The sequence below is a fragment of the Mustela putorius genome, unplaced genomic scaffold (genome assembly GCF_011764305.1).
Source record: "Mustela putorius furo isolate JIRA1106 unplaced genomic scaffold, ASM1176430v1.1 tig00003863_pilon_pilon_pilon, whole genome shotgun sequence".
Classification (NCBI taxonomy): Eukaryota; Metazoa; Chordata; class Mammalia; order Carnivora; family Mustelidae; genus Mustela; species Mustela putorius.
Window position 1 is genome coordinate 19,538,637 of NW_025422015.1, and position 235,078 is coordinate 19,773,714.

Below are 235,078 nucleotides of genomic sequence, written 5' to 3' on the forward strand. Positions count from 1 at the left end.
GAAATGTTGGGTAAATATGAGGCAGTTAGAAAAGTAATTATTTTTCTTGTGAATTTACATGGATGAATTCCAGGCGTCCATAATTTCCAGAGCAATTCTTTAATATTTGTGTGTACATACAATTATACCTAAAAAGCATGTATTACTAGATATGTTGATGGGTTTTCTTTTACAGTGAACTAGCAATTGAAAGCAATTTTCAAAAAATAAGATGTTTGTTTCTTAAGCCAGTATTTTTCCATTTGTAAATTCCCTAGAATTAAAGGTCATTTTTCTCTGCTTTAAAAGTTCTGTGTTACTCAAGCCTAAGGAAGAAAAGGCAAAAAACAAAGTCTTTATTTGTGGATGAGCGTCTTTAAAAAATTAATTTCCCGAGGAAACTATCATTTAGTAATGATAGTTTAATGGCCTCATCCTTTAAAAAACAACAACGAAATATTTCCTTAACAATTTTGCTTTTAGCAGTATATCTGGCAGAAAAAAAAAAATCATGTGACTACATAAAGATGTTCAAAGATACACACTGCAGAAAAAAAGAACACAGAAAAATTGGGGAAAAAGCTTAATAATCAGGTATTGGATAAACACGTTAAAGAACTTTTATAGATGGTATAATATGCAGTTGTTTAAAAGGATAAGATAGGGTACCTGGGTAGCTCATTTAGTTAAATGTCTGCGTTCGGCTCAGGCCATAATTCCAGTGTTCTGGAATGGAGCCCTGCATCCAGCTCCCTGCTCAGCAGGGAGTCTGTTTCTCCCTCTTCCTCTCCCTGCCTTCTCCCTGCTCATGTTCTCTCTCTGTCTCACTCTCTCTGTGAAGTAAATAAATAAAATTTTTTAAAAAATAGAAAAAAATTAAAAAATAAGATGGAACTATGTTTGCTGACATTTAAATATGATAAAGTAAATAAAGAAACAAACAAATTGCAGAAGGGTGTACATAATATAGCTCTATTTTTGTTAATAACCTGCAAACATAAAAGTTCATGTGCACAGAAAAACTTGGAAGAATATATACTAAGCCATTAATTAAACTTACATTTGGGCAGTGGAATTGGAGTCAGCTTGGGTGAAAACTGTGACTCCTATTTTATATTTTCCTATATATAAATCTTAACTACAAACAAATATCATTCTTACAACCTAAAAATGCCCAAAATCACTCACAAAAAGCAAAATAAAGTTAAAAATAAAATTGTTGGAAAGAAGGAATACATTTACTATTCTTTACAGATTATCTTAACTAGAAAAACCCAAAGAATTAATTGAAACTATTAAAATTAATGAGTTTAATCATGTAACTGTTTATAAGATACCTAACCCTCTAAAATATCTTATGAATTTTCTAATCATAACCAGCTAAAAGGTATAGTGTTAAAGTGTAAATGATCAAGAATAGTATTTTTGACTTGCTTTTTCCACTATCCATTCCATGGTTTCTTTGTCCCTATCCAGAACCTCATCTAGCTTTCTTTTCCTGGTGGAATGACCAAGACTCCATTCCTAAAGAGTCTGAATCCTCAATGATCTTGACTTAATGTGAGTAGTATAATTTTCCATCAGCTTTCTTTTGGGATATGAGGGAACTTAAGGATAGCCCAGAGAATCCCCTAGTTTCTACATATAGGCCTTTAACTATTTAGCAGTAACCCAATTTTCCTCTTGGTAATTAGGATAAATCACCCTAGCCCTTGGACTAATTCCCTTCTTTCTCTTTTCGCTAAGTGGTGTGAGGATTCCAAATCGGCCAGGTGGCAGTCTTATGTTCCAATTCAATACAACTATTGTTGTATTCCCAGTACACTATTCTTCCCTTGGAAAGCAAAACCCCCAAACCATCAGATCTCATAACTACAGGAAAAGAAGCAAAAATTCTGTAAGTAGGTAAAAACTGAAAAACAATAATTTATTAATTAGCTCAAGTGTTAAGTGAACAAACAGAATAAAAGATTATACATTCTATGTGGTACACTAGAAAAAAAAATTGGAACCATGCAATGAGATCAGGGTATTATAACAAAGGGATATTCAAAGAATACTCAAAAAAGAGATCTTGGAAATTAAAAATAAAATAGAAGAAAAAGGTTTAATTCAATAGAAGAAGATGAAGATAAAGCTGCTAGGAATCTCACGAAAGGCAAAATAGGAAAATTTAAAGATAGAAAATGAAAGAGAAAAGATAATAAAATTATAGGACCAGTCCAAAAGTCCATCATTCAACTGATATAATTCCAGGAAAAAGAGAGAGAGAGAGAAGGGAACAGTGGAAAATATTTAACAAAATATTTTTTTAATTTCCATAATTGAAGAATGTGAGTTTCTTAACTGAAATAGCCCACTGAATGCCCTTAGCAGTAAAAGAAAATAGATCCACCCCAAAGTTCTTCATCAATTATTGCAGAAACTTAAAACAAGAAAAAGATCCTAGAAGCTTCCAGAGGGAGAGAAAAAGTCACATACAAAAAGATGAGGTAAAAGAATTTCACTACACTCGAAGTGATAAACAACCAGAGAAGTGCTTTCAAGATGGTAAAGGAAAATTATTTCAATCCAAAATTAAATATCCACCCAAACTATCAGTTAAGTGTAAGGATAAAACAAAGATACTGTCAGTCATAAAATATTTTAAAATTTGCCTCCCATGAACCTTCTTCTGGAAGCTTCTAAAACCTGTTTCACCAAACCAGGAGAATAAACCAATAAAAGAAGGAATGGGAGCCAATAAAAGACATGATAAGAATGTCCAGGGTGTGGCTCTCACAGCAAATGGGGAAGGCAACTAATCTATATTGGAATAGTTAAGAATACTCCAGAACGGACTTTTCCATTAAAATAAAACTGATAGACAATTTGGTATGTCTGAATATCTTGAGAGGGTTTAACAATAACAAATAATCTGTGGTTATTTTTAAAAATAGCACCTGAAAAATTAAGCAAATTTATTAACTGGAAAGGAAGAGAAAGTAGTATAGAAAAACAAAAACAAAAACAAAACAGTAATACCCAACTAATTATATAATTTCCAGAAGACAAGATTATGCATTACACATTTTATGCATTGAGAAGATAATAAGGCATTTAGTACATAAGTAAAAGATGATTAATTTCGTTTTTAGATCTAATTAAAAGAAAAAAGAAATGGTTCAACACGGTTTCAGAGACAATAAAAATGTTACACCTTCAAGTGATTAAACCAGTAGACTCCAAGCCTATCACCATAACTCTTGATTCCTGACTGGAATGAAAGAGATCAAATAGAACCCCTGGTTGAGTTTATCAATCAGGCTTCCACAGGAAGCAAGTGGAAGACTCCAGGAAGGTTTAGAGAAGGGATTATTTACGAGGTATAGGGAGAAAGCAAAGAAGAATGAGATGCCCCCAGGCTAGTAAGAACAGGTGTTACAACATGTACACATAAAGAAACTAGAGGAGGAAGCTAAACCCAGTGGAAAAGAGTGTGGAAGGTCACCTTGAGAGGAGCTGTGACCCTTAGCCTTGGATGGCAGTTACGTAGCCAGCTCCAAGACAGGGAAGAAGCAGGGAAACAGAGTACCTAACCTCACTGTGCGCCTTCCCTCTGACCCCCTGCAGGGACTCCTTTTGGGACAAATCCAGTTGGGAACCAGAGGTGAAATGAACTTGTTAAAGGCATTTACACAGGTCAGCAGGGTGGGAATGGAAAGCATCTGGCTCAGGGCACACACCATTTTACATGGTTGCTTTTATCCCACTTGGTACGGCTAATTGCCACACTAAGATAATATTGCATCACTGTGAAAAATTATACACTTTCTTTTCTGCGTGTTTCAACTACAAGGCCAAATACTACTACTACTACTACTACTACTACTACTACTACTGATGATTCAAAATTTCTCAACAACCATTTTAGTGGAGCATTCTTTGGACACATTCTGATCCATTTGAAAATGAAGAAAAATATTTATGCAGAAAATTAACTCAGTGCATTTTGCATGTGACCAAAGGCAGAGAGGATTATGCAATGGAGGGCAGGGCCATGAACAAAAGAAATTTTGGAAATGCATTTGAAGGGCCAGCATTAATATCATTTGGGGAAGGGGCGATTATTTGATTTCTTTTTTTGCAGTGGGATTGGATGGATGGAAGAAACACTCAGGATATGGGGCAGATAATTCTTACAAAATTACCTGCAGTGAAACAATGTGTTTCCTGATTCTAAAACACAATGGAAATCTGATCCTAGCTTTCAAAATGTATCTCATCCACAAGTATGTTTCCATACATCAATATCTTTCACCAAGGAGTCATTGATCACACACTCCGTGCTCGTGCTCGGCACCATTCTAGGGGATATTGATGCCACAATCAAAAGATAAGATTGTCTCAGCTCTCATGAAAGCTTTGTTCAATTAAATCTTGTGCAGAAGTCCGTTATATTTACACAGAAGATAAAAGATGAATGATGATAAGAGCAGAGGTGCGCTAGTTTAATTAGCTGTGTGGAGCCTGGAGCCCTCTGTGTCTCCCCATTCTTTCTGTTGTTTGGATCCCCGTACATCAGTATGAAGCCACTGTCTTTATAAGCTTCAGAATACTGGCATCTCAGGGTTAGGAAATAGCAGTCTCTACAGGAAGGATTAGATTTAAGGAAATCCCAGAAAGATGTTTGCCCATATTTGTCATTTAAAACTTCTAGGGACTTATTTAATTATTAAGTTTTAGAATACTCTTATTTTATCATCCACTCATTCATTCAATAAACGAGTGCCTTCTGTTTGCAAAGCACTGGGAATCCATGCTGAAAAGACAAAATCTCCCAACCTTCCATGATGTCCATTCTTGCCAGGAAGGTAGGTTTTAAATACTTAATTACATAACTGGTTATTGAATTCCAGCTGTGGGTTAAAAAGCTAACAACATAGTTCCAAATCAAAAGTTCTTCCTTGTTTCTTGTTTAAACAGAATCAATTTAGAAAAGAAATACATGATTTCTCTGAGTGTGTGTGTGTGTGTGTGTGTGTGTGTGAAGTTTGATATTATCCAAGCTTACTTATTCTGGGAATAATTTAATTTTTAATGAAAGGGTGAAAATTAGATGAAATGTCCCCAGACCTCAAATTTATTTTAAAAGTAAAAGTCAGAATGTGATTTTTAAAAAAAGAAAAATTACTTGTTATGGGTGCCATGAAGAGAAAGTACAGGATGTTTTGAGAGTGTGGGCCTGGGAAGGCTTCCTTGAGGAAGTGACATTGGCGAGGATTACCAGTTGGTTGATGGGAATTAATTAGTTCAGGATTGCAAACTCAAATTCCTTTGGGAGGGGGCAGATAGGTAACAAAAATGTGTGCATCTGACAGGGGATAAGACTGAAAGAAATATTAAGGCCCAAGGTAGAATGGAGGAAGTCTACTGGCCTTAAGGCATTCAAATTCAAACTTTAAAAATCTATTTTGTTTGGGCTGGCCAAACAAAAGAGGTCTGCAGCCAAAAACAGCAGAAAAGCTGGCACACCCCTCCTGCTCCGACAATTCAGGCAGGGGGAGCAGCAGGTGCAACAGCCCTGAGGCAGGAGGGAGCCATCTGTTTTGATGAGCTGAAAGAGAGCAATGGAGGTGGAGGGCAGAAGCCGAAGGACAGAGAGACTCCAAAGGGCAGGTGGAAGGAAGAGAGTCAGAGCACTCAGGCTCATCAGCCCTTCCGGGGTATGGTCTCTACTCCAAGTATCCTTGGATGCATGCAAGGGCAGCAATGTAGGAAAGAATTAAGAGCAGACAGTTAGCAAGCTGCTGTGGTGGTTCCCTATCTTTCCTCAGTTTTTTTTAGACCACATTGTTTAAATAACTGTGCATTTTCATGCAGTCTTACCCTGGTTTTCCTCAGTCTAGATAACCAAGCTGGACACTTCCTTCTTGGTCATGACTGTGACAAAGAAATCACAGGTGTCTGTGTATGGAATGGAAAGCCTGAAATGAAAACCTGACAGCCCATACATAGAATCATCTATCTGCTGGCAGATACGGCCTTTTATTCACTTTCCTGAAACCATTATGGGTGAGACAGACTCTATCCTCCAGAAATTCACATGACTGGGGAGAAAGATTCTCAAGCCAATAAATATTAAACCCTGTGGTGCCAACAATGCTAACGTAAATCCCAGGCATGATGGGAGCACCAAGAACACATGCCTAACCTGCCCCACGTGGAAAACCAGGTGTGGCTTCACCTGTAAATCTAAAACTCACTGCTAGATTTATCATTTGGTTCAGTGTTTTAAAAGTAATTCTTATTTAGAGATTCTCTCATACAGACTTTTGTCAGGTAACAGACATAAATGAATACAATTATATGACTTGTGTGAATAAATAACACGTGATGTTGGTTTGCCCACTCTCTTGGCGGCCCCACTCTTGGTTCTCAAAGACCAAGGAGAAGGGAAGTGCTGTGAGTCAGCAAGTCTCCATGATGTTTATTGCAAGGTGAAAACTTGAAGATAGGAAAAAATTGAGTAAGCCAGACACATTTGCTTCTCCTTTTAAAAAACGGAAATAACAAACTGTTGCAATTTTCACACACAGCTCAATATGATGTAGTTATATTTTTGTTGTTATTGTACAAGAGAAATGGGATGAGCATTCTGATGTTAGGATTAACTCACTTTTTCCCAACTTACATGTTTATTGACGTATTTGGGCTCAAAATAATTTCTTTCCACTTTTTGCCTTCTTATGAGTTCATATTAAATATATTCACAGGACATTAAAGTTACAAAAAAAATATCGGGATTAAATGTCATTCCCTTAGTAAAAATTATTTCCCTTGATGTAGTAATAGTCATTCCTCATGTGATGACTCTAAATCTAGATTTTTAACTCTTTAGGTTTATATTAAGGTTTCACACCAGAGCTATTTTGTCCTTGGATAATTGACATAAAATCTTGGGGTGTTGGAAAATCAGCACATGAAGTGGTCATTTGTTTCTGCTCCTGAGGAAAGGGGTCTGTACTGTGATCCCTCAGGAAGAGGAAGACTTTCAGCTTTCAGCATGTGAGCGGAGGACATGGAAGTTTCTTTATCTTCCATGAATAAGAGTGAAGCAAAGCTGTGGGACAGCAGATCAGTCCAGAAATCAGTCATCATCATGCTGACTGATCTGTTTTCATCACATTGGTCTAATATCTTTATTGTGCAATGGAATTATTTATTCCAGAGTATTCATGCATAAATGCCTCAAGAGCATCTTTCAATTGATATATCTTCTGTCATGGCTATCCTATGTCTCTTAAGCAAAAGGCAAACTTTGAGAAGCCCCGACTAAGATGAAAGTTCTCCTTCCCACTCTTAGAGATCTGTACCTTTAATATGGCAAACACATCATGGGGAAAGTAAACCCCAGAAAGCAGAAGGTGTAGAATGGAAAGAACCAGAAGCACTAGCTTTGAATTCCACACTTCTGAGTCCTAGCCAGCAGTTGATGGTTGGGTGACAGGAAAATGGGAGATGATTTACCCCAGTAAGATCTGGACAGATGCCAGAGTCAATGCGGTAGGCTGTGGTTGAGAGCAGAGCTGCAGGCCTGTGGGGGCACCCGGAACAGTGTATGTTCAAATGGCAGCAGGAGGGGAGAGGAAAGAATGGTTGGGATAGAAGTTCAAGCGCATAGTGTGACTAAGCCAGGTATTAGCAGCTCAGCAGTACCAGGTCCTACCTGAGGAGGACCCAGCCTGCCAGGGTATTCTCTGCCCTGAAAAGACTTGGATCAGTGTCTCTCTGAACCTAGGTATCTAAACTGGTGAAGCTCAAACTCCTTAGCTTGACACCAAAGTACTCCGGGGGTCTCATGTTAATAGAACTTACTCCTCCCTCCTACACATGAATGCTCTCTCTACATCACAACGAAATAGCTAGTTTATGCATCCAGAAAGCACTCAGCACTTTCCCAGAGCCATTTCCTCACACTACTCCCACTACCTGGGGTACCCCATCTCCCCACACCCATCATTACTCGTCCAAACCCTCAGCTCCTTCAGAGCCCAGGGCAGAAACATCCCTCCCATGGAAGACTCTCAGATAGGAGCTTCCTGTCCTCACAAATCTCGTGGCACTTTCTTTTTATTTCACATTGCCACTTTGTGTTTTGCATTAGTTATTTGTATCTGCGGCTGACTCCTTTACAGGACCAGAAGCCCCTGGGAGAGAGGTCAAGTCCGTGTGCATTTTTGTACTGACCACAATACCTGGGCTCAGTGCCTTAAATAAAGTGGTTGCCCAATAAATGCTTATTGGGTTGGTCACCAGCTATATTGCTGCCTTGCCTGTTCTACAGAGAGTAATAAGTAACCATAATTTAGTGGCTCCTCTAGGTACACAAGTTATTGGAGCAGAACAAGAGCGGAGAAGGCAAACCACTACCCTACAAAGTATAAACAGTGAAGTTTGTGTGTATGTTTTTAAACTGATACAAAAACATATTTCCAAAGAATATTGCTCCTACAGGTAACAATAAATCCATTTATGATTAACTGCAGCACAGATTTTCCGTAAACTTCAAAGGAATTAAAGGAATGAAGTGAATGGAGGGCTTGAGGATAGGAATTTCAGACGTCCCCTGGGAGTGGGTGTGCAGAGAAACAAGAAAACCAGATTCCCTCCTGCAGTGGAAGTGTGTTCCTATGAGTGTACACAGATGGGTTGTTTCAAGACTTTAGACATTCCTGCTTCACTGACAGCAAAGGAGGGAGAGATTACAGGAAGCCTGCTGCCTACTTCCGCCCACTCCAAGGGCCACAACCAGGACGGTTCCCTCCCTTCTCCTCTTAGTTTCCTTCCCAGTACGGGCTGATCTGCTATGAATCCTACTTTCAATGGAGACAAAAGCAAAGGGACATTGAGATGTAGGTCAGGAGGAATTCACCTTGTTAGACTAGCTAATCATGAGGTCTGACTGGCTCGTTTCATTAATCTGGTTTTTGTGATTGGGATAAAAGACCTTGTACGAGTATGCAAGACTGATTTTCGTTCTGGAAATGAACGCGTTGTCCTCACCTAATGTGTTGTCAAAGTCCCCATGGCTTTTGCCCTCAGGGGTGTTGGGTGCCCTTGAGAGGCTGCAAAAGTCAGCCTGGCTCCCATAGCTACTGAGACAAGCAGAGGCTGAGAGAGAGGAGCCTTCACACTACAGGGCCAGAGAGAGCACTGCGACAATGTCCTACTGCTGCTCACATTCTATGACTCAACTACCATCGCAGTGGAAGAGATCGCCTTTGCAGCAGTCTGGGTCACTTGACGCTGGCTCATGTGAAGAGAGAGCAGGGCCTTGGAAAGGCAAACAGATCTTCATTATTTCATGTTAGGAAAATATTGCCTATGGAGTAAAAGCCAAGGATTCAAATGTAGATGGAAACACAGACAATTTAAATGAGATAATCTAAAGTATAAGTTTAATTCAATTGAGTTAATTAAATCCCACGTATTTTCATTTTAAAACTCCATTTTCATTAAATCCAGTTGCTTCCCTCTATGACTTTGGCTTTAAATGAATGTCAGCAATGATTACAATGAATCTTTCCCCTCTCCCCACCCTCCCCCACTCTCCGCCCCCTCAGCTTTCAAGGTACAGATGCCATCAGTAGAAGGTTGCACCTACCAAATCCAAGTGCCTCCCATTCAACACAGGGGTGACACTTACTAAGGACAACTTTAAGTGAATGCAGTTTAAAATACTGTTTCTTAGGGAGGAGTTAAGATGGTGGAGGAGTGGAGGAACCCTAAGTTTGTCTCATCCCTCAAATACAACAAAAATACCGAATTTCCTTTGTTCTTTCTGCTCTCTTGCTCATCTTGTCCCCTTGCCCTCTAGAAAAAGGTTGACCAATGCGTGTTCCTCAGACTTTCTAAGGGATTAGCAATTTGGCTCTGGTAAATTCTTCACACTTATCTTTCACCAACATCAGAAGTCAGCAATTCAACTCCTAAATCTCATTCCTTCAAACTGACTGACGCAACATTAGCCAGAAAGGGCATACTACTGCCCCCTCTCCACTGTTTGGGCAGGTGTCCAACCTCCTCCCCACCAAATGGAACCTGGTGGAATTATTCTCTCAGGCCGTCACTGTCTTCCGAGGCCAAACCAGCCTTATGGGGCCTGCTATTTTTCTTGCGGGCGTTAATCACCTTCTTATGAAAAGAGATAAGCATCTGTGGCTCCATGTAAGTGCTTCTGCTGGCTCTGTGGGCATGGGTTTGCTCTAGACGAAAGTCCCCACAATCTATCAAGTGCAACCCCACCACAAAAACATCACAGCTGATTTTATTACAGTTGTTGGACTTTACAAAACTGAATTCTCCAGAGCTTTGAGGTTAGGAATTTTATGGAAAAATTGAGAAAACAAACTTTCACTAGCAATTTGACTGAATATCTTATTGACCTCTGCTTTCAAACAGTATACAAATACGAATTTGGGGATTGTTGTTGCTACTCCATCATTGTGTGATGGAAGACCGTCTTCTGTCTTTTGGGAGTATTGAGTCCTGGAATTCTTCCCTGGTCACTGAAATGGTGAAATAGTCAAATTCCTAGAAGAACCTCAAACCAAGATGAATGCCTCCATAAACGACTGAACTGTTAAGATCTGTGAAATCAGAAGCTTTTTTGGTGGTCGTGGTTGATTTTAATACAACTGGCTATTCATAAATGTCATATCATAAAACTAGCAGTGATTCTTAACATTGACCACACTTAGAATCATCTGGAAGCTTTAGAACATGTATTGATGCTTAAGGCCCTACCCAAGACTGATTGAATCAAACTCTCTCCAGGAACAGGGCATGGGTGATGGAATTTCTCACAACTCCCTAGATGACTCTATTATGCAGCAAGAGACAAAAACCACCAACCTATAGGCTGAAATACAAATTTAAGACATAGAAAACAGGGGAAAAAAAAGCTAATCTCTTAATTAACTAAACTCTCAATCATCTTAATTAACTCAACTTTTATCATAGGCACTTCAAATAAATTCCAAGATGTCCAAGTCCCCAAATTGCTGTTTGGGGGACAAAAAGAAAGCCAAAGGATTTTATTTGTGCTGACTGTACAATGTAAAACAATAGGCCTTAGTTCTAAGGGACCTCGTTAGATAGCATTTCTGGAGACTTGATGACAGGAAAGCAGTGGAGATCCTTGACTCAAGGTAGTCCCAGGAGCAAGGCTGCTCTGCTTCCTCATCCCACAAAGGGGAGGCAGGAGCGTCTAGAACTATGTTCCCAGTAAAGTCCTTCACTGATTCACAGGGAAGAAATAGGCCATCCCTTAGACCTGGAGAAGTAAATACTTTATTATTATTTTTTTAATTTTTTTACTTTAGAGAGAGGGGAGGGGCAGAGGAAGAGACAGAATCTCAAGCAAGACTCCTCCCTGTGTGCACAGCCCAACCCAGGTATTGATCCCATAACCCTGATTCATGACCTGAGCCGAAATCAAGAGTCAGTCACTGAACCAATGGAGCCACCGAGGCATCCCAGGAATATTTTTTTTTTTTTTAAGATTTTATTTATTTGACAGAAAGACACAGCAAGAGAAGGAACAGAAGTAGGAGTGGGAGAGGGAGAAGCAGGCTTCCTGCTGAGCAGGGAGCCCGATGAGGGGCTCCATCCCAGGACCCTGGAATCATGACCTGAGTGGAAGGGAGATGCTTAACACATGAGCCACTCAGGCATCCCAGGAATAAATACTTTAAAGAGATAAGTGAAGTCTTCTATACATAGAAGATAATATTCTTTTATCTGGTGTCCTCCTTCCATTGTTCATCAGAGCTCCATTAATCAGTAGGAATTGGAACACTCTGGTGAAGTGACTAAGGCCCCCCCTTAACCTAGGATGACTCCACTTTCAGAAGTTGCACTGTGGCCAGCAAGACTATGGTCTGAATGATGTCCTCATCTGTTTCCAGGAAAGGATTGACTCATGCCCACAGGATTCAGCTGAGTTATTATTATTTTATATTTCCAGGGAATTCTCTTTAAAGTTGATTTTATTCATCACCAACTCTAAATATCAATTTTAAGAAATGACGGGCTATCTGAAGGTTAACAAACATTTGCAAGATATGTCTAACATCTCATTGTTCTGGTGTTTTTTTTTTTTTTTAGTAACTCAAGCTTCACTGTGTTGTGCTGCCAAGTGGGAAATGGTCCCTACTGAGGCCCAAAGTCTGGAAGGTGGTGGCTCTCAGACTCTAGAGGGCTTCAGAATCACCTGTTGAATTTGAATCTTCATTTTAAAGACACACCCCAGGTGCCTCTGAATTAGTAGGCAGTCCTCAGACCCCAAAGGTAAGAGATGACTACAGGAACCCAGTTTGTGTGTTTTCAGCACAAGGACAATGACTACAGTATCAGTCACATCTGACAATGGTCTCCTGGAAATAAACGGGATTCTTTTAGTCCAGACCTTATTATTAATGTTTACAATATGAATAAAATTCTGAGGCCTTACTGCCCAGCTTAAGTCTCTAAGGGAAATAGCAAGAAAACCATCATCTGCAACTGAAAGATACCTATGAGGCCTTTCCCTTGATGGAAGAAATTTTTATCTCTGAGAGCAATTCTTATCTCCAGTGTTATTAACATTTGGATCTTAACCTTTATCTTTGGGTCTATTTTGTATTTTGCATTTTAAAAACCTGTATCTACACATGACCCAGTTTAACTTAATGAAAATTATTATTATTGCTGTATGTTTGACTTCAATATTGATTTTACGGAGAAAAGAGGCACCCAGCTTTTTTCTTTTTTTTTTTTTTTTAAGGATTTTATTTATTTATTTGACAGACAGAGATCACAAGTAGTCAGAGAGGCAGGCAGAGAGAGGAGGAGGAAACAGACTCCCTGCTGAGCAGAGAACCTGATGTGGGGCTCAATCGCAGGACCCTGGGATCATAACCTGAGTCGAAAGCAGGGGTTTTAACCCACTGAGGCACCCAGGTGCCCCTAGGCACCCAGCTTTGGGTGGCTGGCACATAGGAAGCTAATAGAAGTATTTGTGGGTTGCCTATTTGTCAAATAAGAGATTTGACTAAATGTTTCACATGGCATATGATGGTTCTCAATAGAGACCAGGGACTGCAGAGGAAGTTTAGGGATCTTCTGTGGGAAAGGTTAAAGGGTGGTGGTGAAGAAAGTGTTCATAAAGGAAGCAGATATCTGTGAAGTAGAGAGACTTCAACAGGGTGCAAGGGTATTCCCAGAAAAACCTCAAGCCAAGAAGGCTGCTTTTCATAATGGTGGATGAGGGAATAGAATGGGGTCCATGAAGGCCACCCATGGGTCACTGGCAGGACAGGAGGAAGATGGCCTCCTTCAGTATTTTCCTGGTCTAACGGAAGTAGGTAGTAGATTTGGAGAGGTAGAGGCATAGAGATGGAGACAGAGAGGTATGAGAGAGAGAAAATGAGAGAGAGAGAGAGAGAGAGGCAAGGATGGTACATAAAACAAGGCTTCCAGGAGCACCTGGATGGTTCAGTCAGTTGAGCAGCCAACTCTTGGTGTCAGCTCCGGTCATTACTTCTGGGCGGTGAGATCAAGTCCTGTATCTGGCTCCAAGCTCAGCAGGGATTCTGCTTGAGGCTTCTCTTTCCCTCCCCCTCTGCCCTTCCCTCTCCTCTGCCCTCCCTCTGCTCTCACTCTCCGTCTCTATCTCTCAAATAAACAAATCTTCAAAACAAATCAAACAAACAAAACAGAAGAAAAAAACAAGGCTTCCAAGACAGATAGCTATATTTATTGTGAGCTCTAACCATAGGCACTAACAATCATAGAGGCCAAATCTAGTCTTATCTGTTCTTTTAGATAAAGCACAGAAAGGTTAAATAACTTGCCCGAAGTCCTACTGAAGCTAAAATTCTAATACACCAGGCAGTCTGACTCCAGAAACTGCATGATTAACTCCTCTGCTTTAGAACTGGAAAAAAAAAAAAAAAAAAAAAAAAAGGAAAGGAAAAAAAAGATAGCTCACAGAGTAGGAATGCTCTATGTTCTGATCATCTTCATCGACCTTTCCTATCAAACTTAAAATCATACCTAGGACACAAAGAAGATTTTAGAATACCAATAGGTTAGTTTTTAAAATATGCAGACTGGGATCTGGCAGCTGTTTGTTCATCAATTAAATAAAACAAAATAAAACAAGATAAAAGGGCTGCTTACCACGAATGGATAAGGAAGATGTGGTCCATATACACTATGGAATATTATGCCTCCATCAGAAAGGATGAATACCCAACTTTTGTAGCAACATGAATGGGACTGGAAGAGATTATGCTGAGTGAAATAAGTCAAGCAGAGAGAGTCAATTATCATATGGTTTCACTTATTTGTGGAGCATAACGAATAGCATGGAGGACAAGGGGAGATGGAGAGGAGAAGGGAGCTGGGGTAAATTGGAAGGGGAGATGAACCATGAGAGACTATGGACTCTGAAAAAAAATCTGAGGGTTTTGAAGGGGTGGGGAGTGGGAGGTTGGGGGAACCAGGTGGTGGGTATTAAAGAGGGCACGGATTGCATGGAGCACTGGGTGTGGTGCAAAAACAAAGAATACTGTTACGCTGAAAATAAATTAAAAAAAAAAAAAAAGGGCTGCTTACCACATCCCAGCAATTTAAAAAAGAGAGACTGGATACCTACAGTTAAAGGGATGGTGCTGTTTACCAGCCATCACCAAGAGAGTTAAAACGGGCCCCAATCCCTCTATTTCTGAGTGTCTTTATATTACCACAAATGGTACTAACAAATCTTGCTCTTTCACTCTAAGTACGTTATCTGTGGGGAGTTGATTTATATGATTTTTTTTTTCCTTACCATTTTATTCTAGAAGTTTTCAAACATACTGCAAAGTTGACAGAATTTTCCACTGAGCCTCCAGGACACGCGGCAGCGGGGTTGCCAGTGCTGGGTTATCCAGCATATGTGTTAGGAATGGTTCTCTTGACTGGTCTTTAGCTGTCCGAGTCCCCTCCCAGTGCCCGGCATAATACTTGTTATTACTGGAGTGTTTGGGAGGGAAGCTGATCATCTACTGCGCCTGAGGCAAGGATAAGAGATGAGCAACTCATGAAGGATTCCAAAGGAGCAAAACACAGGGTCTTTGTATGGTGTGCATGTTATTACTGGTAAACCCTCGATGCATACTTGCAATCAACAATCACCTGGTGGTAAAAGTTTTGTAAAGTTATCAAGAGATCGAGTATCTCAAGCTAAGATTTCTTAGAATCCTTTTTCTCCCTTAATCTCACTCTTGCTTTGCTTTTCACCAACACTGGTAGTAGAATGGGAGGAAACGCACCTGGTGCATAAAGGGACATTCACTCTCACATGGACTGGCCAAAGAATCCCAGATGCGCTTGAACTTCTACTCCAACAATAATTGCCCTTGTGGCAGCTGTTTGAGCTTAGAGGCCAAGTTCAAATTTATAGGCACCTCAACCTTTCTCTCTTTAGAAAACTGACATCATCGACTCACTAAAATACCTAGACATATTTCAAGGAAGACATGCACCCTGACCCACAGCTGTGACAGCCATTGCCTGCCTTTCAGTGAAATTGTTGGTTAAAGATAAAGAAAGATATTTAAGGGTTGAACTGTCTTTCCACAAAAAGGTATGTTAAAGTCCTAATTCCCAGTACCTCAGAATGTGCCTTATTTGGAAACAGGGTCTTAATAGATTTAAACAAGTTCGGATGAGCTCCATAGAGTGGTCCCTAATCCAACAAAACTTGTGTCTTTATAAAAGGGGGACATTTGGACATAAAGACAGGTGTAAACTTTGGGAAAATGTCAAGGGAAAAAGAAGACAGAGATGAGGTGATTTATCTGCAAAACTCTAGAAGGTCAGGGAGAGGATAGAACAGATCCTCTTTCACAGCCTTCAGAGGAACCAACCCTGCCAACACCTTGATCTCAGACTTCTAGCCTCCAGAATTGTGAGACAGTCACCTTCTCTTATTTAAGCCACAAAGTAACCATCTGTGGTACTTTGTGACAACAGTTTAATGCAGGGGTATTGGCAGGGGCTGAGACCACTGCCTTTGAGAATATCTCACACAAGACTAAAAGCAGTGGTGAGAGAAAAAAAAAATCAATTTGAGAAAATCAATTGTACAAATTTCCTTCCAACTGATGTATCAGCATTCTAAAGATCTCCTTTAAAATGTTAAAATAATATATTCTAGAGAGTCTTAGAGACCATACCTGCTAATAACTCCTTTGGCCTTGGAATGTGGCTTCTTTCACTTTCATTGAAACATGTAAATGTGCAATATTTTTCACAAGGATGAAAGAGTAAGTCTCACAGAATACAGGTGTGTGACGGGTGAATATATCTGGGTATGCAATTCTGCATTCTCCTACCTGAACTTGACAACATCATTATTCCTTTCTTCTTACAGCATGTGCTTAGAATGATATAGGAAGTGAGAGGTTAGATATTTTTTAATAGATAATTCTTCCCCCAAAACTTTTGGAGGACTGTAGAATTTAATTCCCAGCTTTTCCCTACCCTCAAGCCTAGAAATCAAATGAAAGAGAGCAATACCAATGGCCTGTTCTTCATAACTGGAAGGCCTCTTGGGTTTTACTTATTGCCAGTCATTTCACAGAATTCACAGTCCTTGTAGCATGGTCCAGATACTTTGGCTTCTTTCTTCATACCTTTCACCAAAACTGTAATTGCTGTTCAGTCTCTGTCCTCCTAATTCCTGTGGGCCCAGCCCTCCAATACCGGAATTTCATTCAAAGTCATTCAGCTTATGAAACAGAAAGCAGCTCTCCCTCCTTGGGGCACTGTAGGATAACTGGAATTTGACTATGGACCAACCAGCTGCAAGGTAGGTCACTCTAAACTGCCATGACTGTGAGGACATGCTCAAGGGAGGTCAGGACCTCTGGTCCTCAGAGCCAGAATTATGTCACATACACACAGGCACCCCTCTTTCCCCCAAATGTTACCTAAACTGGGTCAAAATTCACTGAGCTTCTGTGACTTTTCTACAACAGTGAAGATAATTTTAGTAATTCTTTTCTTTTATGTCATTTTTGATTGGATATAGAAGTATATTCCATTTGTGTGTGTACATGTGTATGTACATAGCCTATCTAAAAATAAAGATAAATTCAACATTTAGCTTTCCATGCTATGTGATTATCATCAATAGATTAATGAATCTTTATTAAGCCATGGATCCAGCCCAAGGCTAAGTGCGGTGAGGGCTTTAACAGAAGAATAAGGAACGGTGTCTGTCCTAAAGGTAGATTTGTGCTAATTGAATAAGCAAAACTACCTATCCTCTCACACTCAAAGCATAATTATTTTCAAAACCTATGGTGAGTACTGTATAGAGGTATTTAGCTCCAACTATGATATGAGCCCAATGAAAGAGGTTGGTTTGACTTCAACAACCAGTATAAGCTTCACCAAGGACATCAGATATGAGCTGCCCTAAAAGAGAAAAATGACCAAAAAAGCTGAGGAACAGGGTCTGACATATTATATAAGCAGAACACAAAACACAGAAACAAAGCCATGGAAATGAGACTGGCCATGATCTGTGTTGAGATAATTAATGTGTCTCATCCAAGAAGGCTGCAAATCTGAGTGGAGGTACATCACAGACAGATATGTTCTCTGTCCTTCTTTTATCCTTTAGTTTTCTTCTTTCCTTTAGCAAATACTTATTGAAAGTCTGTTAGATGCCTGGTATTCCTCAGGTACCAGGATGAGGGGCAGCATCCATTGATATGTAGCTTACATTCTAGCCGATAGACAAAATAGGAGGCTGATAACAAAAAAGGAGGGTTGGAGGAACGTGGAACAAAGTCTTAAAATTTTGAGGAAATTGAGAGGAAGAAATTACTTGGAATTGACAATAAGCATCAAGAACAGCTACTGCATCTTCAGACCCAGGGGTCAATGGGGTGTGGGAGAAACTGCCCCACTTGAGAAGCAGGCACAAAATCAATATCCTGAGGAGAAAGCAAAGATTCGGTTAGGTCTAGAAGATGAAGTGCATATCCTGAAAAGAGGTCAGGGACACGTGGTGTATTGCTGATGACAGCGATTTATAAACCACCAGGTAGAAGTGTTTGGAGACAAGAAAAGGTAAGAGCTGGAATCAACCTCATAGCCTTGGGCCCAACAGGAAAAAAAAAGTGTGTGTGTGTGTGTGTGTGTGTGTGTGTGTGTCTGTATTCACTAGTCAGTTCCAAGTTGGTCTAGATAAAGGAAACCTAATTTGCTAAAGGATTATATTCCTTAGATACATCTTTTGCTCTTTATCTTTCTGCAGAAGGACGGGCTCTCCTTTACAGTGATGACATCTCCCTTCATCGTTCACCACCAACCTTTCATCCTTCACTGTCCTCCACACCTTATCTGCCAGCAGTAAAGGCCCTATTCCCTCCATCCTGCTAGAAAAAAATTCTCTCTACTTTTTGGGAAACTCCTCAGACTCTGGAAGCTTCCCTGTATCCATTAAACACACACGCATGCCCTGCCAACTCCCCTGGCTTCTACACAAAGATTGTGTGGCTACGGTTGTCCAGCCGCATCTAGCACTGGAAGTACGTGGGTATGAGAAACAAGTTTTCACATAGTCAGACTAAATTATCATTCCATCCTCTATACAACATATCATAAAATTGTTATCTTTTGAGGAAGCAACTGAATAGCATGCACCCAAAAAATGTTGGAAAAACTATGATAGAAGTGCGTCAGGCTAATAAAAATATTGTGGTGCCTTCATAAATTTTGTGATATAGATAACATTTGCCAGCTTTTTAAATTCTGCAATCCTGGGTCTCCTGGGTGGTTTAGTCAGTTGAGCATCTGACTCTTGATTTTTGCTCAGGTCGTGATCTCAGGGGCATGAGACCGAGCCTTGTGTTCGGGGTCCCTGCTCAGCTCTCTCTCTCTCTCTCTCTCTCAAAATAAATAAATAAATAAATGAAATCTTTAAAATAAAATTTGTAATCCTTAGCATCTCTTTTCTCATTAAAATAGATATTCCCTTTCATAACTGATTTTGTATTTCTAATGTGCATTCTTTTTCTTTTTCTTAGAGAAGACCTTTGCCAGATTGTATGAGCCCTCAAGATACGTCAAAGAAACTGAGCATTCGAACTCCTAGTCTGAGGAACATTGCAGCCTCTCAGGTCTACCAGGCCTTTTCACCGTGTCAGAATCAGAAGTTACAAGGCAAGGCAGAACCTGACCAGTGGTAATTTCCAGTAAGAGCAGGTTCTCCCTCCACCGCCCCAATGACTTATCCATGTTGAACATTTTGATGCCATGAAAAAGTGGAGAAATTCCCTGATCCCCACCCCCAAACTCCATGCCAGTAGTTTTCCTTTTCCTACATGTCTCTTCATTTCCTGATACTGGCCTGGGCTTGAAGCAAAGATGCCTGAACCCAGCCAGAAAGGCTGTTACTATTATAGTTTGGGCCTAAGAGAAGCAGGAAATACCAACAACTTTATGTGAACTCTTCTCCAATGAAGAGCCAACCTGAATGTGTAAATGTGGGGCCCTTGACTATTTCAGATGATACACAGATAAGATCTGCACATTTGGAAACACCTTTCCTCCTACCCAGCAGAGGCCGCTGGGTAGATATGGATTCTCCACAATAAAATGCTGAAATAAAGGATTGTAATAACATTTTTAAATACAAGACCCTGAGAAATAACAAATAACATTTCTACTGGGAATATTATTCCAAATACTAGCTTTAATTGTCAAACAGATAGAAATAAGATTGCCAACAAAAACAGAGGAGATTTGATATTAGGTTTTGAGAAAAGGTATTTGCTGTCCAGTCCTTGCACAATTAATTATGTTCACTTTAATTAGGCTCCAAGGTAAAATAGAATAATGTCACAAGGTACATTATAATGAAAAAGTCAAGGAGAGGGGGAGAAAGAGAGAGAGATTACTCATGCAAACTGCCTTACCTTCTCACAAAGACCATAACCCAGATCATACACCCATAAGGCACATCCCACATCCAAGGATGTCATGCATCTTTCTTTCAGGGAAACATATTACTAACACATTGACATTTTCAATACCTGGGTTCTAAAAGTTCTAATGTTTGAAACTTAATCTACTTTCCAATATCACCTTAAATACCTGGCTTGGGCAGTTTATGAAAATCTCACTCTTACTTCCCCCTTGCGCAATTTGGAAATTTATATTGTTGTTTGCAGTACTTGACATAATTATTTTGTAGTTCTGTTTACTATGCTAGTACTAGCATTCAAGTGAAACAAACATTTTAGAATTTGCATTGACCTTGTTGTGACAGGCCTGATGAATCACCCTTGCTCTTCCAACCCTGGTTTCCCAGCACTGACACAGGCTGTTTTTCCCCATTAATTGGAGAACCCTGTTTACACTGATTCAAATACATGTCCAGGCTGGGCTGTCGGAATTGCTTCAGGGAAGAGCGCTAAGGCAAGGCCTGTAGGTAGCTTTCTCTCTGAAGTCTAAACAGGAGGAGAGGGTATGGCGTGAGATCTTCAAAACCACTCCCTCCGCAGGACTCCTGAACCTTTTTCTTCGTATGGTTGTTTCTGAGCATGATTCCATGGTTTCTATTTGCTTAGCTTCCAAATATTTTGGTATTGATGCTTCAACTGTTGAGGATGGTCGCCAAACATAGACGATAGGACTAGGCAGAAGGACACTTAGTCACTGGACGAGACCCAGCTTTTACACATCTTCTACAAAGTCCAGCACATAGAATTAGAACTCAGGTCTGCGTCTGCCAATAATGATTAAATAAATGAATAAACACACTAAGGGATGAACAGACATAGGACACGTAGCTAAGCTTTATGGGGAATAAGGCCCTGCCAACCCCAGAGGCTCACTTAGACAACACTCCGGTAACCCTAAAGGCATTTTGGCTTTATACGTTTCCTGGAGCTGATCAGGCCCCACCAAATGACCCAGGTCAGAGGTAAAGAAGGACATGCCCCTTCTTCATTGTGTTAGTGCTAAATTAACACAAATAGCACTGACCATCAACTGTACTGAAATCTCTATAATCTATTTTATAAATTATTCTCACCCCTAGCTGTGGTGCCTCCACCCACCACCCACTTCCTACCTTTTGGACTTTTGACTTCATTCCGATCTCCTTCCAAATTAAAAGTATTAGGGAGGAGTCCTAGAACCAGTTTTTCTCTTAACGAGAAACTCATTTAAAAATGAGACCAGGAAATGGGGTGGGGAAAACAGTCAAGAGAAAAAATTCGCAAAGCAGTTTGATGTGGCTGTGGACTTCAGGTTGTCACAGTGCAACTTCTCTCCAGAATCCAGGTAAATTACGAATAGAAGAGGAAAGGTATTTACAAGTCAACTACTTTTCTTCAATAAACCTAGAGTTTCTACCCATCAGTCAGGCTCATCTTGAGTATAATATCAATCCTATTATAATCATCCCTCCTTATCCATGGGGGTTTTTTGTTCCAATACCCCAGTGGATGCCTGAAATCATGGATAGTACTGAACTCTACATATACTGTGTTTTTTCCTATACAAAAATATCTATGATAAAGTTTAACTTATAAATTAGACACAGTAAGAGATTAACAACAACAAATAATAATAACATAGAATAATAATAGCAAAAACTGTAATAAAAGTTTCGTGAATGTGGTCTGTCTGTCTCAAAAATCTTATTGGACTGTATTTACCTTTGTTTTGTGATTATGTGAGCTGGCTAAATGCCCACATAATAAGATGAAGTGAGGTGAATGACACAGGCGCCCTGATGTAGCCTTAGGCTGTTCTTGATCTTCTGCCAATGTGTCAGGAGGGTCATCAGTTTCCTACCCATGTCGACCATGGTAAATGAAACCACAGAAAGTGAAATCGGGGATAATTTATACTTTGCTTTAGACCTAGAGACGGGAGGTTGGGGGTGCAAAATAGAATGGAAACACTAACAGATGAGACTTACTGCATTTACTAATGAACAACAAAACCACACTGAAGGGAGTGGAAAAGGAAAGAATTACACTGAGTAACTTGGGAAATAGTATTTTGTCTATATAAATGAAAAGAATGTACACAAATATTATATTCAAGTAAACTCTGTCTTTCATTGGTATGAGTTAGCAATTTCAAAACTAATTTATGTGTGTAATAGGACTGAACACAAAGCAAGTCTATTATGGACAGTGAAAACAAGGTTTATCTCTGTCAGACAAAGGAATTTCAAATTAGGAAAGGAGGAGACTAGGTAGAATGAAGTCCATGGTATTGGATCAGAAACAAAGGTATCAGTATAAACTCATGGATTTAAGTGTGAGAGTGTGTGTGTGTGTGTGTGTGCACATGTGCATGTGTGGGCTACTTTTAGATGACCTGGGAACCACTTTTTTGTTTTGTTTTGTCTGTTTTGCTTTGTTTCATTTTGTTTTCTGATGGACTCATATAGGACCCTGAGAGAAAGAAGGAAGATATATTTTGTTAGTCATTTAAGGAAATACCAGGCTTACCCTAAGAAGTGCTATCTCCAAATGATGCCAATAGGGTCTTACTAATTCGAGGCACAGAACTGAGACAGAACTGCATAATGGGGGAGGGGAGTAAGAAAATGCCAATAGCAGCTAAGAATCCCTGTTCCCAAGAGGCCTCAATCCAGAAACCATGTCCTAAGTACTGCAAACTCCATTTACTCCATTCAACTCTAATCAAACTGTCACAAATTTGGACTCTGTTGTTTAATTTTAGGATACACTTTTGATCTATTAAGTTTCCTTAAAGGTGGAAGTCTTCCTGCATAAAATTGGGAGAAGAGCAAACACAAACTCTCAGAGCAGACAGACTGTTTAGGCCACTTTAAAGCCACTTTTGGATTAACAATGTCTGATCAAAATGAAAAGCATGACCATTCAAGAGCAGATTTCAGGATTCCTCATACAGATTCAAGAAACTTACAAGCAACCAACTGACTTTCTCCAGAGAACTTTCTCCAGAGAACTTTCTATTAGTCATTTGTATGACTTCAATGAGATATTAGTCAAAGAGGCTTGATACCACATGGAATGAATCAGTCTCCATTCGGTGAAGTCTCCGAGGGGTACTGACAAGCAATCCACTTCTCTGTTTCCAAGGAACGATTTATTTATGTGTAAGCTCAAGAAGGACAGAAGATGACTAACACTTTACAACAAACTGAGACTTGAATCAGAAAATAGCAGGTACCCAAAGACATGTGAGGATGGAGAGTATGAGGATAGTGACTCTCTGTAATGTAAATGCTGTGATTTCTCTGACCTAGGATTTTCTTGTTTCTGTTTCACCACTGACTGTCTTGTCTTACCATTGTCTGTGAAAAACTTATCCCCAACTAAACACCCCTGTCCTATAGCTTCTCTTTTAATCTGACCAGCTGCCTCACCAGACCAAGAAGGTTTAAATCGACATCATGTGTTTGCTCCCTTTACTTCGTTGAGATGTCTGAGAAGTTTGTGGTATGATACATTAGAAATTCAAAAGATACAATCATCCATAAATTATAGGGTCAAGAGCCTAGCCGGGAGCTAAAACGATTGTGCAAAGGTGTGTTTTGGATCTCAAACTCTAGACCTAGAAAAACCACCTCTATTTACAAAGCTTGCCCTATGGTACCGCTACAGGTTTTTTAAATCATGAAATGATTATTTATTTATTTATTTGTTTGTTTATATCAAGATAAGTGTACTCTATCTCCTTTATCTATTTCATCCATTCCCCTCACAAAGCTCCCTCGGGCAACCACCAGTTCCTTCTCTGTATTTAAGAGTTTGTTTTGCTTTTTTGTCTTTTCTTCTCTTTGTTCATTTGTTCTGTTAAATTTTTTCTTAAATTCCACATATGAGTGAAATCATATGGTATTTGTCTTTCTTTGACTGACTTATTTCACTTAGCTTAATACCTTCTAGGTCCGTCTATGTTACTGTAAAGATTGCAAAGCTGAGTAATATTCTATTGTGTGTGCGTGGGGGGTATATACACACATCTTCTTCATCCATTCATGAGGATATTTACATAATTTACTTTAATTGAATAAATTGACATGTATTGAATATTGCATAATTGCTAACCCTAAAATCTAGAATAGGATTCATTCATTCAACGAATACTGATTGCTATGACATATTCGACTCTGTCTATTTACTGATGAAATTGAGATGAATAAAACAAGCTCTCAACAAGCTTATGAGGGGAAGGAAAATGTATAACCAAAAGGAACAAATAATCTGATATGATAAAGTGTGAGAAGGAGGCAGAAATAGCATAAGGGAAAGAGCTTTTAAGCCTTGGGTGTCAGAAGTTGTAAAGAGAGGATCTTGCAGAAACAGATATCTGAGCTGGTTAAAAGAGAAATAGGAGGGCACCAGGCAGTCCTTAGTGCAAGGCAAGTGGAGCGATGGGTGGCACAGGGATTGTTTGGAGCAAAGAAAACAGCAGGCACAAATGTAGGCATGAGATAGTATGTTGTCCTACAAAACTCAGAGAGTATTATTGGCGAGTTAGGTGATGAGGTAAGCAGGTGTCAGATCTGATGGGAGCAGATACGGCCGGAGGTCACCAGATGGCCAAGGTCATTTGTACCACTCCCACACTCATGCCCAGCCTTGATGAACCTGTCAGTGAGATGCCAGGGAAAAGTTTTCAGATGAGACATGATCAGACTTGAATGATAGATAGATAGATGTCTCTGGAGGAAAACAAAATGAGGAACTACTGTGATGGCATGTAGATTATAGTCTGGTTAGAAATGTTTCTCTCCAGTGCCATTTCAATCTTTGAATTTATATTGAAGACCACTAGTTAAAAGCAGTAGCCTTTTTTTTTTTTTTTTTAATCCTCCAAACTCCATGCCAATTGCTAATGATGTCAGCAGCAATGACCTGGTGCGTGCAGGGCATGCTGGAGAGGGAGAGGTTAAAACTGCCACCACCACCCCTTTTCTCACCCATTCTTTCAGCTAGCCCAAAGAGACGTTTCATCTAAGTCAACACATTGTGCTCTGCACTGACAAGTCAGCATCAAGCCCAGGCTCTGAGCTCCCCTTTCCAACCTACTTGCGCTCTCCTAAGCCCTTCTAGTATGTAAATACTGAAGCATCCCTGAGTATCAGCAAATGACTCACAAGTGATCCTTTGATTCTTCCAGACCTTAGAGGTCTTGGGATGCCTTCTTGTGTGGGGTCTTTTGAGAAACCTCTCTCAGAACCCCAGTGGTCTACAAATGGCTAGGAGAAGCTCCTGCACGTGGGACCTGGGAGAGAGTTTCCATTTCTCAGTGATTAGTACCATTGTCCCAGAAACTGGCAACAGATGGTTTGGTCATTGGCTAAATCTTCAGCTGAATTTCCCAAGAGTACGAGCAGATATGACCTGCCACATAATCATAGTCTATCTGAAAAGCCAAGAGCCTAGAACAACCTCAGTTTACAGTATTAATGATCATCTGTAAAACCAGAGAGAATTTCCTGCAGTACTTTTAAAACATAAAATTAGTAGCTACACATCAATACTTTCTTTTTATCATACTTTTAAATTATTTTGGTGAGGCACAGTATGATTACTTTGATTTACCTTTTTGAGTCTGTAAATACTGTTGTCATTTTTTCTCTCCTTTTTCATGTTTATTTTCTGCTGAGCTATTGCCAAATAGTGGATTGTTCATGAGAATTAAAATGACTTCCTTGTTTGAAAAATTAGCATCAATTCATCAATTAGGTGAGATAAACAGATCCCGTCCTTTCTCATCTCACTCATAGAGTTGCCAGATTTAACACGCAGAAATACAGACAGCCTAGTTAAATTTGAATTTTAGATAAACTATGAATAATATTTCAGTATAAGTACATTCCGTGTAATTTTGAGAATTTTGAGACATATTTATACTTAAAAAAATGTCTTGTTTTCTTTACCTGAAATTCAGATTTACCTAGGGATCCTATATTTTATTTTGCAACCCATTCTCAAAGATCTGAATTTTATTTTAGAATATTTGGTTAGGATATCTAGCCTGGTTGGGGGACGGCAGCCTTCCACCCAGATTCATAGAATGAAGTATGGAGAAGTAGCATGTGGTTCAATCAAAAATAATTTGATGTCAGGAGGATTGTTAGATAGCCATTGAAAAGGACATTTTATGGTAAGTATAGACTAACATGGGAAACTGCACATTATAGGCTAAATAAAAAAAGCAAGATGCACAATTACATAATAGTAAATCATAAATAGTAGTAAAATAATAACAGCTAGCCTTTTGAGAATGCTAATTCATAACAGGCGTGTTCTAACCAGTCTTTGTATTCATATTCACAATTTTATGTGTAGGTACTATTATTATCCCCAGCATGAAGATAAAGAAACTGAAGTCCCAGAAATTGCCTACTAAATACTATATTTTCACATATACACATATATTACCTTATATGGATACACAGATACATAAATATATGTTACCAAAAAGCTACATGAGCAGAAAAAGACTAGAAGAAGACATAACAAGCTGTAATGTTCATTATTTGGGGTAAGAATATAGTGATTTCTAAAATCTTATTCCTACATTTTCTGTATTTTCTCCAAGAGCATACATTGCTTTTTAAATAAAGCAATAAGATAATTTAAATGGAAAAATGTTATCTAATTAGAAAATTCTATCCCCATTTTTTAATGCCCTTGTTACCTGCCTGTACCATATATTACAAAACTAGTTTTGTGGGGTTATGTATGTTGCTATAATTTTAAACCACCCGAGTGTTCACCAGGTAGATACAGGCCTCCATCTTTTAAATTGAGGATCCCTTGGCAATCAATTGATGTTCAATGCCATGATCCCAAGTGGTCACTGAACATTCTGCTAGAAGATGAAATAGGAAATGGATGAGCAAAGAGAGAGAGAGAGAGAGAGATGTAGTTCTGGGGGCTTTTTTTGTGGACATTGCATTAGATGGAGCAATCCTGGCTTCATAACCAGCAAGAAGAAGGACAGGCAGGTTATCCATGCCTTCAAGTCATTTCCTCAACTTGCTTCTGAAGAAGCAGTCCCTTCAGAGACTTGTAGTCTCATCCTGAAAGTTATAAAAGAAACATGACAAATATCATAAGATCTCTCTGATATGTAGAATCTAAAAACAAAAACAAAAACAAGGTCAAAGATACAGAGAGCAGATTGGAGATTGCAAGAGGCAGAGATTGGGAAGTGAAATGTATTCTTTCTTCTGTCCTTCCTCCTTCCCTCTCTCCCTCTTTCTTCCTTTCTTTCAAAAAATTAGTTGACGGCCATACCACTCTGAATGTGCCCAATCTTGTTTAGAAAAACTAAGTAGACTAAAACTAAAAAACTAAAAACTAAAAAACTAAGTAGAAATTTAAAAAAATAAAAGGATAAGGTGAGGTACTTATGTTGGTGTTGGTGCCCGTACGTCAGGGAGAGGACTTGAGAAGAGCAGGAAGCAGGGTTCAAGATAATCCTGAGCTGAGATGTTTCCAATGGCTCTTATGTCATCACTAATAAGACAGTTGTTTTTATAGGAGGCTGTCTGTAGCAAAAATAAGCTTCTGGCTTTTACTTTAAAGGAAAGATGCCAGCATCTAAGCTCATCTTTTAATTGCCTTATACGCAATAGAAGAGGTTGTTAGTATAGTGAACAAGCCAGAACAGGGATGGGGAAGCCAACCGTTCTCTATTCCTACCATGGAAAGTTCACTGGGAGGTGTGGTTCAAAACCAACCAGAGGATGCAGGAGATTGGAAAAGATTTCCCTTTCCCTTCAGACCCACAAGCAAAGTACATTGCCTTCTTTCCTTTGCAAAGCAAACACCGAGTACTTCTCAGAGAGATGCTACAAAGACGCTTCAGCCTAGAACAAGAGTGAGTCATGGTTTGTACAACTCAGTGGCGCTGCCAACCCGCCTCTGCTATCCCTCACAGTTTTTGTTTTCTTGGTATGATAATTAGTCGTTGGCAATAGGAATGTGTCTTCTGAGGAAAAAATTTGGGCACCTGTTATTTCTGGAATGAGTATTCCATGCATTCTATTGAGGTAAGCTATCTACTCACAGTCCAAGTGCTGGCCACATGTGGTCACCTAACCCAGAGCTCCATTGTTCTCATGCTTTGTTTTAATCAGTCCAAATAACAAACATGATTTCCAGCCACCATCTTCTACCTTCCGCTGAGATAAACGGAGAGCAAGCTATTCAGGAAAAGCAAGAGTTTCTCAGTTGCCAAAAGCTTGAAAATTATCATCTAATGATTCTTAACTTCAACTACCCATTAGAATCACCTTGGAAGCTTTTTGAAAAATACCACTGCTGGGGCCCTACCCAAGCAGGTTAGACAGACTCTCTGGGAGTGGGGCCAGCCATGGCACTGGTGGTTAAAGCTCCACAGTGATTCTGCTGGAGGGTGGAGGCTGAGAACCACTGATCTCATTCATCCAGTCCCTTCCTAATGAAACAGACCCAGAGGGGCTGAAGGACTGTCCCAAGGTCTCATAGCTTGTTAGACAGTGTCCCCTTCTCTGTTTGTCTTCTTCCAGACTATGAACTCTTTGAGCACCTGAACCATGATGATAACATTTAAATCCACAGTGCCTACCCCAATAAATGTCTGATGAGGTCAGAAAGCCTAGAAGGGAAGGATGGGCAAGAACCTGGTCTTTCCTTTGTCCCATGGACCCTTAGAAGAAAAATCATTATTAAGATGAATTACTACAAGATTTTTAGCTCCAAAACTAAGTCATTAAATATCAGATTCCCCAAAACTTATGATTCATCTGTTTCTGGAAAAATGCTATGAGTCAGATTGCCCCCCCACCAAACCCCAAACCAAATGACTTTACCCTAATTAATCCAACTTTTTTAAGCTAAGTACTTGACCTTGTTCCACATCCCCTGCCTCACTAAATTCTCATTTTGTAGTCTCCTTAATTTCCCCTGTTAAACTTGACACTTTCAAATAAATAGACCACACACAATGGCATGCTTTTCTTCAGTATGAAGATTTCAGAGTGAAGAGAACTATGGAAAGTCTGTGCTCTGATTAAAGAGGCATAAGACTTGAACCTGACAGTTGGCGAGACCTCAGGCACTGAGTCCCGGACTGTTCTGTGGCTATACATCTTTCTCCAGGAAGTCAGATGGAATTCAGGAGAAATCGAGCCAGTGTGTTGAGTTATAAGGGCTCAGAATTGGAGCACGGGTGTCCAGGGCCGTAGAACCTGTGGGACAGATACTGTGGTACCCGTGTCCTCACCGTTGGAACTACAGAGCACACAGTCCAGCCTTCCAAATGCCTATAACTCTGCCCGAGGGAATTCTCTGGGTATACCCCTGGGACAGACTGAAGTACTTGAGGATATCTTCCCCCCATCACCCCACCTCCATGGTGGTCTTCAACCCAAAACTAAGTGGAATTGGGGTCTCCAGCTCCCATCTCCCTTACTTCAAGGCATGTGTTGAGTTTCTCGTGGGGTTCCAGCCCAGTTGCCCTGTCGTTACCTGCTTGCTACCATATCTTCTTTTAGTTGCCTTCTCTTCCTTTACCCTTTCCCATTTCCTTGCTGGTTATTTCCTCACCTTATCTCCCACATAATGAAATCCTGTGTCAAGGTCTGATTGTGACAGAACCCAAAGAAGACAGTTGCCTTGTCAACTTAGAGTCCTTTGATTTGAGAAAAGCTGTTGAACTTTGAGAGTCATTGTCCTCAAATGTAAATTAAGGAAAAGATTTGGGAGCCTCACTTGGTCAGAGCAGGTGAAGAGCTGCTTCCTGTGGCTGCCAAAGCCCTCCCTGACCAGCCTTTCACCTCCTGTCTCCTTCTGGCCCTCAACCCCTTGGGTCTAAGTGCTCCCTCCCCCAGGCTCCTCTCCAGCCACTGGGAGTTCCTTTGAATTCCTGCAAGTGCTGCGTTCCCACTTGTCTTTGGAACTCTCACTCAAGCTGTCCCTCTGCCTGGAACACTCTTCTTCCTTCTGTTTATTTGGCTCACTCCTACACATCCTCCAGCTCTCTGCTAAAATGTCAATTCCTGTAGGGAAGCCTTTTCTGACGCCTAATCTCGGAACGTGCTTTAGTTGTGTGCTACCAAATATAGTGTTCCCGTCGTCACATTTGGCATGCATTACAGTAATTTCTGTTTACTTCCCCAAGTCCACCTCACTCCCCATCCACCATCACCACTGGCTATTATGCTCCTTGAGAACAGAAACTCAATTTATCTTGCTCCCCGCTCCAGTCCTGACACCCAGAGCAATGTCTATACATAGTGGGTACTTAGTAAACAAGTAATAAAATAAATAAAATAAACACTTGTTGAACAAAATAAACACTTGTTTACTAAACATTAAAGGATTTGGGAATAGACCTTAAAACAATGTTTCAGTCCGGGCTCAGTCTCAAATGGTTGGCACCCAAGGTATGGCTGTTCTCCTTCAGCCTGTGTACTTGAAGCCTTGGGGAAAAGGGTGTGTAAAGGATTGAGTTTCCCTTTAACTTGAGAACAGCTTTATCTTTTTATCCTAGTGTGGGCTATCATTATTTTTAACATGAAAAATTTTAAAGTTGGAAAGCACTGTGTTAAAATAATCTAGCTCTATACTTATTAAAAAAAAAAAAAAAAAGGGCGCCTGGGTGGCTCAGTGGGTTAAGCCGCTGCCTTCGGCTCAGGTCATGATCTCAGGGTCCTGGGATCGAGTCCCGCATCGGGCTCTCTGCTCAGCAGGGAGCCTGCTTCTCTCTCTCTCTCTGCCTGCCTCTCCATCTACTTGTGATTTCTCTCTGTCAAATAAATAAATAAAATCTTTAAAAAAAAAAAAAAAAAAGTGGAGTTAAAATCTGGAAAAGAAAGTTGAGTAGCAAACACCGAACATGAACAATGCTTGGAAGCAGAAGTCACCATGTTTAACAACTGTTAAGGACAATGCAGCCTTCCTAGGTGTGGGCCTTTCTAACGTTCCTTCAGACTTGGTGGCCTGATAGGCTTTATCGCAAAAATCCCAGGATCTTCCAGGAATGGAACCAAGTGCAAGGAGCAACTCTCAGTTTTTTCCATCCACCACATGTCTTAGAGTAAAGTTTGAATTTCTTAGCAAGCATAGAAGCCTCCCTGGGGCCCGGCACTGCCTACTTTTCTCTCCAGACTCATCTTCCTTCATATCTTGCCACACACCTTCCTTGTGTATTTATTTGCAGGCATGTTTTATATCTCTGTGCTGTGGCTCAGCTACTCACCCCAAGGCAGACTCCTCCCCCTCCCTACTCTCCCACCCTTCTGTCAGTTTTGCTGGGTGACTCCTTTTATCCTCGGAGACTGCACTCAAGCCCCAGGACAGGCTTCTCTGAACTTCCACAGTGGAGTTTCCACTTTTGGTTTCTACTCTCACCTGAGTTTTCTTCCAGCACATTTAAGTGTTGAAAATATTGGTTTGCTGTGTCCCACTGACTCCACCCCCAACCACTTTATGAGTTTTTGGAGGACAGGAACTATGTCTTGTTCATCTTTGTACCCTCAAGGCCAAGCACAGGGTCTGCCATTGAGGAGGTATTCAATAATGTTTGCTCAAAGATGCTAAACAGTGTGATCATTTGTGTGGGATTAGGCCTTTGCCTGACTTAAAAAATAGTAGGCAAACTTTGACAAATTGCTGATGATTGATTTACTACTGACCTATAATTTAAAAGTTTTGGCATGTTCAGTTTAAGTACTGGTCAATAAATTGTGCACAGATTGGAAAAAGGAAACATCTCAGTTTTTTTTTTTAATTATATAATGTGTCTCTCAGCTTGAATGCTGAGATCACAGACAACAGTCCTGGTGTGAAGCACCTGGGAGAAGGGCATTGAGCTCTGAGTAGCAGCTGGCTATTCCTCAGGTTCCTCACGTATGCAAATGTGTGACAAGTATGACTGGATGTTGATAACTCCTAAGAAATCTGTTTTCTATTTCAATAAAACTGAATAGTAGTAGTCCCTTGTTAAGATGAATGAAATCTGCAGTTTGGCTTTGGCATTCATTCCAGAGGGAGGGGTCATCCAAAAAGCTTTGCTCCAGCTCCACCCTGCTGCCTGCACCAAGAGCGACTGTGGTGGGAGTGTTCACACCCAGGGTCAGGAAAAGGTGGAGCCACCAGCCACCAGCCAGGGAGCCTGAAGCAGGATGCAGAACCCCTGGGGACGAGCGGCTGCCACGCCACTACCCTTGTGCTAGGCTTGCAGTACAGGGTGAGGTCTCCCGAGATTGGGTTTCTGGGGCTCTAGTTTGTTTGGACTTTTGACACACTTCCCACATCCCCTGTAAACCATAATAGCTGCTATTTATTCAGCTGTTGTTAGATGATGTCCTACACATTTGCATGAAACTTACTGTCCCTCTGCAGGTGGAGTAACAAATAATTTTTTAAAATATTTTATTTATTTAAAGAGAAAGTGTGTGTGAGCATGGGGAGGGGTAGAGAGAGAGGGCAAGAGAATCTTAAGCAGACTCTGTGCCGACTATGGAGCCTGTCTCGGGGCTTGATCCCACAACCCTGAGATAGTAACCTGAGCTGAAATGAAGGGTCTGATGTTTAACTGACTGACTCGCCCAGGCACCCCAACAAGTAATTTTAGAAATAACTTTCCCAAAGTTGGTGAGTAGTAGTGCTACATTAACACCTGGGAGTCCTATCTCTACTCATGATGATCGATGCATCAAAACTCTGATAAAACGTATAGCCTGGATGTGATTTACATGAATTAGCTCATTATATTCCCACAAGAACATTTTTAGGAAAGAGGTATCCTCCTCTTACTGATGAGGATATTGAGGCAGAGAGGAAGTATGGAGAAATGTACCTCTAGGAACCATGTAGTATAGTGAGGAGTAGGGAAGAAGTCCATCTCCTGTCTTCTGATTCAGAACTCTGTCTCTCCCTTTACACACAGACACAGACACACACACACACACACAGGCATGCTTTACTTCTGGTTAAAAAAAAAAAAAGAAAAAGAGAGAGAGAGAGAGAAAGAGAGTGAGAGAGACAGGTGAGAAAAGGACTAGTGAGGAGCCAGATGTGTAATTTACATAACACAGGTTCTTCATAAACATGCCAGATGCCATGAGAAGTAAATTATAAGATCACTCACCAGTAATGGAACTACAAGCTAGGAGGTCTAGTAGACCCCCAAATTGGCTCACAATAAGGATGACTTGAGTTCTGCCCTAGTTTCAATCCCACTTTGCTCTGAAGTATAAACTACAATTATGAAAAGACAAAGGTGTTTGCCATGTTAGCTCCACAAATAAAAGCATTCAAACAGAATTCTCTGAGGGCACCAAGTAATGTGGTTTCAAAGGAAGACGGGTTATCTCTTGCCATGGTGTATGACATGAGCTCTCCTGACATCTGAAGCTCTCTAACGTCCTCTTAGTCTGAAGGCTCACCCATCACTGCACTGTGGCAGCAGGAGTGTGGTTGAGATTAGAGTTTGAAGAAGCTTTGTAAAAATGAGCTACTGGTCTCATGAGACCTGCTGAGGAGGTGAAGTGCTTAGGGATGAAAATGGTCACCGTCACCCAGGAAACAACAAGGTTGGCTCCTACCACTTGCCCTAGTGTGATAGCTGTTCCTCCTGGATTAACATCACATTGATTAATTATGCCAGTTAAAAGCCAAAGCATGCTGAGAGCTGACCTCCTTGAAAGATTGCAAAGTTATATAAATCTAATAAGGGGCATAAGAAAGGAGGCATGACACAAAATGAGTTTCCTTGCTACTCTGGTTGTTAAGGATTTGCATTAGAATGAGGTCAGGTCATCACAATTTCTGTTTTAATTTGTCAATAGGCAGTCATGAATTGTAGTTACTGGCTGCCATCTCCAACTTCCTAGGCACCAAGTGGCGTCTCCTTTTACAGTATTAGAGAAACTTCTGGTCCTGCTAGAATGGCTTTGTACTCTATTTCCAAACAAGAACATAATGTACATAGAATAAAATAGGTCAATATTTAGCTTCAGCATCTTCTGGCAATAGCTTAAACATGGAGTGGATGTAAATTTACCTTGACCCAAGGCTCATCATATGTCTCTTGCTATTATAAATATATCAGAATCATTGAAATTCTGGAAAACTCAGCTTTCTGCTCACACAGTAGACTTTACATACCATAAACTAACTCAGGGACTTTGTCCGTGATGATTTACCTATTAGAATACTTCCCCAGGGATCCCCATGGCTCTCTCCATGGGCTGCCTCAGACCTTCACTCAAAGTCACCTTCCCAGAGAGGTCTTTCCTGACTATCCTTTTTCAATTTAAGCTGTCCATGACAGCTGACCTTGTCAGTTTCCATGCCCCTTTCCTTATTTTCTTTTTCTCCATAATCTGCTTTATTTCATACCTATTTATTTTGTTTCTTCTCTAGCTGCTGCTACTAAAACCTAAGCATCGCAAGACCAGGGATTTTTCTCTATTTTTTTCCCTACTGCTAAAATCCCTGCTTATAGATGAATTCTTAGTGCATAGTAGTCATTTAGTAAATTTGTGTCAAAATGGATGGGTGGGTGGATGAATAGATGCATGGATGGATGGACGGACGGACGGACAGACAGATGATCACTGGATCTTTCAGCTGGCTGGAATCTGACAAAGAGAGTACAGCTCCAAAAGTAAATAAAGGACAAGCTTATTTCTCAGCTTTTCTCTCTCTGCGTGTTGGCAGTTGTTAAACCATCTGCCATACAAGCCAGCTCTATCATTTCAATCCTGAAACCCTGTGTTAATTACATCACTACATGGTATTTCTTCACTTATCCAGGATAGCCATGTGGTGATAATCTTTTGAGACAATCCTCAAAGAATAGTATTTTATGACTTCATTAAAAGAAGGGATTAAGGTGGTTGCTGAAGTTGTGTCTGTGGGGAAGTCTCAAGTTTTCATGTGTGGTTAAACATAGTAACTGCCTCATAAGATGAACTCTTTATGTAGGTTAAGAGTCCAACTGTCAGAGGCATTTTTATGCACTTGCAAACTATTCTAATTTACCTATTCTAAATGCATTAAATGCTAATTCTTATACCTGTTTTTTTCTGTATGTACCAAGGACACTGTGGTCACTGATGTCTTCACTCAAAGGGGTATTCCCAATTGGTTCTGTTGGATCTTACTTTGATCAAGGGTCATGTGTGACATTCCTCCATTTTGTAACTTATCCATGCCCCCTTAGCTCTGTTAGAGATGAGGTAGAAGATAAACATATGGAGTTTAGCACCAAAAGATGGTGGGTAATCCACAGGCAATAAGCAGGAGAGTAAAGAGAAGGCCATCATCCAAAGGCTCTTGGGGGTCCCCATTAAACAATAACCTATGTCAAATATGCTTCCATTCAGCTCCCTGGTCCTGGAGGGGAAGGTCCTTCTTTTGCTACTCACCTCTTTCTTCTCTTCCCCTCTATCCATCAATCCTCCCCTCTCCTTTCTCCTGATACATTTTTATTTAAATAATGAAGTACAAATCCTCTCCATGTACCCTAAAATGTTCCCACTTAAAATGGAGTTTTCTATGAGCCTTTGTGTCTGCTTCATGAGACCGGTGGGGGTGGGGGGTATGATCACAGGGATAGGAACACCTAGAAAATGCACAAATTAATATTTCAAGATATAACCATTATGCCTACTGAATGAAATCCTCCATATCCTTTACTCTGAGGCCCACTTCTTGCTTGAGACCTGTTCACTCTACTCACCTGGTATAGATTATTCCCTCTTCAGAAGCACCATGTATGTACCACTCATCTGTCCCTCCTGTTCACACTCAGTCTTGTTATCATTTTTATTCTGTTGTGCTCGAATATCTTCTAAATTCATTTTTTTCTCTCTTTCATGTTACCAACTCCTTTAGAACAAGGAAAATTCCTAAAAAATATTTTATAAGCCTGTACCTTACGCACAAGTATTCAACAAAAATCTGCTGATGGCTTGATCAAATCCCAATCAGAAGCATCTGCAAGATACAACTGACTAAGGGTGGATGGGGGGAACTGGTCGACAAGAAGCGGTGTTCTGCAACTTGAGGTAGGGAAGCCCTCCTGTCCTAAGTATTATCACTGGAAGTTCTGATACAAAATGCAAGGTAAGGGTTGCATAGTCTAAAAAAGCAAAGTGACAAACTCAAGGAGAAAGTTTATATTGATGATGATGATCATCATCAAGATTTGATTATTACTGTGTTCCAGATCTTTTTCTAGATCCTTTACACATATGAACTAATTTAACCCTTACAATAAATAGCCTACATGATCTACACTCACAGAGAAAACATTCATGTATACCTTAAGAGAATGGGCTCAATATGAAAGAGCAGAAGAGAAATGGAAAAGGATTAATTTTTCTAGTTAGTATTATTTTCCCATTAAAGTCTCAATATTCACCCCAGGGAGACAGCATATTGCATAATATTAAGGGCATTTACATTTTTTGTAGTGCTCTAAACCTCTCCATTACCAAGGGAAAGGATTTCCACTCAATGAGATCACAAAGTAGAGGATTATGCGGTTTGAATCCCAACACGTGAGAGGCCTGAAGACATTGTGCATAAGAAAATCTAACTGAGGCCAAGGGCTATGATATGTGTTACCACCATGGCCGTGACCACGAAGAGCAGTGAAGTGCTTCTCTTCCTTTGTGCCTTCATAGGGCTGCATTGAGGCATACCACTCATTTCCAGCAGAAATGAGTGATGTATCCTCAAATTGGATGTGGCTAGCTGAGTCTAGAGGGTGTCAGTCTTTGAGTTGCACAACGCCAAATGTCAGGACATTGTTTAGTTAGAATGTAAATTAAATCTTTGAGCTGGGACAAGACTGTGGAGAGACAGCAGGTTGATTTGTCATGGTAGGAAAGAGTAAAACACAGTGTTTCCTCATAAAATATATTAAAGATGTAAATTTGGGCAGGAAAAATCCTGTTGTTATTACTGCTTATTAAGTGTCGCTGTTTAATCTGAATTCTTCTGGGAAATTTTGAATTTGCCGAGTTTGTGTTAATAGGATTCAATGGAATAAAAAAAAAGTTGAAGGAAGTAGTATTATATTCCCAACCTGGTTTGGTTGTTGATGTCTCTTTAGACCAGGGTAAATATGATATCCTATAAGCTGTCATTTTATTCTCTCCTTAGACTATAGTCATAAAATTATGGTCAGTTTGGGTGTTGAGTTTTCTGAATGAGGATTTGCTGACTGGATCATTTTATAATGCCATGGACTCACTAGGACAAAGAGTCCTTATGAACCCCTTTGCTCTCACTGCCACTCACTGAACCCCGGTATACTCACACTGCTGGTCACAACGAGAACCAGAGGAAAGAGTGTGAAGGAAGCAGTGTGAGGTTGATACTCAATGTACAGTTCTAGAATGAACAGTGTTCAAAGTTACAGCCTCAAATGTCACTTGGCAGCAGTTATCCATAAATGTCATCCTTCTTCAGCTAAATTTGATTCTTCCATACTGTAGAATATATCTGAGGATGAAGCAGTAGGAGTCTGAATGGTATGAAACTAGTCGTTTACATGTGTAACTGATAAGAATTTTTCCACTGAGGTGAATAAATGTCACCACCCATGGGAGATTCACAACTAGCTCCTATAAACACACACACACACACAGAGGGAAGGTTCCAATCTATAGAATATCCCATCCCAGGCTACGCTATGTGGCAAACCTGTCTAGCCTGCACTGCCCAGGGCCCAACTGAGAAAAACAACTGATTTTCTGTTTGAAATTGGTTCCCCAGAGTCCAGAAGCACCTTTTTTCCTCCTTCTTTGGGGTGGAGAACATGAAAAAAAAACTATCATATATCCTCTGAGACAACAAAGAACCTAGAAGGAGATTCAGAAGACTAGATCCAGCCTACAGAAAATCTTTTTGTCTCATAGAGAGTAAGTTAAAAATTTGGTAAGTTTTACATAAATATATGGTTTTCAGCTTTTATTTAGATGGTGATAGACAATATGCAATCACAATGGTGACATACTCCTAGTAGACTAAAAATATATAGAGATATATGTAGAGACTTACAAATAGAAAGTTTTTTATTTTAGGTCTTTTCTTATTCCTTAAGACTTCATGTTTGTGCACTATCTAGAGCACCTTGCAATAAAACATAAATTTGTATTACATTTTATAAGCCTTTCAATGGTCCATTTCATTTATAAAAATAGCGCACAGTGGATCAAAATAAGGCTTTTACACTTTAAGTATACTTTAAGCCCTTCCCAAAATGTTAAAATATTGGTACTCTATTCAGCCAAAGCTGAAAAGGAATTCTGGGCAGAACTCTAGTAAAACCCTATATTAAAAACTAAAAATAGAAATATCAAATGATAGGCTAGATAAGGAATAAGTATTTTTAAAATATAAATAAACAAACATAGGAATTTTAGAACGTATTGGTCTTCCCCCACTCTGTTCACCAGCTTTGGTTCAAATGTCAAGTCTGTACTTCAATGACAAGATAGTGTGGAAGGAAAAGCCAAATCAAATGAGAAACACAGTCACTAAAATGTGTTCAATCATTTACAATGTCTGACCTTTCACAATTCAAATGATTTTTGGTTGCACATAACTTTTCCAAGTAGCCAGCTTTTTTTCAGAATGTTATTATATTTTTAACTAAAAATGTATTTTTCCCATTCCATCTGGAAAGTCTCAACTCTTCATTCAACTCCTGACAAATCTCAGTCTTTGAGAAACTGATGGGAAATTTTCGTGAAAGTCTTAGGACTCAATTTCACTCAAGTTCTTAATCACTACCTGGTTGGATGATTTTATATCTTTTGATTAAGAAGGTTACTGATAGGGAGAGGCTGTTTGACTGATTTTGTAATCAGTAATGGAAAAAAACTGAAAAGGATGGTCACCAAAAAGAGTAACTACAGCTCTTTACACAAATTCTGTTACATAGACTGTTATAAAAATAAACATCGGTAGCTAATGACTGAATCTAAAGAAAATGAGTCAGAACCTAAAGCAATATGACAGATACTTAGATCTGAACTCAGAGCCTAAGGGGTAATTGGATAGTCAACATAGATTTACTATACTATTGCTTGATGGATACATTTTACTATATTTTCTATTCTAATTTTCTGTAGATTTCATATATACTTATGATTGGCTCAATTCAGAATGGTGATGTCATTAACCATGATTAACTTTGGGCAAATCAGTCTCTCTCTGGGCCTCAATTTAATCATCTATAGAATGAAGTTTTGGATTGGATTAAAAAATCTTTTCTGGGGGTTGCCTGAGTGTCTCAGATTGTTATGCATCTGCCTTTGGCTCAGATTAGGGTTGGACCTGGAATGGAGACCTGCATCAGGTTCCCAGCTCAGTAGGGAGCCTGCTTCTTCCTCTACCTGTGCCATTCCCTCCGCGTATGCTCTCTGACTCTCTCCTTGTATCAAATAAATAAAATGTTTATTTATTTATTTTTTAAGAGGAGCTATAGAGTTATGGGTGAGAGGTTGTTAGGCAAAGGAAGAGAGAGAATCTTAAGCAGGCTCCATGCCCAGGGCAAAGCCCCACTTGGGTCTCAATGGGGGTCTCACAGTGGAGCTTGACTTGGGGTTTGGTCTCATGACCCTGGGATCAAGACCTGAGCAGAAATCAAGAATCAGACACTTAACTGACTGAGCCACCCAAGCGTCCCTGGATTAAAAGATCTTTAAGAAGGCTTCAAATGCCATGTTATGATCTGTAATTCTAGGTGCTAAGTGGTCAAATACTATTCTTTGTAAAAGCCCTAGCAGCAAGCACAGCACCTAAAATCTATGAAGTATATATACAGAGTCAGAGATGAATGGATGGTAGCTTTCAAAGGAGGTACAGTATCTGATGACAATAAGTTGACCTGCGTCCATTCGGTAAGGCACAGGACTTTAAATGTTTTCCAGCTTTGTTGTAACAAGTGCTTTTTGTAACAAGCACAGCATTGTAAAAGTTTAAAAGAAAAATTAAAGCCATCCATCTCCTGAATGAAGCAACCATTTCAACTTTTTGGTGTATAACTATCCATTCTTTCCTCTATGCTTATAGAAAAGTAAGTTGTTCTTATTCATTAGAAAACATTATACATTTTTTAACTTGACAATGTATTATGCAAGTTTTTAAATTCATACTTTTAATATGTATATAATTTTCTTTAGCATGATTGCATAATGCATTTAATTAAGTTTCTATTTCCCCCAATTTTTGTTATTACAACCAATTTTGTAATAAGTACCCCTACATGTAGACTATTGCATACTGGTATATATATTTCCAAAGAGTTTATTCTCAGAAGATTTCCAGACCAGTGGATAGGCCCATTTTAATTTTGCATAAATATTGCTAAATTATTTTCCAAAATATTCACATTCCTCTCAGTGATACAGGAGTACCTATTCCCCAGAGTCTTGCCAGCTTTGAATACATAACATTGAAAAAAAAAATTCCAGTCTAATAAGTGAAAAAACGTATCTTGCCATTTTAAATTACATTTTTCTAACTAACAGAAATTTTGGCATTTTTACACATGTTTATTTGCATGTGTTTTTGTTCTTTTGCTGTATGCCTTTACTGGTTTGCTTTTTATATCCTAGAAATCTTTTCTATTAGATTTTTTTTTTATATAAATTTGTAGGAGATTTTGTATAGGAATTAAATCAACACTTTGTCACATGGGTTGACATAAATTTTGAAAAATCTTTCTACCTATTACTTACCAAATAAGAATAATAATATTCATTTTGTAGACTGATATGGAAATTGAGAGTGTATCAGTACCAAAAATAGTTTCACATTACAGAATAACTGCTAGGCCCAGAATCCTGTATCCCTAAATTAATACGTGAAGCTCTACCCTTCAGTGGGTTGGAGATAGGCTTTTGGGAGACAATTAAATTTAGGTGAGGTCATGAGGCTGGGCCCCTCATGATGAGATTATCACTCTTATAAGAAGAGATGTCAGAGAATTTGCTCTCTTTTTTCCTCCTACCATGGGAGGACATAGCAAGATGGCAGCCATCTCCAAGTCAAGAGAAAGGTATCATTAGAAACTGACCATGTGGCAACTTGGTCTTGGACTTCTAGCCTCTAATACTGTGAGGAAATACATTTCTGTCATTTAAGCCACCCAGCCCATGGTCAAGGTGACTATAACAATAACAATATACAAAACCCAACGATAATGTTGCCTACAAGAGAGCAGCATCTTTCAACTTCCTCAACAATTATTGATGCCTTTTTGAACATTTCCCATCTAAATTGTTGACTGTTTCCTAACTGACCATTGCTTTTGGCAGTAAAGGTCTACTTGTACTCATTTATTAAACATCACCCATGCTCGCAGAGGTGATGGGAGGGTTACAGGACATCTCTAGCTATGGTTATAAAATACACTGCTTCAAACTTAACACCATTTTATTATGTTCAAAGACTCTACCTCTGCTGCACAAAGTCTCAGACCTCAGCTGAAGACCTCAAACAGCTATGTGACCCAAACACTTTGGGGCTGGAATCACTTGAAGGCTTTTCTACTCACAGGTCTGGTGCCTGGACTAGGATGACTTGAAGGTTGGGCTCAGCTGAGACTGCCAATCAGGGTGTCTACTGTTGTCTGTCTTCTCTAAGTAGCGTGTGCTTTCACAAGCTACTGTACCATCACAGTTTTATACAGTGGCTCAGAGCTCCATGTGAGACCATTTCAGTAAACAAATGGGAGCAACATGGCCTTTTATGATCTAGGCTCAGAAATCACAAACATCACTTCCTCTGAGCTACATTAAGCAGTCATAAGCCCACTCAGATTCAAGGAAAGGAGTCATAAACCCTACTTATCAATGGGAACAGAACTAAAAAATGTGTAGCCATGTTTTAAAACCATCACCTAGAGATATAAACTAAACCTAGAGATATAGATATATGTACACATGTACACATGTGTAAGTGTGTGTGTGTGTGTTTGTGTATTAAATCCCTATGATTCTCACAACAAATCAATTGGCTATGTTGTATTATGTCTATTCCAACTTTCCTGGGGTCACATAACCAGTACATTGTAGAGGCAGGATTCTAATCCATATAACCAATGTCATATGAATTCTACTAAACCATGTCAATCCCAGGGGAAATTCCATTAGTTTCAATGCTTAAAACTGCCACGCTAATAATTTTGAGTTGACACTATATTCAAAGTAGCCCATTTCCTCTGAAAACAAAAGAAGCCATAGGAAATGAAATTGTGTTCCATTTAAATAAGCATAATTCACAAAATAGACAAACCCCCAGTAAGCTCTCAGAGACTTTCAACTTGAAGCCAATCATGTCAAGGCATCTGCTCACCCTAAGGCACAACATTTTCTAGAATTCTAACATGTGATTTCCCGAATGGTTTTGTTCTCCCTTTTTTTTTTTTTTTTTTTTTTTTTGCTGGAGCTGCTCCTGCTGCTGGACATATCTACCTCACTCACTCTCCCTTTCACAAGCCTCAGCTGACTTGAATCATCAGAGGAATTGACTCAGCTTTTCATTTCATGGTGAACACAGAGACAGAGCCAAAGATCATGCTTATAGAGTAGAGCAAACAAGACTCTGGTATGGGCTACTAATTTCCCTCTAGCATCTTCTCAGTCAATACCAATCCCAATAGTCTATTTCATTACCTACATGGCATGGTGAGACATCGATAGAAGCAACTTCTCATGCCATGGATCATTTGTGTCGTACACAGAGAAGTCACTAATGAACATTTTCTGGACAAGTCACATTGAAAGCACAATTTACTGGCCTTAGTTAAGGAATTATATTGAACATCATCTCAAAGGTTGAGGGTTGAAATAAAACAGAGAATAATCACTAAAAATACACATGCATACAAAATTACATCTTATATAAAGGCTATAAAATGCTTTATCATCTATAGTCTCCACTTCATTTCTCAGTCATTCAGCAAGCAATCCATTTCACAGACATTAATAACCTTTGCAGAATACTCTGTTGACCTGCTCCATTCACTCCCACTGTCTGTGTACATGTGTGCATTTTGTGTGTGCAAGTGTGTATCCATATGTTTGCAGGTCCTCTATCAATGAGATGTACACAATGACAGAGTCTTGCTACAACACTGAAAATACCCTGACTGAGGAGACAGGAGATCACTAAAATAAGAGTGGTCAGGCCCTTAAAAGGGATCTCAAAGGAATATATTTTCTTTAAAACAGATGACTTTTGGTGGTTCCAAATCCTTTGTATGATTTAAACAAAGGAATAGAAAGAAATGCCTAAGTGTGAAGTCTGGGAGAGCTGTAAAAGTCACTGTTTCTATTGAGTGAATTATCACTAATATTCAAATGAGCAATTGCTAACAAATTGATTTGTCCCCTTGGACTACATGTTGTCACACTGGCACAAGAAAGATTTCTTTATGCCTTTGTGTCAATAGAGGCTAGATCATAAATAGATTTGGTGCAATTTTATTGTATAGTACCAATGAGAGAAAAAAACAAAGAGAGGGAGGACTGTTTGTGGCTGCCTGAGTGGGAGAACAGGCACAGTTAAAAAGCAAGTAAGAGAGAGTGAGAGAGAGAGAGGGGCAGCACGAGTTTTTAATCAACTACTTCTCTTGAACTAAGAAACTAAATTTTATCATTCTATCTAAAGACATTTCAGGCAATAGAGATAAATAAAAGTCCATTATTTGGTGATCTAACTAAAACTACATGTCCTGGAAAAAAACATCAAATGCCTTAAAGGTGAATTAAATACTATTACTAGATGTGATTTGCCAAGAAAACGCAGACCTTTTTTATTGGTCTCTTCCTGGTAAGTATAAGGACTAGCACATACTTGACATTTAATAAGTAGTATCAAGTCAGGTAACACTAAATTTTTTTTTTTTAACTTTCCCAACTGGAAGAATACAGTTGATAAATACTGACTCTCTCAGGAAGCTGTATATTTATAAATTACCCATTTTTTTAGCATAGTGGGAATGGCAACAAATTATAAGTATGAAACATTTTATCCTTATTTGATCTCTCCCTTCAGAAGGAAGGACAACACCTTGTTACTTGCATCTTTTCTACAAAAGGCCATGAACCCACTCTGCTGTTGATTCTTTCTGTTTGTACATAATCCTCTCAAAGAAAAGATGCAGTGAACTGACATTTTAGATTTGGCTTTTCTTTTGTAACTTTTCCTTTGGTCTAATTCATGAATTAAATGAACTCTAATTTGATTAAACCAAAAGATTCTGATTTTTTTGTTGTTGTTGCTGTTTATTTCTCCAAAAAGGTTTTCATATATACAAAAACAATACAGAATTCCCAGTGGGCTTTCCTAATTCCTAATTACATACCTCACTACCATTTAGGCTGGAGTTTTAAACATATGATCAAGTCATCCAGGACAGAGAGGAATGTAAAACATTTCTCATGATATGGTCTATTTGTGTCCCTTTCTCCTTAGAGACATTTCTCACTAGACAGATATTTTAATGTTTATTATCTTTTGTGTTTTCCAGATTGCTATAGGAAAAAAAAATCATTCCATTCACCAACTAAATGTATCACACAAAACACTTTAATCTATGGAAAGATAAGCTTTCTAAAAAAGTATTACAACAGTATATGCTTCTTGTTTTAGAGAATTAAAAATTTAGCATTATTTATTGTTTTGCAAGATCTTTTCACATAAAATTTGGTACTGATAATTGCTTCATGAGGTAAATAGGGTGCATTTTATAGGAGTATTTTACAGATGAGAATATTGAGGCTCACTGAACTGAAGAGACTTGCTCAAGGTCACATGGAGGTTACCATACCTTCCATATCCACCAGGCACTCTCTCTACCTTCTGTATAGATGAGTCATCAGTTTTACCCAGCTATTTTATTTTATCTTTTGTGTTATGGTTCAAATAATATTATTGGGAGAAGAAAAGTGAATATACTACACAAAAGCAAATGGAGTTTCAAGGGATTCTTTTGAACATTAGAGTTTTCCATAAAAAGAGGTGTCATCCCAGGGTCAGAATGTCACTGAGGCTTAAAGAAGAAATGGTGGGTCCTTTGTTCTTACTAGAGCTTGGCACATTGGTTAGGATGGGAATTCACTTAGTTGTTCCAGAATCTCAAAGGTATTTAGTGATTCCCACAAATGGTCACTGATGTTAGCTTTTCATAGTTTTTTATCTGATTTATTCGAAAACCATTCATTGACTGCTAAGCATGGTCCAGGCACGCCACAGGGGGTTGGGGCTACAAAAATGAATAAACATGTTTAATGAGAAAAACAGGCAAGTAAATAAATTCATTTAATTAATAAAGCAAGTTTAACGCTCAAACACGATGTTTGAACAGTCCTTACTTTCCTTTTTGCCATAAGCAGTAGTCTATGCTCCTTCGTCAGCACTAATAAGCCTGGTAAAGGAGATGGTAAGTACATGGTGGTCACTGTAGGTCTACCTGCAGGTGATTTTATAAAAAAAAAGAGGTTAAGAGTGAGATGAAAGATGCCTTCCTTCCCCGAGTAGCCAGCACAGTGTTGATTTAACAGACTTAATACATGTCTCTATTTATTGCAGTGACCAAAATATGGTCCAAGTAATAGACTCCCGGCCCTATAGGAGAGAGCCCCTGCCCTCTGCCTCTCCTCCCTCATCTGGCCAACTTCTACTCTTTCTTTAATTCTTTGCACTCACATTCTCCCTTTGAAAAAAGACTCCCTGGGCCTCCCCTACCCACTCTTGCCACCCTCCAAACCAAAGTGGGGGAACGTCGGTATAGTTATGGCTCTAGATATCGTTCTTCTTCTTTTTTTTATTATGTTCAATTAGCCAACATAGAGTACGTCATTAGTTTTCAACGTAGTGTTCAAGGATTCATTCTTACCACAGTGTGTATTTCTCCACTAGGCTATAACTTCCTTAGAGACAGAAACTATTGATATTTGTATTCATGGGATCTTGCATAAGATTATCATAGACTCAGAGACAGTGGCAACATCTCCAAGGGATGGCGTATAGTGGGGAGAAAAGAGGGGACTTAACTTTACTTTAACTTCTTCCCCCATAGTTTCTATTAGCCATCGCCTCTTTACCCCCAAGTAAACATACAGGGTACTTAAAACCAGTATGCATGCTAGGCCAGTGTAGAATCAAGGCAAGGCCCCCAGCATCCCTCTCCCACGGGATGCTTAAAGAGCACCTTCTATCTATCCCTCAAACTCAGTAAGTATCTGCTCAAATGCCTTCATATCTGCTCAAATGCCTTCAGGAGAGAGGAAAGATGCAAAACAGGAAATCATTTGGATGACCATGCTTTTTTAAAATCAGGTTTATTGAATTATAACTTACACACAACAAAACATTCTTCCTCTTTCATATATAAAGTTTTGATGACTTTTGATAAATGCATAGTCATGAGACCACTATCATAATCACGGTAGGGACCATTTCTATAATCCTCAGAAATTCTCTTTGAACTACCAGAATTTTAAGCGAACTCTTTTTAGAAGAACCACAAAACTGATCAGTGTTGTAGATTAAGTAACATATCCTTGCATCTTGGGCAACTTAATGTATCTCTCCAAAATGAATGGTTTATTTTCCCTCCGTCATAATGCCATCATTTGGTTGCATGGTGTTTTTCTTCCGGAAATCTCAAAGCATTGAGCAAATAAGATTGCACTGTCCTTTCCCAAAGAAACCTGGTCCGGCTATAGAGATTTATACTCCAGTGAAATCAATGCATCTCTTCCCAATTGACTTGTATGTTTCTCTTCTAGGTATTGCTTTTAACGAGCTGGCCCCTTGTTTTATCAAGTAGGCATGTGCCTTCCCCTTATTTTTCGATTACACTCCCTCATGACTATGAAAAGACTCTTCATCCTGGAGATACTTGGTACCTTTGGATTTGATCTGATGGATACATGGAATAACACAGCAAACAAGTGAATGACTAAATAAGTGAATGAGAATAGGAAAGACGGAATGAATGAACAGTTGCCTCCATGTCATGGATAGGCACTGTCTGAGAGGCACGGTGAGGTCAGGGGACTGGCCTAGAGCCTCACACACATACATGCGAACAGGCCAGATCAGAAGCCAAGTTTCTTTTCCTTGCTCTCTCCATTTACCCATCAACTCTCATTTTTAAAAAGTCTCCATAAAATATCAACATTAAAGAGTAAAGATGGGAAAATAGGGCACACACAAATTAAGTGGTGTTTTTAAGAATGAATTTTATGTGCAAAGAATGACATGGGTAAGGATTTCGGGGGTAGATTTCCACTTGCTAAGTAAAGGCTTTTTGGTCATTTACCAGGGCTTCCTTTCCATCAGATGGTTTCAGTAATACTTTTTAGTCATGTTCTTTGTGTGTTTTACCAATAAGACACTTCCTATATGTCCATTGTGTTCTTTTTAAAGAGCTTTCTTTAGGGAAAAAGGCAGTTGCTTTCACCGTTGGCCACTCTGTGATGACAAGTGGGGAGAGGACACCCGAAGACGTTCTATACGGTTAGTATGAGAGCCTCCATTGTTCTACCTACGCTTGCACCTTATTTCATTTTTCTCCACATTTGGACAGATCGGGAATGAATTTGATTAAATTTCCACCGAGAGACTTATTATATTCAGGAATACGTATCCAAAGAACGTCAATGAGCATAAAACCAAAAAGGATCTGCATTTCACAGGAAAATCTGATTTAAACGGCCCTACCAACAAAAAGAAAAGAAAAAAAAAAAAAAACACGCTATTAAAGTAGCTCTCCCGAGGGCTTGTCAACTGCTTTTCAGTGCGTCCAGAGCAGGCGTCTTCTCTCCCGGGGCTGCTCAGATATTCATGAATCGCTGCGTCTTCAGCAGCGCTTTCTCTCTCCCTCTGCCTCCCTGGCGCGGCTGTCCCTCCCTCCCTCCCTCGGCTTCTGCTCTTTCTTACTCCTTCTCTCAGCTGCTTAACTACAAGCTCCCACTGGAACTTGCACGATCAAAAACAGCTCTCCTTCCGAGCAGCCTCCAGCCGCGCGCAGCACCTGGAGCCGAGCGGCGGGCCCCGCGCGCCCGCCGCAGAGCCGCCAGGTAGCCGGGGGCGCGCAGGGGGTGCCCCTCTCCGACTAGCCAGCCGCAGAGCAGAGCATCTCCCCGGGATCCGCCGCAGCCCGGGGGGCCGGCCGCGCCGATGCCCGAGCCTCGGAGCAGCGATGGGAAGAGCAGAGCCACTGCCCTTGGCAACTGAGAGCGGGAAGAGGTTGCTGCGGTAGCGACGCTGCAGGACGTGTGAGTGAGGACCCGAGCCCCGCCAGGTTCTCCATCCCGCTCCGTCTTCACTGCCTGCGTCCGGGGAGCGCGGCCGGGGGACCCGCTCGCTGCACTCACCAGGCGGTGCCACCCTGGATCTATAACTGTGAACTCCCTACTGTGGAAAATGGTAAACAAAGACATGAATGGATTCCCAGTCAAGAAATGCTCAGCCTTCCAATTTTTTAAGAAGCGGGTAAGGACGGGTTTTGTTTGTTTCTTTTGTTTTCTGCTCTTCTCTGAAATGCTTTTGATTGCTGGCCAGGGATAAGCCAAAGGTTGTCTTGCAGATTCCCGAAGGAAAGGCGAGCTTCTGGATGCCTTGGTCCAGCTGGGAAATATACCTGTCTTGATGCAAATTTGTGGGTGGGGGCGCCTCTGAACTGTGGGGGTGGGCTGGGCTGCCTGCCTTAGAGGGGGTTTGAGCCCGGAATAGGAATTTCTCAAAGCCACAAGATGACAGTCAGTGTTTAAGAGAATTGGCCTGGGGTACAGTTATGACTAGTAATTTAGTCAGGGACTAATTCAGTAGCTCTCCTCTCTCACCTTCGAAGGGTTCAACTTTTTCCACCCCTTTCACTGACTCTGTCTCAAGTGCTGTATTGCCATCTTCATTAGAAGCCGCAGCTTCTGGCTTCCCAAAGCCATGCAGCCAATAACTTGTCTAGTCTCTATCAGCGGTAAAAATAGCAAAGGACTAGAATGGCCTTTTGCAGAAATGATGGAATCCAGCATTTTAAATTCTCTATTTCACGTTGCCTCAATGTTGCTTGGTATGACTGCCTTTCTTTTCGAGAGAACAGTGGACAGTCTGAATCCAAGTGACAAGATGGGGTTATGCTGCTGTATATATTTATCCCTTCAATTCCTTGTTCTTCCATTCATAGTTGTTAACATCGCTTTGATTATAAATGAGGGGGGAAAAAGAGAGAAAGGAGTATTTTTGTGTGTTTCACAATAAACTGAATGCATTGCAATTGTCATGCTGGTGGTCTGCATAAACCTGCAGATTTATACACAAGTGGGAGGTAAGAAATGTATGATTGTTAAGAAACTGATGACTGGCACTCTTAGGGAGAGTTTTGTAAGCAACAGAACCTTCTTTCAGCCCCCAGATGCCCTGTCCTATTTAATCCCCTAGGGCAATTCCATCAAAATGGCTCTCTCCATTCATTCTTCCCGCCCTTCATTCAGGTCCTTTCTGAGCTGTGCCTGACACACAGCCCTTCCCTTAACCCACCAGCAGAACACAATGAATTACACACTGGGCCAGACCACCTCCCTGCACCAAATGGGCAAGCTGGAAAGGCAGTTCTGGAAGCAGTAAGTTAGGCCCAGCTAGAGGGCTGGCACAGGCTCCCTTTGACTATCTCATGGTTAAAGCACAACCTTCCCTCAAGTCATGGGCCAAAACATATGCATTAACAACAAGGCAAAACCACCCTGTCCTTCCTGCTGCCCCTGAAGATCCCTCACTAGTGGAGACTGCAGGCTGAATCAAAGCAAGTCAGTGCAACTTCTCAGAGCTCTGCAGTGTTTCTTGGTTTTCCCTGCAGCCAAAGTGTTTCTTTCCAAGGAATGGGCCCATCTTGAAAAGTCATCACCAACAGCAAACAAATGTTTTGCTAATAACCAAAAAACATGTCATAGCCCATAATTCAGAGCTTAAACTCTTTACTCTCTTTGAATTAATGAATTTATTTAGTGGTATTGGTGGGAGGGGAAGAAGGGTGATATTTTACAACTCCTCAGTTAGGTATTTTTTTTTTATCAACCAAGTAGCTTCAAGTAAAATTTTTTCTTTTTTTTTTTTTGTCACTTACTTTCTTGGCTATCAAAATGTACTGATCGATATATAATTTACTATCTGGTTTCTTTCTGCTTAAAAGCATAATTGACCAATCGCCTTCAGTTGGTACCTCCGTTGACCTTGAATTTTGCAAAGAGCTAGCCAGGGTTTTATCTATTTGGCAGAGAGAAAGAGGTCTATAACAAGATTTTCTGGCTGGCAGCTTCAACCGCTTTCTAACCTGGGTTTATCAGTTGCTGGAGATAGAATCAGAAATCTCCCTCCTGGTCTCCTTACTCCTCAAGGACAGCAAAATCAGCAGAATGAGACTTTGTAAGAAGTCATGGACAGCTTTGAAGATAAATTCCTTGATTCTTGTCCACTGGTATACAGTAGTTCCAAAAGTCGATTTCATTTTGTACCATGACTTTTGCTTTGGGCTTTGCTTTTTTGTTTGTTTGGTTTTGGGGGTTTTCTAGTTTTTAATTATACAACCAACATGTAAACAGATGTGTAAAGCATTAAGACAGTGCCAGGTAAATCCCACCTCTTCCCCAGTCTTCCCCAGATGGAACTGTTGTGGCCATGTTGGTGTTCATAAAATCCAGCCTTCTTCTATGCATTTACATACACATTCATATACAAGAATGTTTTTGTTTTCAGCTAAGAATAATCTATTTTCCCTATATTCTACTGTTGGAGTTCCACACATTTCTGCATTTTTATTTTTAACCTAGATGGACAGTCTTACGAAGTGAACCTTTATCCAGTGCCCACGTAAAACCATGAATAGATCTTAGGGAAAAAAAAAAAAAAACCCATAGGTATTTTAGGGCTCACGAGAAAGACTGAGGTTTGGACACAAACTGTGATTGCAGAAGCCTTAAAGAGTGCTTCTGATGCCTCTGAGACATTCCAAAGGGAGCACAGAGAAGCTCACTAGAGGGGAATATTGATGACCTGTTCCATCCTTCATTTAGGAGAGTAATAATAGCCATCATTTATCTAGTGCTTTCTACGTTCTAGAGGTTGAGGGCCAAATACTTTATGTGAATGATCTCATTTAATCCTCACAGAAACCCAATGCAGGGAGATTAACCAACCAGCCCAAGGTCATGTAGCTAAAAAATAGCAGAGCTAAAATTTAAACTTCGTTTAACCCAAAGCCTGTGTTCTTAGTCCAGACTTTCGATTTCAAATCATCCTCCCACATTTTTTTTTTGATTTTCCACCACAAAATCTTTTTTTCTTTTTTTCCAAGTGAAATCTTTGTGTCTCTATCCAATGTACCAAACTTCTGAAGGCAGCCGACCCTCAGCAGACAAGCTTCTTGAAGCTCCTTTCCAGCCCACAGTCTGGAGACAGGCAGTCTTGGTGCAATTTCCCCAAATCCTTTGGACTTATGCTTTCCACTCTCATGTCTCAAAAGCTCAACTAAATCAGCTTAATTTCATTTAGCTGAGAATTGCTAAGCTAAACTCCATAAGAGTTCTACTTCCAATCTCCCCATGTTAATGATAAGTTAGCTTTAGGATATCTTTGGATTATGTTTTAGTCTGAGTCTTAAAGATTCACTTAAAGTGAATGAAAAGATGTCCTTATCAGTTTTATTCTCCCAATCCGACAGCTTTAAAAGTTATCAGTTGTGCTAAAGATAATCCATTTTCATGGATTTTAAGATATGTTCATAGTTCAGATTCTTGCATTATGACTCAGAAAACACAAACAAATGGCATTGTCTTCAACTTGATAATCCTAGGTCTGTAAAAAAAGACTTCGGTAGCCATGATTAAACTGTCTTCTGTAAAATTTCAGAGGCTATCTGGCCACATAGAATTTTGGATTTGGAGTGAAACTTAGAAATGCTCTCAGTGACCTCTCTGTTTTAGTGATGAGTAAACAGTATCAGGAAGGAGAAGACACCTGCTCAGATTAGAATATGGCTAAGCGCTGCTCACATGGGCAGCATTTTCACTTCCAGCTCTTAGTGTGCTATTCTCCTCATCATGCCCTGTAACTAGTTCAGGGCTTCGTGCCTTGTCCATTCATTTTTTAATCAAAATCCAGCTCTCATCTTCATAGAATTAACTGCCGAGTGACCACTAGCTTTGACAAGATACTTTTGTCTGGACCCAGTGTTTCATGATTTTGTGCATTTGAACAATTTCCTTATGTTGTATTATTCTTTAATAATAACAAATTTTATAATCACCATCACTTATACAACACTAACTTCGTTGGGCACTGTTCTCAGAGTCTTAAGTATGGTTATGTATGTAAGCTCTCACAAAAATCCCAAGATAGATGTTATCGGCATCCCGATTTCACAGGTGAAGAAACTGAGGAGTATGGAGGTGGAGAGAGCAGTCCTAGGGTACACTGCCAGTTAGCAGCAGAAACAGGGTTTGGATCCAAGTGCTTGGCTCCACAGCCCGTAGCCTTAACCACTGTCCACCCTGCCTGTTGGCGTTAACCAGTCCAGCATGATCAGAGGAAAAGTGAAGAGGTACTACAGCCCTAGCTTCCTCCTTTCTCTAAACATGTCAGGGAACAAAGTGAAGGTTCTCAGCCCGATTATGTTGTTTATCCTGGCAGAGCTGAGGGGTGAAATTTAGCTCCTCTGCAGTGGTTATTCTCCACCACTGTTCCATTAACAGCATTCCTTTACATGCATTTCCTTTTACTGTCCTATTATGTCTGCTTAAAGCATTGAATTGGAATGATAACAAAGATTTTCTACCTATGTGAAATACTCCATGTCTTCCCGGAGGGTTAACATTTATTGAGCTTTTACTAAGCGTCAGGCGCTGTTCAAAGTATTTTACTAGTGTGATCCTCAGAATCTTTGATTACGCCTATCTTACAGCCAAGGACACAGAGCTTCAGAGAGGTTAAGTAGCTGGTTCAAGGTCATAGTGTTATTAAGAGAGGTAACAGTTCAAACTCAGGAGTCAGCTCTAGTTCCACCAATCTTTCCATTGACATCTCTGGAGTGCACTACCATGATGCTAACACTGCTTCAGGGTTGGCTCTCCCCATTGGAAACTACTGTGAGGATGATCCAAAGAGGATTTTGTGGGGAGCTTTTGGCCATAGCTATGGAGAGTTAACATTTTCCAAGCGACTCCCGAGGGTAGGAGGAATGCTTTCCAACAAAGACGAAGTCTCCAAGATATATTTGATCATACTTCCTGGCACCATAGTGCTTCCTACTGTGCTTTCTTCCGAGGTAGCTAAAACCCGAGTTGTTTGAGTCCTTGTGTGGGCTCCCACAGCATAGCTCGTGGTCCTGCTCACCCTGCGTGGTAACATCAGGACTGTTTACTCACCCGTAGCTCCCACAGGGCAGGAAGGTCTTAAAGGACAGAGAACCCATGACCTTGTTCATCAGATCCCTTACTTGTCAAACCAAATTTGTTAGATGAAAGTATATACAAAATGGATGAATGAATCCTTTTGTTAACTTGTCCCTAAGTCATTGTCTTGTCCTCTTCCTCCCTGTTTTTCTTTCTTGAGAGAGATTAATGACTTAGAAGTCTAATGCATTTTAATTTCCTCTCCGTTTAGATATGGATTATAAATAAATGAAGACTTTGAAAAATACCTTAAATCTGGTTCAAGGACAAGTTGTCACTATGCTTGATAGCTGGCAGGTCCTTTGGGAGACTTGACCTCATCTTGTTTGCTGCTGCAGTGTCCACTCCACAGCCTCTTTTCTGTAATACTTTCCCTGTTAGGTCAATCGAGACAGATGCAGTAAGATTGACTACTTTGCTTTATTGTACATGAATATAAATCTGACTTCAGTATTATGTAGTGCTTGCATTATGTATTCTCCACCTGGAACTTTTTTAAAAAAGAATCTTTCCAGCTATCATTTTTCCATGTGGTTTTAGGAGCCACCAAGTGTGAAGAAGTTGACCTCAAGATGCTTTTTCCACTTTGACCACTAAGTTGTTGAGGGGTTGGCCTGGAGTAGGGGCAAGTTCAGCCGGTCAGGTGTGGCTGGGCCGGGGAGCTGGGTCTCCAGTATGGCGGCATGCAGGAGAGGCACCATTCTCATGGACTCCATGTTTTGGCACCCTAGCAGCTCTCGAGAAAGCCCGATACTATTTAGGCTCTCACTCTGCTACAGTGCTTGGGAAATATTTTGAGTGGAAAGTGTAGCGGAGTTCCTTGAAGGTTTCGTTTTTTGAAGAATTAGTGCTAATGTGCTGGTGCCATATCTAACACCAGAATAAGAAATCTTCCAAGCTCCCCCATATTTGATGATCTGCAAATGCTTCTTGAGACAAAGCAAAACTAAAATGGGGGTGGACAGCCACTGAAACGCATGTCCCACCCCCCACCTCCCCCACCCCCTGCTGAAGAGGTCTGATTATAAAAACAAAAAGGAAAGAACTGTAGGAGAATTGGATTCGTAGAAAAATTTAATTAGTAATTTAGGTCAAGCTAAAGATAGTTCACTAGAAGAAATACTGTGGAGGCAGATTTTAAAGTGTCATTTTTTTTTTTTAAACACACACCAGTTTTAAGTTTCAGCCGTAAGTATAAGAAGTTAATATTTTTAACATTGGCAGATAAGGAGAAGACTCCTGACTTACCGGGAAGACAGGGTCACCTGCCCTCTGACTGACTAGCACCTCAGATCCTAACTTGTCAGCTTGTCTGAGTGTGGACTCATTGACTTCTCACCAACACCACAATAAGGACCTTTATTCTTTCCATGGGGTTTCAGAAAGTTCGGTTCACAGGACAGTTTTCCCAAAGAGCTTTAACCGAAGGAATATGCACAATCTCCCTGGAGATCCATGGCTTCCTGTTGGGCAGAACACCTTGGCCCTTCTTCTCAAGGCCTCTTCCTGGCCCAGCAACAAGAAGGCAGTCAGTCACAGTGATGTACCCTGGTCCATGGTCTAAGGGTCAGCTCACCAGCAAGTGGCCAGATTTCCCTGGCAGACTACAGACTCAGGCTGCAAATTTTATACCATTCTGTGTGGGAGGCAGAGGAGAGTAAGGTGGGAGGAAAATGATAAGGAAAAGCAGACCCGGCAAGTTAGGTGCTGCTCGGGCTTCCTGGTGCAGCTATTCCAACACTTGGAGACAGGATTCCTGTTAGTTTGTTTACTCTCACACCGATCGCTTTGCAGCCTTCTAAAACGATTTCCTAAGTATTTACAACAAAGGAAAATGACAATCAAGGCTGTAACTAGGACGGTAGGAGAATGTCCCCCTTGGTAAAGCAAGATGCCAAAATATTACTCTAATTGCTTTCCAGAGCCTGCTGTGATATTTTTTCTGGGAAGAGTCCACTTAGCTATTTTTATAGCATTGGGGTCACCTTGATCTATTTTCCCTTCCTAGGTCAGGGCATTCACCCAAAATGCCGTTTGCTTGGGAAATGATGGACCCTGTGGCTCTTCCCCTCCTTGTCTCCTCTCTCCCCATCCCTTCTCCTCTTGCCCCTCCTCCTCCCCTTCCTCTCCTCCTCCTCCTCTGTCTCCTCCTCTTCCCCCTCCCCCTTCCACCTCCTCCCCTTCTTCCTCCTCTTCCTCTCCGCCTTCTTCTTTCTCCCCACCCTCTCTCTCATCTCTAAAAGGTAAGTTCACATCAAAGTAAAGGAGACAAAAGCCTGAACTGAAATATTCCTGGATTCACATGCCATAGAAAACCCAGAACTCTCATCCCTCTAATCCAAGGGTAACAGGAATATCTTTCCATTTCTGAGTCTGCTACAGAGAGTTCAGCCAGGATGAAAGACCACCACAGATCAAGATTTTAGTTTCTGGAAATAGCAAAGTGAAATGGGTCCCTAAATAGTTCAAAGATTTTAAGGTTCAAGTCCATGTGGGACCAACATTAAAATATACTGAGGAAAAAAAATTTAAGTTAATAGTTTGAGAATTAAAAATAAATAAGAATCTTTATTTTGAGTGCTTATTAGTCACAACTATAATCTTTTCCATAGAATGATCTTTCTGAAAAGTAATCGAATTTCTTTTGAATCCTGAATCTTTTGGGACCAGCATTAATTTGGGTTATATCACAGAAAAAAATTTTTGAGACAGAAAACTATGAATATGTAGCTTTTAGGGTGGTTAAAAAGATTGGGGTAAAGCTAAGAGGCACAACAGTGGAGATTTGGTCTAGCAATAAATACATTGAAAATGAACTCTCTAGTTTCATAGAGTTTCTCTGAAACCTGGAATATAAACTCCCTGAGGGCAGAGATCATGGCTATCTTGTTCACAGCTCTGAGTTTCTGGTACACAGTAGACACTCAACAAGATACACTTAATGAATCAAAAAAGAGAACTTAATCAAATGGTTTGGGGAGGAGGTGTCCTGGTAATTGTAATATAATTACCTAGTTAAATAGAGAAGGTATTGATAAAGAGAGGAAGTAAGAATTAAAGAAAATCTTGGCATGATTTCCACTATTTCTAAATAGTGCTGTTTGCATGTCAACAAATAAAAGTGTGAAAGAATTAGAAGCTTATGCCTTAATGAATGAATGTACTTTAAAGCCGGTAATGCAATGACGTATTTGTTTATTTAGGTTTGGCAGAAGCTAGATTTGAGCAATAACTCCAAACTGGGTTCTATCCTGATGATTAGTTTGCCATTTTTATAATACTAGGTGTAAATAATTTTAAAAATTAGTAATAAGTTGGGCGGCTTGATCTAGGAATACTCATATCTTTTACGTCAATTGTACCATGATGAATAAGAACAGGTGAGTGGAGATATTAACAATTTCCTGAAGAATATATTGAATGCAATGATAAAGCTTAAGGAGTTAAGAGATGTCAAATTAAGGAGTTCAGAGTTAAGGAGTTAAGAGATGGCAATTCGTTCATGGAGGGAAATCACAGAATCTGTAATCCATCTTTAAGTGAGAAATAAAAAATATCTAAAAACAGTCTTTGATTTTCACAGGGAAATAAGAGTTGTACCTGTCTGTTCAGGCTTCCATAACAAAATGACAGACTGGGTAGCTTAAGCCACAGAAATTGATTGTCTCAGAGTTCTGGAGGCTGAAAGTCTATCAAGGTATCAGTGGGGTTGGTTCCTTCTGAGGCTGAGAGAGAAGGATTTCCTTCCAGGCCTCTCTCCTTGGCTTGTTGATGATCATCTTCTCCCTGCGTCTTTTTCTTTTTCTCGTAAGATTTATTTATTTTAGAGTGAGAAAGAGCAGAAGCGAGTGGGGGGGGAGGGGCAGGGAGAGAGGGACAAGGAGGGAGAAAGAGAGAGAAGGAGAGAGAATCTCAAGCAGACTCCCCATTGAGCGTGGAGCCCAACACAGGGTTCCACTCCATCCCAAGACCCCCAAGATCACGACCTGAGCCCAAACCAGGAGTTGGATGCTTAATGGACTATGCCACCCAGGCACGCCTTCTCCCTGCATCCTTACATCCTCCTCCTTCTATATGTATCAGTCCAAATTTCCCCTTTTTATAAGGATAACTATAAGGACATTTATACGGACATCAGTCACACCTCATTACTGCCCACCCCCTTTTAACTTGATTACGTCTCTAAAGATCCTATCTCCAAAGACATTCTGAGTTTCTGGGTTAAGACTTTAAGATACAATTGGGGGGGGGGGGTTAATCAGCCTATAGTTTTTTCTTTACCATCGAAGCCTCATTTATATCTGCAATGGAATATCCCCAATAGAATGGGCTCTAAGGTAGAAATTTTTACTTTATTAAAAATATGGGTAAATTCTGGGAAACAAATATTGCAGAAAATCTATAACACTGAAGAATATCAGGTGAGGCAGAGGTTTGGCAGGCAAAATTATCTTAATTGTTTTAAGGACGGTAATGTAGTAGAAGTGAGAAGTAAGGGATAACTCGAAAAATATTGCTACTAAGTTTTTATGTAATAAAGCTGGAAGAGCTGGATGGCTGATGGAATATCTAATATAACATTTAAGAGCTTACAACTAAATAATACCCATGTGTAAATGAATTTAATCAAAGAATATCAATATAACTATTTTCTCTTTAACCTCTCGAGCTCAAAGATTGTTACGTAAGAACAAGGACCTAGCAGTTACTGTATACAGGGCCTTAGTTATCAGCTTTGGCAAAGCAGTCATATCCAATTTATTTGTCCATCAGTCAATTTTTCCATGAAAGGGCCCATACCTTCTCACATTGCCAGTAATAAGATGGTAGTGAAGCCATTGCTAATAACTAGTCTTCTAGCATGAAATGAGTTCTTTAAATCAGGCATTTGAGAGTAACTCTTCAGACTTAATCTCGATCACATAGAATTCCAGGATGTGTAATGTTTGTTTCATCCCATATCTTGACAATTAGCTCTTACATTATACATTTTATTCTTTTCCAAAAATCAGAGCAATGAACATTTCTAGCAATGTCTTCCTTCCTAAAGTCATTATCTTCCGATAGCAGGTTCAGAATTAGTGTTGAAACTCACACTTGTGGGGGAGGGTGAAGGTTTTTCATCATTAAGAACCAGTATAATTTACACTTGTGTGTATCAGGCATTAGGATAGAAATGCAAATATAAGAAAGTATATTTTCCTTCACTGTTCATATCCTACCCTAACCCCAGGAACTTTGGTCACATCTTCCTGTCATATACTCTTTGTAGCTTCTTGTACTTTTTTTTTAAATGGCACCTGTCAATGTATAATCACATATTGATATAGCTATTTAATAAATATCTTTATCATTAATTAATATCCTCCTAGACTCTGGTCTCTTTGAGGGAGGGGCTTGTGCTCTCTCTTGCTTGCAATGATGTCCTCAGAGCTTGGCTCCTGGAATGTTATCAATGAGTCTTTACTAAAACAAAAAGATAAGAAATTATGAAGTGCTGATCTAAGAGGGAGAGAAGAGTTAACGCTTAAAACACACAAGTCCTTTCCATTTTATTGCTTTTTTAAACGTTTATTTTGTTTCAAACAGAGGCAGATGCTAAGACTTCAAGTCTGAGACACATTTATATTCCAAATGGCATTGCTTTTTAAGTCATTGTCTCTTCTGTCATTTACTGTTCCTGTGAGGAGAGCCACATAATAAACTGCTCTTATAATTTAGCTGTAGGTTAAAGATTTTTCTTTTCTGAAAGAACACATTTAGCATGATATAATCCCACAGGTTTTCCTCAGTTGCCAGGAAACTCAAAGCTAAATTTAAAGGTAAATTTCAGTGAACAAATTAGACCAATCTGTAGAAACAACTTACGAGTTGCTAAATTTGGTTTTAATCTTGTATTTTTATTTTAACTCTCTTGTTTTGTGTGTCTCGTTGTAAACTGCCTCAGATGTTTTCAAAAGTAAGATGGCATATTATACTAATGTATTGCTATGGTGATAAAACAGCAAACACAGAAGAAATCTAGTTCTAAATTATGAAGTGCTTCTCTATTAGTTTTTCTTCTTGAAAATACATGCCTCAGACCACATGAAATTGATCACTGGATCAGAGCTAACTTTTAAACTGTAAGTTTATTATCTCAGATGTAAAATGTAAACCTCATGGACTCAAAGTAAAACTCTAGGTATGTTTTCTGCTTGTCCCCTTAAAATATATTATAATACTCCAGATCGTGTCAAACTGCACTGAATTTGTTATCTATTGTTGTGTTACAAGATATCCAAACTTAATGATCGAAACAACAAATTTGTTTTTCTCAGGATTCCATAATTTAGGAGTTCGGGTTGACTTATTAGGATAGTACTGCTCCATGTCATTGGCTGGGTCATTCCTTGGCTGTGTTCAACAGGGGGCTGGACTGGGCCAGAAAGTCACAGAAAACTTCACTCTCATACCTAAAGCCTTATTGCTCCTCTCTTTTGGCATCTTTCTTTCTCCATGTAGCTTGGGCTCCTTCCATCATGGTCATAAGTTAGTTGGACATAGATGTCTGCTGGCTTCCGAGACAAGGGCTTTATGAGAGTGGCAGAAGTTGCCCATCTTGTAAGGCTCTGATTTGGAGTTTATAGTGCTGTTTTCACTATAAAAAGAGTCACAGGGCTGGTTTACATTTAAGGGAAGGAATAAATTCCACCTCTCAATGAGAAGAGTGCAAAGTGAAATTATTGGATGTTTCTATTTGTTCCACTAAAACTACATAATTTTCCAAACTGTACCCAGCTGTACTGAGTTAATCTATAACCTCTTATAATCAAGACATTTCCAGTTGCACTCAAAAAGTAGAAACTCTCAAACCCTCATAGGAGAAAGATATTAAGGACTCCTAATACAGGATCAGACAAACCCAGGTGGACCCTACATTACTTACAAGCTTTGTAACATTGGGCATGCTATTTAATGTTTTACCTCTATTGGCTTATCTATAAAATGGGCTTAATAACAACACAGAACTCAGAGCCGTTGAGAGGATTAAATTACAGAATGCATGTAAAGCATTTAATCCTCATGTCTGAGACATATTTAGAGGCCCAAAATGTAAGATATTATCAAGATGACCTTAAAATTCTGGCTTGTCTTTTTAAACTACCAATTCTACACTTTTTGTTATGGTATAAGTTGTGATTTTCCTCATGAGTCCATTTAGAGACATGCTGCTATTAAATCTCTTTGCTTTTGGATTTTATTGTTTAAAGGTCATTTCTCAAAAGACTTCTTCCTGGTCAGCAGGTTTACGCTTTTACTGAGTTATTTAGTGGTTTCCAGAGGCTTAGGAACTAGTGAACATAATTAATTTCTCTTCTGTAGATACTCGTCCCTAGAGCAACCCCAGAGGGCTGGCTTCATCACCCAAATAGTACTTCATTTGTACAGGATCCCATTAAATCAAATGGTACCAAATTACTCTGCTTTTTTGGCTCCATGTGCACAAGGTACTGACAGAGAAACAGATACCCAAACCCTTATGACCAACACATGATCACTTATTGATGAGATTCTATCTGAATGTAATGCCAAGTCTTGTTTTCTAATCTACCCTGTTCTACCAAGTGAAGACTTGGAATTCATTTGCATATTCAAAAGCATGACCATGTAACTCATGAGCACTCGGAAATACTCCTTAAAATCCTTTAATTGCTCCACTTTCATGAAACTATTTCTTATTAAAGTCTCAAAAGCTCGTATTGCAAGACAGTCCATCCCTCTGTTTTCTTTAACCCTAAGATCAAGCTCTTTCATTCGTATTTCCTTTGTCCTGCGGATACTTAGCCCTCCTTATCTTAACTTTCCCTGTCTCCACAGGCTTTCCTGGGGATCCTTCCCACCATGAAGCTTCTGTGGTGGCTTCTGTGCCTCAACACTGTCCAGGTTCTCTTCTTACCTCTAGGCTATTGCCTTGTTTCCTTCCAGCCTTCTCCTGCTCTGCCTTACTTCTAATGTGGGAGTGGCTCCGTCTCCAGCCTTGCCTCACTGGCCTCTCTCCCCCTTACTATCTTTGTCTTTCTTTACCCTCTCATTCTGATTCTCCATCTTTCTCACTTTCCCATGTATTCTCTCCTTTAGCTCCTCTTCCTCAGCAATACACCAGTTCATTCATTCCCAGGCTTTAAATGCAATCTGTATCTTTCTTAGATTTATCACTTCACTAAATGTCAGATCTCTATTCCCAATTGTCTACTTGATGTTCCTGTAGAAATGTCTCATGGACACCTTAAACTAATCCTATCCAAAACTGAACTCTTGATTTTCCTTCCCGTGTAATTTGATTCTTTTCTCTATTTTCCCCATCTCAAGTAAATGAAACTACTGTCCACTAATTTGCTAGAGCCAGAAACCTACCAATTATTATTCTTCCTTCAATTCTTCCAACATTAATGTAATTCATCGACACATCCTACTGAGTTGACTTCTAAAATAGATTTTTGTTTTTGCTTTTTTTTTTTAAATTCCCCTCATTTTATCTTTACAGACTTGGTGCAAGGCACGCCCGTTTTTTTTGGACTCTTTAATAAAACTTCTTTACTCTTTTCTTCACATCTACTCTTCCCTGCCTTTCTCCTCCTTAACTTTCCCATGAAGAAATCACAGCACTTTTAGACAGATTAACAGCTTTCCCATAGTAGTAAGTTTTCCTGAGGAAACAAGGCAGTAAAAGAAGAAAGAACCTCCCCAGAGTCGTATAGAGAAGTGGCAAACTTGACCTTAGAAACCAAGATCCTTCTTTGTGGCAATATAATTTTTTACTCTCTGATATCTACTGCTTTGTTTTGTTTTGTTTTGTTTTTCTACTCTTCTTGATTTATATTCTTTTTTTAATTGAAGCATTTTATTTTGTGAAAAATTAAGATATTTGGGGCTCTTTTGAAAAAGCAGATGCTAAAATGCTTTCGTTTAAATTACATTATTCATGTATGTCATACATGAATATGACAATATGTCAATAATGTCATGTGACATTATTCATGTCACAGAGTTTGGAAAAATTACCAGAGGCCCCAAAACCCTGTCAGAAGGAAATGTCCTAATTCTTTCTTTGGAACTAGAACAAATAGACATATTCAAACAGTGAGTAGTTCCAGATTGGGAATCTTTTTTCCAGATTGGGAATTTTTTTTTTTTTAAGTGGTTTACTAAACCAGAGCATAATAATAATGTTAGGGACCATACTTTTTATAAATTTTACTTTATGTCAACTGACCACTTTGGAAAGTTTTGAAAGTTCTTCCTATTCTGGATATATCCAGCATATTTTACCTTATCCCCTATGCTCCTTGGCATAGCTCTCTGATGCTAGTAGCTCAGGAATGAACTGGGTGGGCCTCAATTTCATCCTTCTTACTCTTCTTCCATCTGAGAGTTCCTCCTTCACTCACTCCTCATCCTAAGCACACACTTTGCTAAATTCTACTTATTTTTCTGTAGCTAGCTGTAGTTCCATGTGATCCATGGAGTTTACCCCGCTGCTATAAATTGCCCAGATTTCTCTCTTCAAATGCCTCTTCAACTCTCTGTAAATACTGATTTAGCATACTAATTACCTTTTATTGATTGGTTCTAATATGCTCTCACAAGTAGCATTTTCATAGCACTTAATTTGGAACACATTCAATGATGTTTTTTTCTCCCTTGTGTCTCCCAGCTCAGGAGTGCAGGTATCCTTAGCCTTGATTCAGCAACAAGGATGCTGAGCATCAGAAAGATTAAGTAAATTTCCGCGGTCACGCAGATAAGAAGGCCCATTGTCTGTTGACAACATTTGAGATTCTCCTTCAGCACATCATGTCACTTTTCTGGCAATCGTTGTGGGTTTTTCCTGGACATTCTATGCTCACTGTCTGTTAGGCTAGGAACTTCAGAAACTTGGAAGGAACTGTTTGCTGTCATGCTGGCATCCTCAGATTCTTTGGTCTAGGAGTAGAAGGGAATCCACTTTCGTGCATTCTACCTTCTAAATAACTTTTGGCTCCCACTTCCATATACTTATTGACAGTCTGCACTGCCATTTGCCTAGTTCAAGTCACCTTCATTCTTCCCTGGAGAACTGCTACCACTACGTAACTGCCCTTTTGCTGACAATCTTGCCCCCACAGAACCCTCCAAACTTCAGTCTAGAAGAGCTTTCTAAAGCACAAGTTGGAGCATGATATGCCTATGCTGACTACATTTCAGTGACTCCTGATAGCTCTTAAAGGAAGGTCTTAATTCCATTTACATAAGGTACACTGAGTAGTCAAATTCATAGAGATGGACAGTAGAATGGTGGCTTCCTGGAGCTGGGGCCAGGTGGGAAGGGAATGAGGAGTTAATGGATTTAATGAATAAGAGTTTCTGTTTGGAAAGATGCAAAGGTTCTGGATAAGGATGGTAGTGATCTGTCCAACAATGTGAATATACTGAATTGCACACTTAATGATTACAATGGTAAATGTGATTTATTATGTATATTATAGTGTACATTATGTACATACAACATCATGTGTGTTTTCTCACAATAAAAAAATAAAATATACTTTATTAGATGGGAATGGCTAAGGAAAATAAAGATAAGATGAGGGATTAGGAGGGCTGAGAGGTAGGAGGTGATGATAGGCTTTACTGTTACAGGGTTCCTTGCTTGTTTTTGCTCAGGACTTGAGTTACCATGTACAACCACAAGTCTGGAAGAAGATTCAGAAAGACCTAAACCTTCCTTCTGACTACCAGTAGATACAAAAGTAAAGCTTTTGAAATGTGGGTTGCTAAATTCCCAAGAACTGGATGCCTTTTATTCTCGCCATGAGGTCAGTAAGGGAACTCCTCAAGAGGAATATTGGCATCTCAAACTGTTAGTCAGAACTACCATTTATCTTTCCTCATCCACGTTTCGGTTGGACATAAGCGCTTCTCAGCCTTGCATCATCAAAGAATTATGAGACCATTTCAGGAGTTAAAGATGACTAGATTTTGAAAATCAGATAATTACATCTGATTTATGTTTCCAGTGTCTCGATAAATCACCTTAATATCCAGGCTTCCTTGGGTTGGTTTTATATTATTGACTTTTCTTAACTCACACAAAACAAACACACACACACACACACACACACACAAAGAACCCCCCCCCCCCAAAAAACAGTCCATGTGGATTCCAAGTCTAATTGCAACCTTGTAGTAAGCGATCTGACTTTTGGGGTTTTTTTTTTATATTAAAATGTAAGTTTTTATTAAAGTAAATGTTACCAAATCTTGAGGTTTAAAGGTTTTATATCAAAGTTTGATCTCCACATTATAAAAACGACTGGCCTAAAGTCAAACTTCTATCCAATCAAGGATCTTTTGACTTTGCGATGTCAACCATGCAGCCTAGCTCATTTTTTTTTTCTTTAATGGTAGTTAGACCAGTATACTTTCTAATATCTTTGTTTACCTCTAATCTAAAGGGTCTGCCATTTAGGGATAATATGACCAGCAAAGCCTTATGAAATGAAGTCTAATACTTCTTTATAAGATTATCTTAGTTAGTTGCAACTATTTAAAATTTTAAAAATTTATGAATCTTTCCCAGTGAAATAGAAGGACTTTTACGACTTACTAGAAACTGGCAAATTACAAACCATTTTACATTGTCTAGATCTGAAGTATAAATTTTCAGAGCTTAATTCTTATAAAATTAAAAATATTCTCTCCTTCTGAAACATTCAGACCTAAAACATGAAGGTCAGCTGAAAACACAGCCTAGAAAAACATAAGTTATCTAATTTGGAAGACAACATATGAGTCACAGAATATTTTGGCCATGGAACTGTCATTTAATTTCCTTCTTTAGGTCTTTTTGCATTCTGTCAAATGGGAAACCTTTGGCATTTTGATCATTGTGAAGATGTATTGGTAATACTTCTAAAGGTGTTAGAAAATGGAAGTATTTAAGTGACTTGCTAAATCAGAACCCTTGACTGAATGAATATTTGACCAGCTTCATGTATAAGGCCAGTTTTGTCCTGTGTCAAAAACTTTTTAAAACCATTCCTTTCATAACTTCAATGAATTTTGGATCTTTTTCATCCCCCCCCCACTTTTCTGTAACTACTAATTAAATGTTTGTAAAATGATCTCTTCTCTTAAAACACGCAATCTCTACCTGCCCTTCCTTTTGTAACAAAATCCATTTTTGCAGAGTGATGAACCCTAAGATTTAATTAGAGGAAAGTTATTTAACTTATCTGAGTCTCACTTGCCCCATCTGTAAAATGACAAAAGTTCTTTTCACCTCTAAGAAGGTACTATTTCTGCAAAACAGTTTGCTCTCTTGGTGCGACATGTAACTAATGCATATAGCTACCACTCTCCTACAGTAGAGGACCTGATGGGTTCTCATCGAGACTCCTTCAGAAGGTTTCTAACAGGGCTTGTCACTGTCTGTCTCGCCTCACTCCCAAACATCCCATGTGGTGGCCAAGCTGCAGATAAACATTTAATATGAAAGTGACAGGTGTGGATCTGGCTTGCTCACAGGATTAATTACAAACCTATAAGCTCATGCCCAAGGTCTTCGGCAATAGAACAGCCTGTGGAACCTTTCCTCTTCCTTCCCATCTTCTTCTTCCCTGTGTGTTCTCCACAGTTATTTATTTGTTCATTCAGGTGTACTTAATGAGTAGTATCTGCCGAGCACCATGCTATATGCTAGAAGTAATGACGAGCCCAAACAGAGAAGCTCCAGGCAAGGCACTGCTTATGTAAAGACTGGGTTGGGAAGAAGTGGGGAGTTTGTGAGACATAGCATATCGATTGTGAGGCTGGAGCAGAGACCTGAATGTAAGGGATAACTTTGGAGAGTTAAAAAAAGAAAAAAAAAAAAAAGCAATAATACACACACACACACACACACACACACACACACACACACAACCATCGATAGGACCTCATGGAACTCTATGGAAAATTCCTTGTTTCCCTAAGCCAAATAGTGCTTATACTACAGTCATTTCTATTTCTATGCCTTCTAGACCCATAGAGTCCGACATAGTAGCCACCAGTTACGTGTGGCAATGGAGCTCGTAAAATGTAACTATTCTGAACTGAGATGTGCTGTAAGTGTAAAGTACATACCAGACTTTAAAGATCTATTACAAAAAGAAAAGAAAAGAATATGATATACCTCATTGATAATTTTATATTGATGACATTTTGAAAGAATAGTATTCTGGACATATTGGGTTAAATAAATTATATGTGTAAGTAATTCTCTCTTTCTTTTTACTTGATTTGATGAGGTTAGTGGAGCATTTAAAATTACATATGTGGTTCACATTTTATTTCTGTCAAATAACACTTTTTCAGACTGTACACTTCCTGCATAGTGAATGTTTATTCAATTATACATCTGTTTATCCCTCTAAGTAAGGAGCACACTCCCTTGCCCATAGTGAAGACTTAGTAAATATTGTTTAAATTCTTTGCCATTTTCTAAAGGATTTTTTAAAAAGTTGTTCACAATTTTAGTACACTACCCACTTTCCATCTGAAATGTATAGCCGAAACTCCATGGGGAAATTAATGGGTGAGGGACGGGAGCACGGGTTCCCATGGACCCTAAGAAGGCTAACGTACTGGACATATGGTGTGACCGTGCCCAACACAGTGGGCTAGGACTGCTGACTCAGAAGGTTTCTCTATTTCCAAAACAAGAACTATTATTGCAGTGTATGGAAGGAGCATTAGGACAGAGGATCCTTGTGGTTTCTCACTGTATCTGTGGAAAAAATCTGAGGTTAAGGTTTAAATTAAACTGACATTATAAAGAGCCTTTGTAGTTACTATGTGTGTTTTTACATCTGTTGCTATAACTAAACTGACACTGATTATTCTGAGTGGTGGTTTATGAGTGATGGAATAAAATGTGGTTTCCTGCTTATGAACATTCTCTAGTGTTAACTTGGTCTTCCTTAATGATGAGACAGAGACCAAGGAAAATTACTAAAAGTCTAGAAAACATAACACAGAGAAAAAGTTGTTCTGATAACAAGTAATTCTGGTATAAGAAAAGGCATTTAGGATTTCTCAACACCACATCTGTAATTTTATGGATTATTTTTGTTTTGCCTGCCTTTTGGTTTAGAGCAATTCTTCTTATGGGTCATGGAGGCTCCCCCAAGGCAATTCTGCATACACATTTGCCCTTTTGGTAAGGGGCCTTTGAGGATGAGCTAATGTAATTCTTCATAAAATGGTTGGAAACACCTCTTTGCCAATTAGGAAAACTGATTTCATGGAAATTATGGTTTACACCTGGAAAAGATGTTTAGTTTTAGACTTCTTTTCTGCAGACTTCTTTTCTGTCATGCTGCCATAGGAGCCTTCAGCTTCAACCAAACTCATCTCACCTTGTCCCTTGAAATGCCTGCTGTGTATCCATGTTCATCTCAGCCTTCCCCCTGCTGCTGACCCAGGATTCTCTGTGAATATCTTACAATGAAATGTCCCTCAAAAAGTTGTCAGATCACTAATGAAGATTAAGAATGAGAAGAATTCTCATACTATCCCCTCTCATAGGTGCCTAAATTTAGTTTAATGGTTTGTGGCCAATATGACAGTCACTCTATTGGCTTCTTTTTTTTTCAGAAGGAGCAGAGGATGTGGTAATACCTAGAATTAATAAACTCCTCTCTAATATATCATGTATTATACTTGTTTATATGAATGTTGCTTCTGTTTATTCCTAGGCTCAAAATACTTTTGTTAGAAGTAACTTTTTAAATTACATCAAGTGCGGGGCGCCTGGGTGGCTCAGAGGGTTAAGGCCTCTGCCTTCGGCTCAGGTCATGATCTCAGGGTCCTGAGATCGAGTCCCGCATCAGGCTCTCTGCTCAGCAGGGAGCCTGCTTCCCTTCCTCTCTCTCTGCCTGCCTCTCTGCCTACTTGTGATCTCTGTCTGTCAAATAAATAAATAAAATCTTTAAAAAAAAAAAAAAAATTACATCAAGTGCGGTTATGGATTCTAGGATTAAAACTGTGCTTGTATATTTGTTGCTGAGGTCCAGCACATTCTGTGAGAGGCAGTAAGGAGGTCGAAGAGCAGAATTCTAAAAGGAGTCAGACCAGAATTCTGCATATTACTTGCTGTTTGGCTTTATGCAAAGCTAGCAACTTTTTTTAAGGCTCAATATTTTTCATCTGCAAAATGGTAATGATGTTAACCTTGTGAAGTGTTTATGTGTAAGGGGTGATAAATGCACATGCTTACGACACAATAGGCCTTCAACAACAGAAAGCTGCTTCTACGGTATTTGGACAAGTCTGTTGGAGTCAGTGGTAGAAATTTGACTTTATTTTTGCTGAAAAGAGTCCTTACTGTATTGAGTGCTCATTTGTGAAACATTTGTGAATCTAGAATAGAGGAGAAACATGAAACTCAGATTCTGTAACTTTGGATAATACATCATTCATAAATGATCACATTTTGTATAGTCATTGATAATATGTGGCACCAAAAATCCAATGAAAGCAAAACAAAACAACCTCTCCACCAATCGTTTGGATTTTAGTGTATTTGATAACCAATATGACCGCCTCGTGCCCCATCAGTGTAGCCTTTAATTATAATGTACATGTGTATAAATATAGTGTTTTTACAAACATTGTCTTTATTAATGCTCGCAAAAACTGTTCTGTCCTGAAAGTAGGCACCTGATAGTGGGGACGATGATGATGATGGGGGAAAAGACCATCATATGATCAGCCAGTGGAGGAGAGGAGAGATTGCACACAAAAGAAAGCACAAGAGGTCTTGGCTCTAATTCTCAATCTGGATGGATGGAGGGAAGTAAGAAACTAAGATGAATTAGGTGCATATTAACTGTCACGCATTTTCTTTGGTCCTTGCCATAGCTCAGTCAATTAAAGGATATTCCCATTTGGTAAAGGAAAAAGTTAAGGCCCAGGGAGTTAGTACCATGACTAGGGTCACAAGGAGCATTCCAGCCAGAATCCAAATCCCAGCCTGCCAAATGCCAACCATCATTTTACTATGACCAGGGTGTACCTGTTTTAACTTGGGCAAGCAGCTTTACGTAATCAGCATTCATTTTCCCCAGCTGTCAGGATGGTCTAAATGATCCCTTAAGCTCTGTTAACCTTCGACCTTCTAGTCTGGGTCAGAGGTTGTCTCTTGCCAGCCAGTGTTCAGCTTGTGTGATCTGAAAACACTCCAAGAAAACGCTTGTCCTGATTCATCTTAGACCATTTTATCCATTAGAGTCAATCCTGGATCAGGTGAAGTCGGTGGCATCCTCCTTGTAAGAACATTACTGATAAAACGGGTGATCTGCTTTGGAAGGCAAATGCTTTCACAGCTCCTTTCTCTCAGCCGATCCAAACTCACTGCTTCTGATATTTGTTTCCCAGCATATTTTGTCTATCACTTTTTAAAACTATAGGACTTTAGTAAAGTTAATTGTCTCCCATTTCGAATGTACATTTGTTTTGGGCCTCCACAAGCACCTAACAAATAATAGCCTTCAAAAATGTTCAAACGTATGAAGGTATGGGTTTGCATTGATAGCAGAGCACAGTGTCCCAGATGAAACTCACGCTGGGAATCTCCATCCATCTCCACAGCTAGAGTGCCCAGTAAGGGTCTCTTTACACTAAGTGAAATGCCTATGTGCTTTTGGGTTTGGATTGAAGGAAGAAGGCACTATACAAGGACAGGAGAGTAGATGGGGGTACAGGCCCTTGAGATGGCAGAGGGTGAAGTTTAGAGAGATTGCATACCATTTGCCTCCCTGCCTACGTCAAGGGATGGGTTTGCAGAGTGGTGGAGAAGGGGATGTCAGGACAAGACACTGAAGGGCAGTATTCCCCAGTGGTTTTACACCTCAGCAATAATCGCACCGCTTGGACGCCTCATGATGGCTGAATGGGACCGAGAGCTGGACAGACGGGTGTTTTCCTCCACCCTAACCATTGGTCCCTTTATTGCTCCCCCAGCCAGCATTGACAGGTAGTAGCTAATGCATCACCAGCAAAGGATGCCAGACAGTCACCAGCAAAGGTAGCTGTGCAGAGCCAGGAAAACACAAGCAGGCTGGAGGCCCAGATGAGGTTAAAGACCGCACACACACAACTGGATTTATTTCTGGGGACACTTTGAGGGGAAACTGCAACTGAGTTGTCATTTGGCCACTACCTTTAACCTGACCTTGATTACACCAAAAGGCTTCTTGAGGGCTGGGGCACATTAAATTAGTGAATCAGATTACTAAATGGTCACTTTAGAAAATGCAAACAATCTGGCCCCATGGGAAGGACATAAAATGTGTTTTCCTTATGAGGATATCAGGACTGCAAAACCCCTCCTTGCAGGAAGAGGGGAAGGAAAGGAAGGAAGAGGGGAAGAGGGGAAGAGGGGAAGGACACTGGGGGGAAAAGCAAGAACTGTGCAAGGTCTGGGGCAGTGGTTCTCTAAGTGGGGTCCCTGGAATAATATCAGCTTCACCTCGGTACTTGATAGAAAAGCAAATCCTGGTCCCCATCCTAGAACTACTGAATCAGAAACTTGGAAGATGGGGTCCAGAAATCAGTGTTTTAACAACCCCTGCATGTGATTCTGATGCAAGCTTAAGTTTGAGAATCACTGCCTAGTGGAAGGCCACCTATGAGGTGGGAAGGAGTCCTGGCAATGGTACTAACACTGGGACAGGGGCAAGAGGATCCCCTCTGGGCCCCATTTATGTAATGCCTTTGCCATTGGTCTTCTGCCCTTGCTGGAGGAAAAGTCTGTGGAGCCCAGTCCCATACTCTCCAGAGTACTGCCCTCCTGTAGATCATATACCTTGAGTACATGCTCCCTGCTCCCTCCTAAGGTTTCTCATACAAATGACCCCAAGCCCTCTTCCCGTGATGACTCTTCTTACGGTGTTGGAGGGCACAGTTTGGGGTCATGGTTGGGGTTGAAGCTTGAGCTCCAGATGATGGAGTGGAGTTTGATGGCTTGGCTGGGGACTAGGGCAGCTCTAGGTGCTGTCACAAATATCTACCCTTGTGTCCCAGACAAATCGCCTACTCACAGTTTTATCTGAGGGCAACCCAAGTGACCCCAGTTCCAATGGCTGATCTGTGAAAAGAAACAAGACCATCACTACATTTTTCCCCTCAGAAATCTTCTAGTCTTTGGGAGGAAATTAAGAAACTCTATGAAAATTGCTTTTGGTATACTTTTGAAAGAAGAGTTAATATTTTTCTGCTCGCCAGTTTGTATTCTGTAACCTAAATTGATCATTTAATTACCAAAAAAGGATAGACCTTTTTTTGCCAGGCTATTATAGGTAGAATTCTGAAATAATTTCCAAAAACCTAGGTTAACTAGAAAATTAATATCAATTGAACTTGCATTTCAGATTAACTTTAAATTCCAAATGAATTAACCTTTCTTCTAATCAAGAACTAAAAATATTTTTTTTCACCACATACCAGCTTTGGAAATTGTTAAATATGTTTGTTAAAAATTTCCCCATTTCTGGGGTGCCTGGGTGGCTCAGTGGGTTAAAGCCTCTGCCTTCAGCTCAGGTCATGATCTCAGGGTCCTGGGATCAAGCCCCACATCAGGCTCTCTGCTCAGCAGGGAGCCTGCTTCCCACCCCCCCAGCCCCCCACCTCGCCCCGCCCCCGCCTGCTTCTCTGTCTGATTGTGATCTCTGTCTGTCAAATAAATAAATAAAATCTTTTTTAAAAAATTTCCCCATTTCCAGAAAATGAGAAAGAACAAATAATTAGGGGCACCATGGAGATTTTAGGACCTGGAAAACTCTATTCCACTAAGATTCATTTGTTCTCTTCAGATTGATATGAAATAATACCTTTCCCTTTTTAGAAATACATTTTTAAAATATTTCAAAGTCTACACCCTGCTGAATTAGTATAATTGTATATAATTTAATGAAATTTTAAAAAGCAGAAACAAGATTATGTTAACTGGTACCAGAACACATACAATATCCTTCAAGATAACTAGACATAGGGACTTAAAACAGGCATAATTTCTGTCTAAGAACTAATGATTAGAGTTAAAATGTACCTTGTTTTAAATGAGGAAATCCATTACATTCATCTCAAGTTGCAAGGGATGATTATTATATTGTTATTATATTTTATATTGGTCCCATATTTCAGCTGAAGTTGCTGAAGTGTAGAAAAAAATATAGCAAACAATCCCATGAAATGTACACCGGGAAAAGTGAAAGTCAAGGGAGAAGCCCTCCGTGAGCATGTGCATATATCATGGCATCCAGAATTGGGGACGCAGGACACACTTAGTGTATCTGTTTCAACGAATGATTTTTAAGTCACCTCCTAGCTTTGAAGTTATTTCCATGAGATTCACTCAATAGCCTTGAGAGATGGAGATGGTAGCATTAGGCATCTCTACACGATAATGCCATTTGTGCATTTCAAAGTCTGCCCTTTTAGGAACTCCGTTCTTGAGTCTATGCCTATATAGCATAGAATTTGTTTTGCTGGCTAAAAGCACACAGAAAAATTGGCGGAAATTGGACAATGCTAAAGCCATTTGGCTGAGAGATGATGCCTCGCTGGGTAAGAAAACCACTGGCTTAAAGTTTATAAACTTGCTAGCCTTATCCAAATCCTGATCTGGTTGGATGACTTCAAAAAAGCATCAGCTTTATCTTCTCCAAAATGAAAACCATGTGAGCAGCTTCACTTAGTGAATGAATATGCATCTGGGGGCTTCTGGCTTAGTTACAATGATCCACAAAGTGGAAATGTTGTTTATATGAGCCACAGTGAAGTTCTGGGAAGAACAGTTTTAAGGGCAAATAATATTTTAAAGAGCTATAAAAGAGCTATAAGGAAAGGACTCATTTAATGCCTACTACTAAAAAGTACATTATTTTGGCACTTCATTTAAGAGGCTGAAAGATTGGTCAGATTTTCTCTTTGCTATACTTGTTGAAGGACAGCTGCCTTCTTTGAAAGAAGGCTCCATTGAACTTTTGGCATACGGGAGGCCGGCCCAAAGGCACCCTGCTGTCCCCTTCATACATTGGTTTCTCTTTCCCAGGATAGCTGTTCAAATACTGGAAAACCGTTGTCACAGCCTTTCTGGCTTTTCATTTCCATCTTTCTTATTTGATCTCTACATCAGTCAAGGTTCTCCAGAAAAACAGAACCAGTAGGAGACATGTATAGAATTATTTCAATGCTTTGGCTTAGGTGATTGTGGGAATGGCAAGTCTGAAATACATAGGGCAGCCCAGGAGACTGATACTGCAATCTTGGAGCAGAATTTCTTCTTTGTAGAGGAAACCTCAGTTCTGTTCTTAAAGCCTTTCAACTGATTAGATGAGGTCAGTCCAGATTATCAAACATAAACTCATCCAGTTAAAGTCAACTGACTGTAGATCTTGATTGCGTCTATGAAATTCCTTCACAGCAACACATAGACCAGTGTTTAATTTTATAACCAGGTAAGGGGCACCTGGGTGGCTCAGTGGGTTAAAGCCTCTGCCTTTGGCTCAGGTCATGGTCCCAGGGTACTGGGATCAGGCTAGAGAGCCTGCTGCTTGCCTCCCAGCAAGCCCCCTGCTCTCTCTGCCTACCTCTCTACTTACTTATGATCTCTCTTTGCCAAATAAATAAATAAATAAAATCTTTAAATAAATAAAATCTAAATACCTAGAACTGACCATCATAATCTCTTTCCCCATTCTATCTATTCTTATTTGGGTGTTCCCTAGTTTGTCAATACCCCTGCTGAAATCAAAAGAACAAGTCTAGAACCAGTATTCCAGGTTTGATTTAACAGGACAAAGGGCAGTGTATCTATCACCTCTCTTGCTTTGCCTTCCCTGTTTCTAATAATAGAGCCTCATTTAAGTAGCCCAGAAAAAGAAATTTTTTTTTGACTATTCTAGAAGGCTTACAGTAAACTAAAATCCCTGAGACTTTTCCTATTTGAACTGCTTGCAAGCCAGTGTCTCCTATTCCACAATTAGAAGGAAAATAATTAGTGAGTTGACCTGTCATAGCTCAAATGTAAAAAAGCTCAAGAACATAGTTAAACTTTATTAGCATGTGTACAAGTTATATGTGGGATTATAGTATGTCAGAAATGAACAAGATCATAAAGATCTTGACTTCCCTTTGCCCATACTTGCCAAGTGCCTACAACTTTCTCTGAAGTAACCCTAGTGACTAAAAACTTCTTGTCTCTTCTGATAGCCAATTTCATTTTAGAAAAGCACACTGAATAATTACAAAATCAATTACCCTTATAACAGACATTCCTCCTTTTATTATGCTCTGTTGTGTTGTGCTTCTCAGATACCCCCCCCTTTTTTTTTTATAAATTGGAGGTTTGTGGGGCTCCAACTCTATGTTGACAAGTCTTTCGGCATCATTTTTCCAACAGTGTTTGCTCACTTTTTGTCTCTGTGTCACATTTTGGTAATTCTCGCAATACTTCAAACTTCTTCATTATTGTTATACTTATTATGGTGATCTGTGATCAGTGATTACAACTGACTGAAAGCTCAGATAATGGTTAACATGTTTTAGCAATAAAGCATACCTTTTAAAAAAGCATATACATTTTTTTTAGACATAATGCTGCTTCATACTAGGGCTATAGTGCAGTGTAAACACAACTTTTACATGTACTGGTCAACCCAAAAAATTCATTTTGCTCACTTTATTGCAACATGCCCTTTATTGCCATCGTGTAGAGCTGAACCCACAAAAATCTCTGAGGTGCACCTGTACATGTATATTCATTTTACATACTTAGAACTCACATGCCTTCCTGTTACTACCGGGGACTCATTTTCCAATCCTTTCCACTTGTTCGACAGGTAGGATCATTACCTCTCAAAAGATGAGAAGACACTCAGAATTTAAGTTAGTTGCCCAAAGTCATTCATCTAATAAGTGATAGAAACAACACTTGAAATCACATCTTCTTAACAGTGCTAAGATACTGAGATGAACACCGAAGTGGACAAAAGCTAAAACTATGAATAAGTAGATGAAAACATTGGATCATTGGGCCTTCAAAACGTGGTATGATCTAGATTCAAGGAAACTGGAACAGGAAATGGGGCTGTGAAATCTCCAAAGATTGGCTCTGCTAGAACCCCACAGAGTGGCAGATGCACACTTAACTACTAATACAACAAATTCTTTGCTGATGTTGATTCATGCAAGACACTGCTTGGGATGGTAAGTGACACGAAGATGCCAAAAGTCAAAACTTTATCTATAAAGCATTTACAGTCTAGTAAGGGACACAATTTAAGAAGCTGAATCATAATTGTAAGACATCTCTCCATTCCTTTACCCATCTATTCATTCAACAAACACTTAAGAATTTCTATGTGCCCTCAAGACAGTCATGAATAAGATATAGGCAATGAAATGGTAATAGGAAGTATACTTTACAGGATACAGATATCTTTCTACAGGGAAAGGCCACTTGGAAGATTGAAATTGGAAGCTTTTCATCCAAAAGAGGAATGTGATGAAGTCAGGTCGAAAGTTCCCAGTAAAATGGTCCAAGAACCCCTCCCCCAAAACAGTCTCATGCTGGGTTTTGTGTGTTTTCAAGGGAAAATGACTAAGCAAGCAAGAGCTATAAGGAGACCAGGGATTTTTTAAGAAGAGTAACAAGTGAGAATATTAAAGCCTGATATAATCAGAGAGGCAAAACTCCAATGGATGGAAAGGCAAGAAGTACCAGGAGAGGAAATTATAAGTGAATCATTGGCCATCACCCAAGTCAAAGAAATGTCTAAAGCAAATAAGGGCTATGGAAAGCATTGGTCCAAGGACATGTCAGGACTTTTACTGCAGCCCTTGAGGTCTCATAGCCTCCCTGAGAAAAAGGAATAGTAGCAGTGGTGGCAAAGGAATTTGTTTTATGACTGAACGCCCAAGGGAATTCTCAGGGTATAGATGAAGACTTCTTATTTCATGTATGTGTTGTGAGTTATTTCTTCCTAATCCTTCTAGCATGACATTATGGCAAAAAAAAAAAAAAAAAAAAAGGAAAGAAAAGAAAAGAAATTCTTCTGCATTTCCCTTAACTCCAGGAGGGGACTATACCTCAGGATAATCATCCATGAAAATAAATACTGGCTAGAGTCATTAAAGAGTGCCTGAATCATCGTGCTATATAACATGATAGATTCACGTGAGAAGTTCGAAGTTAGAATGGGGTTTTAAAAAAAAAAAAAAGAATGGGGTTTCAAGGAGAAAGATACTTCATGGAGTTATAATGAGCATTTGTTAAGATGTTTTCAGAGCCAAGATTTCAAATTTGGGTAAGACTTGGCCTCAAAACTGAGATGAACAAAGGAATAAAAGGCATTTCTGTTGACAAGAACACATGAACAGCCAGAAGCTCAAAAGAGGTAGGATATGTTAGGAAAAAAACAAATAATCTGTTTTGGCTGGCATCTGGCACAAAGGTAGGTGAGTTGTGGGGAACAGGATTATAAATTGTGCGAGGGCCAGAGCATGTGGAGAGTCCAGGGAAAATGCTACACAAAGGGGCTTGGCCGGTATTCAGTTGACTGTGGAGATCCATTGAGGGCCTTAAGCAGGGAACTAACATAATCAAAACCTGGTTTGGGGAAAGTGGATACAGCAGCAAAGTGTAGGGTGGATTGGAAAGGGACAAAAGAAAGAAGGGAAATGAATAGGCTTTGTGCTTGTGTTTAATGACCATGTGGACTGTGACTCTTGGGCTCCAAAAAACGTTCCCTATGGGGCAAGAAAGTGTACTAGTGAGCCAGTTGTCTGCTAACCAGTTCTTCTTTCAACCAACAGCATTTCCTTAATATTCAGTTCACTAGAGTGAGACAGACCTGGAGTTAAGTCCCTCATTGTCACTAATACTGTTTTTGTTTTGCTTTCATGGATTTATCAGCCAAAGTACCTAATAAAACGCATTCAAGAAATTTTATTCCATGTTTTTGGAAAATTCTTCCCTACTTTTTGATTAGTTCAGATTCGTTTTTCCCTTACACTCAGAACATTTGCCCTGTTGTTGTTAATGTTGTTGTTTTTTTTTTTTTAAGATTTTATTTATTTATTTGACAGACAGAGATCACAAGTAGGCAGAGAGGCAGGCAGAGGGGGGGGGGGAGCAGGCTTCCTGCTGAGCAGAGATGTGGGGCTCGATCCCAGGACCCTGAGCTCATGACCCGAGCCGAAGGCAGAAGCTTAACTCACTGAGCTACCCAGGCGTCCATGTTGCTGTTTTTTTAAATGAAATGTAGCTGCTTATTTTATTTCATCCTGGATATGGACAAATGATTTTTTTTTAATACCTGCTGGCACTTGGTAGAGTGCTCAAGGACAGCTGGATTGAGGAAAGAAATGAAATCATGGTCATCATCAATTTAGGATGTCAACAGAGACCGCAGGATCCAAAACTGTAAGAACAGCTTGAATTCAAGCAGTTTGACAGCTTTTACAGCCATGTGCCATCTATCTCACAGTCTAAGCCACCATTTCCACAAAAAGCAGCTCCAATACCATCTCCTCTTTCCCCAAACCAGGGCTGACCTTCAGTTAGAATGTACAGTAAACCATACTGATTTTGAAAGACTAAAATATTTCTAGAAGTGTCCATAGATACCACTGTCCAGTGCCCTGTGAGTGTCCCCTCCCTCTGACCAACCCTGCTATTCTCCCTAGTCCAGGACTCTTCAAGCACTCCCCACCATCCAGCCAGCAAAGAGATGAAGCTTAGGACAGTAGGGGCCCTACGGGAGCTGCCTGGGACCTACAACCGCATTCATGCTCTGTGTCCCTGCTCTTCAGCTTGTAAAATATTTTGAATTATTATATCTATCTACTATCCATGTGTAGCCACTTTCTCTTCTGTATAATTTAATGCCTTGCATCTAACTCCACTATAGTCTGTATTAAATAATGCACACTTGCTGGAATCTGGGTGCAAATGTATCTCTGCCTGTCACCAGGTAGAGTGTTATCTTAGACTGTTCTCTCTGCAGGACAAGACGTGCTGTTGGTACTTCCTCAGGGAGCATCCCTAGAGATTGCAATCCTAAAGGAAACAGAAGATTCTACCTCCAAGGTTCAGGATGAAAAAAAAAAATGATAGCATAGAAAGATTCTGATTGGCTCTGTTTGGGTCACATGCCAACCCTTGGAGCAGTCACCATGGCCAGAGGCATGGGATTTTATCACCATCTGCCTGAATCACAAATCTCTCCTGTTCAGGCAACAATAAACTGTCCTTGGCAGGTCCCCCAAATCAGAATCTTTGAAATGAGTAGTTCCCAAATAAGAAAGTGGAGGTGGAGAGGTAATTTTATAACCTCAGTATCTGACTTGCTTGAGTGTTGGTTTTATGCCAGTAAAAGACTGGCACAGCATGATGATAAGAAGTTTCTATCAACCATGTAAATGTTGTAAATGAACATATAAAATGTTATATATATATGAAGCTCTCCTGACAAAGCCAAGGGTTTTCTCTTTTCTTTTGGGGTTTCATGAAGACCACAGTAATGAATGCGTTAAGTGCATATTTCTGGATTATACATTCATTTCTTTCTGTTTTTTAAGATTTTATTTCTTTATTTGGCACCACAAGCAGGGGGAGCAGCAGCGTGAGAGGGAGAAGCACAATCCCTGCTAAACGTGGGGCTCGATCCCAAGACCCCAGGATCATGACCTGAGTCGAAGGCAGCTCATAACCTACTGAGCCACTTAGGCGTCCCTCCTTTTTTCTTTTTTTTCCCCCTTTAACAAGTCAGCTCACATTGATCAGTATTAATAGCCATCGACACATGATGCTATTTCAGGAAGAATGGGATCACTGGGGACTATGTTGCTGGGATTTTTCTTTGATTCTGACCCTTTAGGTCCATCATTAGTCTTTTTATTATTATTACTCTTATTATTTACATGCCACAAAAATGCATCTGTCCTGAAAAATATCTTGTTTTTTCCTCCTCCACTTACATGGACTCATATTCACAGTGATTTTCCTCTCTATCAGTTGTCCTGAGGTCAGAGTGAGTTTCCCAGGTTTAGCAATTTCCATAGGATCGTCAAACATCCACAATTCGTTCTCCACTTTTTCAGAACCGCACATGATTTTTGGCCATGGTAGGTCCTTAGTAAATATCTATTTATTAGCTGGCTCTCTTCTTGTTTTCAGAGAATAATGAAACCTTACCATTTTCTTTATAAAACATGAAGTGAGAAAAAAATAGAATACCAAAATAGAAGCCATTACCAATACACCACAAGCATCACTTAGAGGAAAATTGTTTTTGCATAAAAATGAAACTGAGTGTGCCATGTGCTTCTCTTGTAAGAAGACTCAACAAAGGAACAGAAAGAGCAGGGACTAGCAATGAGCCCCATTTTGGATGTTGTGAACCATCTCTCCTTTCATTTAGCATTTTGAATTTAATTAAGTAATGTACACAGTTCAAATAACGAGACTTGATTCAGTCTTTATTATCGCTATTTAAATGGATTTTCTAGCAACTGTCCTTAAGACCGTAAGATTATTTTAAAAGCCTTATGGTTTTTCTTTTTGTTGTTGTTGTTGTTGTTGTTGTTTTTTCAGTATCTTTAATGGAGGGAATACAAGGTTACTGTAGAAAGTGACAGAAATGCCAGGCAGGGAGATGTCCTGGGGAAAGCAATGTTACTTGTTGGAACTTCAGTGGGTAAATAGGCTTGAACCTGTGACACAGTTAGAAAGGACTGCAAGGCTTTCCTGCTCCCAGCCTGCATTTTACAGCTGAAGGCAGTAAAGTTCAGTGGTTTGCATGACTTCCTCAAGGTAGTCACAAAGCCAGGACTAGAATCCAATTCTCTTAATTTAGTTCATTGTCCATTCCTGTAGAAAGTCATTTTTGTATCTTACATGTATTTCTTCTCGTTAATTGTGGGGAAATACAAATCACTTGTAAACTGACTGCTCAACCTCAGAATAATATGAAAACAATACTATTGCTGTTTAGTAACCTTTCGTGTGCCTTACCTAACGCTATCCTTAACCATAAAAATATGTTAAGTTCATAATATACCCAGAATATGAAGGTGTCTAACAGCTATATGAAATAATAAACCTCTGACACTAGAATAGATTGAGGGGGATGGAGTGGGGAAAATTGAAGAAAGAAAAGATGGTCTTTGAAGGACAATGCTGTAGAGGTCCAGCAGGAAGGCATAAAGGTGCTTCCACTCTATATTATATACGGGGATAACCCCCTCCCAGTGTACCCTCCTGAGTCTGCCTGGTGACCTCCTATTCATCCTACCTGAACCCAGACCTCCAAGCCCTGAGTCTTTTCATGCTCCATTCAGCCTTTCCTGACCCTTATCCAGGTCACACAGAGCTTGAAAATAAAACTCATAAATTTTAACAGCCATTTGTAAGCTGCTATTCTATCCCAAACTCATCCCCATCAGAGCTTCCCCATCACAGCCTTATCCTGCTTGTCCCAGTGATGAACTCACACTAGTTTTAACACTGTTTTATAACAGCTGATTTCCTGGTTGATTCTTAAGAACAACTGCCTCTTATTTTTTTTTTTTTATTTTCTGTGCCTTGAATAGCAACTGGCTTTAAACCAATCAAAAAATATTTCTTCATCATTTACTATACGCTGGGAGCTGTGCTAACCTCTGGGAATATAATAATGAGCCTCTTTCGATGAAAGCTTCAACTCAGAGTGAAGGCAGATGGGAAGTTTGGAGGGGATAAGCTAAGAAGAGGGAACACACAAAATAAACTCTGTGAATGTCCTATTAATGAATATAAGAGAGAAAATAATGTCTTGGTCATGTGAAACACACATTCTAATAGGGGGAAAAGATAAGTAAAGCAGAGTAAATGCGTGTGTGTTCCCATTTAAACAAGTAAACATCAAAATGAATCAAGAAGCAGTGAGAAGTCAGACAATGGGAAAGTGTCCCCAGTATGTGACTCTTAGCAGGACTACCCAGACGGACAAGTTGGGTCAGAGGAAGAGCCTGTACACAATCAAAGACTTAGGAGAGCAGTCTTTAAGACAACCACAAATCAAACAATATGACGGAAGGTCTGGATGCATGGAGGACATAATGAGAGATGAGAATTCAGACCCTAGGGGACTTGGTATCCAAGGCCAAGGAATGTAGATTTTACTATTTAGATATTTTTCCATTTGTGTCCCACTTATTAGTGGGTCATGAAATCAACTCACTGGGTTGTAATCAACATTTTGAAGGACTAGAGTAGAATAGAAAATGTGAGTGCCTTTCCTGCAAAAAGGGTAAATATAGGAGTGGTACCAGTTGTCTCAGTTGCATATCTCTCTATTATAAATGTATATGAGAACAGGGATTTCTTATGGTACATCAGTCTTGACCAAACAGGTTTGAAAATCACTGCACTGGTGATGGGGAATCACTGAACAATTTAAAGCAGAGATGAGATCAACCTTTGCGTTTAGAAAGATGCTGTGGTCCCCATAAGAACAGATTTATGGGGCAAGGCCATTTAGGAGATGGCTTTCAGAATCCAAGAAAAGGATATAGACTTGAGAACTAAATGGTAGATAAATGTGATGATTCATCTCTCCTCTCCACTCGCATTGCTACTCTTCTGGCTTTGGCCCTCATCATTTCTTTTGTAAACAACTCCTGACTCATCCAGCTCCTTGTGTTCTTGACCATCTCATATCCATCCTTCACACCGAATTGAAGACACATCTGACAATCCAACTCTCCAGCTTACAACACTTCAGGGATCACTTTTTTGCTCCACACCGCAATCTTTCTGTCCAGCTTCAGTTCCTGCCTCTTCTCTTTGGGCTCATTTTCTACATATTCTGTGCAGATCCTTGCCTCCATATTTTGGCTTCTGTCATCCTCTCTGCTGGAAATAGCTTTTCCATTTTCACTCACCTGGCTTCCTTGAACTCAACCTTCAAGACTCAGTTTAGGGGTGCCTGGGTGGCTCAGTGGGTTAAGCCTCTGCCTTCAGGTCATGATCTCAGGTTTGGGGATCGAGCCCCACAACTGGAGGGGGCGATCTCTACTCAGCAGGGAGCAGGCTTCCTCCTCTCTCTCTCTCTGCCTGTCACTGCCTACTTGTGATCTCTCTCTCTCTCTCTGTCAAATAAAAAATAATAATAAAATAAAATCTTAAAAAAAAAAAAAAGACTCAGCTTAAACTTACTTCCTCCAGACAGCCTTCTTTGACTTCTCCCAAGTGGACCAAAAACCCCCTCTCTTTCCTCAGATGGCATTTTGTATTAACCTCTCTCATTATGTGGAGCCACAACTATACAGCAAATATTAACCAAATGTTCACCCAGTGCTGGGCTCTAGGCTTACCTTTATCATTTCATTTACTTTTCACAAAACCCTGACGAGGTAGATATTAAGGCCCTGGGAAGATGCAGCAATAGTTCTGGTGTTTTCAGCCAACCAGTGTTATTCTAGAGCTCATGCTTTCAATTTTTCGCTACATTATACACTTACTACATTATGATAAACCACGGACTTTTGGGTAAGTCTCTGAAATGCCAGCACCCTCGCTCACAGATCACAACCTTTAAATGCTGTACAGTAGACAAGTCAGAGAGGTCCTGAGAAGTGTTCATTGGATCAAGCAATGAAGGTTTATTGGCGTCTTGGTGAACACTTGTTTCAGTGGCGTGAGTCTCTTTGTCGTGTTCTTCCCTTTAGTCCCTGCAAATATTAGGTGGTCTGTAAACATTTATGGAATGCACTGTAGTGGGCCGAGGAGTCGTGTGAGGTGGTTTTTTCCCACAAAGCGTGGCTGAGAAGGAAAGGAGTTCAAGTGGTGGTGAGAAAGTTTCTGAAAGAAGGAAGTCTGTGGGTAAAAGGAGGGTGTTTTGTTTTGTTTTGTTTTGTTTAAAGATTTTATTTATTTATTTATTTGACAGAGATCACAAGTAGGCAGAGAGGCAGGCAGAGAGAGAGGAGGAAGCAGTCTCCCTGCTGAGCAGAGAGTCCTATGCCAGGCTCCATCCCAGGCCCCTGGGATCATGACCTGAGCTGAAGGCAGCGGCTTTAACCCACTGAGCCACCCAGGTGCCCCAAAGGAGGATGTTTTGTGTTTAGTTTGCTAGGTTTTTTTTAGAGATGTTGCAAGAACAACGTGTTGAATGCACTAAGAGACAGTAGCCAAGTGAGGGAGAGGTAAAACAATATTAGAAAAGGGATTTCTTGGAGGAACCAGGAGGGAAGTTTCCAAAACTCTGGTGAATGAGCCGTGGACAGGCCGCTCTTTCTTCCCCAGGGGTCAGCCTAAGCATCACCATATTCCAAGCCTCAATTTTCATCCACAAGCGAAATAATAAATACCATTCTTTAGATATAAATGATACAACTTTAGATATAACTGACATAATTTCTTCCTGATTCTTTTTTTTTCTTCTTTCTTCTTCTTCTTCTTCTTTTTAATTTTCTAAATCCAGGGAAGACCAATTCAAACCAAAAGGATTAGCCCATATTTTAGGGACTAAGAAAAATATTACTTCTATTTCAAATGGAAACTTTCTGTCACTGAATTCCTGAGCTTTTTCTTTTTCTTTTTTTTTTTTTTTTTAAGATTTTATTTATTTCCTGAGCTTTTTCTATTTACAGCTTGATGGGGTAGGATCTAGTGAGTGCCTCAGTGGGGCAGAGGAAGAAGAGGAGTTTATATTTGTGGAGCTGGAAGTATAGGGCAAAGGCCTTGTTTGGTGTTAAATTCTCTGAGAACTTGCTGGGGTGGGAGGAGCCGGCTGGCAGCTGTATGAGGAGAGGGAGCCCTGGGTACTGTCCAGTTCAGCAGTGTCATGGAGAAGGATGGAGCTATGTATGTCCTCTCTTTCCTTCCTCTTCTCCCAGTCCCCCTGGCTGCCCACTCCCTCCCCTGGCATGGGGAAACACCAGGTTAGGCAGAGAATCTAGAACAGGATGTAAGTGCATTGGTCAATGCTGAGAGGAGAGGACTGGGAAATCCCAAGGGCAAATGGCACAGGAGGATGGGGAATTCCAAAAGGCACTCAATCTTCTCAGGGTGCCTGGCCTGGGGAGGTACTACTGTGCGAGAGAAACAGTTACACAGAGCATATTTATCACCTTAATAGAGGATGGTAGCAAAGCACGTTAAGAACTATAAGTGAATATGGTTGTCAAAAATAAGCAAGCAATTCCTATTTTTATTGCCTACTGTTTGTAAGACCATATGCCAGCCTCTGGAGAATTAAAAAAAGCCTAGAAGCTGTTCTTACCCTTATGGTCCAGTTGGAAAGATGACATAGGCATAATAACAACCAGTGAGCATAAAAGTTCCAAGGTTTGAGGAGCCCGAGTGGCTCACTCGGTTAAGCTTCTGCCTTCTGCTCAAGTCATGATCATGGGGTCCTGGGATTGAGCCCTGCAACAGGATCCGGGCTCAGCAGAGGGTCTGCTTCTTTCTCTGCACCCCCCTCCTATTTTCTCTCCCCACATCCCCTGTTCTCTCTCTTTTTCTGTTCTCTTTCTCCTGGTCTGTTTCTCTCTCAAATAAAATCTTTAAAAAAAAAAAAAAAGGTTATATAAGTTTTCATGTAAGTAAATAATAAACACTACAGATATTCAGAGGAAAGAAAACTATGTGATGACCCATACAGCTAGGGTGAATCGATCAGATTACTACCACTGACCTTATATCATATCACTGTTATATTTTAAGAGCCATGCTGTGAAGCCCCCTCGGGCACCAATGTGTGAGAGGGATTTGCTTCCAGGAGCCTTCTCCTGACTTACATTAATGTCATAACCAACCCACCAGCAGACACCTTCTGGAAAAGAAGGAGGTGTGGAGGTCCCTTTTTATAGCCTATTGAATTATCCAAATAATTCCCACTAGAAAACTCGGTTGCTATATCTGAATTGAAAGTAATTGTGGCATCATATAAACAAAGTCAGTTTTCTCTAATAAAAACACATGCCCCCTGGAAATTGCAGAGTTGTGTCCGACGTCAAGGTCACTTGGATTTTAAGGAAAGCACAGCTCTTCACTCCCAGAAAACAAAAGGAATGATGAGACGAGCATTATTATGAGTTCACAAATAAACACCTAAACACTCTGTAAGTTTTCTGCATCAGCTGATATCATAAGCAGCTAAACCATTTTAAATTAAGAGTAATATCTGTTTACTATTACATAAGAGGGAAAAAAAAAACCCACAAGTGGAAAATCCCTAGAAGCTGGCCAATCTATTTAATCACATCTGGCAATTTTCTAGTCTGCGGGATTATTGCTTTTTTTTTTCGAATAAAGAAATTAATAAAACCAGGGCAGACTGCATTTAACAAAGAAATTGGATTAAGATTTTATGCCAACGCTGTTCAGTAAGAGGAGCCCTATGGGTAAGGGGCAGGGCCGTCCTCTTTCACCCCCGATGTCTGGAGAAGTAATGGCTTCTGAAAAAATCGTCGGATGCAGTTGGGAGAACAGGCTCCTATAAAGCCCGAGTGAGGGAATTCTGCATGTGTTCAGGGTGAGGAGGATGTCTCACCCTGGTCTACGTTTGTTTACAAGGCTCTCCACCGACGGTTGCTGAGTAGCTCGGAATAAAACCAGGGCCCAGATGGCCGAGGAGTCAGGGCAGCGGCTCACATCCGGGCATTCACTTCTCTCACACACACACAGCTGCCGCAGCCTTCCCGGAGCCATTGTGACTGGTCTCTGAGGAGCTCCCAAAGCCACTCGCAGGCAGCTACTCCCTCCGGCAGAGCCTGAGGGGACACAACAGGCCTGCTGTAGCTCCAACCCCCTCAGGGGCAGAAGCAGTGGTGCTCCACTCACCGGTTTTGGAGGGCACCTTGCTGGACGCCAAGGCCTGAGGGGGAGCCCCGCGCTTCACTCACCGCCCAGCCACTCTCCGGAGATGGAGTAAACATCATAAACCCAGTCCTTAACCAGGCCTGGATAAACCACCTGGGAGGCTATAAAGCCAACAAAATGCGCAAAGGAGTAGCAGGGAAGGAACGTGTTGAAGTCAGAATAAGGACCCAGCAGAAGGAGATAAAGCATTTCAAGATCGATAGCAGGTCATGAATGCCAGCAACAGTCCCACAAAAAGGATCACTGCATCTCCTTTTGGAACCCCTTTCTCCCTGGTGCTTCTGGAAAAATGGAATATTTCTAAATTTCCCTTGCCACATTCTCTGTGGAGAGAGAGAGGCAGTATCATGTTCCCATGTCCTTAACACTCAGAATGGGTTAATTTGTTGAAGGTTATTCAGAACCCTGGGCCTTTCTAATGAAATATCACCCACACCCACACCTTGCCCTCCTGGAACGTGTTAAGGCACAAAACACATTCCTACTCTCAGAAGACTTGGGTAAATCACATATTTCAGAGTTTAAGTGGAATAGATTCTAATAACCAGAGCCCCTTATCTTACAGAAATATGAGCTTAGTACCTAGATCCAGCCAAGTCATTGGATTTTTCCCCCAAAGACTTCAGTAGAATATGGCTGTTTGTTTCAAGTCTCCAATTCTTGTTTGCAGCTTGAATCTTTCCTCTGAAATTCAGACTTGATGGTCTAATTGCCTATTTGATAGCTCACTTTGATGTCCTAGAGTCTTAGCACCTCTGAAGTCTTTACTGAAAGGCTTCCTGCCTTCTCAGGCCCTCCCACCCCCAGTGATCCTGATCAATCTTCTCTGCTTTATTTACTCTCTTACATATTATAATTCACTTATTCATTTTACGAATCTTTATGAATGAAATGAATTTTTTTTTAAAAAAAAAGAACGAGGAATGAATGAATGAAAGTTAAAATGTTGAGAACATTAGATTGTTTTTGAGAAAGTAAGAAGATGGGGCTCCTGGGTGGCTCAGTCAGTTAAGCACCTGTCTTCGACTCAGGTCATGGTCCCAGGGTCTTGGGATCAAGCCCCACGTAGGGCTCCCTGCTCAGCAGTGAGTCTGCTTCTTTTCCTCCCTCTGCCCCTCCCCCTGCTGCTTTTCTCTCTCTGGCTCTCTCTCAATTAAAGTCTTAAAAAAAAAAAAAAAAAAAAGAAAGGAAAAAGTTAGAAGATATCAAATCATTTTATTTCTACTCCATGGAATTCTACTTCATACTTATTTCTACCTGGTAGAATAACTTAAGGGGGTGGCTTCGTGGCTCCGTTGGTTGGGTGTCCAACTCTTGATTTCAGCTTAGGTCCTGGTCTCTCAGTTGTGGGATGGAGTCCGGCATCCGGCTTGGTGTTCAGCACAGGAATCTGCTTGAAATTCTCTCTCTTCCTCTGCTTCTGTCCCTACCCCAGCTCATGCGCTCTCGCTCTCCCTCAAAATAAATTTAAAAAAATAATAAAAAATTAAAAAAAAAAAAGGAATAACTTCAGGAGTTAAATTGTGACCCTTAAAGGTGTGAGGTCTATTTAACTAGGGTTTTTTTTTTTCATAATCTTGTTTATTTGTTTGCTTGGGGGGGTTGTTTATTTGTTTTGTTTTTAAATTTAATTGCACTCCCAGTTTGCCATAGTCCCTACGACTCCCTATGTTCATATGCTGGTCTTAGGCCTTTACACATTTCCTGTTCCTGCCAGCCTCTGAAGACACTGAGTTTGCCAACTTCTACCCTGGTAGAAATTGGTTCAATCAATTGCTTAAATCATTAGGTATAGTTTTGACCACATAATAATTTACAGTGTATCTTTAGGCAAATTACTAATATCTTTGGGTATCTTCTAACTCTGAAATTCTATAAAGACATCTATTGGTTATTTGACAGCATATGCTCAAGGTAATCTGAACTCTTTTGGATAATTCTTAGCTGGGCATCAAATGAAATGACAATTCTCTATGTGATTCTTAGTCCCAGTGATCTCTAATAGACAACAAATCAATTAAGTTTATAGATCAATGTGTACTTTGAATTGAGATATAATGTCTCTAAATTCTCTTCTTTTGATAAAACCAGTTTGTTTTTTCTATAATGTAATGAAAGCTTAGATTCAGTCACAGGGACATTCTTTCATTATAAATTGAATAACTGTAAGACAGTATTATATAAGATTTGCTCTAAATAAAGTTGTCCATAAATTTAAGATATACATTTCAATATACTAAAATTCTTAATCAGTCAGGCCATATAAATTCATTTGAAGATAAATCTCCTTAAAATTCTATTCACAGAAACCCCAAAGTTAAATCTACTTGGCAAAAGAGACATTGATAGTAAGCCAGAATAAAAGATTGAATTTAAAACAAGGTTGGCAACTAGTCAATAATGGTCACCAGACTTCAAGCTCAAAACCCTCCGAATATAGTACTACAAACAATTTTCCATCTCTAATGAAATTTAGTACTTTTCAGATTGATGAAAAACACATTTAGTCTTAACATCAGGAAGAGAGATTCTATCATAGTTTCAAACTTTTAGAGTTTCATTTAGACTTTCATTAATAAATCAAATAAACACTGTGAAGATACCTACTAATATGTTAATGGGACCTTGGAGTGCAAGAAATACTCAAGGATACCTCCCAAATATTAACATATTTATTAGGATGGTAAACCTGAAAAGAGAAATGGCTATTGAAAAAAGTATATATAAATAAAGCAATTAAAAGACACATATGTAACCAAAGAAAGAAATATGAGGATTTTAACTTTAAAAGACATTGTTCTTTGAAAAATTACAATGTAAAAAGAAGGAAAACTAAAACACCTTTAATCAATGCATATAACAATGAATATAATAGTTTTTATTTTGCCTGTTAACTTTCTTGTTTTATCTGTAGGTAGAATATACATTTTTATATTTGTAATTATAGTGTCTGAACAATTTTGTATTTGGCCTTTTTTTCCCATATAATTATGTTCTAAGCATTTTCCATACTACCAGAATCTTTATATTTAATTTTAGTGGTAGCATAATATTCCACCAAATTTCTTAATTCCTTTTTTTGCTATTGCAATTTTAGTTTCTTCTCAGTCTATCCTTAAAATATTTAATTGTAACATTACTAATTATAATTCAATACTGTCATTTCATTTCTTTGTTCTTTTGCTATATGCTAATTTCACCAATTAGGCTAAATCCTCAAGAGTTTCAAAGATAATGGAAGACGCATATTAAACCAAGATACATTTCTAGCATTCAGTGACCACAAATCTTACAGTGCTGTAATGTTTGTTAAAATTCTATTCTCATAAAGGAATAGATTTGGATTCAAGGTGACTTTGCTCAATACCAGCATTGTGCCTTGGGGGAATTTGCTTCAGCTCTCTGTGCCTTTGTTTTCGCATCTGTAGAATGGAATTAGTAATAGTAAAAATTGTTCTGAGGATTAAGCAAGACAACCTATGTCAAACATTTACAACAATTCCTTTTATATTTAAAGTGCTATAAAACAATATCACTTTTCATATTAGAAAAGCTTTCTATATTCTCTGTGCCTTATAGGAATTCTACATGTAAAGAAGACAAGTGGTAAGTTTTCAAATTTTAAAAACAACTATGAAATAATTTCTTAACCAGAAGCAACTTCTTTTATAATCAAGTTTTTTGCAGTAGTGAGATATATGTCAATTCATTTAGCAGCAATTGGGTCTTAAGCTAGCAATCATAGGTTAGTGTTTCCTCCAGTAAGAATGGCTAGCAATTTGTCTAAGACATTTGTGAATCATTCTGTCAGCTTTATCATAATAGTAAGAAAAAAAGTAAAATAGCCACCATGTACTCGAACACTATGTGCTAGGCAAAACAACTGGGCATTGAAAAACATTGTAAAATCTTCATGACAACCTGGAAGGAAATATTATTATCCCAATCATCCCCAGATGGGGAGACAGACTCAATGAGATGAAATAACCAGACAAAAACCACACATGCCTAAGAAGTGATTGGTCCGAATTGACCCATTTGGATTGTATTAAGACTTGAAAGATGGAGAAGTCATGAGACTGAACTCTCCTTTCATGAGTATTCCTCCACCAAGTTTCCCACTGGAGTCTCGTTAAATATCACAGGAAGTAAAATGCATTTTCTTCTTTTGTGTCTTGTAGGTACGAAGATGGATCAAGAGCCCAATGGTCAGTGTGGACAAGCATCAGAGTCCCAGCCTGAAGTACACAGGCCCCTCAGTCATGCACATCCCTCCAGGGGAGCCCGATTTTGAGTCTGCCTTGTGTCCAACATGTCTGGGAGACCATGCTTTCCAAAGAGGTGTTCTCCCTCAGGAGAAGGAGTCATGTTCATGGGAAACTCAGTCCGGGTGTGAAGTAAGTTCATTTTTGTTCTGGATCCATTATCTGAAAGGATTCTAGGCCAAGCATATTTAATACATATGTATGAAGCTTCTGAGGAAAATACTGAATGTGACATTTTCTAGCCCACTGTACTTAATCTGGGAAGGGGGAGAGGGAGAACCTCAAGCAGGCTCCACACCCAGCATGGAGCTTGATGTGGGGCTTGATCACACAAACCTGAGATCATGACTAGAGCTGAAATCAAGAGTCAGACGCTCAACTGACAGGGCCACCCAACCACCCAGTACTATTTTTTTTAATAGCCTTTATTTACTGGAAAAATTTTAGCTCCACAGCAAAATTAAATGGAAGATATAAAGATTTCCCATGTACTCCCTGCCCCCACGAAAGTACAGCCTCCTCCAGACCCAACACCCCTCACCAGAGTGGTATATTTATGCCAATTGATGAACCGATGTCGACATATCATCAGCCAAAGACATAGTTTCCATTAGGGTTTGCTGTTGGTGTTAAGTTTGGACAAATTTATAATGACATGTATCCATTATTAGAGTATCATATAGAGCAGTTTCACTGACCTAAAAATCCCCTGTACTACTCCTGTTCATCTCTCCCACACCCTGGCAACCATTGATCTTTTTATTCTTCACAGTTTTGCCTTTTCCAGAGTTGGAATATAGTTGGAATCATACAGTATATGATTCTGACTTTCATGCAAAAAGTATATCGTAACCCTCATTGACGAGTTTATAGCTTTCACTGAAATATTTATCTCAATATGATTTGACCCACAGGAGAGCACCATATCAACCCATATTTCACTATTTTCCCCATGGGTAGTACTCATATTTTTAATATATACTCATATTTTTCACTAAGACTTATTCTTTTCCTACTCTGCCAAGAGTTTTGTTTTTTTATTTTTCAATTTTGTAAATCTAAGAAAGCCAAATAACTGGCTTACCTTGCAGGTTTTAAGATATCAAAAATTTAAGATTGTATTTTTCACGTATAACTCAGTGAGGCTTATATTTATTTTGATTTTTTAAACCCTTAGATTAAATGCTTATGTTATTTTTATTATCTTATTGACATAAAACCACAAATTAGGAAGACAGAATATGTTATTACAAAGTACAATTAATTGCAAATCATCTACTGATACATTATTTTAGAACAGTGCATTATAAGATGATAAATGTTAATAACTCCTTCCTGCCTTTTTTTTTCCCCTGAAGGAAATGCTTTCCAGAGATAAAAGAATCATTTCAGCTGTTAAAAATGCTTGAATCTGAGTTCAACTCTAGGATATGTGATATCTCCGAATCTTTTTCCTGCCTACTTTCTAAGGTTATTGGAAAAATCAAATGAGATAACACATATAAATTATATCATAAACTAGAAAGTGCCATGCAAATAGAAATCATTATTACTTATGCTGATCTTCATAGTAGCTAAGCCTATGAATCTGTAACACTAAATTAGACTTCCATTACTAAGTTAACACTTTGCTGATCTATGAACATTTGTCATGGCGCATTTGTTGTTTAGCTAGACACTGACTCAACTCCAGGTTGACCATAAAAGACAATAAATAGATTCTAAATGCAAGGATTGACAAACTTTTTCTGCAAACGGCCAGATAGTAAATATCTTAGGCTTTGCAGGACATTTAGTCACTGTCATTTCTGTTCAGCTCTGCCCTGTAGGGAAAGCAGCCATAGATAATATACAAATGAATGGGCCTGACTGTGTTCAAATAAAAGTTTTTATTTACAAAAACATGTGGCTGGTCCACCAGCCTTAGTTTTCAGACTCTTAGACTCTTAGAGTCTAAAAGACTTTGCCAACTCCTCAGAGTCTAAAGAACTATTCATAACTTAGAGGTAGAAAGAGGGCTCTAGAAATCCTACACAGAGCACAAAGGCCTAGTACTAACTGTTTACTTGAGGGCCTGGTATATGCCCCATTTGTTAGGAGCTAGGGATAGATTAATGAATAATTGGAATTCCATATAAGAAGAAACAATAAACAAAGAGCTGGAAGGAATTTAAGGCAACACTGTGATTCATCCTTCTACTTTATCTGAAATAATAGGTGAATCATTCACTGATTTACAATGGATAACTGCCTCTGACTTTGCTAAGTTTTTTTCTTAAGGTCACCACGAATCAAGAAGACATTTGATGTGTTAACAATTTAACAATGAACTTATATTTTCTGATCTTATCAGAATGAAACCATGAGATAGTTCCTTGAGAAGGTGCCTCTGTCTTTTTAGGAAGTGGCCTTATATGATGAGAAGAAGATGGAGAAGCTGTTGATACACAGGGCTCGTAGTAAAGACTCTTAAATTTTGCCTCCAACAACTCCTGATGTGGATAATTTTTTTAAAGATTTTATTTATTTATTTGACAGAGATCACAAGTAGGAAAGAGGAAGGCAGTGGGGGAGGGAAGCAGGCTCCTGCTGAGCAGAGAGCCCCCTGTGGGGCTCGATCCCAGGACCCTGGGATCATGACCTGAGCTGAAAGCAGAGGTTTAACTCATTGAGCCACCCAGGTGCCCCTGATGTGGATAATTTTAAGTAAGTCATTAATTCTTCCTTTCCTTTCAGTGTTCCCTCCTATGAAAATCAAGATTATTCACGCTTGCCATCTGGTCTTTCCGGGGGTTTTTTAGTACTTTGAGGATGAGGGGTTTTTAAAACATTTTGTAAGTGTAAACTTATGTATAAATAGTGTGCTGGAGTCAGGCAACCCACATTCTGATGCCAGCTCTGCCACAAAGTCAATATATGAACTTGAGCAAGTCACATAACCTCTCAAACATATGAAGAGCCTAATCCAGTTAACTCTAAACCTCTTTTTAGTCTGAAATCCTATAGTTGGACTTGATCTATAAATGAAAATAAACTCTGTATCTGGCATGAAAAGATAAAACATAGAAAATGAGGTAAGAATGCTTCAAATAAAATAATAGCGCAAATAGAGTACTAGTCCCTTAAGAATATGGGGGAGGGGGTGGGTTCTGACTTTAAAAATAGTACATTCTAAGGGCACCCAGGTGGCTCAGTTGGTTAAGCAGTTAAGAGTCTGACTCCTGATTTTGGCTCAGGTCATGATCTCAGGATTGTGGGATCGAGCCCCCCATGGGACTCCGCACTGAGTGTGTAGCCTGCTTAAGATCCTCTCCCTCTCTCTCTGCCCTTACCCTGCAACTCATCTGTGTGCCCTCTCTCTCTAAAAAATAATAATTCAAAAATAGTGCATTCTAAATGCAACTTTCAATGGCCAGAACTTGGTAAGAGTTATATTGCAGTTACTTTGTGCCAGGCTTTGCTAATAGTCTAGTTAGGGTCCTTTAAACATATTTCTCCCATGGAAGATGTTAGGATATATGTATTGCAAATATTGTGATATCGCTAGTAGTGCTGTCTAAAATGGACTGTTTACAAATTGAACAGAGCTTTATGGAAATGAGATGGAAAGATGATAACACTGAGCTACGTAAGTTGAGTAATTACTACTGAGTATTACTGAGTAATTACTGAGTAATACACACTAGTGGAACTCAAGTTGTAGCATTTCTGTCTGAAATCAACTTTTGGTCCATATAGAAATGAAGACTGACGTAGCTTTCCATTGGGTACATGTTGACTAAACATATTTACAGACTTTGTTCTGTACCATCTCTCACAGCACCTTCAACATCAAGATCAACCAAGCTGAAAGGAAAAGAGAAAGATCTGTTTTAGAGTAGGAATAAGGAAGGAAATCTAGAATGAAGGAAAGCATAGGATTGGTTTAAGATGGCAGCCTGACGGTATAATGTCTTCCCTCCTTCCTGCTCTAAATGACAGGAAAACATACACACACAAACATTTTCATTTATAATATTGCTAGAAAACAGGACATGCCATTGTATAAATAAGAGACAATGAGGAATCTCTGAAAAACAGAAGGCAGGTAGGATTATGAAGTCCAGAAGGAAACCAGAATCCAAAAGGGTCATATCAAAGAACTACTCCAACAGATGGGAACACTGCAAGCCTACATATTCGAAAGGACTCCGTAAGTAGGAAAATAAAGATGTTCTGGGCAAGGTCTAATAAAAGGAATGTAGTTTTAGCAATATAAATTTTAGACAAGATACAATCTAAGACAAAACAATTTTGAAAAAACAAAGAGGAATATTTCACATTGATGAAAGATACCTGCCAAGAAGATAAAACATTCACAAACCTGGGGCACCTGGATTGCTCAGTTAGTTAAATGTCTGCCTCTTGATTTCGACTCGGGTCATAATCTCAGGGTCATGATCTCAGGTTTGTAAGACTGAGCCCCACATCAGGTTCTGTTCTTACTGGGGAGTCTGCTTGAGATTCTCTTTCTTCCTCTGCCCTCCCTTTGCCCCATATGCTTGCACTCTCTCTCAAATAATAAATTAATAAATCTTTAAAAAAAATTCACAAACCTTTTTGTACTTAATAAGACAACATGGAGGTCTCTAAAACAACCACTAATAGAAATACAATGAAAAATTAGTTGATTTGTGTCATAGAGGGGAGTTTTTGTCATGCTTCTAGAGTCTTCCGAGAAGACTAAAAATAAGTCAGGATAGAGGATTTTAATAAAACAATTAACGAAATATGATTTATTTAGAAATTTGTATCTAATAAACAAAGAAAACACATATTTTAAGCATACATGGTACAATTGCATAAACTGACCAAGAATTAGATCATGAAGCATATTTCATCAAATTCCAAAAAGGCATAAGTCACACAGACCACACGAGCTGATTACAATTTGATAAAATTAGACACTAACAACAACATGAGAGCCAACTGCCATCCCCGGCCAATCCTTTCACCTAGAATCCACAAACACCCTACTATTAACTCTGGATTTATTTAGAAAATGAAAAGAGGAAATTAAAAACTTTTAAGTACTTATTCCACTGCCAAGAAAATGCAAAATGAAACTATGAGACTGTATTTGTTTTGAATCGATTAGATTGTTAAAAGTTGAAAAGATTGATAATGTCATATTGGTGAAAACATCGGCCAAAATGTTACTGGTAGAATTTTTACGGCAATGTTCCTCTATTAAAAATTCTTAAGATCTCATACCTTTTAATTTAGCAAATCTGTGTGTCCACCTTTACCCTCAGTACATCCTTGCTTGTGTAATGCTGGGGATGGGTACAATAATAACCGTTGTGATATTGGAGGTGGCGGAAAAAAAACAGGGGAGTGGGGGACCATCTGTGGGTAACAAGACTGTAAACTCAGAGGGAATTGTTGATTATGGCATCTCCGTATTGTGGGACAGTATATAGCAGTTAAAAACAATGCCCATATATACTGATGTATCCCAAGTTATATTAAGTTAGGAAAGCAAGTTGAAGGTGAATAATATACATGTATATATATAAAATATGCATATTATATATATACATTAGCATTACCACATTTTTTTAAACTTCATATTTTTCTCTCAATGTGTATGTGTGTGTCTATCTATGAATGTGTGCACACAAGTTTGTATATGTCTGTGTGTAAAAATGCAAGTAGAAAGATCTGGAAGTATGCTCACCAAACTGAACTGGTAATTACCCCCTTCTGATGATTAGAATAGAGAAGTAATGAGGTAAGGGAAAGGTAGTCAAGAAGGACTTCAGCTTTGTCTCTACTGGTTGAGTTTTTCAGACCATAATAATATATGACCCATGAGTTTGGGGAAAATGCCATGCCCACCAGGAGACTCACTTGTAGAAAGTAACTAGTTACAACTCAGCCTATCGGTTGAAAGTCAGGCACCATCACTAAGATGGTTTCCCACCTCAAAACCATTCCATCACTACAGAGAAAGACTCCTGGAGGAAAATGGACAGTGCATGACCTTTGTGCTTCCACGGCACCTAGCTTCTACTTCTGTTTGTCAGTTATGCTGCCCTGCCCTGTTTGATGTCTTCATTGTGTCCATTTATTCTTTACACTCTCTGCAGTCATAGGGTCTAATGTTTGTTCAACTTCCTGTCTCCTCCAGACCCTGTATATGCACTGTAAGTTTGAGGTGTTCTTTTTTTTTTTTTTTTTCCTCATTGCCTTTATTAGCTGAAATTGAAATTTTGTTCATAAAAGTTTTTTGAACATGAAAAGCAGAAACTAAGGCCACAAACTCTGCAGCCCATGCTGGCTGGAAATCCTATGCATTCCAGAGGCACTGCATGGCCAGGGCTCACGGCTGATTCTCATTAAGCTTGCCCTCTCATATGGGATAGATTTGGCGGAGGGAGGATTTCTTCAGACTCCTCTGTCTTCCAATGGAAGGCAGCTCAAGAGGTGCTTAGTCAGTGACCAACAGCTGAAGCCGGGGCACCCTGCACTGTTTTCCAGGCCCGAGTGAAGTCAGCCCTCCAGAAGGAGCCATCTGACTGGGAGAAGTTATTAACATGTTACTACAGACAAAAGAATTAACCCTGAGTCTTTGCTGCGATGAAATATAAGGTCACTGCCTCTTCTTCCTCCTCAGAGACTCACCAAAGACAATAATAGAAGGCACTTCTAATGAAGCAGACTTTACACAGTTCTGGGAGCGAGTCAGCCCCAAGAGGCTTCTTCAGTGTTTGAGAGACCTTACCTCCATCTGTTGGGCTACCACGGCCCAAGGAGGCGCACCGTTATTTTATTTATTTCCTCTCAAAATTGTTGAGCTCTTTCTTTGAAGCCCAGGAAGCTCAGTACAAAGTGGTCAGCTGAGCAATAGTTTCCATGCTGGCTTACTTTCATATCGCTTTGAGTTTTTCTGATCCTTCTTAAGAGGAGGCTATAAAAAATATACTTAAATCATCCAGATGGCTTTATAGATTTCTGGTTTCTTTCAATTTACATAGTAAAAAAAATTTTTTTATGAAGGCTTATAGGGAATAAAATAATAGTGCTTCTATTGCCCTCTTCCCCCAGTTTTCTACTCTTGGCATGACATATTATGGTCTCCGAAGGATGTAGGGTGATTTCTAGGCTTAGCACTCATAATGGTTCTTGTTCTGCACCGAATTTTATGCCATGTAGTCTTTGGGAAAGCTCTCATCACATAAAACAAAAGATGAGACCGCTAAGTGGGGAGGGGGGACAAGAAAAAGAGCCCCCTTTGTTGCTCTGTATATTGAGAATATAGTGGAGTAGATGGCATTCTATCCAAAATCCTGGGTTCTACATCAGGCTCTGCCTCTGGCAGATCACGTGCCTGTAGTCATGTTTGTTTGTTCTTCGATAGTCTGAGGCTCTCCTGCAAGCCCTGAAGAAGAAAACAGTGCTGCCCACCTCACAGGACCCCTTGGTGAGAGGATGAGGAGCAAATGAGCTCATAAGAAAAACAAAACCATAAGCAGGAACACCTGGGTGACCAGACGTTTAAGCACTGGACTCTGTTTCTGCTCAGGTTGAAACTCGAGGTCCTGAGATCGAGCCCCCTATAGGGCTCTGCTCTCAGTGGGAAATCTGCTTAAGATTCTCTCTCTACCTCTGCCCATCCTGCTTGTGCACTCTCTGCATGCCCCCCCAATAAACAAATAAATCTTTGGGAGAAAAAAACATAAATAGCATTTGAAATATTATCAGTTGGCAAACACACCTAAGTGTAATAAAATCTGGAAAGACTTTAAAACAAGTAAATCAGTCTTAAGCAAAACATTCATCACATTTCTACACTTTCTTCATTAAAATAATAATAATAATAATAATAAAAGAATACTACCTGGAAAATAATGTCTTAGGAAACATTAAAAATGACTCACTAAGTTACCCCCTTAGGATAGTGAAAATCTCTCTAATTACTATTGCCATTATATATCAGAAATTATTATTCTAATACAGAGGCAGAATTAGAGGAAAGATAGTTTTACCCGCCCCTCCCCCCAAAAAATAACCTTGGAAATCTTTTTACTAGAAAAGCAGCATTTTAAAAAATGTGTATTTCAAGCAGGGGTATATAAAATAGAGGAAACTCTATTAGTTTCTCTTTTATGTTTTCAATATTTTTTTCCTTGTGTTCTACAGTAATTTGAAATGTCCTAAGTGACTTCTAATTCAAGCAATTCTCTTTGGCCAAGAGCCAGAGGGAAGATTGCCTTGTCATCCTATAGCTTCTGCTAAGAGCTATTAGCTGGCTGAAATACCCATTTTTAGGTTTTGTGTCTTTTAATATCGTCTACCTCTTTTCTAACTTTTCTGCATGATTTTCAAAATTCAGATAAGAATTATTATAGCAGCTTTATAGACATGTGGGAGGGAAACAAACCATAAGAGACTCTTAATCTCACAAAACAAACTGAGGGTTGCTGGGTCGTGAGGGAGTAGCGAGAGGGTGGTTGGGTTATGGGCAGTGGGGAGGGTGTGTGCTATGGTGAGTGCTATGGAATGTGTAAGCCTGATGATTCACAGACCTGTACTCCTGGATCAAATAATACATTATATGTTAATAAAAGTAATTTTTAAAAAATGGAAAACTGCTAGCCAATTTAGATCTTTTAAGGAAACAAAAATGCTGCTTTTCCTGTTTAAGGAGTATTATGAGTAAATTTTTAAATCTGAAAAAAAAAATCCATTTTCTTTATATACCAGCTATGTTTTGGTGCATGTTCTCCCTTGGTTCCCCACCTCCCTCCCATCACCTGTGTACTTATCTTGTACCTGGTTGTTGTCATAGTGAATATGTGATAGTGAAGCTGCCTTTTTCTCACTTAGCATTCATTGGAAATATGTATATGTTGTCAACGTAAGTTTAATAACTATCATTATGGTTAACATCACATCAAATTGATATCATGGTATGTAATCATCTATCTACTGTTAGTCCTCTCATGTTATTATTTTTCTCTTTTTGATAAGGCCACAAGTGATTTTTTTTCCCTTCAATTTGAATAACTTTGGGATAAATCGAACCTTGGTATAAATCCCCCATAATAGAGTTTTAAGATAATTACTGTGCTTGTCAATATATTACTGGGACCAATTTAGGAAGAATTGAGTCAATCCAGCATTATATGAACAAAGCTACTCCACTAGCACACTCTCCCTTGAAGGTGGCATGTTTTAATTTTTTACTTTAATTAAATGATACTTCAGTGATGGGATATGCATTTCTCTGGTCACCAAAAAAAAAAAAAATGAAGGAATTTTTCCATTTTAAAATGTGTGACTTGTAATTCATCATGGGAATGATTTCATTCTACCCTGCCTCTTTCTCTGTTGCAATTTTGTGTTCATTTTCATCGAGTTAAATGAATCCTTTCTATATAGATTTAAATTGTCTTTTAATCCAATCTGTGACAGACTTTTTTTCCCCCAGTCTGAGTCTTGATTATTACATTCTCAAAAAATGAACCAGGTCTGCTTTTTTGGACCATGAGAGGAAATGTCTGTGTTCGCTTCAAGCTAAAATGGGCACACCCTCTTCCTTCAGAAAAGGTACTGAGTAGGGACCTGCTGCCAACAGAAGGGTTGCATGGGAAAGAATGCCAGGTCCAAGGTGAGTATGGCTTTCTGCCTGTGCCATGTGTACATTTCATATCTGGCCAGACAGCTCGATAACCAGGAAGCCAAGAGTGCTTCTGTGGTTCCAGTCCATGTTTCCAGGGTTGTTAGAGCCAGGAGGCCACCTCCATCCAGTTCAGTGCTTCCTTTCTCTCCCAGAGTCAAGACCAGGGCTCTGGAGGAGAATTCTGCCAGGATCCAGGGCATAAAAGGAGGCAGCGTGGACTCCGTGTCTTCCAACCAAAGGACTGTTTACACACAACTTGGCACATGCTTCTGCTGTGTTTAAAGACATGATTCAAGGCACAGAAGTTAAATTTTAGAGATGAAGCTTGGGGGTATAATAAGTTTATGCCTGCAATCATATCTCACTTCATTTTTACAACCCACGCTCTCCTACAAGTTATATCCTACTAGTACTCCTCCTTCCCAGGTGGTAAGTCTGGAAGGGGATAAGGGAATCCATCCAGGCTATTTAGGACATAGAATATTCCAGGAAAGGTCCCCCCTGCCTTCTAGAAATCTCTAGCCAGTGCTTACTTACTCTTGGATTGGAGCATATCTTGCTGGCTCTTGTTACATGTAACCAAATCTTTCCTGCTTTTAATTAAACTTATTCTTTTCAGTATAGTCCTTCCCAGAAAACATATAGCTATTTTCCACTAAAATAATAGTAGTATTTCTTCTTAGTAGTTTTGAGACTGAAAATTTTAAAAGAAGACTTTTCATAAACTACTAAAAGTCTACAAGCAAGGGCAAAATTTAAGAAAATAAAGCAAAATTTAATGGTATGCCATTTGATTTTTTGCCATTATTTCATTTTTTTCCTCAAGGGTTATGCTATATTTTCCCTGGATTATTTACTGAAATGATAGAATTTGATCTATTAAATAGTATCCCTGTAGTATAAACTACTCTATAGAGAATAAATTAAACCAAGAAATGAAAAATTGGGGGGAAAGACATAATGGTAATTTCTTAAAACAGTGAAACGATTCTAAAAATTACCTGTGGGAGCCTGAAAAGACTCTTCTTATAAACCTTTTAAAGAAAAAGGAAGTAAAAGTGATTAATATATCCTTGATATTTCCTATTCATATAATGTAAATTGCTCCTCACTCATTCTGCTTACAGAGAACTTCAGACGAATACTTATGGGCCAAGACATGCATTGGCCCTTGGTGTTCATAATAAATAAATCATTTTATTTTCACTTGTCACTAATGTTAGAGCCCCTTGTCCTTGTAGTTAGTAAGTAAATCAATCTATTCCTAGGCAAGACTCTAGCAAAGCTCAATTTGAGTGACATCATCTCTTGAGAGAATCATCACAACCAGCTGAGTACACCAATATTATATAAGTGACTCAGCTCTATTCCATAAGAAGATTAAACTTTTCTTATCGACCTTGAGTAGCAGACACTGGCATAAGAACATATAAAACTCCCTTTGAAGTCAAGCCAAACTCCACAGCTTGCTAGCTATAATTTTAGTTTATTTTTCCAGTGTCCATCAGCCTTGATAACTATAAATACATAATTCTATTCTCAAATCACTCTTCTCTCTTACTCTGGTAGGTGTTTTCCCTTTGACTTGATTATAAAATAAACATTTCAGGAGATTCACCTAGATTTCTATTTGAGGGAAAATGCAAGAATTCAACAACTCTGGATGGGTTAGAGAAGTAGCAGACAGGTGGCTCCCTAGGTAAGTAATAGGGAGCAGGGCTTCTAAGTCTTTATAGATTAGAAAATTCTAAATGCATTAACTTGGTGGTGCCAAAAGAGGAAAAGAAATTAATTACCCTTAGAGTTCTCTTTTTGGCTTGAAACTGCATGTATCAGCAATACTGTGCTATTTTTAAACTGATCAATCTGATACCAGGATGAAGGCAGACCTTTCAGCTAGTAACCACATATGCAAAATGGTGGCAGGGACACAAGAATGCCAAATCCCCTCCCAGCCCATGACCAGAGCCTTGGTTTTTTCTCTCAAATAGTGTTTGTTAAGAGTTTCTGTATAGACCAGACAGTTAAAGTATCCCATGCAGTGCTTCCAGGAGAGTGGCAAAATATTCACAAGTAACCAGGCAGTCATGATCACTGGGATACCTGCTACCATAGAGGAAGGTAGGGACTGCACATAAGAGGGTCCCGTAGCTGATGACATGGGGACCAATAAAGGCTTCCCAGAAGAAGAGTAGTTTTGACTAACTGGTAAAGGATGAGTAAATTAGTGAGGTAGGAAAGGATGGGGATAAGAAGCCCAGGCAGATGAGACCAATAACCAAATGTCTGGAGGACTGAAGTAACCTAATAAAATTAAAACTAGGAAAATAAAACTGAACTGGAAAACAAGAATCCAGGTCATTAAAGCTTTTTGCAAGGCATTTAAAATAACTTATATACTATCATCAGGGAACAAAAGTCCATTTAAATGTTTCAATCACAACAGTGCTATCATTAGGCATAAAGAATGGATAGGAGAGAATCAGATTCCAGAAATTCTTCCTTTGGAGATTTATGGCCTAGGGTTAAGGTTTATGGTTCTGACCCTGTTAAGGACAAACGGGCCTGAGATTTAATACAATAAGCTTCGTTCTTGTTTTGTAAAGAGAAGCAAGGATTTCAGATTGGGGAAAGGCTGATACTAACCAAAAAGTTCTCATTACTGAAATGGGGGGGGTGGTTTCAAAAGAGGGTCAGAACCTCTGAACAAACTTTGTTTTTCGTTACATTTGCCATTATTTAGTGACTAAAGAGAAAGGTGAAATTAGGATGTAGAATTGAAAAGCTTCAAAGAGGATGGCAATTAGGGGGAGGGGAGGATACAGTGAGAGAGAGGAAACTTTTTGGGTGTGATACCAAAGATCACAGGCTATATATTCCATTTGGTGTTTGACTTGAGAAATCCCACAGCCTCTTGGAGAAGTAGAGTGTCTGGAGGTCTGAGTCAGGGAGTTCTGTTTGGTAAGATTGCTTGTCTATGAATAAGCAAAAAGCTGTAACTAGTTGAAGAGAACCAGTGTCCCTAAGGTGTGTCTGCATAGATGTCACCAGTCTTTGTATGGAGGAAATGACATTATTGACATTGTATCAATGTTGAGTATGGTCTGAGCTACATTTCCTGGCATTAAAGACTGGATTTGTACCGATCTGTTTATATTCTCTCACATAATCTCACCATACTCTCATAGAACAAATTTTTAGTAGACTTGGAGGGTTAGTCTGATTGACCTCCTCTGGGCTTGAACAAGGGGCCTTGGCCTTTAACACAATGCTTTCATCAACTATACTAATCATACCCATAGCTTTAGATAAAAGCAAGTGGAAAAAACAAAAACAAAAACAAAGCAGAATTTGAAGAAATGCTTTTTTGAGTAATTTCTAGTCCCTGAAGAATGCAAAAGTTCCAATTTTCTTCATAATTGAAATCCTAACAGCTATAAGAACTTGATGTTTATCAAAGATGCAAGCAGAAGTCATAAGACTTTATTTCATGGATTAAGTCTAAAAGCTATATGCATTTTCATGAAGGCTCATAATGGACTGGTAATGGTTATTACGGATGATAATATTTATTTAGACAAGTTAGAAATACCAAGTGCAAAAGATGTTTAAAGCAAAAATGGCATAGACCATTTCACAAATGCACAGACTGAAATTATCTATAATTTTGGTGAATGGCATAAATTGTATGACATAGAGTTGGCTGTGGCTTTCATTTTCATCATAAGGACAGCTTATAAATCAGTGACATGACTAATGGGTCTCAGGGAGGGTGCATCAATCTAGCACCTGCTTCTCCAATCCATCAAGTTACATTTCATATCCAAACACAAATAACCGTATTATTAACCTCAGTCATCAAAATTAATCTCTCAGCATGGAAAGGATGTGAATGTTTAAGCTAATAGGGTTTGCTTCCTCCTTGTGGTATAACCCATGCACTTAATTCATAAAAACAGTGGCATTTCTCTTTGTTGAACATCTCAGGGGTCAGTGCTATTTTGGGTTCTGTGTTTGTGGCTTTGTGTGGGTGATATAGGTAAATTTTACAGAAGGCCACAGCAGGTGTGACTTTGAACTAAGTCCATGTGACAAACAAGAGCATGCTGCCTAAACCTTACTTTGGGGAAATCCAAGCTTCGAAGTGGCCATACAGGATGTTTCATCAAAAGAGGGATTTTCCCCTCTACTCTTGGACACACTGCTTCCTTCCTCTTCCTTAACTCTGCAGTACAAAAATATTCTCAAAGCAGCTAACAATATGCCATGTCATGGGTGACCGCATTGGAGGAGGGGGTGGGTAGGGATGGAGAATGGGGAGTAGTTTAAGCTCTGGGGTTTAAAAGGGACAGTAAGAACAAACCTCTGAAACACACTGGTCAGCCTGTCATTTCTCTGGGCTTGTTACTTGATATTACCCAACACTAAAGAAAAAAACATTGGTCACTGGCCCGCATATGCATCCAGCATCATTTTGGAATTAGATCTCCATTGAAAGCCCAGCTCTAACATTATCTGTGTCTTAGAGTTTCTCTGTCTGCAAAATGTATAAGAATACAAACTAAATAGATTTGCTGTGAGGTTTCAGTGAGAGAAGATATGGACACTTACTTCATTTCTCTCTGCTTCCATCATCCCCCAAACCCCATTTTAGTCTCCCAAGTCTAAAAGAAATCAAACAGGCCCACACAGTGAAATTTTATCATTCCAAATGACGTGTAATGTGCCAATCTACTACTTCTCTTCACCTTATAACGTGTATCCATTGGATACTAGCCTTATTAATCACAAGTTTATGTCCAGTGCTTTTTTGTTCAGCAAAAAGACAAAAGAGGAAGTAGAGATCACAAAGCAAGTACATGATTGAATGAGTTTGTGTCAGTATAACTTCTAAAGAACAAATGAGCCTTTTATTAGTCAAGTTATTAGGTCAACATATTCCCAGTCTCAGTTGCTATGTCTGCTTTCCAAATCTCTTGAGCTAAAACTAGTGAGAAAACTGGAGGAAAGGTCTTCAAGTGTACCCTTTCTCTAGGGCAAAATTTTTAGGATTCCCACCCCCAGTTCTGAAGGTTGTATCTTCACTAAAGACTGGTTATTGACAGAATCACACAGATTATTTGCCCAATCCACACTATGACCTGAAATGTTGTCATGGAAAAATAATTATGTTAGCATTTTAACCCATGGAACTTTAGCCTCCCCCTAACCTCCTGGAAGGACAGATTTTCTGTAGAATCTCAGAAGGCATCTCAAGCAGGTGTGTCCTTATCTTTATTTGTAAGAGATAATTGCTTCCCCAGAAGACAAAACTATTATGGACTAAAACATAAATAAAACCACAGCTCCTAGATTTTTGTATTGTTGTCTAGAATTTTCTTAGATTCGATTTTATTATTTTAAACCTTTTTCTCATCAAGACCATTTTTTTCACCTATAAAGATAAAAATGGAATTGAGTATGGAAAACATAAGTAAAAATTATCCATACATTGATGAACAACATCTTGAGCTTTCTGAGAATACACCAGATACTATAATTCCTCTGTGCAGCATTAGTGAATAATATAAATAAATAAATCACTAGTGATTGAGTTTCTTCTAGGACTGTATCTTAAAACTATAAATTACCATAAAAATAACAAGGCTGTAAATTGATATGTAATGAATTGCCCCAGTTATACTTTTATAATTTATTTTTAATATGCCTTCATTCAGGCAATTTAGAAGTAAAGCTTAATCATTAGTGTATTAAAGATGGCATAGATTCTTGAGTATTCTCAGATTAATTCATTAGAATCAATTCTGTGTTTCCGGCATCAGAAGGCAGAAGCTAAAGAGGAAAATGTATTGACGACAATGCTTTTAAGTGTTTTTTAATTTGGAAGGCATGAGAATCTTTTTGAGGTTTTTCCTCACTAGTTGAAATATCTGTTCCAACTGCCACTGTATAATCTAGATTACTCTTTTGAACATACAAAAAAGTCTAAAGATTTGAAGCGTAATAAAGCGACATTAGCTACCTTTCACGTGCTCAAAGCAGTCCCACCACTGGCCCAGACCACCTGTTTCCCTCACTCTCATGCCTTATTGCAAAATCTCATTTCAACATCAACAGTCCATCCAATTGCCACCACGTTCCTCGAACGGTAGTCCTGCTCCAACTCTCCAACTCTGGGAGTCCTGAGTATGACCACTGGGCACTCACGGCCGTTCACTCAGGCCCTTCTCTCGTTTATCCTTTTTCTCACCCAGCACTGCCATGGGCCCCCTGGCTTCCCCATTCTACAGCATCTTCTGGGACTGCTGTCAGTAAACGCCATTAAATCATTAAACTTTTCCTCAGAAGCCTCCTTCTGCCCTCTTCTCTTGTTCTGGAAGATCGGGGTATGTGCCACATATTAAACAGTGTTTGTGGGCGAACTGTATTTTGAAAACACCAGGTGATATGTCTCAGAGACATTCATTTGGACCATGTGCTCTGAATCCCCATGAGGGAAGAGCCTGAGCTTCCCCACATACATTGGACTAAAAACCATTCTTAAAGAAACATCTTCTGGAAAATGCTGCCTTAATTGAAATTTGGCTTTGTACGAAAGGTGTCACATCTTCTCCATGACCCTCAAGCATGAACAGCTTCTTCTCCAGCTCCCTCTGTCTAGAGGCCAAGAGCTTGGTGGCTACTCTCTAACTTAGCTTTCAAGAACTTCAGCAGCTCTACTGAGCCATGCCCTTGACACTCATCACCTACTAGGTCTTCAAGATTCTTCTTCCTCTTCTTTAATCACTTTAGTGCCTGATGTAACAATTTTTCTCTTACTCTTTTAGTCGTCCTGGGAAAATTCAATATTCACACTCACCTGTAACAGTACCAACAATGACACTAATGATCACTAATATGTTATTTTGAGTATCTACTATGAACTACGTATCTTAGCGTTTGATATGCAGTATCTCATTTAATCTTTACAGTTATCTCCTCCCTGGCTGCCACTGCTGTGCCCTGTTCCTTCATCATGCCCTTCATGCATTGCCTTACACGGCTGCTCCTTGTCATACAAACATCATGGTTCTCTGCTGGACATTCCTACAGTGTGCTTGCTGCACTGTGGACCCCACAAGCTAGCCATAGTTTGTACGTAGCTTAGAGCAAGGGTGGCACCGGCTGAATTTGCTGGCAGGTTTATAAAGCACATTTATTACCATTTGAGAGGTCATCTTTGGATGCAGTGTTCTTCCCAACCACCCGAGGCCATCAAGCAACATGACCTGTCTCCTAGAGGCAGCTTCAGTGTTTGCTGTCATTCCTTGCTCCTCAGTAGCCCTTTCACTATGTGGGCAGCATATATTCTGTAAAGTCACAAGCTGATGAGATGTTGGGATCAGAAGGGGCATAAAATTCATAGACCCAGCCCCCCCCACCCCACTTAGAGTTAAAGAATTGAGGTCTGGAGAAGCCCATAAACTGACATTATCCTCAGAAATTGCCGAAAGATTAGGTAAAGATAACAGAATTTGCTTATTCCTTTTCAAAAAGGGATTTATTTTTGTTGACTATATCCTTGACGACTTTTTATCTACCAGGTTGTCATGATTTTAGATACAAGTCTGTTAGAAAACACCCTTTGCACATATATTTATCTTGATCATTCACTAATTGAGAAACTGATGTGTTGTCAGAGGGAAGTAGGGCAGCCTGCTTTCCATAGCAGCACAGTGAGGTTCTCTCTGTTGGGTGGGACATTTGGTTCAGATTTCCTTTGCACCAGATGGTTGTCCCCCAAAGGCCCCAAAGCTCCCGGGATCATTAGGATTCCAGATGTGCTTGCTACTGTTGATCTGGAATGATGTGACCACACTTTCCTCCTACCAAGTATGTACTCAGCTGTTAGACTGAATTCAGAAATATTGGCTGGCATGCTTCTAATAAATTTGGTAGTTTTTATTTTAATTTTGAGCCTCCAAAGAGGCTTTATCCAGGAAAGATATTTAGGATATATAGATAGAGTAGTTAAAAACCTCACTGTATGAAGAGTGTGTTCTAGAATCGTATTGGTGAACATCTGAGACCATCTAATTCCCAGGCCCCAGAGTTCCAAGGCGTCCCCTTTCTTAATGCATTGAACTTGTTCTGAATCCAATTATACTCTTTCCATTTTGCAAAATATCTCATTTCGTGTATTCAACAGTAGAATATACTTTGATATTGGGGGGAAAAAAGTGTTTTTACTTTAATGTGCTCCAGATTGGAGACCCTCATTAAGGCCGATCTTTCTTCTCTCCCAGCTGTGCTAATTAAAATCACTAATTATTTCCATGTCAGTATCTCAGGATCATCTTTTGATGCATGAACGTTTGATGGAATTGAAAAAAAAAAAACTGACTGATTTTGGGAATCATGTGAGAAAATTAATGTTCTTTAGTCCTAATTTTTTTAAAAGTTTTTATGTCAGTTCATTTGATTTCCGTTCCTACTTCATTAGTTCCAGATCTGTTCTGGATTTCTGCCATGTGGGAAGTAGTTGCGGGAGTCCCCTTTCTTTATTTAGTGGTTAGTGTAATTAATGCTGAAAGGGGATTTACCTCACTCCTGATGTTAATATGCTTCTCAAAAGCAGTTTTGATATCCAATACTTGTCATTTATGAAGGAATTAATAAACCAGATTCCGAGGTTCCTCTCTGCCATCAAAAGTCAATGATTTTTTAAGACCTTATGGTCACTTTCCTAATTCAAAAAATCAACCCACTTCTTGCTCTCATGAGAAATAATCCAGGTGTGCTTGGGCAGGAAGTAAGTTATTTACTCTTCTGTGCAGAAGGTGGGAGAATGGAAGAAAGATTATCTTTCCAGCTGGAAGGCAATCCTTTCCCAGAGATACAGATAATCTCTTTGAAAAGTTTCTAGACTCCAGAACAATTAAACTCTAAAAAAAGAATTATTAGGTCACATAAATTGAAGGAACTGTCACATTGGGAAATAAGATTTCCATTCACATTTTTACTGGTGCAAAATTTCATGTTGTATGAATTATTTGCAGTATATTTTTCCCCATGACAAGTTGATTCTGATTTAAATCCTCTGGGACTGCAAACACATAACTTATTTACTCCCTTCAGTGTACCTTAGCTTGAGAGAAGAGATTTTTTTGGTGGCAAGCTGTTTCAGTGGAGTCAGACTATGTAATAGGATAGAAAAAAGCAAAAGGCTAGGAGAAAAATGAGTAGAAAAGTTTCTTCCTAAACAAAATCTGAATAAATGAAATTGAGTTTTGTTTTTTTTTTTTTAAATAAGACCAATGAAAATGTTGGTGGGCCATGTAAGGAAGCTGACAATAGCCACAGGACCTTCTACTTTTGGAGTTAATCACCTTCTGATGGCGGGGGGGGGGCGGTCAGGGGCATTGTAACTTAACAGTTAGTAAATCATTCCAGTCTGCAATTAGTGTAATCATCTCAAAAATCTTGAACATTCAATCCTTAGAACAAGTCTATTTCAGATATTTGAGTTGCTGGCCAACTACCCCAAAATAGTCATTTCTTGACAATTTTTTAAAATCACTTCTCTTAGGCTACGGATGAAAACAGCAAACTCTGGGGATGAAACACAGAAGCAATTATAGGAAAAGAAAGTACCTAATACTATGCAAAATGTGTGAGAACTGAGTCATATGTAAAAATTTTTTAACTTCTTTACTCTTAAATTGTGATTCCTGGAATCCCTTCTTCATAACTGACTCACAATCTATTTTGGAACAAACCTGGCAGCACTACACTCCTTTCACGATAGATTAAAATTCATACCAAAAAGTCAGAGACTGATGGAATAATCAGGTAATACTGACTGAGGAGCCTCGCACCCATGCAGCCCTGTGTGAAACACTAAGCATATGGCTTTCGGGTTGAGGCTGACCTAAACTTCCATGTTTTGTAGTTATGTTTCCTAATGTTGTGTTTGGAAAAATGAACCTATTAGAAATACCTAAATCATAGTTCAGGTGAGATGCTTGATCTTGTTCTTTATTTAAAATACCTATTTTTTTCCACTTCTAAGAGTTCTCTAGATTTTTTTTTTTTTAAGATTTTATTTATTTGACAGAGAGAGAGAGAGAGCACAAGCAGGGGGAGCCTCAGGCAGATGGAGACAGAGAAGCAGGCTCCTAGCTGAGCAGGAACCTGATATGGAACCCAATCCCAGGACCCTGGGACCATGACCTGAGCTGAAACCAGATGCTTAACCAACTAAGCCAACCAGAGCCCCTTCTCTAGAATTTTTATAATGAATTTCATCATTTTTCAGTAATTCCTTAATTGTATTTTTTTCTAAAAAGAGTTTGGAGCTTTATTTTCATCTTGAATTTAGTTGCTTCTCCTCCTTTTGTTTACAATATTCAGCTCATTTTGTTTCAGAGTTTACATTTACTTCTTAACTTTAAAAAAGATTCTTTTCAGACACCTGAAACACAGGCCCAGAAGGGACATGCGTTTACCCTTCCCCTTTAGGCAGTCTTCCAAAGACGATGCTACCCAAGGGTGGTTTCTCATAGCTCTAGAAAAGAGTACACAGTGTCCACCTGCATGTCATCTTGACATTTAAATACTTCTGCTCTGTCTAACCAAAGCCTTGCCAATTCAAATCCGGCCTGTCTGCCTCGTTTGGTATTCAAGGCAGATAGTCGACCATTTCCTTGTAAAAAGCCCTCTCTTACCTTTAAAGAATATATTCAATTGCCATCTGGTTTTTCTTCAAGAAAATGAGTAACAGCCCCATTTACCTCTCTTCATTGGCCTTCGCTTCCAACACTTGAATCACTTTACCATCTCTGTGGTTGTTTCCTAAATAACTTCAAAGTTCGTCAGTCTTTGAACATGGACTCTCAGAGTTCAGAACAATCTAAGTTGGGATTACCCCAACAGCTCCTTCACATCATCCTCTCATTCTTATAAAATTCTCATAAAAATATATTTATTTTTATATTGGTCTTCTTAAGTGTCTTTTTAAAACCTTTTTTCTGGTCTAGATTTAGATTTGTTTTTAATGCAACTGATTTAGTAGATTTTGTAGAGGTAGCCATTTTTATGCAATGCTGAAACCTAAGTAAAATTTCTCTAAGAGACATTTATAGAAATTAAAATCACAGCTAAAAAAAGTTTTATTGTATTTCTACTTAATTTTTTTCAAATATTTTCCTCTACTTAATCTTGGATAAATTTTCCAATTTTATACTTTTCCAGCAAGTTTCTAGCCAAAGGAACAAAAAAGAGAAAAAGAGAGAGAATCAGAAATTAGCTGCATAACACCAGTGCAATAATTATGCCAATTTAGTTTGGCATCAGTGTGATTATGAACAAATTTAGAGGCTTTAGAAATGTTTTGGGCTATTTCTGCATGAATTATATTTGAATCTCAGGTCTATTGTTTTCCTTTTTTTTTTTTTTTGTAAAGCAGCCTGAAAATTACAATATATGCCAGTATGCAATTTGTAGTTCATTAATTTGATTAATACCTCTGAAGGTCTAGGCTTCCTGAAATGGTAACCTTATCTAGCATATTCAGTCTTGGTGTTTGGGAAGTTTAACAAAGTGTCCAGGTCCATGGAGAAACTAGATAATGGACTTAAAGATTGAGGCCATAGGACTTAATGAAAATCTTCATGGGGGAGCCTTGACACTCCTTGTTCCCTCTTTCCCAATGAAAATGAACCTCTCATGGGTTAATATTAGAGAATATTATCTCTGCACATGTCTAAAGAAACTCAAGAACACTACACTCCAACTGAGGACTAGAAGAGGGTAGACATGCATTCAAGATCATCAATAATTCTATGCTGAAAGATGCATGAGACTATAGCTTCAAAATACACGCACATTTTATATATAAATATATTTCCCTCTCTTCATTGGTCTTATTTACCAACACTTGAATCATTTTATATATAAAAATGTATATATTATATTTATATATAAAATGATTCAAGTGTTGGAAAATAAGACCAATGAAGAGAGGTAAATATATGTAAATAAATATATACTTTAACTATATACTATATATATACTATATTATATATTATCTGTAAATTATATATATATTTAACTATAATATATTATATTGCATATTTATATATAAATTATATATTTTTTTATATATTTTATCTTGACACTTTACATCAAGGCCGTTTCCAATCATTAGAACTTTCATCCTTCCATTTCCTAGAGAGGGAAAAAACTGGTCTGTTTGCATTAAGATAGATAGATAGATTTATAGATATCAATGTTAGATAATTTTTACATTATGAAGATAATATAAAAATGCTAAAATTTTAGGAAATGGGGAAAAAAGAAAAACATCTATATTCCCACTACAGTAAAATAAGAAGCATTGCTTCATATATTGACTTTTATGTCCTTCTGTACACATTTGAAGTACAATTTGATATTGTGATTTCTCTTTTTTAACATAACAATAGGTAACATTTCTCCATACCATGGAAAATACTTAAAAGGCACTATGAGCACAGTGGCTATGCTGTTCTTTACTTAATCATTTTCTCATTAAACATTAGATTGCTTTCAGTGAGTCTTAATTATGGATAATGTTAAGATGGCATTGTGCACACAAATTTATGAATTACTTATTAGGATAAGTGATCTAAAATGAGATAAATAAGATAAAAGTATTGGGCATCTTAAAACTGCTAAAATATAACAGCTTTCAGAAAACATTTAAAAATTATAATAAAAGGAGAAGTTTATGAGAATACTAATTTTACAAAACCCTTGCCAGCACTGAATATTGTCTTTTAAAAAAATAAGTTCTGTTTATTATTAGGAATATAATTTTCTCTTAAAACATATATATTCTAATCAACCACCATTATTCATAATCCTATTCCTTTCCAGGGGGAAAAGAGAAATAGGTATCACTTAAAATATATTGGTAAGGCATTTTCCACTTGGGTTTTCAAAGAGCAGCTTGGATTACTTAAGGATTGTGGTGATAAACCAGCACACTGTCTTCAGTTATAACCTGCCCCAGTAACCTTTGAGGCAGATTTTCCATAACACCAAGGGCTAAAGTCTAACTCATTTGGAGGAGAGTTATATAAACTGCTGTGTTCTGAACCATCATCTTCCAGCCTTACTCAGCATCTGTACTGCAAGGTCAAGTCCTGTTAATTATCACATCAAACTCTTAAGGGCTTCTGTACAGAGACTGTTTAGTGGTTTTAACTGGGGGAAAAGGCATTGATAAAAGGAGTGTTGAGTTCAGAAAAGAAATGGCGAAGTTTCTAAGCAAGACTTTTCCTTTTCTTTTTAACTGACGTCCCCATTCCTGGCCTTGAGGGCTCATCCTTTCTATTCGCCACAGAGACAAAGTCTAGATATATATGTAGAATTGTGTGCGCGCACACACACATACACGCATGCATGCGTGTGTACACACACGCACGCACACACACACACACAAAGAAGGAATTGTCGCAGATATATATTTGGGTATGTATGCATGGGAGTTTCCTGGAAGAACCCACCAGAAACTGTTGGTGATAGTTCCTGGAGACTTGGTGATGGTTGTGGAACTAGGGACAGATTTTCTTTCTTCCTCTCAAAGATCAATTTAGTTAAAAACCAGTTATGCCCATCAATGTTCTGAAAAGATATTCTTCTGTTTTCTTTAAGAAAAGAAGCATATGTGGCCAATATAAATGGAACTGGCACTTTTGTGTGGCTATAGAGTAAATAGTAACAGGATGAAGTGATTTGAGCAGATGTGTAAGTAGTAGACTGCTCAGATTCATTTTCTTTTATGCACTCAGGTGCTTCACGCTTAACTCTCTTTAGGTTAAAATACCCCAGGAAAAACAGAAGGAAGTTTTCGGGACCACATGGAGGCATTAACAAGCATAGCATATGCGAGTTGAAGCCTTGCCATCAATCTCCCCATCTCCACAGCACCAGTGATCTGTAGCAATCAACCACAGCAGGTGCAAGACCTGAATTTTCATTTTCTTGACAAACATCGTTTGGAACCCCCATGGGGGACCTTGGGATACATTGAAAACAAGGGAACACAGCAGTGACCTGTCTGTGTTTACTTTAGGGCATGCTTCCGGTTTTGAGCAGAACTGAGTAATAAGATACCTACATATAAATGTAAAACCACAGTTCATCATCCATTCTTTTAATAAGTATCTATTGTCACTTGGCTGTGTAACTACTTCTGTGGCTGGACTAGTATGCTAGTATGCTAAGGCACTGGGATTTGGTGAATAAGTCAGGACACAGTCCCTTTTGCTATAGAGCTCACAGTCTAGGAATATCTAAATTATAAGTAATGAGCAATAGAAAGGCTTCATTTTTCCAAGAAGTACATATTTTTGTACTTTTTCTGCTCCCTACCTTTTTGTGAATTTCTATTCCCCTGAAATGGAAATTTTTTTCTCCCAAGTAACTTTTAATCATTGCTTTGTGAAAAGAAGCCTCCTTGGGACGCCTGGGTGGCTCAGTGGGTTGAGCCTCTGCCTTGGGCCCAGGTCATGATCCCAGGGTCCTGGGATCGAGCCCCGCGTCAGGCTCTCTGCTCATCGGGGAGCCTGCTTCCCTTCCTCTCTCTCTGCCTGCGTCTCTGCCTACTTGTGATTTCTGTATGTCAAATAAATAAATAAAATCTTAAAAAAAAAAAAGAAGCCTCCTTTTATCATCTTTATTTTCCCACAGCAAATACTTAAAAACAGCAATGTATTTTACACCGTCTGGGAAGAAAGTGAACACAGATGGTGTCAAGAATAAATTCCATTCTTTTTTCCAAACAGGTTAATAAGGGAGAGATAAACCCTCAAATTAAAAAGAATTAAACCCTCTAATTAAAAAGAATAAATCTTGAATAAAATTTTCAAGTAGATTTTATTAGTAACTCGTGTATAGTATTTACAACCTAAGTCATTTGTAAGTACGTAGATATTTGGAAGCATTCTTGTTTAGTGATTAAAAGCCTGGGCTTGATAGCTGCATTTTCCTTTTCTGAGTTATCTTATTTTGGCATCTGTAAAATGGGCATAATGATAATAATACCTTTCTCATAGTAATGTTGAGAGTACAGAGTTAGCTAATGTGAAGCACTAGAACCTCTTGGCTCTAAGTGTAGTCTTTTGCCCTAGAAGGCTACACTTGTGTTTTGCCCTCTGAAGTTTTCCAGCATGTGCTTTTCTGGCCTGGCTGAGTGTTGGGTTCCTGGCAGCAGTCCTTTGTAGCTCCCAGACAGGTTCGAAAAGACATGCGCTACAGGGCCAGGGACTGGGAATGAGGCAGCCAGAGGGAGAGCTGACTCTTGAAGACTGCCACTGAGCTGAGGAGAGGTTGGGGTGAGGGCAAGTAAACACAAAGCTTTCCTACCATTTTTAGGTTGCCTGCCCCCTTTTTTAATTCAACCTTCACTTGGTCGTGATAAACCTGCTTTCTGGAGTTCTAACAGATTTGGTTCTGACAACTTCTCCTTGCTTTTTGATGTTTCTGCCCAAGAACAGGCACTTGGAGGAGCCAACTCCACCATCTTGCTGATTTCCCTGGATAAGATTTCAAAGGTTAATGTGTCCACACTTCCCCTCCTCCCCAGAATGGACAGCAAGAATGCCCAGAGTTTGTTCAGAGGGTTCATGGAGTAATGAGATAATAAATATGCTGACCCATTGTAAACACTCCATAAAAATATGACTAGTGATTATTTGCTGAAATATAGTGAGACTTTAAATTCTAGGTCTAGGGAAAACTTCAATAGCAGATTGCAGTGGCATTTGTTTGCTTTTTTAGGACAACTAAAGGTAGCATCATTCAGTCCTCAGGAACGGTCCTATATGCCTTTAAAGATCTGGAGCATCTGTTTGATCCTTGACCAACCTCTTGATCCACAATTATGCTTGAATGATAAAATCCAAACTCAAGCCACTTCAGGATTTTCTAGAGCCCACTGAAAAAATAAGTAGAAAAAAGTATAGAGACAGAAAGAAAAGAAAAAAGTGAACTGCACATGGAAAATACCTGCCCAGAGAAGCAGCTAATGCAGGATCTTCTTGGAACACTCACAGGCCCACGATCTTAACCTGCTTACTTCCCAGAAGTTACTTCCCTCAAGTGTTCCGGCTGGGATCAGAACCTACACCTCTTAAAGCTGAAATTCAGTGCTTAGTAAAAACTGTCCACTTCTCCACATGTTATATAGATGTTTTTCATTCCCTGGACATTTTCCTACTCATTTCTCCATGGGCCTAATGACCTACCCACTGAATACCAAAGACATGTTGGATAAAGGATCATTGTCAAGTTGTATGACTAACTTGGCTAAATGCTAACACAGTTTTGCTATGAAAACCTTCCTTCTCTGCCATTCTAAACTTTGTAAAAGATGTATTTATTCATGTTGTTTTTGTTTATGGAAAATATACATTTCATAATTATCAGCTATTTTTTTAACATATGTTTCATATCAGATACAAAAAAAAGGTCAAATGAGATCTTAAAAAAAAAATGTTGGCTGGATCTGCTAAAAGTGAGTCTTCCAGCACATCTGGGAACCTCTGTAAAAAATTAACTCAACATTCTGGGCTCTTGGGATGGCCATTTTATTAACTGGTTTTGCAGAAGCACTCTGTGAAAGCCAAGGCATATAAGAAATATTTTTAGACCTGTAGACCATTAAATACTGTATAGTTAGCCCACTGCACGAGAAAAACAGCAGGTAGTTAAATGGAGGTGTCTAGTTCCATTCACAGAGGGAAAAAGAAACCATGCATTTGTTGGCAATTGCATTTGAAAATTTAGACTCTGGCTAAAATGTTATTGGAAGATTGAATATCAGACTTTTTTATTAAAAGAAAATTAAACATCAAGAATTATAGCAAAGAGCAAATTACAATCACATTGGCCTTGAATCTGACATAGCTTCTGTATAGAAAAGCAGTAGGAACATTTTATCTTAGGACCTTACATAAAATCCAGATCCAGATTTCTATTTCTGCCCCCCCCCACCCGTTGTCAAATACCTTTGTAGAGATTTGCTCAAAGAGAAAAATACTAAAGAACATTGTCATTTGCCTTGAAAGATACTCCAAAAAACCCACATTTCTCTTTTTCTCATAATGCCTAAGATTAGGTGTTTGTTCAGCATTTAACTTAGGCCTGGAAATCATCCTTTATGTCACCCTTATATGCTACAGTGATCCTGAAATCACCATACTTAGTTTCTTCCCTATACCCAGTGGATAAATATGACTTAATCAGTGTTACTTCTGTTTGACAGAAGTTGGTTTCAGCATGACAGAGATTCCTGAGGAGTTTACGATTATGTGGTACTCCAGTCCCTCTCCCCTTGCATGGAGTCCTGCACTGGTATTTATTTTTTAAGTTTCTTATTGCAATGTGTAGCCTCATTTGAGAACAACTGGAAAGCAATGTGCATGAGTAGGGGAAAGAAGAATCTAGTGGACTAGACACGGACTCGTCATGGACAAATCCAAATGATAAATTGAATTGAGCCTGAATCTATGCACAGTTTTGAAGATTATTCTTCCCACCTATGGTGTTATAGTCTTAGATAAGAGTCTGAAAGATAAATAGAGTCAATCATTAATAACTTTCTCCAATGAATGTATTGGTAGCTCAGTAGAGCCTAAGCAATTTTCTACATCTTTATGCAAAGAAAAATAAATGGTTTGATTGGAATGGCAGGAGCTAAACATCAGGCCAGGTCCTGGCTTTACCGTGAGACAGGCCTCCAGTTTCCTCCATTACTATGTATTTCTGGAAGCATCAACTACTGAGTTAACCCCACTCTCAACCACTTCAGAACTCCAACACCAGGAATTCAGGAGGGTTCAAACATGTGTTTGAAAACATGTGAATGAAAACATGTGTTAAACCATGACCTTTTGGCATAAAAATTGTCTCCTTTAATTTCTAATAACTTAAATTGAAGGGGACTTACAGACTTCATTTTTAATTGTTTAGAGATTAATAATTCAATCATTTAGCCCATGTTTGCTGAACGCTTATGGTGTGCAAACAATCCTCAGGAGTCATGAAATTTATAAAAGACCATAAAAAATGAAGGAGACAATTATATATTAAGTGCCATTGGGAAATAAAAAGCAGAAAGGGAAAGATATTTCCAAAACAAGATGTCAGGAAGGGCTTCACTGGAGCAAATACCTGGAGAAGATGAGAATTATGCAGATACCTGAGAAATGAAAGTTCTAGTCAGAGTGCTCAGCAAGCACAATGCCTGGAAAGAAGTCTTTCTTATTTTTTGCTGGTACTATCGGTATATAGATAATTCAGTTAACAGAACAAATGCTGAAAGAGTCTATCTCTTCTAGCCTCCAGTCTGTCAGGATTCTCCTGTTAACATGTTCAATTGTATGACCATGGCTAGTAAAACCTATCAATTATCAAGCCCTACAGGAAACTAAGCCTAAGCCTGACCCTAAGCCTAACTTTAACTTTGACAGTTTATCCAATAAGAAGACTAAGGCTAAAAGAGATTATGTAACATTGCCAGGGTCACACACAGAACCAAGTGCGGGGTGGCCATATTTTATTACAGGTCTATATGACTCCAAAGCCCATGCTCTAAACAGCCATATCCAGTTATTTCTACCAATTTTGATCTAAAATAAATGCAAGGAAGTATCTCTTAACCACAGTCGAGGTATTGCAAACAACATGAATAACTTCTGGCTATCTGTGTGACCTTCTGTATGTCACTTTACCCCTTTCAGAATTTGTTTTCCCATCCATTAAATAAGGAGGCTAAACTAAGTCATGTGTTAAATCCATTCTACCCACAAAATATGATTATTCTGTGATACATTAACTAACGCTGGCCCCTGTACCATCTTTTGAATCCTACCAAACCGATGATGTAGTCAGTGAACATGCAGTGATTACCTTTTCTGGGCCAGGCACAAGCTACAAACACCATTCCTCCAAATAATTTCTACTTAAGAATGTAGTTATATGCTTTGGTACAGATTATATAAAGGTTTGACCTGGATGTGAGTCAAACCAACTCTGAGTGTCTTCTTTGCTTTTTGTTTTAACTTACAAATGAAGATGTGTGATTGTTGGTTCTGATGCTGTTACTGAAAAATTTGTAGGAAGATAGGATCCTTTAAAGCTTCTAAAATGACCGCATATTGGGGTGCCTGGGTGACTCAGTCAGTTAAGTGTCCAACTCTTGGTTTTGGCTCCAGTCATGATCTCAGGGTTCTGAGATTGAGTCTCACCTATGGCTTGGCACTCAGCAGGGAGTCTACTTGAGATTCTCTCTCTCTCCCTCTGCTCTTCCCCCCTGCATTTGCACTCTCTCTCCCCCTCATTCTCAGTAATAAATAAATCTTTAAAAAATTTAAAAAAAAATAAAGTGACCACATATTACCTGATTCCCTACTCAAGTCTTCCTGTTTATTGCTGCCATGGTGCTCTTCTCAACAGCTGGCATTAGGAAACTAGTTCTGCAAGGGCAGGGGCACATCCATCTGGTTCCCAGCTATTCGGGCATTGTCCTTACCATTCAATATGTTTTCCATAAATATTCATTCAATTAAATGTATAATTGAATTAATTTCAAAATTGAGGAGAAATCCAAGTTTTAAGAAGCCAACATCAGTTCTCAACAGACATCTTGAAATGTCAAGACTCGGACTCTGTCCCTCCATCAGTCACTCACTTATGCTATGCTCCCCACTAGTCCTCAATATCTTCATCTATGAAGCAAGAAGGAAGGTGACAAAAGATCTCTTACAGCTCCCCACATCTCTGATCCTTTCAACTCTACTAACATGTGATTTAATAGAGGTTTACCCTGGACATCTTGATTTTATGTAGACCAGAGGTTGAAACTGAAATACTTGCTGGGCCAGCAGGAAACATAAATAAGCAAAGTGGGTTGGATGATAAATTGTCTTAAGCAATTCACAGTCATAAAGACCAAACCAAAAAATATTAAAAAATCAACAAAAATGCAAGTGAAATAAAGCCTCCAAAAGAAGAACATTTGTCTACTTGATTGGAATCACAATGTTCTCAGGAGCCAAATTAGTCCCTATGTTCCATGTCATATGAATGTAATTAATGTTAAGCTGCTGAATTATGATAAATCATTAGTTCTTTCAGAACTGTAAGACTTAGGATCTCTGTTGAAATTCTTTGACGAATCTCTTGACAAGACTCTTGCTGTCTTGTGTACACTGTCAGGTTAGTGATACCAGATACACAGAGTGTGAGATGTTTGTTGTAGTGAAATAGCGTGGGTGAATTCTCATCCTGCCATGAGCAATGTGGAGGATTAGCCCAAAGTTGGAGACTTGAGAACCCACACCTACCTACCCCCATTTACAACTGTGTAAGTGTCTCCACTAAACACCCAAAGATTATATGGTCTGGGTAGGTCAGAGATGAAGCAAGTGCCACCAGAAGGACTGTAGATACAGCACATGAACCAGGCCCTAAGTATGCTCCACAAGCCCGCCATGTTTTCTGAGGCACAGGGTAGAGTGATTTCTTTAGCTGCCGGGGACTATGGACAGTCATGGCCACAGCTGACCATTCTTCTTGGTCCCCAAATTCCAAATCTCTGAAATATTTAGGACTCCTCCCTCTTTCCCAATTTCTGGTCACCCCTCAAATTTTACAAAATCATTACAGCTGCCCTTTATAGCCATCCCTCCCTTCCGATTTTCACAGTGCCCTCGCTCATTGTGCTCTTCCTCAATGTTTCCCTGACAGCACAGCAGCTTCCTGATCTCCTCAGCTTTGGTCCTTTGTGACTCTGGTCTTTCATACAAACTGCTAAGGCTCTTGAATTCCCTCAGAGTGAAGGATTCATTGACATTCAAAGCATTTCACCATCTGGCTTCTACCTAGTTTCCAGTCATTTCTCCCATGAGCTTTCTATTCCCATGAGGTAGTTCCACCAAGAGTTGCCTAACCATGCCTTATTAAGTTTTACTCCCACACCTTTGTTTGTAATTTCCCCTCCCACCCTGCATGCTTTTCTACTGCCTGTCCACCAATCCAGTGTTGCCAGTATTTTCCAAACCTGCTCAAGTCCTCCCTGTTCCTTAAAGCCTTGCTCAACAACTTTGCCCACACTATTCATTCCTTTTTTAAAAGTGGACAAAATTTAATAGCTATACAACATTCTTCATGTTGGATTTAGAGGAACTTAATATGAGGTTCCATAGACATCTTTGTAGATGTTTATGTCCTGTTACCAAAATCACAAGGTAAGGACCTAGTGATCAATGCATTTCCATTGTGCCCTTATAACAATCAGGGTAGCCCCTTGGTCTTCAACAAAAGCTTAATAAATACTTGTTGGATATAATAAAGCCATCTGAGAGAAAAAAAAATTAGGAAGACTTTTCTTCCCCTGGGTACACAGAACTGAATTTAAATTTAATATTTGCAGAATGACTTTATATCCTGTGATAGTATCTAGAGGACATTTTCTAAAGCCTCACTAAAGCAATTTAAGAAGCAAAAACTTATATCCCTAGATATAAAGTGTTCTTGCTTACTTTTGAACATCATGTAACCTGAGTTGGGAGAGACGCAACTTCCCTGGTTAAGAACAAACAAACATGTTGAGAATTTCTATTGTATTTCAGGGAGAATTAATGACTTTAGCAGTAAAGTATACTGCATACTTCAGTAGCATACTGCTAAAATCATAAAAAGTCATACACAAATTACAAATAAGTCTAAAGTAAATCAGGGACAAATATATACATTCTTATTAATTTTTCCTATGTCATCACCACAAGTGATTTTTAAATTATTCATATATGCATGTATATGTATTTATTGTGGAGCAATGTTCTTCAAATCGGGATAAGATGGAATGAGGAAAGGTGACCATAATTGTTTCCTTTCTGGCAACCCTATGGATATTACAACTTGTCATTAATTGAAGGCATTTTGTAAAATTAAGATTTGGCTCATTTCTCATATCAGTGGAATATCTAATGATTTATTCACAGGTTCATTTCCCAGAGCTTGTTCAAAATTTCTGAACATCTGACATCTTCCTAGATGTGCTAATCTGAAGCACCCTACCTTTTAGTGTTAAACTACTTCTATCCTTAGTCAACTGCCCTTATCTTTCTAATGTTCTAATGTTATAGTAACTTACGAAAGTACTTCTAGATCTCAAAACTCTAGGGAATAAGCATTCAGCAATGACCTTCTAGAAGTAATCCTCTTTCCTTCACCTTCACTCTAAAACTTTCTATTCTATTAGGCAAGGAGATTTTCCCTCCTTTCCCTCCAGGGACGTATTAGAAATAAGTTGAAAGATGGTACCTCTTCTATGAGAAAAACATATTTTTTTAAGACAACCTCCCCCCAAAACCTGTAAGGATTTAAATAAGTGTGACTAAGTCCCATCAACTTTGTTGAATTCACAGTTTTAAAGGATCTCTTTCTAAATCGTCAGTTCCAAATTGCTCTGTATGCAAAACAGTGCAAGAGATCATTTTGTTTTTTGAGAATGTTTATGCTGCCATTTATTAAATAAACTTTAACAGGCTTCATTAAATTTTAATAAATCTAATTATGGTTTGAATTGTCGGTTGTGGTAATGGCATGTGGTTATAGGGGGGAAAAAAGTCATTACTTAAAAACATTCTAAAGAAATTGCAACTGAAGTGTCACGATGTCTGGTATTTGCTTCACAATATTCCAGCCTAAAAAAGAGGGGAATAGATGAACTAAGACTGGTAAAATGATAAAGTGTTGAAAACTGTTAAAAGCTGTATGATGGGTACATAAGTGGTTATTATACTGTTTACTTTTTTGTGTGCTTGAAGTTTTTACCTCAGTAAAGAGACTTAAATATCATGACGAAGAGAGGCAAAAAAGAGGCCTGCCACCCTGGAAATGGAAGGCCTGGGTGAGACAGAATGACTACTCTGAAATATTTGAGGAAATCATTTCCCAAGGAGAGCAGATATTCTAGGCAGCTCAAAGGTGAACTAGAACAAGTGAGCAAAGTTTCAAGGATCCAGATTTCAATTCAACCTGTAAAGAACTTTCTAACAATTGGAGCAGTATTTTAATGGACTACGCTATCCCTTCGAAGGAATTTATATTGAGGCCTCTTAGTGAAGTTGGAGGGATTTTTGCATTGCTGCTCAGAATGTCATGTGGTCCATACATTCTTCTTATTTTTCCTGGAGATTTAAATTTTCATGATTTTTCTTTTTTTTACCACAATTTAACTTCTGGAATCATATTTCCTATCAATTAAAAACACATTACACTACCAGAAAACTCCATGAATAAAATGTAGACTCCTTCCATTTTTATTCATCAAATATTTTATGTACCTATCTGATCTATTCACAGGTGTAGGAGGGTGACTGATCCCTTAATTTTTGTGTGTGTGGTAAGAACAATTACCATGAAATCTCCCCTATTTACAGATCTTTTCAGTGTATATTACAGTAATACCAACTTTAGGCACAATGCTGTTCAACAGATCTCTAGAAATTAATTATCTCATGTAACTGAAACTTTATACCCACTTCCTTCTCTTCCTCCTTCTAGCCAGCCCCTGGCAAGCACCATTCTACTCTCTGATTTTGCATGTTTAGATAGCTCTTAGAAGTAGTATCATGTAGCATTTGTTCCTCTCTGTTTGGCTTATTTCCCTTAGCCTAGGTTAATTCGCCTTGTTGTGGATGGTGGGATTTCCTTCTTTTTTAAGGCAGAATAATATTTCATTGTAGGTATTATACCACATTTTCTTGATCCATTCGTCTTTCTATAGCCTTGTGGGTTGTTTTTATCTCCTGGTTGTTGTAAATGATGCTGCAGTGAGCATAAGGGTGCAAATAATTCTCTGGGATCCTGGTTTCTACACGTTCTTTGCTAGTAGTTTCCACCAAGAGAAGGAGCCTGTGCCAGGTTGCAAATTGATTCATTGCTTCTTTTAACAGTAAAGACCTGCTATGGAAAGGAAAGTTCAGCAGACCTAAGCAAAGTATTAAGTGACATTTTTGAGTATTTTGATTGTTGCTGCAATGGAAGGAATTCATCCATGAAATAATCATAGGGACTTTTCACGAGTAATCAAATTTAGATATAAAATATATCTTCTATATACAATAATATAAAATCTATAATAAACACTAAAATAATATAAACATCTATAGATACAAAAGATATCCTCTAAATTGAATGTCCTTCTTACCCTAAGATTTCTATTTCCCTAACTGAAACTATTTTTGAAAGCCACACATCACATGAGTGTGAAGTTGCACCCAAAAAAAAAGATTAGTGCTATTCCCTAGAAATTGTTGTGAGGAATCTATTATTTGGATATGCCCTAGGCAGAGACGTTAGGTTGAATGAAATATATATATATATATGTATATATATATATACACACATATATATATGCTAGTATTTTAAAAATATAGATTCTGTTACGATTATAAAATAAGAATTCATTTTATTTCTTTGTTTCAAGTTTTTAATTAAGTTCTCATTTGTTAACATACAGTGTGGTGTTAGTTTCAGAAGAATTTATTTTAAGGTGCCACTGAATTAAAAATAATTCTCCCTTATTGTGTATTTTCCCAAGTATATATGCTAAAAGTACCTTCTCTATTATGTAGAAGTCCAAAACACATTTCATGTGGTAAGTGTCTTTACATTAATACATTGCTAATCTTACAAGGCCTCTGTGTACAGCTGTATAGTTTGCACACTGCAAAAAGCATGGGATAAGGGAGCTATCAGAAGCTGAACTCCAGCTCCCATGTGGTTATCCAGCCATGAGTCCTGGCAGTGAAACTCTGTCAGGTCAAGGGTTACCCACAATCCCAACTGGCCAGGAGCTGCCATATGCACTAGCTTCAGCCTTGGAATCTTGCCTATAGAACTGTAGGTTGGAAACAGATGAAACAGTGAATCCATTTTCACATCTCTTCTTTTCTCCTTGTTTTCAAGGCGAAAGAGCCATGTAATCATGCCAGCATCCTGACCAAGCCTGACCCAAGAACCTTCTGGACTAATGATGATTCAGGTATTATTGGAAAAATACACTCTCACCCTGGGATGTACAGGAAGCATTTGTAGTACAGCAGTACGCAGAGGCAAGGTTTGGGGGAAACTGTGTTTTGCTTATTTGTTTGTTTGTTTGTTTATACCTAGTCTAACACTTGACTATACTTCACAATCAATTATATATATATATATATATATTATATGTACACAGGTACATGTATATAAAATACAAGTCCCTTAATTTTATCTTATTTTTTAGTATGTAAAGCATATATATGATCAGGCATAACTTTATAGAGTGTGAAGTATCTTCAGGCATTAGGGGCAACAGAGGAATGAGTCTCTTTCCTGGACTGGAGGACGGAGGTAAAGGATAAGGTGGCCAAATACTGGAAGTTTCTCTTCTAGAGGAAGAAGTAGATTAAAAAACCCAGGGGGAGTCACACTTGAGAATACTTAGCGGAGGGTAGGCATGACTTCTATCCAGGGGTATAAACCTAGTCAGAATCAGAAGAATGTCACTTTGTGAGATCAGAGAGAATTTGCTTCAGGTTGTGTAATTAAAAATCACTCTCAGAAAAAGAGTATGGTATGGAAATGCAAGGCATTTTTTTCCTTTATTCACAGCTGAGACACAAGGCCTAATTGTGAGAGGTAAAGATCCAACTACAAATAAAAAGAGAAAGTTAAGCCAAAGGAGCTAAAATATCTAAGAGAGTGTTACCAGAGCTTTCACCTTTTCTAATTAAAATAGGATCTAATTCAATAGAGAGCAGTAGTAGAGTAGGAGAGATAATACCTCATATTTGTATTAGGCCTCACGGCTTTATGAAGCTCATTCACAAGAATTCATGTGTTTTTGGCAACCCTGTGAAACAGGAGGGGCAGCCTATCCACCTGTCCCTGTGTGAGAGATAAAAATCAGACCCTGAAAGAGGCTGGCTGACAGAGCTAACGCTCATGACCAGAAAATACCAGAGCTGGGAGTAGGTCGGAGAGCCTGCTGGCCCAGTTCTATAACATGCTTCCTCAGAAGAAGCTGTCTTATGAGAACCAACGTGGGCTAAGTCCCTGCTTTAATCTTTCCTTTATAAAAGAGAGTCAGAGACTATGCCCATTAGCAGAAGCTGGAGGGGAGCCTAAGAAGGAAGTACAAAACCCTCTCATGCCTTTTTTCAAAGACAAGTCTTAGAGTCTAAACTTACTATCAATTTCCTCTGTCAAAAAAAATGATTGTCTTGTTTTCTGCCTTTTGAACAGAGATGAAAAGCATGAAAGTGAATTGGCCTATTTATGCTATCATTTTGGTCCATTAGTAATACAAGCACAGAATAAACAAGCCATCCACTGGCTAATGCCACTAAGACCCGCCGCACATGTGTTGTAAAGAAGCTATGTAGAACAAGACATCACAATTAAATAATAAAAATGGTTCCTAAAATTATGTAGAGGCTGGAATAGGAAGGAAATCTGTACAGAAAATAGTGTTCAGGCACTTTCTGGAGCTGGAAAAATTATGCTACAAGAAAAACTAATGCAAGTGAAGGGCTGCCTGGGTAGCTCTGTCAGTTCAGGTCATGATCTCAGGGGTCCTGGGATCGAGTTCCACATCAGGCTCCCTGCTCAGCGGTATGTCTGCTTCTCCCTCTCCCTCTCCCTCTCCTCTGCCCTTCCTGCCTTGCTCGTGTTCTCTCTCTCTCTCTCTCTCTCTTCTCTCAAATAAATAAATAAAATCTTGAAAAAAAGAAAAAAAGAGAAAAACTAATGCAGAACATATAAAGAAATAGCAATAGAAATACTTCAAATCTACACATTTAAAAAACTTTTTTAAAAATTATTTTTGTGTCATCAGTGGGGGTACAAAGATACCATGTTCCCTCTGAGGTGGCTCATCTAGCAAAGAGCTTTTCCAGTAACCAAGTCCAAGACTAGGGTCTATGTCTAGTGATTTTGGAGGGAAGGGAGAGGGGTTCACTGTTCAGTCAAATCCCAACACAAGGATATTAAGATCTCTAACTATGGGGTGGAATTATCTTTAATTTTTTAATTAAAATTATCTTTAATTTAAATTATCTTTAATTCAATCAATTTTCATCTCATATATTTCAAAGCTCTGATACTAAGCCATAAATTTTTATAAGTTATAGTTTTCGGATGAATTGATCATATCCCACTTTATCTCTGGTAAAAGGTTTTGTTAAAAGTCTGGCGTTTTTATTTTTTTTGTTTTTTTCCTGATATTAATATAGCCAAGCCAGCCTTCTCAAGCCTAATCTTCACATGGTATATCTTTACTATCCATATACTTTCAACTTACCTGTCTGTGTCTTACAGTTAAAGTGCTTCTCATATACACGTCTTATAGTTAGGTTTTCCTTTTAAATCCTATCTGAAAATCTGTGGGGTTTTTGTTGTTGTTGTTGTTCTTGTTGTTGTTATTTGGAATGTTTATATCTATACCTATGTATAGCTATACAATGGGATATTATTCAGTCATTAAAAAGAATATGTATACCGCATCATTTTTATCCATCCATCTAGGGATGGACACTTAGGTTGCTTCCATATCCTGGTTATCATAAATAATGCTGCAATAAACATTTTATGAATGCCTATATCTTTTCAAGCAAGTGTTTGTGTTTTCTTTGGTAAATATCTAGTAGTGGAATTACTGAATTGAATGGTATTTTTATTTTAAGTTTTTTGAGGAATCTTCATACTGTTTCCAGAGTGGCTGCACCAGTTTGCATTCCCACCAACAGTTCAAGAGGGTTCCTTTTTCTCCACATCCTCGTCAAGGCTCATTATTTCTTGTGTTTTGATTTTATCCACCCTGACAGATGTAAGGTGATTGCAGTTTTCCTTTGTATTTTCGCATGATGATTAGTGATGTTGACTATCTTTTCAAGTGTCTGTTGGCCATCTCTAGTTCTTCTTTGGAAAAATGTCTATTCAAGTTCTCTGTCCATTTTTAAATCATATCATTCAGTTTTTTGGTGTTGAGTTGTGTAAGTATTTTGGATACTAACCTTTTATCAGATATGTTATTTCACATATCTTCTCCCACTTCGTTGTTATGTTGATGGCTTCCTATGCTGTGCAAAAGCTTTTTATTTTGGTTTAGTCCTAATAGTTTATTTTTGGTTTTGTTTCCCTTGCCTCTAGAGACATTGATAATATTGCTAAGGCTGATGTCCAAGAGATTCTGCCCCTGTTTTCTTTAAGGAGTTTTACGGTTTCAGGTCTCACATTTAGCTTCCATAAGTTCCATAAAAATTTTAGGATTAGTTGGTCTGGTTCTGTGAAAAATACTGTTGGTATTTTGACAGGAACTGTATTGGATCTATGTATTGCTTGGTGTAGGAGGGACATTCTGATGATATTAATTCTTCTAATTCTTCTAATCCATAAGTTCAAAATACCTTAATATAATATGTCACCTTCCACTGCCTGCTTTAATTTTTTTAATCTTTGGTTTTTGTCCGTTTGACTCTGATGTGTCTTAACTAGAGTCTGTGTTCTTTAAGATGTAGACCCCTCAGGTTTATGAATTTAAACATCCTTCTTGTCTATTAGTAGATTTCTTAGAATTTGAATCTGAAGGATGCAATGATTTCTGCTGTGGATTCTACACTGCCCCGTGTCCTTTGTTCTTCGGGATATCAGGATTTCAACTAAAACTTTTCCTAAATGCCTTCAATTCTATTAAGTGTAAACACCAACTAAAGCAGTTTTTAGCCATCCTCTGCAACATGCAAACATGTGAGCCTATACATGGTCCTTTGCAAAGGCAGTGTTCTAGTCACAGCAAGAATTTTGTTATGGGAACTTTTACCACCTCCTGAAATAATTGTGATATCATTCCATCATTTCCTACAGCAAATATATTACAGTGAATGGCATATTTCCATTCAAAGCTAGTCATCATCAGAGTATTTTACTTATTTGACTTAATGTATAGTCCCTAGATACACAGTTTAAGTAGAGTTAACTATTAGGGGTAATTAGTCCACACTGATAGAAAGAGATGCCAAATTTTAAAATTATTTTGTTTTGAAATAAAGGTTTACTGAGGGTCAGCGCACCCTGAAATCTGGTGGGATTGTCTGGATATTTCATACTCACCGTCTTTTTGCATGACTATCGGAAGCCAGGACCGGCTCGCTCAGTTGCCTCGCACAGCTATGGTAGCTGGAGAAACAAAAGTAATTTTAAAAAAGTTTTTTTGAACATAATATAGAAGTGGCATCTCATCATGGGAAAGAAATGGAAAATAGAGAAAGGAAGAAAATTAATCACGCGTAATCCTCCCGCCCACGTTTGTTTTCATTGGACTGGACTCGCGCACATTCCCAGCATTTGTCCTGACAATAGGCAAACAGGCTACACAAGTTTAGGCTCTTTCTTATTTTCTTTGTTTTTAGGCTTTGAAACTCGAGTTGTTTTTTTGCACACCTTTGTTTCTCAATTGCTGGTCCTGCAGTGGCCTGTAACGTTCTCTTACATTAGAATATCAAGGTAAGATGAGTTCTCCACTCTTTCAAAATGGGCATTTTTCCCAGTCCTCATACTGGCTACACAGATAATGCTCTTTGCTTAGAGGAAGTCGGATAATGAAGTGGTTAAACAATAAGGTTTCTTTTTGCAAAGGCCATGATTTTAACTGGGCACTTGATTTGCCAGGTGCGAAAATGGAACCCTCTGATATTCTCTCTGGGCTTTGATTTAAAGTCACCTTTTCACAAGAAAATGTAATTTTTCCCTTGGGATGTTCAAAATGTCTCTATTTCTTTCAAGCTAAAAATTAAAGACCAAGAAATCATTATTGTGAAAATTTTTTCCAGAGGGAAGAAGAAATGATTTTTTTCTTCTGTTTTTCAGGATTATTCTTTGTTTCTTTATATTTTCTAATGAGTCATTACATTTTAAAATTCAGCCCAAATTTCTGGGGATGTAGAAATCACCAAAAAGTGGCAGATTCATATGTATTCAGGAGCAGTAATAGTTTATGTACCAAATGTAGAAACAAAATGATTCACAGTTTAAAAACATATGGACTACAGAAATATTTCAGTATTTCAGAGAATACGTAAAATTAGATCATTGAATTAATATAAGGAGAGGGAGGACTTCATTACATAGATTTTAAAAAGTGAAAAAACATAATTTTTAGACTTTTTTTCTTAAAAAGCAAAATGGTCTCATATTTATATCTAGAAAACAGTTGCTTCACCCCTCAAAGTATGGCATTATCTAACAAAACAGAAAAATGTGATACAAGTTAAACAGGATCTGCTTACACGGAAACTTTCTATCTGATACATGCTAGCCAGTGTAGACTTTGCCTCTTGCCATTGAAGATAAACCATTTGGTAAAAATCTATGGATATGTGAAAATCCTGTAAGTGGATTAACCTTATTTACTCAGGTTCTAACCACAGAAAGGTAGCTATCTCAGTAGTAAGGTCATCATACCCAGAGTGAGGAATTCCAGAGTTACCTAAAGCCATCAATGGCACCAGAGCAGAGCTAGGCTTTGGAAGGACCAAGAACACAATCATAAGGACTTTGCACTTGATGGGGTTTGGACTGACCCTATTTCTGCAACTCAAATGTTTCAAAATCCCAGACTTGGTATTAATTTCCTCTATCATAGATTGGGTAGCCATAATCATCCTGGGTTTCCTGAACCACATCTCTTTCAGTCAATTGGGCCCACTCACATGACAGCTAACCAGCAAGCCCTTTGGCCAGGCTTTCCAGTGAGCATGTGCAGAGCAACAGGAAATGGCTCAGCAGTTCACCTTCCGGTGTGGTTGTTGCTGAGCTCCTGAGAAGGGCCCCCGGAGTTGGCCACCAACCTCAGTGCTTGTTACCCGGTGTGACTTGGACAAACGGTTTCACCCTTCTGTACTTCCCCTTCTTTCACCTGCAAAAAATGGGATATTTATAGTAGATCACAGAGTTTTGTGAGGGTTTAAGGAAAGAATGCAGGTAAATGTACTCAGAACTATATCCAGCATATAGCTTGGGGTCAACTTATGTTAGCTCTTCTTACTTGTAGAAAGAATGATGTCATTTAGACACATCTGAACACAGATAGCCCTGCTCTATTTAGGGCTTACAAACCATGGGTTGAAAGAATATATTTTATTTTGTCATTGCTGTTACTGTCTCTTACTTCACTGGACCTATAGCTTGTTTTTTTCTTTCTGGACCACAAAGTGCATTATTCACTGTCAACCGTTATCTGGTTCCCCAGACACAAGACTGATAAGTTTCCTGAAAATAGACATATGGCTGGACATAAAATCCTCAAATTGGAAAGAACCTTAGACATGGCCTAGTCATTTAGATAAAATATCACCTTCTTCAGCAAGGATCTGTAAAGCAAAAAACACTTCATTTTCACATGACTTTAACCTTTTCCCATGCTTTAGAGGGTTCCAAGTTCAAGGACGAGTTATTTATTCCAGTGAGTAGCAGAGTATCATTTCAGAACTCCTCTGTTTAGAGTCTGCTCATCTAGCATTTAAGCCATAGTTTGATGGCAAAAGTTTATCAAACCCAATCCTCCTGATTGTCCTGTTTCCAAATGTGTGCATATGTGACTGTAGACTCAGGTCAGCTCAGCACAGAGAAGCCCCTTCCTCTCCCTCAGACTGTGGAAATTATGAGTTTAGCTTTCTGAAGCTTTACAGTTGGAGCAAAATCTGTTTCTGCCTTTGTTGAACTCACAATTGTCTCTTCGTCTGTGTGATGACCAAAATTGCTTGTTATTGTTGCTGTTTTACCCAAGGCTGAACTAACAGTGTTTCACAATGGCTGATTTTTCTGATTCCAGAATTCTTTTTAAATGTGGTTCACACACTACTTCCTTGTGCCTATTTTATCCAGATCATTCATTTAATGTCTAAGATCTTTGATTTTCATGTTACTATTTTATTAAGGGCATTTTATTATGGCTAAAAATAGTACCAGAAAATTTTCTCCCTTAAACAATGCGAGTAAAGTAATTCAACTTCATAGCTTTCACAGTTACTTTCTCACATTTTAATGGATATTTTGCTTTATTAGTTTACTTCAGACTAATCAGACAGATTTTTTAAATGTAGTGGATTTGGGTTGCAGCTGATGTGAAGATGTCCTAATGTAGTTTATTATTTTAAATATGCTGAAATAGTCTGCCTCTAATAGCTTTGCTTTTGCCCAAGAAGAGGTGTAATACATGAGACAATATTTCAGGAGGTTATATGCTATCATAGGAAAAGCCAATGAAAAAAGGGCTTGGGATTGTTGTCTTAATAACAGAAGCATTTTATTTAGTTAAATATAAACATAGTTTTCAAAATTCAAAGAAAAATTACTTTTCAATTTTATAATTGTACCTTATAAAGAGAACGGGTCAGTGACTGATAATGCAAAATAAAAATAGTACCAGAAATATCTCAGGGATGAAAGGGCCCATGAAAAGGGATAGAAAGGGAGGTATTGGGAATGGAGCGGGGGGATGCACGGCGGCAGGAGGAGCATGGGGATATGGCGAAGTATACATACCCAGGATGCTCAGACTGAAAACAGAATTGGAATTTAGGTCAGGGAGCCTCCAGCAAGTCCATCTGTAAAATGGAGAGATAGTGGAAGTAAATCAACTCTAAGTTGCTTTCTTATTCAGAAACTCTTATTTGTTGAAGACTCCAATTGATAGTGAAAATGAGGTCAGGGAAAAAAAAAAATAGCTCAGTGTGAGTTGGGGCCTTTGCACAGACTTCAGTGAACAGTGTAGCCCTAGGGGCCCAGCTTTCCCTCCTCTAAAATATGTGGCACTGGGTGTTGTATGTAAGTGAAAAATCACTGAAATTATACTCCTGAAACCAGTATTGTACTGCATGTTAGCTAAAATTTAAATTTTAAAAAAAAAAAAAAAAAAAAAAATACGTGGTGATCAGCATTTCCACTGATTAAAATTTTGGTCCTTAGAGAAAAATTTTATGGGAATAGTTCATCTGCGCTGTTCTTGTAGGTATAACATTACATATAACACTTGCCTTTTCTAATTGTCTTCCCATCCCTCACCTCATCTGATCCTTCCAACTGCCCTGTGGGATTAACAAAATGGGTGTTAACCCAGAGGATCCTTGAAGAAGTTAAGTGTTTTGCCCAGAGCTAAATGTTGAGTCATAAATACTAAAAGACAGAACTGTTATCAGATCTGGAAACTCGTCCAGCTCTCCTGCTACAACTTCATGAAGGTACGAAGGGAACTTTGTAATGAAAGTCACTTGAATGTGGACACAATGTTTGAGGAAAGGACAGAAAGTCAAGAATGAGATTCAGACTGAGATGTGGTCTTGCCACAGGTTGGGGGAGCTGACAAAAGGAAGAAATTAAAGTAAGTTTGGGCTTTGTCTTATAGGAGGGAGGTATAATGTTTCCCTTCCTACCCAGCACTCTGCTGGGTTCTATGAGGAAAAGGAGCAACGGTTTTCCCCTTATACGTTCAGGTAGATAAACCGGACAGACACCTGTAGGATATGAACAATATAATGTAAATTCAAGTTAAAATAATTACAGCTGCCTAGGGATATGTGAAGGACTATAATTTGGAACAGAAGGTAAGGCAGATTATTTCACTGGTGTAAAGCAGATCTTTCAGTGTCAGAAAAACCTAGATTTGCATTCTGGTTTTACCTTTTCTAGCTATGTTGTATCACACAGCTAATGCTAACCCCTTTAAGCCTCAGGTCTTAAGAACATAGAGGGGGTAGTAAGTTCTTCATATGCTTCTTGGGAGGATCAAATGTGAAATTGCATTAAAAAAAACCAAAAAACAAAAAACAAAAACAAAAAAAAAACCAGAACACTAAAATATAGTGCCTGCCACTCAGAGTAGTCATTCAATGTTAGCTATTGTAATAGATGTTCTATAGGACTTACAGAGAGGAACACGTTCATTTCTGCTTATCCACATGCCCCTGGTAACACCAGGTATGCTGGGGTTAGAACAAGTAGAGGAGCTAGTCCTTAAAAAAAAAAAAAAAAACTCCATAAAAATAAATAAATAAATAAATAAATAAATAAATAAAATTAAAGTTAAAAAAAAAAAAAAAACAACTCCATGAGGATATTTGAACATGGCTTATAAAATAACTCTATTAATTGATGTCGGTTGACCACGGTAGGGATCGCCTTGGAAGTAGAGTGATTCCAGTGGAAAAAATAAAGAAACAAGAAACAAGCTCGAGAAATGGGTTAGCAGGAACATTGTAGGGAGGTTCATAGCTCCTAAGGGCCTTTTCACACTGATAGAATCTGATCATGATTCTATGAGTACCAGGAAGTGGGAACAGCAGTGCTGGTCAAATAAAAGCCCTACGTTTCCCATTAATACCATAGTTTCAAACACTAAAACAAAGAGAAAAAGAGAATTTCGCATGGGGGCTGTGAAAGGTCCTCCACACACATGAGCACATGACTACAAGAGAACGAAGGTAAGTCGTGGTTGGGTTATTTTTAGAAATGTCAGGGAGTCTGCAATGATCTAGCTGCATGACTTTATCCCATCTCTTTGTGAGACAGATTATCCGAAAGTAGTCAAAATCAGAAAGGGTGGCTCTGGGAAGAACAATAATTGGCTTATGTGGGATAGATAAGATGTCAGATCCCCAGTTCATGTTCTAACAAGGCTTCCTGTGTTAGATAGTCTTATTTCTGGAAGTAACCTACCTAGGTCTTGTATGTGTGTTCTTTGTTCTTTGATATCTTGATGTAAATGCATTTTTTAAAACATTCAAGTTTTAGTATTTTTATAATATGAATGTCATACACAATGTAGATTCTGTATCACATACAAATACATATAACATAATGCTAACCCTGTATAACTGTTATAAGAAAAAATATGGGGAAAAAATTACAGCCCTGACAGACCTTACAAGATCCGCATTAACCTTACCGAAACTGATAATCCTAAAGAAAATGAAAATCCTGAGAAAAGTAGACAGGAAGTGGGAAGAAATAAGAAGGAGGCAGAGGAAGGTGGTAGCAGGGGCTTAGACAAGAACTGTGTGTGTTGGGCTTATTCCTGCCCTTTGGTTTTTGTTCCCATTGTAAAAGGAAAAGTCAGAAGGCAGTGGGCCATTAGTGATGCTTCCAAGACCAGCTTGGGGATGTAAAGGTACAGTATTTACAATGTGGTAAAGAAGAAAAACAATGCTTTTGCTCTTAAAAGGTAAACTCGAGGCTTATGAAACAGGACTTGACAAACTAGATTTATGTTGGTTATATAAAAAGATATATAAACAACACGATTTGAAGAATGAATTCCAAGCAGGTCTATCATGATGATCTATGCCTATGTTTTTTTGATTTTCAAGCAATATTTTATAAATTGTGAAACAGAACCCTTGTAGATACTGACAGTATTAGTCTTATCTCTTTGGAATACTCATTTGCTCTAAATGAGAGTAGAGTACAGTGGAATTTTAAATATAAAGCTTTATAAACAAATAACATTACAGCAACTTCTCTAAGTGGCCATATTGATTTAGAAAGTGAGACATTTTTCATGATACCTGTCATTTGTTCACATCTAATTTCTTCTCTGTGATGTTCCTGCAGTCTATACAAAGCTTCTTTTCTTTTTTTTTTTAAAGATTTTATTTATATCTTTTGTGCAGTCGTGATTATGGAAAAAGCTTGGTGTTATCTACATACACACACACACACACACACACACACACACACATAACAGAAGCAGTTAATATATCTGAAAGTCTTAGCCAAACCATCAAATCATTCTTTTAGGACAACCAATCTTATTTGTTAAAATAATTCTGTAATCACAGCTCAAAAACAAATAGTACTATCAAAAGTGTCTGAGGGTATAACCCCATACGCTCTTAGAAAATTTGGCAATGACAACTAATCATGGTTCTGATCCAGGATATAATAATAAAAAACAAAAATAAATTACTCCCATTAACTCGCCTAGAATAAATATCTGCCATTGCAATGTGTTACCTAAGTGAAGGATCACGGCTTTTAATATGCTCCTTAGGGTTTTAAAGAGGAGTAAGTAGGAGAATTTATGGTGGGCCCAGCAGAGAGACTTACTCATTAAATATGTCCAACACTTACTGTACATTGATAATGTGCAAGGCATATGTTAGGAAATGAGGGAAGACAAGTGCACAAAATAATCCTCCTTTTTTCATGTCTCTAATTACTAGAAAAGTACAGACATGTGCACAGATTCCTACCAACCCTGCTCAGCTGAGGGGGTCACTACTAGTGGGGATGAGACCATGGAGTTACTGGTGGTCTTCAAGGTTGGGGACAAGCTTCAAAACTTCCCAGTAAGATCTGTGGAAAATGAAGGCCTGCTCTATCTTCCAACATTCTAGGAATAACCAATCATGGAGGCATAATGGACGCCTCCCTAAGTCACGGATATCAAGAAGCAACATTTTCTTGGGGCTTTTTGAAGCATCAGAAGGACTCAGGTGCCATATTCTAGTACCCAGAGTGTTCAGCAACCTCAAATTGCCAAGTTGGGGTTCTGTTGTGTAAAACATAAAATATGTTTTAGGTGACCCTCTGAATTTTCCACAGAAAATTATCCAGTGCTAAGATAATGCCTTCCATACTTTGATTCGATATTTTTCAAATACATTAAGTGGGTGGTCAAGTAGTATAGTTAGGGCATCACTAATATTTCTTCGAATTTTTGCTTAGTAAGCTGATGCAGTGCCCAATTTTCACAGGGTTACAAAGAATATTGTAAATTATTAGCTAAATGAAGAGTGGGAGGACAAGAAAAACAACAAAACCCAAATATCAAAGCTAGCCAGGAATATTCTAAAAATAGTGAACTGTACTCCAATCTACTAAGTGCTAAGAAAGTGGCAAATGATGTAGAATTCTCAGGAAATAAAAATCCAAGCACTTAGTATCAAGTCAATGGGATAGTGCATTTCCAAATCTCTGTGTGAGATGAAGCTTGTGTGTGACCCCCTCGGGTTATAAATGACACTTCTGAGATAAGGACACTTCTAAACACAATCATGGATGCAGATAGCCGCAATCCCCGTTCCTTTCTGGCACACTGTTGAAGGACAATGGTGAAGGAAATCCTTTCAGTGGTCAGAACTGAATAGCAGTTCACATGGCTGCTCATTTTGCTTGGAAGGAGAATTGGCCAGACATGTGATTACATATCCATTCATGGGAGAAGGCTAATGATTTGGCTGGATGCTCAGGCACTAAAAATGGGTGACAAGAAAGTCTGGGGAAGAGAAATGTAGATAAATTTCCCTGAATAGGCAAAAAATGTGAAGATGCTTGTGTTCCATGTGAATGACTTCCAAAGGTGACCTCAGCAGAAGAAGATTTTAATAATCCAGTGGATAGGATGGCCCATTCTGTGGATGTCAGTCAGCCTCTTTCCCAGCCACCCCTATCATCGCTAAATGGGCTAGTGAACAGAGTGGCAATGGTGGCCAAAATGGAGGTTATAGGTGGGCTCAGCAATGTGGACTTCCATTCACCAAGGCCAGCCTAACTACATCATGGCTGAGTACCCAGCCTGCCAGCAGCAGAGACCAATCCTGACTTCTCTGATGTCACACCATTCCCCAGGGTGATCAGCCAACTATCTGGCAGGCAGATTACATCCAAACCTCCCGTCATGGAAGGGACAGCCTCTTGTTCTTACCAGAGTATACACTTAATCCAGATACAGATTTGCCCTTCCTGCACACAATGCTTCTACCAAAATAATCATCCGTGGACTTACATAATGCCTTATCCATCATCATGGTATTCTACACAGCACTACTTCTGATCAAAGAACTAACTTCACGGTAAATGAAGTATGGCAGTAGGCCCTATGTTCATGGAATTCAATGGTCTTACCATATTCCCCAATACCCTGAGGTGACTGGCTTGATAGTGGAATGGCCTTTTAAAGACTCAGTTCTGGTCCCAGCTAAATGGTAATACTTTGCAGGGCTTGAGCAAGGTTTTCCAGGAGGCTATAAACGTAGTGAACCAATACATGTACTGGTCCTCCCATAGCTGGGGTTCATAGATCCAGAAGTCAAGGAGCAGAAATGGTAGTGACACTACTCACAATTAGCCCTAGTGACCTCCTGGCAACATTTTTGTTTCTCGTCTTCCCAACTTTATGCTATGCTGGCCTAAAATCTTGGTTCCAAAGGGAGTAATGCTTCCACTGGGAGACACAGTAATGATTTCATTGAATTGGAACTTAAGACTGCCACTCAGCTACTTTGGGCTCTTTATGCCCCTAAATCAGCAGGCAAAGAAGGGAGGTACTATGGTGGCTGAGATGATTGGCCCTCATGACCAAGGAGAAATTACATTGTCACTGCATAATGGAGGTAAGGAAGAGTATGTTTGGAATATAGGAGATCCTTCTAGGAGTCTCTTACTGTTACCACACTCTTTGATTAAATTCACTGGAAAACTTCAACAACCCAGTGCAGACAGGACTACTAATGGCTCAGACCCTGTTGGGAAGGAAGGTTTGCATCACCTTTTTAGGCAAAGAACCACAACCAGTTGAGATGCTTGCTAAAGACAAATAGGTAGTAGACTAAAATAGTTATAAATACCAGTTGTGACCCCATGACCAATTACAGAAACAAGGACTGTGATTCTCATGAATATTTCCTCCTTATTTGTTATGAATATGTTTGTGATTGTGTATGTAAATCCCTTTGTTTTCCTCCCTCTCTTATCCCATTATCATGTAACATAAGATTCATTGACTTTATATCACAGTATTTAAGAATTGTGAACTTCATATCACAGTATTTAACTTATAGGATATCAAAAAGAATAAACATCCCATAGGAACTTCACATCCTCTTCTGGGGAAAAGGTTATTAGGTTTTCAGTTAAATGCAGGATAGTTGTTCCATATTAGGTGAAAGTATTGACCTTATTATAGTCTTTGTATGAAGATTAAATATAATTTAAGAAGATGCATATGTGTGCCAAATTCACAGGAAATGAGCTTGTGGTAGTTAATTTTATGTATCTACTTGGCCAGGCCACAGTGCTTAGATATTTGGTGACACATTATCTTAGATGTTTCTACAAGAGTATTTTCTCTATGAGGTTAACACTTAAATCAGTGAACTTTGAGTAAAGCAGATTGTCCTCCATGATGTGGGTGAGCTTTATCCCAACAGCTGAATGGCAGAAGGCTTTAACAGGACAAAAACTGACCTCCCTTGAGCAAGAAGGAATTCGATCAGCAGATGACCATCAGACTTGAGCTGCGACATTACTTCTTTCCTGGGTCTGTAGCCAACCAGTCCACCCTATAGATTTTGGACTTGACAGCCTCTATAATTACATGAACCAATTAAAAAAAAAATCTTTCTCCCTGTCTCTCTCTGCACACACACACACACACACACACACATACACACATACACGTAATAATATGTACATTTATGTATATACATGTATATACATATGTAAACACACACTATTAGTTCTGTTTCTCTGGGGAATCCTGACTAACATACATGGAGGTCCATATAATCACAGTGATCCAAAAATGCAGTTGCTCACCGACCTGCTCCTTGTACATGCACATGGTCATTCTGCTATGACACACTAGGAGCACCTGGGTGACTCAGTTGGTTAAGTGTCTGCCTGCAGCTCAGGTTATGATCCCAGGACCATGAGATCAAGTCCCACAGCGAGCTTTCTGCTCAGGGGGGAGCCTGCTTCTCCCTCTTCTCCCCACTCATGCTCTCTTGTGTGCTGTCTCTGTGGCTATCTCTGTCTCTGTCTCTCTCTCAAATAAATAAATTTAAAAAGTAAAAATAAATAAAATAAAACAACATACTAGATGCTGCACAACAGGGACCCTTTTATCAAGGCCCTACCATTGTGTAGCAAAGAATATTTTTAAAAGAAAATAAAGTAGGAGTGTTTTGTAATAAATGTTCGTTCAGGGAAATGTTCATCTTGGGGAATCATTGTTAGTTTAATGACAGAAATCAAAGAGGCTATGTCAGCCTGCTTTTCTATAAACCAAATTCATATGGTATCATTAATGAGGAGGGTTTTCCCTACCTTTATTCCTATGTATCTACAAATACACTGGGACATCTTGCTACCATCATCTACTGAAGGCACATCTGCTTTCACAGATTCTCCAGGGCAATCATTGAAAGCTGGTCAGAGACTTTGAGAGAGAGCGCCAATTGCACCACTCTGGGAAAGATAGTTTGCTATTTCTTTAAACTTTAAAAAAGCACAGTTCTCCTTAGTCAACTACCAACATTTTACGAATGTGATCATTGCACACCTGCAAAACTGGGGAAGTTCATAAAAGGAACAGGCCAGAGTGCCTTCAGCAGAAAGCAGAAGTATCATGGAACCTAATGGATTCTCACTTTAAAATTCTTAATAGCAAAGAATTGGGGGAGGCAATGGAAAATTTAGGGAGCAAGTTTGAAAGGGGAGAAAAAAGAGGATACATTTTTCTGACCTGTTGGAAGATTATCTGTCATTCTTGGAATAAGAGTCCAAATTGGCTTTTTACCAAGCTGGGCAGAGGAGAGCCTAGATGGCCACCCTCCCAATGGTTTGATTTCCTGGACTTGACAAAGTATCCATTGAATGTTATCTGTAAAAAAGAGTATGTATTACAGTTTTCTCAAAAAATGGTTATTCAATATGATTGTTCAGTGACCTCATTAGACCAAGGGAATAGCCTTGATTTCAAAATCTTCATTGTACATAATTCATAAAATTTAGTGCCTCAGTTTTCTGAAGTTGAGTAGCATAATATGTAATATGTAACAAAATGCCTGAACTCAAGAGTTTTTTGTTTGGTTTGATTTTCTCTTGCTTTTCATAGTGAGTTGTAAAGGGATTGCTAAGAAAACGTACCCTTGATTATTAGGTAAAGGCAGGAAAATAAAATTTGTTTTTAAATTCTGTGCCCAGCAATATATCAGGGGCATACCACTAAGTCATTTCATTTATTAAGCACTTGGTTTGGGCCACACACTCTTCTGGGCACCAGAGATACTATGGAGAATAAAACAGATATTCCTGTCTTAGAGAGACTGCTTTCTAGTGCAAGGAGACAGACAATGAACTCACAAAAAATGCCAGATAATAAAACTAATATGCAGATAATTGAAATAGGGTGAATGACAAATGATGGCCAGCTGGTTAGTTTAGGTCCACTGTGTAAGTGATATTTACTCTAAGACCTAAACAGCAAGAAGGATCTAGCTATGGGAGCACCAGGAGGAAATCACCCCAGGGGGAGGGCATGGCATAGATAAGCTCCCAAAGACAGACACAAGGTTGGCTTTGCAAAAGGAAGAGAGCCAAGATGGCGCCAGCCTGGAGAGCAAAGGGAAGAGTGGAAAGGGGGAAGCAGAGTAGGGCCTGATTAAAGACCATTAGTCAGGCAAGAAACATGAATCTTGCCCAGGTGGTCTCATCTTCAAGGAACTCAACAGTCCAGAGAGGCACTTGAGATGTAAATAACTAAGCCACAAAATCCCTAACTAAGGCTATAGTGGGGGGCGGTAGGTAGAGAAGGGGAGGTTCCAAAGGATTAGACGCATGAGGTTGTTCTCGGAATTCAAGAATTTTCTTTTAGATTTATCTTTTTCCAGACAATCGCAGCTATAGGAGTACTTTCAGCTTAGTCCTCACTTGAAAATTTAAGTCTTCCAAATGGTTAAATTTGCCCAAGACTATATTCTAATGGCATTTGGGCATAGCTGGGCCTTAGAGAAAGTAGAAGTATCTGTAAGCTTACATTTGCTTTTGGGAAAACACTGTCCAATTTAGCCAAATACATATGGACCATGCCCTCCTGGAGTGTGGCAGTGTTGCCCATCTTGGGTATCTTTCTTAGAACCAGGACTAAGCACACCACCTGGCACAAAACAGTGCTCCATAGAGGTCTGAATGACTAAAACTAACAGGCCACACACACTTGGGTGGACCTGGTTCTTCTTTCCCTGACAAGTTGAATAACAGAGGAAAAACATCTTCTGTGCTAGCTAGCCTTTTCTGACCTGCTTTCAGTGACCCCACCCTCTCAATAGGCCCAAATGTACTTTCTATTGTCTCCCATACACCCTAAACAATTAAAAACTCTGCTGGGTTGGCTTTTAGCTTAGTCCCTGCTTTTTTTACTTAAACTTTAGCTTTGCTTGATAAATGAGTATTTATTCCCTTATCATGGCATTTAGTACTTTGATACAACCCATTCTGGAGCATTGTCTGTGGGGAGATCAAAAGAGGAGGGGGACATCTGAAGAACAAAATGAATTGTCTTTTCAGGCCTTTGATGGAAGTCCCATCATGCCGGCCTGTCCTTGGCCTAGCAGATTAAGTGGCCCATACGGTTCATGGGCTTAAAGCACAGTCCATAACCATTATTTTCTTGAGTTGTGGGAGCCATTTGTGTTGTATGATATGTTCTGTTTGTAGCTGTGATGTGTGCAGGGTGGGGGGGAGGAGCATGGACATGTCTTAGGCCCTGCATGAGATTCCAACCTGAATGAGGCCCTTACTAAATTCTCTATTTCAGTTACTTTTTGTAACTTATATGAAGTTAGCACCCCCATTATACAGGTCAGCAAGGCTCAGAGAATCCTTTTGTTTAGGATCTCACAGGTCAAATGAGCCTCAGGGGTAGCCCACGAACAGGGACCACAAGAAGCCCCGCCTTCAGCAAGCTGCAGACATTCCAGAGCTTGCTAAGGGAGGTAACATAAAGGTATATGTAACTTCCACTCAGGATTGAAATTAAGAGGAAATTCCCTAAACTGTATTATATTCAAATGATCTCCGTCAACCTTCCACCAGCCATCCTATCACTGGTTTTCCCATTTCGGTTACCGTTAGATTTATCTTATTTTGTTCCGGCAATTTGTAGGCAGGGTTTACAGGAAAACAATCCTTGGTTGGGACGAGCTTCTGTTGCTGCTTGCTAGATAAATTATAGGGTCATAAATGGGAGAGATTTAGGGAGAGATTTATTCTGGGCAAATTAAAGCTTTCAGGTTTCCCTTCAGTCTGGCAAAAGCTGTCTGCCAAAAATCCAGGTTCCTTATTTACTCTTAGCACATGGTAAATGGAGTCGGGCTGAAAGAGAGCCCTTTATACTGTCTCCATGTAGGTTACAACTTTGATATGTGTGTCTCAGAAGGATCCAGCCTGGGAAGACTTTTCAAGCCTGTGCTGCCTGGGACCGACAGGGAAAGGGAGTGCAGGTGTGTATTCACCTGGGACAGAGTGAAGGAAGATGTTCTGAAGGCCAAAGCCGGCTGGATTTGCTTGTCTCAATGCCTGGCATTTTATCATTACAAATCAATATTTTTGAATTGACAGAGGCCTTTTAAAACACAAATGCCTGAGGCACCTGGATGGCTCAGGAGGTCAGCGGCTGCCTTCTGCTCCTGATGGCGGTGGGGTGGGGCAGGGAGTCCTGGGATCTAAAGGGGTCTGGCTCCCTGATCAGCAGGGATCCTGCTTCTCCCTCTCCCCACCCCTGCTCATGCTCTCACTATCTCTCTCTTTCCTTAAAAAAAAAAAAAAAAAAGATGGGGATAAGGTGGGTTTTCAGCCTGTGCTAGACCCCTTGGTTTGTTGTTAGCTAGATTACCATACCTCCCCTGTTGAGAGCTACCACCAGCCTCCTTTCCTGATTGAAATAAAAAACTTACTACCAGACCATGACCCTATCCCCCACCAGCTTTCCTGTGGTGTGACTTTCTAGGAGAGGGAGATACAGAACATTGGTGTCATTCCCTCCCTCTGTGAGATTGTTCTACCCTGTGCCAGATTATAGCTACCCTTGTCTAAACACTCATCCATCCCCCAGCTATATGAATTTCCCATTCCAACTTCCAGCTTCTTCCCTTATATGTCTGTGCGTGTAAACTTGTTCATGTTTAATGAGCCAGGGGTATTTTTAAAAAAGCAAATATCCTTTGGAGGAGTAACAGTTGAGTTATCGATCACACGTTGGTTTGAATGAACTTTCCAAAACATACTAGAATGTGTCACCTTAAAAGCCTTGGTGGGGAAAAACAAAAAAAAAAAGTAAAAGCCTTGGTGGGATAATTTTCCTTGTGGCTTTTAATCCTTTCTCAGTAGGGCTCAGTGTGCTTTTGTAGGTGACTTCCCACCTGTCCCCTCCCTGGGTGAGTGCTGCGCATCTGCATACCTCCTGCATCTAGCAGTGTCTGAAGCATAGTTCTGAAAGAATCTGTTGATGGATGGATGCACTCAAGCCATGCCTAGAGCTGTACCAGAAACAGAGATACCTGTACAAACTAATACTTGGCAGGCCTTTAAGTGAACACATTTTTAAAACATTGTTAATTCCATAAGTATGGAGATTGGAGAAGGAGAGGCAGTGAGAGGGACAGACAGATTTATGCCACTGGGATTTTTTTTTTTTTTTTCGTGTGAAAGTGCTGTTTTGGATGCCTGGGTGGCTCAGTCGGGTAAACATCTGCCTCCGGTTCAGGTCACGATCGCAGGATCCTAGGGTAGATCCCCACTTTCAGGCTCCTTGCTCAAGGGACTGCTTCTCCCTCTGCCTGCCACTCTTCCTGCTTGTGCTTTCTGTCAATTACATACATACATACATACATGTATGTACATACGTATGTACTTACATATGCACTGTTTTGTTCTCGCAGCAGTAGCAAGGACCCTGTGCATTTTGCTTGTGCGAGAGGTCCAAGTAAAGACCTTATTTCCAAATCATTCCAGAGATGCTACATGGCACCTCAGAGTTCGGTACTTGTGCTTTCTTCTGCCTAAAATGACATTCCTCTTTGGTCCCCAGCTGACCTTTCCAGGATCAGCCCAAATATTACAGCTTTGTGGGAGACTTTCCTCAACAACTACATGTTTGCTGCTTTTCCCCAGTAGAAAATTCCCCTCTCTCTTCTCCTAAGGTAGATGGCTGGGACCCCTGTTTTAACACTCATCATATCCTCTCATAATTTATGCATGTGATCCCCACTCAGAATGACAGCTTCTGTGAATCTCAAATAACGGGATTAGTCATATTTGTGTCCCTTGAGCTTAATATTCATACTTACTTAATAAATGCTTGTTAAATGCTTGCATGAACAAATGGAAGGAAGGGAGGAGGAGAGGAAAGGAGGGAGGAGGGGTGGACAGGAGGGAAGGAGGGGGAAAGCCAGGGAGAGAGGGGAGGAGAATCAGGTCAATACCTCCTGGGGCGATTAGCTGAGAGCAGGGCTTTGAGACAGCTGGCATTAGCAGGGAGGAGGGCGGAAGGCAATACTTCACAGTCTGCAGGACCACAGAGCTCAGGGGGGCTGTGGGTGGGAAGCGAAGCAGGAGAGGCACCGCAGCTCACTCCAGTGACAGAGAAGGGTTATAGGGAGGAGATAAATCTGATTTCAAAAGCAAGTTTCGCTACTTCACAATTTTACCTATCATCTGCTCAACTCGGAAGAAAAATAACAATTGCCTAATCATCAATAGCTGAAGAGTGCTGTTAGCACAACCCAAGGTCTCTCCACTGGACAGCCACATGTACGTTATGTCGCAAAACCCTATTCCAAGGTTCTTCCAGTGAAGAGCCCTGCTTTATGCAAAACCACAGTCTTGGGAAAGAAATAGGCCCTGCAGAAATAAAGCACGTGGTTTTGTGAGTTTTAATAACATTGAACCTTGCTATTCTGAAGTAATGTGTTTCTCTCATAGTTATCTCTTCAATCTCGTCCTTACCTTCTTTATGCCTGTCACTTTCAACAATTAAGAGCACGAAACATAGTAACCACTATAGGATCTGTGGTCTATAGACTCTTTTTAACTACCATTGCTGATTCCTTACTACAATAGCTCTTGTGAATAAGCTTATTTGCTATCATCTTTTTCTGTTTGAAGAATACTGTAAAAAAGGGGGGGGCGTGCATTTGGTGACAACCTTCAACAAAAACTGATGCATTTAGTTACTCTCTGGAGTAATAATTATGTTTTTTTGGTGCTACACTTTTTTTGGTGATGGTTCAGGAAAAGGATGCTATTAGCATCAATGAAAGAATCAGTCAAACTGTGCACATAATTGTTCTGAAATTTGGGGCCCTTTGGGCACTACAAAACAATTATATTGTCTTTATCAATGGAAAGTATTCTAACTAGGAACTGAAGACACTATAGAACTAACACACTTAAGAAGTAGTCAAAGAGCTAAGTCCTTATACAAATATTTTTGGGGACGCCTAGTGACTCAGTCGGTTAAGTGTCTGACTCTTGGTTTCTGTTCAGGTCATGAACTCAGGGTCATGGATGGAGCTCAGCTTTGGGCTTCCCGCTCAGAAGGGAGTTGGCCTGAGGATTCTCTCTCCCTTCCCCTCTGCCTCTACCTGCCCCCTTGTTTGCGCTCTCTCTCTCAAATAAATAAATCTTTAAAAAATATATTTTTCAAAATATTTGCTTTCGCATGTTGAGAAATACCAGGAATTTGTTTTCTGAGCCTGCGAATTAAAAAATGAAAAGGGTCCTATCTTCGTAAAGCTTTCAGGTTTCAGTATTTACAGTCCTTCCTTAAGGAAAATTAAAGTAGAAGAACTAAATGATTTTCTTAAGCATTAAAATATACATGCACTGGAAAATGATTTGTTTCCATGCAAACTTTATATCTTGGCGAATCATTTCCATTTGAGTGTTTTGATTGCAGTTTCCCCACTATGAGGCATAAATGAGATTACTGGCTTGGAGGAGTGGGGAGGTAATTAGCCTACCTCCTATCAAGCCATCTGTATTTTCTGTGACTGCATAAGGTGTTGTAGAGAAATTACCTGGAACTGATTAAACCTCAGGAGAAGTGGGGGAAATTCTGCATGCCAGAGTGGTTCTGCCAGAGAACACGATCGCCCTCTGGGTTGCACTTCCAAGCATAATTTGGTGACGCAACTCTGACCACTTCGCCACCAGGGAGTAAGAGGAAAGGGGCCGGATTCCTCCCTTAGGAAGACGACCTGGACCAAAGAAAGAGGCTGGCGACAGGAAGGAAGACCAGATCAAGCCTTTGAGTAGCATCCACAGGGCTACCCAAAGCCCATACAGAGTTAACAGGCACGCGTCACACACCGTTCCCCGTCTCCCGCCCCAACTCCCCCTACCCTATCCACCCGCCGCTGTGTGTCACCTTCCTGTTCGGAAGTCTTAGTAGGTTGCTGGGACAGAACAGGGGGCGCCTGCTCCACCCTTCAGGTATCCGGTTGGAAGAAAAGCCAGTCTCAACAACTTGAGTCTCTACGTTAAATGATAAGTTTAGCAGACCGTCCGTCTCCAACTGCTGAACATTAGGGTAGGGGGAGGAAGGAGAACATCAGACGTTCCTTTTCTGTTCCAACCACAAATCATACGGTTGTGCCTCTTCTCTATTCCTCTTAGAGCCCTCTAACTTGAATTCCACGTTCCTTCTGGAATGCACGTGGCAGAGCGTCTTTGAAAATATGAAGGCTCTGCATGTGTTTTGAATTTTTTCTGGACTGATTTGTAATGATGATCAGTCAAGTTACATTTCTTGTGTGTCTTGCTGGGGGTGTAATAAAGTCAGGACGCTGAGGACTGTAATTTTCTGAGTGATGTTGCAATGGAGAGAATAAATGGCCTAGTGTTGAACTTTGCAGCTTGCTCCTTCCTGTATGTAAATTGCCTTCATATAAAGTGGGGTGCCTAACAGAGGACGGCTGCCTCTGACTCTTCTGCTCCCTGTCATCTCAGTTTTCAGCCTTATCAGGCACATAGCAGGGAGGCTGTTCCAACCATAACTGAGCTCTACCTCCAACCTCCAGAAAGTAATCCCCAACCTTCATATCCTAGGCAACCTGAAGAATGAAAGAGGAAGCTCTAAGATCCCCTTTGAAAGGTTTGTGTACTTTTATTACTTTAATTCAGAGGGAAGGGGTAAAAGGAAGATGCTTTAGAGGATCTGAGGTTTCTTGGCCTGGGGAAGGCACAAGAGGTGGGGATGCAGTGGGGGAGGGGTCTGATGGAAGTTTTCTCAGTTTCATACTTTAAGACCAAACAAGCAGAAATCTTGGTGCAGGCTGGTATTTCTTTGCAGTCTTTGCAAGATTTGCTCTCTTTTTTCTTTTTATTAAGTGCAATTAGCCAACAGATTAGGTTGATGTAGTGATCAGTGATTCACGGGTTGCCAGTGCAAATTTGCTGGCTTAAAACAGGGCTGCATGGTGTGGGAGCAGGAACCGGCTGGGCTAGTTGAAGTGGAACACGGAGTATGGGGGCCATCAGCAGTAACAAAGTCGTATTATATGAAGAATCCATGGAAGAGGAAGCAGGAATGGGCCAGTTACTGTGATTTGGAGTTTCCTAAACCCTGCCTGAGGTTGGAGCGTCAATTTCAGGCACCTGAGAAGTGCCTTTTTAGGTCGGTGCTGAGCAACACTTCCCAGCCACTCTCCAGGAGAGATGATGTGTGTTCCCTTCTCCCAGTCTGGAGCTGTTGTAACTGAGCAAACCAAGAAGCAGCTGAGGCTACAGATCATATTAGGGCAAATGAGGTGGTTGTGCCTGCAAAACAAATCCCTGCCCAGGACGAAAGAAAACCCGCTTCACAGGCTATTCTTGGTTTGACAGCTGGTGTTTCAGAGGGTGTCAGACCCAGTATGCAACTCCAAGATGGCAGGGCCCTTGACAGTCAGGGGTCACGGCAGGGCAGGCCACGGCAGACAGCACGGGTAAGCGCCAGGTACCGGCCCTGCAAACCTTGGTAACTTGCCGCCGTCTCTCGCTCTGGCCCAGTTGCTGTGCTCGTGGCTTCCCCGGCCAGCGCTGGCCCGAATCCTCGCGCCGCGGTCAGACTGCAGCGCCCAGGCATCTCCCAGCGGCGGGGTTACTGGAAGGCACCGCTCCGCCGCTCTACCGAGCCTCCCTCTCTCCTCCGCTTTCTGGAGCGCAGGCACCCGGCTAATCTTTCGCGAGTGCTCGCGTCCAGTTTATCGCAGATAAACTGGGACTCGAGAGAAAGAGCAAGGTGGTTAAACTGTAAGAAGACTCCCGGGTCAGCCCTGGAATAAACCGGAGAAGGGCCGGGGAAGACGAGGACAAACTGAGGGTTTTAAAGACAATGTAACGCGACCTCGCTACGTTGTCAGGTGGGGGAGCGGGAAAGGGGATGGGGAGTCGCCGGTGCCCGGGGTCACGCCAGGTCGGCGCCTAGCGCAGAGCCACCACTCCCCGAACTTGCCACGTGTTCTTGGCGTGGCGGAGATTAAAGATGCAAGAGAAAAAAATTACATGCGGAACGGACAAAATGTTCTCAAAGATGGGGGGGGGGGTAAAAAGTGAAATGCAGATTGTACTTTTTTTTTTCTTTAGTGCAGAGACGACTTTTATTTCCGCCCCCTCCCCTACACATTCCTGACCTCTCCCTCCCCCTTCCCTCTTTCTTTCCTTCCTTCCTCCGCTTCCAAGTTCTGGGATTTTGCAGCCTTGCTTGGCTTTGGCCAAAAGCACAAAAAAGGCGTTTTCGGAAGCAGCTCGGCCGTGCACAAGGGCCATTTGTTTGTTTTGGGTCTCGGGGCAGGAAATCTTGCCCGGCCTGAGTCACGGCGGCTCCTTCAAGGAAACGTCAGTGTTCTCCTGTCGCCCTCGCCCGCTGCGCGCCCGGCCGCCGCTGCCCATGGGGGAGATGCAGGGCGCGCTGGCCAGGGCCCGGCTCGAGTCTCTGCTTCGGCCCCGCCACAAAAAGAGGGCCGAGGCGCAGAAACGCAGCGAGTCCTTCCTGCTGACTGGCCTGGGTAAGCGCCGCGCCTGCCACGCGGGGACTGTTCCGCTCCGCCGCTAGTCGCTCGGCTCCCGCGAGTAGGAGCGGGGCGGGGGGGGGGAGGGTCCGGTGGGGTGGGCGGTGCGCGTTCTCAGGGTGAAGGAACTGAGGCCGGGAGAGAAGGCGGCAAAAGCGGGGGTCCCACCGGTTGTCCCGAACCCACGGTGACCCCGCAGATGAGAGCGCGCGGGGCTACCCTCGGCCGACGGACACCTCTGGCTGGTGGTGCACGGCCGCCGGGTCGGGGCTGATGAGGCTGCTGGGGAAGTTAGGGGAGAGGGCCGGCTCCGGGACCGGGAGGAAATCGGCAGTCAGGGTTTGACTAACTTAAGCGGGCACAGAGCCACCCGCTGGCGGAGCACCGGGCGAAAAGCGCCCTGTGCCGCGACTCTGATTTCCTAGCTGGGCGGAATAAATGAGAAAGGTGGAAAATTACCCCGGACTCTCCCTGCCCCCGCCCCCTCCGCCTGCGGTTTCCCTCTCCCTGCCGGGGAGCGGAGAGAGGCAGATAACAGTCCCGCGCCGGGCCTCCCGGGCAGTCCCTGCGCCCGCCGCCCCCGCCCCGAGCTCGCCCTCGGGCGGGGGGCCGAACCGCCCTCCACCGCCCGCCAAGGAGAAGCCTGCCTGGCGCCGCGGCCGCTGGAGGTGGGGCTTGGGGCGGGGACTGGGCGGGGCCTCTTCCGCATTGTCGCGTGGGCCCCGCCCCTGCGGCGGCTCAGGGCTTATAAAGCAGGCGGCGCGGCGCGCGGGCAGTGTTGGCTGAGCCGGTCTCCCGTCACCAACGTCTCGCTGCGCTCTCTCTGCGGAGATGACGGTGAAAACCGAGGCTGCTAGGGGCACCCTCACTTACTCCAGAATGAGGGGAATGGTAGCAATTCTCATCGGTGAGTGTAGGAATTTTACTGAACTTCTAGGACACGCGAAGAGGACATGTTTTTAGGGTCGCGCATCAGATTAGTTTGTGCGGCGTCGGACGTTATGAAGCCATCTAGACGTTTATTTATTTCTCCTCTCTTAATTCACAGCTTTCATGAAACAGAGGAGGATGGGCCTGAACGACTTTATTCAGAAGATTGCCAATAACTCCTATGCATGCAAACAGTAAGTTTTGGGAAGGATTGGGAGAAATAAAAATAAGTAGTAAAGTTTCATTTTACCAGCCCTAAAGACACAATCTCATCAGAAGGTTGATCAGGAAGCTGAAACCTTCCCAGAGGGTGGGAACCTTTTCTGTTTTAAGTCCCAATTGAAAACATTTTAGACGTTAAAACTAATGTGCTCATTTGGCCTGTCCTAGAGCTGAAAGATAAAGTTTCATGTTGGCTTAATTCACCCCCTGTTAACATGAAGAACAACCCTCATCCTTGTATTTAACTGGGTTTATTATTTTCTTTAACTGAGTTACTTCTTTGGGTGTTTTTAGTTGAAACGCTCCGAAGAGGCGGGGTGGGGGGCGGGGGAGCGGCAATTGAGCCCGAAACTTACTACTGGTGTTAGTGTGCCCCCTCGTGTCGAGTTAAAGAAGTTCTAAGTTGTTCCTTTCTCTGCAGCCCTGAAGTTCAGTCCATTTTGAAAATCTCCCAACCTCAGGAGCCTGAGCTTATGAATGCCAACCCTTCTCCTCCAGTAAGTATTCTCTCTTTGTGATGCTTCTGTAGAGGAATCTTGTAAATGAGTCAGTTAGTATTCCTACATCGATGGATTACAGTAGCATTTCTAGAAATTAGTATCAAGGCAGGAATGCCTAGTTAATGGCATAACAAGTGACATAAGCAGTTATTTAACTATTGAGTCAGTGAAGTGTTTTAAAAGGCCTATTGCCTAAAAGTCTTATCTGGGTACAACAATTGTGTACAATTTCCGTACTCTCATACAGTAGTCTTGGTTAAGTTTGGGAGGGGTGGTGATGACTTGCCTCAGTCATTTGCAGATATAACACCTTTTACATTGTCTGTCCTTTATCCTTGTCTTCCTTTGAAGCAAGGGTATTAAAAGAAAACGTTTTCTTTTACAGCCAAGTCCTTCTCAGCAAATCAACCTTGGCCCATCATCCAATCCTCATGCTAAACCATCTGACTTTCACTTCTTGAAAGTGATTGGAAAAGGCAGTTTTGGGAAGGTAATGTCAGATCTGAAGACCTAATGACTTCCAGTCTTTCATGCATTCATTTTACATTCTCCCTGGGTGTAGATAGCAAAATGATTTTTTTTTTAATTGACATTCCAGGTTCTTCTAGCAAGACACAAAGCAGAAGAAGCATTCTATGCAGTCAAAGTTTTACAGAAGAAAGCCATCCTGAAAAAGAAGGAGGTACGGAATGCACTGGATGGATTGGAGTTGGAGATAGACATTCATTTAATGGTTTTACCTTGGAATTCTGGTACCAAGTTGAAATTTGCCACTAAATCTTAATTGTCCTTTTTCTAGGAGAAACATATTATGTCGGAACGGAATGTTCTGCTGAAGAATGTGAAACACCCTTTCCTGGTGGGCCTCCACTTCTCTTTTCAGACTGCTGACAAATTGTACTTTGTCCTTGACTACATCAACGGTGGAGAGGTGAGTGGAAGGAATATGAGCTAACCTTTGAGTGTCTGGGCACAGCATTCTTGGTTTTAGTTGTAGAGGAAAGTTTTTCAATGATGGGGGGGAAAAGTTACCAGAATTAGCCTTTCCTTCAACCTGAAGGTTGCAAATAGTTAATAGACTATTTAAGGCCATTTCCTGCAATTGTCCCCTTTAGCTGTATATGTCGAGACTTAATTAAATGCATTGTTATCGAGCCTTGGCAACCCAGCCTAACTTTGTTCTGTCTCCTGCAGCTGTTCTACCATCTCCAGAGGGAACGTTGCTTCCTGGAACCGCGGGCTCGCTTCTACGCTGCTGAAATAGCCAGTGCCTTGGGTTACCTACACTCTCTGAACATCGTTTATAGGTGAGCTGGAGAGCTCTCAAGGTTACCTTTCCGGGTAGATAGGAGACTGAGCCCTAGCCTTCCACGGAGCCTTAAAATAAATTGTATATCTGTATAGCTCGGTCACCTAAAACCAGATCCCTTAACATGGGAGCTGCCTTGACTCCATGCCACCAGGAGCTAGCTGGCTAGGATTGTGCCTAATCCAGAATAGATTAGCAGAACAAGGACTCCCCTTTTTAAATTCACTATACAGCTACAGTGAATTGAAAATGCTTCTAAGTAACCCAAGCTATTATTTTCACAGAGGCTTTCTTATGAAATGAAATTAACTTACACAACTTTTTTGGTTTTTTACAGAGACTTAAAACCAGAGAATATTCTGCTGGATTCACAGGGACACATTGTCCTTACTGACTTTGGGCTCTGCAAGGAGAACATCGAACACAACGGCACGACATCCACCTTCTGTGGCACGCCCGAGGTAGGAGTGCTGTCCATTTGGTGTCCTGTCTGCCCCTTCCTGGGAGAGCCAAGTGCAAAAATAACTGAAACTACCAGAAGGGTGGGTTGTTCTTGGAGGTTTCTCAGTCCAGTTGAGTCCAAGGGAAATATGTGCTGTTTGATGCAGCATGAGAAATCCCAAGGCCTTACGTTGCTTTCATTAAGACCAGATGTTTGCAAAAGCCATGTCATGAAAGGTGGTAAATTCCAAGTAAGCGATCCGTTGGGTGCCCAGTCACTTCCTAAATATCAGCACCCATACCTGGCCAGTCAGCCTCCCAAGTCCCACAGTTATTGGGAAGTAATATAAAGAAATGTATCCTGGAAGTGGATTCAGGGTCTCAGCCCTTTCAAAGTGCAGGCCTGGCTGTGGGATTGCGCTGTTTCACAGTCTTCTAAACTCTGTCTTCTGGCTTTGTGTTTCAGTATCTCGCACCTGAGGTGCTCCACAAGCAACCTTATGACAGGACAGTGGACTGGTGGTGCCTGGGGGCCGTCTTATATGAGATGCTATATGGCCTGGTGAGTGGGTGCATTGAGAGCTATGGAATCTTCCTCCGTGGTTTCATAAGTCCAGACTTACCTGGGCGCCCAAGCCCCATTGCAGATCTGGTCCTTGTATTTTGCCCTTTTATCAGTAAGCTTATCAGATGCTGATAAGAGAAGCCCATTGGTTATTTTATAAGTGTTTTAGAGTAAGCTCTTAGTGAATTTTTCTTTTGTAAATTCACCTTCCACCAGATATCTACCCCTTGATAAGGGTCCCAAAATAGTTTCAAAATCCAGGGCAAAGAATCTATTAAGGGAAAGGCTTTGTCAGATCTAGCTTAATCTAGTTGAAGACTTTTTCTCTGTTGGTGTGGCGCTTGCCGTACGAACGTTCCAACCGAGCATTCTCCCCCTTCTTTCAGCCTCCTTTCTACAGCCGCAACACAGCTGAGATGTACGACAACATTTTGAACAAGCCCCTCCAGCTGAAGCCAAATATTACCAACTCTGCCAGACACCTCCTGGAGGGCCTCCTGCAAAAGGACAGGACAAAGAGGCTGGGCGCCAAGGACGACTTTGTGAGTAACTTTTTCCTGTTCTCCTGGGCTCTCTGGGAAGCTGCCTGGACCCCACTGCCCTTCCTGAATTCCACCTGTCTAAATTCATCTCCTGTTTTCTTCTCGCCAGATGGAGATTAAGAGTCATGTCTTCTTCTCCCTAATTAACTGGGATGATCTCATTAACAAGAAGATTACACCCCCTTTTAACCCAAATGTGGTGAGTGTCTTTCTGAGTCTAGGAGGGCCCAAAGGGTGCTTCTTGAAATCAGGATTGGTGGTCGGGAGAAGAGGGCGACAGGGAAGACATTGGCAGATCTTTTATTCACAAATCATTGTTTTACCTAGATTAAAAAGTAGAAGTTTTGTCCCACAAGCTAACATAACCTTTCCACACATTCGTTGATTAAAGTACCAAAGGATAAAAAGGGAACACCCTCCTCGTTATGTAAACTTTGTGTGGCCTGTGGGTTTTGTGCCTGAAATGGAGGGTTAGTGTGGGAGTCTCCATGTAGTACCCCAATGACTGGAGCTCCAGTATTTAAAGCCCCAAAATGAGGATTTCCATGTCCTGTCTGCACACAGAATTCTTGACACTGAGTGTCTTTCTTTTTTTTTCTCCACCGTAGAGTGGACCTAGTGACCTGCGGCACTTCGATCCTGAGTTCACCGAAGAGCCAGTTCCCAACTCCATCGGCAGGTCTCCCGACAGCATCCTTCTCACAGCCAGTGTCCAGGAGGCGGCTGAGGCCTTCCTGGGCTTCTCCTATGCCCCTCCCATGGACTCCTTCCTCTGAACAGTCCTCGGGGTTGATCTTGAAGGATTTTATGTGTGTCCGTAAGCATTTTTAGTTAGCCTCGTGGCGGAGCTGCCGGCTGACAGGACATCTTACAAGAGAATTTGCACATCTCTGGAAGCTTGCACATCTTGGCAATCTTATTGCACACTGTTTGCTGGAAGCTTTTTGAAGAGCACACCCTCCTCTCAGTGAGCTCATGAGGTTTTCATTTTTATTCTTCCTTCCAACATGGTGCTATCTCTGAGCATTGCGTGCCGCCTTGGACAGATGGCAGTAGTCTTAGTGGGTGACGCAGTTCTGAGAAGGGTTTTCGGAAGGGTCCGTCTGGGCCGTGATAACGAATCTTACGAAATGTGCCTTTTCTGATGAGATCGTGTTAGCTCCAAAGCTTTTCCTTTTGCAGAGTGTTTCAGTTCTTTATTTTTCCTTGTGGATTTCCTGTGTGAACAGTGGTATGAGTGTGGTATGCTTGATCCCAGACGGATTTCGTTCTAAGCCTCAATGTGACACTTGCAGGACACTACAATGTGGGACATTGTTCGTTTCTTCCATATTTGGAAGATAAATTTACGTGTAGACCGTTTGTTTGTTTTTTTTTTTTTTGTAAGATACAGTTAATAACGAAAATTTATTGAAAATGGTCTTGCAATGACTTGTATCCAGATGCTTAAAGAAAGCATTGCTGCTACAAATATTTCTATTTTTAGAAAGGGTTTTTATGGACCAATGCCCCAGTTGTCGGTCAAAGCCTGGTATTTTTCATTGTTTAAAATGTCACCTGTAAAATGGGCATTATTTATGTTTTTCTTTCTTTCTTTCTTTTTTTTGCATTCCTGATAATTGTATGTATTGTATAAAGAAAAGTCTGTACATTGGGTTATAACACTAGTATATTTAAACTTACAGGCTTATTTGTAATGTAAACCACCATTTTAATGTACTGTAATTAACATGGTTATAATATGTACAATTCCTCCCCCCACCACCACACAACTTTTTTTGTGTGTGAAAAACCAACTTTGGTTTGCAATAAAACCTTGAAAAATATTTACGTAAATTGTGTCATGTGTGTTATTTTGTATATCTTGGTTGGGATGGGGTGGGGGAGTAATCAAGGGTCCCTTTAAAATTTATAAACCTGGGAGATGCTCCTGTGCTTTACAGCTCAGTGGTTGGCCTCCAACAGTAGCTACTTCAGACTCCAGGGGGCATAGAGTGGTCTCAAAGCCTGTTTATCTTCCCAGGTCTTCATATTTTATGATGTCAGTCATTCACAAATCCATCCAAACAAACCCGTTTCAATGTACAAATCTGTTTCACAAGGACAGCCACGAAGCCAAGTTCCCTGTGTTTATCACCTACCCTCTGAAGTTGGCTGTTTGTCCTGACATTTGGCTTGCCTAAAGAACAGGTATTTCTTTTGAGCAACTAATCTGAGTGCCTCCTCTGGGCCAAGCCCTGCCCTGAGTGCTGGGAATAGAGCAGTGGGCAAAGCACACAGATCTCTGCCCTTAAGGAGCCTCATGGAAAAGGCAAACTTTTTAGTGTGTTAAAATGGATAGGAAGATAATAGTCTGCCAGCAGAATGCCACTGAAGAGGGTGGGGATGTTGGTCATAAAGGGAGACGTTCCCGAGAAGCTGACCTGGCAGGACTATAAGTTTCTGAGAGCACCCAGACCTGAACAGAGTGCGGGGCCAGCTCAGAGAGGGACCCCCGAGGTGCCAGTCCCTGGCTTAGCTCAGAAGCCTCTTGAGCTAAACCTACTGCCCCTGGGTCTTGTGTGCAGAGGCCACTGATGGGACCATCTCTCAGGACTATCTACTGAGGAAGAAGGGAAGATACTAAGATATTAAGAGATCATCATTTTGAGTCCAAATAATTGTACTTTCTCACTTTTCTAGGCCTTTCACACAAATTCCTGGCAAACAAGGGAGTCCTCAAACAGTGGATTGCTGCTGCCTTTACCTCTAAGAGCTCTCGATTTGCTCAGGGATTCCCCCAGGGAAGTTGTGATCTTCTTCCCCTTGATACTGCTGCTTACATCTCACTTTACACACACACCCTCTCCCCAACACATCCCCTTCCAGGGCTTCTAAGGGCTGGACAGGTATTTGGAGATGACTGACTTCTCCCCACCAGCAATCCACTGAAGCAAGGGGATTGAAGCGAGTCAATGACTTCTTGCTGAGGGTGGGCACCCCCCAACCCCCGCATTTGAGAAACTGTTGAACCTACAGGCACTAACTACACACTAAATCCCCTCCCAGACCCACATGCCAAAGTCAACTGGAGAGACAAAGGGAATCTAAAGCCTGCATTTTCCTAATAAAGATTGATACCAGCTCTGACTGAGAGACTATTTGCCTGTCTTCTCTTCATTCTCATTATCAATAACAGTAATGCATTCCTTCTTGAACAAAGACTGGCTTAAATCACATTTTTATCGGAACACAGGCTGGGCGTCCCCAAAGTAATTATAGATAAGTCAGAGCGGCTAGGTGTAGATGACAGAGCTTTTTACTTCTTTAGGGTAGAAATTTGGTTTATTGGCTTATAGTCCATCACTGTAGAAGATCTCATTGTACTGCTTGGGGAATTGTTAAGAGCAGAGAAGTCCCAGGCCTTGTCACACAAATAGGAGGAGATTAGATCAAACCCAAGTGGGCGGGAAGAGAACAAGGTAAGAACAAGGAAGTCAAGAAAGAACAAGGGATCAATTTAAAAAAAGAGCAAATATTTACTAAGTATTATAATGTCAATTGACATACATGGAGAAGTATCTTTTATCTACAAGAGTAAGTACATCCCTGCTAACATTTGAAAGTGCATTTGAGCATCGTGGTTGCAAAGGCGGACAGTGCACTTCTCCATTGTTCTCTCCCCAAACAATGGGTTTGGGGAATGTATTGAGCTATGATCCCCACAAGTTAAAATGAGACTTTGAAACCACTGCTACCATGAAGACTAAGTCAATGACTTCGCTTAGGGCATTTGCCATCTACTTGGGGAGATACGGCACCTACTGATGGTGTCTGGCTGGTGCTGAATAAAGGATAAAGAGAATTTTAGAAGTCCAAAGGCTTCTGTGGGGTCAGTTCCCTGGAGCAGGCTTCACAGAGGGCATGCCAAAGATTCTTACACCAACTGATTCTATTTGTAGGAACTCTAACTGGGTACAGGCCCTGAGCATTAGAGAACACTAACAGCTAAGACTACTGAACTCTTACTCTAAATGCCAGACAGTATTCAAAGCCCTGTCAATTTAAATCTTCAGAACAACCCTGTGATGTCAAAAGTGAACAGACTAGCATAGGCAGGTAATTTGCTGATTAGTAAGTGGTGAAGTAAGAAGGTGAATCTTGATGGCCCATCCCCAAAGCCTGTGCTTGTGACCATTATGCTTTTCTGCCTAACCCGTGACAAAAAGCAGAGGAGCAAATGATTGTGTGTTTGTTATCCATTCACTTATTATTTCATCTGACTTCTACTAAGATACCTTGCAGGTGTCATCCTATGCAGAGGGAGAAAGAGGGTGGGATGTATAATTATAATGTAGACACTGTTGGTTGTTGATGAAGATGAAGCACAGCTGGAAATAGACCTTGCCACGGGAGCAGAAATTAGCACAGCCACTTTGGAAAACTGTTTGGCACTATTTACTAAAGATGATCATACATATAATTTTATGACCTACTAGTTCCACTCCATGATTTATACGCACAAAGAATGTACATAGAGTCAAAAAAAAATTTGCAGGAATGTTCATACTAGTACCATTCACATCAGCCCCAAATGAGAATGATTCAAAATGTCTACCAATAGTAAAATAAATTAGTGTATGGCATAGAACATATATTGGAAAATCTATAATGGAATACTATACTACAATGAAAATGAATGAATAATCCGTACATACAACTACAGGGAATAAATATCACAAACATAGAAGCCAGACTTCATGATTTAACTTATATACAAATCTGAAAGCAGACAAACAAAATGAATCTCTGTGGAAGTCCGGATATGATGACCTTTGGGGAGGGGAGGCAAGTGGGGATAATGATCAAGAGGGTCCAGGAAAGGGGTGTTCTTCTGCCTGCCTGTTAATTTCTTGATCTGGTTCGTGGTTTCAGGGAGTGATTTTGCTGTTTGATATTTCATCAAGTTTTATGCTTATGATATGTGCACTTGTCTCTGCGATGTATCAATAGAAATGTTTATTAAAAAATTAGTATAATAAAAACAGGATTTCATGGGAATACAGAGGAGCATCTTACCTACTTGGGGGTCAGGGGCTAAGTTTTCAGGTAGTTTAGGCCAGAGATGCTTAGGGAGATCTGGAGTGTTCAGATAGGCTGTATTGAGAACCAAATCTTAGAAGTGAGGCAGAAAGAAGGACATTTTGGGTGCTGGCTGGTAGAGGTCAGGGAGAGAGGGGGAAGCTTGCATAAGCACAGTAGATGGGATATTGAGAAAAGGAAGGGTATCAGACAGACTTAGTTTCAAATTCCAACTCTTCTGATCAGCTTTCCAGCTTTTGACAAGTGGTAACTCTCTCCTAACCTACCTCTTCACAGTTATCTGTGAGACAAAGCCGGAAGGAATTGGAATTCAAAGAACGCAAATTAATTTCTTCTTTCTCAAGTCATTACATTCCTCAATTCCTCTCCTCTTCACTGGAGTATAGGAGAAAAGGATATTAAAAAACAGTGAGGAATCATTTTGAATATAGAGATGGACCTTGTCACTGCTGTTTCTGAAAATCTCACAGAGTTTAGAATCCATAAAGTAGCATCAGGAAGCATTTAAAGGCTTTCCCCAAAGAAAGGAGAGTGATTGGAAGGAGCGCTCTGGTGACCCTTGCCAAGAGCTGGGAGTGTGTGGAGGCTTCTCAATTAAAAGAAGAAGAAATAAGGAAGCCAACTAGGAGACTTCTAACAGTCATCCAATTGGTGGTGACAAGGAAAAGATAAAGAGATGTTTTGAAGACCCCTAAATCAATGGAGTTTAGTGAGTCACTGGAAATGGAGGAAGAAGGGTTGATCCAAAACCACACACATTTAATGTAGTTTGTTTCAATAAGGTAATGGACTTATTGAAGTGGTTGTCTAGCTGCAATAATAGCATCTACAACAAAGGTCACCCATTAGTTTCTTCATAGTTCCCAAGACATAAGGAATCACATGATCAACAAGCATAATTAGCAAGGCAAGACTTTACATACTGAAGCCAATCTGTACCCTATCCTGTTAAGAAATTTCTTGCCTCATCCATCAAAAAGCCTCTAAGGTCCTATTCCATATTCCTCAAGCCTTGTCTTAAGAGCAAAATGATGTTAAAGTTGACCTGGTGTTAAGCAGAACAACACTTCTGGGTGACTCAGTGGGTTAAGCCTCTGCCTTCAGCTTGGGTCATGATCCCAGGGTCCTGGGATTGAGCCCCAAATCAGGCTCTCTGCTCAGCAGGGAGCCTGTTTCCCCCTCTCTTCTCTGCCTACTTGTGATCTCTGTCTGTCAAATAAATTTTAAAAAATAATAATAAAATATATATATATATATATTCACCTAAATTAATTAAGCCCAATTTGAAAAGTTAAATGTTTTCCTCTTTTTTGGTTTTGTTTTGGTACTTTTATTTTTTAATTTAAATTCAATTAATTAATACATAATGTATTATTGGTTTCAGAGGGAGAGATCAGTGATTGAAAAATTATATATAACACCCAGTGCTCATTACATCCCATGCCCTGCTTAATGTCCATCACCCATTTACCCCATCCCCTCACCCCCACCCCTCAAGCAACCCTCAGTTTGTTTCCTGTGATTAAGAGTCGCTTATGTTTTGTCTCACTCTCTGATTTCCTCTTTATTTTTCCCTCCCTTCCCTTACACGTTTTTGTTTTGTATCTTAAAGTCCACATATGAGTGAGATCACATGATAAAAGTCTTTCTCTGACTGACTTTAAGTGTTTTCCTCTTATTGCATGAAAATTGTTACCCATTCACCAAAACCAACAATTAGTGATTATTGCTTAGACTTCCCTTGTGCTTAAATGTGATCTTTCCTGGTCTACTTTGGCCTTACATACCTGTTATATAAAAACATGTTTCATTTATACATGTTTTTTCTGCTTTCCACATCTTCTCTGTGAAAAACTGTGGCAGCAAGACTTGGGGTAATCCTTGATGTTTGTTTAGTGTTTACCTATAACATTATGTTCGGACAGATAAGATTGTGTATTTGGATACCTTGGAAACCTTGGGCTCCAAAGGGTAGTGTTCTTGCTTTCTTATTTTCCGTGTTGTCTGTTCTGTGCTCCACCTAGCATATCACAGCAAGCATGATGACGATACTGTAACAACCATATACAAGGTACAGACTGTTTCCAAGAGAATATACACACAGACAATCACTACTTGTGAACAGTAGGCCAAGGGTCATAAGCATAAAAACATAATGTCACTTTACATACACATATATAAAACAGATGAGTGACAGCCAATTTGTTCATGACTCTAGATAATTGTAACATACTCCTGCTCAGTCTGATTTTACTGCCACTTTGAATAGGCATATCCACTCTTAATGGAGCATTCCAGAGGCAAAAGTCATTGCCCTCCCCAACCAGACCTAAACTGCTCGATTCCAAATGTGTTGCTGTGTTGCTAGTGAAGTACAGTACAGATCTATTTGTTTGGGCAATAATTAATTAAATTAGAAAGTTTATTTAATTAAATTAATTAAAGTAAGACTGGAAATGACTTGGAGTCCAAATTAAAAACAGTGATTATATTTTCCTTTGAAAGATCATGAGAAAGAAATATGGTGATGATCTGATCCTCTAATTAAGTTACAGGATACCTAAAGTGATGGACACTGTGGGATAAACTTCGAGAAAACATAATTTTTCAAATCAAACATATATGTGACAACTCTTTTAAAAACAGAACAAAATGAAGATGAAATAATCAGGGAGGAGGAAAGAATGAATGAAACTGTGCTTTCCTTTATTTATAGATGGATAACCGCTGATGGTAAAATAAATAAGTAAAAACATGATGGGTTAAAATGAGTAATAATTTCACAGTTGCCTCTCCCAGCCACTCCCACCCCAACTTCCCCTTGGTGGGAATAGCCAATAGTAAGCTTTTTAGTGTATCTTTTCAGAACTGTGGTATGCATGTACAAGCATAAAGGCTTCCTTCCAATAACACAGAATTAGAATTTTAAAGGCGGGAGCAGAGGAGGTGTCTTGACTGCTGGTTGATTTCTTTTTTTAAGTTATCTTAATTGTTCATATTTTTTAAGAAGCTCAAAAATTTCACTTGTGGGATTCTAGTGTCTAAAAAAATGTTGGTGCAACAGAACGCTTAACACCACACGGGGACTTTTTCATTTGGTGCTGAATGAAAACACAGCAATCTGGTTTCATGTTGCAGAAAAAAACAAACAAAGTGGTAGACTCACTGAGACACAAGACTGGGCTTTCAAGGTTGCCCTTTGCAACAATGTACAATTTTTGCCTTGCCCACAGTCTTTGGAACCTAACAGCTCAGCAACTTGGCTCTAGCTACACTTTCTAAAACAGCTGGAAACCATCTTGATTTTCCAGTCACTTAAAGAGCGGTTTCAAGCCTAGGGCACACCTGAATGTCTGCACAAACATCACCTGGTTAGGGGACAATACTTGCCCTTCCAACCATTCCCACATTTCTTTAAGTCATTCTCCCTCTCAACTATCCTGTCCTTTCCAGTTCCACAGAATCATAAAAATGTCAGGGAGAGAAATAATGCTAGGTCCAGGGGTCATAAACTCAGCACCTTTAAGAACCAGACTTGTAAATCATCTTAGAATAAGACACAAGGAGTCATGGACAATGCATGTTGTCTTAAAAGCCTTGAAATTAAAATAATAATTAAGATCGAAAATAAAATTTGTGTTGGCCAAGTAAAACAAATCTAATAGGCAGAAACATCTGGGAATTTTCTAGTCTAATCTCATATGCAACTATGCAAAATTTAAGGAACTGCCCTCTCTTTGGCATTCTTGTCATTCCTTAACTATGAGCAACACAACAAAAAACAAAACCCTAAAAGCTGGGGATTGAAAGGTCTGCTTCTCTCAACTACATGACAGTAGGGAAGAAATGGGCTTCTGAGGACAGGAGTCTGGCAGAGTCCATCCCTCAGGGTTGATAGAGACTGTCTCTAGCTCCCAATCATATTCACACGTCGGGGGTCCCAACTTCCATCAGAATTCCACAACCAGTTTTGGAAAGGAAGCTGGCAGGTTTTTTAGTGTATAATCTAGGAGCTTTCAAAAGACCCTCACTCACAAGGCAAAATGGATCAGGTATAGTTTTATAATAATCCAAAGAATGTTCTGTCTCCTATAAAAGGATAAAGAATGAGCTTGGCCAAGCTATCCTAAGTTCCAATGAACAGGATGCCAAAAAAAGATAGGTTGACTGAGGCAGCATAGTAAATTAGGGGGAAAAATCTCTGATTTTTGAAACCCATCTCCACTTCTTAGTCTCCCTGAGCCTTCTTTCCTTCTTTCCCAAAGAAAGGGACTAAAATCATTTCTTTTGTACTCTAAAGGATCTGAGATAATATGTGTTGCAATACAGAAAAATGTAATTCAATAAATAAGTAAATAACCGTGCTCTTGGCACTTGATTGGGGGAGCTGAGAGGCTGGGACCACTCAGCTCTTCCGATGCTTCATGACTTAAAGTACTGTTTCCAGCCAACTTCTCCAACTGTGCATCTTTAAAAGAACAGAGAATGATCGCATCCCCTCACATCCCTAGGCATATCCACCTTCCAGCTACAACAGGCAGATTGTGAAGAGTTACAATACAATATGCAAGTAAACAATCCCATGTTCCAGTTATATGGAGTTCAAGGTCTTCCTAATAGTCCCAAAGGATTATTGAATTTTTCAAATTAAATTCCTTTTATGTTTCTGAGGCACACAACATCAAATAAGAGTGAATTATGCCACATAACTCACCAACAAAAACAGCTGTAGTGTGTTCTATAGGCTGACAGACACTGTACCATGTCAACCTTTTCTTTAAAGATAGAAGAAATGAGTCACACATTCACAAAAGCTTTGTTCTTACTGTTTCGTTATCACTAACAACAGTAAGGTCAGATCTGTGGAAGAAACCCAGGATTGTTGGGGGCATATCTGGATATAAGTCAGAAGATTTGGCCTCAGGTTCTGCCTTCACCATCTTGGTAAATCTCCTTTTCCATGAAATGGGGACACTGATAACTAACTCTTCTGCTTTCCTCACAGGCCAGTGCAAAGATCCAACAAGACAGATGCTGTATGAGAATGGGCTTCACCGACCAGGAAGTGATCAGTTAGTTTCAGATGCTTCTCAGGAGACAGCTTGCTTGGTACTGTACCAATTTACATGACTTTTTATTTTAATACTTGAGACCTCTAGGAGTCTGTTAAGACTTTCGTAACAGATTTTCCTACTCAGAGTTCGTTACTTAGTAGAAGTTGGTTTTTTTTAAACACATCTAATGTATATGTTTATTTGAATTGCCTTTGGAATTCTTTCCCTTTAAAAACAGGAAGCTTGGGGCGCCTGGGTGGCTCAGGGGGTTAAAGCCTCTGCCTTTGGCTCAGGTCATGATCCCAGGGTCCTGGGATCAAGCCCCGCATCAGTCTCTCTGCTCAGTGGGGAGCCTGCTTCTCCCTCTTTCTCTGCCTGCTTCTCTGCCTACTTGTGATCTCCATCTGTCAAAAAAATAAATAAAATCTTTAAAACAAAACAAAACAAAAAAACCAGGAAGCTTTTCAAGGAATCAAATCCCCAAAATTAGAGATGAAGAATCGGTCTTCATTTTGCTAACTCTTAACATGATGAAATTTTGTGAGTGAGAAAGCAATTTAAAATGCAAAGTATAAGGGCAACTGAGTGGCTCAGTCTGTTAAGCATCCGACACTTGATTTTCTTTAAGCTTATTTTAAATGAAAATCACACACTGGAGAGAGAGAGAGAGATCCTGATAGGGTGAACCCTTATTGCTCTTCAACATACCTAACATAGTTTTACAGGATCCAGCAACATAAAAAGACCAGAAAAAGAAATGAGGTATAAGTATCAGGAAAGTAAAGGCAAAATTGTCAATGGCACAGATGATGTGATTCTACAGAAACACTAAAAATATCAACAAACTATGGATCTACTTGGGGAGTTCAGCAAGGTTGCCACATATAGTATCTACCTACACAATTCAATAATGTTCCTCCACTCAGTAGTAACATAAGAGAAAAAATATATTTTGTTTATATCTCTAGCAAAAATTATAAAGTACCTAAGAATTAAGTAATCCAACAGAATGTGCAACCATTTTGTAGAGGAAAAAATTATTAAAGGGACTGACTACATGACAAGAAATACCATGTTCATAGATGGGATGTCAAATTTTGCAAATCTATCTATTGGTTTCAGTAGATTGATATTCTCCCCAAATCTCTGTATTGGTTTCAGTAGATTTCTGATGAAGATTCCAAAAATGTTGTTTGTTTAGGAGGGAATTTAACAATCAATTACAAAATGTATATGAAAGATTACATCTTCCTATCCACTAATATTTCATATAAAATGAACATGAAAGAGTTGATCTACTGTAACAGAAAATGGAGGGTCAAGAGGGGAAATGGCATCTACTAGATCTTAAACATTCTACAGAGGCATCAAAACAGTATTAGAGAAGAGTGTAGTTGGTGAATGGAGAGACAAATGGGCCAGAATAGATGGCATATAAGATATGACATTAGTGGATGCCTGAGTGGCTCAGTTAAGTGTCTGCCTTCAGCCCAAGTCATCAGTCCCAGATCAAGCTTCCACTGGGATCCCTGCTCGGTGGAGAGTCTGCTTCTCCCTCTTACCCTCCCCCCCCCTTATGCTCTCCCTGTCTCCCTCCCTCTCTCTCTTTTAAATAAGTAAATAAATAAAATATATCAGATTAGAGTGATCACAAATCAATAGGGAAACTGTAGATTACTCAGCAAATAATGTTAGGAAATTTAGCTCATTGTATGAAGAAAAAAAAGTTGGATCCCTACTTCACAAGACATTTAAAAATAAACACCAAATGGATGGAAGACCTAAATATGAAAGAGAATACTATAAATCTAATAGAAAAAAAAATCGAAGACTATCAAGTCATTGATTAGCTAATTAGTGAACAGGTACATCAAGTTGAAACCTTTTGGTTTGCGAAGCTGGGAGAGTCTTCTGCATGGGGTTTGGGGATGACCACGTAGGTGGGATTAGGATTTTAATGAACATGGATTAAGCTTCCAGGAAAAGCAGGAACAACCTACCTCCACAGAGCACTTCACAGGGTCACAAGCTGACTTGCTTTGTCTTATCAGATTGGAGAGGCCAACAGAGTTATTCTCTTTTTATATACACTGAAGTTGAAGCTCTGAGTTTACCTGACTTGACACCCATGGAGTTAATGGAAGAGTCATCCCCGAAGCCACTGTGTCTGACACCTGAGACCTTGTCTTTTCAAAGCCTCTTCAGAGTATCCTGAGCCAGTGAGCGGAAGAGCCACCGCCTGCAAGGGACAGGCCAGCTGTTTGAGTCTCCCTTCCTTAAAGACTGCCAGTATTTGAGACAGACACTTGAAACTGGAGAAAGAAACCTAAACTCAACAGCAAATAACTTTGGAATACGCTGTTCACATTTCAATGAGCCATTTTAAAGTGAATAGAGCCATTAAAATTTGTTACAAATCTCCAGAGAGGCAGTTTCTTCTGCTTAATGGTGTCTAAGGCTTGTGTTTAAGAGACGGGGATATATACTCTACAGTCCACCTAGAACTGCTGTAAGAATCAAATGAGAGGAGTTTTTATATATAAGGAATGACCATCCTTTTTAAATTTCCTGATTCCCTTTAACAGTGTGAAATAATGTCAACATCAGTCTGCATCGCCACCTAGTGGATAAAATGGTGCTTTTTTTTTTTTTTTTTTGGCCGGTTCTCAGGCAATAAACTACCTGTATTATAGGTCTGTTACTCAGGTCTTTTGCTTACACTCAGTATATTTCTTTCATATTTTTTGATTTATAAAAATAGTTTATGGGAGGTCTTTCCACTGTATATTATTTTCATAACTCATGAGAAAAAAAAAGCCAAAGTTCAAAGCAAAACCCGTATTTTATTTGCAGTGCTTCATCCTCTGTGGCTGTTCTTGTCAGAATTGCAACCCAGCTGTTTGTCTAATAAAGGAGCTATTATTTAACGCACAAGAAACCTGGAGATGTTGTTGGAGAGGTCTGTTTCCTTCTTGATGTAAGTCGTACTTAAAATTGCTAAGTCCACACTTGAATTTTTTTCTTGTTGCAATTCACGCATTAGTGCACATATCTTTGCCTTAATAAAAATCCACTGCATATTTTTAATATTAGGTGTCATGCCCAGTGCTAGGCATACCATGATGAGCAAAAAGGAATGTGGTCCCTGCCTTTATGGAGTTTGCAAATCTAGTGAGAGAAATACACAATAATTCAATAACCATACAAATGTTGCCTCCCTGAGCTCAGGAAATGAGAGTATTTGTTTCCTTTTACTTTTTTCCAAAGCAGCAAGAGTCTAATTTGTCCTTATGTGTATCTAGGTGTTTGGGGTGCAGTAGGTTTACAATGGTGTTTAAACCCGACAATCACAGGAAGAAGAAAGGAGTTTTCTCCACGGTATAGGATAACCGTGGGAAGGAGAGGAATTTGGAGTCAGAAACACCAGGGTTTAAGTCCTGTGATATCTTACTGTTCTTCGACATTCAACAAATGATTTTCTCTCCTGACACTTACTTTCTATTTTCTGTGAAATTGAACTAATAATAATACCTCTGCTGAAGAGGGAAAGCCACGACTATTATAGCTAGCACATGGTATATAATAGGTGATTAATAAATACTTTGCTTATAGCATCATGTGATCAAAGATCACATGATTTTTAATGCATCAATTCATATTCACTGACCCTTAAAATGGTACACAAAGTTTAAAGCAAAGAGGACAGTATTGTAAAGTAGATTTAAAATAAGAGAAAATTAGTACTTTTGAGACATTAGTGTATAACATTGTGATATGAGAATGCAAATAAGTGCTATTTATTTTTCAAACACATGCGGGGATGATATCGAAAATCTCATTTACTAGCCCCAAGAGTCGGGGTAAAGCAGATGTTACAAATTCAACTGGTCAGATGAGGGTCTCACGACTTGTTAAAAGGTGAGACGGAACTAAAATCCATGACTCCATCCCTCTGAGTTAAATACCATTGAAAAGATCGGGTACTTCTGAAGAGCTGAAGAATATTGACAGAAAATACTTCTCAATATTGTTAGAAGTCTTGCCATGCAGACCATCTTTCAGAAAACTCCCTTATCTTACATAGGAACAAAGGAAATGCATCAAATACTGTTCCAGTTATCAGAATACATACCCATTCCTACACACAGCTCAGAATATCTCAGAGAGGAAGAAAGATTAAGGGCTAACCTTTGTAGGAACCCACACATATGTTAGGGACTGTGGATGTATTATCTTACTTATCAGGTACACTGTCCCTGAGTTATAGAAGAGACACTGAAAATAGCAAGGATAAATGATTTTTCCGGGGAGCTAGTGAATGGCAAAGACAGAACTTAAGTCAGGTCTTGCTGACCTCAGAGACCCTCATATTTTGATCGCATCCCACCCAGGAGAGTGACCAATGGAAACATGCTCATCTCTGACCTGAATGTCTTTCACTGTGTATGATACTCAGTCAACCGGCAGTCAAATTATGTGACATTAGGAAACTGAAGACTGCTAATGTCAACCTCCTCATTTTTTAAAGAGAAAGTTGGGAAAGCTCAGATCCTTCCCTGGGCATTACTAGAATCAAAAAGTTTTCTTAAAATAAGTTCATCTTACTTTATATCGTCTTCTTTGGGGAAGTACATGGTTACCAAGCTTTTATTAGTATTTCTTTATTCTCAAGCTCTGACTCCATTTTTATAACTTTTCTCTCTGCAACATGGACCTCTGAGAAGGGCCCACTGGGTGGTTCCTCCTTGGCTCATGTGCTTATTATTTAATATGATATGGAAAGAAGAAGGGAAATTGGAAGTCAAATCTAATCTGGGAAAGAGACTGGTGTCACTAGACCTTGATATTAATTTTCCAGATGACTTTGCAGCTGAGTTGGCATCACCGTTTGACACTAGAAGATTGAAAGTAGGTAATAAGGTTAATGGAAGGTTTATGCCTGCAGCCACATACCGGGTGCCGTGAAGCAGGAATAGCATACACATATTTGCACTCATCACATACAACTACTGAGTTCTAAAAGCCACAAGGGCTTTTCCAAAAGAACTGCTTCACAGTGTTTCTGTAGCAGCTCAGGCTGGAATACCTGGTCCATGGTCTTTCTCAGATGAAAATTCTCCATGAAATGGGCATAAGAGAGGAAACCAGCAATTGCCAGGGGACAGCTGGGGCAGGGCTGGTGAGGGCGAGGGCTGGGCTGAGCAGCCAGGCTTCTGCAGTCAGGGCTGTGGTCTGGGGGAAGGCATCTTATGGTGCTCTGGTTTGCGAAGCCATGAGCATACCCAGCAGGTCCTATCCTGGGGGCCTAGGTGATAGATGGAACCCGATAGACAGAAACTAAACTAGACCATGCATTTCAGGACCCAGGCATAGTGTTCAGGCTCTTACCTGTCTCAGAGCTTTCCATTGGCTCTTCCTACTTTCTGAAAAGCTTCTTCACCTATTTCCATTTTGGTGAAGATGTGCTCCCTCCACCCTACCTGAAGCTTCTCCTAGCATGTTTATTTCCTTCAGCACAACAACTCAGCCATTATTTATTTGTGTCTCTTCTTAGAGTATAAGTTCCCAGAGGACAGAGGCTCTATCTATCTGATCTCTATTAAAATGCTAGCACCGGGGCTAAAATATAAAATCTTTTAAAAAATAAAACATAAAATCTTTAAAAATAAATAAATAAAACAAAATGCTAGCACCCATATGCTTAGCATATAGTAAGTGCTCACTTGATACATGTTTTTTAGATGAACAAATGAGTGATTCAATTGTACAATATATTTTTAAAAAGATTTTATTTATTTATTTGACAGACAGAGATCACAAGTAGGCAGAGAGACAGGTGGGGGGGGATAGGCTCCTTGCTGAGCACAATGGCCAAAGTGGGGCTCCATCCCAGGATCCTGGGATCATGACCTGAGCCAAAGGCAGAGGCTTTAACCCTCTGAGCCACCCAGGTGCCCCAATTGTATAATATTTTAGAGCATTAAAAAAAATCTCTGCTAGAAAAGCAGAGGTGATATGACTTGGATCAATGTCAACTGGTCATTTAGTCAAAACAAGCAAATGAATGAAACAAGTCCAGAGGCTGACGTTAAAACCTGAGACTAAAAATAGGAGCTATAGCATGATATATGACAGAGTCTGAATTCAAGAAGATTATTGAGAGACAAAAATGGAAATTGGTAAAAAGCAAATGTGAAGTTTCAGATAAGAGTCCAAAGAGTCAATTTCATAACTGTAAAAGTGAAAAGATCAGATTTAATAGTGCATATGAAAATTAGACAATTTAATTGATCGCAATCTCAGGATGAGTCAAGGACAAACGAAGTCTCCCAAAACCAAGTGCACTCTTAGGCTGATTACTGGAAATACTGCATTCAAAAGAAAAACAATTCTGTTTCTTTTTACTCATGAGGTGATACCAGGAGAAGAAGGGTATCTCAAGAAAACCACCCCAATTAAATGAGCAGGGTGGGAAAGTTACTGAAACCAGTTACCATACACAAAAACCAAATGTCTAGCTAGGAAAGGAGGCATTGTAAGTTGGCAGAGAGCCTAAAGGGGGTGTGCAAATAGCTGTGCACTGATATTTCATGTGGAGGAAGAATTAGCCTTCTTTTGTTGTCCTGTGTGGCAGGACAAGTGGAAATCACACAAAGGCTGGCTTCAAATCCGAGGAGGTAGTAAGATCTTGGGAGTTGACATGACCATCTTGTGACTTTGGGTGTTAGGGTTTTCTAGAGAAATGGAACCAATAGGATTGGTACAGATATGCATAAAAGAAGATTTGTTGTAGGAACTGGCTCATGCGACTAGAGATGCTAAGTCCCACAACCTGTCATCTACAGGTTGGAGACCCAGGAAAATCAGCAACATCAGTCAGTCTGAGTCTGAAGGTCTGAGAACCAGGAGCACCAATGTCGGAGGGCCAGAGAAGATGCATGTCCCACTTTAAGCAAAGAGAGCAAATTCACCCTCCCTCTGTCTTTTTGTTCTATTCAGGTCCTCAACAAATTGCCTGGTGTTCACCAACATTGGTAGGGATCATCTTTTTAACTCAGTCTACTATTCAAACTTTAATCTCTTCCAAAAACAACCTCACAAACATACCCAGAAATAAAGTTTTCCCAGCTATCTGAGCATCCCTTTGCCCAGGCAAGTTGACATGTAAAATGACTCATTACACTCTGTACCTACTTTGGGGGCATGTTGTACTGGGTCAAGGAGGGAGCTGTGCAGGTAACCCCCACATTTTCTTCCAGCTCCAAATATTTTACATTTCTGATGGTCTTTCTAGGATGTTGAGAACAAAAATAAAACATTTAGACGTGTATACAAGCATTTTCTGTCTGCATAGCCTATTATTTTTATCTGCCATTAAAATTTTCTGCCTAAACATTATTATTTTTTTTAAAGATTTTATTTATTTATTTGACAGACAGAGATCACAAGTAGGCAGAGAGGCAGGCAGAGAGAGAGAGAGATAGAGAGGGAAGCAGGCTTCCTGCGGAGCAGGGAGCCCGATGCGGGGCTCGATCCCAGGACCCTGAGATCATGACCCGAGCCGAAGGCAGCAGCCCAAACCACTGAGCCACCCAGGCGCCCAACATTATTATTTAAACACAGGTTTATTGGAGTTCTTTGAAATAACTAAGAAAGGGTTCGAAGAGTCCTAGAATCAGATTATAACAAGAAAATGGAAAAGTCATTCCATTAACTATTTTTCAGCAATTGTGATATCAAAGTGTCATGTTTGCAGTTCCCCAGCTTGGAAAACCTACTTCCAGCAGAAACATGGAGACCAAGCCCCACTCTCTTAGAGGCCTGATAAGAGCTCTGTTGATGTCAGTCGCCAATGTTTCACAGCAAAATCCTCAGGGAAACTGGATTAAGGAATTCTCTGGGAAAAGCCCCAGAACATTTATTTTAAACTAGTATTAAAGCAGCTGTCAGATTGGCCTGGGACACATTCTGGAAATAGACATTCCCTTGGCCTTCCTCACTCCATGTCCCCTAACCTCACTCCAATTCGTATGTGAGAGGGCATGAGTCCCTTTACACAGAAGGATTTTCTGACAGTGTGGGTTGTGGGTTAATAAACTCTGGAATGCATTCTAGGGAATGGCTAACCAGAGTCCTTCCTTAGAAGTGAAAGTTAAATAGGATAGATTCTCATTTGTCAGGGGTGATTTAAAGTCATCATCGAGGGTAGGATAACTGTGCCACCCCAAACCCCCAGGACACACCCCTGACAAGCACCCACCCAGAGGTTACTCAGGTAGAAGTTATCCAAACCTAGAATCACTCTGATACAATATCCTAAGTTACTGTAGATGTAGATCTGTGTTGAGGCTGATGTGGTATAGTTACTGGGCTCAGGTGGAGAGCAGGTCCTCCCCCGTTGCTTGCAGGTAAGTACATGGTCATTTCATAACATTTTCTCTGGAGACAATCATGCCAGCCCTTGTGTTCACCTAAAATTACAGACCAGTTGCACTGAATTGCATCTAAATTCTAGGTAGAAAAAAATAAAATAAACTGTTAGTAACCCTTAATGGATGAGAAATAACTTCTAAAACCGAACCTGGAACTAATTTTCCATGAGAAAACATCCAGGAATCTGGAATTATTCCTGGGGTCAAGGAGGAGCAGAGCTAACAGTTCCTGGGTGTAGAACAGGTCTCCAGACCTTCAGAAGAGACTGGCTATTGTTCCTCAAGCTCAGCTTTTCTGAGACCTGCTGTGGATGGATTGTTTCTGCTTGACCCGTAAGTCTTTGTTTCCTCTGGCTTCTTCCATCCATTTTCTCCCTGGACTGCAGTAAGAAATCTGGCATCCCAGTTGTCTCTCATTTTTGCCAAGTCTTTGACTTCATGTCCTTTAAGTCAGCCTTATTTTAAGACATTTGACTAAATGGATATAAGTATTATATTTTCTTTGAAGCCAAAGCTTTTAATTTTACCATGGACATATGAATAATTGCTTTGTTTTGCTTTTTTCCATCCCCCAAAATAGGTAGAGGTTCGATTTGAACTTTCTGTGGCTTAGTCATAAAAATGTAAGCAACGTAAGAAATTGTATTATGTCCATTGCATTTGGCACAAATATTGAGATCAAATATCCAATAAAAGTATTATTAGTTTAACTTTTTCAAAGGAAGCCTATTCCTGATCCATTATCCCAGTGAGTAATGCAGAGACATTTTCTAAGCTATTTTTTATCCAAGACTTATAAGTGCTGTATAAATGCAGCATCGGGTTACATTTGGTGTTGCTATTATCATTCCTATTTTACAAGGGAAAGTGAGAGGTTAAATGTCTTAGAGCTAAAGCACAACTCATCTCCCAAGCCAGGATTTGACGCCATTGCTACTGACTTCCCATCTCCATTTTACCAACAAAGTCATTGCTCTCTCCTTCCTATAAATGTTCTCCTGCTCGTGGTGTAAAATCTGCCAAAGGAGCATCCAACACACATAAGGTCTGAGCTTTAATCCTGCATGACCACAAGTTTGCTCCCCATTCTAAAATGTGTCTGAGGCTTAACCATCTGGGCCATGCAGGCGCCCCTACGGATAACTTTTGGTTTGCCTATTTTAATTTTGAGTGTTTTTTTTTTTTTCCTTTTTTGGTTATGTGAGAAAAGTTGCATTCAAGTTATCTATAGCTACAAGCAATCTCCGACATTTTGAATTAACTTCATTATATTAATTAATTCTATCATCTTTTTTGGACTCACAGACTTTCTAAAATAGTGACGGGAACAATAGTCCCAGGCTGTCCAGGAAATCCAGAATTCTGTCTATTTGTGTCCGTGTGAGTTTTTTAGGATCCTGCTTTCTGAGGTCCCTATCCTAAACATTTTAGTTTTCCCATCGAGGTAACAGCTCTGTTCCCAGCATTTCCCAGGCTACATTCCTGTCCAAGTATTTCTGAGTACCACCCGCAGTTTGTTTTCCAGTGTTCTGCTTTTGTGTCCCACTGCATAAATGTTCTTGTGAAGCCATGTATTTCAGAAAGTACAGTGTCAATGGTTTATGGAGTGTCTGAGAAAAGTAGGTCAGTTCATTCCATGATTCACTGGGGAAAGTTGGTTATTTACTGTTTATAAGCAGAGAGACGGCCTATCACATATTAGTGGCCCTTGTGCTTCTCATAGAGAGTTGGTTTTATTAGCTCAAACTGGTATGTGCGGCTGTTCCCTCGCCTCTCTGGAGGGGGTTATGCATCTCAGAAGATAGTGTGAGCCAGCAGTACCCCATTCCCAAAGTAACATCCTTGAGGTCTTCCAGTGGCAAAAAAAAAAAAAAAAAAAAAGATAAAAAAGAAATGCCTATCAAGAATATACAATGATTGGGGCGCCTGGGTGGCTCAGTGGGTTAAAGCCTCTGCCTTCGGCTCAGGTCATGATTCCAGGGTTCTGGGGTCAAGCCCCGCATCAGGCTATCTGCTCAGCGGGGAGCCTGCTTCCTCCTCTCTCTCTCTCTGCTTGCTTCTCAGCCTACTTGTGATCTCTGTCAAATAAATGAATAAATAAAATCTTGAAAAAAAAAAAAGGAATACCCAATGATTGAATTGGGGCCATAACTATGAAAAGCAATTAGGATGGAATTATGACCACCTGTCTCCAGTAATTGAATGTTCCACTCGGAAGGATTTAGCATTATTTTGAGTTATGCTGATAATCACTTGTGAACTCTTGGGTTAGTACTCCGATGGCCAGTTTCTGCTACAAAAATAGAATTAACATTTTTCTTCCACAGTGGAGAGACTTTTCTCTGCAAGGAACACTAAACAGGGCAGAATCACAAATATTTTGAAAGAAACTTCTACGCTTTCTTTAAACGCAAAGCTTGAAAGGAGAGTAATTCAAACGAAAATAACTGGAACATACAAAACCTGTGAAGACATTGCATCCAAATCTGAGGAAGGTGTGCAGTGCTGTGACGAATTTACTGGGGGTTGGGGGGAGCACAGTAGATAGGGCTGGGAAGTGGTAATTGGGCACTCTAGGTTGCTTGGGAGAGCTAAGGAGAACCGAGAGGAGGAAGACCTTCCATAGAACATATACTTTGGAAACATTTATTAAGATCAGCCATCACTTTCTCTGCAAGGGAACGGGACCAGGTGGTATTTCTGTGTTTGGAGGGGGAAAGAGGGAAGCATGGAAAGAAGAGAGACCTAATCATTCCAGGAAAAGATAAAGGAAATGCCTCCGTGAAGTGAGAAAACTGCCTCACTCTCAGGGGATCCTGAGGTAATTTTGTGCCACCATAGGAGAATAGTCACTGGGCCTTGGAGCTAAAATTACTACTCTTACTTAAACTGGCCTCTTCACCTCAAGGGGAGTTCAATTAAATACAGATCTTCAAGAGCTTCCTGAGTACCTGTTCCCCGTGGGAGTCCTGATGTTTCCAGGACTTTCTACTATAATAGGCCAGTGCATTTTCATGATTCCTCCTCAACTGGCAGCTTCTGAGAACTTTCCTTCATTCTCTTTGTCAAGTTTTTAGTATTACAGCAGTAGCAAAGTGGGAAACAAATTTCCCATGAGATGATAAGTGTTCTAAGAGGATTTTGCTGCGTGTGTTTTGAGAAGTCCACACGATTCATGCAAATCCTCTTAGATTTCCCTTTCAGGTCATGACTGCTGTGCTGCCAGGTAGGAAAAGGGTGTAGCCTCCGTCTGCAGGAGACTAGAAGCAAGAAATTGAAGCCAAAAATCCTGCTAACAAGATGGTTCCTGAAAAGGCATTAACCTCTACTTGAGAAACACTGCTGAATGTTTTAGGCATAGTAAGTCCTCACTAAAAACTTTTAGCTTACTTATTAAAGAATCCAAACTTTAAATTAGACCTCAGGTGAAAGTGAGGAAGCCTTGACCCTATAATTAAATATCTGATGAATGAAATCATTATAGCCAGTCCTTTAATTTTATGTATAAGTCTGTTCCCCCAACCTAAAAATTTTATAGCAATCTTATTCATACCTTGCCTTTGGACACAATGATGCAGTCAGTATATCATAAATGTTCTTTAATTTTTTTTCATTCCTGAACAAACTACCATAAGCCAATGACTAGCTGATCAACACTAGAGATTCCCAGCATTGGACATGCTAGTGATTGGTCTCTCAGTTTCAAATGTATTGTTTATATCCTTTTCTATTTATATCCTTTTCTATTTATAAACCAGCTTCCTGACTTTCATATGTTCATCTTACAATTAATTTATAAAATAATAAGTTCTGATACAATAAAATATTTTCCAACATTTTCATCCACCCTGCTGCACACACACTTTACAAGGAGTCCAAAACTACCCATTGGCTGTCACGTAGTGACCTCATGCAGAAGCTCAAAAGTTTTGTTCCTCAGGTAAGTCTACAACAGTCTAAAACCAGCACTACCAAGTGTGGATTAGGGAAGAGTTGGATGTTGCTTTTATAGAAAAAGGTTACAACTGGGGCAAGGGAAAGGAAAAACGTTTGTTACTTTTTACGTATTAGATACTAGTCATTTGTAACCTCCTTGGGAGTTTCCCAGGTATAATCTGAAATCCACCCCCATACACATAGGGCAGGAAGAGACCAAAGAAAGAGGAAAACCGTTCTAGGTGGGTAGATGGAAGTTTTAGAAATCAATAAGGAACTGACTTACAAGGCTTGTCTTGGGTATAAGATGAGTAGTTTTCCATACTTGCCCACAAAATCTTTCAAGTTTATATAGAAAGGCCTTAATTAGGGTTAATCAGGTATACCATCCAGATGTTCTCAACACCCCATTTTCTATCTCAAGGCTGTACTCTTGGGCAGCTATCTGGGAAAAGGGAAAGCAAGAGGAACACATATTCCGGGGACAACCGAGGTGGTGAGAATCCTCTAATTGCCTGGGTCCATTTCACAGATCAACAGGCAGTCAAGTCTTCTTGATGACTGCCCCCAAGAAACCCTCCTACCGGGAGGGTTATTATTTTCTCCATTTTAAAAAGATTTATTTATTTATTTAAGAAAAAGGGAATGTATGAGTGGGGAGAGGGACAAAGAGAGAGGGGGCAAACGAATTTCAAGCAGACTCCCCAGTTGAGTGCGTAGCCCGACCCGGGGCTTAATCTCACAACCCTGAGATCATGACCTCAGTCAAAATTAAGAGTCAGATGCTTAACCGACTGAGCCACCCAGGCTCCCTATTTTCTCTATTTTTTTTTTTTTAGATGAAAAACTTAGGCTCAGTGAAGTTTAACATGCCCAAGGTCAAATAACTAATAAATACATGGCTGACCCAGGACTAAAACTCAGAAATATTTAGATTGAGAAACTGTGTCCCTCCCAGGCATAAACAAAGTATTCCAAAGCAGTGTTTCTCTACTTAAATGACACTACTCTACTTAAGTGACAGAATTTGCTGCTGAAGCTCCTGCTGTGTTGTTACCGTTGTCATCATTCTTATCATTTGTATAACCTACACTGAAGAACTTGGGGTAGACCAGATGCTCTGTCTCTCTACACATTTTTTTTAAAAAAGGAAAAAACAAAACAAAAAGAAAAACAGTCCCTGGCAGCTCTAAATACCACAATGTTATTGAAAATGCAAAAACCTTATATCAAAGGTTACCAATGAAGGCTTTGTTGTATATTTCTGACTGGGTTCATTGGTTTCAAATCTGATCTTCTTTAATGAAAGAGAAAAATCAAAGCAAAGTGAGGTGTTTGAGAGAAAGGGCTATTTTAGAAACCTGTAAATGAAAAACAAACCAACCAAACTATTTCTCTTAATCAGTTGTTCATTCTTATGAAAACATTTGGCTGATGAATCACCTTAAAAATGCCTTTTAAAAATCAGAAATATGCTGTGCTGGCTTTATAGCCAAACTAGATATGGTCAAACATGTCGTAGCTGACTCAGACAGATTCCGTTTGGCCAGTTGTTACAATGAAATCACTTTATGTGAAAATGTAGAGTAAATCTAGGTAGTCTAAGTTCCTGTCTGCTCAATTAGTTAGACATCTAGTCTTTTCTTAGACTCCCCAGTCATTTTGAAGAGTCCCTGGGTGTTATGTGTGCCTGTGAATCAGTTTCCTTTGCCACCTATTGGAGAAATGGACAGTGACAATTTACACTTAAAGTCAGGCTCCTTACAGCAAGATGCTATTGTGGGAATTTCCCATTGTCTTCCGTCTATTAAATTTTTTTCAAACTTATATGCAGTAAGTTGTACAAGTCATAAGTGTGTCAATTAGTAAACACAAACACATACACATATGTATAAAATCAAAACCAAGATCAAGATATGCCATGTTTTCAGTGCCTCTGAAGACTTCCTGAGCTTCTCTCCCTCAATTCATCTAAGATAATCACTGCAACAATGTCTTTCAATTCCTAGAGATTTTTTTTACTGCATTTGGTCTTCATTTATAGGGAATCATGCAGAAGTTGGTCTCTTCTGTTTGGCTTCTTTCACTCAATATTATTTCTGTGAGAGTCACAATGTTGTACCTAATCTGATTTTATTCTTTTTTTAATTGCTGAATAGTATTTCATGCCATTCTACCATACCAGTTTAAAAGCAAATCTTCTCTGAACATTCTTACGCAGGCTCTTTTTGTACAGAAACACTCATTTCACTCAGTATCTATTTAACAGTGAAATTACTGGATAGATTAGGAAGGCATACACATATTTACATAGAATTATATGTGTATGTATAATTTATATACAAATATTGATTGGCTGATCAATTCATCGCTGGAATGTAAGGTTTGTAGTTGATTTATTTTGGTAGATACTGCCAGTTTCTAAAGGTGTTGTACCAGTTTACACAAGCATCCTCGGCTCGATCCTAATGGCACAGCTGATCTGATACCACCACCACTATTCCCTTTAAAATGAGAGGATTTTGTTTGTTTTAAGATTTATTTATTAATTTGAGACAGAGAGGGAGAGAGAGAGCAGAAGAGGGAGAGAGAGAATCTCAAACAGACTGTCTGCCAAGCATGGAGCCTGACGCTGGGCTCAAACTCCAGGACCTCGGGATCATGACCTGAACCAAAGGCAGAGGATTAACTGACTGAGCCACCCAGGCACCCCTATGATTTTCTTTAAAAACCAAATTGAAACCCATGTTCAGTATTTCCTTTTATTTTTAATTATTTAAGTATAAAAGCACTAAGGGAATATACCCTTATTATAAAAAATTCAAGCAATTCAAATGAAAGTGATTCTCAACCATTACCCCTAGTTAGAATCCCTTATAGAGCTAACTACTACTACTAGTTTGGTATTTATTTATCTTTGAGAGGGCATGATATTTATGTTTTTATTTATATCATCTATGATTATATTATACATATATACATGAATGTGTATTATCATTTTTGTTTGCTTTACAATGTTTTAATATTGTATCATATTTTAATGCCACACTTTCTGTTCTGTGACTCACTTTTTCATGTAACAATGTCTTTCTGTGAGTTTTCCATATCAGATATTTAAACATAATCCTCTTTAAGCTGCTCCATAGTTACAGTAGTTGGATACACTTGGAGTTTTGTTTTGTTTCGTTTTTAACTTCTGTTAGGCATTTAAGCTGCTTACAGATTTTTCCTTTTACATACAGGGCTATGATACACAACTTTTAATATGCTGCTTTGTGCACATGTGCAAAGTGTTTCTCCAGAAAGAAACCAAAATTTAAATTTCTGGATCATAAACTTTTTAAAATTTCATTTCAAAATTATACCAAATTGCACTAGGTTTTAAAACTGCACTCTATAATATTATGGAATTTTTAATCCCACCAATAGGCATGAGAAAGTCCCTTTACCCATACACTTGCGAACAATTTTATCAAATTATAATATCTTTAATATTTTTTGCAACATACTGGGTGAAGAAAGGTATTTTATTAAAGTTTGTGTTTTGGCATTCCCCAGTTTCTGTATGTTTATTGATAATTTGTATTACCTATTCTGTGAATTTTCTGTTCATATTGTTTATCTTTTACTTACAGATTATGAGTTCTTTGTAAAATTTTAGATGTTGATCCATTGGTTATGTATGTTACAAATACTTCCCCTCAATCTACTGGTTGCCTTTTAACTTTATTTAGAATGATGTTCATTACATAGAAGTTTAAATTTTTGTTAGGATTAAATATATCCATCATTTTTCTTTATAGATTTTGCATCTTTTATAATGTTTAAAAAGGCATCCCTAGGCTGAATTAAATTCTCGTTTTTTTTCTTTTATATACTTTTATAGTTTTTCAAGCCTTTGATTTGTGTGGAATTTATTTTTGTGCATGATATAAGACAGAGATCTATCATACTTTTTATTCAAGTGGATTGACAAATGTGATTTTAGACAATTAACTTAATTTCATTTTGCTTCATTTTCCTCAGAAGAAGGGAGGACTCTTCTCTTCCTCTATGGAATTAATAAATTCCAGGGAAGCACTCGGCCCTCCTGGCTAGGACCTCATGCCCACACATGCCCTGAGTGACAGCTGTCCTGACTCACGTAGAATGAGAATTTGGGAAAAGATCTCAAAAGAGCAGATGATAGTCCCAGAGAAGAGAAGGCAGAAAAGATGGGCAGATAAACACAAAGATCCCCACCACAGCCCTGACAAATTTCTTTTATCCTTTTTGTGCCTTTCTCTCTGACCTTTCTGTTTGCGTCTATAGAGAAGCTATAGAAGCTACAGCTCCAACTGACGTGGAGCACGTCTCTGTGCAGACCTGTGCTATGTGCTTCACAGGAGCTCCTTTTAAAGATATCTCTTTGTTCGAAGAAGACTTCATCAAAAATTTTGAGTACAGTTTGGAGCTGAGACAGAAGCTTTGAATTTAGAGCTTTAAAGTTTGGAAAACAGGGGCACCTGAGTGGCTCGGTTGTTTAAGCAGCTGACTTTGGTTCAAGTCATGATCTCAGGGTCCTGGAATCGAGCCCCACATTGGGCTCCTTACTCAGAAGGGAGTCTGCTTCTCCATCTCATCTCTCTCTGTGCTCTCTCTCTTTCTCTCAAATAAAATATAAATAAATAAATAAGTTAGTTCAGGAAACAAAAGCAAAATTGAATCCTTGGAACCTCATCAAGATAAAAAACTTCTGCACAGAAAAGGAAGCAATCAATGAAGCTAAAAGGAAGCCTACAGGGTTCCCGGGGTGTCTCAGTTAGTTAAGCATCTGACACTTGATTTTGGCTCAGGTCATGATCTCAGGGTCATGAGATAGAGCTCCACTTTGGGCTCTGTGTTCAGCGCAGAATCTTTTTTCTCCTTCTTTCTCTGCCCCTCCCTCCACTTATTCACTTGTGCATATGCTTTCTTTCTCAAACAAACAAACAAACAAACAATCTTAAAGAAAGGGTAGCATGTGGAATAGGAGAAGATATTTGCAAAATGCCATATATGATACAGGGTTACTATCCAAAATATTAAAAAAAAAAAACTTATCAAACTCAACACCCCACAAACAAATAATCCAGTTAAGAAATGGGCAGAAGACATGAATGGACACCTTTCCAAAGAAGACATCCAGGTGGCTAACAGACACATGAAAAGATGCTCAACATCACTCAACATCGGGGAAATGCAAATCAAAACCACAGTGTGCTACCACCTCACACAGGTCAGAATGGCTAAAATTAACAAGACAGTAAATGACAGATGTTGGCAAGGATACAAAGAAAGGGAAAACTTCATACACTGTTGGGAATGTAAACTGGTGCAGCCACTCTGGAAAATGGTCTGGGGATTCCTCAAAAAAGTTAAAAATACACAAAAAGTTAAAAGTTATAACCCAGCAGTTACACTACTAGATATTTAAAGGATACAAACAACAGATTCGAAGAGAGACATGCACCCCTGATGTTTAGAACAGCATTATCAACAATAGCCAAACTATGGGGAGAGCTGAAATGTCTATCAACTGATGAATGGGTAAAGAAGGTGTGAGATAGGGATGCCTGTGTGATCCCAGCATCCTGTGATCGGGTCCCGCGTCAGGCTCCTTGCTTGACAGGGAGCCTGCTTCTCTCTCCGCCTCTGCCTGCTTGTGTGCTCTCTCTCTCTTTCTGACAAATAAATAAAATCTTAAAAAAAAAAAAAGAAGAAGGTGTGAGATATATATATATCTATGTCTATATATACAGAGATATATATATATAATGGAATATTGCTCAGCCACCAAAAAGATAGAAATCTTGCCATTTGCAATGACAAACAGAGATGGAGCTAGTGTGTATTATGCTAAGCAAAATAAGTCAGTAGGAGAAAGACAAATACCATATGATTTCACTCATATGTGGAATTTAAGCAAAACGGATGAGCATAAGGGGTGAGGGGGAGGGAAAGGGAAATAAGCCATGAGAGACTCTTAACAAATAGAGAGCAAACTGAGGGTGATGGAGGGATGTGGGTCAGGAATGGGCTAGATGGGTGATGGATATTTAGGAAGGCACTTGTGGTTAGCACTGAGTGTTGTATGTCAGTGATGAACCACTGAATTCTGCTTCTGAAACCAATATTGCACTGTATGTTAACTAACTAGAATTCAAATAAAAATTTGAAAAAAAATAAATAATTTTAAAAATTAAAAAATATATTTACAATTGTTTCCAACAAACAAACAAACAAACAAACCCTAAAAACAAACCAAAAACAACAACAAAAAAATAATAAAACTCTCTGGGTGATTCTAATGTGCAGTCATAGCATTTGTAATTACTAGATCCGTGTCAAAATACAGTCTGCTTCATATCAGTAAAATCAATCAGTCAATCAATCTTCAACGTTCAGTCCTCTTTTTCTAGTTATAGAAATGTAGCAATCTAATAGGCATAGGAGATGCTTGTCAGAAGTCAGAGGACATAAACCCACTCTGCTCCAAACATACATTATATGCGGTAAACAAACAAATTGGCGTTCAAGATAAAAATTCAGCAAAATTATGTTTACAAAAGCAGTTACTGGCACAGAAAGAAAACTTAATGACATCATGCTAAAAAGTGTCTACGTGCTTCAGTTTGGATTCTGGTTCTATCATTTGCTGTTGTGAGACTTCTGACAAAGGTGCTTAGCCTCCCTGGGCTTCCTCATTAGGAAAGTATGGACACTCACACTTCCTACCTCACAGAGGTGTGGGAAATCTCAGATGAGGCACCTGATGAGAGGTGCTCAGCCCTACAGGTGGAAGGCGGCAACCCCTCTATAGGTGTCAGCCACTGGTACTGTCTCCAAGCACAGTGAACAAAAACCTAAGCATGGGAAACAATCAGAAGGAAATGCACAATATGGGACTAGCCAAAGAACTACTCCCGAAAGCAGCGGAAAGAAACTCCAGATATTTACAATGAAGTAGCTGTCCCTTTAATAGCCCAATCAAGTCTTAAACACCTTAAATTTAGCGACATCTGCTGGGAGAAACGTGAATTATTCAGGTCACTTATACTATGTACTAAATGCCTATTCTACCGCATTCAATTCAACAATGTATCGGCATAAATTTGGCATCAGATGCTTTGCTAGATTCTGTGCAAGGCAAATGATTCCCTTGCTCAGAAAGCTTAGAGCCCAACTCTAAACTGCCTGTGTCTGAGAAAGCAAAAGAAAAAAAGGACACTGTCCCCATGGACCTTTAAATTCTGCTCAGAAAATAAGATCTATGACCAGGAAAAACTAGGTTAAATTAAATACATGGTTGGTATTTTATGAAATGCTACAATGAAAACTATGGGTAAAAGAGTCATAGGGGCGTTGGGAGAGAGAGGAGGAGACCCAGGAATGGACGCTTGGAAAGTCATTCAAAGGGATGAATCTGGACTTTCTGTTCAAGATGCCAGGAAGGAGGAGCTTTGCATGTCTTGAGAAAAGAAGTGATGATAAAGTAGTATTCTAGGAAAAATAGCCTTGTGGTGCCGTATAGGATGGATTGGTTGGAGGGTGGACAAAGAATGATTTGGATGCTATAATGATTAATAGCTAGGATGATAAAGATCTGGATAGACTCGATTCCAAAGTAGGTACTGAACAATCATCTTGGTAAAAGTGATTCTACCAGATTTTGTGACAGACACATAAAGAAAATACCTGTTTCCGTAAGAATGGACAAATAAGGATATGTGCCCACAACCAGCTTGTGCTCCTACAACCAGGTACTCTCAGTCACTCCTTTATGCAGAACGTGGGCTATAATGAAATCACACTTTGAAGTACTTTTATCTCCACCTATTGAAAAATTATCCTTCTGAATTAGGAATGAGTTTAAGATACTGCAATTAAGGGGCGCCTGGGTGGCTCAGTGGGTTAAGCCGCTGCCTTCGGCTCGGGTCATGATCTCAGGGTCCTGGGATCGAGTCCCGCATCGGGCTCTCTGCTCAGCAAGGAGCCTGCTTCCCTCCCTCTCTCTCTGCCTGCCTCTCTGCCTACTGGTGATCTCTCTCTGTCAAATAAATAAATAAAATCTAAAAAAAAAAAAAAAAGATACTGCAATTAAATGTTTTACAAACCACAAGAAGCGGCTGCTTGTAGTTCCCAACTCATGTGAAAGACAGAGTTAGAACAGGATCTTGACCCCCATACCACAAATTCAACGAACACCTTTATTCAAGTCTATAGGAACTATGGATAGAAACGCTGCAAGAGTATAGTTGTTCTCATTGATTCAATAATCTGCTTAATAAAGGATTAAACTTCATAATTTTGAAACATGCCATTGACAATTTTCCGAGGGATACGTCTTCTGAATATGCTTTTCTGTCCCAGACATAAAGTTAAGTATATTTTTATCTTTCTTCAATTTACTAACAATATCTCAGGTTCATAATAAGCGGACCATATAACCTATTGTTCAGATTGCGACAAATCTGAGAGTGAAAGGAGATGGGGCAAAGGCCAGCCTGGATGGACTGTGTGGGTCCTCAGACCTGTGGACAGTGGGGCTCTGTGCTCATCATAATGGTGAGAATGCTGTTGTCTTGAGTGGTTTCATCCGGGACTCCCCGGAGTCCATCCACTGTCCGTGCCTTTGGTGCGCCCTATCCTCCCTTGTTTTGTCTCTCCTTCCGCACAGTTTGGTCTGGTGGTTCTCCTCTCTGCTTTCTTCTGTCTTTGAAGGTTTGCTGTAACCGTTTCCCGAATTTAGAAAATCGCAAGGTAACCACTTGATCTTGTGCATATCCCCAGGTCAACTGTAGAAAGCCAGGCTGCCCACCACACGGCTGTCTCAAAAATAAACAAACAAACAAGCAAATAAATAAATAACAAAACAATACAAATTTTTTTAAAAGTTCCCAAGAATTCAATGAGATAATGGGTGTCAGAATGTTTGAAAATTACAAAGGATTATGGCAATCCAGAGACACTGTGGAGGGAAAGCAGAGGCAGCAAGAGCCCCTGCCTCCCTCATCCCCCACTCCTCTTCTTTTCCCTTCTCCCTCCCCCTCACATTCCTCCCCCTTTCCCCCTCCCCTTCTCCCAATCTCTCCCCTCTCCCCTCTCCCCTCCACCGTCCTCTCTCCCTCCCAGCCACCTGCCCCTGAGCCAGGTCAGGGCTCCAAGTGATACCCCTTCAGAAGCAGTGTGAGGCCCCAGGACTCCCCCTCTGGTCGAGGGTCCTGCCCCTAAGGTTAAAGCCTGATGCTGCCTTCTCACCACAGCAGGAGTCTTGTGTATTCATGTGTCCCCCACTCGGTTTCTTTGTGTGCTTCTCTTCTCTGTCACTTACTGTGTCGTGACTGAATGTTTCCCATTCAGGGCCTCAGAGGAGGGGCTCTGTTTGGCCGGGGATGTCACCATGGATTGTGGAACACTCTCGCCAGGCACAGCTGTGGTGCCAACCCTCTCGGAAGCGACGGGCTGGGTGACAGAGAGCTGCTTCCGGTCAGATGCCGCTACTGTCACCAAGATCCTACTTCTGTGTGAAGCCGCTTTCAGCTGTTCGCCCTGAGCGAGGTCCAGCTCCCTGGACCCCTAAACCCTGCCATCGCATGTGGTATTGAATCCTTTTCCTTTAAGACTTCAATTAAATCACTTTATCTCATTTATTCTACACTTGAAGGGATTTCTTAGCAATTGCATACTCCCCACCCAATTCCTAGCACCTAAAATAATCAAATGTGTCATCTTTGAATATGAACGCTCCTTCTAAAAAAAGAACAAAGATAATTATAATTCAGCTCCTACTATGCCGCACATTTTACGTACATTCATCTCACATTTAATGGTCACAACCTCAATGCAAAGTTGGTAAACTTCATTTTGCTGGTAAAGAAAGTGAGTCAAAAAAGAATAAATAGGGGTATCTGGGTGGCTCAGCCGGTTGAGCATCTGGCTCAAGTCATGATCTTGGGGTCCTGAGATCAAGTCCCCACCTGGGTTCTGCACTGCACATGGAGTCTGCTTGAGATTCTCTCTTTTTATCTCCCTCTGCCCTTTACCTTGATCTCCTGCATGTTGCCTCTCTGAAATAAATAAATAAATAACTATTTAAAGATTTATTTATTTATTTATTATAATAAATTTATTTATATTTATATATAAGTTATATATAAATATATTTTATATATTTTATTTTATTTGTTTTATTTGTATTTTATTTATTTTATAAAATCTAAAAATATATTTATATATATATTATATATATAAATATATTATATATATATAATATAAATATATTTATATTATAAATATAAATATATATAATATAAATATATAATATATATTATATTTATATATTTATATATAATATATAAATACATATTTATATATATTATATATTATATATAAATAATTTATAAATAAATAAACTTTAAAAGTAAAGAGAGTAAATAACAGGTTTACAGTTACAGGACTCGGATTTCAATTCCATTGGATTCTAAAGCTCATGGAATTTCTTCTTTACCCATGGTTACTTCCAAATTTCCTATTCCAGACTCTTTTCTTGATTTTTCCGTTTTTCTCTAACTTCTCCTGAGATCTTTATTTTTTCCTTTTTGTATTATTGTATCAGAATCTATGCAATATTATAATTATATAGAAAGTTTCTGAGGCCCTGACATAGTATAATAATGCTAATATGGTGTTTTTTAATTTTTTTGGTGTTTCACTTTTATTTTTCCATTAAATTTTTGTGTAAAAATATTACTTCATTATCTGTCTCATCTCCTCCTCTCCGTAAATCATTAACCTTCTTCCTCTCTAACCCCTTAGGTATAGCTGAGTAAATGCTTCCAGGAAAAAAATTCTGTTTGAATCTTGTAAGTGGTCTGTATGTCATCATTTCCAGCTCTAAACTCTACTAAGGCTTTCCCTTTGCTCTTAGTATCTGCAAGACTGTCAGAATCTTTGGAACTTCTGGATATCTTTCAAGTTCTTGTCATTTTGGCTAGGATTACTACATGACCAAGTCTGGCTGAGAAGGAATAAGAGGAGGCTCGTTTTACCACAGAAAGGTCATCCTGATACCACATTTTATCCTCCTCTCATTGCTAACGAAGGACATAGGGAAGATTTAAGGTAAGAGGTGGGCTTTCCCAGTCAACATTGGTTTTCATTGAATATCTTTAAAAACTTAACTCATATGGACTTGAGGAAAAAAGATGAAAAAGAGCTTCATAACTTATATACCTAAAAAGGTCATCAGATAGAGCTTGAACCAGGAGCATAAAAAAGGTTCTAAGAATTCTAACACTGTGCTCTGTTTCTGGCTCTGAGGGCTTTTACTCTAACGCACAGTATCTCCCTGTGTGATGGAGATCCAGGTTTAAATGCTCTGAGCTCTAGGTTTCCAGAAAGCAGAGAACTTCCCCAAACTTCAAACAAGGGTCTTGGCCTTGATTTGGTTTGGATCACTTGCCTACCAATGAGCAAATTGCTGCAGTCAGAGAGCTGGGGTATTTGATGGGCTTATGCTGGCCCTTCTCTGTGCCTCTCTCCTTGGTTTTCTGGATGTTTAGAAGAGGAGCAATATGAAAAAGGAAACCAGGGGCTCTCTGAAAGGAGGGGAAGAATACCATAATCCTCTCTCTTTGGAATATTAAGTTAAAGTTTTCTCTCAGGGTAGACAGATGGCCTGTGGACAGAAAGGTCACCATTGGCCCCACCTGCGAACAAATCTTAAGGGGAAAGTTTGGGCTCAACAGTAGAACCTGGGGGTTGGTGGCTAAGCTTTGGAAGCTCCTCTGGACTTCAGAATGCTTTGGGAATAATGGCTGAGCAGTAGTTATGAACCAATAGTTGTCCTTAGACCCCGTAATGAGCTGAATTGTGTCCCTCACCAAAATTGTATATGTTAAAGTCCTAAAACCCAGTATCTCAGAATGCAAACTTATTTGGAAATAGATCATTACAGATGAAATTAGTTCAGATGAGATTATACTGGAATAGTAAAGGCTTCTGATCCAATGTGACTGGCATCATACAGAATGAAGCAGTCTAGAAATGGATACACACATAGGGAGACTGCCATGTGAAGACTGGAGTTACGCCATCACAAGCCAAAGAACTACCTGGCCTGGAACAGATTCTGGGAACCTTCAGAGGGAGCACAGCCCTGCCAACACCTTGAATTTGGACCGCTGACCTCCAAAACTGTGAGACAAAACATTTCTGTTATGCTAAGCCACCCCGTTTGTGGTCCTTTCTTATGGCAGTTCTAGGAAACAAATACAGAGGCCAAAGTTGGGGTACCTCAGTGACCTATGAGAGACTGAGATTTAGAACCAGTGGCCATCACTGGATCTGGGGATAAAGGTCCTCTGATCTGTGCACAGTTGGTGCTTAACAGGTAGCATGTGACAGAGAATCTAGGGTACCTGTGGGCTGAACATCTGGTGTTTGAAAGACGGATGACTTCTTTTACCATTGAGTAGGTGAGGTGATTAAATATAATTAAATATATTAGATTATATTAATTGGAAAATTGCATTTCCTTATCAAAATGTTTGCTTGCTTGCTTATTTATTTATTTATTTATTATTGAAATCTAATTAACATATGGTATTATGTTAGTTTCAGGTGTACAACATGATTCCAATAATTCTGTACGTTACTCAATGCTCACCACAATAAGCAGAATCACCATCTATCACAAAAAACATTATTATAATATATTAACTATATTCCCTATGCAGGGTTTTTCATCTCTGTCACTTATTTATTTTAAAACGGAAATTTGTAGCTTTAATCCCGTTTATCCATTTCATCTCCCTTCCCACCACCCATCTTACAACCACCAGTTCGTTTTCTGTATTTAAGAGTCTGGGGTTTTGTTTGTTTGTTTGTTTTGGTTTTTGTTGTTGTTGTTGTCTTTAAAGATTTTATTTATTTATTTGTCAGACAGAGAGAGTGTAAGAGAGCACAAGCATGGGTAGTGGCAGAGGGAGAGGGAGAAGTAGGCTTCCAGTTGAACCAGACCCTGGGATCATGACCTAAGCTGAAGGCAGACACTTAACTCACTGAGCCACCCAGCCATCCCAAGAGTCTGTTTCTTTGTTTGCCATCAAAATATTTCTTGAATATCTAATATGAACCAAACACTGTTCCACTTTCTGAGAATGTGGTTTAGAATAGCATCGATGAGGTTTCTACTCTGGTGATGCTTAAAGGCTAAGACCCTATTTCCCCAGCAAGTTATAAAGTAGGATTTGCAATCCATGGTCCCTCCAGCTCCATGCAGGTGATGCGCCAATGTCATTGTAAGAATCTAGAAAGCCTAGTTCAGATTTGAACTTGCCTCTTGATTTCTAAAGTAAAGCCATCTATGTTAACTGTAATGTATGTCGTTTTTCATTTATAGATGGAGCATGGAGTTTTCATTCTTGGTTCCCACTTAGTTAAACCACCGTAATCAAGCAATAGTTTAAAAAAATTAAAGATTTTATTTATTTGGCACAGAGAGAGTGTGAAAGAGCATAAGCAAAGGGGATGGCAGAGGGAGAGGGAGAAGCAGGTCTCCTACTGAACAGGGAGCCAGACGGGGCCTCGATCCCAAGATCCTGGGAAGGCACTTTACTGACTGAGCCACCCACGTGCCCCACTTTTAAAATTTTTGATCTGGTCAAGTTATCTTTAATTAGTCTAGGCTAGTGGCTCTTAATAAGCAGCAACAGAGTCCTATGTGGACCTTTAGAAAGGACAAAATGCCCAAGTTCATTCTTAGGATTTGTTATCTCTTAGCTGGAGGCAAGAAGAAAGAGAGGAAACAGACATCTGTAGTTGTTAAAGCTTCACAGACAGGCTAAAGTTACCTCTAATTAACCATTCTTCTAAGCCTCACATCTCTACCTTGACTACATTGGAATTGCCTGGATTGTTGTAAAACCACTAATGCCTGGGCTCATTCCCACCCCAGTCTACTGCTGCAAGATTCTGATCTAATTAGATTGGAGTATGCCTTGGGTATCCGAATATTTAAAAGCTCTCCAGTTGCTTTTGATGTTCAGCAACACTTGAGAACCACTGTTTTAAGCCATAGAAATTCATTAAGCATTTTTCAGTTGTGGTTGACAAGATCAGAACTTGGCTTGAGGGAAATTAATTTGGCTGCACTACATATGGGGTGGATTGACATGCTGAAAGAAGTTTCAGGGAAAGGATAGATAGGAGACCAATGGAGTAGACTAAAGTTAGCTAGGGAGGCCTGTGGGGAGAGAGTGCAGCAGACAATGCGGATGGACAGAGAGTGGAACTTTGCAACTGGTTTCAGAGGAGCGAGTCTCATCATTTAAAGTCCTTTTTGATCCAACAACATTGCAATGACCAACACATCTAAATAAGAAGATGCTTTTTCAACTGATACACTGATGAGTATCTTCAAAGAAAATTTCTTGTTACTCTTAATGCCTAAGTGAATTTGATGTGCCCTAATGCAATTCAGAGAACCTGCTCCTCGTTTACTGTACCAGAACCGTACTGCTGAGCTCTCAGCTCAAGTCTACAAGTATTTCCATTGTAAGTGATGTGACTTATGATATGGTAACTATTAATAATCAATAAATAAGAATTACATAGACATAAATGAAAGATTATAATATATGCTAATAATAGCCATTGGTTTTGGTTGCTATGGACATTTCATAATCATAAAAAATAAAATAAAATTATTTAGCATTACTTAAAATTGAGAAATTATTGGGGAGAAATGCAGAGTTGGTGCTTAATGGGCATAAATTTTCATTTTGGCAAGATAAAAATATTCTAGAGACCTGCTGCTTGATAATGTGTATATGCTTAAAATTTCTGAACTATACACTTAGAAATGATTAAGATGGTAAATATCATATGTGTTCTTACCACATTTAAAATTTTTTAACTGAAAAAATACAACAAAATCTAAACTAAAATACTAAGCTTTTATATTAATTATCCTTCAATGTTAGAAAGAAAAATATGCCAATGTAAAGATAATTAGAAAATGGAAAATAGCCATTGGAGAAGAAAATGGAATTTTTTTATTATTATATTATTACTGAACAAAATTTTGGAAAAAAATTGTAAAATTTAAACTGCGGCAGTTAGGCTCCAAAGATGGCCACTAACAAACCACACCTCTTAGAGTTTTCTGCATTGTGTAGTCTCCCTCTCATATTAGTTCTGGGCTGGTCCTATGACTTGTTTTGACCTGTAGAATATGGCACAAGTGACACAATGTAAGTGATTTGCAACTTCTGCTTTCTCTTCTGAAGATGCTTCTTTTTGGAAACTACTACATACTAGCCACCATGTTGTAAACTAAGCTTAAAGAGCAAGTTAGAGAGGGTAACAAAGAGGAGAACAGAGGCCCCCAGCTAAACTCCCAACTGACGGCCAGCACCAACAGCCAGTCAAGGTAATGAGATCACTTTGGACCTTTCTCTCATCCCAGCACAATCTACCACAGCCTGCCTTCCATATAACGTTCATGTATCTCTTATGTAGAAACTTACTCCCTCCCTCTTTCTAAACTTTCTTCCCATCATGGTATCAGCTTAAATTCTAGATCTCGTCCTCTAAATCAAGGATCTCCTCAGGTGTTGACCGTTAGATATAGCTCTTCAGATGAGGTCTCTGGGTCCACATATCCCTGCGAACTTAATACACAATGTACATGGTGAAGAAGTGATGGAATAATTACATTGTATATACCCATTCAAGAAGAGGAAGAGGGATGGGAAGCACCTAGCTGTTACCATTCTAAAATTCAAAGAGACACATGCTGTCACTTCCTCTAACTGTAGGGACAGAAAACAGTTCTTATTTGGATCCAGTCCTTCTCCTTGGGAGTAGTTCTCCTTGACTCTTGAAGTTACCCTTTGATTTATTCTTCTGATTCTTAAGAAATAGCTTGTGTTTGCAGCTGAGTGATTCCCTGCTTCTCACTTGTACGAAGTTGGGGGCCCAAATGCTTCTTCTTATTTTGAACTGACTTTTTTTCCTATATTCCAACTTTGTATAAAACTGTGGACTTGGGGCGCCTGGGTGGCTCAGTGGCTAAGCCTCTGCCTTAGGCTCAGATCATGGTCTCAGGGTCCTGGGATGGAGCCCTGCATCCGGCTCTCTGCTCAGCGGGGAGCCTTCTTCCTTCTCTCTCTCTCTCTCTGCCTGCCTCTCTGCCTACTTGTGATCTCTGTGAAATAAATAAATAAAATCTTAAAACAAAACAAAATAAAACTGTGGACTTTCCAGGACAGTTAAAAACCTATGTGGGTTTCCTGTATATCAAATTATAATGCACCCCTTTAGCAGAAGCCACGTTCACAAGTCTCTTTGACATATACTTCTCTCTCTTCTTTGGGCTGAGACTCAAGCTGCTAAATGAGAAACAACCTTCAGAATGTGGGAAGCCCTATTGTCTAATTGAGGATCTCAACAACTGAGAGGGTCTCATGGCTACACCTTTCATCTGATCTTTATTTTTTATCCTGAGAACATGCTTTATAGGGTACTCCATGAAGTAGAATTTTTTTCTTCAGAGATCATTTCTTAGTTCAAGAATCTTTTGCTCTCTAAACAACCTGAGATGAGTAATAGTTTGTTTCTAACCCTACATGTCCCAGGATGAAAATATTTTCTCTGAATTATTTTTTTTAATAATTTTTTATTTTTTATAAACATATATTTTTATCCCCAGGGGTACAGGTCTGTGAATCACCAGGTTTACACACTTCACAGCACTTACCAAAGCACATACCCTCCCCAAGGTCCATAATCCCACCCCCTTCTCCCAAACCCCCTCCCCCCAGCAACCCTCAGTTTGTTTTGTGAGATTAAGAGTCACTTATGGTTTGTCTCCCTCCCAATCCCATCTTCTTTCATTTATTCTTCTCGTACCCACTTAAGCCCCCATGTTGCATCACAACTTCCTCATCTCAGGGAGATCATATGATAGTTGTCTTTCTCCGCTTGACTTATTTCGCTAAGCATGATACGCTCTAGTTCCATCCATGTTGTCGCAAATGGCAAGATTTCATTTCTTTTGATGGCTGCATAGTATTCCATTGTGTATATATACCACATCTTCTTGATCCATTCATCTGTTGATGGACATCTAGGTTCTTTCCATAGTTTGGCTATTGTGGACATTGCTGCTATAAACATTCGGGTGCACGTGCCCCTTTGGATCACTACGTTTGTATCTTTAGGGTAAATACCCAATAGTGCAATTGCTGGGTCATAGGGCAGTTCTATTTTCAACATTTTGAGGAACCTCCATGCTGTTTTCCAGAGTGGCGGCACCAGCTTGCATTCCCACCAACAGTGTAGGAGGGTTCCCCTTTCTCCGCATCCTCGCCAGCATCTGTCATTTCCTGACTTGTTGATTTTAGCCATTCTGACTGGTGTGAGGTGATATCTCATTGTGGTTTTGATTTGTATTTCCCTGATGCCGAGTGATATGGAGCACTTTTTCATGTGTCTGTTGGCCATCTGGATGTCTTCTTTGCAGAAATGTCTGTTCATGTCCTCTGCCCATTTCTTGATTGGATTATTTGTTCTTTGGGTGTTGAGTTTGCTAAGTTCTTTATAGATTCTGGACACTAGTCCTTTATCTGATATGTCGTTTGCAAATATCTTCTCCCATTCTGTCAGTTGTCTTTTGATTTTGTTAACTGTTTCCTTTGCTGTGCAAAAGCTTTTGATCTTGATGAAATCCCAATAGTTCATTTTTGCCCTTGCTTCCCTTGCCTTTGGCATTGTTCCTAGGAAGATGTTGCTGCGGCTGAGGTCGAAGAGGTTGCTGCCTGTGTTCTCCTCAAGGATTTTGATGGATTCCTTTCGCACATTGAAGTCCTTCATCCATTTTGAGTCTATTTTTATGTGTGGTGTAAGGAAATGGTCCAATTTCATTTTTCTGCATGTGGCTGTCCAATTTTCCCAGCACCACTTATTGAAGAGGCTGTCTTTTTTTCCATTGGACATTCTTTCCTGCTTTGTCGAAGATTAGTTGACCATAGAGTTGAGGGTCTATTTCTGGGCTCTCTATTCTGTTCCATTGATCTATGGGTCTGTTTTTGTGCCAGTACCATGCTGTCTTGACTTTTAAAACATATCTCTGAATTATTTTTTAAAACTAAACGTATCCTTCTTTAGCTCGCTAACCCTTCCTGTACTTTATCATTGGCGGCCAAAAAATATGAGTTGACATTTTCAACATTTTCTTTAACTATATCCACAGTATAGTCCATATTACTACAGAAAACAGCTTTGTTCATTTCTTTTGTCTGCATTTAATTTATATCACCCCTTTCTTGCCTCTGGTAGTAATTTCCTCAGTGGTCTTTTAGTCTTTGTTAGTCTTCTAAAGCCTCTACAAACTTCTACCCATTTGTTCAATCCCAAAACCAATGCCACATGTTTTAAAATTCCTTTATGACAAATTCAACTTTCAGACACTAATTTTGTTTTGGATATCCATTGTTATAACAATAACTGTCCCAAAAATTGAGTGGTCGACTACAATTTATTAGTATCTCTCACAGTTGAACAGGTGGATTAGATTTATTTGGGCTATTCTTCTGCCAGTCACCTGAATTCCTTCAGGTCAGATGCTGGGCTGGAGTTCTCTGAAGGCTTTGCTGGGCTGGGCGTCCAAGGTAGCTTCTTCAGTCATGTGCCTTGCTGCTCTTCCACATAGCCTGTCTCTTCAAGTGGCATCCCAGCCTCCAGGCCTCCATGTGTGGCTTCTTTCTCTTGAAGAATAAGTGTCTTCTCATAGTTGATTATTAAGAGAAAAAAGACCAAGTGCCAGACCTTCTTAAATGTTAGTTCTAGAACTGGCCTAATATCAGTTCTGACAGTCTGTTGATTAAAGTGGGGCTTAGAATCAGCCCAAATTCTCTGTGGAATTCATACAAAATGGGATCCTGGGAAGTGAGATTCACTGGGGGATGTATTTTGAGACTACCAAAAATTGAAAAGACTAAAACTACTAGTTTCAACAGCATGGGACATGCTATGTGACTGATGGGGCAGAATGTAAATTTACTTTTGCTTCACGTCAACCAGAAATGAATCTCAAAAAATTTGAGGAGGCAACACCTGAAGAATCCACTAAACTTAATATATTTTCCCCTGATCCAGTCATATAACCTTGTAACTGAAATAATAAACAATAGGATGTTACTCAGAAAACTAACTCTATCAGTCAAGAAAATTAACTCTTCCAAGTTACAAATATGATGTTTTAGAAACCTATTACACACAAATCTCTTAAGTATCCAGAAAACTACTACACTTGCTTTCTTTATTTTACCTCCAAATATTTTGCTAAATTGCAAATTCCTTGAGGATGGAAAAAAATTAACTGAAAAATAAGAATGTATAAAAAGATAGTCACCATTATCATAAAGTCTTAGTAATCATAAAGAAAGTAAAATGACTTAGAGGAAGGCAGAATTCTAAATAGTCTCCAAGTTTGCACCCTGGTGATATACACCCCCAGTATAGTCCCCTCTCCTGCCTTTGAGTGCGAGCATAGACTATGAATGACAGACTAGTTTCTCCATCATTAGATTACTGTAGCTGAATTTGGGGAAAGGAGATTCATTTCCCCAATCTCATCAGGTGAGCCCTTAAAAGGGACTGAGCTCTTCCTGGGGATGGAGATTTGAATGGGAGGGCCATTTGACTCATAGAAGAGTCTCTAATGATGGCTTTGAAGCCAGAGGGGACCACAGGCTAAGGGACTGAGAATGGTCTCTTGGAGTTTCGCATAGACCTGTGTAACAACCAGCAAAGGAACAGGGTCATCAGTCCTATGACCATAAGGAACTGAATTCTTTTTTTTTTTTTTAAAGATTTTATTTATTTGTCAGAGAGAGAGAGAACGCGCAAGCACAGGCAGAGAGAGTGGCAGGCAGAGTCAGAGGGAGAAGCAGGCTCCCCGCAGAGCAAGGAGCCCGATGTGGGACTCGATCCCAGGACGCTGGGATCACGACCCGAGCCGAAGGCAGCTGCTTAACCAACTGAGCCACCCAGGCGTCCCAGGAACTGAATTCTGACAACAACCTCTGGAAGCTGGAAGAGGACCCTGAACTCCAGAGGAGAAAGCAGCCAGACAATAGCTGCTGAATGAATTCAGCTTTGGGAGAATGAAAGCAGAGAATCCAGGTGTGCCATATTGGAACTTCTGCCATACAGATCTGAGCTGATAAATGGGTATTGTTTTAAGCCACTTGGTGTGTAGTAATTTGTTATACAATGGTAGAAGACAACTCAAAAATTAGTTTTCATAAGACTTAAATAACAGTGGTATGTATTTGAAGTTAAAATCTGATTTGAAAACACATGAAGGCTGCAGAGACAATGAGAGATGATATTTGGCTATTCTTGAATATACTTACACACAACACAGAGTTTGGCAAAAAAAAAAAAAAATGTCCAACACAAGACACAAGAAGATCATCCAAGAGACCTCTTGAGTGTGATACTGGGAATTTTATTCCGTTGGCAGAAACCATAACAAATTTGCTAACACATGGCCTAAAAGATGAAATGCAAAACCAAGCAATTAGAGTTATAGTAGATGAATGAATGAAATAATTTTGAAAAAGACAATGCATACTAAATATTGCTTAATTGTTTTTGATAAAACCTCTGATGTATGGAGGGATTAATCCAAATAATTACATCTGGATTTGTGGATTCCTTAAGCGTAAAAATTTCTATATTTATGTATTTAGAGAAATGTGTCTGGTAGATAATATGGTTTATAGTATAATGTTTTTATATACCTATAATTGCCTCAAATTTGTTGATTCCTTAGAAACACAAGACTCAATAGCCAGTTGTACTTGTGGCTGAGATTTATTGTGATAATAAACACAGAGCAAAAACAGCAGAGAAAAGGTGCACTGGTGGGATACAGTTATGCCAGGAAGGGCTTCTGAGTCTTTCCTCATCTGAGGCCACATACAATGTGTGATCTCTCTGATGGAGAGCTACAGTGACATGAATGGAGAGTGTCTACAGCCAAGAAAGCCTATCCAAGTTCCAGGGTCTGAGGAATCCATGAGGTGCTAAAAACATAAGTATACCCTGCTAGTCAACCAGTCATAGTAACTGAAACTCAGAACCTCAACAATGGAAATAGGTAAACCTTATCCATCTTGCTGTTTGTGCAAATCAACATGACCAGCCAATACAGGATGACCCACTGCTCCAGACATAAACAAAAAAAATCATCAATCACCAATGTAAAGAACATTCCAAGGGCCACATGCCCAGAGGTTGGCCAAGGGTCAATCATGATTCTAGGTCTCCTTGAAGGCATGCAGAGTAAGCAACCAGATCTCTGTTAACCCTTTCCTCATACATACTTATATATATGATACATACAAATATATAAAATAATGCTGTGTATATACGTTACATATATATACATATATACAGACACATATACACACACACACACAGAATGCTTGAACTGTGAAAGGGAATATATATATAATATATATGAACACACGGTATCTGTATCTTGCTGGAAATGTGAATTAAAAACCAGATTTCAATAGAAGATATATTTTTTTAAAGATTTGTTTATTTATTTTAGTGGGGGTGCAGAGGGAGAGGAAGAGAGAAAAATCTCAAGCAGACTCTCCCACTGAGCATGGAGCCCTATATGGGGCTAGATCCCACGACCCTGAGATGATGACAAAAGCCGAAATCAAGAGTTGCGTGCTGCTGAATCAACGGAGCCACCCAGGTGCCCCTCAATAAAAGATCTTTAAAAAGTATTAATTTAGGCTACAATGAAACTATCTAGTATATGAAAACACTTGTAACAAACACACATTTAAAAACTTTACTTAAGGGATGCCTGGGTGGCTCAGTTGGTTAAGCAGCTGCCTTCGGCTTAGGTCATGATCCCAGCATCCTGGGATCGAGTCCCACATCGGGCTCCTTGCTCCATGGGGAGCCTGCTTCTCCCTCTGACTCTGCCTGCCACTCTGTCTGCCTGTGTTTGCTCTCGCTTGCTCTCTCTCTCTGACAAATAAATAAGTAAAATCTTTAAAAAAAAAAAAAAATAAAAATAAAAACTTTACTTAAACCACAAGAGGAAAGTCAATAAAAAACTCAAATAATAGCAGTATGCAACCATCTTTTAGAAGTTATTGATGCATTAATAAATTCTAGAATACAAGCAAAAAGTATATCTTTGAAAAAATAGATGTTATTAAATTCATCTTATCCGTATTAGTCTGACATGATATTTTAAGCAAAATTAATGTTATAAGCAAAAGAGGGCAGAAAACAGAATTCAGGGTAACAAAGCCTTTGAAATCATCAAAGGCCCTAAGAAAATCTTTGAGGAAAAACAAACTGTGTTTATGAGAAATGTGTAATTGGTATTAAAGGACAGAGTACATTGATATTAATGCTGACTTCTCCACATAGAAAACACTAGAAATATTAAGAAGATTTATTTTAGCTCAAAATCACAAGATTTGTCCCAGCTAAGAGCCAAAACCAAACTTCAAAATCAATTCTTTTCCTATAGTGGATGTAAAAGCACTAGTATTAAAAGAAAGGGTCACTATATCAAAAGAACATCATGGTTTTTCAGTGCCAGATTACCAAAGTAATTTGTAGAATTACTGGAACATGTAAACACTTCTAATTTAAATAGAATACCAATCATAGTAAGAAAGGTGATCTTGATGGGCAACAATATGTTAAGTTTTTTCCTAAAATCTATTTTAAGTCCTATTGTAATCCAGCAAAATTGATTTGAGTTATGTTTGACAAAATTGATTTATGTTTGACATTATGTAAATTTAAGGGATACAATGTATTGATTTGATATATTTATATTGCTGAATACAGCAAAGTTTTGGAAGAGAATTTCCTGGATGTATTTCTGAAAACCTCCTTTGGATATTACAGAATATATGTAACTTTGCCAACGTTGGTCAGCAGTGGAGAATGTGGTTCCTCAAAATGAAAATTTATCAAACATGACATAATGTCTACAGAGTCCCATGAATGTCCAACCTACTAACTATTTCTTTAGGGAACCCACAGCACATAACCTCTAGCAACAAGCTTAGGAATAGTCAAGGTCAGGAAAGAACTGGGCACGGGGTAGTCTTCTCAACCCACTCTTCTGCTACCAGGACAGACTGAATATACAAACAGACAGTGGCCAGGTCATATTTAAATACAGAACTCTGATCCACAGTTTGCAATAACCTACCCAGGAAACCAACCTCCTTATCTACAGTAACCAGCCCAGGAAACCAGCTGGCTAGAAGTCGTACTGGGAGGAAGTTGGACTGCTATGTTTAGTAACAATCCAGGAAGTAGAATAATAACTTCTTTACCAATTGGCTCAAAATGTCTAGAACTTGAATAAGAATTGACCACTCCCCTAATTCTTATCCCATTTCCAACTTAGGATAAAGCAGAGAAAGCCAAATTCATACCCCCAACCAGTCACCTGGGATGCCCCACTTCTAGTTAGCCTGCTCATAGTTTCCCCAGTGCAACCACCCCTCAGCAGGGCACATCTGAAGCTTTCTCTCTCTCTCTTTTTTTTTTTTTTTATTATAAAGCTTGCCCACTCCTCTGCCTTAAAATCGCTACCAAAACACACGTGTGGGTGGCTGATTCCCTTGCAGCTCTGAATAAATAGCATTTGCTTTTCTCATTGGGTTGATCTTCATTTAATTCCACAACCCCCAAACAGCTTTTGAAGAAAAGTGGGTGCTTACTTCAGAGAGCTCCAAGTAGGGACCAAGAGATGTGGATGAAAGCCTAAGCAAACTTTCCAGCTAACCACGGTCCCGGTGGGAACAAAGGTAAAGACAGCTCCCTCCAATTCTGGATGCTGTACAACCTTCAACTGAGAGAAGTCTTCCTTTGGCCACTGAGGGCTTCATCTTCTTCATCTTGCCTGTCGGGGTCCAGGAAGGTGTCACGAAGGTGCCCCCAGCCTTGGGCCCAGCCTGCCCACGTGCACGCACAGCCTGGGGACTGACCATCCCATGGAGAGTCTCCATCATTTATAATTCCCCTTTCAGTACTTTATCTTGGAAAGTGTGATGTAAAAATGAAGTAGGAACACTCGAGAATCGGTTACTTAACATTCAAAGTGTATTTTCTCTAGTCAAGAGCACACACTCCAGAAGTACTTAGTTAGCATTGGAAACACTCTAATCAGGAGATCTCACTCCAGAGGCCACAGCTCTGGGATCCCACTGTTTCTAGCAGTCCTGTAAGGGTTGTTCATCAGCGGAAGAGTTGTTAGGATTAATTTTACATTGTGAAAATGAGTGGTGTTCAAGTTTGGGGATTTGCTTAAACCTATTGCACAGGAGTGTTTGTCCCCATGTAAACTGGAATCCTAGGCTCAGATGAGCACCACAGCCCAGACCCTTGAAAACTCATTCTAAGCTTCAGATAAGACCGGGCCACCCCACTTCACAAAATCACCTGATCACCAAATCACCTGATCTGACTAGATCAGCTCAATCCTGCTGCTAGGATATCGTCACATCCCGTGAATCTCCTGGGCAAGGTAGTCACAGAGATTTAACAATAGACTGCATGGCTATTACTGTGACAGCTTGCTCAAAGCTGTTTGTGTAGCATAATTCAACCTGCATCTTGCTTTCATGCTAACATACACTGAGAGCAAAGTTGCGGAGTGCACCCCTAACTCTGTCTTCTACCTCATCGCTGGAGACTACTGGTATGTCCCAAAAAAGAAGCTATTTCAAATGGACAGATGAGCTTAGACTGGTTTCAAGGGAGAAAGGAGTGCCTTAGAACCCTATCTGCACAACGTCACAGAAAAATCTATTCCATTCGTCAAATGACGAACAACTTTCTTAATTTGTGGAAATTCATAGAAAAACAAGGTTATCAGGCAGAAACACCCAGGTTTCTTTTTGCATTACTGTGAGGATTAAATCAGACAACATTTATCAAGTGCCTAGTGTCACATCTGTCCCTTGGTAAGTTTTCTGAGAGGTAATTAATATTTTTCATAATCAAGTGTGATGTCTGAGAAATAGTCAGCGGAGACTCTGAAGTTGCATTTACTCAATAATTCTCACACAAATTTAACATATTTTTGGAAATGCCTCCCATGTGGAGGAATGGGTGGTTGCTTCACCCGGCATGTGTGGAGAGGCCTAGCTGTGGAAGTGACATGTGAGCAGGGGCCTGACTGAGGTGAGGAAGCACATTGTTGCGACATCTGGAGAAGGGTATGCTGGGTGACTACCACAGCAGGTGCAAAGGCTCTGATGGGGGGAGTGTGCTGGAATATTCAGGAAGAGCTGCAGGCAGGTGGCGCCAGGCACAGTGATGGGGGTCTGGATGGAAATGAGTAAGGTCATCACCAGCCAGTTTCTGTAGCTAAATAATACAGTAAGATGCTGAAGAGTCAAAACAAAGAGGAGGCATGATCTGGTTTATATACTTAAAAGATCCATTCAAAGACATTTCAGTCGTCCCGGGAGAGAAGACTGGTTTAGCACAGGATGTTAGCAGTGGGGGAGATTTTTAAAAAGTCACATGTATTTTGAAGGTAGAGCTGGCAAGTTGTCCACGGACTAAATTTGAGATGTGAAAGAAAAGAGAAATTAAAATGTCTCTAAGATTTGGGGCCTGAGCCAGGAGATGAGAGGTGGTGTCATTGAAGACGATGGGTAGAAACCAAAGGAAGCTGCTGTGGGTAGGACAGGAGGACGTGTGGTAATGCAAACATCAGATCTGGATGGGTTTCAGGGATTCCCTGCAATTAGTGTTCAAGTGTTGATACAAAAAAATTGACTATTCAAATTGAACAAGAGTAACTGGCAGCAAAGGAGACAATGTGGGAGTCAAAAGTCCAGAGCATTGGATCCTAACAGGACTAAGGCAAAAACTTCTGGTAGCACTTCTACCAAGTCTCTGACAAGGAGGAACATGAACTATTGTTTAAACTGCATTGTATGTTAGCTGTGACTTATATGTCTGTGGCTGGTCACAGAGGCTAGCATGGAACTATCCCCAGGGCTCCTCCCCTTGACCTTCTGAGGAGAACTCTTCCGGGGTCTGCTGTTCTACTGGGCCTTTTTAATATTGATCAGGGTAATTGATGAAGAGAATATTTGGCAGGAGCTGAGAAAAGAGAGGCAAATTTACATTGGAAAGGGCATGAGCCTACAAAACAAATCTTAAAGCAAAAAAAAAGGGGGACAAGATACCTGTTGGCAGAAAAAAAAAAACAAGGTATACATGTCACAGTAGCCCTCAGTCAGTTCCCAATCCAAGAGAACACGGAATGACTCTTACTGCTTCCCTTCTGTGATAATACCCACATTCTAGATGTTGTTTTTAGTAAGTCTATGTTGCATTTCCAAAAGCACGACTCCTTTTTTATTTGTTTATAGCTTTCTTTTGCAAATTTTGTCACCATCATAAATTAAGTTTACAGAAAAATGTGAAAATTCAAAGCAAAACTAGTGCTTCCAAAAAAAGAAGCTGTCACCTGAAATCTCTCTCAACGAAGTAAATTTTAAGAGCTTGAATAATTTCAAGAGATGGAAATAAAAAGTTCAGTAACATTTGAGACTTTCTATTATGTTCTGCTATTGCAGAGATATTGAAACAAATGAACAAACAAATGAGAAATATCTTAGAAACCAGGAATATTCCTAGAAAGCAATCAAGAAGCTTTCATTCAAGTTTGCCTTAAGAAGGAAACAATAATAATCACTAACGTTCACTGAGCACAAGTAAGCCCCAGGTACTGTGCTAAGTAAGTCCACTCTATGGATGAGAAAAACCCAGGGAGGTTAACTAACTTGCCTTGTTCACACCAGTGGGAAATAACATACCCAGCGTCCTTCGTCAGTAAACCAAATTGTGAAATTATTCGAAAAAGAAGAAGATTCCTTCTCTTTCCATGCCAGCTTAAATAAAATTCAGAAAATAAACCAAAGCGAAAGCAAACACAAAGCCTTCACCATTTATCAACCAAAATTACATTTTGTAAACTCCGTATTAACTTCACCAACAGATGGCAGCATTGGCTCGGAAACGTCTGACCAGCCCACTACAAAGGACCCTTAGAGAAAATTCTGGCGCTGGAGCAACAAGCAGCTCTTTATGGCTTTTTCAAAGAGGGTTTTGCTTTTGTTTATAGAAGGACGCTGTTGCTTTATTACTTTATGATTTCTCTCGAATCTCCAAACGTTAAATTTAAACTTGGAGCAAAGGAATATTCTAGAAACTTTAAATTTACAAGATTTCTGTAATAATACTTTGGTTGGACTCATTTTATCAGAAAGAAACCATGAATGTATGAAAATAAAAATTAGGTTTGTTTATCATTTTGAAAACTGAAAACATTTATTTTTATCTCATTTAGTTTAAAAGAGACATGAATTGTCCCCAGGATTGAAGAGCTGTAAAATCACAGAATGTAAAGACTGGGAGGTAATTAAATGTTAAATCCCTCATCGTATTGCAGATTTACTGAGGAGAAGCACCATAAAATAAGATAAATTAGATCATTTAACAAAAAATCCAGTAAATCCTTTGTCTTACATAAATATTGTTTGTAAATATCTACTTGCCTGATTGTCCCAAAGAACTTGGTTTTATTGTCCAACCTATATTTTTCACTAACAGTAGTTTAAAAGACTGTAATGAACACATGGCAACATTGCTGTAAATGCTGAATATTTCAGAGTCACTTCACCAAAATTAAAGGAAACTTCACTAAGCAGCTTTGTTTCAGGGCTCAAGTACTAATTTAAATGGAATTAACTACTGTTAATGCCCATCATGATCTTTTAAATAAGGAACAAGTTAGACATGGAATATTTCCTTTGACTTAGGAATAATTTCATTTTAGCTGATTACACCTATTTTGAGCTTAATCGCTCTACGGTTTCCATTACCTGTGTTGGTGCCACCAAATGATAAGCTTGCGGAATGACTCATCAGTTTCTAGTACACATTACAGTAATTCTTGGTTAATATTCCAAAGAGGATGTCAGGGAATTTAAGTCTGGATGTGACTTGATTTGTGCATTCACTAGTGCATTCTTTCATTCACTCATTCATTCAGTAAATGTATACCAGGCATCTAGGTGCTAGGGTTACAGGGTTGAAGGAAACCGTTAAGGCCCTGCCGTCAAGAAACTTACATTCAGAGTGACTTATAATAAAAGCTAACATATATGTTTAGGGGAAGACCCATTTGCTATTATGGTGGAATTCTACTGGTTGCTTTAAGCAATACTCCACATTTCACAATAAACTTACGAAGTTGGTACTAATTTATATGAATTGTGAATTGGCTTCATACCTAACAGCCTATTTTGACCTTGGAAAAGGCTATGGAATTCCTTTTTCAGTTGCCAAAAACCGCCAGCTGGGTAATTAAGGATCATCCATGATTTAGATCACACTGATTTTATCCATCAAAGAAAATTTGCTGAATGCAATGTGCTGATACTATGCTATAAATTAGTTAAGAGAAGCACAATCAGTCTCTGCCCATAAGGTACATATACTCTGGCTGTATCACTGTATTCATTTGTAGTCCATAATTCAAAATGGCATCCGACAAGGATCCTCCAATCCGTCTTCTTTCTGCTTATTAAAATTCTTGGGAAAAGAGAAGTACATGAAGAAATATATGAAAGCTTACAACACTAAAAACTAAGACTAAAAGAAATTTTCCTTAATTCTATGGGAATTCCATTTCAACCTGGGTTGAAATGCCTTGCCTGTACCGTGTTGTTAGTACCTTCCAGATCATGTGCCCCCAAGCCAGAAAAGCAAGTCCTGATCTAAAAAAGAAATCTGGGCTTCTCTCCCTGTCCCTTGTGGCTTTTGATTTTATAGACTCCCACGTTGCCATCCTCCCCTCTATCCACCATTCCCATTCTCCATTCAGTGCCTTTCTTCGTATATCTGTTTAGGAACCAGGGCTTGAGGTAGACAATTGGACAAGGAAGAAATGCATTGAATCTAAGGATGTGTTGTTTTATAACTCAAGTGCTATCAGTAGTGCCAGGTCCAGAGGGAATCACTTTTTATAATCTTTTTGTGTTCAGGGTCAGAAAACTGGTAGAGTAGAATAAAATCCCATCAGTTCCGCAGAACAAAGATAGATGAACGTAATTTGTAAACTGCTAGAATTTGAGCTAGGAGTTGAGATTGCTAACCTATTAAACAGCCACAGATCTAAACAGAAAATTTATCTAACACCCAACTGTCAGAAATTGAAACCAAGGGCACCATCCACTCCATTAGGCAAATTCTAGATCTGGATACAGTAATTATCCCATCGTGGGACTTATGAATATCCAAACAAATAAATGAGAAAATATGATGCATCCATTAGCTATTATTGCATAAAAAACAGCCACAAAATCTTAACATGCACCAATAAATATTTATTCTCAGGGATCTGTGCCTCAGCTAACGGTTGGATGATCTGGGGTGGACTCGATTGAGTGTATTCCACAGAGGTGAATAGTCTTTAGCAATAATCGAATCTAACATATACACAAACAGAAAACATAGAGATTCAAGAAATGTCTTTCAGAATAAGAGAAGAGACTTGTGGTATTTAAGACACACAAAGAAAAGAGGAAACCTGTGAAAATGATTTCTTGTCGAACCCACCCCCAAAAGTTGAGAAAACTGTTTGAAATTTTCAGTAAAATTCAAAATGACACTGTCTATGTCAAACAGGACCAGAAAGTTATAAGGAGAGGAAAATCTGAAATTAAAAAAAAAAAGGATGCTAGGATAATAAAAGTAGAAAAATCGTGAGGCATTTTAAATGAGCTAAAAAATGAAGAAATAGTTAAAAGTCCATACTTCAGCCAATAAAGAAGAGACTTGATATCAGGTAAAATCCAACTGGTAATGTGTAGGAGCCTTTGTATAATGTACAGAAGGTGACAGAAAATAGACATTCATAATATGAGGTTAAGGGTTCCCTGAAGAAATAACTCAAGCAATTGAAATAAGAAATAATTATCCACATACCGAAAAAAGGTTCCTGAGTTGTGTCAATGCCCCTTAGTGGAAGGCTGCCAGGAATTCACTCACAGTTAAACAAAGTCTGTCTTATCTGTTTGTTGCAGGAGGGAGGACACACATGGTGGGGAACTGTGGTAAAAGGATAGAAGAAAAAAACTCAAAGGACCCAGGCTTGTGTTAGGTGATTCTGAGGAGAATTCAAGGAAGTAAAGTTTTGTTCTGGATTTGATTCTGTGGGGAAAGAGGGTTATTCTATGATTGGCTCTTCATTAGTTTCTAGTGTCGCCACAACAAAGTACTATAGACAAGGTGGGCTTAAACAAAAGAAATGTATTGTTGGGTCACCTGGGTGGCTCAGTGGGTTGGACCTCTGTCTCCAGCACAGGTCATGATCCCAGGGTCATGGGATCCAGCCCCGCATTGGGCTCTCTGCACGGCGGGGAACCTGCTTCCCCCTCTCTCTCTGCCTGCCTCTCTGCCAATTGTGATCTCTTTCTCTGTCAAATAAATAAATAAAATCTTTGAAGGGGGGAAAAAAAAGGAAAGAAAGAAATGTATTGTCTCAGAGTTCCAGAAGCTAAAAGTCCAAGATCAAGGTGTCAGAAGGACCAGCTTCTCTCTGAAGGCACTAGGGAAGACTCTGTTCAGACCTCTCTTCTGACTTATAAGCAGTTCCTTGTCTTGAGACAGCGCAATACCAATCTTCACATAGTGTTCTCCCTTGTGTGCATGTCTGTGTCCAAACTTCCCCTTCCTACAAGGACACCAGCCATATTGGGTTAGGGGCTCGGCATGATCCCATTTCAACTTCCTTCCATGTGCAACAAACTCATTTGTGAACAAGGTCACGTTCTGAGGTGCTGGGGGCTCGAGCTTCAGTACACGTAGGGTGGCACAATTCCATGCGTGGCATCTTAGTGAATCTTACCTTGACAGAACAAGACAAGGAGGCTAAGGCTGTGCCTGGTAAAGAGGCAGCAGTCAAGTTCACTGATCAGGCTAGGAGGATGTTTGGTCATTTTTGTGGTTTGGAGAATGTTTGTGTTTCTCTGTGCTGAGGCATGATTAAAGAGCAAACTTGTTTTTCTCCTAATCCATCACCATCCCAGCTGGCCTTGCCTAGTGTTGATGTTCTGTGAATCTGCTGTCATTCAACAGTGAGAGACAGAACTTAGATAGGAGCACCAGCATCCAGGGCTGGCGAAACCCGGATCTAATTAGTAGTCTGGGCCAGCTCTTTGCTCCAGGGGCTGCTTGCCTCATTCCCACTCTACCATTTTGGTTTGTTTGTTTGTTTGTTTGTTTTGTTTTAAAATATTTTAATTTTATTGTGTTTATATGACACAGAGAGAGAGAGTACAAGCAGGGCGAGTGGCAGGCAGAAAGCAGAGGGTGAAGTACATTCCCCACTGCGTGGGGAGCCCAATGCAGGGCTTGATACTAGGACCCTGAGATCATGACATGAACCCAAGGTAGATGCTCAACCAACTGAGCCACCAGGCGCCACCCTTAACCCACTCTATCATTTTGATCAAGGGTAGATGAAATGAGGTCACAGGACACTAATTTATGATTTCCAGATCTTCACCCTGATCAAAATTTCGCTGATTAGGAGGTATTCCCAAGAGCATAGTGCCTATTTCTCTATTTGAACTATTAAAGTCTTCAACATTAGCTCTTATATAACTCTCCTTTGAAGAGAGTGGAGTTCTTTTTCATTCTTTCCCCCAAAAGCTAACTTTACCCTAGTTGAAATTTTGCCAGTAAAAAGATAAACTAGAAAATGTACTATCAGAATATATGAAGTAGTCAATCCCCGTGTTTTATATATAAAGGCAGATTCCATTCTATGGAGAATCAAGGGCAGAGAGCTGTGCTAACATCCCTTGGATATATGGAGCTTTTGAAAGCTCCATATATTTTTGTTTCATTAAAGAAGTTCTGAATTACTGTGACAGTGAGAATTTTTTCATTCTAGTGTTTCAGCAAGGGTGAATGGATAGATGCTAGGTTTGGTCATTATTGAGAAACTTTTAAATCAAAGCTGTGCAAAGCTCCAGATTTATCTGTGGCCGAAGGATATATAAATCTAGTCTAGATCAGAATTGTGAGAATGAGCTTTATTTTATTACTAAGTGCTAAACCAGCTGCCTCATCACGTTTCAGCTGTAGATTAGACAAAAAATACAATTCCTGACATAAGTCTTTGGTTTGATCATGAGATTTATCAACATGAAACACTTTATGAATAATGGCCAAGTTTAGGATTAAAGAACATTCATACTCAAAACAAGGTTTCTGGAGTAAACTTCATTGTTTGTTGAGTTGTGTTCAATGTTCCCTTTATGTTATGTATGTGTGCTTGTGCATAGAGTTGTGATATTTATATTTATGAATATATACAGTGAACTTTATATATATATATTATATATATATGTAAAGTGAACATATATATGTCTGTATATATATGTGTGTGTGTGTATAGTGAACTTCATGAGGCTCTAAAAATCAGTTCCCAGTCTTTCAGTTATGTTGCATTCCTTTCCCATTATTGCTAATTAAGAAGCCAGTACCACTTCAGTAAGATATAAAATAATGGCTTATCTGTTTAATCCCACTGCCTCACCCATCTCTCTAAGGAAGCTCCATGAGTTTAAAGAAGCCAGAGTGCTTTTTAGTCTTCTCAAATGTACTTCTGTGGCTAATGAATTTAAATTCCAAAAAAAAAAATAAAATAAAATAAAGCAAGATTCTGCAAAATCCTAATCCCCACCCTTTTACCTTTAATTAATTTTTAAATTGAGATATTATCTGATATACAATACTACATAGTTTTCAAAGGGCCAGCTTTGAAAATTGCTTCCTGTTTCTTTCTTCCCCTCCTCCTCTTTCTCTTCCAATTTTTTCCTCTCTCTCCCCTCTTACCAAAATGTAATTGCTTGTGCTCTATTTCTTGAAAGTCAATCTTGTGATTAATTTGATTTAATCAACTTAAACCACCAAATTTGTGGTGGGAAACAGCTAAAGAAGTTACCATTTCTTTAAAAATTTTTCTATCTACTTATTAGCTCAAATAGCATGGGTCAGTGTAATTCAAAAGTTCAAAGGCAGGATAGGATCGGTTTGATTTACAGGTACAAAGGTGTTATAAGGAGCAAGCATCTCTCCTTTTATTATTTTAACTGCGTAAATCTGGCTCTGCTTTGTGTTGACAAGATGGTGGCAAAAGATATCTGGGCGACCTGCTTCTTCATCCATGTCCAGGGAAAAACTTGTCCGTGCTGTATTTATAGTTCTATTTCGATGCTGGCCTTCCTGGAGGCAGATCTGTTTGGAAAGACCTATTGACTCAGGCATATCTGTTAGCAGGCAGCTGCCTCCACCACCAGAAGGCCCACTTTGAAGGGGAACATTCAGAATTGATGACTTTGTAACTGGCCAGAGTTCCATCCTTCCAAAAAAAGATTTCTTTCCCTCACATACAATTTGTCCCCTCCCCCAACCCCTGACACCCCCCCCCCAGCTAAAACCTCAATGCGCCTGAGGGGAAGGAAGTTAAACTTCACTATCTTTCATCTCCCTTAACAGTGTTGAATTTTAAACCGATCCACCAGAAATGCCTAGGACTTAAATAGCAAATACGATTTTTTAAAGGTGAAAAGAATACATATTTAGACCATTTATTTGCATTTTCTTCTTAATATATAGGAAAACTGAAGAAGGAGAATTGTTTTTTCCCCTTTCTCATCCTAAGAAACTAGATTCTGACTAGGGGTTCCATGACTTCAGGGATATTTTTATGGTGAATAGAAGGTAAGAGACACTCAGAGTTGGCCGTTCCCAGCCCTACCAACCTTTTTTGTTCTGGAAAATGGTCCACTGAAGGAGGCAGTGGGTGGAGAGCCAGGACCAGCCAGAGGAGCCTGCAGGAGTGCTCATTCCAGAACCAGAGGAGGAACAGGTAGTTTGGGGTTCACAGTGGGTGGCTGTTTGTGCTCCCAGGGGACATAGGGCCTCCCACATGAAGGGGATCCTACCTGAAGGAGGAACTGAATACTGATGTCAGGGGGAGCGTGCTTACTCCCTTTCTTCCCTTGACGAGAGACCTCCACAGAAGTCAAACCCCTGATCTCTCTCTACCACCACACACACACACACACACACACACACACACACACACACACCCCTTACCCTCCCATCCTCCCAGGAGAGAAGAACTTGCTCTGGTGAATGAGATGGGAGAAAGAGAGGCCTGCACACCCAAGCTCTTCTCCACTGTTTTCTGATCTGTTTTGCTGTTTATTTTCTAGGCTCTGCCTCTACCGGAGGAGGACTGCCATTGCCCACAGCAGCCTTGGCTGGGTCAGTGAACCAGTCTAACTTGGTGGGTAAACCAGTTGAGCTCTGGAGCTTAGTTTCAACAAACCATTTGGCCATTCTCTGATGTAGCTTTACCGTATCTGAAGTGGTCTTTCGATCTCCTTCTGCATGGTTGGTGTATCTCCCAGTTCGCCTTGAACTCAAGCGAGAAGAAAAGGGGGTCCTGGGTATTGACCCCTTCGGATACCAACAACTAAGAATCATGGCCTTGGACACTGGAGTTACAGAGCTCTTGCCCGCTTTGAAAAACCTTTCAAGCATTCATTCAAATTCACATCGGTATGCTAGGCACAGTTCTAATGGGGAGGGGGATATGGCAGGTGGGTGTCTCAACCATGGCGATGTTGTTCTGAAGACTAGAAACCTTTTTTCTATGTCTGAGGGTTCCATAAGAAGCTTCAGATCCTTAATGTCACCCCCAAAATATGACTGATGTATTTAATTTCGAATAAATAATCCAACCTTTCTTACATGTAGGAACTATAGATCATGTTAATAACTGCTACTAATAATTTAAATATATTTTTGAAAGGGTGGCTGTTCTTGAGACATTTGGAGGGGCCTTCCCTCAGGTGGTATCAGGTGGTATGGCAGTTATACAGTGTAAAAGGAGATCGTCTTTTTGCATAAAGCTACTCTATTGCTTAGGGGAAAAAAAATCCTAAACTTCAGGTAAATTCGTTTCAAAAAGAGAAAGGTTGAATGTAAAAAAAAAAAAAAAAGGCCAATAAAAAGCAGCTGTATTCTCTGTTCTTTCTATACCAAACAAACAAACAGACAAACAAACAAAAAGTTCAAGTTATTGTACAGAGAAATAAATCCAAATATGTTAACCCAGTGGGTTTCCAGTTTAATGTAATCTGTACCTACCTGCGTGGCCAAAATACCGTATTTCTGAGGAGTGAATGTTATTTAATGTGACAGAAGAATAAAAGAAAAAAATGATGATCCTTAAGACCTTTGAAAAGAACATTGTAGTCCTCGTACTTTGCTCACTTCCGAATCTCCAAGGGAAAAGTATTTGAAGACTGAAATGCTAATGATTAGTATTCTTCTCACTTTCAATTCTTATCTTTGATAAGGGCTAAATGCCACAAGCTCTTAAAATTTTTCCATTTTCTCCTCATTCGCCACATTCACCAAATCCAAAAGTGGTGTGCAAGAAATAGCTTTAGCTTTTTTAAGATTTTTTTTTTAATATGATAGAAAAAAGACATATCACTATGCCAATTCCCACCATGCGCTAATCACAGAAAGATGGGTTTAATTTGTATAATAGCTGTCACAAAACTTGTTTCCTGGCAAGGTGCTCTGGCTTTCAGCAAAGTCATGAATTGGGCGAACACTCTTTGGGCTCATCCAGTTCAGTCTGTCTAACCCCGGGCCCCACTCCACCTCGGATTCCACTGAGGCCTCCTTCTCTGCTTCCTGCTAGGAAACTCCACATTTAGGGTTAGTGGCTCTCCCCTAGTATATTTTAATTTTATGACTATGCAGATAAGAAATGCAAATGAGCAGAATGAGCTATGAAGAGGCTTCCGTATAATTCTGGGACTACGTCTATAGTATGATATGACATTGTGCCCCAATTTGTTTATACACCTGACTCTCCCACTCGACTAAGAACTGTGCAGGCTCACTCTTATTCACATTTGTATCCCACATGCCTAGCTCAGGTCAAGGTGCACAGTAGGTGGTCCATTTATTTTTAATGAATTAATAACGAAAGAATGTTCTCACATTTGGAAGTTTCGGCAACGTACCAGCTGTTTCTATTCATCTAAACTGCTACCTCTCATTCCAATTTCATTTTTCCTCAAAAGGTACATACGAAAATTGGATCTGAGTGAGAAGAATGGAAATGTAATTTCCATGGCATGCAAGCAGAAAAAACAATTTTCTTCTTTCTCTTCGTTGCCCTTACCAACCTGCCTTTATAGAGATATTTCTTCTCCGTCTGTTGGATAACATCTGAGGCAGGCCCCAAGAATCTTATAATAACTCTCAGAAAATAAAAATGACCTCCAGTTACTTCTAGTCATAGTAAAAGCTTTATTTCAATCATCAATGTATCTACTTCCCCGTGTTGTAAAAATTCCAGACTTTATTAAGTAAAGTCTTCTCTCTTAGCCAGCCCAGGCTGCCTCTGAGCTGGAAACCTGCAGTGAGAAAGAGGGACATGGTCAGATTCCTTTCTATTTCCTTGAGCTTCTTTCTCCTTTCTACCAACTGATGTGACGCTCTAACTCAGGACGCTCTAACTCATTCCCCGTTCCAAGATGACCTTGTTGTTTCAGTGCTCCCATGGGGGTTTTCAGAGGCCCCTTATGAGACCTCACATCATATAGTCCTCTGATACGGGTGTTGCAGTACCTAACTGATCCTTCATGCCAACCCCTCCCCTTAACGCCAGAGCCAATGTGTTCCCTTGACCTGATACTGATGGCATTACCTCATTCACAGCTCTTCTGTGTGGGGCTCCTTCCAGATGCATCCAGGATCAGTCCCCACTGTCCACTGGGTCTGTGGTATGCTCAAGCATTCTTGACTGTACCACCTCCCCAACACAGCCCGTTTTCCTTTCCCATCTCCACAAATGGCTTCAGCTTAGCCTTTTAGCTTTGGTTCCATAGGAATGGCTCAAATTGATTCCTAAACTCAGAAGCACCCATCCAGCTTTCCAAATGTGTCTCTGAAACCGTTGTCACCAGCTTCAGTAGAGAAGAGGCATTACTAGCTACCTTACTAGCATTTTTTCAAAGTTACCAGCTACCTTACTAGCATTTTTTCAAAGAAACTTCTTTTGCAACCTCTACCTCTCATACCCTTTGCTAGATATTAGGGTAGAAGGGTCATGAAAACAGCTTTTGATCACCAACTTTGCCAGCCCTGCCTAGGAGGTGCAATACCTCTCTTGAGAATATAGGACCATTTGCTGCAGATTAGCCTCTACTCAGCCTTTTGAAGCTGTAGCCAAAATTGAGGGCAAGTGTCTATTTTAACATCCTGTACAAACACAGAAGGCAGAGTTCATAGTAGCCTGTTAGTTCATACCCAGAGTCTTTAAAATAAAGGTGTTGGCTTTCTTGTTCAAAGGTTTGGACGAATGTATGTGCTACACGTAAGAAATACAGAGGGGAAAACAACCACAACAGGCAAACCACAGTGGTGGTTTTGACTGATTTCTGGAAAATGGAAAGAAGGTTGGGGAGTTCTTTCCAAGCACCCCCAGGAGAAGGCTGCAGGAGAGGCGGCAGCTGTTCCCATTTGCAAGCTCCAAGGAAGTGCTAAGCTTAGCATAGGCAGGTTCCAAGGAGTGGGAGGCCTTCATTTGTTGGAAGGCTTTCTCCAGAACATTAGTGCTAGTGGCTGCCTTCCCATCTATCATCCCTCACCTCACACTTAACAAGTAATTGGCTGCTGTCTTTAGCCCAAAGGGGGAAAAGCCACAGAGACACGGTAGCTAAAGAAAGGGAGTGATCTGCTACACAGAGTTAAGGGCTCCAAGAGTGGATGTCGCAAATCAAACTAAAACTTTAGCCTTTTTGTTGACAAAATGAGCCGTGGGGCTTCCACCCAGTAGTAAACCCTGTCGTTCAGTCATGTGTATGCATGCACAGATGTGCGTGCGTGCACACACACACACTCACTCACACACACACACACACAAACACACACACACACCCCTTCACCTGACCATATGCTGGTTTCAGGAAAATTCTCATTGGGACAATAGACCTAGGCAATAGCTTTGGAAACCATGCCAGTCTCCTCCATTAATTAGTCTAGCCCTGCATGCAAAAATAGGAAAGGACAGCCAAGGATCACCAGACCATTGCCACAGAGATCTAGGCAAACACCAGAAGCTATTTGTGAGGCCACTTGAGAGGATTGTGGTCTCTGACACCCTCCAGGGAGGCATGCTTGATCTGGGAGCAGCGGAACACGTGGTGGGGCTGGTCTCCAGGAGGAAGACCCTAATTCTTGTTGCTCTTGTTTTGTATAAAGTGAGCATGACAGTCATCTTGGATGAGGAAAAATAAACATTATGGTCTAGGGTACAAAGAAGTCTGAGCCTAGACATCAATGATTTAGGACCCTCCTAGGAAATGCAATTATTCTCATCTGGAGATTTTGAGGGTGCCTGTAATTGTGAAACATTGAATTTCAGTACCATTCCTCCTTGTGAAGGCCCTTGATTACAAAGGAAATTTCAGACTGTGCCCCTGAGAGGCGTGAGCCATCATTCTCAACTAGCTTGTTGCCAAGGAACCAAGAACAATTTCCCAAAATTAGTCATTAGGAGAAGGACCAAGAGGAATAAACAGTATGACTAATCCCAGAGAAATCAAAGTTTACCCAAGAAACCCAAAAGGAAAAAAAAAAATAGAAAAGATATTGTGCCCACCACACTCCCACATTAACATCTGCCCACCTACCTGCCTTCTGAGTAGAAGTGTTGAATTGTCAAAGCAAACTCACTTGAATAATAGAGCTCACCCAGCAGCAAACTTCACTGATAATTTGAAGACTATGGGCAAGAACTAGGCACACATGTGACATTTCTTTTGGGAGGAAGGAGGAGCCCAAATCTGTCAGACTCAGCTTTTTAAAAAATGTCTCTTTCTCCTTCATCAGAATGCATTTTGTTTTCAGATCAACAATTGGTTTTGGAACAATGTTTGTGGTATTAGAGCACTGTCTACTCCCCACCCTGTCACTAAGCAAAATTCCCTGAAGTTCCAGGCTTCTTTATAATAAGCAATCTTGATCTGATATTTGTTTCTTTCTTGGATTCACTGTACGTTTGGCTGAAGTATAGCTTCAGTGTTCTTTTCTCAGAAGGGCATATGTAGAAAATCTTCTGAGGTACCCATGTCTAAAAATGCCTTCATGTTGAAATAAGAGTATGGGTTGTTATATAACTAACTCTATTGTCTTAATTGACCACCTTGACATGGGGCAGCTCTCTTTCTGTGTGTGTGTGTGTGTGTGTGTGTGTGTGTGTGTGTCCATCTAACAGTAAACATCGTTAACATATATATAAGGGGTGTGGTTAACATATTTATAAGGGGGTGTGGTCCACCTGCCCTGTCTCCTCAGTAGGAGGAGGTCACAAGGTCACATTCCTAGGTACATTTCCCTTCCCAAGCTTTAATCCTGCTTTTTACTAAAAAGTCTCTACACTGCTGTTTAAGGCAAACCTTTCCACTTGTGCATCAGATCCTGTTGTCTTTTATCTGTTAAAAGCTATTGCTCTAGTTATTGTTCCCTTTCTCTCCTGTATCCCTTAATATTTTTCTCCATTCTTCCAGATCACTGCCACGAGCACAAAAGCATGCAGTAACTTCTCACATGTTAAATAATCTCAATCGTTCATCCTTGTCCACCTCCTGCCCCATTTTCTCAGTTTCTCTTCATAGAAAAACTCCTCCAGGGGTGCCTGAGTGGCTCAGTCTGTTGAGTATTTGACTTCTGATTTTGGGTCAGAGCATGATCTTGGGGATTGAGACCCTCATCCATGGGCTCTGCACTCAGCACGGAGTCTGCTTCAAGACTCTCTCTCTTCCTCTGCCTCTCCCTCTGCTTGCTTGCTCGCTCTCTCTCTCTCTCTCACACAAGTAAGTAAATAAATCTTTTAAAAAGAAAAGAAAAGAAAAACTTCCCCAGTATATCAATTATTTCTCAATAAAATTAGGAACAAACTTCAAAGAAAAAAAAAAATTCCATAGAGTTGTCTAGTTCCTACTCTAGTTCTTTCCCTCCCATTCTCTTTTGAACCCACTCCAAATGGCTTCTACCTTTATCATTCGACCATAACTGTTCTTGCCAAGCTCACAATGATGCCATGTTGCTCAATCCAATAGGGAAGTTTTCAGTCCTCATTTTTCTTGACTCATTAGCAAATAAAACATAGCATTGACATTGTTAATCATTCCTTTCTTTTAATCATATTCTTCACTAGACATCCAGTACATCACATTATTGTAATTTTTTCCCCTACTTCATGGGAAGTATTCTCAGGAAGAACAGGCAAATAAAGAAGAGGAAATCTTAAAAAGCATAGATTAAAAGATGAAAAATATTAACAAATAAAAACTGCAGGAGAAAGACAAGGCAGGTGAGGGGTGATTAAGAGACATGGGATGCAGGGGACAAATGATAGGGTGGCTCTTCCATGATCCCCACTTTCTGGTGTTCATTCTCTGGTATAGTTCTCTCCCCTTGAGTGTGTACTGGACCTATGACTTTCTTTTAGTGACTTGACTATAGCAGAGTTGACAGATGTCACTTTTGTGGCTACATTACCTTATATAAGATCTTTTCTTGCTAGAAGACAAATGCTAGGGATTCATTCTCCCCAGCTGGTTTGAAGAAGAGAATATTTGTGTTGGGAGGCCTATGTGGCAAAGTATTTGAGGGTGGTTTTGGGGAGCTGAGGGCAGTCTCTAGCCAAAACCCCCAATAAGCTAGGGCCCTCAGTCCAATAGTTGGAAGGAAATGAATTCTCCTAAACTTGGAAGCAGATTCTTCCCCAATCAAGGCTGAAGATGAGACAGCAACCCGGTTGATACTTTAATTATGGTCTTTTGAGACCATGAGCAAAGGACTCGACTGGACTGTGCCTAGACTTCTGAACCATGGAAACCATGAGATAGTAAATGTGTTTTAAGCTGCTGAGCCTGTGGCATTTTGTTGCACATTAATAGATAACTAGTACATGAGAAATCAACCCAAAGTCTGGTAAAGGAAAGTTCTAGAAATTAAAAAAAAAAATACAGAAAATAAAGGGGAGGAAGTAAATTATGCAATATAAGAATTCCTAAAATATAAAAAGATTAACAACTCTGACTGAAAACTGCTGAGAGGGATGAATGGGTACAGAGGAAAAAAGATTTATACCAAGATAGGAAATTTCAAAAATCCAGGAGTAAGTAAAAGAGCTTAAGAGATTTTGAGAGGAGGAGAAGAATACAGTTTCTCTGGAAAGAATGAAAATTAGATGGCCAGCCTATTGCTGGATGCCTTCAGAGTTCTGAGGAAGAGTCATGTTAACCTAGAGTTATATACCAACCCCCACCATTACGCCAACATGAAGGCAAAACAGAGGTATTCTGAAACATGCATAGCTGAAAAGTCTTTCTACTATTTCTCTTGGGGGAAAAAATGAGGATTTACTTCAGAAAAACTTAAACTGAATCCAAGAAAAAAAAAGTATGAGGTCAAGAGACAGGAGACTAACCCATGATGAAGTTTATATAGCAGAGCTGAAATGCAACATGTTCATATTAAAACACGAAGTCAAAGAAGGTCAGTGAACTCAACTCCAGAAATATCTTTAAGAAGCTAGATGATCTTAGTGAAAAATATGGTATCTGTTTCTTTTAGGAAAATAAAAAGGCAATTAGAGACTTAAAAACAAACATCCATAAGAAAATCAAGGTTCAAATATGAAGCAATAAAAAATGTACAATTTCAAATAATTGGTAGAGTATAAGAAAATAAATTATTTGATTTTAACATTTGGACATATCTTTCCTTTTAATATTACAGCTTTTAGTGACACATGAGTACATTTCTGTATGTATCCCACCGCACCACTTCAGTTAGTTTTGTAGTGAATAATGTATTTACAATTAGTATCTTGTTATAAACGTGGTATGGTGAATAGCAGTTTTTTTTTTTAAAGATTTTATTTGTTTATTTGACAGACAGAGATCACAAATAGGCAGAGAGGCAAGCAGAGAGAGAGGAGGAAGCAGGCCTCCGGCTGAGCAGAGAGCAGAGAACCCGATGTGGGGCTCAATCCCACGACCTGGGATCATGACCTCAACCGAAGGCAGAGGTCTTAACCCACTGAGCCACCCAGGCGCCCCAGTGAATAGCAGTTTTTAAAAACAATCTATAGGTTGGGGCACCTGGGTGGCTCAGTCGTTAAGCCTCTGCCTTCTGCTCAGGTCATGATCCCAGAGTCCTGAGATCAGTCCTGGGATCAGTCCTGGGATCCTGTGATGAGCCCTGCATAGGGCTCCCTGCTCTTTGGGAGGCCTGCTTCTCCCTCTCCCACTCCCCCTGTTTGTGTTTCCTCTCTAGCTGTCAAATAAACAAAATCTTAAAAAAAAAAAAAACTATAGGGAAAGTATGAAGAAATTAATTAAAGCCGAAGAGACTATAAACACAGATGCTATAAATATTGAGCATGTAAAAATAAGTTTAGTTTTAGAAGTTAGAAGGTGCTATAGTGAGAATTGGAGGCATGTGGAAAAATCCAATCAAAGCATAAAAATAACTCTAATGAATTGGGAACGGAGACTGGTACTGACAGGTTTGTCAGAGTGAAGGAGCCAGTAGGAACTAAAAGCCATTCTGCAGTCTGTTCATGAACCCCTGTGTGTGAAAGGGACAGCTGGGTCCCAATTTCCACAAGGACTGGGTAGGGAGAGGAGGAGCCGCCTCTTAGTGAACCTAGAATCCGTTCCTCTGAGCTTTCGGACAGTCCTGCTCCAAAATACTCAAGACAGTGTGGATATGTTGGGACGGCAGAGTTTTGCTTCTCTAGGTATAGAAATCACAAAAGCCCCCATTTCCTTCTCAGTTCTGGAGGGGAGCTCTGGAGAAATGTTCCTCCCCTGTAGTTGCCTTGAGTCTTTTCAATCCTGAGCACTCACTTCTCTTGATCTCCCTCTTAGGCAGCATAATTCCCCTCCAGCAGCTGAGGCCTCCGCAAAACAAAAGCCAGGATGGGGGGGGGGTGTCTTCTGGGTGCCTGGCAACCGCCACTTCCTGCCGGGAGGCACAAAAGCATTGAGTCTGGCTTGGAACACAAAGGCCTGGCGATCTTCTGGGAGGGGGGGAATAAACACTCCCTAGCAGCAAGACAGAAACACCAACTGATATTTTCCAAGAATGATCTTATAACATTCTTGTCTACCTCCCATCTCCCCACCGGATCTTGGAGTCTCTGAAAAGAAAACATTTCCCTGTCCCGTGGTCCATCCAAGAGGACCAGGTCTAGGTTTCCTAGGAGGTTAGCTCCCCGGACTGAAGCAGCTTCTCAGTTGGTGAGGGATCTTCCCCATGTTCTCTGGACTACTATCAGGGGTATCCCGGTCCCCAGCAAGTGGATCAAGAAGCAACTCCCCAATTCATTATGTGCCTGATGCATAGAATTTTCTTAGGCTCTGAGGCCCCTAGTAAAACCTTAATTTTGGGAAGCGATGTTTGGCTCAAAGGCAGCTGGAGAGGAAGAGAGTCCATTTTTGACAAAACGAGATCCTGTCTCCTAAGAGGGATTGTGCCCTCTTCTTCCTCAGTATTCTTTCCCTCATTTTTATGATATCTGTAGTGTGGAGTAAAAGGGAAAACCAAAGAAGACAGCTTAGCCTAATTTCTTACTGTGTGTAGTGTCTCCATTCTTTGCTCCCTCCCAGATTCTCCACAATTAACACAAACACACCCTACTTTCCTCTATTTAGTTGTACATTCACTCCTGGGTACAGCCCACCACAAGAAAGGCAAACACAAGCCCATTGGGTTTCCCTAAACCCTCAGTGGCTTGCTTTGGATCTTCCTACCATGGGGGTCCTTGTCTCCCTGGGAGCCACGGCGGGGGGGGGGGGTACTTCATGTTTCAATGGCTTTGTTTCGGTTCTAGGCTCCATTAAGGACCAAGTAAGACCCATTTGATGGGGTATCAGACCAGAGGGTACTCTCTCTAGGGTGCTTCAAGACCCACCTTTCTTTTTTTTTTTTTTTAATATTTTATTTATTTATTTGACAGAGAGAGATCACAAGCAGGCAGAGAGGCAGGCAGAGAGAGAGGAGGAAGCAGGCTCCCTGCTGAGCAGAGAGCCCTATGCAGGGCTCGATCCCAGGACTCTGAGATCATGACCTGAGCCGAAGGCAGCGGCTTAACCCACTGAGCCACCCAGGTGCCCCAGGACCCACCTTTCTAAGAGGGCATCCACACCAACTTCCCCAAAGCCTGCCTTTTGGGAAGTCAGGGCTTTTTGTTGCTGTGGTAAATTTCCATCTATTATAACAGGCAAGATATGGGCCACTGAAGTCAACCTACTCATGCCTTGCTCTTGTACTCAGGTAACTGAACAATAGCTTCCTCACTCCTTACCTCCCCCCTTTCCTTCACCCATTTCAGTGGGTAGGAGAGCAGTTGGGGTGGGAGATGGAGCAAGGTGAGGCCCTCTGTTTTGCACATACCCTGTTTTAATGAGCAAATTCCCAGCTACAGGTGTCTAAATCTCCTGGGCCATCTCCTTCTGCACCAGAAACTCTAATCTCAGTATAAAAACAGACCCCAGCCTTTTCGACAGCCTTCAGGTGGGTGTTTAGGAAACTGACCTGCAGTGTCCTCTGGTTTTCAGTGGATTCTAAATCCTCTTCTGAAGTTCTTTGACATTTTAGTGCAATATCTGCAGAAAGGTTGCTCTGAGAAGAGTTCCTGTTGTGTCCCCGTCCCCAAATTAATATACTGAAATCCTAAACCCCAGGACCTCAGATGTGACTTTATTGGAAATAGAGTCTTAACAGATGTGATTAGTTAAAAAGAGGTCCTACTGGAGTAGGGTAGGTTCCTAATCCATGATGACTGGTGTCCTCTCTTTATAAGACGACAGACACACAGGGAAAACACTAGTTGAGGATTGGAATTACAAGCCAAGGAACTGTCAGAAGCTGGCAGAAAGGTCTGAACAGAGCCTTCCCTAGTACTTCAAAGAGAGCATGACCTTCATCTTGGACTTCTAGTCCCTTGAACTATGAGACAATACATTTTCCTTTCTTACGCCCTTCAGTTTATGGTCCTTCATCACAGCGATCCTAGGACACTAATGCACCTGAGCTATTTCATAGGTGATATCATTTCCGGCCTGGGACACCTGTCACTGTGAGACCATTTACTTCCTACCCCTACTTCTGTCAGACTGGTAACTATAGCCACTCACTTACTGATTGATTTCCATCATGGGCTGTCCCCACCCAAATTCCAGCAGCTCAGCCTGTAACTCAGGAGGCATGGCCAGGTTGGGTTACACTGGGATGTTCTTAGAATTCATACAAGGTGGAGGGAAAATGAGTTCTTGGATGAATCTTTAGATGTGTATTTTTCTATCTCCAGATTTATTTGAAGCCCGCATATCTGATGTCATCACCCACTCATGACGGCTCAAACTTGGAAATAAGCACCCAAAAAATGACTTGGGCTACTCAAAAGAGATCTCACCAGGAGAAAGATGGAGTTACCCCTTCCTTCCTCAGGCACAGAGCCTATTAAATTATATAAATGTTTTCTGGGGAGCTGTTTTCCTTAGTTCCATCCTAGATTCCAAGTGGAGATGTAGAGAACCTGTGATGTGGGAAAAGAGGGGGTGAAGAGCCACAGCCTATCAGGTCCCCCCAGGAACTCAGCAGGCCGGTCACAGATCAGGATTTACGAGGAAGGAGAAAAGACTGCTCCCCTTTCTCTGTGTTGGTCCTAAGCAAGTGCACAGATGATTGCCTCCACTCCTCCCAAAGTAGCTGAGACTGGCCACTACCGTTTGCCAAACCTGTGGACAATGTAGACGCAAAGAACAACAGCTCAGAGGCTCAGGGCTAGTCTGATGTTAAGTTGCCTGCTGTGCACCGGCCTGCCTCCAGGTTCAGGTGCCAACTCTATCCCCGCTGGGCCTCCAGCAGGGTTTCCCCTGGGGTATCATTCCTGAGCCCTTCTTTCTTAAAGCCCCAAAGAAAGAACATTTCCTTACCTCCCTGCCCAACCTCATCCCAGTCCTCCAAGTTGTCGTTTTTTGGTTTCTAGATCTGCCCCTTTCACAGGAGTGATTGTGGAAATTTCCACTTGCTTCCTGGAATTGCATTCCCAATCCAGAGGGGGTGGCTTTCTTCCTTGACTCTGGCAAGATAACAGTATCCAGACACAGCCAACCGATGTCAGCATACTTCTCCAGGCCAGAGTGATTTAGGCTGGTAGCACAGCACCTGCCAGACACACACATAGGTCAGTTCAGACTGAGCTTGGTCAAATCTAGTCCAGTTGCCTTTTTTTTTCTTCTTCTTCTTCTTCAGGCTTTATTTTTTAAAGTAAGCTTAGGTTCACTGCAAAATTGAGCAGATAAAGATTTCTTTCTTTTTTTTTTTCTTTTTTAAGATTTATTTATTTACTTATTTTGACCGAGAGAGATCACAAGTAGACAGAGAGGCAGGCAGAGAGAGAGAGAGAGAGAGAGAGAGAGAAGCAGGCTCCCTGCTGAGCAGAGAGCCCGATGTGGGACCCGATCCCAGGACCCTGAGATCATAACCTGAGCCGAAGGCAGCAGCTTAACCCACTGAGCCACCCAGGTGCCCCGAGCAGATGAAGATTTCTTATATTCTCCCTGGCCCTCCCATCAACATCCTCCACCAGAAATGGTACATTTGTTATGACTGATAAACCTACATTAACATCATTACCACCCCAAGTCCATAACTTACATTAGTCGTCAGTCTTGCTGTTGTATATTCTGTAGATTTCGACAAATGGATAAAGACATGTATCCATCATTATATTATTATCATACAGAGTAGTTTCACTGGTTTAAAATTCCTCTCTGCTCCACCTGTTCATCCCTCCCTCCCCTCAACCTCTGGCAACCACTGATCTCTACCATACTAGCTTTTCCAGTATGTTATAGTTGAAAAAGCCTGTTTTTATGGCTTCTTTCACTTAGTGATATGGGTCTAGGGTTCCTCCATGTCTTTGTCATGACGTGACAGCTCTAGTTGCTTTTTAACAATATCTTTATCAGGAGATGGGTGGGGAGCATTCCCACTCCTCATGCAAACTTCAGGTCTCGAGTTCCAACTCAAGGGAAATGCTCTTTTTTCTTTCCATCTATCATAAGTCTATTTTCCAACAAGAATTCAGAAATGTGAAGACCGTCACAGAAAGGTGCACACTAATGTGGTTATTTGAACTCAAAAATGAGTTTAAATATTTCCTGGTGGAAAATAAGTATTATTTGACTGTTCGGTTTGGCATTGAGGCCCATCATGGTATGTGACAGGTGTTATTCACAGATTGAATCTAAATAGTTCCTTGCTTTTAATGAATATATCCAAAGAGTATATATATTCTGCAGTATCCTAGAAAATACAGACTTTGCAAGGATTTAAATTCATGGTAAAACATTTAGACGTCAGCTTAGAAATATATGAAGAGCTACTGAATTTCTCAAGAGTTTTTCAAATTCTTTTACAGTATCCTTGAGCAAAGATGTTTGAGGGTCACAAGCTCGAAGCAAATAAGTAAAGGAGCAAAGGCAGCTTCATATTTTCACGTTAGTTACTCTTCAGGACGTCACTGCATGACAACTGAACATAGTCATTATCCAGGATAACCCAGGAAACCTTCCATCTGGTTTCTACCCTATGTCAGCTAAGGCAGGGAAGCATATAATACAAAATCGGCCTGATGATTCAAGTGAAATATCTTTCAGAATGCTCATCAAGAGCCTCATTCATCATCTAATTGCCTAGCCACCTCAAATCAGGCCATTCTTTAGGTTTCTTTCTTTCTTTCTTTCTTTTTAAGATTTTATTTGAGAGAGAGAACTTGAAAGACAGAGAGAGCCCAAGTGCATGAGCCAGGGGAGGGGCCGAGGGAGAGGCAGAGAATCTCAAGCACATTCCCCTCGGAGTGCAGGGCTAGATACCAGGACCTTGAGATCATGACCTGAATCCAAACCAAGAGTTGGATGCCCAACCAACTGCGTCACACAGGCCCACCTCTTTGGATTTCTCGTTGCCCTCCATGGTGTTTAAATGTTTTGCAAGGTAGAGAAGGAAATGGAAAAGAAACCCCTTGAGAGACTGAGGACAAGGAAAGTTATATTTACTAGGGCTTGACGTGAATCTTCGTCCTGTTCTTCACCTGCCCCTTGGCCTTGGATAAGACTCTCTCCTTGTCAGTCCTTTGCCAGGGGTGAGACAATGGGAGAGTGGCATTCACAGGGCCCTGAGCACAGCAGCCTGTCTTCGGGCACAGCACCCAAAGTGACCCCAGGTTACTAATGTTTTTTGATAATTATAAAGATCAAAGATGACATGAAGTTAGTAATTCTACCATATAATAATTAATGGCTTCATTTATATACTAAAGCGACTGAGTAGGTTACAACATGGTTAGTTACTTAAGCACTTAAGGCCTCAATTTCTCTACTTGTCAAAAAGGCACCATGAACTTGATAGTCTCTGAGGTCGCTTTCAGTTCTTACATGTTGTGGTTCTTAATGATGTCATTATAAAGCTGAAGAGAAGAAATGGCCAGGGATCAGTTTACTTATTCAATGTCTGTGCATCAGGGAGATCTCTCCAGAGCCCAGAAAAGGTTAAGCTGTGGGCAGAACCCTTTAGAAAAGTGCAAATCTCCTAGTCTTCTAGAAATAAATCAATAAAGACATGTGAATGATGCTCATCTTGTGAAAGATGCTTGCTCTTTGAATTAACATCTCTGCTAATTCAATTTTATTATGTTTCTTAGACATACAAATCTTCAAACCTGGGTTTTCTTCTCTTTCATCCTCAAATCTCTGCTTTAGAAGTAGGGAATCCATTGAAGACTCTTGAGTAGGTTACGTGGGTTGTGGAAAGATTTAAGTTGAGTTTGTGATGCACCATTTAAGATGAGTTGTGAACCCGAACTCTGCTTGCTGCTGAGTATGGTGCTGGTAACAGGGTCCGGGGAGGGGAGGGGGGTACCACTGCTGTCCTGCCCATCAAAATACACAGATCTTGGTTCTTCTACCTTTTTCAGAGGGCAGATATAAGTTCTGGCAAAAGTTCATAGAGCAATAAAATAGAACTATTTTCTTCCAGCCAATGAATGATTGAATTACCATACAGTAAGGGTGATTGAAGTGACAGTGTCTCAGCCTATCTGGGCTACTCTGTGGTGCTCTGCAGGGGGGCAAGACACTAGAATTTGCCAGTAGATTCTTTATGTCACTTAGAAGTTTCTATGAGGATAGAGGTCCAGGAAAGAGATGGAGGGGCTAGAAACTGCCTCATAAATGTTCCTTACAGAGAAAATTTTTTTTAATTATTCCATTTGCTGTAAACCATGCTCAAGAAGATGACACATGTATCTTAAGAATTCCATTCGTATTTATTCCCAAAGTGAATACCTTTTCATGACCAGGGTAGCTTCAAGTAGACTCTGTGACCCAGATCCTGCCTCAAATATCAGTACAAAACAGAATAAAATAAGAGTTCTGGAGACAGTAAAAATTATATGAAACTAAGGAGGTCATTTATGACGAACCAGCAAAATGCCCTTACAAACATTAGCTGGGATCTGAAAAACTGAAAAGATGGCTGTTTTCTGAGATAAGAAAGAAGTCTCTATCGGCAGCTGCAGTCTGAGATTCACAGAGAGAAAGGAAGGATATTGGACACCGAAGGAAGGTCAGGTACAGGCACAATGAATCCAGTCACACAGCCTGGAAAAGTCTTTGTTACTCCCACAAGAGTGCCTTGTTCATGGTTCTATCCCCATCCCTTTGTACCGGATTATCACTGTTGTATTAGTAAGCACGTAATAAATATTTGTATGGATGGATGAGTGAGATTTTGAGATTGCCCATATTCCTTTCCCTCCGGGGCCCAAGGACACCTGAGGAGGCACAGATGTAGCATGAACCAACAGCTTACCAGAGTCACAAAAACCACACAGAGCAGCTGTCAAGACCAACTCCCACCGTTGGTGAGGAGCTCTCTCTTTTCCTAGCAGACCCTGGGGGCAACTTGTTTCAATCTCTTCAGCCCCTCAAGGAGGTAGACCTGCTCTTCCATCTACCTATCAGGAGGGGGCAGCAGAGAAGAGCAAATTCTGGTCTGAGGCCTCTGGACGTAAAGCCCACCCCAATCCCACAGATAGTTCAATGTAGATTTTCCAAGCTGTGTTCTTCTAAAAAGTAATGGTTTTGTTTTGTTTTGTTTTGTTTTGTAGAGAAATTACAGATCTAAAAGGTAGCAGAAATCTACGTTAAAAGTGCTTAGTGTCTATATGGAAAAATTTCTTAAGAGTGTGGGTGTTCTAAGAACAGCATACCCTATTGGACAATTTCTCAAATCTCCGGATAATGGAAGACACCCCCCCCCCACATTTTTTAAATTCTTCAGACTACCTATTAACCTCTCAGAGGACACTTTGTAGAAAACAAATTAGGAAGCTCTGTCCTAGCAAATCCGTTCTGTCTTGATGCCCAGGTTGACTCTCTGAGCTTTAAAGGTGAGAGAACTTTTTTTGGCAGCAGGGAGGGAAGGACCACAGGGCTGCCCTTGCTATTTCTTAGAGTGAACTGTCTAAAGATGGAGCTTGAAAAATGTAGATACACCTTCAACCCTTTATACTTGGAGCTTTCCCTTCTCACTTTTCTCCTAGGAAGCCAGGCCAGCCCCCATATTTTTATGTGAAAGGTAAAGATCTCACCCAGGGCCTCCAGTTGGGTAATGTGGCTCTGTGAACTGTTGAGTCAGGTCATGCTATTGTAAAAGCTGGGGATTCGTAGACTTTTCTGGTTTATCACCACTGTATCCCTTGCCAATCTACCATCATATGCTGTTTCTGTCCTTATTTAGAAATGGAGTGCATGATCTGGATGGATAAACAAATAGCTTCTCTTCTACAGTTACTGTTGCTGTGGCATTGGTGAATAAATTGTATTTAATGTAGCACCTTAACAGTTTTAAAAGTGCTTTCAAATTCTTTATCTGATTTTATCTTCACTAAAATCCTTTCAGAGAGTTCATGTTCAGAATTTTGGACTCTGGCCAGCATTAGTCAGAAATGAATCTGTTGCTTGGTTTCCGGAGTGGTTTGGTTTGTAGAACTGAGGGGGGCAATTGGGAGAACAAAGTCATGGGGACAACCAGGAAAGTTCTAGAGAAATGGGTAATAGGAATTATTGCATGTTCTTTCATGAATTCTGCCATTGGGAATGACTGACTTACAGTCCCTGTGTCACCTCTGAAAACCTACATTCCCAAGACAGAACATCTCATTGTCATGGCAGGCAGTTACGAGCCTATTCCTTGACTAAAGGGTGGTGTGCATTAGCTGGCAGGTCCATCAAAACAGCATATAATTTTCCCAAAAGAAAATTACAAGGGTATTGCCAAAAGAAGGGAGCTTGGCCACCTGGCAAAAGTAGCTTTCGGCAAAGAAAATATATGTCTCCCTATCCAGATAAGGAAACTGAGCCTAGATGGATACTGTGAAATGTCCAAAGTCATCTGGATTAAAAAAAAAAAAAATCCAGCCTTAGAGTTTATATTATCCTACTCTTGAACTAGTATTTTTTTCTATTATTACTCTTGACTATTATACTTTTCTATTATTCTATTATTTCCTATATTTCTGTGGAGTCCCTTGGATGCAAGTAATAACGGCTATGACTTATTAAGGATCACTATGGTCAGATATTGTTCTAGATACTTTCTGTATATGAATTCATTTCATTCTTATAGGAAACCTAGGAGATGGATGCTATTATTATCTCATTTTAGAGACAAGGATATCAGTCTCAGTTCCCAGACTTCCTTGCAATCAGGTTATAGATTGTCAATTACACGCATCTGCACGCAGACAGATACAGATTTTCTCTGTCTCTTTGGGGAGTTTCTGCTAGCCTATGGGATCAGGCAGTTGTGAAATTTTCCTGAGGCAGCATTCCAGCATCAACAGCTTCCTGAAGAATGCAGTGATGGTGGCAGTTATGGTCTGATCCCTAGATTTAAGCAACATATTCTTGAACTCACAGATCTATTAGGTGGCCTTGGATACAGGAGCTCAGCTAAGTCAGCTCTGTATTATTCTGGGAGTCATTGCTTCTTGCTTGGAATCTGATCTTTCAGGCCTTCTAATGATTTTATAAGCATTCATTTCCCTGTGTTGAGTTTCTTCCATCTTAAAATTCCAGCACTGAACCCTGACTAATACCAGCAGTCCGTAACTGAATTCAGAGAGGGAAGATGTGAAAGGCTCATCCTGTGGGCTCCCTGGGCAAGACAAGTCTATTCCTGGTTTAGTGAGTTGTGCTGAGTTAGGACTGGAACCTCCACAGTGATGACTGAGACAAGACCCTTTGCGAGGGGAACCAAGTCAAGAAGCTGCTGATTGGGGGGCCCCACTGTAGAATCTGAAATGGGAGGAGATTGCAGAGTTCAAGTCCAGCAGGGACAGGAGATGGGTCTGAATATGTCAGCTCAGCTAGAGTCAGACTGTTCAGGGTATCTTAAGCCTCATTAAGAAACTTAAACCAATCCTCGGAACACTGGAAACGGATGAAAGGTTTAAAAGGGCTGGAATTCATTTAAGGGTCTAGATGTGAGAGAAGAAGTCTTTTTGGTGCCCTATGGAAATAGCCCTGGGGAGCAAGAACACAGTCAGGGGAACCTATTAGAAGTTCTGCCCACAAGGCAGGCAGTCAGGAAGCCTAGATTCAGAGACCAGCAGCGGCAAAGAGAAGAGAAGGATCAGAAGAATGTTTATTAAGCATGTTCATCTGGAGAGAACACTATTTCTCAAATTCAGAGTCCGATCCAAATTTTGTGGGGCCAGAGGTTTTTAAATTTGGGGGGCTCTCACTTTTATAAAATAAAAATGCAAAATTAAGTATGAAAGGAAATATTCATTTAACTAAATTACAAATACTAAAAAGCTGCCAAGAGTTCCAAACATCACAGTATCCCAGATTGCCTGATACATCTCACATTACTTTTTCCCCATTTCCTCTTCATACACATGTTTTTGGTGACATTATTTCCTGCAGAGAGAATGCAAAGAACCCAACCCATCCTCTAGCGTGGCCCCTGGTGCCAGAAGCCGTAAGACAGATTCCCATCGAGAGACACCCTCTAGGTCTGGCCCTTTCCTCATTGTGCCCCATGAGTGACAATGTGGAATACGTGCCACATAGCCGTAAGACAGATTCCCATCGAGAGACACCCTCTAGGTCTGGCCCTTTCCTCATTGTGCCCCATGAGTGACAATGTGGAATAGGTGCCACATGAGGTGGCACCGTGGGCAGCAGGAGAATTTCTGGAAGTCCTTTTACAAGGAGAGCCAGCAGGAGTTTAACTAGACACAAAGTGCCTGGGAGCCACAACGACCACCACCATTATGGCCTGGATGGGGCCAGAGACCCCTGTTGTTTTTTTTGCCACTGTCTTCTGAAGGAAAATCCGGGCTGTGTGAGCTGAGCTTGTCAGCAGAGCCTGGCCCTATGTGTAAAGGAAGCCAGGACGGGGCCTTCCCAACTTCTGTGCAGTTGATTTTCTATTCATTGCCCTCCTCGGTAATATAAGGACCATGTGAATGTGATGTAGACCAGAGCTTCCAAACCAATAAAGGTTGCTGTTGTCACACAGGATGAGCAACTTTTTCTGACATCAGGGTATGAAGGAAGGATAAACTAAAGGAAAGGCTGAGTCATTGAAAAAAATTTGCGATGCCTCCATCCAGAGGCCATGTAAGAGTAACGGAGGAAGATTTAAATATTAGAACTAGTTTATTTGGGAAAAAAAATTGCTGATTGAATGAAGAAAGGGGCTCATTTATATAGCTAAGCAGGACAAAGCAGATATGAGCTGACAAATCAATCAGACAGTGTCATTTAAAGGAAGATTATAAGGGGTACAGCCCTCTTCGTTGTTCAAGTGCATCATTGTGCAAATTAGAAAAAGCTGCCCCTGACTCCTGACATTTTTAGTATCATTTTCTGGAAAATTGTTTTACAATTAGTTGTACAATGTATAAATCGTACAGTAGTGTATGGTAGCACTAACTTTGAAAATTTTTCTTCAGATTTATACTCAGATATACAATATTTTAACAACATTAAGGGAACATTTTTTTTCTGAAGATCTTTTTTCTGAAAATACTCTTTTACACGATTTACACATGATTAGGATTGGTCTAAATTTCTTAATGTGGACTAAGATTACCTTTCCAACATTACTCATGATTTTCAATTTTTCCAAGTTCCCTTCTAGTGTCTACTAATATGCACATATGTTTTGAAAAATTATCATAATGGTAGTCAGCATGCAATTTTCTACTCTGATTTCCCATTTACAATAATAGAATAACATTTTTATTGCTATACTGTCTTTCTTTTAATAATCTACTCTATCATTTTATATTAAACAGACATATCATAATAAATTCAACCATGCTTCTTCTGTTACTTGAGGAACTTTAACCCATATTTTATGACTGGCTATATTCTACATATAGGAAACAAAGTTACACTGAAATCTTTTAGAGAAAGAAGTTATCTAGATAGTATAAATAGGTAAAATGATAACTACCCTTCAAAAAATCATACCAAGATGAATTATGGGTTCATTGGATTATGGCTAATGAAGAGCTGAATTTATTTTTCTTTTCTTTTTTCTTAAGAGGTGAATTTCTATCTGGATTTTTTTTTTTTTTTGGTCTAAAGATCATATTTCCCCATTTGTGTTCACACTGTAATGAACGATTTTAGGATTAAAAACTCTGGAGGTACATTCCACATAAACAGAGTGCTGGAAGATACACCACAGAGAAGCAACGGGGTGTAGTGGAAAACATGTGGGTTTTGGAATCAAATGGACTTGGACTGCTGTGCTTTGAAATTGTACATTCCACAAAAAAGACTTGCATAAGGCGGCTCATAACGACTTTATATATAACAACACAAACTGGAAACAGTCCAGGTGAACATCAATAGGAAAACGCATAAACTGTGGTATATTTGCCCATGAAATAGGATTCAGCAATAACAGAATGAACTCCCATTACACACAAAAACATAAGTGACTCTCAAAACTCTGGTCAGAGAAAGAAGTCTTACACAGCGCCACATACTTTATGATTCTGTGATGTGATGAGCTAGGACAGGTGAAGTTAACACACACACACACACACACACACACACACACCAGAACATTGGTTCCTTCCAGAGGTTGAGGTGGGAATTTGCACAGGGGAGACAGAAAAGAACTTCCAGGGATGAAGGGCATTTCCTGTAACTTAATGGGGGTGGTATGTGCTTTTCTGAAATCATGTCATGGGACCTTTAGGATTTGTGTTCTTCATTGTATGTAACATGTCTCTAAGAAAATAAAAGAACTTAAACAAATATTAAACTCTAGTTAATGATACACATACCAAAGTATTGCAACTTACTTTGAAATTCATAAGTGCTAAGATGGATTGATGGCTAGATAGAGGGATTGAGGAATAGACAGGTAAATGAACGAGCATTGATTTCAGACTCTCTGTTTTCCGGTGTTGTTGAAAATGTTTATGATAGAACATTGGAAAGCCTTTTTGGATCTTGAGCATGCTCGTTAGAATTTGAAAGCTTCTCAAATTCAAGTTCTGCAAGAGGGGGTGGTCATATATACCTGATGAAGTTGTGAAGGTAAAAACAAAAACTGCCACAAAAATAGGCCTATTGTAAGGTAGACGTTCATGTGCCTGGCAATGCTGTTTGCCTTCTCTCTGGCCCCCTCTTATTTGTCTTGCCAGTTTATAGTATGTAAAAGATATGTCTTCTAGGATTCCATAGCACTGCCTATGAGCAGGTGGTCTGAAATGGCCTGTAGCGCAGTTACTGGGGTGATGGGGGAATGAACTGTGTGCTGTCCGTGGATGATCTATTTCTTGAGTGGAGGGACAGCTTTTATGGATGGCAGTGGCTCAGACTCCATGAAGGAGGGACAGCCTGTGGTGATATTTGCTCTGAAGAGACTGATGGAAGAGAGAGGGATGGACAGAGTATCACAGGCAGTCATCAAATGGGTTTTGATATTTAAAAACTAAATAGATCTTCAGGTCACTAAAAGCTCCATTTGTGAACACACACGTATTTCAGAAATACTTACCCAGGGGCATCTGGGTGGCTCAGTCGGTTAAGTGGCTGCCTTAGGTTCAGGTCATGATCCCAGCATCTTAAGATCAAGCCCTGTATCAGGATCCTTGCTCAGTGGAAAGCCAGCTTCCTCTCACCCTGCTTCTCTCCCTGCTTGTGTGCTCTTGCTCTCGTTCTCTGTCAAGTAAATAAATAAAATATTTTTTAAAAAGGAAAGAAATACTTATCCAAGGTCTACAGCATGCCCGATATTGTGCCAGGAACTGGGGCTGCAGAGATGAACGAGGGCTCACACAGACATCGGTGCCTGTCCACTTGGAGTTGACAATCTAGCAGTGCTAAAGTTGGTCAGACTTACAGGAATCCGTCTGCTAGCCAGCAAATATTTACTGAGTACTAACTCTGTGCCAGACTTGATACCCTAATGAACCAAACATACTCCACACTCTCACAGAGCTTACTCCCTAACAAAAAAGCCAAATTTGATCAATCCACACCAAAAAGTCCGCTATACATTGGAAATGTGTAAAATACTATGAAGGAGAAGTACAGGTGACTTCAGAGAAGTACAGGAAGAGAAAGTTATGCCCCTGTCATCTGGGTGAAAAGAATTTTCCCACTAAACTTTGCCTGGAGTTAGGAGAGTAAGCTGAGCAGAGAGCGGACAGGGAGAGCCATGCCACATGCCACGTCGACAATGGAATGAAGAACAGAATTCGTTACACCAGGAGACAATGTAGTCAGTCACGCTGTTTGCTCACTCTTTTTGATTTTTTGTTGGTTTATGCCTTAGAAGTCCCAGTATAGTTCGGCTACAGAAAGTAAAGTAAGAATGGCCTTTAGCCGTAACGAGGAATTCTAGAATTAAGTTTGTCTTCAGTCCGATCCGAGACTACAGCAAATACCCCAACACTTCCATGGTGCCAAAAAGCTGCTGGAGGAGACACAGGGTCTGGGATCCTTAAATGAAGCAATTACACGATTGACCTACTGCAAGGACATTTTCCCTGCACCCCAGCTGAGATCACTGGCTCTGAGCAGAAAAGGTAGCAGCAAAGAGAACATGGAGAACTGATGAAAGGTATATGTGTGTCACAAAAATTGCTGCTCCTACAATCATAAAACATTCTGGGAGCAAATAAACACTAAAACATCGTCGTACTACACATTCTTCTGTGGGGACAGGCTGATTTGGGGGATTCTGGACCACTCACCTCTGAACCAGGAGGGGGCTGGGCTAAGTTTGCAGAACTTCCCTTTCCCAGCATCATCCACAGACATACAACAGGTGCGCAACCAATACTAGTTGAATTACTCTAGGTTTCTTTGCATTTGCTCCACGATTTCCTGGACGGAAAAGAAAAATATAGAAGTACCCAGGATGAGCAAAGG

The 235,078-nt window shown here is 39.9% G+C and overlaps 1 protein-coding gene across 4 annotated transcripts; it reads left to right on the top strand.

The window, feature by feature from the left end:
• Positions 1-48,476: 48,476 nt before the first annotated feature.
• On the top strand, positions 48,477-156,625 carry SGK1 (serum/glucocorticoid regulated kinase 1). 4 transcript variants are annotated; one of them, XM_004740240.3, is made up of 14 exons: positions 48,477-48,560; positions 90,626-90,841; positions 125,382-125,457; positions 151,329-151,404; positions 151,854-151,929; positions 152,318-152,422; positions 152,531-152,614; positions 152,732-152,863; positions 153,127-153,239; positions 153,579-153,702; positions 154,149-154,244; positions 154,634-154,789; positions 154,899-154,988; positions 155,398-156,625. In XM_004740240.3, exons 1-14 carry the CDS (start codon positions 48,492-48,494, stop codon positions 155,563-155,565), a joined length of 1,581 nt encoding a protein of 526 aa, XP_004740297.1. In that variant the 5' UTR covers positions 48,477-48,491; the 3' UTR covers positions 155,566-156,625. The 4 variants fall into 4 exon arrangements, with proteins under 4 accessions (XP_004740297.1, XP_004740301.1, XP_004740299.1 ...); XM_004740244.3 differs by lacking the exons at positions 48,477-48,560; positions 90,626-90,841; positions 125,382-125,457 and adding an exon at positions 148,195-148,383; XM_004740242.3 differs by lacking the exons at positions 48,477-48,560; positions 90,626-90,841; positions 125,382-125,457 and adding an exon at positions 149,854-150,277.
• The last annotated feature ends 78,453 nt before the right edge of the window (positions 156,626-235,078 follow it).

Bases quoted from the DNA above. Each gene is read 5' to 3' on its own strand.
- SGK1 (XM_004740240.3), top strand. From the start codon at position 48,492: ATGGTAAACAAAGACATGAATGGATTCCCAGTCAAGAAATGCTCAGCC. The intron at 151,405-151,853 runs GTAAGTTTTGGG...CTTTCTCTGCAG, and splicing joins AACTCCTATGCATGCAAACA to CCCTGAAGTTCAGTCCATTT. The intron at 154,245-154,633 runs GTGAGTGGGTGC...CCCTTCTTTCAG, and splicing joins ATGAGATGCTATATGGCCTG to CCTCCTTTCTACAGCCGCAA.